Genomic DNA, 253,919 nt, shown 5'->3' with positions numbered 1-253,919 from the left:
GTACACGATATTACATTACTCAAAATATTGCATGACAGTAATGTTTAAGTTAGTTTTTTCCCTCCCTTAATTTATAGCTAAAAATTCAGCCAATGAGTAGAAGGAGTTGTCATATAGAAATTCTTTTAATTTATTTTTAAATGTAGGTTGACTATCTGTCAGGCTTTTGATGCTGTTTGGTGGGTGACCACAGACTTTTGTGGCAGCATAATTTACCCCTTTCTGTGCCAAAGTCAGATTTAACCCTGCATAGTGAAGATCATCCTTTCTCCTGGTGTTATAGCTATGCACACTATTATTACTTTTGAACTGGGTTGGATTATTAACAACAAATTTCATAAGTGAATATATATACTGTAGGGTTACTGTGAGGATCCCTAGATCCTTAAATAGATGTCTGCAGGATGACCTTGGGTAGGCTCCAGCAATTATTCTGATTACACGTTTTTGAGCAATGAATACTTTTCTACTCTACAATGAATTACCCAAGAATATGATGCCATACAAAAGCAGTGAATGAAAGTAGGCATAGTAAGCTAATTTACTGAGATTCTTATCAACAAAATTTGCAATAACCCTAATAGCATACGTAGCTGAACGCAGACGTTTCAGCAGACCATCAATGTGTTGCTTCCAGTTTAACCTCTCATCAATAGACACACATAAAAATTTTGAAAATTCTACCTTAGCTACAGACTTCTGTTCAGAGTCTATATTTATTACTGGAGTTGTGCCATTTACTGTACGGAACTGTATATACTGTGTTTTATCAAAATTTAAAGAGAGTCCGTTTGCTGAGAACCACTTAATAATTTTGTGAAAAACATCATTTACAATTACATCACTTAGTTCTTGGTTTTTGTATCATCAGCAAAAAGAACTAACGTTGCATCTTCATCAATATGGAATGGTAAGTCATTAATGTATATCAAGAACAGTAAAGGACCTAAGACCAAACCCTGTGGGACCCCGTGCTTGATAGCCCCCAAGTTTGAGGAATCAGCTGTTGTTTTAACATTACATGAACCACTTATTTAAAATTTTCTGCATTCTTCCAGTTAAGTATGAATTAAACCATTTTTTGCACTGCCCCCCTCAAACCATAATGATTTAGCTTATCTAAAATAATTCCATGATTTACACAATCAAAGGCCTTTGAGAGATCACAAAAAATACCAATGGGTGATGACCGGTTATTCAGAGCATTTAATATTTGATTATTATGTCTGCTTGTGTCTGTGTATGTGCGGATGGATATGTTAGGTTAGGTTAGTGTTGTTTAACGTCCCGTCGACAACGAGGCCATTAGAGACGGAGCGCAAGCTCGGGTTAGGGAAGGATGGGGAAGGAAATCGGCTGAGCCCTTTCAAAGGAACCATCCTGGCATTTGCCTGAAACGATTTAGGGAAATCACGGAAAACCTAAATCAGGATGGCTGGAGACAGGATTGAACCGTCGTCCTCCCGAATGCGAGTCCAGTGTGCTAACTGCTGTGCCACCTCGCTCGGTGATGGATATGTGTGTGTGTGTGTGTGCGACTGTATACCTGTCCTTTTTTCCCCTTAAGGTAAGTCTTTCCGCTCCCGGGATTGGAATGACTCCTTACCTCTACCTTAAAACCCACATCCTTTCGTCTTTCCCTCTCCTTCCCTCTTTCCTGAAGAAGCAACCGTTGGTTGCGAAAGCTTGAATTTTGTGTGTATGTTTGTGTATCTATCGACCTGCCAGCGCTTTTGTTTGGTAAGCCACATCAACTTTGTTTTTAGATATATTTTTCCCACATGGAATGTTTCCCTCTTTTGGAACAACCATTGGGAGTTACCTGAATTATAACCCTTTGGCCTTTTGATGTTTCTTGGTACAAGAACACTGACTTGAGATCAGCAACATAACCCATGAAAGAAAACAATACCAGCAACAGACAAACAAGATAAGTAATAATTTAGCACTGTTTGTGTGATATGGGACTCAGACTAACTACAAAATAATGGTCAATGTCTTGTTTGAAAATATATCTTTGAACAGGTAAAATGGAAGAATCCAATACAATGTGACAGTGAGATGTTAACAGATAGAGCTTGGTAATAGTTATCTATACACATATTCACTTACATCATTAAAATTTCTGCTTATCTGGCAGATGCAATCATTAATTATAATATTTGATTATTTTTGCGAAGCTACATAATTAACATAATGCTACAAACAGCAGTGTGCACTAGTATTAATATATAGCTGCTAGAATACATAAAAACACAATACCTAAGCTTTTAAGCAAATCGAGATCAGAATTAGATGGCACTCAGTGCATGTTATTAATATCAAAAATTATGTGGGGACCATGTCAACTCTGAATCCATAATGGGAAAGAGGGGGATTTTTTCCCGTAGTGTAGATGCCTTGCTTATTGTGGCACATGTGTTTTGTCAGTCCAAAGATTTGCACTTCATGTGAATGCTACAAATCATAGTGACTTGTAGCATATTTAAGTTACGTATATAGCATTTAGCATCAACTCACAATACTTTAGTTTTTGAAGGGTCTTACCATAGGAAGCAATGATTGGCTCCACACACTTAAAGTTGCAGGAAATTATAATAATTAGTCGATGCTACATTGTCTTCAGTGGAACTTGATTGAAATTAACTTTAGTGTGTCAGTTCAGCCTGACTGGTACTATGATTCACTACATTCCGTGTCTGAGGATAATAAACAGTTAATTGAACTTTACAAGGGCTGTTCAAAAAGTAATTTGACTTTTCAAATTGTGCAGGCAATTACATTCAATTACTGATCTCTTGACCTCTTTTTTTATTATTATGTTGGTACACATGTCCCACATAGATGTTCACAATTTCTAGTGTACAGCGTACTTTGTTTTTGGTTTTTGACAGATAGAGAGGTTGATTGTAGATTGTATTTTATTGGTCCTGTTGTCTACATAGCAGCTTATGCATAAGACATTGGACAAGTCAAGTTATAAATATACAGGCTGAAAGTAATTTCAAGGCATACATATTTAAGCTTACAATAATACACTTTACACGTAAGTAAGTGTTTATATAACACATTTCATAAATTTAAATATTCTTCAATGGAGTAAAAGCAGTGATGCTGTAAATATGACTTTAGAGATTTTCCAAATGTATTGACCTCAGTGATAGCTTTTATGTTTTCAGGAAGTTTGTTATAAAGCTTAACTCCCATGTGAAAAGTACCTTTTTGGCACAGTGCTGTGCTGATTTGAGTCATATGTAAGTTTCTGTTTTGTCTGGTAAAGTGCTCATGTATATCACAGTTTTTTTGTAGTCTCCGGTCCTTGCCTATTACATTTAATTTAAAGAACAAAAGGGTTTCCATAATGTATACACATGGTAACGGGGGAATACCAGATTTCTTAAACAGGGGTTTACAAGAGTCTCTAGGCTTGCACCCAAACAAGACTCTAATGGCCCTTTTTTGTAGTTTAAAAGTGCTATTAGCTGTTTTAGAATTTCCCCAGAAGGTGACCCCATATCTAAGACGAGAATGAAAGTACGCATGATATGCATTCAATACTGTTTTCTCACTACAGCATGATTTTAATGAACAAAGAAGATAACATGTTTTGCTCAGTTCAGCATTGAGATATTCGATATGCTTATTCCATCTGATGTTACTCTGCAGCCAAAGTCCTAAGAATTTGGTTTCAGTACTGTTACCAACTGGCTCGTCATTGATAGAGACTGATGGGATGAACATTTCCTTGTTAGGAACATTATGGAATTTTAGAGCAATGGTTTTCTTACTGTTTATTACAAGCTGATTACTCTGTGCCCAGCTACTGAGTTGTTTCGTGACCATGTTTACTGTCTGCTGTAACTGTTTATCGTCGCCTCCCTTTAGTAGAATTGTGGTGTCATCTGCAAATATGATTCTTTTGTGCCATCAATATTTAAGCTTAGATCATTTATGTACAGCAGAAACAAAAGGGGTCCCAATACGGATCCTTGGGGTACACCACATTTTATTTGTTTATAGTCAGATAAGTGATTAGATACAGTTTTTAGTTCAATATTTGTGTGCTTGACGCACACTGCCTGCATACGATTTGTCAGGAAGGAACTGATCCACTTGTTGGACAGACCTTGAATACCATATTTTTCTAGCTTTGATAGCAGAATTTTATGGTCCACCATGTCAAAAGCTTTTGACAAGTCAATAAAGACTCCTATTGTTTCCTGTTTTTTGTCCATCAGGTTTAGGATGGAATTGATGCACTCATAGCTAGCAGTTGTTGTTGACCTCTTATTTCTGAATCCATGTTGCTCATTACATAGGATGCTGTTTTTATTAATAAATTTCATAAGTTTCTCATACATCACTTTTCCCAGTACTTTAGAGATGCAGGAGGAAATTGTGATGGGTCTGTAGTTATTTACATTGTCTTTATCCCCTTTTTTATATACAGGAATAACTTTTGATGTTTTCAACACATCAGGGAAAGTGCCTGCTTGAAGTGAGCAGTTGCATAAATGTGTGAGTACTTCAATCAGGTTTGATGCACTCTTCTTTAACATTGTTGCAGGTATACCATCAATACCTACCGATTTGTAATCTTTTAATCTTTTTATTGCTTTAGCTACTTCATCTTGTGAAACAGAACTGATGTACATTGATCCTCTACATGCACTTATTTTATATTCATTTGCCTGGGTGCTCTTAAAGTTTGATTGTAACATATTTTCAGCAACACCTGTGAAAATGTTGTTAAATGTGTTGGTTACTTCTAAGGGGTGTGTTATTTTTATTTTTATGTGACAGTGTTATATTTTTCCAAAGTTGTCTGTATTCTCCAAATTCTTTTTTTATAACACTCCACATAGCCTTTGACTTATTAGCTGAATTATAAATGATTTCATCATTATGCATTATTTTTGCTGCTTTTATTACGTTTCTTAATATTTTGGAGTATTTTTTATAGTATGCGCGTACTACAGGTGAGGAATTTTTTGAGTTACATATTTCATGAAGCAGTCTTTTCTTCTGGCATGAAACTCTTATTCCCTTTGTGATCCAGCTGTTTGTTCTAGAGTTTCCCCGTATGGTTAATGTTTTCAGTGGGAATACAAGTTCAAAGAAATGGGTTAATACATCAATGAAAGTGTTGAATTTTTCATTTATATCACTCATTTTGTACACTCTTAGCCATTTTTCTTTCTGTAATAAGTTGTTGAAGTAGTTCACATTATGCTGATTATAACTTTGATATGCTGTTCTGAAAGACATGTTGTTAATAATACTGCCTTGTACTTTTATGCTTAATATTTGAGCAAGATGATCACTAAAACCTGCATTAAAAATTCTTAGTGAGGTGTTGTGTAAACTCTTCTTGACTAGAAACTGATCAAGAGCTGTTTGGCAAGTTTCTGATACTCGGGTAGCTGCTTTTACTTCAGCCTTTAAATTGTAGTACGTTGCAAGGTTCAAAATGGTCTCCCTATTTCCACTATTTATGAGGAAGTCAATATTGAAGTCACCACAGATTATCAATTCACAATCCATTTTATTTACTTTATTTAGCAGTGACTCCCTTTTGTTTAAGAAAAGTTCAAAATTCCCGGACAGTGATTGGTAAACTGTAGCAATAACCAGGTTGAACTGAGTAATTTTTATAGCTGCAATTTCATAATCCTTTTCAACATTTCCCCTAGTTAAGTCAGGTAGTGTAATAAAATCTACATTATCCTTTGTGTAAATTGCTACCCCTCCCTGCTTGCTGTTTTTCCTGCATTAGTAAGTAGCCAAGACAAATTTGTTTATTTTCATATTCTGGATTAATTCTGGGTTAAGCCAGTGCTCAGAAATGCATAACACTGAGATATCATTAAGTTCGTGTGTTAATAGAACACTAATTTCATCGATCTTATTATGCAGGGATTGCACATTATGGTGATAAATTTTTAGTTCAGGCGTACTCATGATTTGGTAATTGGGAATCGTATTTACAGCATCACATACCTCTAGTTTAAACTAGGAACGTCAGCAGTGTTGTAGTTTCGTTCTTCTTCCTTGTTTATTTTGTTTTCCTCGCTTTTGGAAGGATGTTCAAGAAGCTGATAAATTGTTCAATCCCTTACAGGTCTTTCTTTAATTATTTCACTAACACGATCACAAACAAATCTTTTCCCTTCATAGTCAAATGAATTCCATGCTTCGTGTGCAGATTTCGATGCAGCTTGCTTATATCCAGTACATCGCACTTAGTGTGTTGAGAACACAGTTTCCTTATTTTAATGTCTGTTTTCCGAATTTCTTTGTTTACACACGAACTATAAATCAGATCATGCCTATGAGGAAGTGTGGCAACTACTGTGTTTCTGCATTTATTAGCTTGTAAAAAATTCTGTAGCGTTTTCACGCAAACCTCTGCTTCATTTTTTGCCACATCGTTTGAAGCCATTACATAGACGATAAAGTCATTTTCTTGCATTCATTTCGTCTGAGAGTTAATGTTTACAACATTTTTACATCCCGCTCCCGGTTTCACTACACTAGTCACTGCTATGTCAAGATTTTTCTCACAGAGCATGCTGGATAGATTCCTGTCTTAGTATGCTCAATGATTTTCGATTATTATAAAAAATGGAGCAAAGAATTTGCATCAAATTTTGTGTGGAAAATGGAATCAAGCACTCTAAAACACTTGAAATGTTGACAGTGGCATATGGTGAGTCTGCTCTAAGTAAAAAAAAAAGTATACAAGCGGTCCAAGCTTTTACAAGATGGCCGATAAGATGCTAATGATGCAATTTTCTACAATGCTCTACCCTGTGAACTCAAGAAAGTAAATCTAAATATGCTAAAGAGTAGACTGCAGCAATTATTAACAGAGAAGTGTTGTTACTCTATAGAGGACTTAAAGTTGTAGTCCCATCTTGGAAAACATTGTATATAGACAATGTCTCCAATCTATCAGTGGTATGAAAGAATGTAATTATACACTGTATTATGTGTACTGTACTATTATAAATATAATCTAAATTGTGTTGCACTATAGAGGAATCTACTTGTAGTGCCCTTTTGAAAAATAATGTGTACAGGCATGTGTCTGATCTATATGTTGTTATGAAAGAATGGAAGTATCCCGGAGGGGCAAGACTGAAAAAAGCATGTATGTTCGATCAAATATCAAAGTTTTGCTCACTATATTTTTCAGTAACTGTGATGTAGTGCATCATGAATTTTTGCCTCAAGGCAAAAGGAGCATTACCTTCATGTTATGTGCCATTTGTGAGAAGCAATATGCAAAAAAGCCCATAATTGTGGAAAAACAGTTCATGCGTTTTGCATCATGAGAATGCACCTGCTCATTCATTGTTGCTAGTGAGAGATTTTTTGGGCAAAAATAACACAAGAATCACGCTTCAGCCTCTATATTCACCAGATTTGGCCCCTTGCGACTTTTTCCTGTTCCCAAAACTGAAGAGATCTATGAAAGGACGAAGATTTTTAATAATTTAGAAAATAAAAACTGCATCTCTGGAAATACTGAAGGCTTTACCAAAAAGTGCTTATGCGAAGTGCGTCAACGATTGGAAGAAGTGTTGGGACAAGTGTATTGTATCTGAAGGGGATTACTTTGAAGGGAACAACATGAATATTGATGAATAAATAAATATTATTTCATAAATATAAAAAATATGAAGTCACCTTACTTTTTGAACAAGCCTCATGCTTACGATGTGTGTTGGCTACCATAATTTGAAAGCAGCACTACATTATAATTATTTAGGATTGTTTACAGGTGATTTTGATGAACAGTATTTTCAGGAATGGAATTCAGGGGTACATGGAAATCTCTTTGACATAGATGAGCCATAAACACTAAAAGGTTTTCCTTATCTTTTTTTACCGAGCGAGGTGGCGCAATGGTTAGCACACTGGACTCGCATTCAGGAGGACGATGGTTCAATCCCATCTCCGGCAATCCTGATTTAGGTTTTCCGTGATTTCCCTAAATCGCTTCAGGCAAATGCCAGGATGGTTCCGTTGAAAGGGCATGGCCGATTTCCTTCCCCATCGTTCCCTCACCCGAGCTTGCGCTCCGTCTCTAATGACCTCGTTGTCGGCAGAACGTTAAACACTAATCTCCTCCTCCTCTTCTTATCTTGTTTTCTCGTGGCAGGGTAACATCAATGACATTAACAAACACAAACTTTATTTTATTTTAAAACCCCACGTAGGAGACGAAGTGTCACAGTGGGACCTGCATAAGTTGAAACAACCAGACGATGTTGAGTCTTTGGAAGGAAGAACAAGGCACCAATTGACTGAAATAGGAAAGAGAATTAGAATAGAAATATGTAGATTTGAGAGGTGAAATAGAGAAGCCAGAGGAGGAACACTTAGGCAGAAAGACAAGGGAAGCAGTGACATCTGGATGACATAAAATATAAAATTTAATTGATAAAAGATGAATCTATAACAGTGGAGCAGACAAAAGGGCATATATAAAATTTCTAGCTTTCGCAACCAATGGTTGCTTCTTCAGGAAAGAGGGAAGGAGAGGGAAAGATGAAAGGATGTGGGTTTTAAGGGAGAGGGTAAGAAGTCATTCCAATCCCGGGAGCGGAAAGACTTACCTTAGGGGGGAAAATGGATAGGTATATACTCGTTCACACACACACACACACACACACACACACACACACACACACACACACTCAACACACACACACACACACACACACACACACACACAGACACACACACATGTCCATACATACATATACAGACACAAGCAGACATATTCAGACACAAGCAGACATATTTAAAGGCAAAGAGTTTGGGCAGAGATGTCAGTCGAGGCGGTAGTGCAGAAGCAAAGATTATGTTGAATGACAGGTGAGGTATGAGTGGCGGCAACTTGAAATTAGCGGAGATTGAGGCCTGGTGGATAACGAGAAGAGAGGATATATTGAAGGGCAAGTTCCCATCTCCGGAGTTTGGATAGGTTGGTGTTGGTGGGAAGTATCCAGATAACCCGGACGATGTAACACTGTGCCAAGATGTGCTGGCCGTGCACCAAGGCATGTTTAGCCACAGGGTGATCCTCGTTACCAACAAACACTGTCTGCCTGTGTCCATTCATGTGAATGGACAGTTTGTTGCTGGTCATTCCCACATAGAAAGCGTCACAGTGTAGGCAGGTCAGTTGGTAAATCACGTGGGTGCTACACACGTGGCTCTGCCTCTGATCGTGTACACCTTCTGGGTTACAGGACTGGAGTAGGTGGTGGTGGGAGGGTGCATAGGACAGGTTTTACATCAGGGGCGGTTACAAGGGTAGGAGCCAGAGGGTAGGGAAGGTGGTTTGGGGATTTCATAGGGATGAACCAAGAGGTTACGAGGGTTAGGTGGACGGCGGAAAGACACTCTTGGTGGAGTGGGGAGGATTTCATGAAGGATGGATGTCATTTCGGGGCAGGATTTTAGGAAGTCGTATCCCTGCTGGAGAGCCACATTCAGAGTCTGATCCAGTCCCGGGAAGTATCCTGTCACAAGTGGGGCACTTTTGGGGTTCTTCTGTGAGAGGTTCTGGGTTTGTGGGGATGAGGAAGTGGCTCTGATTATTTGCTTCTGTACCAGGTTGGGAGGGTAGTTGCGGGATGCGAAAGCTGTTTTCAGGTTGTTGGTGTAATGGTTCAGGGATTCCGGGGTGAAGGGACCGTTTGATATGGAATGGGTGGCAGCTGTCATAATGGAGGTACTGTTGCTTGTTGGTGGGTTTGATGTGGACGGATGTGTGAAGCTGCCCATTGGACAGATGGAGGTCAACGTCAAGGAAAGTGGCATGGGATTTGGAGTAGGACCAGGTGAATCTGATGGAACCAAAGGAGTTGAGGTTGTAGAGGAAATTCTGGAGATGTTCTTCACTGTGAGTCGAGATCATGAAGATGTCATCAATAAATCTGTACCAAACTATGGGTTGGCAGGCTTGGGTAACCAAGACCCAAAAACAGGTTGGCATACAAGGGGGTCATCCTGGTACCCGTGGCTGTTCCCTTTAATTGTTGGTATGTCTGGTCTTCAAAAGTGAAGAAGTTGTGGGTCAGGATGAAGCTGGCTAAGGTGATGAGGAAAGAGGTTTTAGGTAGGGTGGCAGGTGATTGGCGTGAAAGGAAGTGCTCCATTGCAGCGAGGCCCTGGACGTGCGGGATATTTGTGTATAGGGAAGTGGCATCAATGGTTACAAGGATAGTTTACAGGGTATCAGACTGGGTAAGGATTCCAGTCGTTCGAGAAAGTGGTTGGCATGCCACCCTCCACCTCAAAAAACTATCCAATCTCCTGGTTTCCCACCTCCGGAAAGGCAACTCACTCACCCTCCACAACCTTTCCAACAAACCTCAACTTCCTCTCATTGCACACAGACCCAGTCTCTCCCATCTACTCAATCTCCCACTTCCAGCTCCACTCCCCCCAACACCTCAAAATTCTAGTCAACACAATCTGGAACCACAACACCCCAATTCAGTAGTTAACCTTTCCTCCAAACCTCACTCCCAGTCTGAAACACCTGTCCTATCCAAAGGCCTCACCTTCAGCTCCACTCCCAGATTCAACCAAACTGCCCTTGTCAAATATTAATTGTCCTACACTCGTAGTCTCTGCTGGAAATATCACATTGCCACGAAGAAAAATAATCCTGATCCCACTCCTAATTATCCAACTCCCCAAGACACTATCCAAAATGAACCCTGCCTGGAACAGTTCCGTCCTCCATCACAGCGGGACCCACCTCCTCTTCCTCAAAATCACCCTATCGAAACCTTCCAGTAATTTCTCACTTCCAGCCTTGCCTCTCAATCTTTCTTGAAAAACCTTAATCCTACTCCCAACATCACCACAGCCGAAGCCCAGGCTACCCGTGATCTGAAAGCTGACCGATCCATCATCATTCTTCCAGCTGACAAGGGTTCCACGACCGTGGTACTTGATCATCGGGAGTATGTGGCTGAGGGACTGCATCAGCTTTCAGACAACTCCACATACAAAGTTTGCCAAGGTAATCCCATTTCTGATGTCCAGGCGGAGCTTCAAGGAATCCTCAGAATCTTAGGTCCTCTACAAAACCTTCCACATGACTCCATCAAACTCCTGACCCCACCAACACCTCACACACCTACCTTTAACCCAATTCCTAAAATTCACAAACCCAAACATCCCGGCTGCCCCATTCTAGCTGGTTACCAAGCCCCCACAGAACGTATCTCTGCCTACGTAGATCAACACCTTCAACCCATTACATGCAGTCTCCCATCCTTCACCAAGGACACCAACCACTTTCTCGAACGCCTGGAATCCTTACCCAGTCTGATACCCTGTAAACTATCCTTGTAACCATTGATGCCACTTCCCTATACACAAATATCCCGCACGTCCAGGGCCTAGCTGCAATGGAGCACTTCCTTTCACGCCAATCACCTGCCACCCTACCTAAAACCTCTTTCCTCATCACCTTAGCCAGCTTCATCCTGACCCACAACTTCTTCACTTTTGAAGGCCAGACATACCAACAATTAAAAGGAACAGCCATGGGTACCAGGATGGACCCCTCATATGCCAACCTATTTATGGGTCGCTTAGATGAAGCCTTCTTGGTTACCCAAGCCTGCCAACCCAAAGTTTGGTACAGATTTATTGATGACATCTTCATGATCTCGACTCACAGTGAAGAACAACTCCAGAATTTCCTCTACAACCTCAACTCCTTTGGTTCCATCAGATTCACCTGGTCCTACTCCAGATCCCATGCCCCTTTCCTTGACATTGACCTCCATCTGTCCAATGGCCAGCTTCACACATCCGTCCACATCAAACCCACCAACAAGCAACAGTACCTCCATTATGACAGCTGCCACCCATTCCATATCAAACGGTCCCTTCACTACAGCCTAGGCCTTCGTGGCAAACGAATCTGCTCCAGTCCGGAATCCTTGAACCATTACACCAACAACCTGAAAACAGCTTTCGCATCCTGCAACTACCCTCCCAACCTGGTACAGAAGCAAATAATCAGAGCCACTTCCTCATCCCCACAAACTCAGAACCTCTCACAGAAGAACCCCAAAAGTGCCCCACTTGTGACAGGATACTTCTCGGGACTGGATCAGACTCTGAATGTGGCTCTCCAGCAGGGATACGACTTCCTAAAGTCCTGCCCCGAAATGAAATCCATCCTTCATGAAATCCTCCCCACTCCACCAAGAGTGTCTTTCCGCCGTCCACCTAACCCTCGTAACCTCTTGGTTCATCCCTATGAAATCCCCAAACCACCTTCCCTACCCTCTGGCTCCTACCCTCGTAACCGCCCCTGTTGTAAAACCTGTCCTATGCACCCTCCCACCACCACCTACTCCAGTCCTGTAACCCAGAAGGTGTACACGATCAAAGGCAGAGCCACGTGTGAAAGCACCCACATGATTTACCAACTGACCTGCCTACACTGTGAAGCTTTCTATGTGGGAATGACCAGCAACAAACTGTCCATTCACATGAATGGACACAGGCAGACAGTGTTTGTTGGTAATGAGGATCACCCTGTGTCTAAACATGCCTTGGTGCATGGCCAGCACATCTTGGCACAGTGTTACATCGTCCGGGTTATCTGGATACTTCCCACCAACACCAACCTATCCAAACTCCGGAGATGGGAACTTGCCCTTCAATATATCCTCTCTTCTCGTTATCCACCAGGCCTCAATCTCCGCTAATTTCAAGTTGCCGCCACTCATACCTCACCTGTCATTCAACATAATCCTTGCTTCTGCACTACCGCCTCGACTGACATCTCTGCCCAAACTCTTTGCCTTTAAATATGTCTGCTTGTGTCTGAATATGTCTGCTTGTGTCTGTATATGTATGTATGGACATGTGTGTGTGTGTGTGTGTGTGTGTGTGTGTGTGTGTTGAGTGTGTGTGTGTGTGTGTGTGTGTGTGTGTGTGTGTGTGTGTGTGTGTGTGTGCGCGCGCGCGCGAGTATATACCTATCCTTTTTTCCCTCTAAGGGAAGTCTTTCCGCTCCCGGGATTGGAATGACTCCTTACCCTCTCCCTTAAAACCCTCATCCTTTTGTCTTTCCCTCTCCTTCCCTCTTTCCTGAAGAAGCAACCATCAGTTGCGAAAGCTAGTAATTCTGTGTGTGTGTTTGTACGTTTTGTTCATTGTGCCTGTCTGCCGTCGCTTTCCCGCTTGGTAAATCTTGGAATCTTTGTTTTTAATGTATTTTTCCCCATGTGGAAGTTTCTTTCTATATATATAAATAAATAAAATAGAAAGAAACTTCCACATGGGAAAAATATATTAAAAACAAAGATTCCAAGACTTACCAAGCGGGAAAGCGCCGGCAGAGAGGCACAATGAACAAAACACACAAACACACACACAGAATTACTAGCTTTCGCAACCGATGGTTGCTTCTTCAGGAAGGAGAGGGAAAGACGAAAGGATGTGGGTTTTAAGGGAGAGGGTAAGGAGTCATTCCAATCCCGGGAGCGAAAAGACTTCCCTTAGGGGGAAGGAAGGACAGGTGTACACTCCCACACACACACACACACACACACACATACACAAACACAAGCAGACATATTTAAAGGCAAAGAGTCTTTGCCTTTAAATATGTCTGCTTGTGTTTGTGTACGTGCGGATGGATGTGTGTGTGTGTGTGTGTGTGTGTGTGTGTGTGTGTGTGTGTGTGTGTGTGTGTGTGCGGGTGTACATCTGTCCTTTCTTCCCCCTAAGGGAAGTCTTTCCGCTCCCAGGATTTGAATGACTCCTTACCCTCTCCCTTAAAACCCACATCCTTTTGTCTTTCCCTCTCCTTCCTGAAGAAGCAACCATCGGTTGCGAAAGCTAGTAATTCTGTGTGTGTGTTTTTGTGTTTTGTTCATTGTGCCTGTCTGTCGGCGCTTTCCCACTTGGTAAGTCTTATATATATACTGTCAGAAAGTGCAAAATGGCAAAGTAGTACTGGCTAGCAGTGAAATAAAAATCTGTAGATGCTGCCAACTAAGGGAAGAGAGATGGTAGATATTGGAAAACTAACAAAGCACTAACAAAGCAATTGTATGAATATCAGAAGCTTAGATAGCAAAGGAGGGAAAACTGATAGGTATGTGGAATATGTAATAGAAAATAATGTGGGCATACACAAGGTAATATTGACCCTAATAAGTACCTAAAAAAAGAAGCTCTGACTAAAACATGGGAATTCAGTCATCTTATGTGCCCAGACTTGCTTTAGCACATATGTTCCTTCATCAGTGTGCACTTTTATTCAGGCACTGTTATCTAGAATGTAAGGTTCTGTAGGGTTTTCTTTATATAATTATCTAGCTTGCCACAGCTATTTTTAGGGTACCTGTCCTCATATGTATGCTTACATTCTGTAAAAATAGTTACAGAAACAATTTATGTTTCTAATTAAATAAAGTTGTAAGTTACGAGTTCAAACTTTTGTCCAACTTCAATTTTACAGCCACAATGCACTTCATTTATTAGACAATAAATTAGGCTGTCAGACTACTCTGTGTTATGTCACAGGTTGCATAAATGACAATATCCTTCTCAGCAAATTAGAATATTACAGTTAACAGAAATGGTTCAAATCATATCACTCTGACAGAAAATGCAGAGTGTGAATAGGACACAGTCTGGTATTAGGCTATCAGTCACCATAAACCGGGAACTAATTACACATGGTGTCCCACAAGGTTCCATCTTGGGGCCTTTATGTTTACCTGTGTGTATTATTGACCTTACGTCCGCCCCCAGTAGCTGAATGGTCAGAATGACAGAATGTCAGTCCTATGGGCCTGGGTTTGATTCCTGGCTGGTTTAGAAATTTTCTCCACTCAGGGACTGGGTGTTGTGTTGTCCTAATGAACATCATTTCATCCCCATAGATGCGCAAGTTGCCGAAGTGGCGTCGAATCGAAAGACTTGCACCTAGCAAATGGTCTACCTGATGGGAGGCCCTAGTCTCATGACATTTACATTGCCCTTACATTAATAGTGCATTCAGTTTGTAGAAGATAAATAGCAGATCAAGCATAATTTTAGAAACATCAGTCAGTGAAATTTTTAGGTCCATTAATAAATGATTCCAAACCAATTCTTTGTCACTAAACTTTGAAAATACATGCTATATACAGTTCAGACCCTCTTGCTCCCCTTCCCAAAAGCTCCTTTACAGTTTAATAGCATAGCACAGTTAGACGTGTGGATAAACATTGTTATGAATACAAAAACAGTACAATTTTTTTACCGTTGTTGATCAGATCTACCCTTTATTACTAGACAATATTAAAATTTAACATTGCAAGAAAGACCTGAACATTTCAAGGTTTTGGCCATTCTCAGTGAATGAGTTGAATGATCATGACATTCAAATAACTGCACATGCATATAAATGCTGCTCTCACTCTTTTTGCATCTCAATGATCAAAAAAACATTATGTTCTCTGGTATGTGTGTCATTTATTATAGGTCATGAAATTATAATGTGGTTCTTGGGGCAAAAGACAATTTGCAGTTTTATGAGAAAATCAAGTGTCATCTATCCCATGTTAAGATTTGGGTGGAGTAATGACAAATAATCTGCTTGGAACATTCTTCTTTGATGGTCTGATAAACCAGCACAGCCAACTTTACAGGATTAACAAGTCATTATTCCCATAATTAAGGGCTAGAGGAATTTTTAACATTGTTACACTTCAAAAAAATTGTACACCACTATGTTTTCCTGACAGTGTCTGCAAACAGCTAAATGAACTGTTTCCAAACCACTGACTTGGATATGGTTCACGAGACCTTCCAGTATTGTCCCCATGGCCTTCACAAAGTCCAGAACCCTGCATACATGTCAGTGCACTATGGGGCATAATAAGAGAGGTCAGAAGATGAATGGCAGTCAATTGAAAGAAATGGCATCTGTAAGGATCACCCAAGATATGGTATAGAGGATGCACACAAGACTGGATGATATATCAGTTTCTTCATTGAACATGGAAGAGTGCAGATTGATGTCATTGATCAAAGAATTTTGCACCTGCATATCAATGTTAATACATTATTCACAATACAGGTCTCTGGCTGTCAAGGCCACACTGTGACCCTATGTGTGTGCGCTGTGTTTGAGTTAGTATGTGTGTATATGTTGTCGATTCTGATGAAGACCTGTTTGAGTGAAAGCTTTGTTTGACAGTCTTTTGTTGTGCCTATCTGTGACTCACCATCTCTGTTATATAGTAAGCAGCAACTATCCTTTTTATAATATTATCATAATTCCATCTTGGGTTTTCCATTGTTTGCAACTGAAGATTTCAGTCTCTAAAAGCAATGCATGTGGCACTGCAGTGGCTCACATGTAGTTCACATAAAAGAGGCTGGATCTTGCCACACTCACTACAAATTAATGGGCTCATTGAAGAGGATACTCCCAGCCTTGCCTACTAGTCCTCCATAGGCGTCATTGGAGTCTGCAATGCTGTTTGCTTTATAGACACCACTGATGTCTCCATGGGTTGTGATGTAGCACTATGGCAAATTTTGATAATAAAACAACTTGAAAATAAACTTAGGACCAAAAGAATCACTGCACTCATTGTGTCAATAGCTTGGTACTGGTGTAGGAAGTGCTGAGAGTTGGGGACGCTTCCTGTTGCATGCTTTAGGGAAAATCTCATGCACTGCAGTAAAGAGGTGCATGGCAGGGCAGAGAAAACTTTTGTAATCAGATGCATACAATTCATGATGCAATTTTTTCTGTTGTGACATGTCATCTGCTACAAGGCGAGATCATTTGCTAGAGCAGATAGGTGTTGGGCACAAATGCATGATAATACACTGCCACACAGTTCCCCTCTGTGACGAAGAGAAAGCAGGTTTCAGCATGCAGTGATTGCTCCCAGCATCGATCAGTGGGCTGCTGTGGGGGGTGATATTGTGTCACGGGGGTGGGGCCACTGGCAACAGTGGAGGTGGTGGTAAGGTGTGCAGTGGCCTCTGGGGCATCATGTCACGAGCTTGGCACATGGGGAATACTTCACTGCACTATCAGTCAATACACCATGATCAGCAGCAAAAGTTGGACATTCTGCAATGCAAGGGTGGGGCCTGGCAGAGAGCTTGAGAGTGTGGGTGAAATAAAGTGTACCATCCAGTGTCGTGTGTCATAGGTGCCCACTGCTGCTGCCACCTCTTGCTGGTAGACCAGGTCAAGCAATGCAGTGGAGGCATGTGCAAATGTCAGGGGGAAGGTGACAGGTGCCTCAGTGTCAAAAGCATGGTGTTGGCACCTCATGATTCAGGCAAGGTGCCAGAGGATACTGGTAGGGCCAGGGCAGCATGTGGCACAGGGGCAGGTGGAGGTGTGAACATCACTCCTCTTGGGTCCTATGTGCTGCCTGCTGCATTGGGTGCATTGGCGAGGGTGCCACCTCAGTTTCAATGTGTGGCAGCATGCAAGGGCAGGGGTGGTTGTGCATGCATGCAAACTCCAACTGATTAATGGATACTGTGATGGCAGTGCTGTGGAGATGTATGGAAAAGGTCTTCTCACTACACTTGAACACAAGGTGTGGGCCTGAATACTGCAGGCAGAACGGTGGCTCACTGGTGTCCACCTGAAGCATGACAAGCATGCATGTGCAGAGGTCCTGAATGTATGAAGGACTTGCACTCACTGTGACAATTTGGGGTTGCAGGGCAAAGGTGCACAAAGCAGTCGTGCCGGTGCTGTACAAAGGCCGGGGTACAGGTGGTGCTAGCAGGCTGGGGCTCCATGATATCACCTGGGACAGTAGTCAGCTGTTTGTGCACGACTTTGGTGGCACATACACCCAAGTCAGTTTTGTCGGCTACCTGCAAGCCTATGAGAACTAACAGCAGTGTTGCAGACCAAGTTATGGGTTGACAGGTAAGGAGTGCTTGTAGGGTCCTGCAGAATCTATTCACCATCCCACTAGTGGCGGGGTGGTAACTAGTCATAAAATGGATGAGTGTACCACAAGTTTCAGTGAGCTGTTTAAACAGGGAAGATATGAATTGACATCCACTGTCCATCACTACATGGCAGACACACTCAAAGTGCGAGACTCAGATGCCCACAAAAGCCTCTGTCACTATATCTGCTGTGATGTCAGAAAGTGGAATGGCTTCTGCTCAGCAAGCAAACTTCTCAATGATTGTGAGATGTACTGGTGGCCATTTGATGACAGAAGGGGGCCCTGCAAAGTAAAAATGGACATGGGAAAAGCTGTAGTTCACTAGGGGGAATACAGTAGTAGGGTCATGCACGTGACAGCCTACCTTGGAGCACTGGCACAAGTGCCAGGTGAGGTTCCAGTTGGTGCAGTCCCATTGGATACTGGTCCAGATGAGATGTTGCTGCATAACAGCCATGGACAAATGGATGCCAGATGGTGACAAGCTGTAGAGAGTTGAATGCCACCTTGTGGAAATCAGGGGGGAAGTAGGAGTGGGTATGCTAGGTGAAGTTGCCTGGGAGGGCACAACTCATGTGAATGTCACATCAGATGTGTAAGCCCATAACAGGAATTGTGTGCAGTTGGAGGTTGAGGCCAGTATTTCAGTCATTGCACAGTCTTAGCAGTTCAGGGTCACATGCCTGGGCAGCAGGCAGAGCAGTATAATCGAGGGCAGTAGTGAGGGTTCAGGAGTGGCCGAGGCAGTCGGCGACAATATTGTCAACACCTACTACATGTTATATGTCAGTTTTAAATTGTGCTATGTACTCCAGCTGACAAAACTGTTGAGTGGAATCCCGTGTGCCTTCCTTTGTAAGAAGGCAGCGGCGAGTGAAGACCAGGAAGAGCCGTCCTTCCGCTCAGGAGAGGAACTACTTCACCACCTCATGTACAGTGAGGAGCTAGTGGTTATACATTGCCAACCCCGCTGTGGGTCGGGGAGCTTCATGCAAAAGAACACCAGTGGCTGCAAGAAACCTTAAAGGCATTGTTGAAGGATGGGACCTATGGCAGATTGGCTGGCATAATTAACAATCACAAATGAGGTGATCAGTTGTGGGTGGGCCAGGAAGGCAGCATGCAAGAGGTCTCATTTGTTCAAAACTCTCAATCATCACAGTCATCCAGGGACTGGTCCTGCTACCCTTAATGCATTTGCCCAGGAGAGTGGTACTGAATGGTGTTTGCCACACTTGCAGAATTCTTCATGTGGTTCCAGTAAAAATTGCCATTCCTCAGGATGGAGTTCTTTAAAAGCTGCAGAGTGCCAGAATTTGGCAATGGTTCAGGCTTCCTCAACCAGTAGGCAGAACTTGTGGATGATAAACTTCGTGCAAGGAAGTCAACCACCAGAATTTTATCAATTATAGTATTTTGTCTGTTTGTATCACTTGGTTTAAAATGAATTATATTAGTTTTTTCTACATTTAGTTTTAGGTTGTCTCTTTCAAAGTGAGCTCTTGCTTTTTCGATAAAATTATATATCATAGAATGATACATAGAGTGCAAGACTCAGCAGAGGAGCGCCTCTGAGGATGTCCAGGGCAGTCCTGGAGTAATCGTCAGGAACAGAAGAGTTTCTTGGACCATGACCTCACATAAAAAACGGTTTACCAAAAGTTATGTATCTCTTCAACTAGGATGAGCTCAATGTCTGCATAGAAGACAACAGATATATCATCTGCATACACAGCGATCAATTGCTTATTGTCAAGAGAACTTGGGAAATCATTTACATAGCATATGAATAGGACTGGACTTAATATGGAGCCCTGAGGAACACCAAAATGTATATTTCATGTACTTGACCTCCTCTCCAGTATTTCTCCAGTAGGGTATATAACCTCCATGCACTACTATCTACCCTTTACATGTTCCTAGCAATGCTCTTCGTAATTTTTGATGAGAGCATGTCATGATGTACACTATCAAAAGCCCTTGACAGATACAGGAATACTCCTGCTGCTTTGGATTTTTCATTTATTTTTTCAAGTACATGATGGACAAATTGTATTGCTGCTGACATGGTAATTTGGCCTCTTTTGAAACCATGTTGGAAATCACTTAATATGTCAGCGTTGTTGTAATGCTTCAGGATTTGTTTTAATATTGTTTCTTCTATAAATTTGCTAAAAGTTGAGATTAGAGGAATGGGTCTGTAGTTCTGTACATGTTTTATTTCCCCCTTTTTGTGTATTGGTTTATCTACAGACAGTCTCAACTTGTGAGGGAACATAATGCCTTCAAAAACACAGTTTATTATATGAACTAGTGGTTTCATTAGCTCATGTTTACATTTCTTCAATAGATGTGAGGAATTTCAGCTAATCCTGCTGATTTTTTTGTTTCTGAGGCTATAAATAAGCTGGAGAATGTCTTATGTGTTTACTGTGGGTAGTGTACTGCAGTTCTGTTTGTTACTTGACTCAAATGTGTGCTGTATGTCCTGTTTCATAGAGACATAATTTTCAAGAGTATCTATGAAGTAATTGTTAAAAATATTGCTGACTAAAGGGGATCAGAGATATCTTCATTATTCACAGTTAATTGTACATCATTAATTTTAGTTTCTGTCTTATTGTTTCTGATTTTATTTACAATTGACCAGCAAGTCTTTGAAACATTATCTGAGCCTCATATCTGTTGGCTCATTCTTTTTGATTTTTATCTCCTGACATCTTTACAGTACTTACATTTGTACTGCTTGTAGAGTTCTTTATGTAACTCTGAGTTAGTCAGTCTATGTAAACTACACATGTTTTCTATTTTTTTCTTTCAGATTTTTTGTTTTAAAATCTAATGACACTATTATTTATTTTGAAGGTTGAATTTTCTAGATACTGACTTTTTTAATGGCGTGACCCTATTTAAGTGCTCAGTCAGAATTTCTGTGAATATGTTCCATTTATTGTTGACCCCAATGGTTGTCATAACTGATTCCCATGATCCCTGGTTTAAACTATATCTTAGTGTAGGAATGATTTTTTCAGACGTTATTCACCTGTGCTCATAGATTTTTCTTGGTTTGAAATTGGAATTACATTTTAGCACTAGGTTTGGGCTAAATGATCTTAGAGGTGACCATTTATTACATCTGTTGAGATTATGTAGTCATAATTTGTGATAACATGATCAACTGAACAACTTTGTGTGTTAGCTATGCTGGTGGGTACTAGTCCAGGAAGATCTGTAGCCCCATAATATAGGATACAGTCTGTAAAACATTTGCTTTCCTGGCCATCATGTAAAGTGATGATGCCCAGATCCCCAAGTATGACAAGAATTATACTCCTACAACATGACATTAATTTACTTAAAACTTCATCAAGCGATTTCAGAAAAGCACCAAACTTTCCTCAGGGAGATCTATATACACTTATGACATAGAAAGTAACAGTGCAAAATGTGATTTTAAAAATTGCAACTTCGAAATCTTTGTCAACACAGAAATTGTTCCCCAATAGCACTTTTTACATGGTGGTAATGAACTTACATTTTCTTGAGTATATGGCAATTCCACCAGCTTTATCATGTGTTCTGCAGTAGAATGTAGCTAAGCTGTAGTCTTCTGTTTTGCAATACTGAATGTTGTCCACTGTTTTACAGTGTTCTGTAGCTATTACTACAAGTCGAGACAGCCCTCTACGTTACAAAGCAAAAGTCATAAATTTTTATCATGTCGATTGAAGTCTCTTTGAGGCACATATGAAACACATACACTTGCATCTGGTGTTGCACTGGTGAAAGGTGTTACTGTCCTAAATAACATCACTCTCATCCTACAGATGTATTGTTTTACTGACCCGGCATTTCGTGTTGATTCTCCCAAGTATTCATTATTTTTGTCCGTGAGAGGGATGGCCTCTGTAGCACAACACTACACATTCAATTTGCTGTTCACTGCTTTTTGGATCTGTGTTATAATTAAGTCCTTCCCTAGTCTGCTGAGATGAATCCCATGGCGGTGTGTGGAGTCTTCTTCCTACACATATTATGTCCACAAACGTAACATTTTTGAATCTTGTACATATTTTTAGGATCTGTTTATTTGCACTTTGCACTTCTTTGTTTACACATGATCAGACTGGCAAGTCATATCGATGTGGAACAGAGAAGACAATCACGTTTGAGCTTTTCAGCTCAAGTAGCCATCTTTTGAGAGAGATCACTCGGTCATTGATTTCATTTTCTGCTACCTCATTTGTTCCCACTAAGAACACGAAAAAGATGTTGGTCTGAGTTTCTTTTTCTCAGTAAGTTCTCTGCTGATCCAATAAAAATTCATTTTAGTCTCTCACCTGTTCCCATTTCATAACTTATGTTACCCATTCTCAATCTCAAATGTACACAAGGATATTCACGTTTTCGCCTTTATGTCCCAAGGAGAGTCTCAGTTGTACTATGTCATTTTTTAAGTATAATATTTCACTTAGCTACAGCTACTCAGTGCTAGACGTTGTTGCAGTCTTTAGTCTGAAGACTGGCTTGATGAAGCTCTCCGCACATTGTTTCCTTTACTGCTGCACGGTGTACATATAGAATAGCTAGGGGGATAGGCTACAAACTAGTCCCACTCTCTCCTCAGTTATGTCCTCCCATTCATTTTGTCTGACTCTTTTTTACTGCAGTATGGTTACTGTAAAAGCCGCGTATTATCACTTGCATCCTGCATCTCATTGCTCTACCTTCAGAATTTCAAAGAGTGTATACCAGTCACTATTGTCATAATCTTTCTTCCAATGTGAAAATGCTACAAACATAGGTTTGCCTTTGTATTTACTCTACCAAGATAAGTCATAGGGTTAGTATTGCTTTACATTTTCATATGTTTTTCTGGAAAACAAACTGGTCTTCCCTGAGTTTGGTTTCTACGAATCTTTTTATTATGCTCCAAATAATTTGTGTTATTATTTTGCATGAGTGAATTGTTAATGTCACACTTATCCACTTTGTCTTCTAGGGATTGTTACTTTCCTTCTGAAGTTTGAGGATGCTTTGCCTGCCTCATATATCCTGCATACCAGGTATAGTTCTGTCACTGATTGACTTTCAGTGCCCTATAAAATCCTTTTGTAGTATGGTACCATATTTTCCATCTCTTCTTCACCTATTTCTTCCTCTTTCCTTTTCATAATATTGCCTTTAAGTTTGTTTCCTACTTCCTCTTCTTCTAATTAATGGTAGCTGGTAGTGTTAGTAGTTATTTGAATGGTGTACAGCATTTTAAGATGAAAAAATAGGGAAGTTTGTTGAATAAATAAAAATATTCATGTAAAAAACAGATAATATTGTGTTTTCTGAGACATAGGCGCAAAACAAGTGAAAAAAGCTTTGAACAATTAAATCCCACAATTTTGAGTGAAGAGATGACTAATGCCTCAGTGGTAATATCAGGTGATGTATTCATAAGAAACAGAAATGAAGAAATCATCAGAAAAACTTTTGTGTTTGCAAGGTATAATGTCTTGTGATAAAATAAGTGATCTGCAAAATACTGTGAAAAATATGTGTATGGCACATTACATTATCAAAAAATAACTGACAGGAGCAGTGGTGCAATTGGAAAAGGCGATAAAAGAAATAGATCTACAACTAATACACCATTTTACAATGAGCCACAGAAAACACTGAAAAAATATTCCTGCTTTTATAAGAAATGTGCTATGAAGGATATAATGAGCTTAAACTGTAGAACCATATATCATTTATATATCACTTCAACTGTGTTAACACAAATTCAAAACAAAAAGCACGGCTTCACACAAAATGTAATGAACTGGGCCAAAAACAAAAGGAAAAAGTCCACAAAGGTTAGTTATTGTAGTGTTTTGAGAAGTGATACTGGTACATACTTTGAAATATAAATATTATGAATGCACACAACCAAATAGAAATTACAACGATGAATCATATACCTGTAGTAATAAGATACAAAAAACGTGGAATCTGTTTCAGTTACACATCAACAGATAGTAAGTACACAATGATAAAACTGTGTCAGTTAACAAATGTGCAAACACTTCAAACAGCACTGGACCAAAACTGTTAAATAATGTAATTAAAATATTAGTATTCTCAGAGAGCCATGGCCATGGAGTAACTGAAATAATTAATCAGCAACACAGTTGAAAGCAGCCACAGTAGTGAGATCAAGTGCTCTTTGTCAGGAGGAAATCGGAATCCAGTAAAACATGCTGACTGTTACAGTTAAACCAAAATGATTTTGTTGTTTTATTGGAAAGTAAAATTATGTATATAAAAGTGAATCTCATATGGCCACACAATATCTGAAAAGATGCTAGAGGCAACTCATATTCCCCACTGTTATTGTGTGCAGCATACCACACAGTTATAGCTTAGCGTAATGGTTCTTCATAAACAAAGAAGTCACAATGGCTAATAGACATCAGCTGTATTGGTCACAGGTTTTGTACTCCATGTGGTTTGCATGTTGACAAACTGGGTGAGGAACTGACAGCCAAATGTATTGTCCCTATTGTTACAACAGTAAAAACACCTGTATCAGCAACAGCATTGTCAGTAAAAATACCACTATCATTGCAACCACTTGCAGAAGTAAAAGAATCATCATTGGATTCAGATAAATAACATCACCTCCAAAATCCTGCAGCTGACACATTAGCATCTACAATAGTGACATATGGAGAAATTATTGAGGATACACCAGAGACTCCCATGGCTACAGTATCAACATCAGTATCAACAACAAATGCAACACCAACAAAACTAGGGGCGTCTGCACCAACTCCAGCAAAAACACTAACAACATCTGCAGCACAGACAATATTAGCATAAGCACTGCCAACAACAGCCCTTGTAGCAGTACCATAAATGACACAATGAGTGTAAGAACTTAGGTGAACGATGACCTGCAACTACAATTTGGTACGGAATAATGGTCTCAATGGGCTCCTAGCCCTGACCTCAACCACGAACCTCGCCCCCTTCCTCTCCCATTGTGACGTCAACCAGCTGGTGAGGCACACTGGAACAATTTGTTAGCCAGCCAGACAACCAGAAGCTGGGTCAGTATACAATATGACTAACTAGCCCAGCCTGCAAAACTGACAACTTGATATTAGTGTTAGATCAACTTAGACAGTAACCACATAAAACACGAGAATAATTCACCACTTGAACCTTCTGCCAATATGTTCCTTTTTTTTAAAAAGCTGACAGACACTTAAATAAACTTGTAACACTTTAACCCAAGAAATAATCAAAGATAACTGCAATAAAACTATTATTTGTCACTAGAATTTGGAATAAATAAATACATAAAATGGCAAAGAAAGTGGTGGTAGGCATGAGTTAATGAAAGAAATTGGTATAGGCATGTGTAGTCAAACAGAGAGATATGTGAACAGGCAGCATACGGTGTTGCAGTCGGCGACGCCTATATAAGACAATAAGTGTCTGGCGCAGTTGTCAGATTGATTACTGCTGCTACAATGGCAGGTTATCAAGATTTAAGTGAGTTCAAATGTAGCGTCATACACGGTGTATGAGCAATGTGACACAGCATCTCTGAGGAGTGATGAAGTGGGTATTTTCCCATGGAAAAATTTCACAAATGGACCAACAATGACTGAAGAGAATCATTCAATGTGGCAAAGTGCAACACTTCTGCAAATTGCTGCAGATATCAATGTTGAGCCGCCAACAAGTGTCCACTTGTGAACCATTCAACAAAACAGCCCAATATGGGCTTTCAGAGGCGAAGGCCCATTCGTGTACCCTTAATGACTGCACGACACAAAGCTTTATGCCTCATGTGGGTACATCAACACCGACATTGGACTGTTGATGACTGGAAACATGTTGCTTGATCGGATGAGTCTCATTTCAAATTTCATTGAGCAGATGTATATGTACAGGTATGGAAAAAACCTCATGAATCCATGGGATCTGCATGTCAGCAGGGGAGTGTTCAAGCTGGTGGAGGTTCTGTAACGGTGTGGGACATGTGCAGTTGATACGTCTAGATACGAATCTGACAGGCGTTATGTACATTAACATCCTGTCTGATCACTTGCATCCATTCTTGTATATTGTGTATTCCGAGGCACTTGAGCAATTCCAGCAGGACAGTGCAATACCCCACACATCCAGAATTGATACAGAGTGGCTCCAGGAACACTCTTCTGCATTTAAACACTTCCCCAGAGCTGAACATTATTGAGCATATCTGGGATGCCTTGCAACATGCTGTTCAAAAGAGATATCCACCCTCTCATACTTTTGAATCTATGGACTACCCTGCAGGATTCATGGTGTCAATTCCTTCAGCACTACATCGGACTTTAGTCAAGTCCATTCCACATTGTGTTGTGGCACTTCCACGTGCTTGTGGGGGCCATACATGATATTAGGCCGGTGTACCAGCTTTTTTATATACAAGGTGACTATACTTAAAGTTAAACTTCCAAACCACTGTAGAAATAACACCACTGGTCACAATGATGTCAAATTGCAATGGAATATTTTCGGAGAATGGGGAGAACATATGGCTGAAGAAAAATAAATAGTAACAGAATGTAGCAATAGATGGTGTTGTAAGCATCATAATTTAATAGTAGTTGACTACAAATGACAAATTAATCATACAACAATGCCTAAGGTGTATGTTTGACATTAGACAAACTGTACTATTCAGTGTGCATGGGTGTACAGGTGTAATACCCTTAGTTACGTAGGCCCATCCACCACAGGAAGGTCATATCACATTGGATGGTAAAAATCGATTCTTAATTGTCCTTAGGCCAAAAACCTCATAAAATGCACCACTCACATCAGTTTTTAATTGTTATGAGGCCAAAAACTACATACAAAGCATCAATCAAAATCAAATCGGATTATTAATTTCCATGTGACTGGTGAAAAACATGTTAAATATGCTGTCCACCATTTTCTGCTATAAGTTGAAATTGAGAAACAGTATGTTCCACAACTGATCGATGTGTTTCCGGGATCACATTCAGAATGTATTGTGCAATTCTTGCCTGAAATGCGACAAAGTTTGCAATTGGGACACTGAACACAACATCTTTCAGATAGCCCAGAGCCAGAAGTCACACAGATTAAGATCATGTGATTGGGATGGCCAAGCTGTACGGAAATGGTGACTGATAATTTTAGCATTTCCAAAATGGCGCTTCAGCAGTTACCTGGATTTGCAATGTGTGGGAGTGTACCATCTTGCATAAAAATGATCCCATCCATGCTGTTGGAGAGCTGGAATTATGTGGCTATGCAAAAGACTCACAGCACTTACCAGTGATGGTACAGGTAACTGGACCAGAAGCACCTGTCTCTTCAAAAAAATATTGCCCTATGATAAATAATGCCGTAAACCTGCACCACACAGTGACCTTTTCAGAATGAAGTGATACTGGTTGATTTACTTGTGGATTTTCTGTTGCCCATATTGGACAATTCTGTGTATTGACATATCATGTCAACTGGAAATGGGCTTCGTCTGTCCACAAAATCTTCCACAGCCAATCATTGTCCACTTACGTTGAATGGATAGCAAAGAAGTATGTTTTGTAGGAATTTATGCACTGTGCTCACGGATATGTCCAATGTTCGGGCAAATCTCTGTGCACTACACGTTTGCACAGCACTACTCGTCTCCTCCCGCATTACTGTGGCTGCTGCTTCCTCTGACATTGAATCAATTCGCTTTCTCCCTCTACCAGGTTGCACACCAAAAGAACGCATCATTTTAAATCATTTTTACCCGACCCACGGCAGTCATCAGACTAATACCTTTTTTCAAACCCTTCAGTGTCTGGAACTTCTGCAGAGCGATATGAGCAGTCATCATTCTTGTGATACAGCATTATAAGCAGAGTACAATCCTGCATTTAGACAGACATGGCAGATGTTGCAGACACAAAAGGAGGAAAAGCCAGGTACCCAGCATGTTTATACCAACTTCAGTGGGTTGTACGCATGACAGGTGCTTCCATTTACACAATCTGACACATACAGCACCATCTATTGATCAATTTTCACACTATTTTTTTCTTCTTCCATATGTTTTCCCCCTTCTCCAATAATATTCTGTTGCAATTTGATGTCATTCTGACCAGTGGCTTTATTTCTATAGCGTTTTGAAAGTTTAACTTTAATTATAAACACGCTGGAGAGAGAGAGAGAGAGATTGACAAACATTTAAACAAGAGACTGATATTTAAACACAAAGTTGCCTCCACAAATCCAGTATTCACTGTTAAGATTGACTGTTCATTCAAAAATTTCACTAGATACAAATATTCCATCTTACCAATACAGGAGATTCAGCAGTAGTCCACAGTGTCTACTACATGACAGCCATCTCTCTGTGATGCCAGGGCTAACAGACACCCCAACAGATGGCCAATATAGCTCTAAAACATACTTAAAAAAAAGAGTTTAACAACTCAGTTCAATGATTGCCCTGTCTGTCCCAGTAGGACTCCTATTAGTTGGAGCCCATCTCAGGTGCACCAAGGAATGATACCACAAGCACTCACACAGTACTAAAACAAGTCACTGTGCAGCAACAGCAACAAATTGCAACTAATCAGGGTCACACAGAATCCAGAAGCAGCCAAAAGATCCCATATGTTGTCTGCTGATACAATTGACTGACCAACCAATGGTTGTTCCTAATGAAATCATGGACAAGGAAAAAGAGTTGCAAATGAATCACCAAATGACACCTTGTTAGTAAGAGGTCACTTTGATGGATGGCAGCACAATGGCCTGTTGTGGAACAGAGCCTTTGGTCACTTCCTGCACAACTGGTCAACAGTCATCCCAACCAATTCAACTTGGAGCCCCAGCGTCTCCCAGTGCTGTCCAAACGAGACTCACACAACGTGAAAATTCAGCCGACTGGCCGTGGCATGGCGGCAGCATCACTGGACAACTAGAGGAGAAACCAAAGACAAGAAATTGCCTGGAAGAGAAATCAGTGAGCCAACATGGCTCAATAACTAGACCTGTTACACAAGCTGTGATCACCAGACCTATCACTGATGATAAAATTGTCAGGTATTATAAGCCTATTACTGACAGGGACTGGTTTGGCCAATGTTATGGTGACAAATATCATACTTTAAGTAATGATTTATCAGCAACAATAATATTTGGTAGATTTTTAAGGCAGCTTTGATAATATTTAATGATAGCCTTTCCAGAAGCAAATGCAAAGTAACTCAGAAAGGCTCCAAAACCAAGGTCTGGAACAGACAAAATCCATGGTATACCCATGCTGAACAACTGTCATATTTGAAAAAAAAAAGCACTGTTGTTTTACAACATACATAATTGTTCGAAGACTAGCCATGACAGATAAAATGATGTTAAATGTATAAGTGAGTACAGAAAAGCCACTGTGGAAGCAAAAAAAGCAAACAATCATATAAGTAGTGTGAATTCCACCAGTAAGTCCATAGCTGCACGTAAACTAATAAACAGTGTTGATAACGATGCAAGCAAGAAAAAAGTTAATATCTGTCCCCAAATAATTCACCGGTTTCATTATCAAATCATTCAAAGTAGGAAATGCTGTTATCAAACCTGATATCTGTTCAATGGAGTTACTTTCAAAAAATGTTTGTATAAAATCAAGAAATACAAATGTTTATGTTATCTAAGGTCTTGCCTAGTTTTTTCCCAAGAAGAGTAAAGCAGCTGACATCTTAACAGTGTACATACATATGACCTGTCTTGCTAGATGCTAAAGAACTTAGAGAGGCAGTCAGAGAGAAAAGTGTACAGCTAAGGTGTAATATATTGATGAGCTTGCAATGTCTAGGGTAGTATGTTAAAAGGGAGATAAAGAAACTCTTGCAAGTTACAGGCTAATCTCCACACTCCCAGCTCTTTCTAAAGTATTTACCAGCAGTTATCTGTTTATTTGAAAACCTAGGAATAATTAGTGGATTAAAATATGGCTTTAGAAAAAACTGTCAATGGGTTGACACTACAGACTTTATAGCCAAATACCTACTTCAAGTGTATGAAGAGAAAGGCTTCACTCAAGTCTTTTTTGTGATCTGGGCAAAGACTCCGACTGTGTAGAGCATACAACACTTCTAGAAAACTGGAGTTCTGTGGCATCAGAGCTGGCAGCCTTAAGCTATTAAAACCATATTTACAGAACTGTAAACAAGTTTTCTGTGTTGGTAAACAAATCTCCAGTACAGAACAAGTTAAGGAAGATATTCCACAGGGAATGGTACTCGGTCCTTTCCTATTCCTACAGAGTGCTTTATGCAGATGATAAAACTTATGTTCAGACTAGTAATGATTTCAATAGCCTTAAAACATGTTGAAAAACAGTTACTCTAGCATCCTATTGATCTGAAGCAAATGGATTCTTGCTGAATGAAAACCACATGCAGCAGATGGTTTTTAGTCTAAATTACAAGCTTCTGTCAGATGATCTAAGATATAGTAAGTTTTTTTTTGGGGGGGGGGGGGAGGGGTATATTTAGTTGACAAATTATCTTGGTGTCATCGTGTAAAATATGTTAGAGGTAAAGTGTGACGAGTAATTTATTTGCTAAGGCAACTTATGGATTGTGTGCCAGAATTATATGTCAAGACGATCTATTTTTCATTTTTCCAAAGCATAATATCATGCAGCAATATTCTATGGGGAACTTAAGTTGAGTGCATAGCACCATAATATTGTGAAGGGAAGCTGTCAGGGTTATTACTAATACTTCACATAAGGCACACTGCGAAGCTTTGTTTCATGAACAAAAAACCGTGAGTGTAAGAAACTTATTTGAATGTATACTATGTTTTAATTTATACAAAGAAGAAGTTACCAAAAGAAAAATACAGAGAAACTGAACACTAATGAGGGGCGACAGAGCCACTGTGAAGGAGACAGCAATCCAATGTTATTACACTATCCAGCAGCACTCATTACAAAGAATTGTTTATTCAATTTTGGGGATCAATCATTTTGATCATCTTCAGATTGATCTAGCTTCATGAAGTTAACAGAGTAAGCAAACAAAATATATAGCCATAATGGCATCATCACAAAGAGCAAAATCATGATAAAACAGTGAACACTTATCATCCATAATGTCAGATCATCACAGCCATACTGTGGTTACAACTAGTGTTGCCAACTTAGTGGATTTTCCACTAAAACTGGTGGTTTATATCCTCCTTTTAGTGGCGAAGTATTGCTTCTAGTGGATGGTAGATTTTATAGTGGTTTAGTAGAATTCAGTTTGTCTGTGCCTCATTCCTGTATGCATCACATCTGACACATTTTTCTGGACCTAATGACAGCACAAATATTCTACCTTTCCTTCCTATATTGCTTTATCTGCAGCTCCCGCAGCTCTCTGTGCCATTTGAACACACTCCTTATTACTCCCTATGACTCCCACACCCCTCCCTGCTTTCTGGGCAGACAGGCTGCACACCTCTGGCATGGCCAAATGGTTCTCTCCACTCCCAGCCCCAACTTTCTCCATCTCTTTCACCCTTATTTCTGCCCTAAAGGCCCAACCAGGCTCTTGCTACCATGTTACCTAACTTCTTTCAGCCCTGCTTTTTTGACAATTCCTGCTGGCACAGTCGTCACCAGGAGACGATCCTCACATACCCATTTCCAAGGGCCTTCACAGCACATCCAACCTGCTCAGCTCTGTCACTTTCTGATTCTCTGTGGGCTCTTTCCAGACTGACTCTGTTCAGACCACTCATTGGCTGCCAACCATCTTGCTGGGACCACTGGGTCCACCCTCATCCAATTCATAATGGAGGACTGTGCCCTGTCAGGAGATACAACTATGGGACACTGCAGCCTTTCAACACAAACTTCTCGGGACACAGCTTCAGCTGGTGCCAATTCTGCAGCTCTGTCAGCTCATCTGGTACTGATACACACTCCCTGCTGTCCCAGCCACTGGCAGGCATCTGACACCACCCATGAGCTGTGCCACCATCTCTCCCCTTCCATTCTGGGCAGAGGGCAGAAAGTGTGCCATATCATGGGCTTACACCTGCACTGCCAGTAACACACACTACATCCAAGTTACACAGGCAGCTGGCTTCCTAGCAGACAACCCACAAAGGGGTACCACAGTATAGGCAGTCACCAAACTGCAATTTATGCACCAGCAGAGATCACTGGTCCCATGGACTTCTTTCTTATGCCAGTCATGTGACAGGAAGCAAGACCGACTGTTTACTGGCACTGCGGGCTGTATCAGGCTGTGCATGAGCCCTCAGAGGCCACTTCACTCAAAGTTAGCTTCCTAGGCCAGGTGCCGGTTGCTCTCTCATTTCTTCTGTCAGGAAACTCAGAGCCAACTCTACACCATCACTGTTGTCTGTGTCAGTCTCCACAACCCAGTACCTCTGAACTTCAGATAAGGCCTTCCCAGCAGAAGACATGGACATGATTGCCATGACCAGTTGCTGGGTTCTGTAATATTTCTCTTCCTGACTATAGGCATAATGCCAAACTTAGACTTTCGCCATACTTTCTGAACATTGACTGTGGTGTACTCTCTCGGGTCCTCAACCAAGTGTATGTTTCTTTCTGAGTGTACTAGTGTGACATTCTTACTTGAAGTCCTTGCACCCCAAAACATATTATGTACTCCAACAGCTTCAAAAACCAATGTAATAACATATGCAGTACAGCTCACTCCTGTTGGAACAAGCATACAAAAGTTTGAAAGCAAGATCAGTAATTCAAGGAAACACTCCACTATTCCAAGTAGTTGCAAGAATAATGGAAAAACAAGATCAGTGCAGCCTACAGAGACAACCGACACACCAAAGAATAGAAAAATGATCTTAAGACCAAAACAACCTTCAAGAATGAACCAGGGTTTTTTTCTACCCCAGAACAGGAAAAGTTTCTGTATAGAACTTCCAACAAATGTGCAGACAACCAACTTCTCTACGACCAGTTCGATACAACAAACAGTAAGTTTAACAAAATCTAGGCTCCCATCAAATTCTTTTCAAGTTATGAATCTAAATATTCAGTCTCTAAGAAATAAAAACTTTGAACTAGAAGTTGCTTTAGATGAGTTTAACACTGAGTGATTGTGTCTTTCGGAGCATTGGTGTAGGGAATATGAATTAAACAGCATCAATATACACCATTTTAGACTAGCTAGCTCTTACTGTAGGGAAAATGTCGGAAGTGGTGGTGTCTGTAATTATACAAAAACAGGGATAAAATTCAAAAGGAGATGTGATATTGAATACTTAAGTGTAGAAAAGCATTTTGAAGCAGCTGCTATTGAGTTGTGTGGTTAGCAAAGGAAAATGATAGTAATGATTGCATACAGGTCACCATGTGGAGATGTAGATAATTTTTTTTTTCAAAACAAGAAATTATGTTAAACATTGGGTACAATGAAAAAGCTATGGTACTTCTTTGTGGTGATTGTAACATAAATCTGATGTACAATAATATGGTTAAAGATAAATTTCTGAATTTTTACAGAGTTTTAACATGTTACCCCATGTAATAGGTCCTACCCACATAACACACACATCACAGACCCTCACAGATAATATATTCTCTAACATAGATTCCAGTGAAGTGGAGGTGAGTAACACTGACCCTGGTTTATCTGATCACAATGCTATTGTGCTTACCATTCCCCCAATGCATGTGAAAAAAACATCTTGCCACACTTATAAAAGAACTTTTTCTAAAGAAAACTGCACACATTTTGTTAACTGTCTAACCAATGAGAGCTGGATAGATGTGACATCAGAATCAAGTGCAAATAATGCATATAACACTTTTTCTTCTATATTCATGTTACAATTCGTAATGTGTATCCCTAAGAAGTTAGTGAGGTCCAAGTCTCCAGAACAAAAAGCACACAAACCTTGGATAACTACAGGCATTAGGATCTCCAGTGTAACCATGAAAAGACTGAACCAAGAAATTAAAACTTGCTCAGATCTACAGTTTGTAGAATATGTGAAAACATACAGAAAAATATACCGAAAGGCAATAGCAAAGGCAGAGTTGCTATATAATGACAACTTAATCAGTAACTCAGACAACAAACCACAAACTATACAGGACATTGTGAGGAACGAAACTACTACCTTGGAAGAAGAGGAAGAAATAATACTCAAAAGCAGTGAAAATTGCAATATAGAAAAGAAGGAAATGACAAACTACATTAATAACTATTTTTAAATGTACCACATTAACTAAACTTAAACTTCACAAAACAAAAAATAATACATGCTCCAAGGGATGCCTGCAGCATGAATATTCCTTCGACAAATGAACAGGAAGTAATTAGAGTGATTAGAAGCTTAAAACCAAAAATGGCAGCTGGTGTTGATGAAGTACCAGTTTCAATCATAATAAGGACTGCAGTGCAAATTGCAAAACCTTTAGCACATAATGCAAATTTATCCTTTAGTGGAGGTGTATTAGCTCAGCGACTGAAGATCTCAAAAGTGAGGCTACTATTTAAAAATGGAGGCAGACATAAAATAGAAAACTACTGTCCCATTTCACTTCTTCCTGCATCCTCCAAAACATTAGAGAAACTGATGAAATTGAGAGTCACTAGTTACCTAGACAATAATAAACATTGGAATAGTAATCAACATGGTTTTTGTGCAAAATGTAGCACAGAAACTGCAGTCATAGACTACACCCAAGAAATAATTAAAAATTTGGAGAAAAACAAAAGTGTAGTAGGAATCAATTTAGATCTATCTAAAGCTTTTGATATGGTCCACCATGAAATCCTCCTTGATAAGCTGGAAACAGTAGGTAGAGTTAAAATGTGGGTCGAGTCATATCTCGAAAACAGATCTCAGATTGCAGAGCTCACCACTGTAAATACAAATCAAAAAATAAGATTAGTTTCAGAAGCAAAAGGAATTCCTTTAGGAGTACCCCAGGGCAGCATCTTAGGGCCACTACTCTTTCTCATATATGTCAATGATTTACAGTTACAATATGATACAGCCAAAAGTGTACTATATGCAGATGACACAAGTCTGATAGTGAGTGACTTTAAAAACTTGTTACAGTCAACTACTGAAAAAAATCCTAAAAAGTATTGAGACTTGGTTCAGTGCAAATAAACTTACACTCAATGCAAAGAAAACAAATTACATACAGTTTGGTAAAATAATTCAGGATGAAGACATTAATCCACAATTGGATGACAGAGTATTAGAGAAAGTGCATGTTGCAAAAGTGTTAGGTATGCACATAGATGAAGCTATGAATTGGAAACACCATGTAAAATTTCTTAGACAGACTTAACTCTGCCTGCTTTGGACTGAGAGTTATTTCAAATGTTTGCACTCTAGAAGGCATCACAATTGCATACTTTGGATACTTCCATTCCATTTGGAATAGCGTTCTGAGCCAGCTCAAAATCTAATTTGAAAGACATTTTTATTTTACAAAAATGGGCAGTTCGAATAATTTCCCACAGTCCGACACAAGCTCACTGCAGACCTCTTTTCAAAAAGTTACAAATAATTACTCTGCCATCGGTCTATATGCTTAAATGTGTACTCTTAACCAATGCTACTCTAAGCAATCTCCACATAAATGCAGACTGTCACAACTATAACACAAGGAACAAGAATGATCTCCACATAGAACAAGTAAGAAGAACACGAACTCAGAAGCATGTAAACTACATGAGCATCAAGCTCTATAATGCACCGCCTCAGTACATTATTGGTTTAAAGGACAATACAAATTTTAGATTGGAACTTTGAAAATTTTTAATTGATAAATGTTGCTACTCGGTAAATGAATATCTTGAAGACCAAGAAAATGGCTTTACAAACTAACCTCCAAAATTTTCTATCTTCATCTGTTTCAGCTTTTATTATACTTTACCATCTATAGTACTAGTTATATATTGTTACTGAGAAACAAATTACTATAAACAATTTATGTGGAGAGAAACTGTAAGTTTGCTGTCATTTATTATAGACAATTTCATTTTGTACATTCTATATTTTAATTTCTGTGCATGACAAATCCATTGTAGACAATTTCATTTTGTATATTCTATATTGTTAACTTCTATGTATGACAAGTCCAATATCGTTTGTACAATGACATGGATACTAAACTTCACAATGAGAGATTTTTTAAAATACTGTGACAGTCTTGGTCACAATAACATCATTTGTGTTCTTTAATCATACTAAATACATTTTGGATTCATAAGTGTTTCACCACAAAATTATGTGAAGATAGTCGTCACAGGTGCACTGTTCTTTGTGCCGTGTGTTGTAACCAATGTTGCCAACAGTAAAGAGAGCTCCCCACCAGTTTCAAGTGAAAACTACCAGATAACCACAAACAAAAATGCCCCTACTCTCATAATAGCTAAAATTCCCATTAACTTTAAAAAAATATATTATTAAGGAAAACAATAAGTATATTGGTACTGGTAATTGGTTTTCCATTTGATTAAGTAATATAATATTCACAATCATTAAATGAACATAAAACAGACTAAATAAATCGGCAAGTCAAGGCCAGCAACATATAAAAAACTTATATAATAAATGCTAATTATTTAAATGAATCCGTCTTCTTCAGGAGAATCATTTTTTCTGCATTATCAAACTCGATTTCAGAATGATATGATTCCTTGGTACAGATTTGTTTTACAACGTTTATTGGAATTTCGGATTTGTCACAGCATTTTCCTTTCAACCTCAAACCACAGAGTATTCCTAATATAGCAGTTAAAAGATTTAACTTGAATCTATTGCTCTGCTTGTTTTTTACTACATTCATACTGCTAAACAGTCTCTGAATATCGCTAATGGAATGAGGCACCATAAGGAAAGTAATCGAAAAAGTCGTTGACAGAGACGTTATTGCATTTCGCACTTACCATATTTCTGAATTGGCTAATAAGGATTTTGGTAAATCAGCTTATGTTTCTCCATCTTCTTTATCATTATATACTCGTAACAGGAGGAAAATATCTGTAAACGAATCTGTATTTATTTGGGTTAAAGGCAAAGGTGTATGTGAATATGTAAAGTTTGTTGGTGATTGTACCGTGTATTTTCATAAATAAATTGTTTTGTGCAAACTGATCTGTAGCGTAGCTGAGAACTGGAGTATTCCTAATATAGCAGTTAAAAGATTTAACTTGAATCTATTGCTCTGCTTGTTTTTTACTACATTCATACTGCTAAACAGTCTCTGAATATCGCTAATGGAATGAGGCACCATAAGGAAAGTAATCGAAAAAGTCTCTAATTCCTCAAATCTGAATTCCCCTTGAGTATCTTTGAAATGCAATACTTATTTTCCATAATTTTTTGTATCTTTGGTCTCGTCCCAGTTCAACAAATGAACTTGTCGCCACCGATCACCACTCTTGCTATAAATTCTACAGTTTCATTGAACTGCGCCATTATCTCAATTAGATTTTCTTTGTTTGATTAAGTGCTAGTTCAACACTTGTTCTGGAAATTTTTTTCATCATCGTCAAATTTTCTGGTAACCTGTGTTTTATTTCTTCAGTCAGACTTACTATAAATGTTATGTACCAGTTACGAAACATTTCTTCGTTTTCCAGTGGTACCCTAATCCTTCTTCTCTCCTTTCAAGCAACTGCTTTCCAACGCGTAATCCCAGATAACATATTCGATCGAAGAAATCAAGAACATTTTGAGTAAAAAATATTAACTTTATTTGTGGGTAACGTAACTTTGCTGAAATGCTTATCTCTCAGGTAGCTCATCTCATCAAAGAGTTTGGTGTGACTTGTATCCTTCGACTCGAGCATTTTATTGACTCTGTTTATTTCAAGTAATGTCGGATATAAAAATGAAATATATGCGTAATTAATCCCGTTCGCATAAATAGCGTGCAATAATTTTGCCATGTGACACCATTCGCCGCGCACTTTAGCTACAGAAAAATGTGTTTTTAGCTCTGACCATTGCATGTGTATTCTTGATAAAGCGGATTCTATTGATAATCACCTTGTCTGGCAAGCTTGAACTATTTTTGACGGTTAATGTCCATCGTTGATGGTTTTGTATAGCTCCTTATAAAGAGATTGTCTGGAAGAGAAGCGACTGAACCAATCATATGTCTCTTTAATTAAAAACTCCAAATTTCTCGGTAAAACAGCCAGTTGCAAAAAATGGCACAGCAACGTACTAAAATCAGGTGTGGTACCCTTTCTTTCAGTTTCGTAAATACTCTGTTATTTACTCCAACCATGACAGAAGAATCATCTGTACCACCCGCCATTAAATTTTCAAGGCGCAAATCGAATCGTTGAAGTGTCTTCATTATAGCAGCGGCAATAGCTTTAGCATTACAATCGTACAGATGAGTAAGGTCAAGGTATGTAGATACTATTTTTTGTGTAATTAACTGCAATGAAATATAATAAATCACAAGTACTCATGTACAGCAATACCAGTAGATTCATCAATTAATAAGCTAAATGGTAGATCTTTGCAATCTTGTGTTAGAACGTCAGTGAATCGCGGTGCTAACGCGTTTTTTATAACTGAGGTGCACTTAGTTCGGTGCAGCTGAACTTTTTTGATATCTTTTTCATGACTGTGGTTAATTACCTCTTCCAAATGGCCGACTACACGTATACTAGTATGCATTACTGTGAATAATGGAAGTCTTCTTCTTCCTTTTTTTTTATTTTTTAATGCTCAATGTACTCTGACTTAAAAGCAATTTTATGTTGCATAGTTACAACCTGCAACAATTCAATTAGTCAGAGGATGGTCAAAGATGTAAAACTGATCAATGAATGACTAATTAGTTTAAAAAAAGGGTTGCTTACCTTTTTATTTTGTATATGCTTCTTTGACATCCCATGAGACACAAAATTTGCACGTTGCTACCTGACCCGTAGTAGTTTCAATAAGTCGAAGCCAAACTTTTAAATGTGGGTCTTGAAGGCAAGAATCTCGAAACTTTTGTGTATATTGTAGCTTCGCATAGTTATGTGCGTATGACGTCGTGAAACAATACCATACACTGACGACAACTTTTTCATTCTACAAGGAATCCCCGCATGTAGTCTATCGAGTGTGATGGTTCGTTGGATGGCATATTGTAATGCATCAGTGTTGTCTTCGCAGTAAAAGATAAATACTCCTGAAATCGCATAATGTAGAAATAACATATTTCGAAACATAAATAGCTTAGCGGTTGAGAGATTGCATTTTCAGTAACTGAAACTAAAGACAAAAGGAGGAGACTGATGTGGTGCCGTCCAGCAGTGGTTGACCCAGATTGAGCACTAGTTACTGCAGGGGGAGTCATCTAGTGTCATAATCACGTGGGCCACTCTGGAGGGAGCAACCCTGGAGCCCAGGAAGTAGAACTGGTGACCCTTGACAGTTGTCCCTGGCAACAGACCCAGCCAACTCAAGAAAAGCTATGTGGTCCAGGATGTGTCTGAAGTAGCGGCCAGAGAAGAACAAGTGCGGTAGAAATCAGACTAATGAGGATCATAGGATGACAGACTAAGTTGCACTGAGGCAGCTACTGGAAAGAAGTGGAATTCCATAGAGTTAGAAAAGGAAGTAGAAATAGAGTGACTGCATCGGAGAGCCGACGATCACCCCCGAAGGGCGGGTGGTAGAGGAAGAAAAAGCGAAGGAGAAGAGCACTATGGCACCCAGCTCCAACGTCCACACCAGCTCTAACTGCAGATTTGTAGTCACTAGGAAGGCTGAAGACTACATCAACAGCACCCCACAATAGTGGTCAGTAGATGGCTCATGGCATTGAACTCCAGATAGTGTCCCTGTGAATATCTGAAGGTCACGTATTGCACCTGGCCCAGAGAGTTCAACCCAAAGACCAAAGAAGTCATTGGCAAGAGCTACATTTGGAGCCTGCAGAGCAAAACACATAGACTGAAGAACCACACAGCACAAGAAGTCAGAGATCTGACGCCTGTGGCGTTCCAGGTGGGCTGCAGGCATTGGAGCAAGAGTAGGTCTGTGGTCTTGTGTTGCTGCTGAGGTGTTGGAGCTGGGTCCTTCACACAAAAACCCCTCCGTTCCAATGCCAGACTGATGGGTTGCAGAAATGAGGGAGCTGCATCATAAGAAGGCTCAGGAGCGAAACTCAGAAAACAAAATCAGACAGGCTGCCAGGGGCAACCAATGAGAAACAAGATATTTTGCCCCTGACTGGAAAGGGGTCAAAAGAAAGGACACATGTGAGCCTGAGACCAAAAGCAAGGCAATAACGGAGGACACTGATGATGGAAGAATCCGTGCAGAATAGAAGCTGGTAGATGAGAGACTAGGGAGGTAAATAAGTGAAAAGAAGTAGCCTTAGGACCACATATCCGGTAAAGAAGAATCATGGACGCGCTCACGCGCTCACGAGGACAAGAGCACCCTGAACTGAGAAGTTGTGGGCATGGCAGGCACAGGGCGCGTCTGACAGCCCTGCAGTAGCTGAAACACCCATAAATTCCGCGCAGACACAAACAAGAAGGATCGGAACCACTGACTGGCCAAAAAGTCGTGGGGATGGCGGAAATAAGGCAAGCTGTGTCATGAAAGACGACGAAGGAATGTGCTGGTGTGCTGAAACACAGAGGAATCTGCAGGAAGTGATGTGGGAACAGAAACATGTGCCAGAGGAGAGGCAGACAACGACGTGGAAGGGCAAACCTGCGCCGAAGGACTGAATGTTGAGGGGGGTGGGGGGGGGGGGGGGGAGGAAGGCCAAATACAATGTCAGATGTTCTTTGAGCAGGGCATACGTAAGTACTGAACTGTTGAAGACTCTGACAGGTGTGAAAACCATTGTAAGCCAACAGAAACGCCTGTTGATGCACATCGTTGATAACTCAAGAGACGACAAGGCGTTTCTCCATCTTCAGACAGAGGCAGGAAATGCTTCCAGCGTTGCACTGAAGCTATGAAAGTGTGGTGGCTGGACTGTCTGCATCTGATTCCATTTCCATAATCAACACTAATGGCAGCACTGCAGATGATGAAGGACTGGTGGCATGGCAGTGCCCTGATGGGCTACCACGTATAGGAGGATCTGCTGATCATGTTGCAGTTGCTGGAGGTCGTGTAAAAGCTACCGATCGTCCTGTGTTAGTGATACCATGCTGGAACGAGAAAATTTGCTGAACATTCCGCATATTGTGTACCAACACAATATCAGAGTTCAAGCAGTCTGAAGATGCACTACTAAAACCAGAACTGGTAATTGCCAGGCACTTAAATGTGACTTGCAGAGCATTCATGTAGATGTAGATTACAAATGATGTTATTGCGACTGAAACTGTTGTAGTATCTTAAAAAATTTCTCATTGAGAACTAGACGTGAAAGAACTTCGAGTAAAAATATCACACTAGCACAGTCAGTAAGAAACATACACTTGGTTAAGGACCAAAGAGGAGAGCACTTGCCTGCGAAAGGCAAAGGTCCCGAGTTCGAGTCTCGGTCCGGCACACACTTTTAATATGCCAGGAAGTTTCTAAATTACTGTATTTATTTATTTATTAATTTTCCCTCTCTCAGCGGTTATTGTTATTGTTAAGTACATTATGTGCAGCCCAAAAATACTCGATTTGTTTCAGTGCCGCCCAGGGAAGCCAAAAGGTTGGACACCATTGTGATCTATACCTTGTGCATTTTGATAATACTAAGCTTTCTGTAAAAACTAATAATTGGCTACTTAAGCCTTCTATTTAGGATTGAAAGCAAGCCAATAAATAATTTTATTTTAAAATTTAATTAGAATTGTGGATAATCTGGTTACTCAAGGCCAGCTGTAAAAATGACAGTTATGTGAAACGAAAAGCAACTAATTCGGGACCCGTCTCCAGTTGCATGTTGCCTATGTAACGGTTTCCAGGGGTAACAAAAATTTGATATTCAATATTTCGTGTAATTACTGAACAAATTTAAAAGTTTAAAATGCTATCATAATCTACTTCTTAAGAGGAATAAACTTATGTTAAAAGTTTAACAGAATAAGACAAGTATTGCAGTTAGAACCTGAGTGCTTGTCTTGAGGCAGCATTATTGACGGCGTGCAAATATCCAGATTTTATACACCCAGTGTTTGAGAATGAGAGCACTTAGCGATTTCCAATAAATTGTACACATAATTTGGAAACTTTAAGAAGCGTCTTCTCGCGGACATCCCCCGCAAAATGACGAAAGGAAAAAAGTTTATAGCTTACTACATTTTTTATGCTCACGCAGTACAACTTCAGCATTAGACATGACGTTTTAATTTATTACTTCTGTACCACTAACTGTATCCGCGACGAAGTTTTAAGATAGTATCCACACATACCACTGAATATACCTGTCTGGTTATATCACTGTACACCATATAGTTCAGGAGATATGACGTCACGAACATCTAGAAGCGTGAAAGATTATCTTCTCCTTAAAGTAGGGCGCAAATTACCCGGACTATGTTCATCCCGTGTTTCATGATAGGAGCACTTAGCGACTTCCAAGAAACTTGAAGTATAATTGCAAGTTTTTCTAAACTGTTTCTCGTTTACATACTTAACCTCAAATATTTAAAACATTAACTCATTTGCAAAGTAATCAGACGTAGAAACTGTTTGATACACGGGAATTCGGCTCTTTAAAGAATCGGTGTTTTACTGGTAAAAGACTAATCTGAATATCGAAGGAGACGCATAACATTCCTAGATATCACATGTAAATGAGGGTAAACGGACGCAGGTGTGCCAGAAAATTTCCACACAGATTCAGAAGAGAAGAAAATTACCAGAAAAAGGGAAACATTCTAGGAAGATACCTCTGTTTTATAAAAGGATGTGCTACTGTATTTTTGACGGTCACGTTAACGAAATAACGTACACACTTTACTCTAAACGATGCACGGTCATATAGATGTTCAGAAAGATGCAAGGTAAGATTGCTGTCATTGGCTCAAGAGGGCCTATTACATCAGCAAGTACGTCCGCCCATGAAAGCTCACCTTTCGCTGCCAGATCACTTAGTCTGATCCATTTATCACCTGAAGATGATAGGTGATGATGATGATGATTGGTTTGTGGGGCGCTCAACTGCGCGGTCATCGGCGCCCGAAGATGATGGGTGGCCACCAAAATATTTTGTACTTATCACGTAAGGCGACAGACACGCTAATGCTCTCTAATTTTTAGTTAAACTTCACAGCTGCAGCGTCAAAATCAACCCACAACGGGCGAGAGCGTGTGAAAATCGGGGACTAACCTCAAATAAAGTTACTTTAATAACATAAATTCCCATTAATTCCCAAATTACGTAATAAAAGGCATGTTATTTTTGGAACTCGTTTCATGACACACAAAAGTGAAAAATTATACACTGTTAAGATGAACTGTTTGCATAGGCTACTGAATTCTGGGCGAGCGGTCTAGCAATAATAGGAATGAGAACAGTGGGGACAAAGCAGATAGTGGCTTAAGGTGACGCAAAGCTCGCGGTGCTCTGGCAGATCGGGAAATCTTGTTAGTATTTGGCGCACACAATTCGTATAGGAGGAGGGGGGGGGGGGAGGGGCACACGTACTGGTAGTACATTCTGCGAGGCACACAAAGTAAGATGGCTCCAGGAATACTGAAATAAATTACTAAATCTATTGACCTGTGCTCTAGATTTGCGTGCTTAACTTTAGCGCAGTTCACAAAAAATTACCGTTTTGATTTTAATTTAGTTTCACCCCTCTCGTGCAGGGAAGGGACGATAGCACCCTCCTCCTCCCTCCCCCCTTTAATGTGCCCTTATGTGGAACACACGGAAGCAGCAGCAACGGCGACAGCAGTTTTCAGTGGAGCACAGACAGTCAGCATAGAGAAGGCAGATTTTCAGATCTGCGTGTGGATATGGAAAGAGTGATCTATGCCATTCGGAGGGCTTTGACGAACCCGAGAATCCGAAATCAGGTACAGAAATTTCTCAGGAGGATGAAATGATGTTACTGTTCTGAGCAATTTCAAATCAGTTAAAGAATTTAGATGGAGTCTCGCGGAGTTGATATCAGATGTAGGTATAATATAGATACCGAAACGGGAAAAACGGTAACTGATATAGGTAAACTGAAAACAGAAATCGAAGGGATAATAGACGAAAAGTTAATGCCTATTAAAATAGAAATTAAGATCATTGATGAATCTATGGGACAAGTTCGTGAGAAAAAGTTAATAAGGCGGAAAAAATTTGGATCAAAACATCAACAGTGATGATCAGGATCTCAGTGGCTGGAATGAGAAGTGCGTGTTACGGCAAACCACGTTTATCAAAAACACGGACGCTAAATTCTGCAGTTAGAAAGATGTTGTGGAGTGCCGAGACGAAATAAAGAGCACCAAATCTTCATCACAGACGAGTATTCGTGAAGAAGCCCCAAGTCGGGGGCCACAGAATACCGTGTAACAATCAGTAACATTGTTTCTGGAACGCGCGGTAAATATAAGTGACATCAGATACGCCAATGTAAGCGCCCGGTAGTGTAAATGTTTTGCTGGGAGACAAATTTCGTTTCGTGTTTGGTATGACAAGGACACAAAAATTATATTCGCTAAAAGTCCTCTGGATGGGACCGTACTTTCGTGGGGTAATCAAATGAGTGAGTCCTTTACGACTTTAACAGTTTTGTGAAGAGTTTTCTTAAAAAGTTCTGTAGTGAAGCATCATTAGATTTCCACGCTGAAAAGTAGGATAACAGAATATTTATAATGGGGTTTAGTCCATAGCCGCACGAATTCTTCCGATTGATTTATCTGTTTCATTGAGAAACTAGGTCACGCAATAATTTTATACTGGAACTCTTCCATTTGGTCCGTGTTAGCTTAGAAAAACAGTAATATCAGAAATTGCGCTCGCTGATGCAAAACACCTTCTTATTCGTTATTTAATAAAAAGGTGTTTTGCATCAAGGCGGACTCAATTTCTGCTATTATTGTTTTTATTAGATCACGCAATGCAGCGAAGATCACATAGTTCACACCAAAATCATTCCGATAGTGACAACCGGGATTTAGGATCAGAGTAGCGGCACAATGATAACAAGACAGAATGCAAGCAAACTTAGCACAGATCAGGCCATATAAGTCTCAGGACAGGCCACATAATTCACAGAATCGACCGGGGAATAATTTCCAATATGGTCACAATAATAACCGCAACAGAAGAGGAAACAATAGGTCGCAGAACTGTCACCCTAATTACAGTCAGAATCATGGCCGACAGAATAACCACAATTCACAGAATATGAATTGCAAGGGGCGGAACTAAAGATTTGAGGGGCGTGTTAGCAACAGACCTCAAAACAGAATTTCGGAAAACTAGAGTTACCACCCATAAAAGCCGTCTTAGGTGACAACGTATGGACATTTACTAAAGGACATCTTCTAAACACCATGACCTGTACATGTTTATTAGACACCCTGGTTTTCGGGCGTGTTATCCACCGACAGTGGCATCTGATTCAGAGGAACAATCATCTGCATTACATCAGTTTCTACAACAAAACACTGTATATATAATAGTAGAAAGATAAGTTTACGTATACCTCTATACACCAACGGCCTTGCCGCAGTGGTAACAGTGGTTCTCGTCAGATCACCGAAGTTTTGTTGTCGGGCTTGACTAGCACTTGAATGGGCTATCAGAACAGCATTTAATTACAGCTAACTGCATCATTTGCAAAAATCTGCGGTTACTATAAACATTGCCTGCAAGATCGTTAATAAATAACATGGACAGCAATGGTCCTAACACACTTTCCTGGGGCACACCGAAGTTACTTTGGTGTGGTCATATGAAAAAACTGCGAGTTGGCTTTCACATAATCTATGTTTTCAGAATCCGTGCTGGCTGGCGTGGAGGAAGTCACTCTGGGTGTGGGGTTTTTATTCATATAGTAAGTGGATAAATATCTATTCTCTAGGACATAGTAATTTTTTCATGTCACCTATAAAATATAGTTCTTTCGGCCTGGCCTGTCTCAACACTGACCCGGTTCATTAATGCCAATTATAGAAATTTTTAGAGCCTGCCACGCAACCCCCTCCAACCCACCGTCGGCCGGAGTGGGAGAGCGGTTCTAGGCGCTTCAGTCTGGAACCGCGCGACCGCTACGGTCGCAGGTTCGAATCCTGCCTCGGGCATGGATGTGTGTGATTTCCTTAGGTTAGTTAGGTTTAAGTAGTTCTAAGTTTTAGGGGACTGATGACCTTAGAAGTTAAGTCCCATAGTGCTCAGAGCCTTTTGAACCATTCCAACCCACCCAGAAAAATTTCTGCAGACGTCGGCGGAAAGTTGCGAGGAGCAGAATGAGAGCAAAAATCATGAGCAGTCTCGACCCACAGGGAATGGTCCAATCCGGCATGTAGAAACAAACATTGAAATTGTTTGCACAGGAAGAATACATCGAAAAAATCGTCTGTCAAAGTTTTAGCTGCTAAGCTGCACTGCAGGTATTAAAAAATTTAAAGTTACTCGTTTTTGCTGCACGAAGAACAGCTTACAGCAGCGGTTTGTACAGTCCCCCTTGCCTCGCGATCGATCCGGCGAGTAAACAGACACAGTCGTGACAAAAGAAATAGTGCGAAGTCAAAAGTGCGCACATGCCGATTTTAAGCACTTAAACCGTACCTAAAATGTCTCGAATCGTTAATTTTTTTAAATAACTTGAAGTTGTTTTTGACAGCTAAATTGTTGAAGATGTAACTGTTACACAAGTGACTAACTGAAGAAACAAAATCAAGGCAATAATTTATGTTACGTTATAGACGACTTCCATTAACCGGGACTTAAATTGGTTGCACGAAATATTTTATAAAAATTCTTGTGGCACAGGTCTTATGACGACTTTTCAATAACGTGTATTTTACTGACAATCAAACAGTTCCTTGGTTATTTCCTGTAGTCGTCACAAAATGGGAAATATGTATTTGATGACGAAAACAAACATTTTCTTTACACACGGCCCACTTCATGAAAGAAAAATTAATGCATTCAGGCACTTCACAGTAAGTACTATTTTTATTTGGACATAACTGGGATGAAGCAAGAAACTGTCGTGGCCGTTGTTCTGCTTATTGTGCTGCTTACAAGGCGTACTTGATCAAATTCATAAAATGTGGTGATGCCAACTAGCAGTGCAGAAATGATTGAAGTCTAACAATACAATACTGTTCCGCTGATAAACCTGAAGTGACAAAGAGTTATCGGAAATTATGTCCCCTGCCAATTTGTTGAATGTCGTAGAATGCTGAAAAACATTTTTCTCGAGATGTTGAATGATACTATTAGTTCTGCGTGGAGAGAGGTCATTATGTCCAGACCAATAGTCCAACGAAAGCATTGAATTATTTTCTGAATTTAGTAAGAAGACTTTTAGACTATAGTATTGCAACTTATTCTCCCCCATTTGTCCAGATTTTGACACGTAGATTAGAAGAGTTTTGAAACTAAACAGTTATTTTTTTAATTTTTGGCCCTGGTATGCCTTGAGGTTCTTTTTCGCTCACAATTATAAGGTGTGGTTTGTACACAGATCTTGCAAGAAACCTAACAGACTGGCTTTACACGCAGCATTATAGAGGACAACAAAATGCTATGAATTTGTCTATAGTATTAACTATTAATGACATCTCCTCTACACGTTTACTTTTAGTTTACTTCGTAATTTTGCGACTTCCGGTTCCGTATAACTTTCTGAATCTGTTTAACCAGGTCGAAGGAGCCTGTAAGTCAGTAATGTTCATCTCACTTGCAGTTCTGAGGGCCCGTTCTGGTAGATCTCTCTTAGTAACTGTGCACTGCCTCTCACGAGCGGTTCTAAATCTCTTGAGCAGTCTTTCTTTTACATTTCTGCGAGTTTCATTTTGGCGTATATTTTGTACTGCACTGCATGTAAATCTTCCTTCCATTCACATTATTCACGTTTAGATTTTACGAAATAAAGAAATAAAACCGGCTTTGCAGACACCTCAAGTTTAAGAGTTTTCTCCCTCGCTCGTTTAACCAAATAATTTACAGCCTTTTTGTGTTACTGAAAGATATTACTCTCCATGTTTTCTTTGGGCTAGGAGGTTATTATATTTACGCTCGGAACTTTAATTAGCACAACAATCATTGTTCGATCCATAATTTACAGAATTGTCGGAGTTACTCCCTCGTTCTTCTAATCCTTCCATAATTCCTAACGAAATGTCGACTTCATTCAGATGTATCTCCTTGAAATTAACTAATAAATCAAACATGTGTAGGTCCTCGGGAGAAGTGGGTGATTTCGACTGCAATTTATCTTTGCGAGGTTGAAAAAGATTACTTTGACATCCTAAAACAGGCACAAAAAGACTGTATTCACAAACAAATGCGAAGAAAACCCAAGGAAATTAATTCAGTTTTCCTCCGTTGATAACACTTAGCAACACCACAAAAGCAACTGCTAATTATTATACATATTACATGAGTTGCAAATTCGAGAGAATAGCAACTGTGAACAACTGCGTCAGTGAAATATCAATGGGAACTGAATTTAGCTTTACAAAGTACGTTATGCTATGTTATTTATTCATCAATGTGCCGTCAATCAAGGATATGCATATACCTGTCGTGTTGTACGTGCGCCGTCGGCTACCGCTACGGTAACGGTGTACACTTCTCCAGCCGCCTGGCAAGTCACAAATGTGGCAATTTTCAACATTTTAAAAAAAATACTTGCAGTGTCCCTTAGCAGCTAAAATTTTGACATTTTGTCTCTTTGGATGTGTTCTTCCCGCAGAGAAATATTCAGGGTAGGTGATAATGGCGATTTTTGGTTTTTGGGGAGCTCAATTGCGCGGTTATCAGCGCCCATAGAAATTGCCAATCGTTTCCCTGTCCAGTCTCGCCACTTCCCGAATGATGATGATAGTGTTTGTAAGGAAAAAGGATATCTCAGTGGGAATCGTTTTGGACCTATGTAAGCTGAACAAAATTATAGTTAGAGAGAATGATTAACCGAAAACATGAAAGAACACCCGCTGAACTTAAAAAAATGTAAAACTTGTATCCAGCACTGACTTCACGTAAGGTTTTTGAGAGGTACCACTGGCAGAAGAAAGCAGGCGGTACGCTGCATTCCTGAAGTTGACATTTCCTTTGGGCTTCAGTTTCAATAGCGGTATTCGTTATGGCGGTGACTCATGTCTTAGGAGAAAATCTGATGTGAAAACTTACAGTTGATGAGATTTTGATAGCCACAACGTAATTGGAAGAGCATCATAAGTTGCTGGCAGATGTGCTTATAGCTCTAAGAAAGAGTGGAATGACGCTGAAATTAGAAAAGTGTGAATTCGTCAGGGTCAAGATTTAGTTCTTAGGGCACAAACTTACTGCAGAAGGAATAATGCGGAATGATGAGAGTCTGAGAGCAACAGCAGAATGCAAACAGCCCACGAAAACAGTTAAAGGCGTTCTTCGGTTTATCCGAGATCTACCGCAAATTCCTGAGTGACAGAATTTGAACTCTACTATAATAGGCTTCGCAGACTGTTAACGTAAACGTAGCGTAGAAGTGGACCGACTATATGAACGAGATTTCAGGGCAATATAGGACAATTTGTTCTATAGTCCATTGTCGGATTACTCCGATATATCTCTGACAATTTGCCTTGCCAATGGCAGTTCGGACTACGGAGCTGCAGCTGAGATATTCCAGGAGAAGATTGTAGACGAGCGAATAGAACATCGTAGTGTGGAATTTGATAGCTGCATGTTATATAAATCTCTAGAAAACAATGTGGATACGGGGTATTGAAGAAGGAACTACTGGCAGTCGTATTCGGTTTTCAAAAGTGTAGTGTCCTGCGATCGGCAGGAAAGAACTAACGATCAAGTTTGAACACACTTTCTTTAACTAAAACGCCTTCTTGGAGTGCACTACTTTCCAAACTCAAGAACAACAAGAAACACAGTAATTCTTGTGGTGGTAAATGCCAATTAAAAGTTACAAGACAATGAAAAGAAATAATAACAACCAAAATACTACGCTACATAATTCGAAAGTGGAGTTATGCCCAACAAGATACGAATTTCTATAGAAAGACTACGGCGAGTGTCTACTGGGCTAGAGCTAGTGTAGGTATTGGTTCGAGCTGTCCTAGCTGTAGGTACACACTGCCGGTCTGACTCTGCTGGTGTGTTTATAACACCGATTCTGCGGAGCGCTACATTAGTCACATTAGTAACAATTGGTGAATCTCTGTCACATGGCTTTTCATGAAGTAGTGGCGTGTTTATGCGGAAAATTTGTTGATGTTTACATTCACATTTGATATGAGCTCTTGAAGGGACGTCGGCAGCCCACCTTGCTTCTCTGTCGTGCAGGCCCTGTAACTGGTAAGGAGCCACTACAACATTTCTCCTCCTGGAAAAAGAATGCACAGCGTCATAAACGTCCATAGGAGTGGGGGTATCCTGGTCAATGTCCATAGGTTCTTGGCCTTAAGGGCTGAAGGCACAGGGTCAGCTGGTGGCGGAGGCAGCAGCTGAGGCAGAGGCAGAAACAGAGATTCCGTCCCAGAGCAGCCGTCAACAGGCACTGACAGTCCCCCTGGGGAATCGTGGTCCACCAGATGGGGGTGGAGCTGGTAGAGATGCTGGCAGTTGCGAGAACGATTGGCCCACCGGAGAGATGCCATTGCCCAGCCAAAGAACTTGCTGATGGCAGCAGGCACCCAGTGCATCCGTGGATGAAAGAGGATCTGCACTCAGACCTCCTGCCCTACGTGGAAGGAGGGTGCCAGGGTGTGAGTGGGAGCATGAGAAATCTCAGGAAAAAGGACATATAATGGAGAGCAGAATGGTCGACCACGAAGTATCTCCGCTGTACTTTTACCAGCATATGGGGTGGCGCAGTATGCAGCCAAAATAAGACGCACGGCTTCCTCCAGCAGATGATGACTCAACGGTTTATCGAGTTGGGTCTTGAATGTCTGCACAAAACGTTCTGCCTGTCCGTTTGACACAGGATGAAACAGGGTGGTGTGGACGAGGGAAATCCCACTGGCATCACAGAATTGCTTAAACTGGGTCAAAGTAAACAGTGGACCATTATCTGTAACGATCGTTTTGGGGAGTTCTCGACAGCAAAGAGATGCCAGAGAATTTAGATAATCTCAGCACAAGTGGTGTTCATCATGCGAGAAACATAAGGGTATCCTGACCCAGAGTCGATTTGGATGAGCCACTGGGATCCATGAAACAGCCCTGCGAAAGCCAAGTGACGATATTCCCATGGAGCAGCTGCATTTGGCCACGAAATATACTAGCATGGGGGTGCTACCTGCTGCCTGATGTGTTTGGCATGTGGTGCAGGCCGACACAAAGGAAGGGAATGTCTGTATCCAATCCATGCCAATAAAGGTGTCGGTGGGCCAGCTGTTTGGTGAAGACAATTCCCCAATGGCCAGTGTGGAGGAGGTCGAGGACATGGTGGCGCAATGCATGCAGTATGAGTATCCAGGGAATGTCCGAAACACTATGCAAATGGATGACACCACTGCAGAAAAAGAGACTGTGATGATGATCCCAAAAATGCTGGACTTCCTCATCATGGATGCTACAACAGCTGTTCAGCCAACCTGCAGTGATTTGGCGGTGGAGAGATTGCAGTGTCTGATCCTGAGTGGAGGCCCAATGGACCACATCAGCATCCAATGGGAACACGTGTAGAGCTGCCTCCACCTTCGGTTCCACATGGAAACAAACCAAGGGGGAGTTGTCCATTTCAATAGGCACTCACGAAAGGAAGTCAGCATTTTGCATGCCTTTCAGAGGCTTGATAGAATTATCAAAGTTGGGCATCAATCGTGAACTCGAGATAACTGATCTCACACACAAAAAAGTCACACTTCTCTTTTTGGCAACACAGATTAGCCTCGGAAAAACCTGAAACAGCCTATTCAGCTTGTCCGCGCGGTCTACTGTGCAAGAGCCACCAACGATGACATCGTCCAGATGATTTGCTGCACCGGGCTCCTGACTTGTGAGGTGTTCCAAATAATGTTGGAAAATGCCAAACGGGAGGCAGTTGTTCTGGAAAAGGTCAAACAGGGTACTGATGACTAGGATTTGCTGCAATTCCTTGTCCAATGGCAGCTGCAAATAAGCATTGTGCAAACCAATTGAGCCTGCAAGACATGTGAGTATGTCATCCACCGATGGGACAGGATATGTACTGATGAAGGACTGAGAATTTACTGTGACCTTAAAATCGCCACTCTTAGCAACATTAGTTCCAGTTGGTGGATCTCTGTCACATGGCATTTCACGAAGTAATGCCATGTGTATGTGGAAAGTTTGTTACTGTGTACAGTCACTGGCAGTGTTTTGATATGAGCTCTTGAAGGCCAACCTTGCTTGTCTGTTGTATGGGCCCTCTAACTGATAAGGGGCCGCTACGACAAAAAGTTTCCAATTTATCTCAGGGGTGAAAGGTATTTGTGCTCCCTAACCAGACCTAACAAGACGACTTAGCACGCGCGGCTACTTCACATGGAGGAGTTATTAGACCCTGATGTTCTGTGAGCTAATACAACTATAGTTCCTCAAAATTGCAGTGCTTTGTGAATACCATGTCATGCACCTCATAACTGGAATACTGTGTATCCTATGCGGTGCGCTCTACAGGAACACAAAAAAATACTTTGAGATTATCATCATCAGTCTCAGACTCGAGTAATCGCTACGTCCAAAAGCAAATTGTTGGACAGGTAGTGCTTAAAAACTGGTGTAGTACTTAAAAAATTGCTGAATTAGGGCGCGTTGTTGATGCAGTACCCTTAAGTAGGAGGTGGTGTAATACTTTATAGGATACAGCAGTACTCTGTAGACCACTACGAAGTTTATGGCAGATGGCAAAGGGTACATCCCATTGTACCAGTTATGAGGGTTTATTCCCATTCCATTCACAATACCTATGTACGATTGTAGTATATTCCTAGAGTCATCATTTAAAGCCTGCTCTTGAAACTTTGTTAATATCCTACCATTTCCAATGCCCCCTACCCCCTCCTCCTCAGGGCTCCCTCTCTACCTCCCTCGCCCCTTCCCTTCTTTCCCTTTTTCCCCTGCCGCCCACCTTCTTTCTACTTTCCCCCCCCCCCCCCCCGGCTTTCGGCTCCTTTCTTTCTCCCCTCCATCACCTCCCTCCTGCCCCCTCCTGGTTTTCCCCCTCCTGTCTCCCCCCTCCCTTTTCTTCCCCCACTACCCTTCACATGGTGATAGGTCCACCCCTTCGGTGCAGTGATTTTTAACGTTTTTGTTGTGGTGCCCTGCTGTGTGCAGTGCTACATTACAACGCCACTGTAAGTGTCGCCAGTGTCACTCATTTGTGTTCCCACTGTGGTGCTTCTTTGTTTTCAATACAGTCTACAGTGATCATTCTCTGCATGTGTATGTGGCTCTGATCTACACTCCTGGAAATTGAAATAAGAACACGGTGAATTCATTGTCCCAGGAAGGGGAAACTTTATTGACACATTCCTGGGGTCAGATACATCACATGATCACACTGACAGAACCACAGGCACATAGACACAGGCAACAGAGCATGCACAATGTCGGCACTAGTACATTATATATCCACCTTTCGCAGCAATGCAGGCTGCTATTCTCCCATGGAGACGATCGTAGAGATGCTGGATGTAGTCCTGTGGAACGGCTTGTCATGCCATTTCCACCTGGCGCCTCAGTTGGACCAGCGTTCGTGCTGGACGTGCAGACCGCGTGAGACGACACTTCATCCAGTCCCAAACATGCTCAATGGGGGACAGATCCGGAGATCTTGCTGACCAGGGTAGTTGACTTACACCTTCTAGAGCACGTTGGGTGGCACGGGATGCATGCGGACGTGCATTGTCCTGTTGGAACAGCAAGTTCCCTTGCCGGTCTAGGAATGGTAGAACGATGGGTTCGATGACGGTTTGGATGTACCGTGCACTATTCAGTGTCCCCTCGACGATCACCAGAGGTGTACGGCCAGTGTAGGAGATCGGTCCCCACACCATGATGCCGGGTGTTGGCCCTGTGTGCCTCGGTCGTATGCAGTCCTGACTGTGGCGCTCACCTGCACGGCGCCAAACACGCATACGACCATCATTGGCACCAAGGCAGAAGCGACTCTCATCGCTGAAGACGACACGTCTCCATTCGTCCCTCCATTCACGCCTGTCGCGACACCACTGGAGGGGGGCTGCACAATGTTGGGGCGTGAGCGGAAGACGGCCTAACGGTGTGCGGGACCGTAGCCCAGCTTCATGGAGGCGGTTGCGAATGGTCCTCGCCGATACCCCAGGAGCAACAGTGTCCCTAATTTGCTGGGAAGTGGCGGTGCGGTCCCCTACGGCACTGCGTAGGATCCTACGGTCTTGGCGTGCATCCGTGCGTCGCTGCGGTCCGGTCCCAGGTCGACGGGCACGTGCACCTTCCGCCGACCACTGGCGACAACATCGATGTACTGTGGAGACCTCACGCCCCACGTGTTGAGCAATTCGGCGGTACGTCCACCCGGCCTCCCGCATGCCCACTATACGCCCTCGCTCAAAGTCCGTCAACTGCACATACCGTTCACGTCCACGCTGTCGCGGCATCCTACCAGTGTTAAAGTCTGCGATGGAGCTCCGTATGCCACGGCAAACTGGCTGACACTGACGGCTGCGGTGCACAAATGCTGCGTAGCTAGCGCCATTCGATGGCCAACACCGCGGTTCCTGGTGTGTCCGCTGTGCCGTGCGTGTGATCATTGCTTGTACAGCCCTCTCGCAGTGTCCGGAGCAAGTATGGTGGGTCTGACACACCGGTGTCAATGTGTTCTTTTTTCCATTTCCAGGAGTGTATGTTTTTTAATCTACCTTTTATACTCATCTGTTTTTGTTATCTTTTATTCAACCATTTTTACCATTCTCGTTTCTGTATTCTTTCTCATGTGCTTATGTTGTTTGTAACTCTCTTGGCTGAAGAGCGGCGTATTGTGCTGCTCCCAGCCTGTCCCATTATCGGGAGTGAAATAATAATAAAGGAAAAAAAGGAAACTTTGTTAATAGATTTTCTTGGGATAGTTTACGTCTATGTTCAAAAATCTGGCTGCTAAGTTCATTCCTTATTTCTGTGACACTCTCCCACAGATCAAGCAAACACACCACCATTTGCGCTGCCCTTCTCTGTATACTTTCAGTATATCCTGTTAGTCCTACTTGGTACAGGTTCCACACACATGATCAATATTCTAGAACCGTTAATACGCCTGATCTCCAAGTAATCTCCTTCGTAGACTGATTGCTCTTCCCCGGTATTTTACCAATAATGTGAAGTCTACCACCTGCCTCACCCACGACTGAGCCTACGTGATCATTCTATTTCATATCCCTACAAAGTGTTACACCCAGGTATTTGTATGAGTTGGCTGATTCCAGCCTTAACTCATTGTTATTATAGTCAAAGATACTTTTTTTCATTTTCTGAAGTGCACAATATTATGAACATTTAAAGCAAGTTGCTAGTTCTTGCAACACTTTGAAATCTTATCAAGATCTGACTGAATATTAATGCAGCTTCTTTCAGACAATACATCATCTGCAAAAAGTCTGAAGTTACTATTTTTACTGTCTGCAAGGTCATTATTAACATACATCATAAACAGCAAAGGTCCCAACACATTTCTCTGGGGCACACCTAAAGTTGTTATTACATCTGACGATGTCTCTCCATCCAAGATAAAATGTTGCATTCTCCCTGCCAAAAAGTCATTAATCCAGTCACAAATCTCACTTGATACCCTGTAAGATCATATTTTAGACAATAAGCGTGGATGTGGTACTGAGTGAAATGCTTTTCGGAAAACAAGAAATTCTGCTTCCACCCAACTGCCTTGATCCAATGCTTTCAGTATGACTTGTGAAAAAGTGCGAGTTGGATTTCACATGAGCGATGTTTTCGGAGTCCCTTCTATTCAAGATAGCTCATTACGTATGAGCTGAGAATATTTTGTAAGATGCTACAACAAATCGATGTCAAGGATATTGGACAGTAGTTTTATGAATCACGTTTACTACTCTTCTTGTAGACGGGTGTGAACTAGGCCTTGATCCAAGAACTAGGCATGGTTTGTTGTTCGAGGGATCTACGATTGACTCTAGTTATAAGAGGGGCTAACTCAGCCCCAAGTTCAGTACAGAAACTAGTAGGTATTCGTCGCGCTTTGGAGCTACGTTCAATTTCATCCATTTCAGCTGCTTCCCCACACCAGCGACACAATTACTTATTTCATTCGTCTTTTCAGTGGTACGAGAATTAAATTTGGGCCATTCCCATGGGATTTCCTATTTAAAGCAACGTTTGAAAACGGACCTTAGCATTTCAGCTTTTGCTCTGCTACCCCCAATTTCAATTCCTGTCTCATTCGCTGGGGACTGGAAACAAACTTTGGTGCCACTATAACAGTATTTTGCCGTGCGGGGTAGTCGTGCGGTCTGAGGTGTCTTGTCACAGTTCGCGCGGCTTCCCCCATCGATGGTTCGAGTCCTACCTCGGGCACGGGTGTTTGTGTTGTCCTTAGTGTAAGTTAGTTTAAGTTAGATTAAGTAGTGCGTAAGCCTACGGACCAATGACCTCTGACGTTTGGCCCCATACTCCTTACCACAAATTTCCAATTTCCAAATTACTGACAATCTTAAAATACAACAGAATTTCTTTGGGTTTTGTGAAAGATCGTTTGACAATATTCTGCTGTGGTAATCACTGAAATCATCACGCATTCGAATTTCCGGGCGAGGAACTACTCAGGAGGACGTTGTTATCAGGAGACAGATAACTGGTGTTCTACGAATCGGAGCGTGGAATGTCAGATCCCTAAATCGGGCAGGTAGGTTAGAAAATTTTAAAAAAGGAAACGGATAGGTTACAGTTGGATATAGTGGGAATTAGTGAATTTCCGTGGCAGGAGGAACAAGACTTATGGTCAGGTGAATACAGGGTTGTAAACACAAAATCAAATAGGAGTAATGCAGGAGTAGTCTTAATAATGAATACAAAAATAGTAATGCAGGGAAAGCTACTACAAACAGCATAGTGAACGCATTATTTTAGCCAAGATAGATACGAAGCCCACGCCTACCACAGTAGTACAAGTTTATATGCCAACTAGCTCCGCAGATGACGAAGAGATTGTTGAAATGTATGATGAGATAAAATAAATATTTCAGATAGTGGAGACGAAAATTTAATAGTCATGGGTGACTGGAATTCGGTAGTAGGAAACGGAAGAGAAGGAAAAGTAGTAAGTGAATATGGAATCGGGGTAAGGAATGAAAGAGGAAGCCGCCTGGTAGAATTTTGCACAGAGGATAACTTAATCACAACTAACACTTGGTTCAAGAATCATGAAAGAATGTTGTATACATGGAAGAGGTCTGGAGATACTAGAAGATTTCAGATAGATTATATAATGGTAAGACAGAGCTTTAGGAACCAGGTTTTAAATTGTAAGACAGTTCCAGGGGCAGATGTGGACTCTGACCACAATCTATTGGTTATGAACTGTAGATTAAAACTGAAGAAACTGCAAAAAGGTGGGAATTTAAGGAGGTGGGACCTGGATAAACTGACAGAATCAGAGGTTGTAGAGAGGTTGGGAGAGAACATTAGGGAACGACTGACAAGAATGGGGGAAAGAAATACAGAGAAGACGAATGGGTAGCTTTGAGAGATGAGATAGTTAAGGCAGCAGAGGATCAAGTAGGTAAAAAGACGAAGGCTAGTAGAAAACCTTGGGTAACAGAAGAAATATTGAATTTAATTGATGAAAGGAGAAAATCTAAAAATGCAGTATATGAATCAGACAAAAAGGAACACAAACGTCTCAAAAATGAGATCGACAGTAAGTGAAAAATGGTTAAGCAGGAATGGCTAGAGGACAAATGTAAGGATGTAGAGACAAAGGCGTAAGATAGATACTGCCTAAAGGAAAATTAAAGAGAACTTTGGAGAAATGAGAACCACTTATATGAATATTAAGAGCTCAGAGGGAAATCCATTTCTAAGCAAAGAAGGGAAAGCTGAGAGGAGGAAGGAGTATATAGAGGGCCTATATAAGGGCGACGTACTTGAGGACAATATTATGGAAATGGAAGAGAATGTAGATGTAGATGAAATGGGAGATATGATACTGCGCGAAGAGTTTGACAGAAAGACCTAAGTCTGAAACAAGACTGAAAGACCTAAGTCGAAACAAGGCCCCGGGAGTAGACAACATTCCATTAGAACTACTGATAGCCTTGGGAGAGCCAGCGCTGACTGAACTCTACCATCTGGTGAGCAAGATGTATCAGACAGGCGAAATACCCTCAGACTTCAAGAAGAATATAATAATTCCAATCCCAAAGAATTACCGAACTATCAGTTTAATAAGTGGCGGCAGCAAAATACTAACACGAATTCCTTACAGATGAATGGAAAAACTGGTAGAAGCCGACCTCGGGGAAGATCAGTTTGGATTCCGTAGAAATGTTAGAACACTGACCCTACGACTTATGTTAGAAGTTAGATTAAGGAAAGGCAAACCTACGTTTCTAGCATTTTGACAATGTTAACTGGAATACTCTCTTTCAAACTCTGAAGATGGCAGGCGTAAAATACAGGGAGCGAAAGGCTATTTACAATTTGTACAGAAACCAAATGGCAGTTATAAGAGTCGAGAGGCATGAAAGAGAAGCAGTGGTTGGGAAGGGAGTGAGACAGGGTTGTAGCCTATCCCTGATGTTATTCAATCTGTTTATTGAGCAAGCAGCAAAGGAAACAAAAGAAAAGTTCGGAGTAGGAATTAAAATCCACGGAGAAGAAATAAAAACTTTGAGGTTCGCCGATGACATTGTAATTCTGTCAGAGACAGCAAAGGACCTGGAAGAGCAGTTGAATGGAATGGACAGTGTCCTGAAAGGAGGATATAAGATGAACATCAACAAAAGCAAAACGAGGATAATGGACTGTAGTCGAATTAAATCGGGTGATGCCGTGGGAATTAGATTAGGAAATGAGAGGCTTAAAGTAGTACATGTGTTTTGCTATTTGGGGGGCAAAATAACTGATGATGGTGGAAGTAGAGAGGATATAAATTGTAGGCTGGCAATGGCAAGGAAAGCATTTCTGAAGAACAGAAATTTGTTAACATCGAGTATAGATTTAAGTTTCAGTAAGTCGTTTCTGAAAATATTTGTAGGAAGTGTAGCAATGCATGGAAGTGAAACGTGGACGATAAATAGTTTGGACAAGAAGAGAATAGAAGCTTTCGAAATGTGGTGCTACAGAAGAATGCTGAAGATTAGATGGGTAGATCACATAACTAATCAGAAGGTATTGAATAGAATTCGGGAGGAGTTTGTGGAACAACTTGACTAGAAGAATGGATCGGTTGGTAGGACATGTTCTGAGGCATCAAGGGATCATCAATTTAGCATTGGAGGGCAGCGTGGAGGGTAAAAATAGTAGAGGGAGAGCAAGAGATGAATACGCTAGGCAGATTCAGAAGGTAGGTATTGGTAGTTGCAGGTATTGGGAAATGAAGAAGTTTGCACAGGACAGAGTAGCATGGAGAGCTGCATCAAACCAGCCTCAGGACTGAATTACCACGACAGCAACAACATGCAGTAATCTCTGTTTCTTTATAAGTTTCTTTACACTGACTATATACCTTGGACGGTTCCTCCCATTATAAACTGTTCTCGGGATACATACCTTTACAGTGCATGATCAACTGCTGGCCGGGATGGCCGGGCGCTACAGTCCATTAGATTTGTTATGTTGCTGCCTCTTGAAATGTTTCACATCCGGCATCTGTACCCACCTTTCTTGTCACCACCAAATGGCCGAGCATGCAGTCACAAACAGCTACCACTTACTCTCACCTAGTGTAATGTAGCCACTTCGCTACGGTCGCAGGTTCGAATCCTGCCTCGGGCATGGATGTGTGTGATGTCCTTAGGTTAGTTAGGTTTAAGTAGACTGATGACCTCAGCAGTTAAGTCCTATAGTGCTCAGAGCCATTTGAACCATGATCAACTATTCTTTTAAACAAACAAACCTGTTGGAGGAACACCCGCAACTGAGCATCATACCATCTTTGGTTAAATGAGTCGTCAATTAAAGCAGGAGAATTACGTACTTGAAAATTATGTAAAAATATTTTTAAATATTGAAATTTGAATGCAGTTTGCCAGTTATTAATGACTGATATTTTTTTAGCTAGCCTCCTCAACCGGGATTGTCTGTTGGCGAGTATAATTTTGGGACATGATTTACGCCTAAACTTCATCGGAGTTCGTTTTGTGGAATGTGAAATTTTGTTATTTAATTTTCAAATTCATGAAAGTAAGCCGAGGAAAAAAGGTATGATTAGTCGTAATAACAAACACAATGAAAATAAATAGTTATTAGTATGCAAAATGAGTACAAGTAACAAAATCTCTAAATAACATAGACAAGGTAAATTATTTTATGACCATGCCAGAAAATGGCTGAAAAGGAAGCGAGAGAACAAAAAGTTGCGAGTCCTTGTTCGCTGAAATTACATAGGTAATCCAGTTACAGAGATATTCAGTGTAATCGCAGTGTCTATTGTCAGCGATAAAATCGTCTCAGCGCTACTGCGCGAGTCCCGAAATCCGCTAACACTCTGGGAGACATAACAAGTCGTGGCGCTTCGGTCATATATTCTGTTTTGATACATCGCCCTTCCTGTCATCGAAAAGTTTCATCAACTCTCATTGTATTTCCAGTTCGTCCCAGGAACCAGAGTGAACGGAAGAACTACTAATGCATTTCAAGATTCTCCTGATCAGCCAGCAGATGTTGCCTGATTTGAGCAATGACTGGTGTGCTGTTTTCCGGTAGATGCATAACTGCGACAGTCTATTGATGAAAAATACTTTTCTCGCGTATTTTGAATTTTTTGTAGCATTTTCTATTTACAGAAATCTGTTTAAGAAAAACCGTTTCTTTCTGTGTTTTTCTATTGTTCAATTTGAGGATGCACTTAATAGAGTCATAGCAGAGGACGTAGCAAAGTTTTCTTCATAATCCAGGCATACATAAAGCATAAACTATTCCGATTTACAAGGTCTTCCATTTCTTTGCGGAAACTTATGACAGAATACAACAGAACGCAGTTGAAGTTATAAAGACGTTTAACATCGTCTGAGAGACAATACCTTTAATGATGTGCCATTTTCATCCAGTCATAAATAAAAATGCTGCGAATCACAATACTAATTGCAGATTTACTCAGGTGCAGCAGGACTTTTATCGCGGATTTTACCTGTAGACCATGTACGTCGCTAAGTGTTTTTATTTTTTTGTTTGCTTTTTTGTGGGAGGTGGGTACACAAATCTTATTTCGTCGTCGTCGTCCCAGGCTGTGAAATGTGACGTGGAGAGGGAGGAGGGGGGGGAGGTTAACGACTTCATCTTGGACCTAACCTCCTTCCTCTCTCGGTTGACACGCCGTTGCATACATTTCAAGATACCGCTATTTTCCAGAAAACTATTACAAATGACATCTCACTGAGAATAAAAACTTTAGATACACGGTTGTCATTGACTGTATTTTTACTCATCTACAAAATTAATAACTTATCTATAGGAAGTTGCATTCGGTTTTTTTAGCACCTGTTTCAAATTTCGTAACAAGTCATCACTATTTAATGAGATAGATTGTTACGCAACACTTCATTTTCGGTTGACACGTTTTTCAGAGCATCTGGCAGCAAAACATACGATTTCTTTGTTTTTGAAAGATGTAGGAGGACAACGAGTAATATTTTTTTATATCCACGGTCGTATATATTACGACAGATATCCTGATAAAGCCGGCTTTTATTTCAAGGTACAAGTAAGACAGAATTATTTGGATTTTTGTGATGTTACGTAACGAAATCGTCCTCGCTTTCACGTTACGTAAGCAGCTCAAAACATGTAACAGCACGGCCATCAAAGAACTTACATCCAGTGTTTCGAAATACGACACTAACAAGCTGCGTCTCTGAGAAAGAATGTTTAACTCTATGACGCTCCTCTCGGCAGCTGCTGTAGCCTCTACGGTTGATTACGGCTTCGTCGTCAGTTCCTTGTTAAGTCTTCCTGAAGAGCTACTTCCTGCTAGTGTCCCGCATGGAAAGGAAGATGCCAGTAGTTTAAAAATAAATAGATAGTGGTACAACTATATCAAAATGTGATTCAGGGTGCCAGTTTCCATCTTTTTCCGATGCCGTTCCCCTAACAAGAGCAAACGATTGTTATACGGGTTCTTTAAACCCAGACAAACACAGAAGTATTGTACTTTGAAGCTTAATTTAGTTCGCAGTTTGTAGCCGTTTTTGATTCTTCTTTTTTCTGTCCCTGTAACTCATAATTTGATTCACTGACTGTGTTCTATCATATTCTTGTCATGTCACCTCTATACGGTCTCATACCTGAATATTCCTCTCAGTTTTCTAATCTGTAATATTTTGGATCTTACTTATGCCGCTTTGTTATCGTCAATGTACTATGTTTCCATGCCTAATAGATCATTAATGGGTATAGGTAACCCGCAGAAATGGCTATCATCGATCCAGTGAGCCTCCGCTCTGCGTCTACCGCAAAAGGGGTGCGGAATCACTCCGCCCACGAAACTGGTCATCGCTCTGTATATGACACTGTGGCATACACTAGCGGAAAGGTGTGGTAGTTAGGAAATTCGTGGTTCTCATATGTTTAATTGTGTATAATTTTATTAACGGGGGTCCTGTGGTGGTTATTTCAATATATATGGTCGGTTTTTCGCCGACGCAAAATTGTCATGAGTTTTGTGTGTAGACTAGTTTTAGCGTCGGTTTCACTCCACAGGCGATATGGGCTGCCAACAAAGTAGAAGCTGCTTCATATAACAGGATAGTTATTTTGTTGTGTTGAACCACGATTGTATCCGATCAAGTGAGCTCATACACTCTTTCCCATCGGAGGCCTATATCCCCAGAAACTGCATCTCCATTCCCTTGGTGCTCTACAGAGTTCCATTCAAGAAAGGGTACACAGGAAGCTCCTAAAAAAAATCGACCTTTCCAGATGTTATTGCTTCGCTCTAGACATTACCATACTTCTATCATCTTTTACATTACACGATCCCTACAATAGTATCTGGAGATTCGAGAGAATGTGTTACAGATTTACAATGCGCTGAGTTCTCCAAAAGACCGTCGGATATTATTAAAGCTCCTTTAATTTCTATTTTTATGGGCAATGGCGCATTTTAGTTGCGAAGTCTCAACAGTTGTTGACAGCGTTCTGATGGATTTTTCCTGCCTGAAGTCGAAATGTAATTGGCTACCCCTCTTACCAGTGTTCACCTGAATCTCGTATGAGATTCTCCTCGACACTAGCCACTACATGGAACAGAAAAACTAGTCAGCGTTTGGCAGTCAACGAGATTTCTTATTATTATTGTGCTCACAGCCTTCAGATTATGGAAAATTTCTCAGTGGCAACATTCATTATAAAACGTGTCGTGACACGATCTATACAGTAAGCTCCTGCAATGTCTCACGGCAATACTGACAGAAGGAGGGGTATATAGATGATATGCTCGGCGGAGAGCGTTGAACTGAGTGGATTGTTTCGTCATGTCCCAGGACTGAAATCCTGATATCTTGTACTAATCTTCGGCTTGACACTCGAGTATAGAAAGGGCAAGACACCCGTTATCACCGCAATTGTTCGACGTCAGATCACGTTTTCCCGATTTATGAGAACTCCGATATCTTCATCTCAAAGGGGTGTATGGCGAGTACCTCCACAAACGGTAAAAAGTCACCTCCAAAGTCAACTAGTCACAGATTGTAACAGCGGATATATGGGTCATCGCGCAGCAAATCTCTCGATTATTCTCTGCTAGCCAACAACAGCTGGTGCGTCGACGTATCATACAGGATCACCTCAGTAGTAGTGTACTGGAGCTCTGGCTGCAGTTTTGATATCAAATGAATATCTGATATGCAAATTAATTAAACCAAGCAATTTATAAACCTCCCCCGAAACAACACACACCCCTAACCACCTCGAATGACGTCATGTGTTTTCCTCAGCCTGCACGTGCGTCCCAGACCACTCCCCCCTCCCCCTCCACCACCTTACTGGCGGGAATTTGGATTTTTGGCAGAAATTTCACTGTCCCAAGGCTGTGCTGACGTTCCACTCCACCAGGGAATTGGCGGGAAATTAAAAGTGGATGTGCAGTTTTCCGGAACTCGAACCTTGGTTCTTCTGGACGGAGAGCCGAAGTGCACCCACCAACACATGGAAACTGCCCAAATGCAGAAGAGGAAGGTCCTAATTACGCAATTAATCATTCAGATTTGTCTAATTACACAACTATATGCACAGAACTACACAAAGACTGCCTAAAATCGTAATACAGTTCAAAAATGGACGACGACGCCATACAACTGGTGTTACCCTGGTGGGAAAAATTTCACAATACGACTGTGTTCGGATGAGGGCTGACTTGGCATCCCTTCGCTCACAGCTGCAATCGGCGCTGACTTCGGTCGCGCAGCTTGAGGCTGTTGCCAATGGGCACCACTGTGAGGAGCCGGACTCGGGTATCACGGGGATGTCAACCTCGTCCCGTCTGTCCCCAGATCGGTCTGCCGCTGTGGTTGCCCCGGTTGCTGCCCGCAGTGGGGCTGAGCCCTCGCCTGTGGTTGATTGGGAGGTCGTTCCAAGGCGTGGCAGGCAGCGAAAGGCGTCCCCGGACGCTGATCAGAAAGCCTCCCCGGTGCGTCTGACAAACCGGTTTCAGGCACTGTCTCTGGCTGAGCCAGATGCAGCTGCCTGCCCTGTTTCAGAGGATCATTCTCAGCCTTCAAGGTCCAGGCAATCGCAGAGGGTGGGCTTACTGGTAGTTGGGAGCTCCAATGTTAGGCGCGTAATGGGGCCCCTTAGGGATACGGCGGCTAAGGAGGGGAAGAAATCCAGTGTGCACTCCGTGTGCATTCCGGGAGGAGTCATTCCTGATGTGGAAAGGGTCTTCCGGATGCCATGAAGAGCACAGGGTGCAGCCAGCTGCAGGTGGTGGCACATGTCGGCACTAATGACGTGTGTCGCTTTGGATCTGAGGAAATTCTCTCTGGATTCCAGCGGCTATCTGATTTGGTGAAGGCTGCCGGTCTTGCTTACGAGATGAAGGCAGAGCTCACCATCTGCAGCATCGTTGACAGAACCGACTGCGGACCTTTGGTGCAGAGCCGGGTGGAGGGTCTGAATCAGAGGCTCAGACGGTTTTGCGACCGTATTGGCTGCAGATTCCTTGACTTGCGCCATAGGGTGGTGGGGTTTCGGGTTCCGCTGAATAGGTCAGGAGTTCACTACACTCAGCTGGCGGCTACACGGGTAGCGGAGGCTGTGTGGCGTGGACTGGGCGGTTTTTTAGGTTAGAAGGCCTCGGGAAAGTGCGGGATGGGCTACAATGTAAAAGGGTGCTTGGCAATTACAGGACGTGCTTGGATCAAGGAACAGTCGGAATTATAGTTGTAAATTGTTGTAGTTGCGCTGGAAAAGTCCCTGAGCTTCAAGCGCTAATAGAAAGCACAGAAGCTGATATCGTTATAGGTACAGAAAGCTGGCTAAAGCCTGAAATAAGTTCTGCAGAAATTTTTACGAAGTCTCAGACGGTGTTCAGGAAAGATAGATTAGGCAGAATTGGTGGTGGAGTGTTTGTGTCTGTCAGTAGTGGTTTATCTTGTAGTGAAGTCGAAGTAGATACTCCGTGCGAATTGGTGTGGGTGGAGGTTATAATTAACAGCCGAATTAAGTTAATAATTGGCTCCTTCTACCGACCCATCAGACTCCGATGATACAGTTGCGGAACAGTTCAGAGAAAGTTTGAGTCTCGTAATAAATAAATACCCCACTCATACGGTTATAGTTGGTGGGGACTTCAACCTACCCTCGGTATGTTGGCAAAAATACTTGTTCAAAACCGGTGGTAGGCAGAAAACGTCTTCCGAGATTGTCCTAAATGCATTCTCCGAAAATTATTTCGAGCAGTTAGTCCACGAACCCACGCGAATTGTAAATGGTTGCGAAAACACACTTGACCTCTTGGCCACAAACAATCCAGAGCTGATAGAGAGCATCATGACTGATACAGGGATTAGTGATCACAAGGTCATTGTAGTTAGGCTCAATACCATTTCTTCCAAATCCATCAGAAACAAACGCAAAATAATTTTATTTAAAAAAGCGGATAAAGTGCCACTAGAAGCCTTCCTAAAAGACAATTTCCATTCCTTCCGAACTGACTATGCGAATGTAGACGAGATGTGACTCAAATTCAAAGATATAGTAGCAACAGCAATTGAGATATTCATACCTCATAAATTGGCAAGAGATGGAACGGATCCCCCGTGGTACACAAAACAGGTCCGAACGCTGTTGCAGAGGCAACGGAAAAAGCATGCGAAGTTCAGAAGAACGCGAAATCCCGAAGATGGGCTAAAATTTACAGACGCGCGAAATTTGGCACGTACTTCGATGCGAGATGCCTTTAATAGGTTCCACAACGAAACATTGTCTCGAAATTTGGTAGAAAATCCGAAGAAATTCTGGTCGTATGTAAAGTACACAAGCGGCAAGACGCAGTCAATACCTTCGCTGCGCAGTGCCGATGGTACTGTTATCGACGACTGTGCCGCTAAAGCGGAGTTATTGAACGCAGTTTTCCGAAATTCCTTCACCAGGGAAGACGAATGGAATATTCCAGAATTTGAAACAAGAACATCTGCTAGCATGAGTTTCTCAGAAGTAGATACCTTAGGGGTTGCGAAGCAACTCAAATCGCTTGATACGGGCAAGTCTTCAGGTCCAGATTGTATACCGATTAGGTTCCTTTCAGATTACGCTGATACTATAGCTCCCTACTTAGCACTCATATACAACCGCTCGCTCACCGATAGATCTGTACCTACAGATTGGAAAATTGCGCAGGTCGCACCAGTGTTCAAGAAGGGTAGTAGGAGTAATCCATTTAACTACAGACCTATATCATTGACGTCGGTTTGCAGTAGGGTTTTGGAGCATATACTGTATTCAAACATTATGAATCACGATCTATTGACACGTAATCAGCATGGCTTCAGAAAACATCGCTCTTGTGCAACGCAGCTAGCTCTTTATTCGCACGAAGTAATGGCCGCTATCGACAGGGGATCTCAAGTTGATTCCGTATTTCTAGATTTCCGGAAAGCTTTTGACACCGTTCCTCACAAGCGACTTCTAATCAAGCTGCGGAGCTATGGGGTATCGTCTCAGTTGTGCGACTGGATTCGTGATTTCCTGTCAGGAAGGTCGCAGTTCGTAGTAATAGACGGCAAATCATCGAGTAAAACTGAAGTGATATCAGGTGCTCCCCAGGGAAGCGTCCTGGGACCTCTACTGTTCCTGATCTATATAAATGACCTGGGTGACAATCTGAGCAGTTCTCTTAGACTGTTCGCAGATGATGCTGTAATTTACCGTCTAGTAAGGTCATCCGAAGACCAGTATCAGCTGCAAAGCGATTTAGAAAAGATTGCTGTATGGTGTGTCAGGTGGCAGTTGACGCTAAATAACGAAAAGTGTGAGATGATCCACATGAGTTCCAAAAGAAATCCGTTGGAATTCGATTACTCGATAAATAGTACAATTCTCAAGGCTGTCAATTCAACTAAGTACCTGGGTGTTGAAATTACGAACAACTTCAGTTGGAAGGACCACATAGATAATATTGTTGGGAAGGCGAGCCAAAGGTTGCGTTTCATTGGCAGGACACTTAGAAGATGCAACAAGTCCACTAAAGAGACAGCTTACACTACACTCGTTCGTCCTCTGTTAGAATATAGCTGCGCGGTGTGGGATCCTTACCATGTGGGATTGACGGAGGACATCGAAAGGGTGCAAAAAAGGGCAGCTCGTTTTGTATTATCGCGTTATAGGGGAGAGAGTGTGGCAGATATGACACACGAGTTGGGATGGAAGTCATTACAGCATAGACGTTTTTCGTCGCGGCGAGACCTTTTTACGAAATTTCAGTCACCAACTTTCTCTTCCGAATGCGAAAATATTTTGTTGAGCCCAACCTACATAGGTAGGAATGATCACCAAAATAAAATAAGAGAAATCAGAGCTCGAACAGAAAGGTTTAGGTGTTCGTTTTTCCCGCTCGCTGTTCGGGAGTGGAATAGTAGAGAGATAGTATGATTGTGGTTCGATGAACCCTCTGCCAAGCACTTAAATGTGAATTTCAGAGTAGTCATGTAGATGTAGATGTAGATGTAGTGGCAGACGCGCTCAAACTCTACCCTACATGTACAAGCCGGCAGAAAAAAGGCTGATGTGTAAGATACTACGAGGTTGAGTCAAATGAAAACCTTAAATTTCTAATAACAAATCGAAATTTCGCGCCGTTATCCTGTAAGTTGGTAAGCGTGCTACAAACAGCGCGCAGAATGGCCTGTAGATGGCAGCACAGTGCAGATGTACACATACCGTCGCAGTAGCAGTATAAAGATAGTCGCCCCACTTGCGACTTGCACCAGGAAAGAGCAGCGTTCTGTTATTCGGTTTGTGCGTAGTGAAGGTGTGAAACCTACTGAAGTAATCGACGAATGAAGGTTCAGTACTGTGGTGCATGTTTGTCACAGCAGCAAGTCTATGAATGGAGTAGGAAGTTCGCAAATGGTGTGACTTCAGTGGAAGATACTCCTCGTCCAGGCCAGACACAACGAGTTGTGACTCCACAGAACACTGCAGCAGTTGAAGCCATAGAGAAGGCAAACCGCCGAGTGACACTGAATGACATTGCAGCATGTTTACAGATTAGTCATGCGTCAGCACACCACATTGTGCATGATGCGTTCCAGTTTCACAAAGTGTCTGCAAGATGGGTGCCACGGCAGCTGACTCCTGAAATGAGAGAACGACGTGTTGATGCTTGTGAAGAACTTCTTCGGAGCCTTGAACGAGAAGGTGATGGCTTCCTTGCAAGAATCGCTGCTGGGGACGAAACCTGGGTTCACTTCCACCAACCAGAAACGAAGAGAGCGAGCAAGGACCGGTGCCATTCCTCATCACCAAAATCAAAGTAGTTTCGAACAGTACCATCAGCAGGGAAGGTTATGCTGACTTTCTTTTGGGACGAAAAAGGCATCATTTTGGAGCATTACATGCCTAGAGGGACTACTGTCACCAGTGCATCATACACAGATCTCCTAAAAAATCATCTGCGGCCTGCAATCAAATCAAAGCGACGTGGATTGCTGTCAGCAGGTGTCCTTTTGCAACATGACAACGCAAGGCCCCAACCTGCCCGTACAACAGTTGCAACAATCACAGACCTGCATTTTAGTGTCTTCCTCATCCACCATACTCACCAGACCTTACCCCAAGTGATTTCCATATGTTTGGAACACTCAAAGACGCAATGGGAGGAAAGAAGTTCCGTTCTGATTAAGAGGTACACCACGCGGTGCGTGAGTGGTTGCGAGGACTACCAAAATAATTTTTTTCCAAATGAATTTATGCGCTTTGTAAGCGCTGGAGGACTTGCATTGAGCGTCAGGGAGATTATGTGGAAAAGTGATACAGCTTTGTACCACTTCTGCACAATAAATAATATTTAAAAAATATTTAAGGTTTTCATTTGAATCACCCTCGTATATTTATTTTTTTGGCGTGAAATACATTCAACTGACGGAACGCTAGTGTTGGACAGAAAGAAGTTTCATAATTGTATTACCTGTCAGCATACAGCTGAGGGCTGTATCTATCGCTGTTTGACGCCAGAGTTTGCTACAGACGACTACTCGAGAATCATCTTACATCCCTGGTAATCGAAGCTACTACATGCTACCACAACTGATGGAAAATGCATCACTGTTTTCATTAAATTTCCTTTAATTCACGTCTATCGTCACAGATTTTTAGGTCTTCAGACTACAGGTTCCGGTCAGCAATGATAATCTTCAGTTCCGTTTTATAAAAACATATCATAATGTCCTGGTGCCATAGTGGAGTCATCAATTGCTCAACACAAAATCAGAGCCAGCATTTGATGATGCAACTGCTCCTGTATATTACAACATGTGTTTAGAAAACAGACCTGAAGATGGACATTGTTCACCAAAACCGTTAGTTTGAGTACCTAAAAATCTCTGACCACAGATGTGAAGTAAAGGAAATTTATTTTTGGGTCACTACAATTTGCGACCATGTCGCAGCTTGTGGAACTGTTCTAACTACACATCGAAATTGTCACGAAAAAAACCAGCACTCATAACGAACGTGTCATAATGCAACACTTTAACTGCAGAAAATTGTCATCCTAAAAGACTGCAGAGGAGACGGTAGTTGAATGTGCATTCCCTTCGATGTACGATCAAAAACTGCCCTCTTAGCTCCGCTCATCCCTCCCGCTCCCTCCATCCGTCCCTTCACTTACGGGGGACACAGGTTTTTCAGTCAGCTGCTACTGCCATGCGCCTCGTGGTTTTTTTTTCTTTTTTTTGCGATGAACCGCGTTCCAGTTGGCAGACAAGAGACATCCACCCACCTTAAGGTGATGGTCCAGAATCAGTCCTTCAAAATAAAAAGATGTAAAATCAGCTCAACAAAAGGACTTAAATGGAGGGCTGCACGAAGTGCAACTTGTTTGTTCATTGAAAATATAGCAACACAGCCCCGCACCGCACACCACTACCTGGTCAGTGTGCAGCTACATCGGCGACCTCACACACAGACTACTCACACCCCCAATGCCTCCATTTGGCCTGTTGTACTGCGATGGAGAACACGTTTATTTAACGTCAACGCATCTCTTATAACCAAGCATCTATTAAAATGGAAAACACAATCGCGAAGATAATAACTGTCCCCTTTCCACGAAAAAAGGCGCAGTTCTATGAGCAAAGTCGATATAGTTTTTATGCTCGACTATAGGATACGATTCACATCTCATTATTTTGCGACACCCAACAAAGTGCACCACCGCCGACTGCAGATGAGGCCCGTACCTGTCCACCCTGGGTAAAATTGGGAAAAAAATCTCTCATTATTTTTCTGCAGAAACTACCGATCACAACAGAATGTCCTATTTATTTCGAAACTGTCATCGAAGTAAAGAAAAAGCGAGAACTTAAACTCCAAAGAAAAAACATATATGTTAAACAATTTCTTTCAATTTCATGGACAAATAACACAACCTGAGAGCGTCTCTCGGATTCAGATCAGTGTCTGTAAATAAACTGTCCTGCACGTTTGTGTTACAGAATTTTCACACACTTCAAATAACATTAGAGAATATAAAAGAACAAATCGTTAGAGCTTGTCTTGTAATAAAACCTCCCATACGATTTTACCGCATCTCTCTCTCTTCCATTACATTGAAACCAATCATTCGTGTGCTTCTATTTGACATTTTTGTTCCACAGCTCCCCTGTATTGACATGTCTGTAAAGGTTTTAATCATACAGCTGATTCTCGTGCTCTAGTTTTGTAAGCTAATTGTTCAACACATCCTGTTTCAAACAATCTACTCACACGCCGGGAAAAAAACACTATAATATCAAGGTTCCAAAATGAGGTTCAATTCAAATGGTGTCTTCTTTATAATCAGTGGTTATGAAGTACGAAATAACACAGGACCTGCGTTAACACCTGTCTTTTAAACACGCAATTGTTACAGTAATAAAAAAAAAACAATCATGATTTGACGAGAATAGATAAAGCCAATTTCTATTAACTTTATGAGCAAAATCGGTGTAGTTTTGAGAGAACTATCTGATCCAATCTTGAACCAGTTTACCACTCTTCATAGTAGAAACTCCTACAAGATTTTACCGCATCTCACTCTTCCGATAAATTGAAGAAACAAATACTGTCTCTGTGTTGATATCTAGCATATTACATATACATATATCGCTCCACTGGAGCATGTGGCCAGCGTTTGAAGTCGCTTGCACAAATCTGTGTAAAGTTTTGTCGATTGTACTAGAGGATCTTCAAGAGCATAAAATGAGGAGTGAAAGGCACAGCATGATGCCATGGTTTGTTGTTATTACTGGAGAATCTAGACAATAGTGTTACGAAATATCGGTAATGTAACTTCCGTCGAAGATGTTATGCTCTTTAGCGGGACGAATTTAAATGAGCTTACATCGCCTACAGAATCGTTTTCGAGAGTTTTTCCCTATTGTGGAGCTGTCACCTTGTCGAAAATAATGTACACGCGGTTGAAATCGAGACTTCGCGATTGGTAATATGCATGCATAGTGTGTAGAGCGTCAGTGGAAGACGGTTGGGGTTTGCATCCATAACTTGCTATCTGTTCGTCTATAAATTACGTTGCCGAGGATGCGCACTCCGTAGTTATTGGGAGCGGAAACTCTCACGGTCCAGGATGCTAAGTGCAGTCGAAATACTGTAACTAACGAATAACTTATTACTTGGATGAAAAAAATACCCCAAATCCGCAGTTTGTATATGTCCTGACATGGGTTTGGGGACTATCAGAATTGGAAAGTGTAAACAAAATTTGCGAAGCCCATCCGGTATCAACAAGAACATATACTTATGGGAAGAATGATAAATATCAGAACAACAGCAGAAATCAACTCTGTACAGATGTCAACTCCCTGTTGCAGACCCCTACACGGTAGAATGGAAGTCAGATGAACTTATAGAAATGTGTCAGACTTTTGAGCTCCCATCAAGTGCGTCTCTACATGAGACTGCAGACAAGTTCTCTGATATGCCTTAGCAGTACGTGGATTTGTTTCCAGCCTACGAGTTTCCAACCTAAACCACTCATTGAGTCCCATCTAGGTATGAGGCGACTAAAATTTCATGATCTTCCTATTCAAAATGCATGCATGTAGATCATCACGAAGAGGGGAGATCATCACGAAGAGGGGAATCCTTAGGACTTTCCTCGCGTAAAATCAAACAATGCATGGGTATGCCAGCAATATGACCATATATATACAGAAAAATATCAAATAAAAGTGTAAAAATGACAGAAAATTGGTAAAAATGGAGGATATAATTATGACAAATTGATGAGAAATATGTAAAGTTGAGGGAAATACAAAGACATTTGTAAAATTACTTAAATTGATTGAGAATACATAAAATTAAAGCTAAAGTACCACGAAATGCGTGAAACTGAGGTGGACTGGTGGTACCCGGACGCTCAAGACCGATAGAAGCTCAAAAATTATGCTCTGGGTGCATTCAATTTTAACCCTCCCCCTCCCTCTGTAAACTACGTGGGTTTTCGAAACCCGTATTTCAACAAAGGCGACATAAATATTACACAGAGGCGCCACATTACAGCAGAAAAACATACAGTATCTCAATCTACAAATGTGTTTTCACAAATGCAGTCAAATGTATATATTGCTGAATAATGGCCTGTTCTGACACATGTATCACCTTAAATATTGTGTGTGTGTGTGTGTGTGTGTGTGTGTGTGTGTGTGTGTGAGGGGGGAAGGGGGGGGAGGGGGTACAATCGAGAGATGTGGTGTTAAGAAGAAATTGCATATTATCTTACACAACAGCAAAACTATCTAAAATCAGAAAGGACTTCTTCTTTGTGCAAGGGGAATACTACCAGAGCTGTGGTGATGCTACTGTAAACAGCGATAAGACCGTTACATATCCTTTGGCTACTGATCGTTTTGTTTACTCCCTCAAGAAGTTGCTGCTTCTTCATGTGGATTTTTGTGCAGCAGGGTGTGGATGGGTACCTCAATGTATCAGCTATCAAATATATTCATGTCCATTTTTCTCAACACTATTCCCTAGTGAGACATACTCGAGTCCGTTAAAACAGATACTACTTTTACTACTACTACTACTTCTAATGATACGCACGACTGATGTGCTAAGTGTGATTGAGGGTTCGTACATTTACGACTTAAAACGACGTATAAAATACGTTAATTTCCTAAGAGACAGAACAGAACAACAGTCTCCAGACTTCGTACTAGTTTGTTTATAAAGAACTCGAGTGGTGGATAAAAACTGACAATGCCATCCTGGAACACCAGAATGGTGCAGAAGGAAGTAGTTTTATCATTTTACAGTTTTTCTCTGTAGCGATTGGAGTAGCAAACTTGCGGGGTGATTGTATGTCTGATGTTGGACAAATATACACTCCTGGAAATGGAAAAAAGAACACATTGACACCGGTGTGTCAGACCCACCATACTTGCTCCGGACACTGCGAGAGGGCTGTACAAGCAATGATCACACGCACGGCACAGCGGACACACCAGGAACCGCGGTGTTGGCCGTCGAATGGCGCTAGCTGCGCAGCATTTGTGCACCGACACCTTCAGTGTCAGCGAGTTTGCCGTGGCATACGGAGCTCCATCGCAGTCTTTAACACTGGTAGCATGCCGCGACAGCGTGGACGTGAACCGTATGTGCAGTTGACGGACTTTGAGCGAGGGCGTATAGTGGGCATGCGGGAGGCCGGGTGGAAGTACCGCCGAATTGCTGAACACGTGGGGCGTGAGGTCTCCACAGTACATCAAAGTTGTCGCCAGTGGTCGTCGGAAGGTGCACGTGCCCGTCGACCTGGGACCGGACCGCAGCGACGCACGGATGCACGCCAAGACCGTAGGATCCTACGCAGTGCCGTAGGGGACCGCAACCCCACTTCCCAGCAAATTAGGGACACTGTTGCTCCTGGGGTATCGGCGAGGACCATTCGCAACCGTCTTCATGATGCTGGACTACGGTTCCGCACACCGTTAGGCCGTCTTCCGCTCATGCCCCAACATCGTGCAACCCGCTTCCAGTGGTGTCGCGACAGGCGTGAATGGAGGGACGAATGGAGACGTGTCGTCTTCAGCGATGAGGGTCGCTTCTGCCTTGGTGCCAATGATGGTCGTATGCGTATTTGGCGCCGTGCAGGTGAGCGCCACAATCAGGACTGCATACTACCGAGGCACATAGGGCCAACACCCGGCATCATGGTGTGGGGAGCGATCTCCTACACTGGCCGTACACCTCTGGTGATCGTCGAGGGGACACTGAATAGTGCACGGTACATCCAAACCGTCATCGAACCCATCGTTCTACCATTCCTAGACCGGCAAGGGAACTTGCTGTTCCATCAGGACAACGCACGTCCGCATGTATCCCGTGCCACCCAACGTGCTCTAGAAGGTGTAAGTCAACTACCCTGGCCAGCAAGATCTCCGGATCTGTCCCCCATTGAGCATGTTTGGGACTGGATGAAGCGTCGTCTCACGCGATCTGCACGTCCAGCACGAACGCTGGTCCAACTGAGGCGCCAGGTGGAAATGGCATGGCAAGCCGTTCCACAGGACTACATCCAGCATCTCTACGATCGTCTCCATGGGAGAATAGCAGCCTGCATTGCTGCGAAAGGTGGATATACACTGTACTAGTGCCGACATTGTGCATGCTCTGTAGCCTGTGTCTATGTGCCTGTGGTTCTGTCAGTGTGATCATGTGATGTATCTGACCCCAGGAATGTGTCAATAAAGTTTCCCCTTCCTGGGACAATGAATTCGCGGAGTTCTTATTTAATTTACAGGAGTGTATTTTGCATTAGAGTATTAAGAGCGTTGCATTCCGCATGACTAATACTTCAGAAACTGTATGGCATTAAGCATATAGCATTTTTATGTGCAGAACCATATAATCATTGGAGAGTGTGTTTATGTTTTACGATCACTTCTGTCATGCCGGTACCTTCCTGATACCAGACAGTGGAACAAGCCTTCAGAATTGATAGAACAATTGATGTATGTGCAATGTTTCAAACTCCATTCATCTGGAGCTCCAACACATATAAACCACATGTTTCTTCTTAACCATCTGTTATATCACTGCAACAATCTCATGTCTACTATACATCGACAAGAGGCGCTACCCTCCTCGACACGCAATAATCTGGAGAGATCTTGTGCTTTTGGATGGGTGCCGTGTGTAAGATTGGTGTTGCCAGGAGGACTAGTCGTAGACACAGTGGGAGGAATGTGTCAATCTCCAACTTTATCCTACGAATGCGAGAATACTCGGTGACGCCCATCCACACAGGGAAAGACGGACAGTCGGAATCGTAAATTCTGCACTATGATCGATCCGCTGGAAGTATGTACATAACTTAATTGCATCGGTACAGGACGCTGTCTGGTACATTTTGGTGTACATGGTTGAATGGATACATTGCGCCAGCCGGAATGGCCGAGCGGTTCTAGGCGCTACAGTATGGAACCGAGAGACCGCTACGGTCGCAGGTCCCAATGATACAGAAATCGGTAAGCATTATGCTGTGTCATTGGCTGACGTTGAAAATAGGGTACAACTGGCTTACTTTGATGTATATGACCGAATGGATGTTCTGCATAGTCATCTATATGCATCTGCAATCTAGCATATGGTATTTGTTAAGTAGTGGAGGGGTGATTTAGCGATGATGTAGAAATTAGGAAGCATTCTGCTGTGTCATTGGCTGACGTTGAAATTACTGAACAATTCGTATACTTCGATGTATATGACAAAGTGGATGTACTGCACAGTCATCAACCTGCATTGGTAATCTAATACATGGCACTTTCAAAGTAGTGAAGAAGTTATTTAGCGATGATGCGGAAACTGGGAAGCATTGGCTGGCGTTGAAGTATGGAACAACCGGGGAAATTGCTGAAATTGATCGTTCTATCCATTGCGGTGCGTATTCATACATCATGCCATATCAACACTGTCATTCGCATTCCGTGCATCCACTGGTACGCTGTTGATTACTACATCATGATTGGCTGACACAACTTGGTGGCCGGCCAGAGTGGCCGAGCGGTTCTAGGCGCTACAGTCTGGAACCGAGCGACCGCTACGGTCGCAGGTTCGAATCCTGCCTCGGAGATGGATGTTTGTGATGTCCTTAGGTTGGTTAGGTTTAAGTAGTTCTAAGTTCTAGGGGACTGATGACCTCAGAAGTTAAGTCCCGTAGTGCTCAGAGCCATTTGAACCATTTTTTGAACCACTTGGTTGAGACGGAGGGAGCCTTGGCGGAACATTGGATATGTGCTACTTGTCACTGTGCACGGGATTAAATGTAGAGGTCATCACCTTCAGAAAGTTGTTTGGAAGTGTTCCTCAATGCTGCAGACTCGTTCTATTTCCATATGCTGTGACTACCATCACAGGATTTTTTTATGTATCCCTACTACCGCACGCATATCGTGAACGGCACCTTCCCGCAATGGTGATCACTGGAACAGTAATCACGAACATAACTGCAAAATTAGGAAACAATGCTCTTCGAAACAGAACACCGAGATATCTGGTACCCTATAGCTGTGGAACATGAGATTAGCTGTGTAGGTCATCACCGTCAGATAGCTGTTGGAAATCCTCTACAATGCCGCAAACTTTCCCAGTGTGCATATGTTGCGATGTCTTCCACATTTTTTCAGTGAGAAACACCGCCTCTGTGTTTTATTTCTATCAACCTGTGTGTTGTGAGAGCTGCATAGTTTACACCATGCGATGTTCAACTTTCTGTGAGAGCCGAAGAGTCGAAGCACGTTAATGCCGCATTAGCAGCCGACATGGACCTCGGAATACTGGTAGAAAAAGCAAAGTGTATGGTGGTGTACACTGCTTGGATGTGTTACATCCGAAAAAAACAATGTATTAAACTGCTTATGAAGGGCCAATACAGGAACTGTCTCTTGTGATTGATAGTCTTTTGGATATGCTCTTCACCCAGTACAGTTGGTAAAACTTTACACAGATCTGTGCAAGTGACTTCGAGAACTGGCCACATGCTCCAATGGAGCGATACGTGTATGTGTACGAGGGTTGCCCAGAAAGTAATGCGGCGCATTTTTTCTTCAACAATTCTTTATTGAATATAATGAGGATTACACATACGAAAGAACTAGGTTTCATGTACACAACCTACTTTTCCTGTAATCTCCATCCCATTCTATGGCCTTCCTGCACCGCAAAACAAGTGCATGCATGCCCTGACAGTGCCAGTCCTTGTCCTGTTGGCAGAGTCAGCGCTTCACTGTGCGAATCACCTCCTCACCACCCTCAAAATGTCTTCCATCAGTGGCATCCCTTAATGGCCCAAACACATTGGGTCCAAGGGAGCCAGGTCAGGGCTGTCAGGTGTGACAGCTGTGGACTGCTGCAAATCATGGAGAACGCAGACAGTAATTGGTTTCTATGTAATGGAAGAGAGAGAGGTTCTTATGGGTGGTTCTATTACAAAACATGCTCTCACGATTTGTTTCGTAAATGCAGAGCTTCCGATTGGTATAACGGGAGTTGCCATAGCGTACGGAACAGCAACGTCCTCTTGAATTATACCTTGATTTGCCGAACGTATTTTTTTCCGACATGTGAGCCAATGCCGTGAAAGATTGTATTCTTTACTGTCATTTCATGTGTCTGAAATGTTTGTAATACACACGTGCGGGACGGTTTTTCTACACATACAGCTTTGAATGCGAGAGATGCTCTCAGGTCGTGTAATTTGTCTATCAAGCCGAAAGAAATTGTTTGACACTTTTTTTTGTGAGTTTATGGTTCAAATGGCTCTGAGCACTTTTCGACTTAACTTCTGAGGCCATTAGTCACCTAGTACTTAGAACTAATGAAACCTAACTACCCTAAGGACATCACACACATCCATGCCCGAGGCAGGATTCGAACCTGCGACCGTAGCGGTCGCTCGGTTCCAGACTGTAGCGCCCAGAAGCGCCCGGCCACACTGGCCGGCTTGGGAGTTTAAATTCTCGCTTTTTATTTTCTGACAGTTGCGAAATAACGAGGACATCATGTGGTGATGGGCGTTTTTGCCGAAAAATAATGGAAGCTTTTCTTCCCCAATTCTACGCAGGGGGACAGGTATAGGCCTCATCTGCAGTTGACAGTGGTGCACTTCGTTGGATGTTGCAAAATAATGAGACGTGAACTGTATCCTGGAGTCGAACATAAAAACAATACCGACTTTGCTGATAGAACTAAAAGAAAATAGACTGCGCATATATCCGTGTAAAGAGGATATTTATTATTTTCGCGACTGTGTTTTCCTTTTTAATAGATGCTTCATTATAAGAGATGTGTTCTCCATCGCATTGCGACAGGCCTATTGGAAGCATTAGGGGCGTGCCTCGTCTGTGTGTGAGGTTGCCAACATAGCTGCACCCTGAGCAGGCTACGGCGTGTGGCGCGGGGCTGTGTCGTTATATTTTAAATGAACAAACAAGTTGCATTTGGTGCGGCCCTCTATTTATCTCCTATTGTTGAGCTGACTTTAGATCCTTTTGTGTTGGTGAATGCCCGATGCTGGTATGCCGCTTTAAGGCGGGTGGGTGTCTCCCGTCCACTGGCTGGAAGGTGATACATCGCAGAAAACCGCCAGGTGCGTGGCAGTAGCAGTTGACCATTTGAAAATGCTTGTGTCCCCTTGTAAGTGGAAGGAGGGATGGAGGGAGGGGGAAGGATGGTGGGAGATAAGAAGGCCTTTAATTTTTGTCAGTTCGTGATTGTACATTGAGGATACTGGCATTCAACTACTGCCCCCTCTGCAATCTTTTAGGATGAAGATTTTCCCCAGTATATGTGTTGCATTATGATCCGTTCTTTAAGAGTGTGGTCTTTTTCTCGACAATTTCGATGAGTAATTAGAAAAGTGGCCACTTTCCATCAGTTGCAATAGCGTGTATTGGCTTCGATTACCTGGGATGTAAGGTGATTGTCGAGTAGGCATCTATAGTGGACTCTGGCGTCAAACGGCGATAGATACTGCCCTCAACTGTATGCTTACAGGTAATACAATTATTAAACTCCTCTCTATCCAACACCAGCATCTCGTCAGTTGAATAGATTTCCCGCCAAAAATATAAAGATGGTACATTGCAGCACCGCCTTTCCTGCCAGCTTGGAGGTATAGGGTAGAGGTAGAGTGCGTCTTCCACTAGTTTGGAGTCGTATTGTGAAATTTTTTCGCAACAGGTAACACCAGTTGTACGGTGTCATCAATTTTTGAGCTGCATTGCGATTATAGGCAGTCCTTTGTAGTACTAAGCATATAGTTGTTACTTAGCCCCAATAGATATGATTAATTATGTAATTTAGACCGATCTTTAGTGTAGTTTCCCAACCAATATATATATATAGTACATTAACTTAACCTCCCTCTCCTGCATCTGGACAGTTTCCATGTGTTGGAGGATGCACTTGGGCTTTCCGTCCAGAAGGACCAGGGTCTGGGTCCCGGAATTGGCACAGCCATTTTTAATTTCCCGCCAATTCCAAGCGTCTGCGATGGTACAATTATGTTAGTAGGGAGAACTTCGACTTTTCGTCCAGAAGGACCACGTTTCAAGTCCTGGAAAGGGTACCATCATTTTTAATTTCCTTGGATGAGTTTGGACAATGCAATTCCTGCCAAAATTCGAAATTCCCGCCAATAGAGTAGGTGAGGGAGAGTGGGGTGGGGTTGGGCCTGGAACCCACCTGCAGGCTGAGGAAAAATACATAACATCGTCCGGGAGCAGGTAGGGGGGGAGGGGGGGTGGCGGTGTGTGTGGTTTGGTGGTTATTAATTTGTCAATTTCATTAATTAATTTGAATGTCTATTTGCCTACTCACCTTCTCGCTACGGGGTACAGAAGCTACCACTGTACAAGTGTATCTTGGCTCATTACGCAATGCAAGGCACAGATATTAGGTCTGACGCAGGAGCGCACCAATTGTTGCTGAAAAATACGCATTGAGTTATGAATCGCGCTCAACGCTTGTACATACCGGTGGCACTACTGAACAGCGCTCGCAGTTGGTGGAGGTATCTTAATGTCTACTCAGTGTGAAAAGGGCTCTGATAATCATGTTCCCACCTTTCAGTGGCGAATCATATAGGAACCTGCGGCATAATCACGTGCACTCTTCCTTTCGTCTACAGCCCCTTCTGAACGACCTGCACGATCTGCAACGCTATAAACCACTTAGTCAACCCCAATTTGTGTGGAAATGGTTCCAGAAACACTGTATTGACATGAGGACGCTTGTGGGGCCCTCCAGGTCACCTGACCTCAGTCGTTCAGGGACGTCATTGTTTTCGGCTTCGTACGAAATGAATCCAGTTCTGACCATTCTCTGTCAATTATGGGCTGCTATTGACCAGTCCCGTATCAGGCAGACTCCAAGATTTTACGTTTGTCGTGAATTACAAAACGCGTCTTGTTGATCTTCTCAACAGGGCGAAAGGGCGTGCTACAATCTCCTTGGTAGGCGTGTCTAATTCAATTGCTCTCCATTGTGTAACACAATCATGGGGGACAGGTATTTTACTGCTATTTCAAAGTTGAACGTTCATATCCTTTTTCTGGAAAGTAGGCTACTGATTGGGCTGTCGTGTGCATACACAAACTCTGATGAGATGCGGAGCTATGGGGTATCGTCTCAGTTGTGCGACTGGATTCGTGATTTCCTGTCAGGAAGGTCGCAGTTCGTAGTAATAGACGGCAAATCATCGGGTAAAACTGAAGTGATATTAGGTGTTCCCCAGGGAAGCGTCCTGGGACCTCTGCTGTTCCTGATCTATATAAATGACCTGGGTGACAATCTGAGCAGTTCTCTTAGATTGTTCGCAGATGATGCTGTAATTTACCGTCTAGTAAGGTCATCCGAAGACCAGTATCAGTTGCAAAGCGATTTAGAAAAGATTGTTGTATGGCGTGTCAGGTGGCAGTTGACGCTAAATAACGAAAAGTGTGAGATGATCCGCATGAGTTCCAAAAGAAATCCGTTGGAATTCGATTACTCGATAAATAGTACAATTCTCAAGGCTGTCAATTCAACTAAGTACCTGGGTGTTAAAATTACGAACAACTTCAGTTGGAAGGACCACATAGATAATATTGTCGGGAAGGCGAGCCAAAGGTTGCGTTTCATTGGCAGGACACTTAGAAGATGCAACAAGTCCACTAAAGAGACAGCTTACACTACACTCGTTCGTCCTCTGTTAGAATATTGCTGCGCGGTGTGGGATCCTTACCAGGTGGGACTGACGGAGGACATCGAAAGGGTGCAAAAAAGGGCAACTCTTTTTGTATTATCACGTTATAGGGGAGAGAGTGTGGCAGATATGATACACGAGTTGGGATGGAAGTCATTACAGCATAGAGGTTTTAGGTCGCGGCGAGACCTTTTTACGAAATTTCAGTCACCAACTTTCTCTTCCGAATGCGAAAATATTTTGTTGAGCCCAACCTACATATGTAGGAATGATCATCAAAATGAAATAAGAGAATTCAGAGCTCGAACAGAAAGGTTTAGGTGTTCGTTTTTCCCGCTCGCTGTTCGGGAGTGGAATAGTAGAGAGATAGTATGATTGTGGTTCGATGAACCCTCTGCCAAGCACTTAAATGTGAATTGCAGAGTAGTCATGTAGATGTAGATGTAGATATTATTATTGCAGGTGGTAGCCAGTGAAGAGTTGTTGGTAGTAGTCGGACGCAGCCTGGGGTGGAGAGAAGCCCATCTGGAGAGGTCGCAGCCTGTCCTGACTCTGCTAGTAGCGCCAGAGGAGATTCTGGAATCAATCGAGGATATCTGATAATTTGCCCTTTTGCAACACTTTGTTGTTGCTTGCTCGCGAGCTGGAGGGATTTTGTCAGATTTGTCTATGCAGACATTGAAAGTAATATTCAAAGATTTGTTGTGACGAGGTACGTGATTATTGTTTAGAGACATTGTGGAATAATTAAAGTTCTTGCTAATCAAACAATCCAAGAAAAAGAAAGATCTGAGTTAAGTTTTTCTGTGTATGAACCTTTAATTTTCAGAATATAGTAAATTAAAAGTTTTTATTGATTCTCTTCATTTTTAACTCTGCTTAAGGCTTGTTGACTGAACCCCTGCTGACCAGGTAATTTCTATTAAATTAAAACACAGGAATAGTTACATCAGTTGTTGTGACCATGTATTGCACTCTGCATGGATCGCGGTTCTTCTTTTGAAATATTTTAGCACATTCCTGGATGTAATATATTTACGCAGTTGCAGCCGCAAGACGAGGTAAGTAGTCTGATGCGAGCAGGAGCATTGCATTATAATTGTTTGAAGACTTTAGAGACTATTTTTAAAATTGCAGTCAGCTACTAGAGAATAGATTTTTATGATTTGTAGGTAGGCTAATTAATTTCCTGTTTTTGTTCTCTATCAGAATACTGACATGTCGGAATAAGGGTTTTCGTAATACTAATTGTACGGCTACATATCAGACTTTATGATAGCGATAGTAAAGTTTCACTATATTGCCTTGCAGTTTTGGAGAAAAAGGATAGGTAACGAAAATATTTTCAGGGGTATAGTTTTACAAATTTCCGTGCGTCTTTCACAAGGATGGTAAAAATTACAATTTATGATGGGAAAATTTTCATATTCTTTAATTATGTCGGTGGGTGATTTGTCTTTGCTAATTTCGTGGAGAGTTTTCCTGACGTCTACTCCGTCTACAAATTTTACGTCACTAAGTACTTAAATGGCCGAGCTTTTGCTACAACTGATGGAAATCTCTGTGTATCTTGTGTCCATTATCTTGAGTTCCATTATCTGATCAACAAGTTCGCTAGCTACTCCGATGTCTCTCTAACTAACATGCCGCCACACTCGTCCAGCAGAAAAGACATCTTTTCAGATTTAGTCATAAAGACAAGGAAAGTTACTATCACTTTGCAGATAATGATTTGTGCTTCCCACGCCACGACTGCCTATCCTTGCGGCTGGAATCCCAATTACACCTTACCCTTATAAGACTAATTCGTCAATCACTTGCTCATGTCGATTCGAGATTCAGCACGGAGTATAAACAATATGTTACATAATACGTTTTGGGAGTGATAAGTCATCTGTGGTAAAGTGAATTCCAGAAAATTATGCCACCGTTTGCGAGGTTTCTTAACATCGAAAAGATTTATTATTCCACATATTATTTAAACGCAGTGTTTAAACTCGACTTATCTCCGCTGTTAAAGTGATCATGGAAATTTGCTAAACTATTACATATTATTTGGCAAAATTTACGTTACACGTGGATAGCTAAAACATTTGCGCATTCACCATTAGAAACAATAGAACAATCACAGTTGGAGACGACTGAGTCTGATGGTACACAAAAGTCAAGTCACCATTGAAAAGTCGAAGAGAAAAACTTCTGTAACTAATAACGAAGGGAGGTGAAACGATGTAAACAAAGAGTCTATAACAACTTTCATTAGTGACGTAGGGGGCAGCGAGAGTGAAGATGTGACAGTGTCTGACACAGAAGTGATGGCCCATGCCGAAAATCAATTGCCTGCGGACAGTCGTAACGGAGGAAAGAAAGTACAGAAATTGGGGATTGTGGGGCAAAACAGAGCGAAGCGGAATTATGGGAAAGGAGAGGCGAAGGCTAATGTAACTCTCAATCCAAAATCCAAATCTATTACAGATATGTCTTACGAAGTCACTAATGCACCAAGCTCTTAACACATTTATCATCTCCCACCCAAAGTTAGTAAACAATAGCCGTTTTTCCTATTAACTTTCATTACAAAAAGCGCCATTACATTTGATTACCAAATTAGGGTGACGCTATTTACATAGGCTGCATTACTGAAGACCAATACGATTGCCACTCTTACTGTTGAGCCACAATTTAATGAAGCACCACACACTTAAGAGTTTCCTGGTTTGCATAGTATTTTCTTCAATTATTACCGCAGGTGGTTAATTTCACGCCAAAAGTCATTTACTTCTTAATTTCAAGTCGAGCATGAGCCAGTTGCCACATACGTGAAATTGTAGAAGCAAATTCAGTTGACGCATCTGCATTTCACCTTGTTGCCACATGCAACATTCTTCAACTTTTTTGCAACGGCTTTCGAGCAGTACTAAGTTTAAATTGACTTGATTTCCTCGGTTGACAGTCGTCGACTTCTTCCTGCATGTATGGCATGCAACTACAGCTAGCCAAGCCACCTTTGTTACATCCTCATACTGCTTGCAGACCTTAATGATCCGTCAAAAAAATGGCTCCAAGTACTATGGGACTTAACATCTGAGGTCATCAGCCCCTAGACTTAGAACCACTTAAACCTAACTAACCTAAGGACATCACGCAGGAGGATTCGAACCTGCGACCGTAGCAGCAGCGCAGTTCCGGATTGAAGCGGCTAAAACCGCTCGGCCACAACGGCCGGCCTTATGACCTGTTAAACTGCTAAGTCATGTGTATACTGGTTTAAACTTTCGGACGTTCCTCCACTATATAAAACTTGTCCCTTCTTTGCTCTTGGCGAGAACCGTAGCACTCCACCTGCATTCTCTGCTGACTCTGACACGATCAATACTGTCTCTTTATAGTGCCTTATTCATTGTGCTGTCACTCTGTTGTTGGTTCATTTAAAAAGTTTACAAAGTTTATCCTGGCTAATAAATCAGTTGTTGGTTCATTTAAAAAGTTTACAAAGTTTATCCTGGCTAATAAATCAGTGTTTTGAATAAGTAAACATCGATACGGTCTACAAAACTTACGCATATTTTTATTACTAACTTTTCCCATTTTACAAATTATTCACACACTCGAGTTTCAAGAAACTGGGTCGCAACAATGGAGACCTCTTTTCTCTCCATCCAAAAGGTTTCATCTTAGCGCTATCTTTCTATAGCTTGGGTAACATGGAGATTTCTGTTTAATACGTTCTAACAGTTATTTCTTTACCAAAATGTCCTTCTGTAGAGTTGCGTCCGTGACCACTAAATGTTTGGACCCGCGCACATTGAGGGCTACTAAGGAAACAGAGATACGGCTCTGTTTGTTGTGAATATGAATCATGTAGTGACTAAATAGTCCACTTAGTTACTTTATTGCAAAGGTGCCTCTCATACGCATACGAAGTTCCCACCCACCTTCTCTTGTTGATGTTCATAATATGCGAGTTATTTCACGTACAACCTTCATATAAAAATTACTTGAAAATGCCAGTGAAGGTATATATTTCCTGCCACCCAGAAGATGTCCTCGAAATCATGGTGATGTTTTCGGCACCCACTCGTCTTAGATGGTCGCACTGTTTATTTACCGTAGTTGATCAGGCCACTCTAATTATTTGGTGGCTGGAAACGATATGCTTTACCCTTTTTGACGTCCGCCGTAATACTGCTAAGAAGGTATTAGCTTTCTCTAATCAAGAGGTAAATTAAACTTTGTCATAGAGGCCTGTCCGTTTAATATGAGCAGGAAGGGGACGTACCCCCCCCCCCCCCCCCTCCCCTCTCAGTCCAAAAGTTTCAAGGCAATATTCATAAAAAAAGGGGAAGTTAAGATGGTGGTTTTAAGGTTTCAGATGTACGTACAATGTACAGAACATTCTTATAACTATGTGTAACTGCCAGAAAATTCCTTTTTGGGATGTTGTTTAACAATGGCTTGAATGTTGATTATGTCATCAAAGCCTTGATTCTTCATGAGAATTTCTGCAGTTTGACGTTTTATGGTATATTCGTACTGATGACATAAGTCTCGTCGTCCGTGATGATTTTTTTACAGAGAAGAATTTCCGCGTTTTGCATTTTACTTAAGTCGCGGGCCGGACATTGCACACTTTTCTTTTAGACATTACGTTCCTTTGCTATCTATGACACAACAACGTTGGCACACTATGACTGCACGTCATTTAATTCACAGCTGACTGGTTGAATGCACATCTCTTATTTACGCTAGTTAATTCAAGCTTCCACCGTAGTCACTGCGCTGAGGTCGCTTATATGCCAGGTATAATCAGATTCGGAACTCTTTGGACGGACAGTGTTGGCCTACGCTGTTAGTCTCTGTGGTGGCTTGCTGTACAGGCGAGAACGGACACAGAAAATGTCGTATTCTGCACCTCATTTGCATGGGTGTGTGCAACGACGAAGCAATAAAAGCCGGCGCTCTACAGAGCCGGCCTTGTTCTCTTACAGTCCTGCACGCCGATCGTATCTCTGTCGTGTATTTAGTCCAATCTTTATAACTGTTATGTTACTACTTCTGTTTTTTGACTTCTAGTTTATTCTTGTTGTGATGTGCTATTCCCGATCTTTCTTTTTGCCTGGATTTGATCAGGGTTATCTACAGTATCATAATCTGTAAAGGTTATAGCGCAAATAATCACCCTCACTTGATAGTTTCGTATCATTGGTGGACGTCTCTCTGAGTTTGGGAAATAACAATGTTATTCAATAGTAATGGGTGTTATAATGCACAGAAAATTTGTAATGCAAAGTAACAATTAGCCACCATTTAGTTTCAAATCATCCTCTTTAAAACAACCATTACCACTTTCGAATTTTCTAGATTTTCTACGGACGGCTTACATGATTTAGTTTATAACGTCATGGTTTACACCAAACATATTGAAAGCAGAGGGCTAGGGAACACTACAGTGGGTTTCAAGCGTGATGACGCCCGACTAATTCTGCGCCAGTGTCTTTGTACAAGAACCTACACTATGTGATCCAAAGTATTATCCGGATACCTGGCTGAAAATGACTTAAAAGTTCGTGGCGCCCTCCTTCGATAATGCTGGAATTCAATACGGTGTTGGGCCACCCTTAGCCTTGGTGGCAGCTTCCACTCTCGCAGGCAAACGTTGAGTCAGGTGCTGGTAGGTTTCTTGGGGAATGGCAGACCATTCTTCAAGGAGTGCTGCACTGAGGAGAGGTATCGATGTCGGTCGATGGGGCCTGGCACGAAGTCGGCGTTCCAAAACATCCCAAAGGTGTTCTATACGAATCAGGTCAGGACTCTGTGCAGGCCAGTCCATTAAAGGGATGTTATTGTCGCGTAACCACTCCGCCACAACGCATGCATTATGAACAGATGCTCGATCGCGTTGAAATATGTAATTGCCATCTCCGAATTGCTCTTCAACAGTGGGAAGCAAGAAAGTCCTTAAAACATCAATGTAGGCCTATGTTGTGATGGTGCCATGCAAAACAACAAGGGGTGCAAGCCCCCTCCATGAAAAGCACGATCCCACCATAACACCACCACCTCCGAATTTTACTGTAGGCGCTACACACGCGCCGGCCGCGGTGGTCTAGCGGTTCTAGGCGCGCACTCCGGAACCGCGCGACTGCTACGGTCGCAGGTTCGAATCCTGCCTCGGGCATGGATGTGTGTGATGTCCTTAGGTTAGTTAGGTTTAAGTAGTTCTAAGTTCTAGGGGACTGATGACCACAGATGTTAAGTCCCATAGTGCTCAGAACCATTTGAACCATTCGCTACACACGCTGGCAGATGGCGTTCACCGGGCATTCGCCATACCCACACCCTGCCGTTGGATCGCCACATTGTGTACCGTGATTCGTGGCTCCACACAACGTTTTTACACTGTTCAATGGTCCAATGTTTACGCTCCTTACACCAAGCGAGGCGTCGTTTGGCATTTACCGGCGTGATATGTGGCTTATGAGTAGCCGCTCGAGCCTGAAATCCAGTTTTCTCACCCCCCGCCTAACTGCCATAGTACTTGCAATGGATCCTGATGCAGTTTGGAATTCCTGTGTGATGGTCTGGATAGATATCTGCCTATTACACATTACGACCCCCTTCAACTGTCGGTGGTGTCTGTAAGTCAACAGAAGAGGTCGGCCTGTACGTTTTTGTGCTGTACGTGTCCCTTCACGTTTCCACTTTACCATCACAACAGAAACAATGGACCTAGGGCTGTTTAGGAGTGTGAAAACCTCGCTTACAGACGTATGACACAAGTGACACTCAATCACCTGACCACGTTCGAAATCCGTGATTTCCGCGGAGTGCCCCATTTTGCTCTCTCACGATGTCTAATGACTACTGAGGTCGCTGATATTGAGTACCTGGCAGTAGGTGGCATCACAATGTACCTAACATGGAAAACGTGTTTTTCGGATATGCGGATACTTTTGATCACATAGTGTAAGTTTCAAGGAAACGTGGGATGGAAAGACTTCCTTCTACCAAATTACGTACGGAGACTATAAAGGGCTGATAACCGAAAATAACGGAGAAGTGGTGCCACGAAATTTCCTGATCAACGCTCTACAGTATCGGAGGAAGATGGAGTCAACTGACGATCTACAACGATTTCAATCGTTTTTCACAGCCATATGTGAATATTTGTGTGTCATTCATTTCAGAGTTTGTGCAGTGGCCAGTCAGACGGCGGTACTTTTCTACAGCGTAAATACTTCTCTGAAATGCATAATTTAAGGTTTCTGCTTTCATCTTGGTGTTCTTTACTGCAAATATGAAATCTTTGCGCCACAGATGGTCCGCTGAACTACTAGTTTGAAACACGTACCAGAGAATGTGTTCAATGATGTCTCACAATATTATGTGTCTGCACCATCAGCTACGAATTGTAAGCAGGTTAAGAAATTTCCTGTCAGATTTAACTGTGTGCAGGACAAGAGCGATCCAGATGGGACTCACGATTCCCCCCCTCCCCCTCCCATTCCGCCGACCCCTCCACCCCAAATTCACTGCTGCAAGGACCTCCACCCAACTTATGGTACCTCACAGACAAAGGTTTAAGTATATTCTTACCATTATCGATTGTTTAATTGTCTTCCCTCTTATGAACCTGATACAGTCCTTGACTGATCTTATAGTGGTATGCTGAAAAAAGCTTTCATTTGAGTCCTTTTTGATCATTTATTTTGGTCCGGATACATGCAGGGTCTGTTTGCATTTTTTAAACAGGTGACAGTGGGTCCACAACCGATTATGTTAAGAAAGGGAACGAACGGTCTGGAACGCATATTTATTGTGTTATGGGCACACACGGCGTGGACTGCATAATAACAGCAACACGTAACACATAGTAATTGTTCAAAGTGATGACCCCTGATGTCCAAGCATGTGGTGATAACGTACATCCCTAACCACCAAACAGACATACTGTACACAACATAGCTCATAGCACATGTGTCATGTGACAACCCCATGCATCTCACCAGCGCATTACCCTGTGCCCCCCCTCCCTCCCCCCCCCCCCCCCCCCCCCACACACACACAACACTATCCAAGAGACGGCGTCGTTCACGACACAGAAAACGGGTCTAGATTCCTACCAAACACATGTCCGAATAAGAGACTATGACGAGACAGTGTTGGCTCATGTAGCCGACCACCCAGCGATAAGTACCTTTCATCTTGCCCGTGAAATGCACACTTCGCAGGACAAAGTGTGGGGAAAACTGATGGAACAGGTATTAAACCCTATCATAGAAAAACTGTGCAAGCACTGAGACCAATCCGCAATTTTGTGCCCCGTCTTCACTTCTGTCACTGGATTATCCACCGTAGTGCTGTAGAGCAAAACTTCGTACAGTTTGTATTGTGCACGAACGAAGCCTCATTCGCCCCTGATATTTTCAATAGCCGCAGCAGCCATGTCTGAAGTGAAGACAATCCCCACGCCACCCACATCAATGGTCACCAGTAATGATTCTCTTTCAACATATGGACAGATATTGTCCAGGATCATCCAACAGGACCTTATTTTCTGCCTCCACGTTTGAATGGTCCACGTTACCTGGAATTCCTGCGAAATGTGTTGTCACAGCTCTTGGCGACTGCGCCCTGTGTTGTCGGCGAAATGTTGTAGTTTCAAAACGGCAGAGCATCAGCCCACTTCGATTTTAATGCCCGCGAGCACCTAAAACACGCGTACCCTCACCGTGGTACAGGAAGTGAAGATCTTGACTCAAGGCTAGCGCGATCGCCGGATCTCACAGTTCTGGATTTTCCTGTGGGACTACGTCAAGACATTGTTAAATGAAACTCCCGTAGAAACGGATAAAGGCCTGCTTGCTGGAGTCCAAGCTGCCTGTATCCTGATACAATAGACAGCAGGAATCTTTGAGAGAATGAGCAGGACTTCATGCGCAGTGGCAGTATAAGCACTGAGACTACGGTCGTCACTTTGTCCAATTACTATGCTAAGCTGTAGTACGCTATGTATGTCCGTAACACAATAAATATGCATTCCGACCTTTGGTTCCCTATATCAATATAAAATATTACCCGTTTCAGTTTGACCCAAAAGGTTTGAGACACCCCATATACAGGGTGTTACAAAAAGGTACGGCCAAACTTTGAGGAAACATTCTTCACACACAAAGAAAGAAAATATGTTATGTGGACATGTGTCCGGAAACGCTTACTTTCCATGTTAGAGCTCACTTTATTACTTCTCTTCAAATCACATTAATCATGGAATGGAAACACACAGCAACAGAACGTACCAGCGTGACTTCAAACACTTTATTACAGGAAATTTTCAAAATGTCCTCCGTTAGCGAGGATACATGCACTCACCCTCCGTCGCATGGAATCCCTGATGCGCTGATGCAGCCCTGGAGAATGGCGTATTGTATCACAGCCGTCTACAATACGAGCATGAAGAGTCTCTACATTTGGTACCGGGTTGCGTGGACAAGAGCTTTCAAATGTCCCCATAAATGAAAATCAAGAGGGTTGATGTCAGGAGAGCGTGCAGGCCATGGAATTGGTCCGCCTCTACCAATCCATCAGTCACCGAATCTGTTGTTGAGAAACGTACGAACACTTCCACTGAAATGTGCAGGAGCTCCATCGTGCATGAACCACATGTTGTGTTGCACTTGTAAAGGCACATGTTCTAGCAGCACAGGTAGAGTATCCCGTATGAAATCATGATAACCTGCTCCATTGAGCGTAGGTGGAAGAACATGATATCACCAACAATGCCTGCCCAAACGTTCACAGAAAATCTGTGTTGATGACGTGATTGCACCGAAGTCAACATTATCTCCTTCAATTGTGCCAAATGGCGGTGAATCGAGGAAGTACAGTACATACTGACGAAACTAAATGAGCTCTAACATGGGAATTAAGCGTTTTCGGACACATGTCCACATAACATCTTTTCTTTAGTTGTGTGTGAGGAATGTTTCCTGAAAGTTTGGCCGTACCTTTTTGTAACACCCTGTATAAGCTATCATTATTTCTAACGTTCAGCAATTCCTGAAATACTTCAGAACTTTCGACGTAGGCATTCATGCAACTCTCAGTGCCTATCATATTTGAAAGCGTTTGTTTTTCTAGAAGCACAGGACTTCGTTACGGACAATTAAGCAGTTAACAACAAGAATATTTGTATTCTGTAGCTCGTTTGCAACGCAACTAATTATTATGTTTGAGAACTCTCAAGCAATCTCTCCAAGATCTCATAATGCAGTCTAGCCCCAAAAGTAGCCATGTACAAGTTTTATTCCATATGAGCGGCGGCTTCCCGTGTGTGGTGTCATCTGACGGAAACCGAGAAACAGTGCAAGCCCGCATATATCTTACAGGTTGAGAAATCTTCTGTCGTTGTTCGCGGTTCCAGTTGATAAGTGCTGTAGATTACAGCAAAGTTTTGTGTAATGTGATGACTACTTGCGGAGAGCTATTTTTCAGTATATGCCACAAAATATGAACGCAGTTGGTAGTTTTATTTAGCTATTCGCCTCTTCGAGCACTCATATGAATGTATCGGTTATCAATTGCCAATATCCTGGCTTCAATGAAACATATCAGTTGAATGAAATAACTCTCATGGCATGTAGACCACCATAATATGAACATGAAGTTTGCTATACTGTAGGCCTGTTAGTGCCGCAGGTCGACGCTATTTGTTGTACAAATAATTTCACTTGCGAACACGTTACACAATCACCATTACATAACAGCTTAATAGGTGTTGTGTGATGTCCTTAGGTTAGTTAGGTTTAAGTAGTTCTAAGTTCTAGGGGACTGATGACCATAGATGTTAAGTCCCATAGTGCTCAGAGCCATTTGAACCATTTTTGAACAGTTCAATAAGTCTCAAAGCGGGCTTTGCGATGCCTAATCCTTCTAGTTCACAGCAAGACAGACTTGTTATCACTAATGCGTCTCAGGCTTTCGAGAAATATACATTAAATGCTTCCTCTTATCATATCTTCTTGTACCGTATTTAAATTATCGAAATAAACGTTTTCCCAAATGACAAATTGCCGAATGGTTGTAGGGCTACAGAAACATAAGTTCTATGCAGCAGTGGATAATGAGACATGACTAATTCAATATTAGCCTAATTAAGTAAGGAAAGATATATAATATATTCGCAGCCGAATATAATCGGCGCGATGTCTGACAGGAATGACGTCAAAGGGATTTGCCATTCATGGTCGCACCCATCAGCCTCAGTGCCGAGTGTCAGCTTAATTTTAATGTCGCTCACTTAGACCGACCAAGATATAAAAAATTCAGCCTTGCCTGTGGGCGAGATGCGACGGTGATTTTAATTCACTCAGCGAAGTGACAGCTGCATAATTTTTAATTGTTCGTGTGACGGAACGGGTAATTAATGCATACCAGAAAATTATCGGAATACGTTGAACCCTTGTTGAAATTATCTTTCACATAAAACAAAATCGGACAGAATAACAAACTATCGTAATGACGGAGAAACCTGATTCATTATTTTTAGTACAGTACTGGAATAAACACAAGGGGCTTCTCACTGGCTGAAACTAAGGCGCGCAGGGGAGGATTCAACACGCCCCGTATATTCTTCTAAGACTTCTCTTATAGGCCTATACCATGAACGGTTGACCAGTTTAAATATGTACGTTTATACATACGAATAGAAGAGTAACACTTACAATCTCTGAAACGTAACAATTAAGCACAGAAAAAGGCAAATGTAGCAAGAATCTGAACATTTTGCGAATGCTGCAAGAAATTTCCAGAAAGTAAATAACTTAAGAAAGAAAGTATGTCACTAAATCGAATCAGTTCTCACATTTAACCTTTACTGTGAAAAAGAACATCACTACATGGCCAGGTTTCACAACTACAGGTTGTTGAAAGTTAATGAAATTGGTTCACAGAATTGTAGAAAAACGAACGACATTAAAGAAATAGACCTTTTTGTTACCGTTTCATGTAGCGTCCTATCGATATATTACAAAGCTCGTCTCTCTCGCAAAATGTTGTATGAAATATAATATTTTCAACTTTACACACGAATTTACAATTCTAGACATACAAATACATTTTACTCAAAAATAACATGTTACACATAACAGCAAAAATTTAAAAATGTTCAGTATATGTTATAAAAGTAAACGTACAATGTGCCTGCCACTAAAACTCAGAAACGAGTCCCGTTACGTTCGGGAGAGTTATACGGTGTGGTGACCCTCTATCACCCATCCACGAAGAAGGTTCTCGGTTCTACTTGAGAAGCTGGGAACTTTCGCCCTCTAGTAATTTCTAGAACATTCGAATTTAATCGAGAACATTCGACAACATTCAGTAACGTTCCACAATGATTCGGGATATTCTGGAATGTTCAGGAATAGTCTGAAACATTCGGGAATATTCCAGAACGTTCGAGAACATCCCAGATCATTGTGGAATATTCCAGAACACTCTCGAATGTTGTAGAATGTTCTGGAACATTTTGGACCATTCGAAGGCTTTTTGGTATGTTCAGGAATTTGCCGATAGTGGGGCTACCCCTTGGTAGGGGTACATAAAGGAAAACCCGTCGTGGGGTCAAACATCAGTTTCTTATCACTGACGAAAGGAGAACCGAAGAAGTAATGCAGAAAGTTCATAAAAAGAAACAATGAAGTATGCGTAATCACAGTGGTACGGTGACTGAAAATAAATCGAAAATAAAGTGCGTAAAGTGTACTTAGTGTATTTGTCAATAAAAAGTTGATTTGATTTATATTTTAGACAAAGCCCTAACGTAAAAGAGTAGGAGATCTTCCCATTTTGAAGCAAAACGGCGAAAACTTGAAGAACAGTGAAAAAACGAAATAGACGAAGAGCGAGAAGCACGTTTAAGTTCCCATCGAATGCGAATGAGCATGAATTCAGTACAGAAACACCAGGATTGTGTTGCATGAATGGAAAAATTCGATTACCACGACTGGAAGCAGTGAAACTTCAGAATCAAAACATTGTCTTGAGAACCTCTAATACTTTAACGTGTATTGTAAATACTTAAAAATTATTTTCAAATTTTTTTAGTTGTTATACTTTAATGTTTATCCTTTCATTCCCACTACCACACAATCTCATGTCAACTCCTTGAGTGAAGCTGGGTATCCGAGCTAGTAATTCTATAATCGGCAGTCACACAACGAAAATAAAATAAGGCGCAGAACCTGACGTACACTACTGCAATTCTATCTTGGACGTGAAACGGAAAGAAAAAAAAAAACAAGAAAAAACACATTTACATCGAACATGATAGTATTTTTGCGTAAGGAGGTGTAACGTGCTGTGATTTATGTATACAATCCATTTTTCTAGAAAATAGTGAACATATCTCAATCCGAACAACAGTTTATTTGTACACAGCTTCAGGCATCTTATAGTCTTAAATTAATACGGCATAGAGAAACTGCTGTAAGATATGGCAGGAGACATACATTCGCCGATACGCCCGGAAAACTTTTATTTTACCTTTGATGGTTACCGAAGAATTACAAGTATTACTTTTGGGATATATGCAATCTCCGGAAGAGGCAAAATACCTTTCTAGCAATGTCGAGCAATTTCTGCTCAGGTCGAACTTATAAATAATTTTCTTTCAGATACTGCTTACCTAAATTTTATTTATTTATTTATTGAGCCATCAGTCTTCTAACTAGTTCGATGTCCCCCGCTAAGAATTTCTCTCTTGTGCAAAACTTTTCATCTCACAAGGAAACATCACCAAATTGATCTCATATTTTCAGGAGAAAAAAGGCACACTTGCAACATACCAACCTCAGAAATCGACCTCGAGTGAAAATTTGGGCCATGATTCTGATAGCACGCAGTTATGATATTCTGAAATCACAGCTTTTAAACTTTCGCGTGCACTGTTTGTCATTCGCTCCTCCCCACAGCAGCCGCCAAGCGCGGAACACAGGCATTGTACAAAGGAATGACAACAAGAGCCCTCCTATTCGAGGGGTGTTGAAGCCCAAGGAATAGGAAGGGGACCTGGTATATCTATCCTACGTTTTGTGAAATCTTGTTCGAGAACACATGTTATTCTAAGCGAAAAATAATAAGTAATATGTGTATGTAATACGTCAACCTCACACACAAATACGTTCAATATTATTTTAATAATATAATGTAACAACGCACAAAAGCGACATCGATATCTAAATCGCGTTACGCTACTTCTTTAACGGCACACCCATTCGTTTTATTCATTCATTCATTCATTTACACGGCATTTGTGAATGTCAACATAATGTTCAAAATAAGAGTTCTCTGGCTACAAGTTAGAAAAAGCGCACTTTAATGCAATGATTAAAGCACGGTACCACTATCAAAATAGTACATTGATGTAACGGGATAGCGATATACAGATGGCAGTAGTTTCGAGTACATAAGGTCTGAAAGGGTAGTGCATTGAGAGAACTATCATTTATACTCAGCTGACACACGTGAAAAAGTTTCCGACGTGATTATGTCCGCACGATGGGAGTTAACAGACTTCGATCACGAAATGGCACATTCCATTTCGGAAATCGTTAGCGAATTCAGTATTCAGAGATCCATAAGTGACGCAGTGCCTAACGGCCTTCACGTACGACCGAGAGCAGCGACGTTTGCATAGAGATGTCAATGCTAACAGACAAGCAGCCCTGCGTGAAATACCCCAGGAAATCAATGTTTGGACAAAACAGCCAAATGGATCGTTAATGGGTTATGGCAGCAGACGACCGATTCGAGTGCCTTTGCTAACAGTACGAAATCGCCTACAGCGCCTTTCCTGTGGTCGTGAGCGTATCGGTTGGACCCTAAGTAACTGGAAAACCGTGGCCTGGTCAGATGAGTCCCGATTTCAGTTGGTAAGAGCTGATCGTGCGGTTCGTGTGTGGCGCAGACTCCACGAAGCCACGGACACAGGTTGTCAACAAAGCACTGTGCAAGCTGGTGGTGGCTCAAAAATGGCGTGCACTGTGTTTAAATGGAACTGAACCGATCATTGGCTCGAAATGATTATGTTCAGTTACTTGGAGGCCATTTACAGCCATTCATGGACCTCATATTCTAAAAAAAAAAAGATGGAATTTTTATCGATGACAGTGTTTGAAGAATATGCTGGACAATTCGAGCGAATGAGTTGGCCTCTCAGAACGCCTGACATGAATCACACTGAACATTCATGGGACGTAATCGAGAGGTCAGTTCGTGCACAAAATCCTGCACCGGCAACGCTTTCGCAGCTTTGGACGGCTATGGAAGTAGCACGGCTCAATATTTCTGCAGGGCACTTCCAACGACTTGATGGGTCCATGCCTTGTCGAGTAGCTGCAGGAGGTCCGAAACGACATTAGGAGGTATCCCATGATTTTTGTCACCTCAGTGTATTTCAGAAACGTCTTACTCACTCCACTGTAAGGTACTTCGCTCTCGGGCATCAAGCGACTACAATGGGGCGGAGCGAGTGACAACCACGTATTTAAAGGCTGTACGTTCCGAAGGTCATTGCTGCGTATTATCAGAATTGTGGTCCAAATTTTCGCCCGGGATCGATTGCTGCTGCTGATGGCGTCCAAGACTGCTTTTTACCTCTAAGAATGTGAGGTCAAGTTGATAGGGTTTCCTTGTCAAAGTAGCTATTACACAAAACGTCCTCAGTTATTTGTTGGTTGTATTCCAATCTCTGTCTACCTCCAGTTGTTTTTACCTTCTAAAGGTCCCTCTAGTACCGCGGGGGTTATTCCTTGACGTCGTAGCATATGTTCTATCGTTCGTCCATTTTAATTATCGGAGTTTTCCTTACGTTCTTTTCTTCGCCTCGGCGCACACGACCGCACACCATATCCGCTGGGGCGCTCAACGCAGCTCAGACTAATAGGTTTCTGAATACATATGTATGTATAGGAGACTGAGCCTTCTTTCTCAAATTCCGCCACAGGAAAACAAGTACGTCATACAGAGAAGCCATGTCGTGCCGCCATTGATTTCAAATGGCTCTGAGCACTATGGGAATTAACATCTATGGCCATCAGTCCCCTAGAACTTTGAACTACTTAAACCTAACTAACCTAAGGACATCACACAACACCCAGCCATCACGGCCGCCATTGAGACCACATTCAGGATGTATTATAGACTATCGATTTTTGAACTTTTAATAATCACTGCTTCGTTAATTATCTTACAATTACGTTCACGATAATTGATCTGTCAGGCTGGAAGATTTTATTTTACAGATGTTTTTAATCTTATACTTTTTATACTTGCTTTTATACAATTCTATGTTTTACCTTGCCAGGCTAGGAGCCTCGCATTATTAGTATTTGCACTTTTTATGTGGATTTTGGGTATGGATCCAATTCAACGTACAGTAAATCAGTACATGTTTTATTGTCAGACGCTCGTTTTTCCATGTGAAGTAACTTTAATTAATGACTGCGCATACCGCATTTTAACCATTACATTTGCGATACTTGTTAATCATGTACCCTAGCTATAGCGCTCTAGCCGGCCAAAGTGGCCATGCGGTTCTAGGCGCTGCAGTCTGGAACCGCGAGACCGCTACGGTCGCAAGTTCCAATCCTGCCTCGGGCATGGATGTGTGTGATGTCTTTAGGTTGGTTAGGTTTATGTAGTTCTACGTTATAGGGTACTGATGACCTCAGAAGTTGAGTCGCATAGTGCTCAGAGCCATATAGTGCCCTGTGGTGGCCTCAGTTTCCTTGTATAAATACCACATGCCTTCTGATCATCGCCAGCATTTACTATGTACCTTCATGTTTAGCTTGACACTGATACTACATCAGAAAATTTTATGGTACGTATGGATGTTATAAATCCTGTAAACACTTTATATCTTGCCAGCCGGAGTGACCGTGTGGTCCTAGGCGTTGCAGTCTGGAGCCGAGCGACCGCTACGGTCGCAGGTTCGAATCCTGCCTCGGGCATGGATGTGTGTGATGTCCTTAGGTTAGTAGTTTAAGTAGTTCTAGGTTCCAGGCGACTGATGACCTCAGAAGTTAAGTTACATAGTGCTCAGAGCCATTTGAACCAACCAACTTTATATCTTTCTTGTGTAGCACCAGTATTTTTATAGATTTAGCGTCAGAAAACCGAACTTAGTTGGTTACGCACTGTTTTTGTATGTAACAGATCTTGAGATGGCAGTAGCGTAAACCTTTAATAGTGATGTGTAAAAATTTATGTAATCAAGACGGACCTGTAAAATAAAGTGCCAAAAATATGATCACGGAATCAGTCTCAGACTTTATATCTTCAACTGATAAATTTTAGGCCCTCCTTGCTTCGTCCGTAATGAATTAATTTGCTTCCAAGGTAGCAGAATTCAATTACTTCATCTATCTCGTGATCATCAATTTCGATGTTAAGCTACTCGCTATTCTCATTTTCGCTAGAAATCAATATTCATTACTCATTACACTGTTCATACCGTTCAACAGATTCTCTAATTCTTTTTCACTTTCCCTGAGGATGTCATCGGTGAATATTATCACTGAAATCGTTTCTCCCTGATCGTTAATCCCACTCTTGAACATTTGCTTAGTTTCCATCATTGCTTCTTTAATGTATAGAGTTGAAGAGTAGCAGCGAGGGACTGCATCCCTGTCTAACACCCATTTTAATACGACCGCTTTGTTCTTGGTCTTCGATCTTATTTCGCCCTCCCTGGCTTTTGTACATATTGCACATTGTCGGTCGTTCACTATAGCTTACTGCTATTTTTCCTAGAACTTCGAACACCTGCTCCATTTTACATTGCAGAACGCTTTTTCCAGGTCGACAAATCCCATGAAAGTGTCTTGATTTTGTTTTCAGTCTTACTTCGATTATCAAGCGAAACGTCAGAACTGCCCTTCTGGTGCCATTACGTTTCCTAAAACCAAAGTGATGGTCGTCTAACAAATTCTGAGTTTTCTTTTCCATTCTTCTGTATATTATTCTTGTCATTTGTTCTCGCACTTATTTGGTTCTATTGTCTTCTGAACTGTGTGAATGATATTTTTCTAAAAGTGTGGCGGTTGATGTTGTTGTAGTCTTCAGTCCAGAGACTGGTTTGATGCAGCTCTTCATGCTACTCCATCCTGTACAAGCTTCTTCCTCTCCCAGTACCTACTGCAACCTACATCCTTCTAAATCTGTTTAGTGTATTCATTTATTGGTCTCCCTCTACGATTTTTAGCCTCCACGCTGCCTTCAATTCGAAACTGGTGATCCCTTGATGTCTCAGAATATCCCTTCTTCTAGTCAAGGTGTGTCACAAATTTCTCTCCTCTCCAGTTCTATTTAACACCTCCTCATAGTTATGTGATCTACCCACCTAATCTTCAGCATTCTTCTGCAGCACCACATTTCGAAACCTTCTATTCTCTTTTTGTCCAAACTATTTATCGTCCACGTTTCACTTCCATACATCGCTACACTCCATACAAATATTTTCAGAAACGACTTCCTGACACTTAAATCTATACTCGATGTTAACAAATTTCTGTTCTTCAGAAATACTTTTCTTGCCATTGCCAGTTTACATTTTATATCCTCTCTACTTCGACCATCATCAAATATTCCCCCCCCCCCCCCAAATAGCAAAACACATTTACTACTTTAAGCCTATCATTTCCTAATCTAATTCCCACAGCATGACCCGATTTAATTCGACTACATTCCATTATCCTCGTTTTGCTTTTGTTGATGTTCATCTTATATCCTCCTTTCAAGACACTGTCCATTCCGTTCAACTGCTCTTCCAGGTCCTTTGCTGTCTCTGACAGAATTACAATGTCATCGGCGAACCTCAAAGTTTTTATTTATTTTCCATGGACCTTAATACCTACACCGAATTTTTCTTTTGTTTCCTTTACTGCTTGCTCAATATACACATTGAATAACATCGGGGATAGGCTACAACCCTGTCTCACTCCCTTCTCAACCACTGCTTCCCTTTCGTGTCCCTCGACTCTTATTACTGCCATCTGGTTTCTGTACAAATTGTAAATAGCTTTTCGCTCCCTGTATTTTACCCTTCCACCTTTAGAATTTGAAAGAGAGTATTCCAGTCAACATTGTCAAAAGCTTTCTCCAAGTCTACAAATGCTCGAAACGTAGGTTTGCCTTTCCATAATCTTTCTTCTAAGATAAGTCGTAGGGTCAGTATCGCCTCACGTTATCCAACATTTCTACGAAATCCAAACTGATCTTCTCCGAGGTCGGCTTCTACTAGTTTTGCCATTCGTCTGTAAAGAATTCGTGTTAGTATTTTGCTGCCGTCACTTATTAAGCTGATAGTTCGGTAATTTTCACATCTGTCAGCACCTGCTTTCTTTGGGATTGGAATTATTATATTCTTCTTGAAGTCTGAGGGTATTTCGCCTGTCTCATAGATCTTACTTCACTAGTTGGTAGAGTTTTGTTACGCCTGGCTCTTCCAAGGTTCTACACAGCAACTTGAATAGTCGTTTGGTTGCCATTACACCCAATGATTTTATAAATTCCGATGCAATGTTATCTTTCCGTTCTGCTTTAGTTTATTGTAACAGTGGAAAAGCAATGTGTGCCGGTGTGGGGTGATTGTCAGATTCACCGCTACATGCCGAGAATCGTACAGCTGCCGCCCCGGCGTGGTTGCGACAGGTAGGCGACGCAGTAGCGTCGCGAACGCGCGCGCCCACCCTGCCAGCGCGACGAAAGTTGGTGAAATGGTGGCGGCGCGAAACAAGGCCAGCTGGCAGCCGCGAAGGCCAAGGGCCACCACCGCCGCCACTACGGCTACCGCTACCACGCAGCTGGCCGCGGGCCGGCGCGGCGGTCGCCGGCCGCTGACCCTGCTGCTGCTCCTGCTGCTGCCGCTGCTGCTCACCCGTGCGCCATCACCTCGCTGCTGCCGCCACTTGCTGCCTAGTCTAGTAACCTAACCCACAGTCCCGCGCGCTTCGCCGGTAAGAGGTACTAATTTAAAAACGTTCTTCCACACGTCACAACCACACAGAACTCTGTAAGTCACTAAACACTGTTTGGCGGAGAGTAGCTCTTACCAATTTGTTATCTGCTCCCTTGTTCCATTCGTGGATGGTGCGAGAGTAAAATGGTTTTATGCCTCCGTATGCACACTAATGTATTTCACGTTAACCTGTTGATGTCTACTTGAGTTACAGGATAGGAACAGCAGACCGGATACACTTTCTGCCTCGAATTCTCGTCCCTAAAATTTTGTCGCATTTCTTTCGGAGATTTCTGTCACACTCTTTCAATATTCCGGTTCACTTTCGTACGGGAAATACCAACTTGTTATGATCCTAGTAGAGAACCTCAGAATTCCCTCGTCATCTTTGATGAGGTGTGCTTCATACGAGCCAAAATCATTGAAGCAGTATTCAAAAAAATGTCCCACTGGAGTCTTGTACGAGGGTCATTTCAAACGTGCAGCACAGTGTAAGGTAGAACTGAAGAAAATAGTTTATTTTACAAAATACAACAGGCCGGAGTGGCCGAGCGGTTCTAGGCGCTACAGTCTGGAACCGTGCGACCGCTACAGTCGCAGGTTCCAATCCCGCCTGGGGCATGGATGTGTGTGACGTCCTTAGGTTAGTTAGGTTTAAGTAGTTCTAAGTTCTAGGGGACTGATGACCTCAGAAGTTAAGTCCCATAGTGCTCAGAGCCATTTGAACCATTTTTTACAAAATACCTTTAAAGGTTTTCAATATAATCTCCATTCTTGCTTAAGACAGCTTCCCAACGTTTTGACAACTTCGTACTCCTGATAGGACACCTTCATTGTTGAGATGTCTGATTACTTGGATCACCTCACTGGAGAAGCTGTAACAACTGCATCAAAACGTTTTACACGGAGTGATTCCTTCAATTTGGGAAACAAATCAATATCCAGTGGGCTCATATCAGGAATGTACGACGAGTGAGGAGCCATTCCCCATCCATAGTTCTCGAGCGTTTCTCTCACTGGCAGAGAAACATGCGATTTTACTTGGGTCACCACGCTGGAGAAGCTGTATCAACTGCACCAAAACGTTTTACACGGAGTGATTCCTTCAGTTTGGGAAACAAATCAATATCCAGTGGGCTCATATCAGGACTGTACGACGCGTGGGGAACCATTCTCCATCCATAGTTCTCGAGCGTTTCTCTCACTGGCAGAGAAGCATGCGGTCTTGCATTGTCATGCAAAATGGGGACACCAGCTGCAAGCAGATCATATCTTCTTCGACGAATTTTCGAGCGCAAAATATTTTGCACAAACAGCTTGTAGCATGCGCCTGTTAAAGATCATCATCAGTTTCACCTTTGATTGTTGACGGCGGAATTCTTCCGGGTGTCGAGAGTCGGAACTTATCCACTGCGACGACGGAGACTTCAGTTCTGGCTCAAAATCTCGTATCCAGTTTTTCGTCAAGTGTAAAAATCCTTTCAAAAACTTTTCTCTTTCTGTTCGACTACGGTGAAGCAATTCTTCTGCGATTCTTTTGCGACCTGCTTTTGCTCTTCACTCAGGCCATACGGAACCCATCTGGCAGCAACTTTTCTCACGTTTAATTTTTCAGTTACCTTTCTGTAAACTGCGGAGACAGACATTCTGGCCACATATAAAATTTATTCTAATGTTTTTCGTTGATCCTCTCTCAAAATGTCATTAACAATAACGTAAGGTGTGTAGTCTGCGTATTCTGTTGCAGCTGATGGCCTTCCACTTCTTGCGTTGTCTTCGATGCTTACCCGACCTTCACGGAAACGAGCAGACCACAGTGATACTGTGCTACGATCCACTACACTATTCCCACACATCTCTCTCAGAGCGTTGCAAATTTTCGTTGGTTTCTTTTCACGCAGGGATTTGATTCTGATTTAGAAACGCTGGTCACTACTTGTGATCCGACCGAACTCTGTTTCAGCTTTCATTTTAAAACTGAATTACTCGGGACACAGCCATGCAAACCAACAAACACATACATATACGACCGTCACGCCTAAAGTCTCCCTCACAGATGACATAAATTTCAACCTGAGTTTTTTGATCGTTAACAAACACAGAACTATCCTGGACTGCTCCCGACAAAGCTGTCTTCAACTCGCCTTCCTCATTAATCACGTCACAAATTAATTCCATTTTACACCGCAATTCAAAAGTGCCCATCGTTCTGAGAAGTTTTAATACGTATTTCTTCTCGACAATAGATTAGCAACATCATGAATCAAAAGAGAAAAACTTCAAACTCAAGCTGTGGGTGACTAGTAATGGACTATTCCCGTTGGACGATAGTCGAAGGATGATAGTGTGCTTGTCCACAAAGCAAGGATCAGGTCATCATCATTTGCATTTTCTTTGCTATTTGGGGTTCTCAAAGTCCCGACCAGACTTTGAGATGAACCAGACCATAGTGTCGGGTAACTTGTTCGAAAAATCGATTATATATTGTCCACAGCGTTGGGAGCTCAAATGAAACAAAACCTGTTTTTCAATGAAACTCTGTAGGCTAAATCCTAACATACTAACATAAGAATGCACTTAGCATCCTAAACTGCAAGAATAGATTATTTGTAACACCTAGTGACGTATGTGCAGAAACTTTGGACACTTAGTGCATTATCCCATCGTCTAAAACACGGGCTCTCAAACTGTTTACGTTGCGCCCTCTTCTCTAAGATAAAGTAATTATCCACCCTTCCGCTATTTATCTTTCCTCTCTCGCCACTTCTCATACTTGGCACAAAAACGGATCACGATATCTGTTTATTTCTAATTATTTTAACTATCAGTTACAGCAATGGTAAAAGAAATTAGAGAGTCTCTTCGAGCACTTTTTTTTAATTATCATACATTTGTAGTAGTCAGATGTGTTGACAGTTAACAATTACAACTAGTCTATAAATAAACACGGCTGCATGTGCAGTCACTGGAACTGACCAAATATGTGTATTTCATGATATATTTGTTACAAATTAGTTCACTAATTGATTAGCTGGTTGAAGTTTGTTTCCATCTATCTTGTTTTTAATTCATTTCTAATGTTATAATGTTTGAAAAATCACGACATACGGATGATGATAGAACAATAGCCAACATTTAAATGTCTATTTAAAGAATGTTATATTCAAACTGGTCATCCAAAATGGTAATAAACGAGAGTAAAAACGCACACGTTTCAACATTCGGAAATTTTCTTACATTTGTACATTTAATGTGACGCGTGTGCTTGAATTTGTGAAGAAAGTAAATTCAGTCCTGGCTGGATCTTTGAAAGAGCAACTCGCAGATCCCCTACAGGTCCAGTTGCGACCTTTGTTTTGTCTTGATTAATGCTACCGCGCCGGCCGGTGTGGCCGAGCGGTTCTAGGCGCTTCAGTATGGAGCCGCGCAAACACTACGGTCGCAGGTTCGAATCCTGCTTCGGGCATGGATGTGTGTGATGTCCTTAGGTTAGTTAGGTTTAAGTAGTTCTAAGTTCTAGGGGACTAATGACCTCAGATGTTAAGTCCCATAGTGCTCAGAGCCATTTGAACCATTTTTTTGAATGCTACCGCGGAAAATGGCTACTCGTACATTTAAATTGATACGAAGAGTAGTAACGCGTCCACTGCCCTTCTTGCTACACTGGGATATTCAGGCCGAGCGGTTCTAGGCGCACAGTCCGGAACCGCGCTGCTGCTACGCTCGCAGGTTCGAATCCTGCCTCGGTCACTGATGTATGTGATGTCCTTAGGTTAGTTAGGTTTAAGCAGTTCTAAGTCTAGAGGACTGATGACCTCAGATGTGAAGTCCCATAGTGCTTAGAGCCATTTGAACAATTTGGGATATTCATTCCAAGTCTGCACAAAAAACTTTTCACGAGCCATCGGTTTAAATTCATTTCGAAGTTCTCTGACCCTTGAGTGTTTTGTTAGCTCCTTCTTTTCTACTGCTGACAGGTGACAGGTGGTCTATTATGATCGTATCGGACGGAGTGTAGGTCCAGATGGAAGTCCTGGAAATTTATCCTTGAATACGTTGGCGAAGGCTTTCAAGGTGTACTACGCCAATTCTAATATTTCTACGTACATCATTCAGACAAGAAAACATCTCGCAGTTACCATTCTCCACCTGTGTTTTTCAAAGTCCAAGTTTTCTCTTAAACCCACACACTTTGGCGTTTAGAAAGATGATATTACTATTTTGGTGTTGAAGTGGTACTGAAGTCTCTCATGGACGTCAGCCACGTAGCACAACATTAGAAGCCAGTTTTGCATCCAGAAAATGTAGGACTCGATAGGAAAAGACGAAGTTCGTCTTTCAGTTACCCAACGCGTCGAGCAACTTTATCACAAGACAACCAAGGTATCTCCATGAGCAATAGAAGTGAATCATGAGTAGAACATATCTCCTCGCAAAGAATGAAAAATAACCTACTGTTTAAAGTTCATGCTTTCAAAAAATTTACGACACTAACTGCACCTTTCAGCACTTTATTGACTTGTTGTAGTATCTCCCTGTGTGTCAACCAGTGTATGATTTTACATAAGAAGAAACGGCACAAACTCCTACCATGAACTCCTTTTTACTCGCAGTAAAAACTGTCGCTCCATCGGAACATGTACCAACACAACTGGTCAATAAAAAAGGAATTCACAAGAAAGAAAATATCTTCGCCTGTAGCTTTCCCTTTCGGAGCTTTACAAAACAAAATCTTCGAGCATTTAATTTTCATACCAGTAACAAACAAAATTAATACGCTGAGAAACGTTTCCAATATCACTACTGTCATTAAGTTTTAGGGCGAATTTTGGGCTATCATGAAGACGTAGTAACAACTGATTTTTTATGCCAGTAGCTATCACATCAGCTGACAGTAATGTCGACTTCAGGCTCTCGCTAAAGCCTTTCTTCACGCATGATTTCGCACATTTTGACGGCCGAGGAAAGAAGTATTTTCCTACGAATAATGTGTGGTGATTTGGATTTTGCAATTAAGTAGGATACTTTTAGGGACCTTTAGGCATTCTTACGAAATGATCCCTGTTTTCTGAGGAATCTGACATTTTCATTTAGTTGTCGCTCGTGGCCGGCCGAAGTGGCCGTGCGGTTCCAGGCGCTGCAGTCTGGAACAGCGAGACCGCTACGGTTACAGGTTCGAATCCTGCTCCGGGCATGGATGTGTGTGATGTCCTTAGGTTAGTTAGGTTTAACTGATTCTAAGTTCTAGGGGACTGACGACCTCAGAAGTTGGGTCCCATAGTGCCCAGAGCCAATTGAACCATTTTTTTGTCGCTCGTGACGCTTAAAAATTCAATGGGATTACTCTTACATGGTCTGGACGTTTTGTCTGCAGATGTCTCTAATTTTATACGTTTCAGGCTATTGTTGGCTAAAGTCTCCCAACAAAGAACACGTTGTGGCCGTTCCTCAATATTCAAAAGAATGGTGGTAAAACCTAATTTCAGATAATTAACCTGATATTTACGATCCTGCTTTTGCGCTTAGAACAAACTTCGCAGACTGGACCAGAGAAACATGAGAAAGAAGATAATGTTTTGATTAAATCTGAATATTTTTTCTTATTAGGACTGCATGCGTTCGATGGAGGAGAGACATTCGGCGAATCACTTCCATGGGATCTCGGGCATCATCTACTTATCCATGGATTGGCGGAACTTGTATCACTTTTTTTTTAATCCGATTACCTACTTTCAGTGCAGTCTGATCCACGAATGATGGCGGTTCGCCCATGTCAAGGCACGGAAGAGGATTACATTGTTGACGACTCCAAGAGACAGACGCGGTAGGCGCATTCGCGTGATTTCCGTTTGAACAAGGTGTAGTGTGGCAAAGAAGTGACGGCTATACTGTCAAGCGGCTTATGGTCATTATTGGTTTTTAAATGTTTGCCAAGAAGCTAACGCTGTAAGCGATCGCTGACAGGGACTGTGTGATGGAATATTACTCGCGACTTTGTTCACTAAAAAAATACTAAACTCCTCCCGAACAGGCAATGAAGGCCCAACGGTACCGACCGGCCGTCGTGTCATCCTCAGCCCCTAGGCATCCCTGGATGCGGATATGGAGGGGAATTTGATCATCACACCGCTCTCCTGGCCGTATGTCAGTATCCGAGACCGGAACCGCTACTTCTCAATCAAGTACACTATGTGAGCAAAAGTATTTGAGCACCTGGCTGGAAATGCCTTACAAGTTCGTGGCGCACTCCATCGGTAATGCTGGAATTCAGTATGATGTTGGCCCTCCCTTAGCCTTGATGGTAGACGCCACTCTCGCAGGCATACGTTCAATCAGGTGCTGGAAGGTTTCTTGGGGAATGGCAGCCCATTCTTCACGGAGTGCTGCACTGAGGAGAGGTGTCGATGTCGGTCGGTGACGCCTGGCACGAAGTCGGCGTTCCACAGCATCCCAAAGGTGCCCTATAGGAACCAGGTCAGGACTCTGTGCAGGTCATTCCATTACAGGGGTGTTATTGTCGTGTAACCACTCCGCCACAGACCTTGCATTATGAACAGGTGCTCGATCGTGTTGAAAGATGCAGTCACCATCCCCGAACTGATCTTCAACAGTGGGAAACAAGAAGGTGCTTAAAACATCAATGTAGGCCTATCCTGTGACAGTGCCACGCAAAATAACAAAGGGTGAAAGCCCCTCCATGAAAAACACGACCCAACCATAACACCACCACCTCCGAATTTTAATGTTGGCACTACACACCCTGGCAGATGACGTTAACCGGAAATTCGCAATACCCACACCCTGCCATCGGATTGCCACATTGTGTATCGTGATTCGTCACTCCACACAACGTTTTTTCCACTGTTCAATAGTCCAATGTTTACGCTCCTTAGACCAAGAGAGGCGTCGTTTGGCATTTACCGGCGTGATGTGTGGCTTATGAGCAACCGCTCGACCATGAAATCAAAGTTTTCTGGATAGATATCTGCGTATTAACATTATGACCCTCTTCAACTCTCGGCGGTCTCTGTCAGTCAACAGAAGAGGTCGGCCTGTACGCTTTTGTGCCGTGCGTGTCCCTTCACGTTGCCTCTTCACTGTCACATCGGAAACAGTGGACCTAGGGCTGTTTAGGAGTGTGGAAATCTCGCATATAGCAGTATGACACAAGTGACACGCAATCACCTGACCACGTTCGAAATATGCGAGTTCCGCGGAGCGCCACATTCTGGTCTTTCACGATGTCTAATGACTACTGATTTGGAGTACCTGGCAGTAGGCAGCGGCACAATGCACTTAATATGCAAAACGTATGTGTTTGGGGTTAGCGGATACTTTTGATCACATGGTGTAGCTTCTTAGTTTGCCTCACAATGACTGAGTGCACTCCGCTTGCCAACAGCACTGGTCGGACCAGATGATCACTCAGCAGGTGAGTTTTCTTACACATCATGAAATATTAATAATTAAATGAAAGCCGGTGCCTCCTCAAACAGGAATGTCTCGACACTTGCAAAACAATTCACGACAGTTCTATCCAGTGCCACCGTGGACGTGTCACATCATAGGGAGGCCGTCACACCTCCCCTTACCCACATATCATTCCTCCTGTTGACGTCTCTGCCATGGATGTTAGTACCACGACGTCCAATGTTCAAATCATTCGATTTTCACATGGGTGACCGAGGGAAACGTTTCGGACTCTTCGATGATCAGAAGCGACATGGAAAGGTCTCAGGAGGCGTTATAAAAGTCGTGAATGAAACCAGTCCTACCGCTGGGGCACTCATTTTCTCACACTTCGCGGTCGGACACGACAGTTCGCAGTGTAATGTGCAATAGCGCAACGTTTTTGACAATCTTCGACATTAGTAACACCCCTTGGACAATTCAACCTTTCGCCAATGACACCGGAGGTCTACATTTCTATTGAATGTGATCCCACATCCCTGAAATGGAGCGTGACTGGAATTTTTCCTCGGTTAAGCAGGGTGAAACCACTAGGCACTCTTCGCAACCAATCGATGAAATTTAAAAGTGATTCCAAGCAGAGAAGAATGTTTATGCTTTTTCATCCTTCCTTTTTGGCGTCCTCCTATGGCGTGTATAGAGGGGAGGGGGGGCTTGCGATATTGATACGCACGTGAATAAAATGGCAAATGGTCCCTCTAAGACCCCCAGTAGAGCAACACCCTCAGTGCCACCTGTACACCTTTATTGGGCACATTATAAATCTCCCTGTACACATTCACTGATTCCTAGGTGGCAGCGGAATAGGCACTCATTTCGACTCCCTTCTAATTTCGCTTGCGACCAGCAAACACATTTTTATGCACAATCGAATCATTCTGCAGACAGCTCTTGCAAAGTGTGTTGTATTTCTTTGTCATGTTATTTTCTTTATTTATTTTTTAGTGCGTGATAAGGATTCTGTGAGTAAAAAACGTGTGTCTTAAGCTCTGGCTCAGCGCAGACGAATTGGAATATTTGTTTTGTTTCACGGAATTGTGGTACGGAAACAATTGTCTTTCGCTGAAGTTAGCCAATCCTCTGATTGTCGATTCTGATGGCAGGTAACAACGATTCATTGCAAACGTGCCAGGCTTGTCACAGAGTGTGACAGGAAAGATGCTGCAACGTCAAAGGGAGATGGGCCTTACTTCGTAACTTACAGGTCACGGACGTACTGTTGCACTACACCACTGGAGGATCACGCTATGGTCGGCAGGCAGTTCGAGACCGACGAGCATTATTCGCAGCCCTACAGCCGAACCAAACGGACAGCCACTCTCTGCATACGGCACAACTGCCTGAGGATAGTTCTACGTAGTTGTTGCAAACAAGCTAATGACCCACAGTACACTCCAACTCACCACAAATATCACAAAGGTGCCCATAACAACTTCACAAACAGCTGACCCAGAAGCCAGACCAAACTCGACGCCAACACAAGCAACAGCGGCCGTCAACACCACCAACACTTCCAACATCAACACTACATTCCAAAGAATAATGGAGAGATTACTCTGTCTAACGAAATGATCATGAAGATTATGTGTAGTGTCACACAACTCTTCACACAGTTCATGTCGGGCTCACACCACTGGTCTAACATACAAACTACACTCCTGGAAATGGAAGAAAGAACACATTGACACCGGTGTGTCAGACCGACCATACTTGCTCCGGACACTGCGAGAGGGCTGTACAAGCAATGATCACACGCACGGCACAGCGGACACACCAGGAACCGCGGTGTTGGCCGTCGAATGGCGCTAGCTGCGCAGCATTTCTGCACCGCCACCGTCAGTGTCAGCCAGTTTGCCGTGGCATACGGAGCTCCATCGCAGTCTTTAACACTGGTAGCATGCCGCGACAGCATGGACGTGAACCGTATGTGCAGTTGACGGCTTGCCATGCCATTTCCACCTGGCGCCTCAGTTGGACCAGCGTTCGTGCTGGACGTGCAGACCGCGTGAGACGACGTTTCATCCAGTCCAAAACATGCTCAATGGGGGACAGATCCGGAAATCTTGCTGGCCAGGGTAGTTGACTTACACCTTCTAGAGAACGTTGGGTGGCACGGGATACATGCGGACGTGCATTGTCCTGTTGGAACAGCAAGTTCCCTTGCCGGTCTAGGAATGGTAGAACGATGGGTTCGATGACGGTTTGGATGTACCGTGCACTATTCAGTGTCCCCCCGACGATCACCAGAGGAGTACGGCCAGTGTAGGAGATCGCTCCCCACACCATGATGCCGGGTGTTGGCCGTGTGTGCCTCGGTCGTATGCAGTCCTGATTGTGGCGCTCACCTGCACGGCGCCAAACACGCATACGACCATCATTGGCACCAAGGCAGAAGCGACTCTCATCGCTGAAGACGACACGTCTCCATTCGTCCCTCCATTCACGCCTGTCGCGACACCACTGGAGGCGGGCTGCACGATGTTGGGGCGTGAGCGGAAGACGGCCTAACGGTGTGCGGGACCGTAACCCAGCTTCATGGAGACTGTTGCGAATGGTCCTAGCCGATACCCCAGGAGCAACAGTGTCCCTAATTTGCTGGGAAGTGGCGGTGCGGTCCCCTACGGCACTGCGTAGGATCCTACGGTCTTGGCGTGCATCCGTGCGTCGCTGCGGTCCGGTCCCAGGTCGACGGGCACGTGCACCTTTCGCCGACCACTGGCGACAACATCGATGTACTGTGGAGACCTCACGCCCCACGTGTTGAGCAATTCGGCGGTACGTCCACCCGGCCTCCCGCATGCCCACTATACGCCCTCGCTCAAAAGCCGTCAACTGCACATACGGTTCACGTCCACGCTGTCGCGGCATGCTACCAGTGTTAAAGACTGCGATGGAGCTCCGTATGCCACGGCAAACTGGCTGACACTGACGGCGGCGGTGCACAAATGCTGCGCAGCTAGCGCCATTCGACGGCCAACACCGCGGTTCCTGGTGTGTCCGCTGTGCCGTGCGTGTGATCATTGCTTGTACAGCCCTCTCGCAGTGTCCGGAGCAAGTATGGTGGGTCTGACACACCGGTGTCAATGTGTTCTTTTTTCCATTTCCAGGAGTGTAGTAACAAGCGATATCGGCACAGGTCTCGACATAGCACTGCAGGTAGTCACTGCTAGAGATTTAAAAGCAAAACACCCCAAGTGGAATTCACGAATACGTATCTCCAATGGCAAGAAATGCACATATTGTATTAGGGTTGGACGTTGTAATCACACCCTCCCACACATCTCTATTATAATTTTCATTCTTTGCACGAATTTTGAAAGCCGCGAGAGGCGTAAGATATACAAAAGAATAATTTTTTACTTATCTTCATTATCTCGTTTTTGGTGTCGGTGGCTCAAAAGAATAGTCTAGGGGTACATTCTTTCACTTGAAATTTCGATTTTTGTAGGTTCTTGATGACTAAATAACTGATGAAGATTTGCCTGCATTATTCTTCAATTTTACTCTTTGTCACATATTTCAACATCACACCGTTTTACATTTTCCACATAAAAAACAATAATTATATTGCTGATGACAAACTTAGAAACTGTCTACTTCCATCAGAGGCATGTCCACTATTACTTACACACACAATTTTCGAAGAGTTTACAAAACAAAAGAGTTTACCAACTCTCGATAGGACGAGAATCTTTAGCAAGTTATATCGTTATTTTATAAATAAATCCAGAAATAAATTTAATAATTAGCACTAGATTGTGCAATTAATAATATGAATTTTAAGTATGCCAGAAATTTCGTAATTTTAAATATTTTGTAAAGAAGAGTAATTTTAAGTGTTAATACATATCGATTGTAACGCATTAATTTCTTTTTATATATTTTAGCCTGAAATATAATACATTTTATAAAAAATCATATGAATTCTTTTAGTGAAACAGCTGAGATAATTTTAACCTGTGTAAGAATCGATAGAATACATGGTATCGGTTATCTCAACATAAGAAAAAGTACTTTTGGAGGAGGGTGACTCATTACAACGCACCCACGTATGTGCCTGCACAGGCCCGCCTCAGGCCAGACATGTTAGACATAGCCCTCATCAAGGGCATCACATCAACTTACGGCTGAAAACGATATGGATTCAAACCACACGCCAATTATGCTTCACATGAAAGAAACGCTGCAGGACATGCAACTACGCAGAATACTAAACCACAAGAGCACGAATTGGTCTCTGTTTAAGGAAACGCATGACTGTCGTATTCCGGACACTCACGAAACTAACAACACACACAAAATTGATGAGGCGGTGGAGGTTCTCACTATTGCTGTCCAAGACTCGATGTCTGACGCCATTCCACATACAACAGACAGCCCTGCTTACTCCGTGAAGGAGGAAGCAGAGTTTATGGAAACTACACTTGCAGCGTCTATCATGCCAAATCTGGTTGCATCAGACTCAGTATTCACACTTGAAACAAACCAAGGTTACACGACTTATAGCCTGGCCCATGTGCATTGAGATCAAACGTACTAGCACAAATGAAATCACATGGGCTATTAAGCATTCAAATGCTATGAAAGCCCCTGGTTTTCTATGCAATTCAAAACCGTGTCCTTCAGGAGCACACAGATAGAACTGTAGAATACCTTGCACACATAATGAATGCCATCTTAAAACTTCACTGAGTTTTGGAAGGTGGCGAAGATTCTGATGTTCAGAAAGCCATGGAAAGACCACTCCATCCCACAAAATTACCGACCCACCAAGGTTACACGACTTATAGCCTGGCCCATGTGCATTGAGATCAAACGTACTAGCACAAATGAAATCACATGGGCTATTAAGCATTCAAATGCTATGAAAGCCCCTGGTTTTCTATGCAATTCAAAACCGTGTCCTTCAGGAGCACACAGATAGAACTGTAGAATACCTTGCACACATAATGAATGCCATCTTAAAACTTCACTGAGTTTTGGAAGGCGGCGAAGATTCTGATGTTCAGAAAGCCATGGAAAGACCACTCCATCCCACAAAATTACCGACCCATCAGTCTGCCGTGCTCGCTCAGCAAGCCGGCCTCGGTGGTCTCGCGGTTCTAGGCGCGCAGTCCGGAACCGTGCGACTGCTACGGTCGCAGGTTCGAATCCTGCCTCGGGCATGGATGTGTGTGATGTCCTTAGGTTAGTTAGGTCTAAGTAGTTCTAAGTTCTAGGGACTAATGACCACAGTAGTTGAGTCCCATAGTGCTCAAAGCCATTTGAACCATTTTTCGCTCAGCAAGTCTGTCAAGAAGGTAATACTAAAACACATCACTAGGCACTGCATCGTTAAGGCCAGAGCAGTTTGGCATTAGGAATCACCATTCACCAACGCAACAACTCCTCCAAGTAGCTGAACAACACAAATAAAGCCACAGGGGCTGTGTTCCTGGACATTGAAAAAGCTTTCGACTGTCTCTGGCACAATGGCCTGATACGCAAAAAAAGCAATCCTGGGTTCCCCGACGGTCTCGTACGTCTCATGCATTCATATCTCACCAACAAATGTTTCAACACTGACATGCACGGCAAGCAATCGACACGAAACGATATTTAAGATGGAGTACCCTAGGAAAGCGTACTGAGGCTGATGTTGTACAACCTCTACATTAATGACCTCCCAGCATCCCAAAACACGACGTTAGCCATGCACGCAGATGGCACAGCTATCCTTGTGCAAGACTTGGAACCGTCGAAAATAAAGTCACGATTACAGACAGCACTCAGAACTGTCGAGCATTGGTTCGAACGATGACATACTAGAGTAATTGTCGAAAGTGAAAAACTGTTCTGTTCACACAGACAGAAACTACGGCGAAAACATCAACACTATAGACAAGTAACGCGACATGCACGACCAACACCTTTCTGAGAGAAAGTTAGATACATCAGCTTATGGCTGGACCAGAAACTTACATGGAGGGACCACATAGGATACGTTCCAACAGAGTGCACGTGAGGCTCAGACAACTCTACCCAATGCTCGTCAAGGAAAGTACACTAAGCAGGAGGGTATCGAGGTCCATATAAATGACACTAATTAGGCCTCTGATGACATACATAGCTCCTGTCTGGGGATATGCATCTCCTATAGGCCTGCGCCATCTTCAGGTCATGCAGAACATAGTGCTATGTATTACTAGCAACACTTCACGCTATACTTGCACCATGCATCTTCAAAATGAATTCCACCTCGAATCCCTCAAGGAGGTATTCAGAAACCTCGACACATGACTGTACAGGAACTCAAATAATCCTTTCATCCTTACTCTCAGGAACTATGGTCACAACCATAGTGAAAGCATAAGTGACCAAAGGCACTGCTAGTTAAGGCCTGACCACCTATGGGGAGCTAAGAAACACTCACAAGCGACAACCTCGGCGAGCCCCTATACATCATCAATACTGACTGGACATGCCAGCTGTTATCACAGCCAACCAATAGGCAACAGCAGAGAGGCCGGTAAGCTCATACACTAATGCACAAACAAACCACCTACACTACCCTGCATTCTCCATCTCCAGTATATTAACTATCAGACACTAACCAATGATGAACTCAACTGTTACAGGTATGCTGATATTGGCCAAGAAGACAACGCTGGTATCCAACTGCGATCACCGAGTCACAAAGCTCGCAGCGTCAAAGATATCCACTTGCATGATAGCCATTACTAACATACCTAGCCTGTGCATGAGCAGTCACAGGTAGCAAGCAATCCGCTATTGCTCTTACTGCCTGACAAGACAGACGCAGAGTTTCTTTTTTCTCTTGGTCCTTGCCTTGGCACTTTCCACCCTCTGCCCTTCAAACCACTACCCTTCATTCAATTTTCAACCCAATCTATCTCCAGATGAGCCGATATTAATGGTTAATCAAAGCCAGAAGTATACAAACATCGCAGCTCGCACATCCTGTGAAGACCTCACTTAGTGAACACTAACCCCCATGCAGAGATAGCAGTAGACCTTTGTGTTGGCCATCATGCTGGTTTTGGCGTGGAGGGTTTCCACTCTATACAAAATGAACCAACGAGCGCCATGCCACTGCTACTAGACAAGTGGTGACAGCCCATACAGTTTGGCTACAGTTACAAGAACTGCACATTTCTCACGCAAGTCAGTGAAGGTTCCCAGATCGAGATGTGCATGTTAGGTGGCCATGCTGCCGTTTGCTATGCAGCATGTGCAATGGAACTTGCAGTGTTAGCATTGGGTGCTCTCCACAGATGAGTCATACGTCCCCACGGAAGGTCATGACAACAGGATCCGTGTCTGGCATCACAGTGTGGAGTTGAGTTCATCCAAATGATCATTTCACCACAGACTGTCTTCAGGACTGAATCTGTCATAATCTGGCACCCATTGCAGTCATGCCACCTACAGCACTGAATGACCAGTACTACCAGGATAAGATAGTGGAGCAGTATTTCATTCCAGAGGCTGCAGCATTTAGATCATACTTCACACTGACACAGGACAACACTCGGTCTCAGATCTCCTGGGTCGTTGCAGATTGTCTCAGCGCAGCAGCATGTTAATGGAATGGCCTACAAACAGCCTTGACTTAAACTTAACTGAATGTGTGGATTTCATGTGTGGTGGGCTAAGGTGCAACAAAACCTGTCAGGGACAGATGAGGAATTGGTCAATGTGCTGCAAAACATCTGGAATAATATCCCCCAAGTCTGAATCAATTCCTTGATCCACAGCTGCAGTTCTGGATGTCATTAATGCAAGTTGATGCTACCTGTTAGTGAAAATTCATTCAAATGATTATAATCAGAAAGAGTACCTTTCTTTATCATGAAAATGACTTGATTGCGTATCGAAACAAAATAGCTGAGTGGAACTATGCCTCTTCACTGGCCTTTGCTTGTTGCAATCAGAGTCTGGGGAGTACCGAAAGCGCTGCCTATCCTGCTGGCGCCTAGGAATCGTTGAATGGAACTCTGCAGGGACATTTCTGAAGTGCCCAACAAAGGAGCACATACGCCAAATTGGGCGGAGGGAAGGGGGGATCTCAGTGAGACCTTTTGCCATTTCACTCACGTTTGTCAGTGTCGAGACCCCTGTGCAAACACCACAGTAGTGCGCGGAAAAGGGCGGTTAAAAGCATAAACATCATTTTCTGCTTTGGATCAATACAAATTTCTTCGAATGATTTTGAACGGTTCCTAGTGGTGCCTCCATGTGTACCCAAGGAAAATTGCAGTCACACTACACTCCTATGGGGTGAGATCATGTTCAATGGGGTTGCAACCCCATGATGTCGTTAGAGAAGGGATAAATTGTCCAGGGGGTGTTAGCAGTGCCAAACATTGTCAAGAACTTGACCCTGTTAAACTTCGCACTGAAAACTGTTCAGCCACAAAATTTGTGAAAATGTACGCCCCAGAAAGTAAAGGAGCTTTTTCATTCAGTACCTTTAAGACGGATTTTCATGTGTCCAAAGTGTTTTCCACGGTCACCCATAAGAATACTGGGTGATTTGAACGCTGGGTGTCGCGATTCTGACCTCCGTCGCAGAGGCGTCAAGAGAAGGGATGAGGTGTGGGTAAGGGGAGGTGTAACGGCAATCTTTGATATGACATGTCCACGGTCGGCGATGGGCAGAATTGCGATGAGATGCCAGTGTGACATCATTAATCCACCTTACGTGTCGTGATCTTTCAGTGTGAAGCGTCGCTGAGACCGAGGATAATGTTACATGGCGCCACACTTTGGCGCCATTACAGAGGAAAGTTGTAGGTAACTTAGAGGCAAAATTCAAAATTCTGCGTCGCAAATGGAGAAAGTGGTAATGACGGGATTTCAAAAGATGTGACCCGCTAATCTTGTTGCGCAGTTGAAAAGAGCCTTTAACCTTGATGTGCAATTTAAAAGAACGCGTTTTCCGTAAAACGGGCAAACCGCCCTCGACTGATATAGATTTGCAATGATCATTTAGGAGCGGAACACAGTAACGATACAATACCCCAGCGTTTACATACGAACAAATCACGAAAGTCATTACATAAATTTACTGGAACAAATCCTAGAGAGAAAAGAAAAAAAACACATAACAGTTGGTGGCAGAAAGTATACGATGCAAATACTACGTCATGGCCAGCTAAGGTGCTATTCAGTTATTAACCATCATTCCTAAGGCTACAAAATTCAAAAGCCAATGACACACACACAAAAATGTGATCTAAATTCCAGTCCTATTGACGGCTTCACTTATTTTATCTATGGAATTATCACGTGCATCTCATCCCGAGACAAATGGGGACCGCTGAACATTAAAGAAGTTTTAGTTAAGGAACGGTAAAATTGTAGTAATAATCATTTGAGAGATTACAATTTCGGAAAAGAAAAATAAGTTAGCTAGGACATCTTGTGACTGTGAAAAAGTTCTGAAGAGCTGCCTATATCACTGGCCGCATCTGAAACTTCCGGTTACTGAATGGCAGCGAAGTCTCCAAGTAAGTCAATTAACAGACGAAGAATGGCGTTGTCTGTATCACACGCACACAGACACCCACTAATTTTAGTTGGATAATGAGCATACTGCCTGAGAAAGAAATTAAAATAGTTATAATCCCCCAGTTCCAAGGTTTCAAGAATGTTGCTCTTGGTTATTAGGAAAATGCCGAAACTAGAAATCCAATTCCCAGCTTGGATTCCCTCTGCTCCAATCGCAGCCTACGGCAATGTTTGAAAAACTGTTAATTTCGGATACAAGATAAAGACGATCAAATCCTTCAGAATATCATTTATGAAATGAGCATCCAGAAGACTAAACGAAAGCTTTTAGTTTTAATTAGAACTGACGAGAGAGCTTTTTTATCACTGATTTTAGTAGTAATCTTCTCGTACATCACATTTATGGATGTTTTTGTATTGTTTTGTTGAGTTTAGAAGTCCATGTATGGAATGCGAACCACTAGCTGTAATTAACTAATGTTTGCGAGAGAAATCAGCCGCTCCCGTTTACTCAACGAACTCAAGAGTTTTGTGTGGAATTATTAGCTCTTATTATTAAAGGTCTAGCGCTAGGATGTTTAGGGACACGACATTTACACATCTTCTCTTACGGAGGACTGTCAACGAGCGCCTGTACGTAAGACTATGTGTGAAGTTTTTTAACGTGTCTGAGAGGTCACTATTTTAATTCTCCTAGAATCCTCGATAAGATGTATCGGTTAGTTTCTCTTCATTGATCCTCGTGTATTGTTTTTGATTTTGGTTCTTTCATCCATTCCGTCCGTCAAACAAAAAGCTCACCTAAAGAACTGAGAGGAACTGTTTATGGCTGCTGCAACGAATGTGAAAGCTACTGGCGTCGATTAGATGTGCTGCACGTTTATTGAGCTTAGTGTTACGTCCGCTGCTCCCAGCACGATCCTAGTGCTTTTAAAATCCTTTTCCCGCATCATCCGTCTTGCCTTATGCCATTAAACTTACTGAGCACACTAAAACGCTAATGCAATGCTGCGGAATTGAGAACTTGTCACTTGCTCCCAGAAGTACGCTCCTAATCCGTTAGTCATGACAAGAAACATATACTCTAATCTCCCCCTCTCTCTCCTCGCCACATATCCTCCAAGTAAGTCCTATCGGCCACTTTCTCGTTACAAAGTAAATATTCTAAGCATCAGTATTATGTAAATTTACTGTTGAAAGTTTCAGTAGTAACGAAATAAAAAAATTCAATCTTATACTCGTCAGTGAGCTTTGAGGGCAATATGCTAAGCCCACAGTATCGCAATGAGCAAAGTCCTCGCCTTCCGCCTATGTGGTGTCAGGAGTGCACAGTATCATGTGACTTTTATTAATGGCTGCGCTACGGGAAACTGGATTACAAACGTGAGGACCGGTTTAGGATGTAATCCACTAGTTCGACACAAAGTATGACGATCGGAAATTCTATGTCCTGTATTGCTTATGGAAAAGTTTTCTGTTACAAAGTATGACGATCGGAAATTGTATGGCCTGTATTGCTTATGGAAAAATGTTCTGTTACAAAGTATGAAGATCGGAAACTGTGTGTCCTGTATTGCTTATGGAAAAATTTTCTGTTATCTATTTCACTGCTGTCAAGTCGAATACTTCCTTCGCAATTCAATTTATGTAAGACTACAAATATAAAACAACGTAACTGAACTGGAACCATCTATTAGGGAAAATTATCCTTGTTAGTAAAGTATTTTCAATGAATGATAAAATAATAAAAAAATTCAACTATTTATGGTCGCCGTATATTTCAAGTTCTCCAATGATTTATCCAGCCTCAAAATTACAATATCGGTATTTATCTGGATCAGAAATAGGAAAAGGCAAGCCCTTGAAAAATAATGATAAAATGATACTTATAGAAGAAGCGTGTACGTGAAAATAAAGAAGTTTGACACGGGTTGCACGAATTTAGTGAGGTCGTTAGAACTCTAAGTGTGACGACTCCGGGAGGTGTTGAATGTAAGTAATGACAGTTTTATCGTACCGGTACATTAATAGATTTGCTTTTTGGTATTCATTGTAGCTCTTCTGCTTGTTTAGTGATGTGATTCTAAGATCCTCGGATTATTATTGCCAAGCCCTTTGTTGACTGAATGAACAGTTTATTCATGTACAAATATTTATTTGACAGGAACGTGTGTGCTGAACAACAAGGAAAGAAAAGGTTCAAATGGTTCAAATGGCTCTGAGCACTATGGGACTTAACATCTGTGGTCATCAGTGCCCTATAACTTAGAACTACTTAAAACTAAATAACCTAAGGACATCAAACACATCCATGCCCGAGGCAGGATTCGAACCTGCGACCGTAGCAGTCGCGCGGCTCCGGACTAAGCGCCTAAAACCGCGAGACCACCGCGGCCGGCAAAGAAAAGGCAAGTCCCTGATAACATGTCATTTGGATGCTGTGTAGGAGGGCATTTGACCAGCACATCGCTCTTCCAGACCGCGTCAGATTTCCGAGGCTTGGAGGCGCTAGGTCTCATCCAAGAAGCTCCTCAGTTGACCTTACTAAGGTGAGGGCGCCCCATTCCAGTGTTCCCAATAAGGAGAAATTCCTGGTAGAGTCGGCAGTGCCGGGTATTGAACAAGGGCACTCCGCTTACCAGTCAAACAAGGTCACCGCCCAGATACAGAACTGGATTGAAGAATACGAAGAAATATGATTAATAACGTGTGGTGGCAGCGATATTACGATTAAAGAAGTAGTAATGTCGGATAACAGTCACACGAAATACGAGGTAAACAATATCTGTGACTCAGCGTGGACTCTGGTATAACGACGGCAGAAAATGGTATAACCGGAGCAGTAACCGATATGTATACGAAAATAGCGAAGAAAGTGAGTTACTGTGAACAGCTCAGCGGTACGGTTGTTCTCATCAGAATGGACAGCACACCAGTGCAAACAACAATTATTCAAATATCCATGCCTAAGTCACAAGCAGAAGATGAAAAAATAGAGAAAGTATACGAGGATATTGAATGGCTAATTCCGTACGTAAAGAGAGATGATAATTTAATAATCCTGGAGGATTGGAACGCGGTGGTAGGGGAAGGAATAAAGACAAAGTTGCCTAAGTCTTGGTAGTAGGAATGAAAGAGGAGAAAATTTAATTGAGTCGTGGCATGGAAGCAATGAGACCTTAGTAGGTCACTTGAGGGAGTTAGCATCCCATTTGCACACTAATTCCTATAAATTACAGGGAGGGGGGCGATGAGCTCTGACGCCACGTTCAGTCACACCTCAGATGTGTTCGATCGGGTACAGGTGTGGCGAGTTGGGGGACGCTGCAATTAGCCACTGTGTTCCCCGAACCACTCTATTACACCCCTAGCGCATTATCTTGTTGAAAAATGCCACTGCTATAGGGGAACATGATCGTCAAGAAGAGGTGTACGTGGTCTCAAATCAGTTTACGATAATCCTTGGCATTATGGTGCTTTGCATGAGCTCCACTGGACCCATGGATTCCCACGTAAACCTTAATAATAGCGAATATACTTTTAAAAAATCAGTAGGGAATAAGTTATACCTGGAAAAGGCCCACAGACATGGGAAGATTCCGTGTGAATTAAATCGTGGCCAGGCAGAGATTACGAAATAAGATATTGCATTATAAGGAGTACCTAATCAGAGATACAGAGTCAGATCACAATTTAATAATGACGAAGAGTAGACTGAAGTTTAAGAAATAACCAGTTGAGAAGAACTGACGTACTAAAGTACTGGGGAATAATGAGAAATGTTTGAAGTTTTCTAAGGGTCTAGATACTGCGATAATGACAACCACAGTAGGTAGTTCAGTAGAAGAGGGATGGATATCTCTAAAAATGGCAATCACCGAAGTTCGAAAGATAAACACACGTACAAGGAAATTAACTGCAAAGAAACCTTGGCTGACAGAACAAATATTCCACTGACTGGCAAAAGAATGAAGTATAAAAATGTACAGGGAAAGACAGGAATACAACAATATAAGTCACTTAGGAATTCAAGGCGAAATAGCTACAGAAAAAAGTGACGACACTTAAAAAGAAATGGTCGTCAGAAAGACTGATTAACGTATAGAACAGCGAAAAGAACCTTTGGTGAAATTAAAAGCATGGGCTTCAACATTAAGAGTGTAATGCGAATGCAGAAGACAGAACAGATAGGTTGGAACAGTAAGTTCAAATGATTCAAATGGGGCTAGGCACTATGGGACTTAACATCTGAGGTCATCAGTTCCCTAGACTTAGAACTAAGTAAACCTAACTAACCTAAGGACATCACACACATCCATGCCCGAGGCAGGATTCGAACCTGCGACCGTAGCAGCAGCGCGGTTACGGACTGAGGCTCCTAGAACAGCTCGGCCATAGGGCCAGCGGAAGAGTAAGTTGAAGGCCTCCGCGATGGGGAGTACTTAATAGACACGTAATATAAGAAGAAATTGTGGTCGACACGGAAGACACGGGGGATCCAGTTTTAGAGTCAGAGTTTAACAGAGCTTTGGAAGACTACTGATCAAATAAAACAGAAGGAATAAATAGTACCCCTTCAGAAACTTAATTCGTTGGGGGACATCGCAACAGAACGACTATACAAGTTAGTGTGTAGAATGTATAAGACTGAAAATGTAGCATCAGATTAACTGAAAAGTATCAACTACACCGGTCCCAGAATAGCTCGCGCATCTCCCCCTACACCACCCTGCTGTGACAGAAAAGCATACTGGTTGCCGGTGACCATTCCCCAAACTCGACAAGTATGAACAGAATACACTGGGCAGAGGCTCCTTTCTTTGCGGACGCACTGGTCAGAGTGCAATTCGATTTGCGTGAGTGAGCACGTACCTACAGCTTAAACGAAATATTTTGAGCTATTGTGAGCACATGTCTCGAAAAAAGGAATACATCCATGGCTGTTTGCCAGACTATTTGAAGATGGTTTTCATAGGATCCCTTGTAAATAAACAACTTCCAACGAGTTTATTGCGTCATAAAACATAATTCAGTGAGAGAACGAAGCTCAATCGACTGAGAGAACATTTTTTGCAAAGCATTCAAATAAGCCCATTGAATATTTTTAGGAAGTATATGAAAAATTTCAAAATAGTTCAATAATTGTTGCTTCATTTAAGAAACAACGTACAAAGAACGTAGATGGATTAATTACGACTTATCACATTCCACGATTAATTACAAAAAGCGGTTATATATATATATATATATATATATATTTATTTATTTCTAGTACTTCAGTCATTTACGATTGCCCATCTTTCCCAATGTGGATGGGAGTCACAGAGCATTCTCGCATTTTTAGGATAAAGTTAGAGACTGAAAGATATCCTCGCACTGTCTTTGACCAACCCTCCCTGCAACACTGTCACTGATTTATCTGCAGCTGACCAAAAGTGACCGCTACACTCCATGTCTTGTGAAGGGGCACAGCGAGCCGAGTCCGTAACTGCTGTTCTGCACCAATCTTACTCACTGCACACATCCAAGAGCACGAAACTCTCCAGATGCGCATATATCGAGGAGGTTAGCACTCTTTATCGGTATGTTGTAGATACGAAAGTGCTGTGATGATAGAACAGATGGTTAAGAAGAGGAAGAAACGTATGGTTTTTATGCATTATGGAGCTCTGGGCGGACGGAGTTTGAAGCATTTTACGTAAATCAACTGCGATTTCAATCCTTAAGTATCGTTCTAGTGTCTGGGGTCAGTACCGAGAAGGTATTGGTAAAACAGACATAAACACATGCATTTTTAAGGGTGCACTGTTCTGCACTTAAGACACACTCTAATATTAGAGCGTTGTGGTTTCCGACCTATTAGTCATGTGGAATACAATGCTATTGATATTCCAATGGAAGAATTTTTTTTCCAGAGCATGACATACATTCTCCTTGCGAGTTTCTCTACGATAAACTATGGTGACAAACTGCAAAATGAAACAACTACGTCCTTAAAGATGGTTCAAATGTCTCTAAGCACTATGGGACTTAACATCTGAGGTCATCAGTCCCCTAGACTTGGAACTACTTAAACCTAACTAACCTAAGGACATCACAAACATCCATGCCTGAGGCAGGATTCGAACCTGCGACCGTAGCAGCAGCGAGGTTCAGGACTGAAGAGCCTAGAACCGCTCGGTCACAACGGCCGGCTATCCTTAAAGACTTAGAGTCTTTGTGATACAGAGCCCACTGTTCACATCCGATCATGGTTCAGAAATTATATTATGCTCGCATCAGTCCTATAAAATGATCGTTGGGAAAGAGGTATAAGCATATATACCACAGAGGCTCTAACATGACATAGAATGTGTTACAAATGCGGAAAAAGTATGTAGCGGCGCCATGAAGGAGTTGCAAATACTGGCTTCATACCACGTTCGTTAGCTGACTCTCTATCTAAATTCGGTGATTTTATTAGAAACTTACACTGCCGGCGACGATATGCAATACGAAAAAGAAAAGTAGAAACATGTGAAAATTCCGGTCACCATTCAGCAGCAAAATCATCATCAGATGTACTGGCAGAGCCCAGCACTCCTCGAAACTTCCACAACAAAGTTAATCGACTGATTGCTTTAATTGCCGCGCGGGATTACCCGAGCGGTCTAGGGCGCTGCAGACATGGACTGTGCGGCTGGTCCCATCGGAGGTTTGAGTCCTCCCTCGGGCATGGGTGTGTGTGTTTGTCCTTAGGATAATTTAGGTTAAATAGTGTGTAAGATTAGGGACTGATGACCTTAGCAGTTAAGTCCCATAAGGTTTCACACAAATTTGAACATTTTTTGAACATAGCTTTAATTGATAATTATTTGGATATATTAGTGTCAGGAAATATTAGTGATGATATAAAACACAAGCTTCTCACAGCTCCAAGGAAATCTGAAAAAGGTTGTTTGTTTCCTACTTCCGAGTAAAACAGGAGGTGACGGGTTGAACGCATGCAAGTACACGATAATCACTTTGAACAGTATCCATGGCTGGTGTTCTTACAAGTTAAAAAGGGACTTCCTGCATTAACTGTTCAATTTTTGTGAATAATAAAATGGTTGTAGGAAATAAATCCATTATCGCCAAGAAATTCGTGACTGAACCACTAACAAAGTTTACCAAACTTGCTGGTAAAGATCGTAACCTTGTGACCCAATCTCGGCTCAAGTATCACGTTGAAGTGTCAACAGATGAAAAATTATTTTTGGCGATAAGAGACAACCACGAACTTGAGGTCATAAATCAATGGTCACGACAGAGAATGGAACTCATTAGGGAAAACAGTTAGCGTCTTGTACCTAAAATAAAAACAATCATATTTCATGGAAAGCAAAATATTCATCTGCGAGGGCATAGAGATATGGGAATCTATAAGAAAACGGAAATGAAAGTGAAAGTATAGTGAGTAACGAGGGAAACTTCAGAGCTCTTCTAAGATTTAGAATTGATGCTGGAGACTTGCAACTAAGAGACCACTAAAGCGAACACCACTTACGTAAGTGAAACAACGTGTAACGAACTTATATGTTATAGAGAATACAGGAGAAAATCAAAGATTCGAGTTATTACAGCATAATCTTCGATGAGACTACGGACATAGCGCACATCGCCCAGATGAATTTAGCTGCAAGATATGTTGGTGGTGACAGCAAATTAACGAAAGATTTTTGGGTTTCTTTGACATCCATAAAGACAATGATTGTAGTGGAAACATTGACGATGAACCTCAAGAGAGTCAAGATGAAGAGCGTAGCGTTACTGGTGCAGTATTAGGTACTACGATTCTAAGGAGAATGGAAAGCCTTTCTCTGTCACTGGAGAACTGTGTGGGTATAGGCTGTGATGGTTGCTCAGTTAATATGTCAGAATTGAAAATAGCTGTGGCTACAATAAAAAATCGCCGCGTCGAAGTCATCAGCTCAACCTCGCTGTCTTTCGCAGTTGCAAAGCTACAAGTGTGAGAAACTCACGTGGTACTATTGAAGGAGTAGTATCGTTCCTTACAGCGTCTAGCGGTTCGCAACATTGAAGAGTCACCTAAAACTCTCGCTACAGTCATATTGTCAAACGAGATAGGTCGAGTGACATGATGCTGTTATTCAATTCGCAGCTGATCTCGGACCAGTTTGCAAAGTTCTTAAAGAAATACAGTGTTGGAGGTATAGAAAAACGCCTGCCAAAGCCAATATTCTCCTTCGAGTTCTCTGTAACTGCGAGTTTATTATCACACTGTTTACACTGAATGACATTTTGAGCATAACATCTTCAGTCAGCAGACTCTTACAAGACTCCAGCTTGGACGTCGCGGTGGCAAATGCAAAATTATATTCGCTCGAGGTGAACGACGGCGTGAGAGCTAATACTGATAGCCACTTTTCTCGTATTCTTGAAGAGGCGAAGACAGTTATGGAAGAGTTAGACGTGGAGATGAGTGTTCCTCGTCTTACAGGCAGGTAAAAACACAGGGAAAACGGTGATCATAATGATGATGTATGACATATTAGAAAAGAACTGTTTTTATTGCAACACTGGACCACGTTACGGCTGACATGAGAGAACGTTTTGCTGAAGAAAATATTTATCATTTAAAATACAACATACATTTGCCCTCACAACTACTGACGGTAATGAAAAAAATTGAAAATTTGTGGTAAATACTATGAGATCAAACTGCTGAGGTCATCGGTCCCTAGGCTTACACACTGATTACACTAACTTATCTGTCAGCGTCTCCTATCTTGCTCCTGAGATGCCTTCCTCTTCATCTATCACTATTAGCCACGCAGTCTTCTTTTCCTTTATATTTTCCATAATTATGTTTCATCATGTCTCTCTATTCTTCTCCTCCCTTCACCATGAGTCTCCCTCATACTCCCTGCTGCCAGCACTCCTATCTAAAATCTTTCTCTTCAATAATGTATTTTTCGAGGTGTACCCTTCTAATCGTTTATCTCACTTTTTGTATTAGATGTAGTTTAACATGCCTACTAAAACATATGAATGTAAAATAAGTAGAATGCCTGGTTAGATGTAAGAGAGGGCCTGATGGCCCTAATCTTGCCAGGTTAAATAAATAAATAAATAAATAAATAAACTAACTTACTCTAAGGACAACACATACCCATGCCCGAGGGAGGCTTCGAACCCTTCACGAGGAGGGGGGGTTGGGGATGGGGAAGAGCCATGCGAACCGTGACAAGACGCCCAAGACCGCACGGCTACCCCGCACGGCGACGGTAATGATCTGGCACATAAATTGAATCAGTGCTTAACTGAACTACCGTTCTTTGAATAAGTATCACTCTTTGTGATTAAAACGAGACTAATGGGAGAGATTCTTCAATACAAGCAAACGAGCATAAGCGCCATTAATGATCGTTATTCTGTTATGCAAGCGTTGTCTGTTTGTCCTATATCTGACTATCCTACTTTGCACACGCTGTACAAAATATTTGCTTGTCTACCTGCATCTATTGATACAGTAGAAAGAAATTTTTCAACACTGCGACGTACAAAGACGTGGCAGAGGTCGACAATGAAGGAGGATCGACTTAATGGCTTAGCTCTGTTGAGCACTCACCCTGACATTGGTCGTCCTGTTGACGATGTAATTTACCAGTTTGTCAGGAAGCATAGGCGCATAGTATTCACCATTTAAGGAAGAGAACCATGACTGTAACTTTTTTATATCATGGGATGGCAGTGCCTTGTATATGTGTATAATCAGTTTAAATAAAACTTTCTTAACCTTTGCATGTGACTTGATTATTTTTTTATTGCGGTAAAAGTAAAGGTAGCTCAAGATATCTAGAGTGCTCCCTCCTTGAGGTTTTTCTGTATCCGCTGCTGGTGGACAGTGAGTACGTATAATTTACACAGGACAAGAAGGGACCTGTTTTATATGTAATGAGAGTGGATACCTCTGTACAAATTGTCCGTGTCGTGTATGGTCTTAAAATTCAGTTACGAAGTTAGCCTTTTACAAGCTGAGTTTAGCGGATCTGGTTCCCCAAGTGACAGCCATTTTGCCTAACCACGTTTCTGAAGGGCAAGGCGAGCGATTGCGTGAGGGTCCTAGCGCATTTCCGCCATTAGCCTCGCGTCGAGACTTCGCCACTATAGCTTCCGCCCCGCTACCATCTTCACTTCAAAACAAGCGTAGACGGACACAAGATGGTGAGGAGTCAGATTCCTCTTCACTTCTTTGGTATACTGAAAAAATTATGGTGGAGAATGCCTCTCTCCTCCGTGAGTTTAGACCGGATGATAACAACTCGGTTGCTATTAAAGATTCGAAAGTGTTCAGATTCCCGAGACCGAGACCGCCTCTTCGGAATCGCATGAGGACAGACTTGTTCCGGAACTCTACGGACCTGCCAGACATCCCTGAATCTATAACGTATTCCCAACCTTCTTCTGCGCCCCCGTGTGGGGAAAGCATGCCACAAGCCGCTGCTGATCGAACCCAGATCGACTCAATTATGCAACCGCAAAAGACGTACTGTCAGTTTCCGATTCCGTTGATTCCCAGGAGGCGCACCGCGCAACTGTACCTGATACTGAATTTCCGCATGACCCCCCCTCCCCGCTACGTTTCCCCAAGAGACAGTCGCCTTCCTGCACAGCCGCACCAAACAACGTTTTCAACCTGAGCGCGCGGCACCGCAAAAAAGAAGAAGAAGAGAACAGGAAGAGGATGGAAGATAGGGATCCACCTCTTTGCATCTAGATTCATCCGTTGACTCTGCCTTGGACTGATAACGGTCATTTTTAAGTAATCAACTGCATAGTTTTGGTAATCGATAGATGCGGGCCTACACCTTTTTTTACCTTGAATATGGACAGAATTAGTTCCGAGCTTAGACTTGCGGCGTTGCGAAAATTTATTTACGATTCAGGTGCAGGCGTGATATTTTTGCAAGAAGTGTTACTGAAAATTTTTCTGTACCATGTTCTCTACTTGTTTTAATGTGGCTCCTAAACTATCTACTGTTACAGCGTTGTTTTGCAGAAGGGAAATAACACTGACTGATTTCGAAGTTCTTGATATCGGCCGAGGAATGGGCTGCAATTTTTGTGACCTTACTTTGATTCTTCTTTATGCTCCTCCAGAACTTGGTCGTTCCACAGATAGTGCACGTTTTCATAAGGAGGATACAGTTTATTTATTTCGTAAAACTTCGCAGAAATTTCTGGTGAGCGGAGATTTTAATTGTGCTTTGCGTCCTGGAGATCAGATCCCTAATTTTAATTTCAGTATGGAAGTAGACGGTTTGGTGCGTTCTTCGAAAATACGAGATGCGTGGATTTGTCAATATCCTACTCTCGTCAGGTAAACGCATTTTACAGTTACTTTCTGCTGCCGACTCAACCGCTTTTATCTTTCTGGCTCTTTATATCGACAGCTGTTAGCGATAGGCGTGATACCCGCTTGTTTCACTGATCACTGTGCCATAGCTGTAACTGCAACGACTCCCGTGGATGTCGAATACATCCCTGTTAAACGATCCTTCCCTCGAGATTATCGTTCGAGATGTTGGGCCCGTTGCTTGCGTTTGGAGGAGCGTTATCCATCTTTTATGGAATGGTGGTCGGGGCATGCCAAACCATTCCTCCGGGAAGCGTTAAAACGTTACGGCGCTGAGACGGCGAGAAATATCCGTCGGACCCACGAATTTTATTATTCCGTCTTCCGTCAACTTTGACGGTGCCAGACAAGCTCCCTTACGGATTATGAATGTCCATCATGTTAGGCGAAACCAGTTAGAGAGGCAATAACTGTAAGGACTCAAGGTGCGATCAAAATCCTGCTCCTTCCTACAGGATGAACTGACCTCTTTACATCACCTTATCCGGTTGCTGACGCGTCGCCAACGATCATATATCACGTCCCTTACTCACACCGATGATCACATACTGATATTCCAATGTGACATTTCCGCAGTGATCTATAATTACTTTACCGGACTTTATGATGAACCTGCTACTGATACGATTGTCGCTCCTCTCCTCGTTTGCATGGTTACTCTCGCATTAAATGATGACTTTCTAACTGACTTCACCTGCAGTGATATAGAGGGGTCCAAAAAAAATGTATCCACTATTTGAAAGTCCATAACTTGCAAACTAATTGACGGAGCTGTCTGATTTTTGGCGAAAGTGTAGCTTAAAGTCCAACTTAAAGATATCACTGTAGGTGTTCGAAATGGTCAACATTAACATCCACACGCAAACGATGCCGCCGAACTGCAGCACGAACTACTGACTGCAACGTGTTCAGTTTGATATTTGTACATGAATGTACGATGGATTCTCTAAGTTCATCCAATGTGCGTGGCTTTTGTCGATAAACGATGTCCTTTGGTGTTCTGCAAAGTAAAAGTCCAGAGGAGTTAGGTCTGGGGAACGTGGTGGATACCCCACAGCACCTCTACGGCCTATCCATCTTCCTATATTTTCGTCGAGATACGCCCTATCACGATTTTGGTAGTGGACTGGGGCACCAGCTTGTTGAAAGTAAACTCTTCCGTCTCCATAAAAGTCTCGGATGGCAGGTAAAATGGATGTCTGAAGCTTCTGAAGGTACACCTCACCGGTAACTGTGCCGTCAAAGAAGAATGGCCCCATCAAGACACGGTAAGACAACGCACACCACACATTTACTCCTGGCAAATTCACGGCTTTGTCTACATGGGCGTTCGGATTTTCGGCGGCCCAGTAGATGCATTTGTGGCGATTTACTGTACCATTGAGTTTGAACTGTGCCTCACCAGACCACACAATCATCTGTGCAAACTCTTCATCGTTGCGCACCATGTTAGTAAACCACTCGCAGTACTCCATTCTACGATCTGGGTCGTCCTCGTTCATTGCGTGTAGCAGTCGTGGGATGTAGCACTTCCACTCTGCTGCCCTTAAAATTCCCGAACACTTGAGCGACTCACTCCAGTTTCACGGGCACACTGTCTCACAGACTTCTGTGGTGAGCGAGTGAATTGTTGTAACACACGACGGGAGTTAGCTGGACTTGTTACTGTTACAGGTCGTCCAGATGGTTGTTTGTGTACATCTTTAACATAGCCTTCGGCTTCAAATTTGTCTCGAATGCGACGAATCCTTAAGCGTGTCGGTGGCTCTGTTTGAAACTTATTTCGCCATTGCCGCTGAACCTCATTAATGTTTTCATACTTAAAATACGCCCTCAAAACTGACTTCCTTTCATCGAATGTAAGCTTTGTGCCAGCCATGTTTACTCGAGTAACTAGGTGCAATTAAGAACAAAACACTGACTATCTGGTGACAAAAGAAAACAACGCAATATAACGCTTGTGTGGCGATTGACGGAACTACAAACTATTACACTACCAAAGATGAGACAACTCTGTCATTTAGTTTGCCAGTTGTGGACTTTTAAACAGTGGATACATTTTTTTGGACCCTCTGTAGATCGACTTATTGTTGATTCACCACTGTAAAAATCTCTGGACTCGACGGTATTCCTAAGGAACTTTATATACATTTTTGGTCTCTTATATGTGATAACATTACATCACTGGTAAATAAGGAGATCCGGGGGGTTTGATTCCTGACCTCTTTGATATTGGTCAAATCCGAAGACATTCAGACGTCCAGAAGTTGATCAATTCTGCGCGATCACGCAACTTAATTTCGATTACAAAACTGTCGCCCTGGAGGTAAATAGCCGTTTCTCGATACTGCTAGAGAAAATTCTTGCTATCCAGTAGTGATTCTGTATCGTAGCAAATTACTACGAGTTGTCACTTTGCACTGAAAACGTAGCTTGCTGTGGAGCCGGGAGGAGAGGAGATTTTGGTTCTCACGCTCGCACAGCTCACGTTGGCTACTGGGCCGGGCGAGCCGTTTACTTGCTTAACCCTGCGTCCAATACGTTACACATACACACTATGAATCTGAAGAAGTACTGTTAAATATTAACCCATCTTTTTCATACTTTGTGTGCCATATTGCTGAAATTACAAATCAATAACTTCACTACCTTCGGAGATATAAATTTTTACCTAAAACACATAATAAACGTGCTCGCATTGTGAAACCAGTTTGGGAACTGTGATGTATTCATATATAGAATCAATTGAAACTGTAACCAAGAGGACAGCTGATTTTCTGGGTTTTCTTTAGTTTCGTTGCCACTGATTTCTCACGTAATTAACAGTACAATGGAAAATTACTATTTCATTGTGTTTTAGTTGTGTGTATTGGAGAGACTGTGAGAGTAAATGGAGGACACAAGTAAAGTGAGAAGGTGATATTTTATAAAAACTATGTATATGTAAGCGTGAGAAAGTTGTGTAATATGTGAATATGTGACGTATGTCCGAGTGAGTTAGATTTTGTAAAGGGCAGCCAGAAGGGGCGTTGAGTAACAAATGTATCATTAACTGATTTTGTGGAAAGGAATAGCATTTTATTTTCATTAAATTTTATCTAGTTTCGGAATTAGGAAATTTCTAGTCTAAATTAGATGTGGTAATTTGATTGACTGACATCAGTAATAACGCCAGTATAGAAGTGCTCGAGATAATCTGATTGTCTGCTTAACATGCTAGCCAATAGGAATTAAGAATTTCTCGCGCGTTTTTCAATAAAACAATAAATCAGCTTACAGGAGAGTTTAGACATTTTTCACACGAGTCATGCAAGAATCCGAACGCCCGATAGTTTAACCTCCTTTCAGCTATTGCCCATTGACTGGAGTTCTGTGGGCTTGTGTTATACGTATTTATCTGACTCTTCATCTACACTGCTTTTATCAGCTAAACTAGTATCTACCACCGTAGAGTGAAGCGGCAGACAACTGAAACCTATCCAGTTAGGAGGACTGATTGTTTAAAAGATAGTGAGAGAGCAACCCTCCCAGCCGCACTGTGTGCTTGGGCGCACGACTGAATTCTGTAGTCGAATGCCGCGACGTTGTCTCAGTTGCTGCAGCGATTTCTGTCTCTTGAGCCTTGCTTTTTATTGATTTTAATAAGGTATTTGATTTGTTCAGTCACGGTTTCTTGATACGAGCGTATGCAGGTGATGTTACGGTGTTGCTACGTCATTTCGATGGTATAGTCTTGCTCCTATTGCCGACTCTCTATGGGCCCCGCATTAATGAACGGAAATGTACCCTATTACCACTGCAGTGTTTTCAACACGTTGTCTTTCCATGGACAAAATCGCCACAAATCGTTGAGAATTCCTTGGATCGACATCCGATGAAAATGGCTGCACTGGACTGACGAATCGAATTCAAGGGGCAATTTGTTAAGAGACATCGTTCCTTTAGTCCTCTTCACAAAGTGCGGATCTCAGAATCCTACATTTTCAGCAAAGTTTACTATGTTACACAAATATTCCTGCTCTCACGATAATGGGGAGCAAATTGATGCAAATATCCGGTAGTTTCCTGGTAAAAACCATATTTTTCGACTTAGGTATGAAGTGGTTGCAAGGACCCTTCCGCTTGGAAGGTTGAGACTTCCCTTTATATGAAAACATTAAAATTAAAATAGAATAAAATAAACAAAGTGAAATAAAAAACACCCTATTGTCATGTCCATGTGAGGGACAAGTACACTGACAGGCGGGTGGAGGCCTCGGGTTTTGACCTCTGTCCATCTTGTTTCCACCCGGCCTGAAGCTAACTACATCCGTTCACTACTGTAAGTATTAAAAAAAATAAAAAAATAAAAAAGCGATAGTTTGCGATACGGAAAATGGAGGTCAAGGTGACTGCTCACGTCATGTGGAAGATCCGGGTTCGAGTCCCGGCCTGGCCCAAAATTTTATTGTCACTAATTCATTAAAGTTTTGCCATATTCGCGAATGAGAATATGTATCTCGTATCTCCGAAATTTCGTAGGTGGAGTTCTGTTTTATCCTATGTATATTTTTACGATAGCTGAAAAAAGGATTTTTATGTAGAAGTAGGAGACCTACCGAGATCCATTGCGGACCTCAACGTGCATAAGACTGGCGAAAGGAATTGTTTTGAGTTTAAAGAACTTCCACAGCACTGGTCTAAACTGTTTTAAGGAAACTACAGAAAACGTAAATCATCATTAAGACAGCGAGAATTAAAACTATGTCGAAAGGACAGAGAATTAAAATGTTCTTCTTTTGGTTCTCCAGATGAAACAGCCTGTCTTGATACCATCATCTTCGTCAAAAGTGTCGTCTTCTCTGTCACAATTTTCAATTTTTCATTGTGTATGTGGAGTACATACACTATTGCAGAAGTTTGTATCCTGCCGTTTATTCTCCTCTAACCACGCTGAGACTTCCTAGGTGTTTTCTCACACGAAACAGATGCTATCGGCCACCTTACACATTAACGCTCTGCTGCTGGCCTTTCGAGATGTGGTCTGATTCCTGTCGACGGCATTAAAATAAGTAGCCGGGTGCAGAAACGAAAACGCAATGAGATGCCTAACCAGATAATTTTCACCTGCTTTCTTCTCTGTGGCTTGTGCCTTTGTAGATTAGACCATTTAAAAACAAACTATATTCAGAATGATGCTGCAGATTCGGATGGAGCTATTCCGACGACATTTATTTCTTTAAACATGCCTTAAATTTTACGCGGAAAGCAGATTGCCTCTGATAACAGAAATTTTTATAGTTACTCTTTAAAAACTTAGTATATGTCGCTGGTTTAACAAAAAACACGAACATGACACTAATCTGTACTGAAAGATCTCTTTCTTTATCAACTCTAACGCTTGAAACATATGAGCACTAGAATGCTACAAGACCCATAATGAACCCTGATATTACCGCATATGTTAACTCTTCTGAGAGCGTTTCCAAATATAAAATTATTGTGTTCTGAATGCTGAATTAGTGCCAGCACACACTGATTTCGCAACTTTAGGTAAAGTCGGTGCTACACATTATATCGACATAATACCATGCCGAAGTGGAAATTACTTCATTTTGCTCGGATATGTACTGGATATAAATGCAAGATTTTGAGGTTCAAAACATTTCTAGACGCAGATGTCGGACTTTGACCACAATTTATTCATTAGGAGATACATACTGCAGCTGAACGAACTTCTAAAAGAGAAAAATTTAAGGACACATATCTGGATTAATTGAAATATTATTGAGGGCTTCAAAAAGGCCTTAGGCGACGAGTAATTGAAACTGAGGAAAAGAATACAATAGAAGAGGAATGGGTAGCTTTAAAAGAGGAAACAGTTAAGGAAGCAGAGCAAAAATAAATGAAAAGAATATCCTCAGAACAAATTGTCGGATAACACACGAATATTAAATTTGATTGACGAAAAGGGAAAATATAAAATGCAGAAAACAAACGGGCAAAACTGACTACGAGCTTTTAAAAAATGAGATAAAGCTGAAGGCCAAAGCGTTAAAATTGCCATAGCTGGAGATGAGATGCTGCTGTACAAGTATGCTTAACTGTAGAAAAGAGAGATGAACACGAACTAATACTACAGAAATATTAGGCGAAAAGAGAATCATCTGTACGAACATCAAAAGCTAAGATGGCATCATAATTACTAAGACCCTTAGGAGAACTATCCGTGACAAAACTGTTCCAGCTGGTATGTAGGATTTCAGAGTATTTTCAAGAATATTACCGTAAAAATCAGAAAATGTACCTTGCATCTTAATTTACAATGTTATCTTCAAATTAGTTCCCTCACGCTTGTATGCAACGCTTCAAGCGATTTCCACTTTGTTGAAGGCACTGCTGGAAATCTGCTGGCTTAATCTAAAACAAAATTTGTTGCAATTTCGTTTTAATCTCTTCTCTGCAGTCAACATGCCGCCCTTACAACTTCGATTACATTTTCGGCAACAGAAAGAAATTGCTAAGAGTTATATCATACGAGTAGGATGGATGGTGAATAGGCGACATGTCTGTTGCAAGAAATCCGTCACAAGACGAAAATGTGTGCAGGAACATTATCATGATGCAGCAAACAGTCTTTGTTTTCCCACCTCTCAGGCCGTTCGCGTCTAACATCTTCTCCCAATCTCCTCAGATTGTCTCAGTAGGACTTATCTGTAAGTGTTTGATCATATGGAAGAAATTCTTGATCAATCCTCCATGAAAGTAAAAAAAAAAATAAAATGTTTGGCACTTACTTCATATTACTGCAAACCTGGCGCATTCTCTTGAGTCACGAAGAGGATAAGAGGATGATGTTTTCCTGCAAAGATTTCTGTTCCTTTCTTTAGGAAGTCATAACCATGCATCCATGATTTATCGGCAGCTTTAGCTCTGCACAGAAAATATGGATCATCTAAAACTCTTGTTTGCAGTTCGCATCTGAACCTGAAGGTCTCGTTGGTTGGCATTCAAAAGAAACAGAACGAACTCTGTTGCAATTCGTCTCATGTCGAATTCATAGCGTTGAAATATGCCGTATTCCAGCGATCTCAGAAATATCACGAATTGTCTGTCCACGGTCCTTGTGGGTTACTTCACTCACTTTCATGATTGTTACTGGCGTTTCGTATGAGGACGGTCGACCTCACTGTTTATCATCCTCAACTGGCTACTGATCATCTTTAAATTGCTTAAACCACTCAAATGTTCTTGCTTGGCTCAAAGGCTGTCCACCAAAAGTCTCCCTCTGGTTAGGGCCACACGAGCAGAGTATTTCCGCAATGGAAGACACAATGCTGTGGGACCCAATACCAATAGGCCATGCGACAAGCTGTGGAACGATATGTGGAAGCCAAATAACGTGTCATATTTTGTGCCCCTAAAAATTGTTTTATGTAAATGAAACAAAGCTACAGCTATCTCTATAGTTAGGTTCTCAGTAAAATTTTGCTTTTTGCATAAAAAATTAAAGACCGCTATTTTCTGCATCCACTTATGTTCTTCACTATGCAATCTTTTTCATTCGATTTTTGATAAACTTTTCCATAAAAGAATTATTTCTTTCACATCTTATAGTCTCACACTGCAACTCTGTAATGAAGTGACGTTTTTTTTTTGTTATTGCTCACTATTACCGGGATACTTCGTAATTAGTTAAAGCATTGCACATATTTTAAAGAGTTTACTGTGAAAAATGAAGTCGCTGACCAGTTGATGTTTGGTGCATTTTAGGTCATGCATTGCTGTGTAAAAGACGTAGCGAACACTTTGAAATTGCTTTTAAAGCTGTAATGAGATATCATACATAAAATACATTGCCTGACAAAAATGAAGCATTCATGAGCGTGGAGGAAACGATACGAAGCTTCACGGGCTGAGAGCGCTTATGTTGTTATTTCAGCGACTACAAAATAGAATCAAATTTTAGAAAGAATTTCGTAGTATGAGCCCACTTATCTGTATGACGTTGCACCCCTTCTGGCCTGGATGCACCCTCTGATTTCGTTACAAGGGTGTCATAAAGCCATTGTATTATCTCATGAGGAAGTTGGCGCATTATTATTGTAACTGACTGTAAAACTTGCACTGGGATGGAGCTGACATCGTTATTGGTCCCACATATGTTCTATCACGGACAGATTTGGGAATCTTGCTCACAAGAGGAGTACCTCAACCTCATGTAGAAAGTTCATAGAGAGGCACGTCATGCATGGTCGAGCATTAGCCTGTTGAAAAATGGCACCACGGTACTGTTGTGTGACAGGTAACATATGAGCATCCAGGATGTCTATGATGAACAATTATACTGTCAATGTTCCCTGACTTACTGCCAGTCGTGATCTGAAGTCATACTCGATGGCTCCCCGTACCAAGACGCCAGGAGTAACACCACTGTGTCGCTCCAAAACAGAAGAAGTGTACATCTCCCCAGATCGCTGTCATACTCGCCACCGATGGTCATACAGGGTTGTACAGACCACGATTGATCGCCGGAAACAATGTGCTGCCATTAATTCGCATTCCATGCTTCCCAGTCACAGAACCACTTCAAACGCAGCTCAGAATCAAATGGCTTCAAGCACTATGGGACTTAACATCTGAGGTCATCGGGCCCCTATACTTAGAACTACTTAAACTTAACTAACCTAAGGACATCAGACACATTCATGCCCGAGGCAGGATTCGAATCTGCGGCCGTAGCAGCCGCGTGGTTCCAGACTGAAGCACCTATAACCGCTCGACCACAGCAGCCGGCTTCAAACGCAGCCACGTATGTTGTGGTGTTAACAACATCTATACATGGGCCGTAATTTCATAGTCCAGCTGCTGCTGGTCTCAGTCCAATGACACAGGATGACAAAGAACGTTGTAAGAGTTCATTACTTGTTCTCGGGTGGTAGGCGAAGATGTGAAGGAGCTACATTGTGCTTGGTGCACACATGACGATCCTGTCTTCCAGTGGTCAGAGGTGCTCGACCGCAAGCTGTCTCCTCTCAGGTTCTCATGCTGTCTAACAGCGGGCCATTATCACATCCGAGTGTCCGCAACTACGGATATTGCACGACTCGATCAGCTAGCCATATGGAAATCCAGAAAGAGATTCATTTCAATCTCTGTCAGATGCTGATAACGCTGCCTCACGCGACGACCCGGCATCTCCACGTCCTTCACTATGACCACGTAGTATCTGACGCTGTGAAGTCTCTTATATATTTAATAGGCCTGGTAACAGCACTAAACACGAGCAACACTAATGCCTTTCCATCTGTCACAGTGAACTTTAATCATTCGCATATCTACCGATGCTGCGTCCTTATACGAAGTTACACTGAAATCTGACCACGTCTTCTGGGCCCTTCACTATTCTGTCAGGCAGTGTGTATTGGCAGCTGGTTGCTAGGGGCCAAGACACGTCACATCCGAGTCTATGGCCACCCGCAGTGTGGAGTTATGCCTCGTATTTCTTTTTTATATTTTGTTTATGAGGTCAATTGCAGTCACACTTTATGTTAACACTGCATCAAAATTGTTTTAATTTTGTTCTTAGTTTCAAAACTAGAGTTTCAATAGCAGAGCACATGGCAGAGTTAGCTCTGTACTGTAACTTGTCTTCTGCATAATTATGTATGTGAGAGGGATGGTCGTCAACATGAAGATGCATTTAATGCGAAAGAATTTGAGTCTGGTACAAACTGTGGTGAAAGGAGAAGAAATGTGTCAGCAATAAGTAACAGAAATGCTAAAATTTTATAATTGAAGCTGGTCAGTTGCCTGGGAACAACAGCAAAGAAATGGAATGTAACGTAAAGCAGAATTTCAGCCATCGGATGTATTTCTCTCTGTTGTTGTTGTTGTCTTCAGTCCTGAGACTGGTTTGATGCAGCTCTCCATGCTACTCTATCCTGTGCAAGCTGCTTCATCTCCCAGTACCTACTGCAACCTATATCCTTCTGAATCTGCTTAGTGTACTCATCTCTCGGTCTCCCTCTACGATTTTTACCCTCCACGCTGCCCTCCAATGCTAAATTTGTGATCCCTTGATGCCTCAAAACATGTCCTACCAACCGATCCCTTCTTCTAGTCAAGTTGTGCCACAAACTTCTCTTCTCCCCAATCCTATTCAATACCTCCTCATTAGTTACGTGATCTATCCACCTTATCTTCAGTATTCTTCTGTAGCACCACATTTCGAAAGCTTCTATTCTCTTCTTGTCCAAACTAGTTATCGTCCATGTTTCACTTCCATACATGGCTACACTCCAAACAAATACTTTCAGAAACGACTTCCTGATACATAAATCTATATTCGATGTTAACAAATTTCTCTTCTTCAGAAACGCTTTCCTTGCCATTGCCAGTCTACATTTTATATCCTCTCTACTTCGACCATCATCAGTTATTTTACTTCCTAAATAGCAAAACTCCTTTACTACTTTAAGTGTCTCATTTCCTAATCTAATTCCCTCAGCATCACCCGATTTAATTTGACTACATTCCATTATCCTCGTTTTGCTTTTGTTAATGTTCATCTTATATCCTCCTTTCAAGACACTGTCCATTCCGTTCAACTGCTCTTCCAAGTCCTTTGCCGTCTCTGACAGAATTACAATGTCATCGGCGAACTTCAAAGTTTTTACTTTGTCTCCATGAATTTTAATACCTACTCCAAATTTTTCTTTTGTTTCCTTTACTGCTTGCTCAATATACAGATTGAATAACATCGGGGAGAGGCTACAACCCTGTCTCACTCCTTTTCCAACCACTGCTTCCCTTTCATGCCCCTCGACTCTTATTACTGCCATCTGGTTTCTGTACAAATTATAAATAGCCTTTCGCTCCCTGTATTTTACCCCTGCCACCTTTAGAATTTGAAAAAGAGTATTACAGTCAACATTGTCAAAAGCTTTCTCTAAGTCTACAAATGCTAGAAACGTAGGTTTGCCTTTTCTTAATCTTTCTTCTAAGATAAGTCGTAAGGTCAGTATTGCCTCACGTGTTCCAACATTTCGACGGAATCCAAACTGATCCTCCCCGAGGTCTGCATCTACCAGTTTTTCCATTCGTCTGTAAAGAATTCGCTTTAGTATTTTGCAGCCGTGGCTTATTAAACTGATAGTTCGGTAATTTTCACATCTGTCAGCACCTGCTTTCTTTGGGATTGGAATTATTATATTCTTCTTGAAGTCTGAGGGTATTTCGCCTGTCTCATACATCTTGCTCACCAGCTGGTAGAGTTTTGTCATGACTGGCTCTCCCAAGGCCGTCAGTAGTTCTAATGGAATGTTGTCTACTCCGGGGGGCTTGTTTCGACTCAGGTCTTTCAGTGCTCTGTCAAACTCTTCACGCAGTATCGTATCTCCCATTTCGTCTTCATCTACATCCTCTTCTATTTCCATAATATTGTCCTCAAGTACATCGCCCTTGTATAAACCTTCTATATACTCCTTCCACCTTTCTGCCTTCCCTTCTTTGCTTAGAACTGGGCTGCCATCTGAGCTCTTGATATTCATACACGTGGTATCACCATTATATAATCTATCTGATACCTTTTAGTATCTCCAGGGTTCTTCCACGTATACAACCTTCTTTCAGCTATGATTAAGTTGTGCTCTGTGCAAAATTCTACTAGGCGGCTTCCTCTTTCATTTCTTAGCCCCAATCCATATTCACCTACTATGTTTCCTTCTCTCCCTTTTCCTACACTCGAATTCCAGTCACCCATTACTATTAAATTTTCGTCTCCCTTCACTATCTGAATAATTTCTTTTATTTCATCGCACATTTCTTCAATTTCTTCATCATCTGCAGAGCTAGTTGGCATATAAACTTGTACTACTGTAGTAGGTGTGGGCTTCGTATCTATCTTGGCCACAATAATGCGTTCACTATGCTGTTTGCAGTAGCTTACCCGCATTCCTATTTTCCTATTCATTATTAAACCTACTCCTGCATTGCCCCTATTTGATTTTGTGTTTATAACCCTGTAGTCACCTGACCAGAAGTCTTGTTCCTCCTGCCACCGAACTTCACTAATTCCCACTATATCTAACTTTAACCTATCCATTTCCCTTTTTAAATTTTCTAAGCTACCTGCCCGATTAAGGGATCTGACATTCCACGCTCCGATCCGTAGAACGCCAGTTTTCTTTCTCCTGATAACGACATCCTCCTGAGTAGTCCCCGCCCGGAGATCCGAATGGGGAACTATTTTACCTCCGGAATATTTTACCCAAGAGGATGCCATCATCATTTAATCATACAGTAAAGCTGCATGTCCTCGGGAAAAATTACGGCTGTAGTTTCCCCTTGCTTTCAGCCGTTCGCGGTACCAGCACAGCAAGGCCGTTTTGGTTAATGTTGCAAGGCCAGATCAGTCAATCATCCAGACTGTTGCCACTGCAACTACTGAAAAGGCTGCTGCCCCTCTTCAGGAACCACACATTTGTCTGGCCTCTCAACAGATACCCCTCCGTTGTGGTTGCACCTACGGTACGGCCATCTGTATCGCTGAGGCACGCAAGCCTCCCCACCAACGGCAAGGTCCATGGTTCATGGGGGGAGGGTTCTCTCTACACACACATTTTTGTTAATTTGATTGTTCTATCTTGATTGTTATTTTCCGTAGCTGTTCCTATAAATTCGTCTGAAACCTAATCTCTGATTTCTTATCACACTATCCAGAAATCCGTTTTAGGGCAGTTCTTACTGATCTTAGTTTCTTTAGAGTTCTACTGTTTTATTACTGTATCCCACTTTTCAGTATTGCTTACTTTATGTGATGTAAACGAACCGATGGCATTATTATCACTTCTTCAAGAAACGAGCGTGGGAAGAGTATCCTTAATCACCATCAGTTACGCTGAGAATATGTCAGAAACCACTTCACTCCAAATCTTCGTAGATATATGATACGTCTAATTCGTAGTTGCTTGTTATAAAAAACCTTTGTTATCGCATCCCATTATAATTGCAATTTAATTAGTCTAATTGCCTGACTGTGTCAGAAGAAGCAGTACGTAACATGTCAACAGCAACAGAAGTGTTTCGACTGCGACTGATCCTGTAAATCAGAGTATTATTGTAATAACGAAGAAATGAAAGGAAAACTCATAAACAGATTTGAATATTCTCCGAAATATGGAAATAATTCACAGTGATTGTCATGTCATGCTGAATCTTTCTTACTTTCATACGTGTATTCAATGGTATTTATATCACAAAGAAAAATCCTTTTCTTCATCTTCTTCATTAAAATTTGTATATCTATTTTCTTTACGCCTAGAGGACATGTTGTGGAAGACACTTGTAAACTCGTAATGTGCAACGCGGCTGGAAAGCGGTGAAATTCCGGAGCCGCACACTTTCCGCCCCCTATGGACTACTGCATCTACCCCATGCCCCATGGTAGCTAGTCCATTTACACGCAGCTGACGTTCCGCAGATACTCTGCTAGCGTGAACACAGCCTTAGCAGTTTTTCGGAAGTTAAAACAAATTTAATGCAGCTCATTTGTTCCTTTAAATCAGCCACTTAGAAAATCGCAGACACGGTAACTCGAACACGGTATAAATAAATTCACAACAAAGTTCCACCAATGGACTCGTGATGATGCTGTGTGGTAGACTGGCAATTGAGAAACACTACTAGAGGCACCTAGCGGCTGACGTTTATACTGATGATTGTTTGGGCGCAATATTCAAATTCTCCGAAATTTTGGGAGCACCTCATATGAGACAGTTGAAATACCATTTGCCTTCAAGAGGAATGTAATAGTACCAATACAAAACAGGCATATGCTGAGGGAGGTGAATATTACCGAACCGTTAGTTTAATAAGCCGTGGTTGCATGGTTATGGATACGTATTATTTACAGGACGGTCGAAAGATGGGCAACTGGCCACGTCGGGGAAAATCAGCTTTGGTGGGGGAGAAATGTAGCTATACGCCAGACAATTACGACTTCTCTTCAAGATATACAGTATTAAAAGAGACAAAGTAAACTTATAGCACTTTTACGTTTAGGAAAAGCTTGGCGCTCTTTGGTGCTATGACGGTGTTACGGATAAAATACACGGAGCAAAATATCTTCCATCTGTACACACGCTACAGTCGCAGTCTTCTTTTTGTATAAGGACATGGAAGGGAAGCTATAAGTGAGACGGGAGCGCTGCAGCTTATTCAAGTATTATTGCATTTGTAGATGAGCAAGCTGCAAAGGAAAAAAGAAGAAAAATGAAGAATTACTTTCAGAGCGAAGAACTGAAACTTTAAGATTTGTCAATGCCATTATGATTCCGTGGAAGCTGACGACAAAGGACTTCGATGAGCTGAACGGAATGCGTAGTGTCCTGACAAGATTTAAGATTTTGTAAGTAGAGCACCTGTACAACAAGGATAATGGAATCTAGTTGAATCAATTCATGTGATGATGAGGGAATTAGATTAGGAAATGAGGTGATGAAAGTAGCAGAAGAGTTTTCGTATTTAGGCAGCAAAATAACGACCGTAAAAACATAAATATGATTTAAAACGTTGACTGGCAATAGCAAGAAAATCCTTCCAGAAAGAGAGAACTATCTTTCCATCGAATACAAATTTGTTAGGAAATCTTTTCCGGAAGTACTTCTTTTGAGTTTAACGTTATAATATGATATTATATAAATGAAACGTAGATAGCACGTCAAAATGAAAACAGAAGAATTTGAGGTGTATTGCTGCAGAGGATTACGGACTTGCAAAATTGCAGAAGTGGCGTCGAGTCAAAAGACTTGCACCAGGTTATCGAGCCACACGGAATTACTATATAGCATTGATATACTTCTAAATAAGGCTTGAAGTCATCGTCATCGAATTTACATGACAGTACTTACGAACTGTTATTCATATAAAAGAGAACAACGGTGAGCCCAGAAATGACCCCTGCGGCACTCCTGAGAAACTTACTTCCGAGACTACTTTTCATTCCCACAGGCAACACGTTGTTGCCGGTTACTCGAGTAGCTTTCTAACTACTCCAGCGTGTTATTTAAAAATTTTAGATGCCATATTCTGCTGATCAGTCCGTTAATGATGACGCCATAAAACGCACTGCACACGCCTAGCAATGCCGTTGTTGTGGAATCACGGTTGTCTGACATATTGCAAGTATCAGTTACCTCAATTACTACGGTACCAGCGAACCCGCGATTCTTCAACGAATCGAACTCCCATGTATAAAAGAGTTTCAAACTTCTGATTAATTTACAAATGGGTTAATGTTAAATATTTGAGATTATGTACGTAAGCAATAAAAAGTTTAGACAAGGTTGGAAATTATTTTTAATTTATTTGGAAGGCGCTAAGCGTTTTCACTATCGAACTCTCGATGAGTACAGTCTGGGTCATTTGTACTCCATTTTAAGTAAAATATAAATTTCCACGAATCTCAATGTTTATGACGTCGTCTCTCCTGGACTATGGGGTGTACAATGCTTTAATTTTTCGGGTACGTTCAGTGCTGTATGTGGCCATTGTCTGCAAAACGTTTTGCGCTTAGAGTTCGTAGTAAAGAAATATTAAAATGTCGTGAATGATGCGTCAGTTTTACTGAATGAACAGCGAAAATGTAGAAAGTGGAAAACTTTTTCCTTTATGTTTTCTCGGCGGTTTCAGCCAGAAATTTTTTTGCATGGATTTGAAATTATGTGTAAAGTTTGTTAGAAGTCGCTAAGAGCTCTCATTCTCCAATACTAGATGAATAAAGTCTGGGTATTTGTGCGCAGTGAGTTACGCAACCTGAAGTCATATACACAGTTCTTAACTGTTGTACTTGTCTTATTGTCTTACACGTTTAATGTAAGATTATACCTCTTTATGAGTAGAGTATGAGGGCATTTTAAATTTTTTGATTCGGCCGATACAGTACATAAACGTTAAAATCAAACCTTATTTCCCCTGGAGTCTGTTAGATAGACCACCTGAACTAGGACTGGGTGCCATGAACCGGGCTAGCTGTTTAGCAATAAATTCGTGCAGAGGTGCTTACCAAAAAGGGACTGGTACTTGTCATGTAAGTTAAATGCGTCCAAGCAATGAACCAGTGGATCGTGAAAAATATGCTGCACGTCTTGTAATACAATGAGTAAAATACTGAAAAATGCCGACTGACTATTAACTTTCCTTCATCAGGACAGATTGAACATTGATTAGTTATCACTGAGTGCGAGATATACCGTTCATGAGCTAAAAATGATATATATCGGTGAAAAATGATATTGTACTCTCTACAACTTTATTGATCGTGATTATACCGCGAGCATCATTGCCTACTGCTTCAGAAGAGATTTTCATAACTGTTTTTCATTTTGTTTTTGCTGTAACATGATTTAACATGAAGGCGAAGTGGTGTGGCGGTCCAAGTAGAGAACCTTTTTTATTATTGTAGAGAGGAACTGAGTGTCAGCTGGGACCACAAACAATTTATTCTTCCTTTCCAGTGATCATATTTTGGAGTTTCTTTCATAACAGACATTCACATACCACTTACTGTAGGATACAATGGGACGAGCATGCACTATTTTGGCTTTAAACCTTTTCAAAGTATTCTCCGTTCTTCGCTACGTTCACACGTCGGATATCACTTAAAATTTGTGTGCGCAGCATTGCTATTGTTCATGCCTTTCTCACTTGGGTTTCGCATACGAGGTTATCACGTAAAAAGCCGTGAAATTTATCATTAAACATTTAAAAGTGCAATGTATACTTACTTTCTCTTTGCTACCCTTAAATTCTTGAGCACCTTAAACGCTCCGTTTTACTCTTAGACTCGACTGCATGCATGACAGATAATACGTGGTTTGTTACCTCAGTACGTAAGAAACCACTTCTTGAATAACACACTTTGTACTTCATTATTAATAGTACCAAAGAGGCCGTCGAGATTAACGTCTCTATCCAATGAACCCACCGCCATCAACATAATTAGTTATTACACTTCCTCAAACCATAAAACATTGCAGATATGTTTAACAAGCAATGGAGCACAGCGACGCGTAGTCTTGCAAACAGGGTTTTTGGATTACATCTGCAGTCCAGCCTCTCTGGCCATCTACGAGTAGTGAAACATTATTCCTCCAAATGTGTGCGAAATCTTACTGGGACTTAACTGTTAAGGTCATCAGTCCCTAAACTTACACACTACTTAACTTAAATTATCCTAAGAACAAACACACACACCCATGCCCGAGGGAGGACTCGAACCTCCGCCGGCACCAGCCGTACAGCCCATGACTGCAGCGCCTGAGATCGCTCGGCTTATCCCACAAGGCCATTATTCCTCCGTCAGGCAACGAACCAGTTACTTCCGAATCGAACGTCACTGAACTACTTAGCATTGGAGAGCTCTGTTACGAATTAACATATTAGCCCATTATTCTAGTACGCTAGGTCTCTCTCCTAAGAATCATCAGGCATATTTTTTCTGGTGTTTCGGCATATCTTTCCAATTTAGTTTCTACCGCGTCTAGCTGGAATCAGCCCAAACAAGTAGGCTACTGCTCATCTTGTCTTTCATGCGAGTCCCAGTGTCAACTGACAGTGAGGGTTTGTTTCCCGTTACAAACAAAATGATTTTTAAGCAGAATTTCACGTGCCTATTCGATAGAGTGGTCCCAGATTTTATTAGTGCTATATTCGTTTTATCGGTATGTGTTAACGAAGACAGGAAAACGAGAAGAGTGACCTAGCAGTGACTGTTTAGCTCTGCTGCGTGGTGGTAGCATACAGGTGGTGCAGGGCAGCACACGAGTTCCTGCTGGTGTACTTGATAGTCTTCCTGTTTTCGTACCGCTGTTAAGACTTATCGGTAAAACAAATATCGAAATACACTAATTTTTGTACCTGTCTATCGAATGGTCACTAAAATTCCTCTTTAAAATGATTTTGTTTGTAACAAACCGAAAATTTCCGTTGACACTGGGCGTCGCATGAAAGACCTAATGACGAGCACTACTCGTTTAGGCTGACTCCAGTTAGATACTGCAAAAACTAAATTGCTGTTGTCTACCAAAATACAAAGGAAAATGCGCCTGACAATTCTTAGGAGTGACACACTGTATGTGCTTATTACTGCCTAAGAAAAGGCACTTCAAAAGAATAAAATAAATGTTTGGAATTGAAAATAAAACATAAAATATACTGATTGAAATAATCTACATCCTTCTAAGTTTATGATAATTGCTATTACCGTTATTAAAAGCAAGCAAATTTATTGTCGTTACTTTGTTTTTCCAGTAGTTTGCTGCGTACCAGATACGGTTTCTTCAAGAACCAAGAGTCTGTCGAGAAGTCTTCTGAACTTTGGGGGAAGTTCTGTCAGTCCAGACCGCAGGCTTACTAGATATAGCTGAATCATGAGACCACAAACTTGGCTATGCACCAAACAGTGTGTCTACAGTTTCGACTCTTAGAGTCAGTGGATACGAAGCTGGTACACAAACATTTTAACAATCGGTTGGAAATGTGATTGTATGACCTTGTACTTCTCTGCCTGTTGAAGATGTACCGAGAAACATTTAATGAACTTACAGATTGTTTATTTTCTTCATTACTGGCCAGGTGTTTCGTCGTGCAAATGTTTTGCAACTGCCTTTCAGCCAACAACAGAAGGACGAGCGGGCGCTCCTTCGCGGGGTGCTACTTAACTCGGTAGTCATGCAAGACAGAGGTTTACATAACGCGAAAATGTGCCGCGGCGCGTCTTGCGCTGGCTGCTGACAGATACTGCAAGCGACAGCTGTTGCAATTATCAGAGGCACTCGTATCTCCAGGGAATGTGCGTTGTGCTACTTCCTATGAAAGTGTGACAACGGTACCACGACAGAGGAGATTACACGAAGCGTGAATAATCAAATTAAATGACAAAAGGTCGTTGAGAAATTATTACGAAAACGCTAAAAATTGTTTTTTTATAATTGGTAATTAGTGACAGGAATTCTTTAGTCATAGGAAAGATAAGATGCTTGTAGATGGCAATACATTTATGGCGTTATATGTCTTCTTAGGTAGGACTACAAACGTGCTAATCCATTTCAATAAAGAACTCGTAAAATAATCATTTGTAGTTACACTGCTTCAGCAACCTGTTCATTTTCACGTCGCTTTGTAATAATCCATTTATATGCAAATGACCGACTGTTACTGCATTTTATGAAACTATAGAAACTGCTGCAGCATTCTCTTAGAAATGTTTGCTGGACAGTTTCTTGTCAGATTTCACGGCTGGAAGCCTCATTCAAGATATTGGACTCAAAATTTTCCAGCGATTAAGAAAGGCAAATCTCCTCCTGCTGATGCACTGAACGTCGTTCTCCATGGACGAGCGGAAGGAAAGTAGTGTCGCGCTTGACTCCCTGATCTAATTTCTGCAGCAGACTGGAAAGGTCAAAAGTGAAATAAGAAAGTCCGCTACTCATATCTAGTAACAAATCAGAAACGATATTAAAATCATTGCACATTCCATTGTCCATTGCGCAGATGTTACGCTTGAAGTAGGAAGTGATAACAACTTCAGATGACCTTTATGTTGACAATTATTAAAAGCACCGTGGCAAATAATGTGCTCGCTTACACTGAACTCGTATAATGGAATAACTAACCTTCAGCGTTTCCCATTAGCATTATTGTTCAATAAAAAGTGTGCAGCAAATTTACAAACACAGAAATTACTCGTTGGCAATCTATTCGTCTAAAAATACACTACACAAAAAAGCGGAGAGGAAGAGAGAGACAGGCACAGCGAGAGAGAAAGACAGAGAGAGAGAGAGAGAGAGAGAGAGATAGAGGCGGATGGGAAGGTGCTGAAGAGGAAGGGGAGGAGGTGCAGGTAACATAGAAAAGGCGAAATGATTAGTCTATACCTACGATATTATTATAAAATTTATTTCCAATTAATGGGTGAGTCATCACCATGTATAAAACATTTCTGGTTTTCATCAACATGATGTACTAAGGGGGACAGTTTCTTGCTAAAGCAGAGCAAAAACTAGTAAAACATTCTAAATGGTTGGCAGAGAGATATTGGTAGACCGAATACATATCCTCTTATTGAACCGGTGTACGTTTTTCCAAGCTTGTAGTGATAGGAGGACTTCCAGCTTCCTATTCGAACATTTATTTTTCGACCTGCAACACTTGCCTGCTTGAAGTAAGTATATTTCTCCGCTACAGCGTTTTACAACCAAATCAAATCGAGATTTTTGAATGACTAGGCGATGATTAAGATCGGGAGAGACCGCTCCTCTTAAATACGATACAAACGTCATGAGTGTTGTACCATATGTGTTCTGTACGGAGAATATAGAGGGGTGGCCGGTCTATCGTCTTACTTCTACCGACAAGGGCAAATTTATGTCCTTATTCAAGGGCGGACAGCTAAGTAACGTGTATTAAAAAAGTCAAAGATCCAAGTAAGCTTTATATTATTTAAATAATATGATTTAGTGATGAAATCTTCTCGGGTTATAAGCCAACTCACGACATAGGTAAGCACCATGCAGAACTAGTAAAATCTCTCGTGTGTCAGTGTCCTCACGACATTAAGTACTCGACCGAGTTTGTGAAAGTGCTTCAAGAGATGCGTCTGGACAAAGGCGTCCTCCTAGTCAGATTCAACGTCACGTCTCTGTTCGCACGGGTACCACTGGAAGATTCTACGTCATTACTAGACAGTCACTTCGATAGCAACACGGCTGTTTTCTCTCACGACTCGGCTTTACCGGAGAACGTTTCACCAACGAAATTCACCTGCACTCCCATATAAGATGCTTTACTCACCTTTAATGGCCAATCTCAATCTAATGGTGATTTTCAGCTGTATTTAGCAACATAACTGCACTTCTGGCAGAATACGCAAACAGCATACATTTCATCATATAGACATGTAAATACTTGGTTTTTACTGTGTTGCTTTGTTGTTTCTGTTTTGGGATACTCACGGCTGTAACCATTAGGGGTGCAACTTCCTCTGTAGGTATTTCTTCTCGTTCATACTCTCATATTTGTCCGTGATTATATTACTCGCATTGCGTACACATGAAAATGATAAGTTGAACTGGCTAATTGTGGTGGATACTGCATCTGATTCAAATAATGTACAACTTCAGTGGAATCATTTATCGTTTTCACTTAATGACCTCGACAGTGGCGAGATGTAATCATAGCCAAATGCTGTTATCACTTCACAAGTGAAGAAAAGAAGGATGAGAAGTTAGCGGTCCGAAGTCTAGTCCGCCTCGAGGTGATTGTAGACTGTACACTAGGTCAGATGGAAAAGGATGTGGAAAAGAAGCATCCATATCGCGTAGAAGGAAGCATGGGAAATCTAAACCATGATGAGCACGTGGAGATTTGAATCTTCCTCATCCTAAATCCGTCAGTCCCATCAGCTACTCCCCGAGATTGGTCAGTCCATCTTAGTCCAGGGATACTACGACTGCTACTGTTTATTTGTTGATGCTCCTCCTCGAGTAACGGAAAAAAATGGAGTTTCGTTATATGCGTCTGTGGAGTAGCTTTTCAGTATGGAAGTGGTTATAGGATAACGATTCATAAAAAGAAAAAGGAGTGATATTTAAAGACAGCTAGGTACTGAAGTTTCCAACAATGTAACACACTTTTCCAGTAGTACCTGTGTTACACATAGGGAAACAATAAGCAGGCTTGGTTGTCCTCAGTCGCCTAAAATATACGCTGAACGGTAACTGACTCGCGTGCTACTCCTTGTAAGTATTTATATTGGCCGTTACTTCACAGCACACTAAATAAATCTTAGTTTCATTACTCACATTGAACTGTCCGAGTCTATCCAGGCATTTCTGGCTTCAGTAATGTATGTGCATAATCCAAGTCCGTCCAAGAATTTCTGGGTTTGGTAATGTATGTGCATAACAATAATATTAAAAATAATTATAACTGAAGTATGTGCAGTCTGCTGGCGCATAGCGTCAAACAATTTCTGTAGTTCAGAAAAAAACATCAGACCTGACATCTCCTTTTGTTTGTCCATGTATGACAGCGACGGGGGAGATCGAAGTCGGAAATTGTACTGAACACAGTTGCTGCCAGCATGTTTGGAATTATCATGGATTTGATTGAGTACATTATTTGTGCCAGCCGCAGAGACAATCGAATCCTCCACTTCGGAATGGAGCGTCTTAACCAATGCTCTATACATGAAGAAATAAGGTAACTATCGTTTAGTGCATTTCATATATTTTAATTCACCGTAATTATTCGTCGTCATCTCCTACTTACCTTTGGGACGACCTTAAATACACTGACAGAAATGGGAAGTGTTATACCATCAAGAGATTTGAGGAGATATTTGTCACTTAACGGTATGAAAAAATTAAAAGTTTATTTATTATGGAACTGATAACCATCATCATCCCCCATGGGTACGAATACATCCTTGTGGAGGCAAACAGCCTCCAAATATTAACTTGAGGAATTTCTGACTTTGCCTGGAACACATCCTATTCACTTCATGAAGATTGCTGACTGGAGGCTGGTATGAGAGATTAGGTCTTCCTGTCGCATCCCAGACATGTTCTATGGTTGACACGTAAGAGATCAGACAGGCCAGTCAAGGACCCAAACTTTCCTCATTTGTGGTGTGAACCGCTGTGTGGTCTCGCATTAGATTGCTGGAGTAAGCCATAGGGTATCATGATCCTGAAGAGTCTGACAACATGGTTTATTGTTACTGACACTATTATAGCACTCCTTTAACAATCACCAAACCAGTCATGTTGTCGTATCCAATAGCTTCCCACACAATGATTCCAAGAGTTGGAGAGGTATAGGTCTCGAGAATCGCTACTTCCCGTCAATTAGATGATCTGCGGACACGTGGGGATAAATCTGACCACCAAAAAGAGAAACGAGACTCATCTCTCTTCACCGTAGAATCACTCAATTTCCCAGTTCGCTCTAGCTGTGCACTATGTATGTGTCTGTGGCCAGATGTCTGCGGTAAACGACGCATCGAAACTACAGATTTCCAGTTATTTGTTCTTTACCACTCTTGGTGAGACTCTCCCCGTAGCTTCTACCTGGATTCCAGCTATTATCATCTGTATATTTTTCGCAGCCAATCGAAACACCCTGCAATTTTTTTCATGGTGTAGTCCTTCTGGGAGGACCTGCGGCTACTCTTCCCGCCAAGATGATACTCTCGATGAATCTCGTCACCAGTCACCTTACAGTCATTGCAGTACAGCTAACTGTCTGTGTGGACTGTTTGTTCAATGCTCCCATGTCCCCCACGCCAATGATTCTAACTTTCTCAGGGTCCTGTAGATAGCGGTAAGCAGTACGTGCACATCCTCTGGGATTGCTGTGTTCTGATCCCCCATTTAAAAAGTACCAGAAAAGTTATTAGACACTCCCTATAACCATAATGTGCTTACCCCATTCTTCACCTGTAAAAGTGGGTTTTTTCTTTACTTGAAAACATATTAGCATAAGGACGAAATTTTAATCAACGAAGTCCAAATACTGGAGTACCTGTTTGACTGCGTGCGGCCAAGGTATTAATAGTGTAACACTTCCTATTTCCGTCAGAGTAAGTCATGTAATCCGCTGAGAGAAGCATCTTACAAACTTATGACTTCGTTCGAAAGCCCCACCACTTCCTCTTCATCAACTGCAGTAGAAAACCGTGATTCCTATTCGAGACGCTCCAGCGAATTGCGGAAGCAACCGACTTTATAGCCCGCCGTTCGAAGTGGAGGCAGTGCAAACGTGAAAGGGAACAAGCGACGTAGTCGCAGCCGCGGCGTGATTTGTATGTGGCTGAAGAGGCGGTGTGGTCGGTCGCGAGGTCCGGAGGAGCGGTGGTGCAGCCAGGAAGGGGTGTCGTGGGCCACGGCGGGCGGCGGGAGAGAAAGTGAAGCGCCAGCCGGCAGCCGGCGAGGCGCTTTTTCCCGGGATCGGGGTCAGCGGCGCCGTGCTTTATAAGAGCCGCGGCCGGCGCGCCCGCGCACTCAGCTCGAGTACTCCCTCACTTGCCGCGCCTCTGGCTGCTCCGTCGGCGCAGACACCAAGCAGGTGAGCTTGCCGGACTGCGGCCGCCGCCCACTCTCTGCGTCTAACTAGCGTACCACAGTGGGAGCTGTCACTCTCAGTGCTACCGCAGATTCAGTGCTTTACACGGCGAAGCGATAAGGATGGAAAAAACATTTCTATTTTGTCTTGGTAGATGTTACGCATCAATTCGTGTTACAGTTCAATGTTTGTATATAAGTAAGTTCTACATTTAAAACTGTAATTATAGTAATAATATGACTAGTTCAATCAGCTTTTCAAATGTTTCATCGCGGTGTTTGTCACCTGTAGCTTCGATACTGTATGATTTATTGATAAGGTCGTTTGTACGTATAATACAGATTTGAAGCACCTGTGACTTAGTTGTATTCTTGTTGTTGAAGACGAATGTCCTAAATCAGTTCAAAAAATTTCTGCCATACAAGTCTTCCAGACAGCTGCGAATTTATGATTTCATATGTGTCATATTTCTTGAACAGAGATTATAAGATGAATATGAAGTTTAGATTACTAAAGCGTCGAAAAATCAACGACTGCACTTGGTATCAATTCGCAGTTCCGTCCAATCTGGTTTGTCAGTATAGGCTCTAAAACAAGACATTTTATACTTATTTTGTATGTGACCTGCGACTGGCGACCTTAGCATTGTAATTAACTAGCGCAAATTATTACTTGCTTTGAATAAAATATGCAGTAGTAAAATTTACGATGGTTTAGTAACAATGTAACACTTTACCCCTTTTATTCTGGGATTAACGAAACTAAAACAAGGGTAATACAGTGTAGTCGAGTCAAATCGAGGGATGCAGAAAGGACTAGGTAAGGAAACGAGACACTAAAGGTAGTAGATGAGTATCGTTATTTGGGCAGCATAATAAATTACGACAGCCGACGTTGAAGCGGTATTAATTGCAAAGTGGCTGTAAGAAGTAAGGCGAATCTGGTAAAGAACAATAAGTTAACATCAAAAACAAATTTAAATGTCCGAAAGCCGTTTCCGAAGATATTTGCCTGGAGTGTAGCCATGTAAGGAAGTGAAACGTGGTGCTACAGAAGAATGCCGACGATTATATGGTAAATCGGATTACTCCTGAGGGGTTATGAATTGAACTGTGGTAAAAAGAACTTCATTAAGTAGGTTTAAATGGATGTAGGTTGCAATACTGAGGGGGAGGTAAGAGGTACGAACAGGATAGACTAGCGGGCAGAGCTGCATCAAACCGGTCTTAGAACTGAAAACGACGACGAGGACAAGATGTTTCCCTATCTGATGGTAAACGACGCTTTTCCGCGCTTGTCCATGGACTGAAAATACTACTGTCTTGCACAATATTTCGCTGACTGATGAAATTGTCTTCATCAGCTGTTGTGAGCGACTGTTATACATGCGCACTGTCTACAGTCCGACCAGACTGTGAGCACTGTTGGCAACTGTAATACTAGAACAGTCAAGGTAACTTACAGGAAACGTAGACTCACCCAACCAAACCGAGCAAGCGAATCAGCTGTCAATGAATACAATCTGGAGTAGATTCGTACTGTCTGAGAAAACAGCACCCTCAGTCAAGCTTGTATTTCGATTAATAAATGTCAATGAAACTTCACGCGCACTATTCACATTTTTACACAGAAATGTGTGCCTGAATCTTTTTTTTGCACAATTTGTTTGAAAAGATACGTTCAGAAAAAATTGATGCCAAATAAATTTTATTGAATGTAGTATGAGATTGCAATTGCCAGCATTCAGAGAAGCATTTAGCAATTCCTGATACCCGCGCACGGGTGATAAAAACTACGTACATGCGCTGACCACAATACTCATTATTGAAGAAAGCATTCGGTACAAAAGTAATTGGGGATCAGCCTAGTGGATGTCTACCAGCTCGGTATGGACGTGGTTCAACAGAGTATTTCATAGATCTAAAATGATAGGTAAAGAAACCATGTGGGCTTTCGAGGATACTTACGCCTATTAGGGATGAAAAAGAGGAGGCCATATTATAAGTTTCCAGCCGCAAGTTTAATTTGATTCTTTGGACTTCCCTTCGTTGCAGATGAATGTGTTCAAATTATCACATGTGTCCGCAGAAGAACTCTTCACTTTTCTTTCATTTAATGTGAAATATCAAGAAGCAATGAGGCGAAATACTCCGTTTTATTAGACATTAACTATAGTTTGACGTGTAATATGAAAACTGCTGGACGAAAGCGTTTTATTGCGGTAATCCTCGTATAATGTCTCAATTGAGAAGCACGTTCGTCGTCTGGAGTACTTTCGTTTCCTCACAGTGGCAATAGCCAAAGCTAAAGTAAGTAACCCGGAGCTCCCTTCTCCACCGCCCCCCACCCCCACCAAAAAAAAAAAAAAAATCCATAGCATTACTGTAAACGACACACGTCTAAGCACTGCTGGAAAGTAATGGAAAAACGGGATAATAGTTATAGTTTTACATTCCGTCGACGACGAGCGAAAGTTTGGATTGGTCAACAAAGTGGAATGAAATCTGCGGGTTTCTTTAGAAAGGAATCGCCCCGGCATTCGTCTCAAACGATTAAGGTAACCCACGAAAAATCTAAAGAATGACTCGTGGACAGAAACTGGAAACTCGCTTCCCTCGAATGCGAGTCCAGTGGTTTAATTGCTACACTACTTCGCTCGTTGCGTCGTCTGGAAAGGGAGACGAAGGAAGTCAGAAGTTTATCCCCTTTCAACATCAAGATAGTATGTTTGGCAGGAATTACCTGTGGGTTTCTTGAAGGAATCATCACGAATTTCACATGAAATGATTTAAGAAAATCAGAAACCAGGATTGATGGATGGTAACTTGCATCTCGCTGTTCTCCAATACAAAGCCAGGTCGTCAACTTCCTCTTTTTCTATGACGATTAAATAATTTAAACCCCATCAATCCTCCATAGTAGGTCAGTTTGTTTGGCCATGGGTACAATATCTGGTAGGTACTTACCAAAATGTTGTTTCAGAGGTTCTTGATATATTTTCGTAATATGTTACTATGCAGTTATCACCTGCATCCAGCCTTAAGTTTCTGTACCGCCAACATAATCCATACTCAGGGATATCATAAGTTTCACAGTTTATTTAAGGTGTAGGAGGATTTCATAGAAAAGAGTCTGTTATTCGAGAGAATTTATGGAATTACAATCGGAGTCACTGTAAAATTATGCTCTCTCACTTAGCCTATTGTCTGTAATCGGAGATGACAGGCCACGCAATCAATAAAGTTCCAAAACAATGTCAGATCGTAGCCATGTGCTGTTCTGTTTACAGGGGCGTACCGCCAAAAGTCGCACAGACCTACAGGGTACGACTTGGTAAGACCAAGAACTTCGAACTTAGAATGCTGACTTTTAAAGGCGGATTAGACACGGTTCACGTCAGTCAGGTATGTGTGTACGTTTTAAAGTGCCCTCATTGTGTGTGCCATAGACGTCGTGGGGTTGGGCGGCCACCCCTCATTACAGATATTCGACGTCGTAGGTTGGGCAGACAAGTCTGTCTGAACATACAGTGCACCGAACACTCCTAACGATGGGCCTCTGCAACCGACGACTCACGCATTTGCCAATGTTAAGACCACGAGATTGGCAACTACGACTGAAATGGGCAGACTGAAATGGGCACGTGACCATAGCATTAGACGATGGCGCAGTGACAGGGCGTTGCATGATCTGATGAATACCGATACCTTCTTCATCATGCCGATGGGCGGGCGTGAATCCGTCGTCTTCCAGGGGAACAGCTCCTTGATACCTGTACTGCGGACCGGGGACAAGCAGGCGGCGACTGCGTTAAGCTCTGGGGAACATACACGTGGGCATCCATGGGTGCGGTGGAGTTCGTGCAAAGCACCACTACGGCCAGGGAGTATCGTATACTGGTTGCGGGCAGCGTACGCCCCCACAATGACGATCATGTTTCCCGACAGCAGTGGCATTTTTCAAGACAATGCGCCACGTCACAAGGCAAGGAGTGTGATGGAGTGCTTAGAGGAACACAGTGACAAATTTCAGTAGGTCTGCTGTCCCCACAACTCGCCAGATCTGAACCAGATCGAACACATCTGGGATGTGATTGAGCGTGGCGTCAGCGTTCATCGGCCCCCTCGCCGGAGTTTGTGGAAATAAGGTGGTTTGTGCGTGTAGATGTGGTGCCAACTCCCGCCAGCGACCTACTAAGGCCTCATTGCTTCCATTGTTATCCGTGCGAAAGGTGGACATACCGTCTATTAGGAAGGTGCTTACAATTTATCGTTGATCAGTGTAATGGCACCGTTATTTAATGAAAGATGACGTCATTATTATAAGAACCTTCAACTTACGAAAGAAAAAAAGGCTCCATTAGTAATCTAGATCTCGCATCAAATATAGACTTAACTGTCAAGAAGTTCTTTCTGAACGTATTTGCATGGAGCGTAGCCATGTATGGAAGTGAAACATGGACGATAACTAGTTTGGACAAGAAGAGAGCTTTCGAAATGTGATGCTACGGAAGAATGCTGAAGATTAGATGGTTAGATCACATAACTAATGAGGAGGTATTCAATAGAATTGGGGAGAAGAGAAGCTTGTGGTACAACTTGACTAGAAGAAGGGATTGGTTGGTAGGACATGTTCTGAGACATCGAGGTATCACAAATTTAGTACTGGAGGGCAGCGTGGAGGGTAAAAATCGTAGAGGGAGACCAAGAGATGACTACACTAAGCAGATTCAGAAGGATGTAGGCTGCAGTAGGTACTGGGAGATGAAAAAGCTTGCACAGGATAGAGTAGCATGGAGAGCTACATCAAACCAGTCTCAGGACTGAAGACCACAACAACAACATCTCGCAACATTCAAACCCTTAAAAACATTGGCGTATGTGTAAATACATGAAGAGTTTTCTCGTTTTCGGCATGTCGCAAGTGAGGTGACACTAGTATTACCGGCATAGCCATTCATATCCCCGCTACGTATCCTTGCCTTTTCCGATTCATCCCTCACCTCTTTCGTGGTCGCACAACGACTGTTTCACCCAGGTTAATATTCGAGAGCGAACTTTAGCGGGTGCCGGACTTGTGTCACATAATTAAGAGAAAACACGGTGACAAAGAATGGACATTTTTGAAAACTCATTAAAAGACAATTTAACTAGAAAACTCCTATTGCTATTGTATCGGCCGTTGAAATTATTGTCGCTGACGATAACGTTCCTCTGCTACTACGGGCTTTCATTCGACTGGCGTGCGTGTTTGTGTTGCAATGCACATGTCCAGCAGGAAGTAAAAACCTGAGACGGAATGGGCGGTGCATCTGGAAGTGATTATGCAACGGTAATTATGCTGCCCACTCCCTGCAGCACTACTTTCACTGTAGCTGAGTTCTGCGAAGCAGCACGCAACCAGCCGGTAAGAGGTGGCCCGGTCCTCACGCTTGTTTCATTGGCTATCACCACATTTCTGCAATAACAAACAAAGTCTTTAATCATGGTCGACTGAGTAATAAACTTCTTTCATTGTCAACAAATAATCGTCTATGGTACATAATGAAGCATGTGTCTTCCAAACATTCCACGGAGAGAAAAAGTCAGTATTTGCACATTTCAGTAGTATGAAACACATTGATAGGATTCTTATAAAGTAGTTATTTATTTAAACTGAACCACTCAGTTGCATCGAGCCATATCTTACATCGGACCGGGGTTTCACACACACAGTATCTTATTATGTATCTAATAAATAACAATTTTGATATGACAAATAGCGTTAAAATTATTTGGGAGTCTTTAGTAATAATGTAAGTAAATAATGCCGACTATGAATTAATACAGTTAATACTGGCAGCACTTCCACTACCGCCGCTGCGGCTTCCACTAATAATGATAATAGTAATAATAATAATAATAATAATAATAATAATAATAATAATTCTAGAGATGTTTTGGATTTCACTCAGGACACTCGCGCACAGTTTCATGATCTACAACTATTCAGCGCCACGCCTCTTGCATTTTTCAGACTAATGCAGGCGATAAAACTACGAGTGTGTTAGGCTACCGAACTACGCATTTGTTATCTCGGTTAACTCCACCACATGACAAGAGGCCAGCAAAGTCGAATACGGTGGGCGTCTATAAAAATTCAAATCTTTTACAATCTTTTCTTCACTGAACTTTTAGAAAAAATCCTTGTAAACAAAAATTACAAGTTGAATAATGATTTTTGTGCAACTCGTATTGTTTCTCATGTATAAGACGTACATCCTTGTCAGCATCAGCACGGTGAAACTATTACTAACAAAGTGTCAACAGAGCTTATAAGCCTTTGCGTGCGTTTTTCTGGAGAGCTAATGTGTACCCTTAACCTAACAAGGGACGAATGTTTTCCGCAAGACCAGTTGAAGCTACTAGTGACAGTACAACCCCGCAATGTACGTGTTTAAATGAACATTGCTGGCTGAGAGCGATCGTTTGATCGCCACAATGGGAAGGATTTCTTCCTTCGTCGTATTAGCGGTCTACCTTCACGAAATATGAGTTTTCCTTCAGGTATATTTATTTAGTGTGGACGCCCATGTTGAATGCAGACACTGCTGTTTTTACGTTGTTAATAAGAGGAAGAGAAAACGTATTTCCCTTGAATATCACCAAGGAGCTCACGACCTTACTACACTCCTGGAAATGGAAAAAAGAACACATTGACACCGGTGCGTCAGATCCACCATAGTTGCTCCGGACACTGCGAGAGGGCTGTACAAGCAATGATCACACGCACGGCACAGCGGACACACCAGGAACCGCGGTGTTGGCCGTCGAATGGCGCTAGCTGCGCAGCATTTGTGCACCGCCGCCATCAGTGTCAAGCCAGTTTGCCGTGGCATACGGAGCTCCATCGCAGTCTTTAACACTGGTAGCATGCCGCGACAGCGTGGACGCGAACCGTATGTGCAGTTGACGGACTTTGAGCGAGGGCGTATAGTGGGCATGCGGGAGGCCGGGTGGACATACCGCCGAATTGCTCAACACGTGGGGCGTGAGGTCTCCACAGTACATCGATGTTGTCGCCAGTGGTCGGCGGAAGGTGCACGTGCCCGTCGACCTAGGACCGGACCGCAGCGACGCACGGATGCACGCCAAGACCGTAGGATCCTACGCAGTGCCGTAGGGGACCGCACCGCCATTTCCCAGCAAATTAGGGACACTGTTGCTCCTGGGGTATCGGCGAGGACCATTCGCAATCGTCTCCATGAAGCTGGGCTACGGTCCCGCACACCGTTAGGCCGTCTTCCGCTCACGCCCCAACATCGTGCAGCCCGCCTCCAGTGGTGTCGCGACAGGCGTGAATGGAGGGACGAATGGAGACGTGTCGTCTTCAGCGATGAGAGTCGCTTCTGCCTTGGTGCCAATGATGGTCGTATGCGTGTTTGGCGCCGGGCAGGTGAGTGCCACAATCAGGACTGCATACGACCGAGGCACACAGGGCCAACACCCGGCATCATGGTGTGGGGAGCGATCTCCTACACTGGCCGTACACCTCTGGTGATCGTCGAGGGGACACTGAATAGTGCACGGTACATCCAAACCGTCATCGAACCCATCGTTCTACCATTCCTAGACCGGCAAGGGAACTTGCTGTTCCAACAAGACAATGCACGTCTGCATGTATCCCGTGCCACCCAACGTGCTCTAGAAGGTGTAAGTCAACTACTCTGGCCAGCAAGATCTCCGGATCTGTCCCCCATTGAGCATGTTTGGAACTGGATGAAGCGTCGTCTCACGCGGTCTGCACGTCCAGCACGAACGCTGGTCCAACTGAGGCGCCAGGTGGAAATGGCATGGCAAGCCGTTCCACAGGACTACATCCAGCATCTCTACGATCGTCTCCATGGGAGAATAGCAGCCTGCATTGCTGCGAAAGGTGGATATACACTGTACTAGTGCCGACATTGTGCATGCTCTGTTGCCTGTGTCTATGTGCCTGTGGTTCTGTCAGTGTGATCATGTGATGTATCTGACCCCAGGAATGTGTCAATAAAGTTTCCCCTTCCTGGGACAATGAATTCACGGTGTTCTTACTTCAATTTCCAGGAGTGTATTTCCATCCGACTAGTGAATTATCATCAGGAACACCACAGGCCTGCACTACAAGACACAATGCGGAGAGGCAGTATATTCAAGCCATGTTAAGAGTGCAGTACAGTGTTCAGGAACTATACGCCTTCACATCTTCTTCCATTGAGGTCAAAACGACTCCGACGAAACTTGCTTCCATCAGTGTAGACTAGCGAGAATCAGCAACTGAGACCTGTATTTCTTTGCCTGTTTGTGCACTCACTGCACACTGAGTTCCTAGAGAACAAGCACCACAAGGTAATTTTGTCTTTACTTCCCCATCACAGGCGAAAGAAGTGGAGGGGATTTCAGACCCCGGTTTTGAAAATCGGATTTAGATTTCTAATTGGAAGTAGCAGTATCAGAAGGAGAATAAAAACATCATCAACAACAGTAACAACAACAGCAATAAGTGGAAATCAGGGGAGGAAGAAAAGTGGCGGTTTGGCGTGTCGAGGTCATTTGATGGGGCGCTAATCCGGTTGCGACGAAGGTGGCGTCGGCTGTGAAAACTATCCCACAATTTCTCTGACATGTTTTAGGAGAACCACGGCAAAGCTAAACATGAATACTCCGCTTCTTTCAGAAACGAGTCTAGTGTATTGATTATTCCAACGTTTTCAATAGTTGCAGGTGAAACATGGAATGGTATCCTAAAGAGCCAATGGCTGCCGTCTCACTATGTACTCATGACGGAATGTGATTTTTGATGACGAATGAAGACTTTATTACTACTCCAGAGCAATACACCGTCATACGCTTTAGCAGAAACGAATCTGAGTGCGCAGAGCTCGGGCGTTGAGCTCTCCCACGCCTGCATTGTTGTTGACTTTCGCCTCTGCCATCAATAGGGACTTTCATCCATTTGTCAACTCGCGATATGCTTTTGTTTTTTAGAAATACTGTGCGCATTTGCATGAATCTCGGTGATTATCTCTATTTGCAGTTATGATAAATACTTACTCTCTCATGACATATGACAAAATGTATTTAACTTGTCAGTACCGTTGTGCACCAACTCTGGAAGTTCTCAACATGTGACAGATGAGGAGGTGGACATAATAACAAGACTCTGCAATGCGGAAGTTCGCCAGCATATGTTTGCAAAGGTGGAATTCAAACTATGTCACTTGGAAACTAGACCGATCAGTGAGCAAAGCATGGACCGCTATATTATGAAACTAAGATGCTGAAAATCGATATTTCGCACAGAGTACCGCGCAGCGCGCTAGTCTGCCACACAGATAACTGAGCCAGGCCCGGATCGAATCCGCACCGCGGAGTAATCACCGTGGCTGGTGCACAGGAGAGTCTGAGTGTAGTATTTACGCGGTTTCTCACGTTCGCTTAGGCGAATTCTGGACTGGTCCCCAATTTCCGCCTCAGAGATTACGATACACAAACAGTTAAAATACTATAACATACACAGAACAATGTTTACCCAATTCACAGGCAGGTGGTGCACAAAAGTTCCCTCTCTATTGTGACAAACGACTGTGGCGGCAGACATGCAACAGCCCAAAAAATTAGGTAAACTAAATTTGCCAAAGCTTGAGTACAACGGACCGCGTACTAGACGGGATTAACGCTGAGAATATGATGTTTAAAATTCTTGGGTTTGGTGTACGACGTCATTCTTACCCGACTGTACCGTTGCAGATTTCTTCTTCCGGAAACTGGTGCATAGTAAAACGTGTCCCGCACCTGCTGACAATCACGATCTAACTTTATGGTGTAACCAGGGCTTGAGCAGAGCTGGAAGTGACAGAAGTGTCCAAGCGCTTAGAAAACATAGCGTTTTCGGCACAGGTCGGGCGAGGCATGAGGCATCTGCGTTATCAAAGTTTCCAGGCTGCGTTAAGCGGATAAAGTACAGAACAGTAATCCGAGGGTCGAGGGGTAGATTCCCTAAAAGAAAGCATTTTTACTTTCTTTTCATTTTCAACTTTTACATTGCTTACACTCCAAGTGAACCGAAATAATGCTGAATATACTGTATTTATTAATATTTTCATAAAAAGTATGAAACGGAAAGGCGAAGCAAAATTTTGGATTGGAAATAAATTTCCAGGAAGAGATTGTAACGAGTACATGAGAACTTCGTGTATAAAATTACATACGTTTATTGTTTCAAAATTGATGGTTTACACGTCCTGGGGTGATATTCATTTTAAAAATAGGAGCTGCAATAATTTTATCAGTATTTGCACGTGTGTAGCTGCCGAGGGATGTTCGAAGATGAAAATTAAAACTGACGGAATAACTCATCTGCCATTTGATTGCTGTCCCTTGTCTTAAAGTTATGTGGACTGTCCTCCTGTACGCCGTAAGTAGAGTCCTTTCTTGGAAATACATGGTCGTTCTCAAATTTTCATTTGCCTTTCCTTTTCATGCCTTTTATGAAAATGTTAACAAATACAATATATTGAATATTATGTAGGTTTATTTGCAGTGTAAGCAACGCAAAAGGTGAAAATAAAAATGTTTCCCGAGTGATTAGACCCTTTGGCCCTTCTATACTCTTTCCACTGCGCTATTCGCCGATGGAAACTACGCCAATATAAATCATTCAAGCCTCACCTCACTCCCGCGAAAAATGCTATTTTTTTTGGAAAAACCAGGCCATCTACAGATCCTACTTCTGACACTTTCATTTATGGCCAAACCTTGCATATGCCGTAAATAATCGTATGAGCGAAATCGGTGATCACGCTTAGGCGCGTCCCTGTTGTAAGATTGACTGTCAACATTTAGCAAATTTAAGAAAACATTTCCCATTTTTATCACGGTAAATATTCATGATAGGCTATTCAATGGCATTTCTGTGATTTAGATACCAGTACATATCAGTTACCGCATTAAACGCGGGGAATACTTTTCTTAACTTCGGAAACTTTGACAGTACGATTTTATACGCCGCGAGTTCCCGGAAGAACGCTTAAGGAAAAAAGCCATATCAGAATATTCTTGCAAAAATTATGCAGTACCAGAACCCACCAGCTCTTAATTTTATCGACAATGATGGCCAAAGCCTGTACTCTTATGTTTTTATTACACTGCTTCCTAAGCACGAAGAGCCATACACGTGGTAGTGTGACAGCACATTCAGCCAGTTCTGCTGTTGCCCATGTTATACACAGGAATGACAAAAGTCATGGGATACCTCTTAATAGCGTGTCAGATCTCCTTTGGTTCAAATGGTTCAAATGGCTCTGAGCACTATGGCACTTAACTTCTGAGGTCATCAGTCCCCTAGAACTTAGAACTACTTAAACCTAATTAACCTAAGGACATCACACACATCCATGCCCGAGGCAGGATTCGAACCTGCGACCGTAGCGGTCGCGCGCTTACAGACTGTAGCGCCTAGAACCGCTGGGGTACCCTGGCCGGCCCCATAATGATGTCGGAAAAACTTTTCATATGAATCGTCTGGGAACAAATGACAGCTCCGCCAATGTACTGCCCTTTATACCTTGTGTACGCGATACTACCATCATCTGTATATGTGCATATCCCTACCCAACGACTTTTGTCACCTCAGTGTGCACTATTCTACATCTACATTTATACTCCGCAAGCCACCCAACGGTTTGTGACGGAGGGCAGTTTACGTGCCACTATCATTACCTCCCTTTCCTGTTCCACTCGCGTATGGTCCGCGGGAAGAACGACTGTCTGAAAGTCTCCGTGCGCGCTCTAATCTCTCTAATTTTACATTCGTGACCTCCTCGGGAGGTGTAAGTAGGGGGAAGCAATATATTCGATACCTCATCCAGAAACGCACCCTCTCGAAACCTGGACAGCAAGCTACACCGCGATGCGGAGCGCCTCTCTTGCAGAGTCTGCCACTGGAGTTTGCTAAACATCTCCACAACGCTATCCCGCTTGCCAAATAACCCTGTGACGAAACGCGCCGCCCTTCTTTGGATCTCCATCTCCTCCGTCAACTCGACTCTGTTCATTAGTTGTAATAGTATCTTAGAAGCCGCAGTAATGCGACTGGTTCGTATAGAAACGTGTTGTTATTTGCAGAACGATGAAGGCGACGTTAGCTCTGGCGCTGCTGCTGGCCGCCGCCGCATGCGGCTCGCCGCAGCACCCGCCGCAGCAGTACCGCCAGCCGTCGCCGCAGCAACAGCCGCAGCAGCAGCCCCAGCAACAGCAGCAGCTGCAGGGGGCCCCCGATGGGTCGGGTGCGCAGGGTAGGGAAGGCTCCGTGTTTACCAACGAGGCCATCCGCCAGGCACAGGACACCTACCTCATCCCCAAGGACGCCACTATACAGAAAGTACAAGAAGGTATCGAGCTCGCAGCCTACGAGCACATCCCAGGCGATCAGCGCATCAACCTCTTCGAGATCCTGGGAGCGCACGTGCCCCCAGAGGTAGTCAATAACTTGCAGGCGCAGGTCGATCAAATTGGCAAGCAGTAAGCTTCCTTCGTCAGAGAACATACTGTTCTTTATTTATTAGTACTTCGGTATCTCACCAGACTGTCGAGAGAAAATGCATAAAGGACCCTGCATGTTTTCACCAAAAAACATTGTACGCTGTGAGTGGACACGAAGGCGTCGAGTGAATCTCCTTCTAATCGAGAACTACTCTTCAAGCATACACCACGATTTCATTTACCCTAAAATAAACCTCACTGCTGATTTACGCGACTCACTCCCCTTTGTAATATTTCCAGGTATCATTCTTTTAAAATCTGTACACAGGCAACAAATACGACTAAAACAATGTCTGTAGAAATTCAAAGAAAAACATAATTTGTCAGTCTTCATTTCGCTGTTTCACTGCTTAAGCATCTGAATACAAAATCACCGGGGAAATATTTAGAAGAAGCCAGTTCATAAGCACAATTCTCTGTTTCAAAATGTTCATCTCGGCGAAGAGTTCATCGTCATTTAAAAAATATGTACTACTTTTTTATAAATTGAAATACATTTTTATACAAAAATATATTGTCTGCCGAATTGTGTTTTCCACTTGAACTCCTCACCTCCAGTAAACGGCCTTCGGGATGACGAGTAGCCAGAAAGAGAAAGTGAGACCTCAACTGGCTGCCCGGCGGGTTTCCTGGCCGTGTGAAAGTGAAAGTGAAGGGTCCGAAGGTCACAGCCCAGCCGTCGGATGCTGCGCACTCCCACCAGTGGAGCGCAACCGCTGTATGTGGGACACCAGCAGACGGATACTCATCTCGGCTGCTGCACACATACACTAGGAGTTGTTCGAATTGTCAACTGACGACAAAGAAACTCGGCGCTTATAATAAACGCAGCGTCTAAGTATTTCGCCGCTCAATGACTCAGATGTGCACCAGCTCATCAAGAGCATGCTTCAAACAAATAAAAGAGCAGCATACGTCAGAATGTATCTAATACTTAGTAAACACCTCCGCTTGATCTCGATTCACTGTCACCAGTTCTTTAAAAGCTGCGGAACCCAAAGGAAAATTATGAGCGTCTTCCAAAAAACATGATGAGTAATTAAGTTTTTTATGAGAATACTGTGACATCACTTACTCTGATTATTGGAACTAAATTAATCACTCGGTCGACAAAACCGACAAACCTCCTCAGATTTCACGTATAATGTGGAAAATGTCTCAGCTTACTTCACTTATGAAATTTCGCTGATTAAAAGCATATGGGATAATCTCACTCAGCAGCTCTTCAGAGGTAAGCAAAATACAGAAACGGATCATAATAATATAGCAAATAATCTATTATTCATCATCAGTCCATCATAAACGCATTCTACGTTTACATTTATACTCAACAAGACACCTTGCGGTGTATGGCAGAGGATACTTTTTGTGCCTCTGTCACATTCCCCCTTTTCTGTTCCATTCTCGTATGGTTCGCTGGAAGAATGATTGCTGCTAAGCCTTGTGTGGGCTCGAATCCTTCTTATTTTATCTTGAGGGTCTTTTCGTGGGATACATGTAGGGGGTGGCAATATATTTGTTGGCTTTTCTACATCTACATTAATACTCCACAAGACACCCAACGGTGTGTGGCGGAGGGCACTTTACGTGCCACTGTCATTACCTCCCTTTCCTGTTCCAATCGCGTATGGTTCGAGGGAAGAACGATTGCCGGAAAGCCTCCGTGCGCGCTCGAATCTCTCTAATTTTACATTCGTGATCTCCTCGGGAGGTATAAGTAGGGGGAAGCAATATATCCGATACCTCATCCAGAAACGGACCCTCTCGAAACCTGGACAGCAAGTTACACCGCGACGCAGAGCGCCTCTCTTGCAGAGTCTGCCATTTGAGTTTGCTAAACATCTCCGTAACGCAACCACACATACCAAATAACCCTGTCCCACACTGATGAGCAATACTCAAGTATAAGTCGAACGAACGTTTAGTAAACCACCTCTCTTTGTTGATGGACTACATTTTCCAAGGATTCTCCCAATGAATATCAACCTGGCACTCGCCTTACCAACAACTAATTTTATATGATCATTCCACTTCATATCGCTCCGTACGCATACTCCCAGATATTTTACAGAAGTAACTGCTACCAGTGTTTGTTCCACTATCATATAATCATACAATAAAGGATCCTTCTTTCTATGTATTCGAAATACATTACATTTGTCTATGTTAAGGGTCAATTGCCACTCCTTGCACCAAGTGCCTATGTGCTGCAGATCTTCCTGCATTTCGCTGCAGTTTTCTAATGCTGCAACTTCTCTGTATAGTAGAGAGAAGTTGCAGCATTCTAGGAACGTACGATCTAGGAACTTTAACAGTAAACCACGTCGTGATTCACAACGCCTCTCTTGCAGCGCCTGCCCCTAGACTTGGCTGAGTATTTCCGTCACGCTTTCACGCTTACTAAATGAACCTGTAACGAAAGGTGGTGTCTTCTTTGGATCTTCTAAATTTCCACTATCAGTCCTATCAGATATGTATCCAATACTGACGGTCAACATTCAAGTATTGATCGATCGAGTGTTTTGTAACTGACTTCCTATGTTGGCGGACTACATCTCCTGACGGTTCTTCCAATGAATCTGTCTGGAATGTGCCTTACTTGCGATTAATTTTATGTTCTTCCATTTCAAATCGTTCTGTACGCATACATCTAGATATCATTGATCTGCATTTTTGTAATCATACAATAATGGGTCTTTCTGCCTATGCATTCACAAAACATCACTGTTCATCATGTTGACGAGCAATTGCCGCTCCCTGCACCAAGCACCGATACTCTGCAGGTCTTCCTAAAGTCCGTTACAGTTTTCTAGCGCCGTGACTTCTCTGTATACAACACCATCATCCGCGAAAAGGCTCACGGGATTTCCGACGTTATCTACTAGGTCATTTATTCATTCTGTGAAAAAAATCGTCCTACAGTCCTCCCCGGGGGCAAGGCCGAGGTTATTTTCACATCCGAAGATTCCTCTCTGTCCACAACGACATGGTGTGTTCTGTTTACTAGAAACTCTTCAATCCATTCCCACAGTTTCTAACATATTTCGTACGCTCGTATTTTATTCACTAGACGGTAGTGCGAAACAGTACCGGAAGTTAAGGAACACAAGATCTACCTGGGCGCCTGTGTCTACTGCTTTCTGGGTCTCCTGGACATAGGGAGCGAACTGGGTTTCATTGTAAAATGTAAAACTTTCATGGCCGGAAAAGCCACATTTAAAAAAATGTTCCGGATTATTACGTCGTGGTCGAATGGATTTCACTTTAAAATCCAGCGTTTCGTCCCCATGTGCAGAGGACTTTTCAAGGGGATCGTAGATACCTTGAATGACCGATTCATGCCCTGGCTCTCTACTGACTACAGCAAAATTCCGCTTCCCCGCGGAGTGTGAGCCGGGATGTAATCGGACATACAATGTAGCATCGATCCCCCTTGAAAACATCCTCCGCAGTTGGGGACGAAATAGCTTTTTAGGTGAAATCCATTTGACCACGGCATAATAGCCCGGAACATTTTTGCTTCACACGATCGTTGATTCTGGAATCCATGTTGGTTCCTAAGGAGATTTTTCGGCCTCCATAAAGTTCATAATACGTGCGCGAAAAACATATTCAGGAACTTCACAGCTGATCGAGGTCTGACTTTCGTGCGTCTGTTCGACGAACCTTTTTAAAAACGGGAATGATCTGTCTTTTTTCCATTCGTCGGGAACACATCGCTCCTCAAAGACCAACAATACACTGCTCTTAGAAGAGGGGCAATTCCTTCCTCATACTCTGTGTAGAATCGCTCTGGTATCCCGTCACGTCCGGTGGTTTTAAAGTCGTCACTGAATTACGGTTTGGAGTGAAAATGTTACAGAAACTTGAGAATGAAGTCGTAAGACACCTGTATTTCTCCAGAATGTATTTTTTTTGGTATCGAACTGTAATCCTATGACACATTATTGAACGTATTAACAACTGTCAAGGGTGGTTAGCATTTACCGAGTCCAATGACAGTGTCTTGAACCCAACATTCCGAATCTCTAGCGAATTTGCTGGCTTTTCCAGGGGAATATTTACGTGCACTTCATTATGCAAAGATTACGAAGGTGTGAAATGCAGTATCAGCCATTACCTGTTCATTGTAAGCATCCGTCCGCTGTTCATGACACTAGGAAGAAGAAATACCCTGTAAGTTGCAGATGAAGTGCAAATTGGGACTGGAAAAGGTAAGTGCAGGAAGCCGGTACACATCTTTCAAAGGAATGATCTCGGCATTCTCCTCATTAAAAAAAGTACAAAACTATGGAATACCTAAACCTGGCTGCCCAGAGGAAGATTTGAAACCAGCAAGTTTCTTCTAATTTGCTTTCTTTTGTGCGATTGTACAGCTCGATTCTGCATATGAAACAACATGTTCCACGTAAGTCTATGAAGAATGTACGCATGTTCAACTTCGTTCTGACGATTAACAGAATAACATACGTCATCCACGTATTTTGTCTGAACAATGAACAACAAACTGCAGAGGCTGAAAAAAAATCATGTGAAATTTAAATTACGTCCAAAGGCCCTTTAGGCACTTTGATATCGAACGACCGATGTGTCCTCCTCTACCGAAGGCGTCATTGGACGCAGTACGGAGCGACGTGGGGTCAGCTCACTGCTCTCGCGTCCGTTGAAGTTTTCGTGACCCGGAGCCGCTACTACTCGGTAAGTATCCTGTCAATTGGCACTACGAGGACGAGCAGAACCCGCTTCAGTCGTCCCAACAAGGAGAAATCCCTGGAAGTACCGGGAATCGAACCCGGGTCAGTCGCGCTGACCACTCAGCTACGGAGGCGGAATATCTCATGAGGACGAGGAAAATACCTTAACAGAACCACGACAGAAGTAGTTTATCTAATGTCATTATGTGGGTTTGGCGTTATTGCTTCATCCAGTTTCCCTCGGACAACATGGAGTGCTTCAATAGTTGCCGATGATCTCGACAGCAAAAATTCAAAATACTAGTACAGATGTCTTCGTTCACTGTCAGCGTATCAGTTGGGTAAAATATCACTATTCGCATATCTCTATATGTTTAATTTTGAAAATCTAAGAGGAGATACATTTTTAGATCCAACAGTTACGGGTATGAAAAACGAACTGGCGACAGTACGTATAAATAGGCTTGGGAAGAAAAGGGAGAGGCGCGGGGTGGCACAGAGCGAGACGATAATTTTAACATCCGAAACAGCTGCATACGAAAAAAAAATGTTCTCTGTGTTTAGACTATCAGGCAAGAAGAGACAAAAATTCATATAGTCTTGAAAAATTAGTGGGGGTTATTTTGCTCGTTGAGTTGTTTCGCTTGTTTCACTTTATGGTAGGCGTTCAAAGGAACTCTCTGTCATAGAGTTCTGTAAAATAGAAAACTTTCGGTCATGAAGTGCAGTATTAAAAGCCAACTGGTTATCTTTTCGTTTATGAACCGCAGAAGGTTTGCAGACAGAGCATACTGAAGTATATAAAATGCTAGCATGAGGTTTGCATATAATAGTGTTCAACATGGAACTGATTACAATTTATACAGAACATTACACAAATAACATTGCATGTAGTCAAAAGAAAGATTGTAAATTTATTTGTCATGAATGAACAGTTCACTGATAGTGTCATGATGTTACCGGTAATACCAATAATGTCCTAATTCACAGAGGAATATTTTTCCATCTATATCGAATAACAACGAGACACGGGAAGAGAAGTCTTTCGACATATTTAAAGCAGTTCTTGTTTCTTTCTTAGTAACATGTTCATGGTATAATGCAGTTTCGATCCAACGAGAGTACTGTAATAACTGTTATTTAATATTCTATGAAAAAGTTCGCACGTATTTTGGAAATATAAACTGTTTGGTACTACGACAGTATTGAGATATTGTGAAAGGAGAAATTATGTAAAAAACGAAACACAGCTGAGGATATGTTCATCAGAGCGGTAGATTACGTCTATTTACACTCAAGAAACCCAATTCACCTAGCAGTGTTACTCCATTTGAGCCACTCATACTCTTCTATTACTCATGATAAGATTAGAGAAAGTTATCAGTCTGTTAATAGTTTGCATCTCTACCAGTAAACGTCCGATTCTTTGAAGATTCGAATTCCCATGTAGGAACCAGCTTCAAACGTCTGAGTACTTAACAAATGAGTTTAAAGTCTTAAATATTTGACGTTAAGCATGCAAGCGAGAAAAAGTTTAGAAATGGTTCAAAATTACGTTTAAAGTATGTTGGAAGTTATTAAGCGATCTCATTATCAGTTATTGGATGAGTATAGTGTGGATAATTTGAGCTCTGTTTTAAACAAAAGCTAATTTTTCACGCATCTAACTGTTTATGATGTTATATCTGCTGAGCTATGTGTCGTACAATGAAATAATTTTGCAGACACGTTCAGACATATATGTGGATACTGCCTGCCGAATATGCTGCGAAGAGAGTTAATAGTAAAGAAATAATCATCTAAATAGTCATGCCAGATGCTGGAGTTTTCCTGCATAAACAGCGAAACTGTAAACTTTCTTCCTTTCATCATTTTGATTGGGGAGGGGTGTCGGGGAGAAAACATTTCTAAAAAGTTTTAAATTATGTGTAAAGTTTGTTGGAAATCTCTAAGTGCTCTCATTCGCCAATACTAGATGAATAATTCTGGACAATTTGCGCACCGTGATTTACGTTACCTCCAGACATAATACACAGTTCCTAACCGTAATACCTGACTGGTCGTGTTAAACATTTAACATAAGATTATAGCTCTTAATGTGTATATTATAACAGTATTTATGGCAATTCGAATTTCTTAATTAGCAGCTGTACGAAATATTGAAAATCAAAATTTGATTCCCTTAACTAGCCACCTAACCAAGAGACTGAGCCCAGGATTAGTCACCTAGTAATATAGAGACTGAATTTATAACTTTGGGTGCGTACACGTCAAAATTGCTTATCGGGCGACGAAAGAACACGGCAGTTTTAAAAGTCATCACCACGTGAGGCTAATGACATAATGACATAATGTTTAGAAAGTGAGACGATACTTACTGTAACGATAATTTTCGCTGTTAATATCAAGACCTCGTGATGAGCTCGTACAGTAACAGACTTCTTTGAAGAAGTAACCTTACAATGTAACATTGTGTAGGAAGAGAAACGTAGAATTTGAACAAAATCGCTCATATACGTTGCTGTCTAATTTTTTATAGTATGTACACAAAGGAAATAAACTATTTAGTTGACGGTTTTGTCTCGATACCCATATTTATTTTTCTAGAGCTAGTTTCGTTAACAGGGAAATTACTTCACACAATGAGATTGCTGAATTGTAGTATACCTTTTGGAGGAAGGGGTACGCTGGTAGTAATTGCACGGCTGAGTGCAAAGTAAACGTTGCTGAGCAGTAGACTCCGATTGCGTCCGGCAGAGGACGAGCCGTGCTACAAACTCCCGATTGAGCACAGCCTTGGCGGCGACGCAAGGCGTCTGACACACCGCTGGCCAACTCAGGTCCCTCAGGCTCATGGCACTCGCCACTTTCTCGACGGCCGCGCAGCCGCCTAACCTTTCCCTGGCACGTAGCACACGCAACTTACCAGTCGCTGCACTTTCTCCAGCTACGTCAGGAACATCGCGGCAACTCTACTCTCACAGGTGACACGCCGATAGACTTCTAAACTGAGCAAGCAACTGTCTCACTTCTTGATCGCTGACAGTGTAGCAATTTAGGCGTTTTGCCCACAATATTCATACCGTCCAGCTGTCGCACCGTTTCATTTCCACACTGCGATGCACCTGTTATGTATATGTTGTAGGAAACACGGGACATGTAAATACACGCTTCTGAAAATGCGCCTCTCTTGTTCTGCAATTGACTTATCGTCATACGACCTGTGTAACTTAATTTCTGAACTTTCACGCATTTAGAACTTTAAATGAAATATGTTTTCCGTGTCAGCTTACGCTAATGTCGGGATCGATTCTCACTAACATTTCTCAATAAGAGATGTTAAAAATGGGAAATTCATAATACGATTTCGAGGAGATCAATTAAGTGGCTACAAAAATGGTTCCAATGGCTCTCAGCACTATGGGACTTAACTGCTGAAGTCATCAGTCCCCTAGAACTTAAAACTACTTAAACCTAACTAACCTAAGGACACCACACACATCCATGCCCGAGGCAGGATTCGAACTGCGACCGTAGCGAAGTGGCTACATTACGCTAGGTGAGAGTAAGTGGTAGCTGTTTGTGACTGCGTGCTCGGCCATTCGGTGGTGACAAGAAAGGTGGGTACAGATGTCAGATGTGAAACATTTCAAGAGGCAGCAACATAACAAATCTAATGGTACGAGAAGAGATGGATGAGAGAGAGAAAAAAAAGCATATACTGATTTACCATCATCTGTTACAGTTATAATGCAAGTACAATGTGGCCCACAGTAATATTCGGAGGCGTTCAACAGAAGATGTGCTTCACTTGTGAAGCAATCATCGACAGTACTGAATGGACTCCATGGGTAATTTCCAGTGTATTGCTGTATTAATATAACATGAAAACAAGTGACTAGATCTTCCTAAATTCGTTCAGTTCCTGTATTTTAATCAAGGTAAAATACATCACAAGAACTATAATACTAAATTTTATAACTGTACAGCACAGACTAGTATTTATCGTCTTTTCTCAAAACAGATGACGGCAATAATGAAAACGTTGACAAACTGGATGCAACATCAACATATGAGTCTACAGTAAGTAAGACATGTGTGACAGACCACAGCAATAGTAACTCCAAAGAGTGAGTACAGATACTTTCCTGTTCTACGCAGAGTTAGCTATCGCCACAGTTCCAGTGTCATGATTCGGATGTTGTAATGCTGATGGTTAACTTCAGGCTTGTTGCAGGGTACTTTCGCTAATAAGGTCCCACAATGCAGGGCCAAAACATAAACTGCTCTGCAAAGAGAAGAGTTGTTGAATTGGTTAACGAAATCGTGGGAGGTGTGTTTCGGTCCAAGCAGTTAGTGGGGCTGAGTATATTTCAGTACAGACAAAAAAATTATTCACCTGACTTCATGATCTGTTCTTATAGGACAGGTTAGAGAGTGGTTATCCCGCACATATGTGGAGGTGTCCATGATGATTTATTAGCCTCCTACCCCACCCCCATCTCCCCCAGGTCGGTACTTGGCAAAGACAAAGAGGTTCTCCCAACCCCTAACGTCGTAACCCAACTGTCCTACACAAAATAGTGGGAAATTTAAAAAATAATTGTCCTATGTATAAAACTTAAAACAGCCTGATTGTGCTTAGTTTTAAAACAATGCTGGGTGTGAGTACTGAATTATGCACATATTTGAAATTGTATGTTTATCCAGCTACATTAAGCCACAGATGTAACTCATCAGTGAATAAAAGTGTGTCACTATAAACCTCCTGGACCAACAGATTTTGAACAATCTTGCTACATGTTTCTAATGCATATAGCATTTACGTTTTAATTCTCGCAAGTAACAATAGTAATAAATCATTTTATAGGTTATAGTGGCACAGTTTGTGATTCAAGATATTGTTTCTACAATAAGAACAACGATATATGATAACAAATTATTTGGTTCATTCACTTCATGGTTCAATATAAAATCTTCTTCAGATATACAACTTTGAGCAAATTTTCCATGAAAGTCTTACTATACGTAAATGCTCCTTTTTTCAGATGATATTGCATTTTTATACAGTGTCTGTTGCGAAAGAAATATATACACTGAAGCGCCAAAGAATCTGGTATAGATATGCGTATTCAAATACAGAGATACGTAAACCGGCTGAGTCATAGTTAGTCCCGTTCTTGCAGGATCTTTCTCCGGCCGCAGCGATGTCGGAGATTTGTTGTTTTACCGAATGCCTGATATTCATGGTACACTCCTGAAATGGTCGTACGGGAAAATGCCCACTTCATCGCTACCTTGGAGATGCTGTGTCCTATCGCTCTTCCGCCCACTATAACACCAGCTTCAAACTCGCTTAAATCTTGATAACCTGCCACTGTAGCAGCAGTAACCGATCTATCAACTGCGCCAGACACTTGTTGTCTTATATAGGCGTTGCCAACCGCAGGACCGTATTCTGCCTGTTTACAAATATCTATGTTTGAATACGCATGCCTGTACCAGTTTCTTCGGCGCTTCATTGTATGCCTGTATGTAAGTATAAGTATAGAACTTTTTGAAGACTATGAAAATTTATTTTAATACTTAGTCTATATTCAGAGAATGTCTAGCAACTCCATTGACATCATTGACGTTCACACGCTTTCGACACGTTACCAAGTCTGACAACAGCTCAAGAAAACGGGTCAAGAGGATGAAGAGTATTCTCTAAATGGTGAATATTTATTAAACTTAATTTACAGTAGGCTTTGAAAAAGTAACAAACTGGACTGAAAAGCCACGCAACTCGCTATTATCCCATAAAAGAAAGTTGCACTGACCAAAAGAATAAACGAATAGTGCGCTTTTTGGTCACAATAACGTAACAAGGACATTGCCCTTTGCCCAGTTTTCATTTGACAGAGCTCATATATTTTCTCATGCAGGAGGTGAACTAAATAGCCATATAACGGTGTTGGTTGCACCGGACAAATTTAATATATTTTTCACTTGAAATGTGGACTATAGCATCAAACCTTTTCCACACATCATTCTTTCTCTAATGGAGGATATTCGCAACTGTATACACTGTATCACTTAATTTTCGTCTTACACTCTCCACTGCTCACAAAACCATGTGATCCCGACAACTGATTATTTCGCCCTGTCCGGCTATTTTACAATAACATGATCATTCAGGCAGCCTCTGTATGAAGTTACAGCTGGCCTCACTCCAGCATGCTTCAGGACAGAGAACGAGCCACCGTTCGCGGACTCGTGATACTCGTGGAAGGAAGCTGGTTAGCACTGATGTGATAGTGGCGCCTTGATTTATAGTGTTTCCAGCCTCCAACGTTATATGCATACTTGCTCCATTTCTGACCTTTAGTCTCCTAGTGTTTGCCGTGTTTTTGCCGGAAATTGCAATGCTCATCAGTTTATAAAAAAATTCTCAAAATCACACACAATTCCAATCATTTTTCTGTATTTATATAAACATAATTCTTCGACCAGGGTGAGTAGTTAAATTTAATGATTTTGCAGAAACCTGTATTGCTCATCAGTTTATAAAAGTCTTTCTCAAAATCGTGTAAAATGGACGATCGTTTTTTGTGTTGGTATAAATATAATTCTTCATCTAGGATGCCTGTTCACATTTGGTGGGATGCGTGAGTTTAATTTTTTCTGTTTAAAATCTGAGACATTGTTTGAAGTTTCTGTAATGAAGCGTGTACTTATTTTTATCTCCCAGAGTCACCAGTAGCTTGGAGAGGGAACCATTTCGGGGAATTTGGTGCTCAGGATATAATGGCAAATCACTGTGCGCATAACGCGCTATTTCGACATTCCAGATCTACCTCTAAAACACAGCCTACATCAGAATCGTCTCTATCATCTGAGATAGCCAATCTGCCAGTTTCATTACCCGTTAGTCATCGAAAACCTGCAGCAGGAAGTTGATATTCCATGGTGATCTAGTACAAATAGCTCTCGTCTAGACATGTGATTTAACTTGAAACGAAAATATTGTATTGGGCATTTCACGCACTCATGGCGTAATTGCTTCGGTATGCATACAGACTCTTCGGGAAAGTTTCGCACGAACCTCGCGCTCATAAAATAACAGCATGTCTCCATCGGTCAAAAGTTGAGTTCAATGTATCTGCTAATGAGTTTGGTGTCCCACACTAACCCAGGCGCGGTGTAGTAAAATGCGGATCCAGCTTGTACAATGGCTTGCACACACTTCAGAACTGCTCAAAATTGTCAGCAAAGAGACATATTTCCTTGTACATATGTAACCCTAGACACTCCCCTAAGCTAGAGCTTTCGCTGACTTTCTCCGGCAAATCTAGATACTCACATGGCAGGCCCCTTTCTTCAAATGTTCAAATGTGTGTGAAATCTTATGGGGACTTAACTGCTAAGGTCATCAGTCCCTAAGCTTACACACTACTTAACCTAAATTATCCTAAGGACAAACACACACCCATGCCTGAGGGAGGACTCGAACCTCCGCCGGGACCAGCCGCACAGCCCATGGCTGCAGCGCCCTAGACCGCTCGCTAATCCCGCGCGGCTAGGCCCCTTTCCTCTTCAACAGCTGAAGTTTAGAACCATCCTGACATGTGGGGTAGGGTGAGATACCTATTCTTCTCACATATGATCTCACCAAGTTTCCAAAGTGATGCAAAAATTGTAATGAGTTCACAGTGTGCTGCATTAGAATCTTGGTGGCTCTCTTCGAAAATTAAATATATTTTTCTGTGCCCTCAGCTAGAACAAGAACCTGGTCATTTCATACATCAAAACAAACCAATTGCTCAGAAAGAAAATGAACACCATATCTGCTTAAATTGTGGAAAAAAGGATATGTGATGTGGCAGCTGATATCTCAGTTTTCATGATACCTCTGTATTCTTCAGTAAACTTACTGGTGATGCCAGATGGAAAGCCCACTGGCCTCGACCACTTCCCTCCTCTCTGGAGATACTTTGGGAACCCGCGCTCCTACCTCAGGGTGCTTCACTATGCTCTGTTCTCTCGCCAGTGCTGACCCACAGTCGCGAATGTCCAGAAGGGGCATCCTTGCGGGCTTTGCACCTCGAGGAGTCACGTAATACTTCTGTCGGAGACTTGACTCAGATCAAATATTCCCAGAGGTGCAGTAAATCTGAGACATGAGAGATGTAACAGATGAGGGGGTGGAGTAGGGCCATACGTATGCTCTGATTTATCACCTACTGTGCTACACACAAGAAACAGTAATGAAGACAAATAAGTGGAATATATATTCACAGAGATCAAATTGCTTAACACAAAGTGTGTGATACGTATTCTCTATAAACCTACTAATGTAGGTGGGCTTTCCAACTTCAAAACTGCTCTTTGAAGACTTGAATCGACGTACAAGCATATAATTACAGCTGGTGACACTAACATAAATTTTCTACATAGTAGCCCTTCCAGTGCGAAATTTAAGCGCATACGTTCTTCTTCAAACATGTGGCTACTTCAGCTTGCCCCTACCCATCATATGAAAAGCAATCTCACAGACACGAGAGCAATTCGGTCCTCTGAAATATCTGCACCTGGCATGTTTTTCCATGGTATTATTTTCATGACATATTCACTTGAATGTCCTAGAAAGAAACCGCTGCTGACTACATAGCAAGTCTTCAAACCCATTAATTTGCCTGAAATTGCAACTTGCGTGCAAGAAATAGTTTGGTGGACGTCTTCTATTCCCTTCTCGGACATAAACGAAAACTCGACAGATTTACTAACAAACTTACTCAGCTATAGGGCAAATAAGTTCCTCTAAAGACCGGGAAGGAAGAAGGAAACCTGCACTTTGACTAACTGAAGAAATCAAACAGCTTGTGGTTATCAAAGGCTCTGCATATCTGGCATACGAACTGCGCCCCACTTCTGGAAACTATATTGCTTACAAACAGAAGCAGATCAGAGTCAGTTAAACTAAGAGAAATGTAAAACTCAGGCAAGCCCATACATTAACCGACAACAGAAATAGATCAGCTATCCTACAGAAAAACTTGCATGGTCTTGGTATAGGCAAAGTAAAAGCTACAGTCGATCCAGCTGTCAGCTGAACCGGTACTTCACATTACCTACGATCACAACTGACTCACAAACGAAACACAGAGTCATTGACTACTTCATGCGGATTAATGACTGCAGCCACGATAAATTCTGTTTGAAGCATGTTACTTGCAGTAGCGTCAAAAAAGCCATTTTGCATATCAGAGCAGCATCTATTGGACACAATATCACAGCTCATATGATGAAGCTTATTACTGACTCATTAGTTCCCCTGTGACAGATATCTAAAACTACTCCTTAATCACACGTTTTTTCCCTGAGGCATAGAAACAGGGACTAGTTAAGTCACTACCTAAAAAGACCGTTGCCACAGTCCCCAACGGGTACTGACCTATTTGCATTCCTCCTGCACTGTCCAAGGCCTTGTAATATATAGCCAACAAACAACCAGCTAGATGAATACCAATCAGAATTCCGTAAACATCGCAGTACCACTTCTGCTTAATAGAGTAACTGAACACCTGGACTTGCCATGGATGCGCAAGAAGCGATTGTTATGTGCTCACACTCCAGCGAAGCCTTTGACACTGTCGACATTTTACTTGCCAAACTTAGTAGCCTACGTTTCTCACCAAGTACAGGACAATGGTTTCTCTTATACCAAACATCTCGCGCAGCAGTTCGTCATGTTATGCACCGTAAAGCCACGATGGAGGCGGGTAGTATAAAGTGCCCTTCAGGGCTTCGGTATTAGTTCTCGCCGCGCGGAGTAGCCGCGCCTTTAGAGGCACCATGTCACGGATTGCGCAGTCCCTCCCGCCGGAGGTTCGAGTCCTCCCTCGGGCATCGGTGTGTGTGTGTCGTTCTTAGAATAAGTTACTAAGTTAAATTAAGTAGTGTGTAAGCCTAGGGACCGATGACCTCAGCAGTTTGGTCCCACAGGATTTCACACACATTTGAACACTTTATCAGACTCCCTACGCTTTTCATTGTATGCGAATGATACGTCATCGGTTTTGTCCTGCTGCAGATACCACTTGTACGCTAATGACCTCCAGTTCTATCTAAGTGCAAAACTAATAACCCTGAATACAGCTATTGTGAATCTCAATACCAACCTATGGGCCCTATCAAAATGGGGGCTGGATATAGGGTTAAAGCTCAACCGATCCCAAACACAAGCAGTACTGGCTGATGATTCTAGGCTCATCAGCCCGAATTATAGGGAATCCCTACCATCATTAGGTCCTAAATGGGTCAAATATCAACTTCTCTCCTTCAGCAAAGAGTCTAAGAGAAATAATAGATGATAATCTAAATTGGACTGAGCATGTAACTGCAAAGTGCAAGGAAGCATCAGCATCTGCCCATGAACTATAAACATGTAAAAAGCTTTCCCAACTGACCTGAGAATGAAACTTGAACACTTACGCTTCTGACTATTGATTACAGCGATGTTACCCTGCAAGGACTTTCTCAGGAAAGTTTATGGCGTAGAGATGGATCGTTCGTGACCTAACGGGTCCAAAGGAATGGTTCACCAAGATGAATGGAAGGAGCAAGGAACGAATTCTAAGGAACAGTCTTTCATAGTTCACTTCGATCGCGGCTTTCTGCTTATAGTTCCCGGGAACAGGAGAGAGTCGGTCTCGTTCCCTCAAAGGCACGTCGGCCGATCTCGTTCCAGCCTTGGTCCCGTACCCGTCTCTGGCTCGGTCGCCGTCTCCCTCGGGCGGACTCGTCTTTCGCGCGGCCACTAGTCTCAGTTCCACTGCATGACTGCTCCTAGTTGTTTCGTATCGAGTTGCTGTCCATTTAGTTCCCCTCTCACGCCCATTCTAACTAAGTTTCAAACCTTTTTTTAACTCTGGACTTCAGGGTCTTCTCATATTCTATTCAGCGTCCACGACCCGTAACTAAAATGTATTTTATAATTTCATAAATTACGTAAAAGTTACGTTGAATGTAATACATACACCTTTTCAAGTAAGAAAAGGGCACATCAACTTACTTCACCATTTCGACGAACAGTAGAAGACATACTTATAAAAGGACAAGTTTTTTTGTTATTACACATGCAAAGGAAGTCGGCACAGCATACACGAGTGGCCTTTTTAGTCTTTTTTTGATCCAAGGTGAAACAACATGTTCATTGTTATGGAAGGCAGATCAACTTACAACCGAATGAAGCCCGCGCTCCATAATCGAGTCTCTGGTCTCATATTTCGTAAAGAGAATATGGTAACTTCTACAACATTATTTCAGTGGTACAGGCTGAAGCGCGAGTACTAGACTGCTCACTGTCGCCGAGAGTTTTGCAGAATCACTAAAATTACTTCAAGTGTGTGAGAATTCTCTAATGAATAAAACTCTGTACTCCAGGTGGGAGGCAAAATGGTTCAAATGGCTCTGAACACTAAGGGACTTAAAATCTGAGGTCATCATTCCCCTACAACCTAACTAACCTAAGGACATCACACACATCCAAGCCCGAGGCTGGATTCGAACCTGCGACCGTAACGGTCACGCGGTTCCAGACTGAAGCGCCTAGAACCGCTCGGCCACTCCGGCCGGCGTGTGAGGAAAGTGCCCCCTCTTGGGGCTTTGAATCTTCAGTCACCTATGCTACTAATTTTAAGTTTTTCGTAAGAACCATATACCATACACAAATGAACGGTGAAAGAGTAAAAATAAACGGTTCCCGAAAAAGAGCAATCACCAGTGAACTAGTTCCCAAGGATGAGCGTGTTTGCCCATCTCTATTATGGCACCTGGTACAAGTTATGAATGCTTGTGTTCGTTATACACTACGTGATCAAAAGTATCCGGACACACCCAGAAACATACGTTTTTCATATTAGGTGCATTGTGCAGCCACCTATTGCCATGTACTTCATATCAGCGACTTCAGTAATCATTCGACTTCGTGAGAGAACAGAACGGGGCACTTCGCAGAACTCTCGGACTTCGAACGTGATCAGGTGATTTAGTGTCACTTGCGTCATACGTCTGTATGCGAGATTTCCACGAGCGTAAGCATTGACGACTGAGCAGTGGAAAAAGGTTGTGTGGAGTGACGAATCACGGTGCACAATGTGGCGATCCGATGGCAGCGCGTGGGTATAGCGAATGCCAGGTGCTCGTCATCTGCCAGCGTGTGTAGTGCCAACAGTAAAATTCGGAGCCGGCCAGAGTGGCCGAGCGGTTCTAGCGCTACAATCTGCAACAGCGCGACCGATACGGTCGGAGGTTCGAATCCTGCCTCGGGCATGGATGTGTGTGATGTCCTTAGGTTAGTTAGGTTTAAGGAGTTCTAAGTTCTAGGGGACTGATGACCTCAGCAGTTAAGTCCCATAGTGCTCAGAGCCATTCCAAAATTTTTTTTTTTAAATTCGGAGGTGGTGGTGCTATGGTGTAGTCGTGTTTTTCACGGAGGGACATGCACCCTTTGTTTTGCGTGGCACTATCACAGCACAGGCCTACATTGATGTTTTAAGCACATTCTTGCTTGCCACTGTCGAAGAGCAATTCGGGGATGGAGATTGCATCTTTCAACACCATCGAGCACTTGTTCATAATGCACGAGCTGTGGCGGAGTGGTTACACGACAATAACATCCCTGTAAAGGAATGGCCTGCACAGAGTCCTGACCTGGATCATATAGAACACCTTTGGGATGTTTTGGAATGCCATCATCGTGCCAGGCCTCACCGACCGACATCGATACATCTCCTCTGTGCAGCACTCCATGAACAATGGGCTGCCATTCCCCAAGAAACCTTCCAGCACTTGATTGAAGGTATGCCTGCGAGAGTGGAACCTATCATCAAGGCTAAGGGTGGGCCAACACCATACTTAATTCCAGCATTACCGATGGAGGGCGCCATGAACTTGTAAGTGATTTTCAGCCAAATGTCCGGATACTTTTGATCACACAGTGTATCTTTGATATTCGACTCTTTGATCCAATTTCACCGTCATATGCACAGCTATCCTGGCTGTGTGCAGATAGGCGCAGAGATTTCCATGCTCTCTGTCTTCTTCAATATCTTATCAATGTAACGGTCTCCCATATCTTTCCTTCGCCTTAACGCTATTTTCTGAACAACATGGCAGAAACACCTGGCCCTAAGCAGATCGGGTTAAATAAATAAATAAATAAAATAAATAGTAGATGGTAAATATATGTAAGTGCTGTCTGTCTGCCAGGAGTTCAGTATCTCTAAAGTAGGTGAGTATGCAAGGCTATATGCGGACACAGATGAATGCCTCCTTGCACACATGTTTGAACAGCTCCTGGGAGTATGCATGGAAACATATAAGCTGAACCCTGTATTCCAGTACACTATCAACCTCATAAACACACATGTCTAACTTGAACTTTCGACTGATGAAGACATGGTGTGGTTTTTTGAGTATGCATTTCGTGGGGAACTTTTCCAATGCGTCTATAGGCACATCAAGGCAAGTAGCCCACGAATGCACGAAATGTCCATTGAAACACCTGCCAATTCAATTTATATAATGTACCTAGATGTGAACAATTTATACTGGTTCACCAAGCAACAAAATCTACCTGTAGAGGGTTTCGATAGCTAACCAGTGATGAAATGGGCAGATTGAATCTCTCAGATGAAATGGAAAATTCTAATTTAGGCTGTGCTTTAGAGACAGATTTGGCATATCTTAATAGTTTGTATGACATGCACAGTGATCTCTGTTATGTCCAGAGCACTAAATTCCCCGAAACAATTCCCTTCCAAAGCAACTGACAACACTGAGAGATAAAAATAAGTATAAACCTCATTATGGAAACCTCAAACAGTAAGTTTGCGGATGGTACTGATTCAAATCACTTATGTTATTAAATTTTACCAGTCACACTGTTTAAAGGAATACACTAACATAAATACAGGAAAACGATCTCCATGACATGTAATTTTGAGAAAGACTTTTATAAATCAATGAACAATGTAATTTTCGGTAAAATAGTGGAAAAAATAGGAAACAGAATAATATTCATTCAGACAACCATTGGGTTAGGCGGTATAGAGTAAATGATTATACCTTCAAGCCAGATTTTAAGCTGACTACCACCTTCAACGATGAATATGTGATTCTGCCGATGGCAACGGTTTCAATACAGTCCATGAAATCTGTTTATGTCAGTCTGTGTATATGGAAATTATCGAAACTCAACATGTTGTTCCTTTGTATGGATATTGGCAGCCTCATTTTTCGGGTGAAGAAATGTGATTCCTATGAAGTAATTAGGTGCCATCCTGATACATTTGACATGTTCGGTTATGTGACCGGTAATCCTTACAGTATAAAGCGGCTTAACAATGGGGTCACAATTGTGGAGTTTATAGGTCTCAGATCAAAAATGTACGCATACTACAATGAGTCTGGCGCCACCCTACGATGTTAAGGCTGTGTGGTGTACTGCCACAAGAACTCTTATGGTTGACAGTCATCTGGTGTGACTTGACGCAGGGATGATGCTCCCCATGTGGTGACTCCGATACCTGTTCAACCCAGAGGACATGTGGTCCGTACTGTGGAGCAGCTGAAGGTCAGTCTGTTGTGCCATGACTATATGTGAGTCATTTGTGACATTGGTTTTGAGTCCCTATTGCAGTTGCATTATTTGTGTGGAATAGTATATACGTTTGCGTGAATTGTACCTACTGTATGTGCATGTGACAACTGCATATACCATACAGTTTTATTGTTTTCCTGCTATTAACCATGCACGTCAATACATTTTCATAGCGTCGTATTCAGGATGTCACTCAAAGGGGTTATTCAGTCTGAACTTTATTAACAGGAAGAAAAATAAAAACTATGAATTTTAAGTGACATAGCTGGTCGCAACGTAGTGATGCGCTGAAGACGTTCAAAATTCCCCTCCCCCCCCCCCCCCCCATTCAGCAATACAACGTCTGCACTGCTGCGGAACAGATCGACACACACGTGCTATGGTTGCCGTTGAAATAGATTCACAGGCAGACACAATCACCTCTGTCATGTCGGCCTGCGTACGTAGCTTTGTGGCGCAGACAGTGTCCTTCAGAGTTTTCCATAGAAAGAAGTTTAACTCCATTGCATCAGGAGACCTGGATGGAAACTCATCACTTCCATGTCATCCTATCCACTTTTCAACAATATTTAATCCAGCAATTGTGGCATGACATGATGGTAATCTGATGGTGCATCATCCTTCAATAAAGAACTGCCCTATGACTCATGTGACAAACATATCACACAACAGTGATAACCCTGGAACAGATCGTTCTTCTGTAACATGGAGATAATCTTTTGTCCAATACACACAGTTATGGTTATTGATAGTTCCATTCAGTTTAAGCGTTGAAACGTCCCCTTAGAAAAATTATATAAGGCTGTGCTTAAACTGACACACAATATTTTTAGCGCAACGCAATCTGACTTTCAAAAATCCCTACAAAAGAATGGCCCTGACCAGGTCTCCTGATGCAATGCCGTTAAACTTCTTTCTATGGAAAACTCTGAAGGACACTGTCTGCGCCACAAAGCTACGAACGCAGGCCGACATGACAGAGGTGATTGTGTCTGCCTGTGAATCTATTTCAACGGCAACCTATGCGTTTCACAAATCACTTACCTCAGAAAAATCTTGGTTACTCGAACTACTGCAATACAGCGAGCGCCATTACTACCAGCTAAATAATAGATTCAAACTACGGATGGCACTACCAACTGATAGGCATAGTTAGCAAATGAAAGATTTTAATAGAGAACAAACATTGTATTAACCTTAATAGTCATCAAAAGTCTTAATATATATAGCAGTTCATGACATCCAGTCTTACAAATTTCAAAACTCAGTCATTTCTCTCCCCACATCCACCACTGCTGGCGGCTCACCTCCAACTGCTCAACGCTACGCGCTGTTCACATCCATCTACCCAACACTACAATGACAGACAACAATGCAAACTAGCCACAGACTGCACACAGCACATCCAGTGATTTTTCATACAGAACGCTACCTGGTGTTACCAACATAAAAACCTAAACAGCCTACTTACAACGTCACCTCATCAGACGAAACAATATCAGTTAACTGTTCATTATTGCAAATCCATTCACTAAATTCGACATGTCTATCCAGACTGTCCCCATTGATCATGGAAAGCAACCTGGGGATGTAGGGTTACCAGTTTACTTGGTTTAAAATGCGGTGAACACTTGATTTACTTACACCTGATTCACGTGCGGTTTGCCATATGGACATCTTGTGAAAAGCTTGTACCAATGCATTGAGCCCTCTTTCGTCTGCTGCTGATTTCTTCCTGCCACACAGTCTCTTCTTCAGATGATTCACACTTCCTTCCCTCACAGATTTGTAACTTAATTTTTTTTCGGTTACACATGACGTTGGCGCAGTATTGAACTCTGCCCGACATCATCTGTACTTCTTTTATTTTTTCACATATTCAGTATCACACTTCCTGTACTGCAAGGATAAGTTTGCAGTCATATTGTTATTTATGTGTAGTTAGTAGTTACAGAAAGCTGAAAATAGACGAAAGAAGAACAAATCAATGGCAACACACACTAGTCACAAGAGCACCATATGATAACAACCAGATCAGTTTATCATTAATATCTCCTCCGATCGGAGCGTGGAATGTCAGATCCCTTAATCGGGCACGTAGGTTAGAAAATTTAAAAAGGGAAATGGATAGGTTAAAGTTAGATATAGTGGGAATTAGTGAAGTTCGGTGGCTGGAAGAACAAGACTTCTGGCCAGGCTAATACATGGTTATAAATACAAAATCAAATAGGGGTAATGCAGGAGTAGGTGTAATAATGAATAAAAAATAGGAGTACGGGTAAGCTACTACAAACAGCATAGTAAACGCATTATTGTGGCCAAGATAGAGCCGAAGCCCATGCCTACTACAGTAGTACAAGTTTATATGCCAACTAGCTCTGCAGATGACGAAGAAATTGAAGAAATGTATGATGAAATAAAAGAAATTATTCAGATAGTGAAGGGAGACGAAAATTTAATAGTCATGGGTGACTGGAATTCGGTAGTAGGAAAAGGGAGAGAAGGAAACGTAGTAGGTGAATATGGATTGGGGCTAAGAAATGAAAGAGGAATCATAGCTATAACTTGGTTCAAGAATCATAAAAGAAGGTTGTATACATGGAAGAAGCCTGGAGATACTGACAGATTTCAGATAGATTATATAATGGTAAGACAGAGATTTAGGATCCAGGTTTTAAATTGACATTTCCAGGGGCAAATGTGGACTCTGACCACAATCTATTGGTTACGAACTGTAGATTAAAACTGAAGAAACTGCAAAAAGGTGGGAATTTAAGGAGATGGGACCTGGATAAACTGAAAGAACCAGAGGTTGTACAGAGTTTCAGGGAGAGTATAAGGGAACAATTGATAGGAATGGGGGAAAGAAGTACAGTAGAAGAAGAATGGATAGCTTTGAGAGATGAAGTATTGAAGGAAGCAGAGGATCTAGTAGGTAAAAATACTATGGCTAGGAGAAATTCTTGGATAACATAAGAAATATTGAATTTAATTGATGAAAGGAGAAAATATAAAAATGCAGTAAATGAAGCAGGCAAAAAGGAATACAAACGTCTCAAAAATGAGATCGACAGGAAGTGCAAAATGGCTAAGCAGGGATGGCTACAGGTGGCAGAAAGGTGGAAGGAGTACACAGAGGGTCTATACAAGAGCAATGTACTTGAGGACAATATTATGGAAATGGAAGAGGATGTAGATGAAGATGAAATGGGAGACACGATACTGCGTGAAGAGCACTGAAAGACCTGAGTCGAAACAAGGACTCCGGAGTAGCCAACATTCCATTAGAACTACTGACAACCTTGGGAGAGTCAGTCCTGACAAAATTCTACCATCTGGTGAGCAAGATGTATGAGACAGGCGAAATCCCAATCCCAAAGAAAGCAGATGTTGACAGATGTGAAAATTACCGAACTATCAGTTTAATAAGTCACAGCTGCAAAATACTTACGCGAATTCTTTACAGACAAATGGAAAAACTGATAGAAGCCGACCTCGGGGAAGATCAGTTTGTATTCCGTAGAAATGTTGAAACACGTGAGGCAATACTTATATTAGAAAATAGATCAAGGGAAGGCAAACCTACGTTCTAGCATTTGTAGACTTAGGGAAAGCTTTTGACAATGTTGATTGGAATACTCTCTTTCAAATTCTGAAGATGGCAGGGGTAAAATACAGGGAGCGAAAGGCTATTTACAATTTGTACAGAAACCAGATGGCAGTTATAAGAGTCGAGGGGCATGTTATCCAATCTGTATATTGAGCAAGCAATAAAGGAAACAAAAGAAAAGTTTGGAGTAGGTATTAAAATCCATGGAGAAGAAATAAAAACTATGAGGTCCGCCGATGACATTTTAATTCTGTCAGACACAGCAAAGGATTTGGTAGAGTAGTTGAACGGAATGGACAGTGTCTTGAAAGGAGGGTATAAGGTGAACATCAACAAAAGCAAAACGAGGATAATGGAATGTAGTCAAATTAAGTCGAGTGATGCTGAGGGAATTAGATTAGGTAATGAGACACTTAAAGTAGTAAAGAAGTTTTGCTATTTGGGGAGCAAAATAACTGATGATGGTCGAAGTAGTGAGGATATAACATGTAGAGTGGCAATGGCAAGGAAAGTGTTTCTGAAGAAGAAAAATTTGTTAACATCAGGTATAGATTAAAATGTCAGGAAGTCGTTCCTGAAAGTATTTGTATGGAGTTTAGCCATGTATGGAAGTGAAACGTGGTCGATAAATAGTTTAGACAAGAAGAGAATAGAAGCTTTCGAAGTGTGGTGCTACAGAAAAATGCTGAAGATTAGATGAATTGATCACATAACTAATGTGGAGCTATTAAATAGAATTGGTGAGAAGAAGAGTTTGTGGCACTACTTGACTAGAAGAAGGTTGGTAGGACATGTTATGAGACATCTTGGGATCACCAATTTAATATTGGAAGGCAGCGTGGAGGGTAAAAATCGTAGAGGGAGACCAAGATATGAATACACTAAGCAGATTCAGAAGGATGTAGGCTGCAGTAGGTACTTGGAGATGAAGAAGCTTGCACAGGATAGAGTAGCATGGAGAGCTGCATCAAACCAGTCTCCGGACTGAAGACCACAACAACAACAACAGATAATAAAGGTAAAGCAATGTAATGCCCTTTGTGGGACACCTTGTATTTTTTCCTATGTAAAGTCTCACAACTGAGCGGTATAGTTTTGACACATAAAAGAGGAACACCAATAGTAAAAAATGAGCAATGACAACTATAACAAAGTGCAATAAAAATGCAGTTTACTGTAAAAAAGTGAAAAGAAATCTTCTAAGTCTTTCATGGGAAACTTTTATCAAAATGTGTCTATACAAACATTGCATATGAACATCTAGTCAATGAACTAAATAATTTGTTACCACAACAACTTAAAACTTAGTGTTATTATAATCTGCAGCAACTAAAATGTATATTCTCCATGCAGTAGGAGTGGTGGCAAACAAGTTAAAGCATGTAGCAGTTTGCTTAATGTGGCTTGCTAACGAACAATTGGAAATATGCACTAATTCAGCACCCATATCCGGCATTGTCTTAAAATATAGCACATTCAGGGCAATGGCGTTTTTCGAATTTCCCAGTATTTTTATGTAGGACAATGGCTTATAACGTTATGAAGGAGTAATCCCTTTGTCTGTGTCATGGTGTGCTAAACAGCTCAGTCCTATAGGACACGGTAATAATAAATCATGGTACCAGGAGCAGGTGTTATAAATCAAGCTCTATTGCATCGTCCATGGCTCGCTGGGGAGGAGGGAGAGGAATGGAGAGGAGACATAGAGAAAGGGGCAATAATCATTCTTTTGTTTGCTCTAGATGCGGCCATATTGTGACTCACAAGGGCAAGGGGAGGGGATGATTAATCTTTCTTTTGTTCTGGATGACACATAGGGTTATTTTGGATAATGTTTTTGTCTGGGTTGAAATATACCTAGCCCCACTACTGATACATCGTCAACGAGCTGTTGTCATGAACAGGAGAACTAGATAAATAGAAATAAATGATGCCCCTGTCTAGACAATATCTCGATCGATTCAGAAACTACTCTGGATACATCACAAATGTTAGATGTCAAAACGCCAAAAAGCCATCTTATTAAAGGTCAGAAAAGAAAAGTCAAATTAACAACACTGTAATATACTCCGCTCTGCAAAACTTGAATATGAACTAGAAAGAGCAACACAGCATATCAACTATTTGGTGGAAATGAAAGGAAAACTACTTGGTAGAAATGTATGAAAGTGCAGGAGCATGCTGTCAGAAGTCTCCTCAAGCTGTCAGAAGTCTCCTCAAGCTGTCAGAAGTCTCACAGTCGTGCACAGAAAGTTGGGCGGCACATGATGTGCGTTCAGCGTGACTATAGCGCCAAATGGGGCTGGCATCACAACTCGAGACAGATGAAGGAACGATGAAAAACAGTGTGTGTTAATCAGCCAGCCATTCTTTACGACATGGCACGGAGATAACGTTAGGATGATTCACACAGGAACGAATCACCGGGAAACTGGAAGAAGGATGGAGTGTAATGAGTGTAGCCCAGGAGTTTGGTATTGCTCACATCATTGTTTTACGTGTATGGGGAACTGTTCTGAACCACTGGCACTGTTGCCAAGAGGAGAGGAGGCGATAAACCATGATCAACTACAGCAACAAACTGTGCAACAGGGAAGAAGATGGAAGATATCCACGTTAAAGAGCAAGTGCAATTGCAACGACATTTAACAGGACCACAAGAGCACACAGTCGAACATTCCACAATGGCAAAGCGACTGCTTGGGAATGGTCTCTTTGCGCACGACCAGTACTAGGTGCTATGTTGACATCTTCGCCACCATTTCCGAGTGCCAATGAGCACATGGCCACGTTACCTTCTTGGAGGAGATCAGGTTCTGGACATGCCACCATATAGCAAAAGGTGAGAACATATAAGGTACCCAGGACAGTTGTCGAAGAAGGTCGTTTGGTGGTCCAGGTGTTGTGGTGTGGGGAGACAATGTTGCTTGTGCATACTGACCCCAAATATTTGAAAACAGTACATTCACCAGTCCACATTATTGTGACACTGTACTCGCTTCTCTTCTTTTTCAGGGGTACCTTCGGGTCTGACCCTCTGACAATGTGCAACCGCACTGATCGGCGCAGGTGGAGGAGCTCTTGGAACGAGAGGACTTTCGGCAAATTGCTCTGATTGTCCATTACGTCAGCTTAAATATCATCTAGCATGTGTGAGATGCGTTGGGGGACGTATTGCAGCACGTCCACTTATACCAACCAACCGTGCTGGTGGAGGAATGGAACGCCCCACTCCAAGAACACTTTAACAAATTGTGTCCACAATGGGAGCACGTTGCACAGCAAACAATGGGCGTCCATGGTTATCACACATTCTAGTAAGACGCATGCCCTACCTCTTGAAACGTTCGGGGGGCCATCATAAATCACGGTGACTTCAGTGTAATTATTATGTCTGAATGAAAGTGTCATTTCTGTTTGTCTCATTTGGTATTTCTTTCATGTGCCTTCTGTGCAATACTGTAATAGTTCTGTCTATGTATGGCCCAAGTTTCATCGAGCTATGTCGCTTGACAGTGACACATCATGCAAAAGTTACTTTCATCCTTAACTTTTGCACACCAGTAAATATATATATGCCATCAGTAGTAAATCATCATGTCGAAAGAGAAAAAGCACAAGCTGGGGATATGGACTTATAGTTTTCAAATCAATCATCAAGGCATTCGGGTTAGCAGCATAGTAGAAGCATAGTAAATTTAAATCTCGTTTGTCATAAGGCCATTTGATCGTATGTCAAACGAGGAACGAAGTTTAAAAAAAGAAAAACTTAAACATGACAAACTCACCGACATGATTACCGTTTAACAAACAGACTGGTATTTACAAAAAAAAAATTGTTCTTGGTACACAGCGATCGTGTAGCGGTGTAACTGAAGGTCTACAGAAGTGATTTTATGTGGTGAATAGTTGCACAAAAACATAGATGAAATTGGTAATATTGTCACAAACATCTAAATTCCTAAGAGTCGACTGACTGGGAATCCCTCAAGAAGGCTGAATCGCTTGATTAAATTTCTTTCAGTTGGCCTCTACTTCAGCGACTTGCATGTTCTTGACCTACCCCATTAAACCTACCTGACAAAGGGTTCTTACAGTTTAACATGGGTCGTTCCTGGCATATCTCCACATCACTGAGAAGTGAAAGCTAGAAAAAAGATAAACTAAAAAAATCTGTAGTCCAGGGTTCTATTCTGCTACCTTAGGGATTCCAGTCATGCACTTTACCACTTTTTTCCCCGTTCTTCTCTACCTGTTTATTCGTCGTATTTCTTCTGCAGCTCTGTGTTGCTGTCACATCTATCAAATTCAAAGGATGACAACTCTGTTCACAGAGAGTGGCTATTACCCTGACTGAACATGCTGAGCTATGTGCTAGTCCCATAGACCAACAAGCCTGACATTCGGCAAGGGTAACTGAAAACACATCGCCTCTTATTCATCAAGTAGTTACAAATGTAGAATATAATACTGTAATCTACATTAAGAGATCTTGGACTCTGATCGTGTTGGCGAAAATGAGGGACAATCAGTAAGTAATGCAACACTTTTTTTCAGAAGGTGGGTTGGTTTTATTCGGGATTCCAGTACACCATATTATTCCCCACTCTTTTTGCGACAATATCCTATTTTTCAACACAATCCCCGTTCAATGTGACGTTCTTACACTACTATACTGGGAGGACTTGTATGCCCACATAGCACAACTCTACTGGTCGACATTGGAGCCAACGCCTTGCTGCATCAATAACCTCCTACTCTTCTACATACTGCTTCCTGCAGAGTGCATCCTTCGGTGTGCCAAACAGATGGAAGTAGGAAGATGCTAGATCCAGGCTGTAGGGTGGAAGAGGAAGAACAGTTCAGTGAAATTTTGTTATATGCTCCCAGGTAACAGACTTGTGTGAGGCCTTGTCTTGTCATGGAGAAGGAGAAGTTTGTTTGCATTTTTGCGATGATAAACACTATGAAGTCGTTTCCCCAATTTCCTGCAGGTAGCACAATGCAGTTCTGAGTTGATCATTGTGCTGTTATGGGGGACATCAAACGCTTTGAGAGTCCTAGAAGACCATTGCCATGATTTTACTGGCTGTGGGTGTGGCTCTGAACTTTTTCTTGGAGGAGAGGTGGTGTGCTGCCACTCCATGGACTGCTGTTCTGTTTATGGATTGAAGCGATGAACCCACGTTTCATCAGTAGTGCAGCAAGTGGCTTTCTGGGGCAGCTTGCATTGTTGCCAAATTTATTCAAGATGGTGGACAGAAGATGCTGGCTGCAGATGGCAGTGGTGCACTGACTTCATGGTGGAAAATTCAAATTTTGACAGAGAAACAGGACAGTTGAGCTACTTTCACTTACGACAATCCCCTCACCTCTCCCCCACTCATATGACGTCACCCACACCCCTCTGCCCTCTAGAATTAGTTGAAAATTCAAACTTATTGGCAAGAAATATGTCAAATAGGTTACTTCCACTAAGGTAACTACAACCTCACTACAACCTCACCAGTCCCCCTTCACTCCATTCCCCACTTGTGAACTGGTGGGAAAAGACTCACCCTATGCTGAGCTGCAGGAGAGGAATGACAAAAAGTGTTTATTAATTTATTTTGGTGGGAAAATTTGTTCTTGGTGGTGTTATCCTGCTAGAGGGTTGCCCTAAGCGCCCCACTGCCCTCAGCACCCACTTTCCACCAATCTCCACCCACACTTTTTCTGATCACACATGTGTATGCTCGACTTGAAGTTTGAAGATGGACTTTCCTAGTCTACAATACCGCCAAACAGTGTGCTAAAAGTATCCCATGTAAAAGAATCTTCCTGCACCAAGCAGCTCCCTTATTTTCCATCAATTTTCCTGCATTTTGGGGTTTTCCATCATGTTACAAGTATTTTCCTTCAATTTTCGTAATTTTATCCGCTTTATGTTTCTTCTGCTCATGTGATAATGACCACTTCTTGCCATGTATTCTAAAACTGTTTGAAAATGTAGAACAGTTGTCAACACCTAGTACAACTGCTGTATTTTTCTGTCTGTATGTGTGCCTTTATAGGTTTCATGTGTGGGCTTGCTTCTGAATTTCTTTGTGCAGTCTGCTTATACTCTGCATGGTTGATAATTTCCTCCTGTAAGTTAGTGTACTATTTTACACATTGTGATAGCTTTCTACATAATCTTTGATAGTTGGGACTAGTCAGACTTCTGTGGAACAGTGCTGACAGAACATGATGGGAATTTGAGAGAGTTAATCGGTGGCTATAACTTGGCTGGGGTATCAGTTCTGGCAAAAGCTATTGTGCAAAAACATACATAACATAAATAAAGGGTGTGAGGGCTTTTTAACTATAATTAAGCCCTTTGTTTCTCAATAAATATGTGATTAACGACGACGTGGAGGGAGGGTTTTGGTACTGGGAACATAGAGTTACGGTGATCAGTGTTCCAACACATGACCAGGTGTGTGTGGGAAGTGATCAGGCTACTATTCATGTAAAAAATTACGAAAGTCTAGCCTTGGGGGGAGGATAGGTTTTATGTAGTGAATTGTGATTTCAACGCATTGGGGAATATATCCGGCTATAATGGGTGATACATCAATTTTGTAAACAGCTGCACAATATAGCAGTGCAAAGGTTCAACTGGATCTGCTATTTTGTACAAACAGGGCAGGCAGTATGGCTGTAATAAAATGGATACACAAAACGTCCGCTCATCGGCTCCGCTAAGCAGACCGTCACATGTTTTTGGTCACACTATAGACTGCGATGTTCATTAGAGTACACCAACCCAAATTGGTGATCTCTTTCCAACTCTTTCGTTCACAGGAGCGCTGTTGATTATCACACAGTGTCTGGCGCCTCTCCTTTACAACACTTGTTTGAGAGAGTCTTGGTAGGATGCAGCACCTTCTGGAAGTGCTGGCTGAAAATACCTGCAATCTATTCTCGAATCTCAATGGCTGGAGGATTGAAATGTCAACTAATTTCCTAGCAGTGAGGAGAATGGACACACTAAGCCTATGTTAGTGTGAACATAGCACAATTTTTTTGGACGCTGTACGCATATAAAAGATAATTGCACTGCTTTTCTGAAATGTGTATGTGTTGGAGTGTAAAGTGACTGTGTTCAGTGTTCCGACATGTGCAGAGAAAATGATGTGGGTGGGACTATGTCTGGTCATAAGTGAGGTATAGTGTTGACGTGGAAAACTGCGATTTCAACGAATCGATACCCATAAAGGGTATGAGGGATTTTACGTGTAAAATTACATTCAGTCATAAGAAGAATATAGATTTACATGGGAAACTGATATTTCCAGAGCAAAATCGTCAAGAGGAGATATTTCTGATATTTCGCTTTGTTACATGTCACCAGATTGGCGCTATGATCATAATATTTAATTGTAATTACACTGACAAATATGTAGCTGGTTTCTTAGGACGACTCTGCCTGGCGTCCGGGCATGTCGCGGAGGTAGCTGGTGACCAGTACGACCGCCCACTTCCGGCTTAAAGTGAAGTGAGAGCCGCTGCTTACCCTCTTGAGCTGAACTGGTGAGATATGAGCGAGCAGTTTACCTAACCATGCCGCCTTCTGGACGAGTGAATAGCGAACTAATACTCAGTATGTGTTGTGAGGCCTTCGCGATCGCGTGTGTTGCGTGTATTCTCCGATCTTTTGTGTAAATTTGAAAGTATTCTACATGGCGAGAGTTTTCTTTGGACAATTATTCTCCTCGATGTAAATTGATCAGTTGATTGCTTAGCGGTCGTGGTAACGGTCTCTCTGGTCTCTGAGCATCTGGTATGGCCAGCGTGTGACGAGGAAAAAGTGTTTCCAGGAACCAATGAGATGCAAACTTTGAACGAAAGTTCTAGAAACCCTTGTTCGACTGAGAGGTTGAGTGATCCATGACGTCACACTTCTTTGTTGGGGCAGGAGACTGTAGTGAGACACGTCATTATATGTCTCTCTCCCTTTGTGTCTTTTGTCCGGCAGCTCCGAGAGTTCCCACAGAATATTGACCAATTGTGAGGTATACTACCATTCTAGACATTTACTGCCTTTACTTGGCTGAGAGAACATCGATTGTAATGTGTTATTTGCATCGAGATGGTGAAACACTGATAGAAGAGATATTCACTGGTTCCCTAGACATGAGAAACACATAGGATTATGAGTATTAAAGACTTAGTTGACGTTATAACACACAAGGAGGATATAGAATCTGTTATATCATTGATATCAGTATTCGTTAAAAAAAAGTTGAACCACCAGTTTTCTCTATTTTCGAGTTTTCACTTAAAGATCCTTGCGTACGAGATAAGTTTCTAGTTATGTAATGGTTTGCAGAATGTCCCATGTAATGACCTCTGTCAAGTTTTGGCTCTCTAGGGATATAATTTCCACTCTATATCTTCGAAATCATACTGTGCAAGCGATCGGTATCATACTGCTCTGTGGTTGATATAGAGAACAGTCACGCAAGTTTTATGATATTCTGGCAAACCATGTGAAAATACATTAAATTCTGGAAGTTTTCATATTCCACTCAAAAATTTCAGCATATAAGTGTCAAAAATCTCGTCGTTTATTAGCGTGTAAAATCTGATTTTGCAGCTAATATCGGATTCGAGATTGTTAAATTAATTCACGATTGACACATCAGGCCAGTGTTTACAGGGGCACTTGCCTCGAAACCGTTTGTCCGTGGTAGCTATGAGCACTATGGGACTTACCATCTGAGGTCATCAGTCCCCTAGAACTTAGAACTACTTAAAGCTAACTAACCTAAGGACATCACACATATCCATGCCCGAGGCAGGATTCGAACCTGCGACTGTAGCAGTCGCACGGTTCCGGACTGCGCGCCTAGAAGCGCTCAGCCACCGTGGCCGGCCTTGTCCGTGGTGGATGACCGATCAACCTCATGGGGTATATCTAGCAATGAGACTGTATACAGCGCATGTGCTCCTGTTTTTGTAATCTGTTTGTCTTCCCGGCATATGTATGAGCGTCTGGTAGTCTATAGCTATATAGAGGATTTAGAAGTGATGATTTTGTAAGGGGTTGGATATGAATTGTGTTTACTACAGTGATATGGTATAGTGGCACAATCGTTTGTGGTGATACACCGTAGTTAGCGATCGGTATCACGCCGAAATATTATAGCTTCCCTCGACAGTAGCAGAGCAGTGTCATTGACTAAGAGTCTTTGGCGATAGTTTCCGTACTTCATGATCTGTAGACCACTTTTGCTGGGTTTGACTGTCAGTGTAATATGACTGCTGTATGTTTTTCAATCTGTACAGAATAGTTTGCTGGTGAAATTCTCATAATTTGTCCCTCTGTAGAAAGGGGCAGACAGTGCTCACACATTAGCAGCAGTATTTTGGTGGATGAATCCAGTAACAACAGATCAGAATGTTCCATTCACAGAAAGTTCCAAGATTTCAGAGTCGCAAGACATCATTTGAGAGGAGCATAGGAGTCTCTATAGTCTGGTTCGAACAAGGTATCTACAGAAAGTGTTGTGACACCAGCAAGTCACCTGATGTCTTATTTTTTCGATTGTTCAGAGATACGTCCAGATAGGCCAGCCTCGTTTGGTTCAGGCAGGTGGGATGTTGCCGCCCACAGCCCATCATTCATTGTGGCTTTAGAGCATCTCCAGACCAGCAACTGTAGGACATCGAAATTTCTACGAAAATTCCAGCCATTTTTCTAATCTGTAAGACAAATTCTAGGCGATTCTTTTAGGCGCCCAATCTGTTGTGTACCTGTGTTTTTTTATGATCTATTTTGAGTTTCGAAATATATTATGACCTTTTAGATATGTAATTCTTCCGATCTTCCCATCTGTGCTTAAGAACTAGGATGGGTTTCTCATTCTAGAACTGTGCTTCGAAAAAAGAGGCAAATAAAAAATAAGTGCTTTAAGATCCCTGACTCCAGCCGGCATGGCTCGGCCGTGAGGTCTAATGCACTGCTTCCCGAGTGGGAAGGTGTGCTGGTCCCAGAATGAATCCGCCCGGTGGACTAGTGTCGAGGTTCGGTGTGGCAGCCACTCTGTGTATGGTCTTTAAGGCAGTTTTCCATCTGCCTCAGCGAATGCAGGCTGGTTCCCCTTCTTCCGTCTCAGTTACACTATGTCGGTGATTGCTGCGCAAACACTGTCTCCACATATGGGTACATCATAATTACTCTGCCACACAAACATTTGCGGTTGCACTCATCAGGTATGAGACATTCCCGGGGAGGGGATGGGGGGGGGGGGCACTGGGGGCTGAATCTCACAATAACCCTGTGGTCGGTGTGGGGCAACGGTGGGGTGGGTGGTTGCTATGGCCTGTTGTGAGGTTGTGAACCACTGAGGGCTATGGCAGGACGAAGCCTGTCCATTGTTTCTAGATCCCCAGTTCAATACACACCCACAATACATACAATCTCCGACTCCAGCAGTCAAAATAAACTAGACCCACCCAGCGTTTCGCAAAAGTGATGAACACCGCAGTAGCTGTAGGACCCTGAAATTTTTTTTCTCTCTGAGAGTGCTTCCAAACAAGCAACTGAAACTCAAGAAGTGGGCAGAACAGCAGAAAGAAGGGCTGGTTGTAGGAGAGTTTCGAGCACCCTTCTTCTGCTATTGTATGCTGGGGTAGTCCACCTTCAAACTTTGAGGCGAAAATACACAGGCATGATCCAAAAAAGTGGGAGCAGAGCTTGGGAGAAAGTGCAAGGGTAGGGCACCGGAGTGTAGAGGACAATCCACCAGCACGATAACACCACCAAGAACACATTTCCCACCAGAATAAATAAATAAATGTCATATATCCTTCCTCTCCTGCATCCCAGCATTGACTGAGTCTTTTCCTGCCAATTCATAAGAAGGGGAGGGAGTGGAGGTGGCGGGTGACATCATAGGAGTGGGGGCTTAGGTTACTGAATCTATCCCAACAGACCCTTATTCCATTAAAAAAATTGAATTTCCTACTATTTCTAGTGGCTGGAGGGGGAGTTAGGTTAGTAGAGGTAGCCCAATTGCCTATTTCCCAGTCAAAATTTCAATTTCTCACCATGACATCAGTGCAATGTTGCCACATCTACAGTTACCCTCTTGGATCCGCCATCTTGAGTTAATTTGGCAACAATGCAATTTGTTCCAGAAACCCCTTGTCCCACTACTTTTATCACATGTGATGAATACTCAAAAAAATTTCTTGATCAGCCTTGTAATGCTCAAGCAATTACACACAAATGGCCTTCATTACTCTTTATGGTCTTCTGTTAGGTTGTGAGGAACCCAGCAGGTGCCCGTCTTTGAGTAGCCCAACTCGTGGACGAGTGTGTCAGCTCTACCAACAGAGGTGTCCATTTGAGTAGTGAGGTGTTTGATTGTGATCCATTGTGCACCACGAATGAGAGTGATCACACGTTCCAACGTTGCAGGACTCACAGCTGCATGCTGACAGCTTGCGTGTAGGAAATCGAACAAGTTTGTACAATTTTGTTGCGATTGTGTGATGCCTCGTCCAATGATTCACTGTGCTTTTGTTTACTACCAGGTTTCCGTAGACATTCTGCAGGCACTTATGAATAATATCTTCGATACTCTAGTTTTCCGCCAAAAGAACTCAATGATGGTTCTCTGTTCGGAATACATCTCAATTACAGACACCAATTTGAAAGCTACATGTAGCACCGCGATCCATCGGAATTTCATGAAACTGTAGGGGCCGAAGCGGGAATATTCCACGATGTCCCATAACAAATTTTGCATTTATCAACCAAAAATAGCCAAGAAAAAGTGTTGTACTACTTTTTGAACGCCCTCGTAACAAAACAGCCTTAATAACGTCTATTAAACTACAAAATCTGCAAAAGAGCAATTTCAAAACACAAAATTAAAGTAATATTCAAGAGTTTTCAGAGATGTTCTTAAAGCAAAGCTGGGAGAAGCTCATACATCAAACAATATGGATTCAAAATTTCTCTTAACTATTTAAATTTAATTTTGAGGAGATCTCAAAAACTATACACATCAGTAGCAAAGACCAATAAAAATAATCACATCATTGCGTGCATTCGAAACTATTTCGGTGACTTAAAATAGTGTATTCAATCAAAATTCAGAAACTCTTTTCTCTACTACAAATAGATACACGGAAAAGTCATCAAATCAAATAATAATACGATACCATCAAGTCATAGAAGTCTTTGCCAACTGGAAAGTAGTGGAGACGGATTTCAGCACGCGTTTCTCTAAGAAGAGATGCAATGGCTTGTTTTCTCGCATGTTTGCACTGGTGAATACCAGCAAGACGAAGCTGTCAGACGACAGTTATAACATTTACTGAAAATTAAGTTTCCTGCCTACTTCTGTAGCTTACATCAATGAATTCCAGACACTGGTATCTAAAATGACTCGATTGACGGTTAGTAAACTATTCCGCTTTTTTGTCGAAAGGAAGACCTTCCTGATCTCACTCTTGATTATTCTTATTCACATATTTCCAGTACCACTGAGATTCCAATTCTTCTGCAATGCGAATGATTACAGGACCGCATTCCCAAAACTCAGACGTAAAACTTCAGGAAATCTCTCAGTGCTGATCTAGGCGCTACAGTCTTGAACCGCGCGACCACTGCGGTCGCAGGTTCGAATCCTGCCTCGGACGCGGATGTGTGCGATGTCCTTAGGTTAGCTAGGTTTAAGTAGTTCTAAGTTCTAGGGGACTGATGACCTCAGAAGTTAAGTCCCATAGTGCTCAGAGCCATTTGAACCAATCAGTGCTGTTCTGGAAGTAAAGAGGGCGGAGGGCTCACACTTACTGCAAATTCGAGCAGGAATAACGCCAGTTATCGCCAACAACTGACCATAACTATACACTGTGCCCAGCAGCGTGTTAATTTGCGAAGCAGATGGTAGCCAGATGTAGTTCATGTTAGTACAGTTTAGAAAAGACCGTTAGATTGTCCAACCCGTGATGGGGTGGCGCGTGCTTGGCTCCACTGTACTCAGTGTGTGGCTGGCGCTGTACACTGCAGCTGTGTAATTAAGCTCCAAAGAAACTGGTAGGCGTGCGTATTCAAATACAGAGAGATGAAAACAGGCGGAATACGGTGCTCCTGTCAGCAACGCCTATATAAGACAACAAGTGTCTGGCGCTGTTGTTAAATCGATTACTGCTGCTACAGTGACATGTCATCAAGGTTTAAGTGAGTTTGAACGGCACGCATCTCGTGGTCGTGCGGTAGCGTTCTCGCTTCCCACGCACGAGTTCCCGGGTTCGATTCCCGGCGGGGTCAGGGATTTTCTCTGCCTCGTGATGGCTGGGTGTTATGTGATGTCCTTAGGATAGTTAGGTTTAAGTAGTTCTAAGATCTAGGGGACTGAGAACCATAGATGTTAAGTCCCATAGTGCTCAGAGCCATTTGAACCATTTTTCAGTTTGAACGTAGTGTTATAATCGGTGCACGTGCGATGGGACACAGCTCTCCGAGGTAACGATGAAGTGAGGATTTTCCCGTACAACCATTTCTCGAGGGTACCGTAAGTATCAGGAATCCGGTAAAACATCCAATCTTAGACATCGCTGCGGCTGGAAAAAGATCCTCCAAGAAGGGGAGAAAGAAGTACAATACGATCGCAAATTGCTGCGTGCGAACCGTTCAACGAAACATCATCGATCTGGGCTTTCGAAGCCGAATGCTCACTCGTGTACCCTTGATGACTGCACAACACAAAGCTTTGCGCATCGCCTGGGCACGTCAACACCGACATTGGACTGTTGATGATTGGCAACGTGTTGCCTGTTCGGACAAGTCTCGTTTTAAATTGTATAGAGCAGATGGACGTGTACGGGTATGGAGACAACATCATGAATCCATGGACCCTGCTTTTCAGCAGGAGACTTTTCAATCTGATGGAGGCTCTGTAATGGTGTGAGGCGTGTATAGTTGGAGTAATAAGGGATCTATGATATTTCTAGATACGTCTTTGACAGGAGACAACGTACGTACGCATCCTGTCTGGTCACCTGAATCCACTCAAGTCTACTGTGCATTCCGACGGACGTGGGCAATTCCAACAGGACAATGCGACACCACATACGCCCAGAATTGCAACAGAGTGGCTCTAAGAATACTCTTCTGAGTTTAAACACTTCCGCTGGCTACCAAAGTCCTCAGGCTTGAACATTATTGAGCGTGTCTGGGATGCCTTGCAAAGTGCTGCTCAGAAGAGATCTCCACCCCCTCGTACTCTTACGAATTTATGGACAGCCCTGCAGGTTTCATGGTGTGAATTTCCTCCAGCACTACTTCAGGCATTAGTCGAGTCCATGCCGCGTCGCCTTGCGGCACTTCGGCGTGCTCGCGGGGCTCCTACAAGATATTACACAGGTGCAACACTTTCTTTGGCTCTTCCGTGTATTTGACGCCCGCCAGCATATTTTAGTATGTCAACAACACCCAAGGATTGTGTGGCTTTTAATTATTTGCTTCCCCCGCGGATTTTGACGATGTAGGTTTTTCCTCTTTTATACTCTACCGACACCGCGAATTGCGTTTTAATTTATATTACTTTCATTTTATAGTGTTTTGTGCTCACAGGTTTCATCCTACCATACTTGAATTGTCATGTGCTGTCCGGGCTCGTCTTTGACAGTATCTCGGAGATGTTTTACTGCCCACGCATGGTTCGGATCGCAATGCCCATTCGCCGTTTCATCCAAGGTTTTACCGAGGAGTGACATACTTTAATGTGCACTTGCATCTTGGCAGTCATGGCACATGAAGTATTAGTTTTGAGAGTATATCGCTTTATTGTCGTACAGTGGAAACAAAATAAACAGCTATTACCAATTTGGACTTTCACTCACAGTAATACAAAGTACTCCACCATTCTGATTCTGAATTGTTTGATTGTCCTTCACATTACATATTTTTCTTTTCGGTGGCCACATGTAAACAGGATGTTGCGACAGACAACACAGTCTTTCCAAAATGTAGGAAAAATAATTAGAATTTAGTGTCCGGTCGACAACGAGGTCTGAAGAAACGGAGCACAACTCGCATTGGATTGCGAAACTGGCCACGTCCTTTTTAAGAAACCGTCTCGGAATTTGCCTTAAGTGGTTCAGGGAAATTGCAGATCACCTTGCTCAGCTGGTTAACACAGCATTATCATGCTTATTTGTCTGTTGGTCGAGAAACAGTATAACCATCATATGGCATCTGCAATTATTTATTATGTATATTCTGAGAGGTGGGTACAACGTAAGTTTATGTATGCAGCTGACGTTCGATCGCCCAATTTCGACTCGGTGCACTTAAAATGCACAGCTGGCAAAGACGCAGAAGCAAGGGACTACTTTTGGGCTGCGAAAATCACGTAGCGTAATGTTGGTGTCTTCCGTGCTCCGTTTTTGCCCTTGCCTTCATCTTGATGTTTCATTTTCTCGACGCGCAGTTCACGGCCATCAGGCAGTTCAGTAAAACGAATTGTGTTGCTCAGCGACGTGGGTGGTCCAGAAGCGAACGAGGAGAAAAATCGTAGGCAAGTGCTGCATCAATATTTAGATTAATTGTGGAACCTGTTTTTCTGAAGGGGTACTATGGCTCACAGAACATTCATCACTATGATGTTAGTTCTAAAGCTACTTCCTAGGTGACTGTTCCCTCCAACTAATGATGCTTCTTATGCAATGTAGGCGACTGAGGAGTACATTATAAAAGCCAACATCTGTGTAGGAAGACAGTTGATAGCGTAGGAAACACCATTCTACGAATTACCTATAGCCGAACTAAGAAACCCCCAACAACGTACCAGAAACTTATTTTTCATGAGGACCTAGAAAAGAAATTGGTATGTTGGTGGGTAGTGCAGCGTAACAAATCAACAACTTCAGGAGAAAAGGATTAATTTTTGAGATCTCATGAAAAGTACAGTAACAGTAAGAGTTTATATAACTGTTGTTGTGGCAGTAAACTCAAGGACAAACACAAATACTCTGCTTTGTCGTTGCTTGGTCCGTGGTACAAGTTTATTAAGGTAATTTTCGGTTAAGAAATCCATGTTACTTGAAACAGAGTTGGAAGGCTGACAGGGCTGCTCTTTCGGGAACCAGATACATAATGTCACCAACTCAACACTATATGACAAATCCATAAATTTCGATATTCGTTGTGCATTATAAATTACCAAAGCTGTTACTTTGTCTGTACATCTAACAAAATAAAGATTTTTCAGGCATTAGGTAACGGTTGACTAGAACGGGAGAAACGAATATAGTAGAAGACGAATAGGTACCTTTCAAAAATGGTTCAAATGGCTCTGAGCATTACGGGACTTAACATCTGAGGTCATCAGTCCCCTAGAACTTAGAACTACTTAAACCTAACTAACCTAAGGACATCACACACATCCATGCCCGAGGCAGGATTCGAACCTGCGACCACAGCCGGTCGCGCGGTCCCAGACTGAAGCGCCTAGAACCGCTCGGCCACCGGGACTGGCGTAGCTTTAAAAACTGAAATATTACGACAGCAGAGGATCAATTAGGTAAAAAGGTAAGGTTTAATAGATATCCTTGAATAACACAAGAGATATTGAATTTAACTGATCAAAGGAGAAAATATAAAAACGCAGCGAATAAAGCAGGCGAAAGGGCATGCAAAGTTTAAAAAAATCAGATTTACAGGAAGTGGAAAATGGCCTGCAGGAATAGCTAGAGGACAAATGTAAGGATTCAGAAGCATATTTCACAGAAAATTAAAGAGGCAGTTGCGGAAAAGAGAAGCAGCTGTATGAATATCAAGAGCTCAGATGAAAAACCAGTCCTAAACAAAAAAGGGAAATCTGAAAGATGGACGGAGTATACAGGGGGTCTACGCAAAGGAGACGAACTTGAAGGCGATACTACAGAAATGGAAGAGAACGTAGATGAAGATGAAATGGGAGATATGATGCTGCAAGAAGAATTTGCCAGAACTCTGGAAGATCGAAGTCGGAACAAGGACCTTGGAGTAGACGACAATCCATCAGAACTACGGCTAGCTTTGGAAAAGTTTCTCATGACAAAACTCTTCTACCTGGTGTGCAAGATGTATGAGAGAGGAGAAATATCCTCAAACTTCAAAAGGATTCCAAATAAAGCAGGTGCTGACAGGTCTGAATATTAAGGAACTATCAGTTATAAAAGTCATGGTTACAGAAGAATGGAAAAAACTGGTAGAAACAGAACTCGGGGAAGACTCTTTTCCGGAGAAATGTAGGAACACGTGAGGCAATACTGACCCTACGACTTGTCTTAGAAGATAGGTTAAGGAAGGAAAACCTACGTTTTAGCATTTGTAGATTTAGAGAAAACTTTTGACAATGTTGACTGGAATACTCTCTTTCAAATTATGAAGGTAGCACGAGTAAAATACAAGCAGCGAAAGGATATTTACAACTTGAACAAAAACCACGCGGGAGTTGTAAGAGTCGAGGGACAGAAAGTGGAGGAATGGTTGAGAAGGGTGTGAGGCAGAGTTGTAGACTTTCCCCGACGTTATTCAATCTGTATACTCAGCAAGCAGTGAACGAAACAAAAGGGAAATTTGGAGTAGGAATTAAAATCCATGGAGAAGAAATAAAAACTTTGAGGTTTACCGATTACACTGTAATTCTGTTAGAGACTTCAAAGGACCTGGAAGATCAGTTGGACGGAATGGACAGTGTCTTTAAAGGAGGGTATAAGACGAACATCAACAAAAGCAAAATGAGGATAATGGAATGCAGTCGGATTAAATCACATGATGCTTGGGGACTTAGATTAGGAAATAACGCACTTAAAATAGTAGAGGAATTTTGCTATTTGGGCAGTAAAACAACTGATGATGGCCAAAGTAGAGATAATATAAAATGAAGTTTGACAATGGCAAGATAAGCATTTCTGAAGAAAAATTTGTTAACATCGAATACAGATTTAAGTTCAAAAATGGTTCTAATGGCTCTGAGCACTGTGGGACGTAACAGCTGAGGTCATCAGTCCCCTAGAACTTAGAACTACTTAAACCTAAGTAACCTAAGGACATCACACACATCCATGCCCGAGGCAGGATTCGAACCTGCGACCGTGGCGGTCTCGCAGTTCCAGACTGAAGCGCCTAGAACCGCTCGGCCACACTGTCCGGCTATATTTGTTAGGAAGTCTTTTCGAACGTATCGATCTGGAATATAGCCATGTATGGCTGTTTGGGGGGTGGGAACCAAACCCATCGGATTTGGGAAGGATGGGGAAGGAAGTCCGTCGTGCCCATTCAAAGGAACTATCCCGGCATTTGCCTGAAGCGATTTAAGGAAATCACGGAAAACGTAAACAGGACGGCCGGAGGCGGGTTTGAACCGTTCGTCCTCCCGCTTGCGTGTCCAGTGTGGTAACCACTGCGCCACCTCACTCGGTTAGCCATGTATGAATGTGAAACGTGGACGATAAACAGTTGAGACAAAATGAGAATAGAAGCTTTCGAAATGAGGTGCTACAGTAGAGTGTTGAAGATTTGATGGTGGATCGAGTAACTAACGAGGAGGTGCTGTGTCGAATTGGGGAGATAGACGATAGGACACATTCTGAGACATCAAGGGATCACCAATATCGTACTATAGGGAAGGAGGGGGCGGGGGGTTAAAAATCGTAGAGGGACACCAAGAGATGAATGCAGTAGGCAGATTCAGAAGGATGTAGGTTGCAGTAATTCTTCGCAGATGAAGAGGCTCACAGATGATAGAGTAACATGGCTACAGTAACAACAAGGCTAAAAGGGGGAGAAACACTGGAGACAGATGCAGGAAAAAGAAACCTTGTGGTGACCAAGAATGTTTTCACTGTTTCCGTAAGATCCGTGTAGCAAATGTCACAACGAAGATTAAGGCGATGTAAATGAACTTAATACCAGATCAGTCACATATCTCGAAGATGATTCTAGCAATGAAGTCGCATCGTCCATAAGTACAAGAGCACCTGTAACATTCTCTATTAAGCATCAGTCAAATTTCATCTATTATAAGTCTGTGCAATCTACAGAGTTTCGACAAGCCCTTCTTCTATGTGATAAGGAACTTAAAAGCAAGGATTATTCAAACTACTTCACATCCAGAATTACAGAACTCAGGGGTTCTTTGCTGATAAGGGAGAACCGATCTTGACTGCTGTCTGTGTAGTATGAAGTACGAGGTTCTAGTGAGGAAAACAGTGTAAATTGTAGGGAACTATAATTAAAGTCTTGGCAATTTCCTAAGTGAAGTTCTTTGCCTAAAGGCAATCGACAGGCATAGTCGTCGGAGACTAATTTCTTTAATTCCACCCCCCTCCTCCCTCTCAATTTGTATTCTCAATATTCCAGCGTGTGTTCAAGATCTGAGATTTTTTGCCTGCAACTCAATAGAGCTTGAATGAACATGTTTGTTGTTAGCACCGAGATGTCTCCTGGACAGTTATTACCCTAAACATAATGAAGAAAGTATTCCATTTTGAGTGTTGATGGAAGCTCAGATTAAACCGACATTGGTTTTGCTAATGTAGATAATTACTTTTTACATTTTCCCCGTCGGATGTATATTTCGAGAAAGGAAAATTAATCCAGAAGAAGCGAAATGTGTTTAATGATGCAAATGAACTGTGCGTACATTGGTACGCAGACTCATTTTTGTTTACCATTATGGAATATATGGAATATATACAAGTAAGCGCACCTACGTGGAACTCTCAGGCGCTTTTGTTTCGCTCTTCCTCGGAAAGATGGCAGTGCTGGTCGCGCACAGGCTGGTTGCTACGTCAGAGCCCTCATCAAGCAAAAGTAGAAACTAACCCACAGTTAGATGCATCTGTAGAAGCGTCAAAAGACTATTTCCCTTGTTGCGATTTCTTAGTGAGTGTCTACCATACACGGTCGCAGATAACCTGCATCTTTTATAGTCTTCATTTTAGAATTATTTTATTCAGTGAATAACAAAAACTCCTAGCTGTAAGTATGCACGATGGAAAGGGGATATTGACAAGTTTCGTTTCCAGGTTTGCCTACAGAAATACTCCAGATCTGTAGCGATTTATGTTGATATTGTTACTGTGTATAATTCAGAGTAGCTATTAGACATCCAGCTTTGTTTATTTATATGCAAAGAACAAATTAAAATATTTGCCAACTATAGATTCTACCGCACATGTCTGTAGTAGGACTTAGTTTCCCGAGGACGCGTTTCTCAGAAGCACGGTCAGGTATCACGAAACGACTGATACTCAGAGTATCTTCTTATTTTAATAGTTTAACTTTCAACACGACACAACTAGGGTGGAGAGGCGTCTGACGGATACTCGAACCAAACGTCTTCTTCGCCGTCTGTATTCGGCCTGACAGAGCCTCAATATTTCTGCTGTTACAGAAAACGAATTACGCCACCGTACACCACATTTTCAGTGGGCTGCGCTATTTTGTTTTGCACGATAGTGCAGGAGTGCACTACCCGGAAATAAGTGGACGGAATTTTGGTAACGGGGATATTTTCTTCACTAGTATTTATTACCTTTCACAGTGTGTTTCAACGCCTTAGCAAAATTCCGTATTTCTCTCAGCACACGCACTCAATTCGCTGCTGTATGGACTCCCACGCCTACTGGGAACATACTAATAATAAGAGGCATTATAATTTCAAGGGTATTTTTCTTAAAATACTGTACTTATCGTTATAATCACACCCATCTCACCAGAGAAAACAGTAAATTCACTGCAGCTTTAGCAAAATGAGGGGAATCAAGAAGCAAATTCCGTAAACGATTCTCCTGAAATACGAAAAAGAAAAGGAAGAAAGGATAGGATCTCGAAACACACACGCATTTTTTCGCATATAACATGCAACCTGATTCCCAGAAACAATTTCTGAATCAATATTAAATGTAAACGCGTAATTACCGCACCGCCTCATGAACAGTTCCAGCTGTCAGAGGAACGTGGTCCACTACGTGAGAAACGAGGCCAAATTACACTCAGGTTATTCTTTTGCAGCCGATGCATCATAACTGTTCAGTCAACGGACTGTATGTAAACCATCCGCCCGATCGACGTCAATTTCTTTTAGTATCTTGAGTTACAAACACAAGTCATCCTGGACTTCTTTTTAATTGGGCCTACGGCTAATATAAAGAAGATTAGGAAGCACACGATGCAATATTCGCCATAACTGATGGAACTATAATAGCACACACTGCTGATGTCCAAGACATGGCACTGTTTTGTATCGCCGAATTTACAAATTTACAGTCGCTTTCTATCAGACGCTATATAAAAAACACGCAAAAATTATAGTTGCATTTTGCTTAACCATCCTTTAACACTACAATATAAATTATTAACTATACTGTCTGGATGTGCTTTCTTCACATTCCTCTTGTTTCTTATTTGGGTTGAAAATGAGACAGCAGTCAGAAACTTTCTTAGGAGCGATAATAAAGTACAATGCACAGACTTTTATATCACTAAACACTCGAAGAAAAACAACTTAATTTAATGTCCTTCGAACTAAAGTACATTACTACGATACGTAATACAGAAACAAATATAAGCGGTACAACCGGACAAGAATATCAAAATTGCTATCATGCATGTCATAGTTGAAATTTCTTATGACACAAATGCTCTATACACTTAAAAAGGAATTCATAATTAGCATCTGGTTCTTTCATCTGGATGTAAAGGAACAGTGTAAAACTATCCGATAGACGCAATACGGAAAAGATTTCTAAAACTGCTGTTGTCGGTATGAGGAAAATCAACTCTTCATACATGAAGATAGAAAGTTGACACGCGCACGCTAAACTTCCGTTAAAACTTCTCTTTCTACAGTTCACATCTCGTATACATCTCAGAGAAAGTGAAAAAGCGCGTTTGTTGGGCATTTTATGGCACCCTGGAGATTTCCTACTTGCAGTAACAGCCGAACGACAGGAAGTCTAACACAAGCACAGTTGCTCAACAGTACGCGTTTTTCACGTCCCGGATCTGGTTCACAGGAAGCAATTTTACGGTACTGAATAAGGAAGCTAAACACTTTCTTAAAGTCACGCGTCCATACATTGGCTCAATATTGTTCCACACACACACACAGTTAAGAAAATTAAAATCGATAGCGTGGGACGCAAGCAAACAACAGAATAAAAACATAATGGCCATTCAGATGAAAAATACTTCTAAATTTCCGTCAGTTACAGGGTGCATACTGTAGCACTTGTTTACTCTGAATACGCTATGGCAAAAGAAATTTTTTTGTCAGATTGGGATTTAAATATGGGTCCGCTTCTTATCGCGAAAAGTATCGTCGTTTACCTTTGCCTAAATTCATGCTCCCCTTTGTGCTATTCCAGCATAACCTCTCGTCGGACCTCTGGTTGTAGTGTTCGAAAGTAATAGGAGACAATCATCAATGGCACCGAACTGAAGTGCTATCAGGAATAAACGACTATCTGTCTGCAAAGACTGACATACTGTGCACTTCTTTTAATCTTAGATGCAGTCGCATAATATGATGACAATCATAACCGGTTTCATCCATGCTATGGCCATCTTCAGATTCTAGAATAGAAAAAAATCAGGCACATCTACAATAATATTTTACAGATTTTGAGATTTCAACGTAGTTGAAAATGACAGAAACCGGTTACAACTGTTGTCATATTTCAGGATACTGCCTGAAGTAAAAATAAATGTATGTGCTGCTAGATTAGTTAAATGAACGAGTACAAGTAACTTAGGTTAAAATTGCAGATGCAACACTTGAACAAAATTTGGGATAGTGGACGATGGATTCACGATCGCATAGGGCATGACATACGTAACTAGTTTCCACGTATTTCACTGAGACAGAAAATGAGATAGTGCCACCGTCCAGAATATAAAGATAACTAACTAAAACCGGTAACCTGTATGTCATCTGGTCTATCGCGAATGAGAAAAATGTTTCCAAAATTTGAATGTACCATTACTACTGTGGTTCAAATGGCTCTGAGCACTATGGGACTCAACTTCTGTGGTCATTAGTCCCCTAGAACTTAGAACTACTTCAAGCTAACTAACCTAAGGACATCACACACATCCATGCCCGAGGCAGGAATCGAACCTGCGGCCGTAGCAGTCGCACGGTTCCGGACTGCGCGCCTAGAACCGCGAGACCACCGCGGCCAGCATTACTACTGTGACACAAGATCTTATTTTGCAAAAATACATTTGCTACCAACTTATTCAAACTTCTCGTAAAATAAAACTTTTACGAAAAGTATTTCAACAAAGTACTTATAAATAGTGCCTTTGATATCTCTTAGACAGTAGTCTGGATAATGAAGAACAGTTGCCATCATTTCCATGGAGCTAGTGAGAACATTTTGGCTACTTTTTTCCTTTGGCGTAAATGTTAGCTTTTCGCCAAGTATTAACTATTACGAGAGTTATTACTCAAAAATTTCTTGTATCCGTTTGGAATGCATTTAGGAAAGTGAATCGATCAAGTAATGATACTATTGAAGGAAAACTGGTTCCTAAAAGTAAGTTGGCTTGATGGTTGTGCCTTTTGGGAGTAGAAAAATGGAATAAAACATTATTAAATACAGTATAATATAAAAGCGTAATCTGGCAGACAAGGGTAAAAGCAATATTTTGTAACAGATTTACAGGTAAATTACATGAGCAGATAACTTTAATGTCACTCGTAAATTTCACAGGCAGAGTCAGCCAAATGCAATTTTTAGTTGGAGGTACGTGATGCAGATAAAAGACTGGCTACATTCTCACGTGTGATGACGTTGGTAACGAACGTTCTTAAGAACTGCATGCCTCAACTTCTTTATTTCTGAAAATCTTTCTTCCTGCCGGCACTCACCGACACCCACTTACCATGTCTCGAGAAGAATCTTTTTTGCAGGATAATGCTTTATACACATTTTGATTTCGCCTAAGAGCAAGTTTGAAGGAAAGAGTCTAAAACTACAAAGGAAATTCCAATTGAATGGTAATCTCCTCTAGGATTCTAGTCTAAATAAGTGAACGTGACATACCAACAAGTAAAAACTATTGACATAATTCAAAGTATTCACAGATGTAGTAAAAACGATACGTAATGTGATGTTATAATTAAAAGTACGATTTGGTACAGTCGAAATCCCAGTATTTTCGACATTTTTATATACGTGTTGTCTGTTCTTTCGGACACTTCTGAAAGAACAGATACCACACTTATAAATATCTGCTCCTTGACGGAATAATGGTAGCTTCAGTGCTGAATCAGTGTGAGGCTGCGAGTAGCGAGGGTAGTCGACAAGGGACGCTAATTATATAGTCTGTGACAAGTCAGGAATTTGGATGAAGCGTGCTCGGATAGCCGAAGCGCTTAAGGGGACCACTCTCGTAAAACGAGGAATCCGAGCTCGTGTACCGGTCCGGCACAAATTATCACTTGCCGCCATCGAATTTATTTCAATGTCCGATTGCAGATAATGTCGGAATTTCAATTTCGTCATCATACTGGTAAAATATTTACAGAGAGCTACGAAGAACTTTTAACGTTAGATAAAAAAAAAATGTGTGACCTTAATGTGAATAGCGAATAAATCGTGAGGCGAATATTAAGCTTTTAATTTTAACCGCTCTAGGAAGCTTTTTACAGTGCTAGTCTTTGCAGAAACGACCTCCGACTTTCTCCGATTTTGAGAAGTCTTGATACTAAGCCACATTAAACAGGAACAACAGTATTGAATTGACACAGTGCCCCTGAACTTACTGATAAGGAATTTTTCAGTGTTTAACCAACTATTTTCCTTTGTTTCAACCATGAAGCCAACAAAAGGAACACGCTGCAGTAACAGTATTAGCTTTAGCATACGTCCAGTGTTAGCCCTGACAGTCCTATTTTCTGAGCGTTATCCAGGAAACGTCCAGAGTTGCAAAAATGTCCGAGGTTTGGAAATTTTATGATTGGCCATCTTTGTTTTACATTTCAGACCAATATGTTCTACATCGTGTTTATATTCTGTTACTGTAGTGCCTCTTTGTCAGCAGTTTCCGCAGCAAGCGCTGACGTCGACTGATAGGCGTGGCTACCTTTAACATTTCATTTACTGTTAGCCATTTGGCAACACAACAAGGGCGCTGTGTTTATGTTGTTTTTGGTGTGAAGTAACTCGTCTACAGGTTTTAGATCATTGTATCTCTACTAGTTTTTTGTCTCGTGGGTTAGCAACGAGCAAAAGAAAGTATGTGCTTAACGTTAATTTGTGACAGGAATACAAATTTTTGAAATTGTGGAATGACAGTAACGATGAAGTGTTTATTGCACACTACGTACTGGAGAATCTTGCTGACGCACATCAAAGGAAAGGGTGAAGTTAAAGGCCATGCGAAAACAGCTGAACATGCATTGAGGCAGCAAAAGTCATGGGGTACCTCCTAATATCGCGTCGGACCGCCTTTTGCCTGGCATAGTGCAGCTGCTCGATGTGGCATGGACAATAATGAGCCAAGCTGCCCATATAGCCGTCCATGATTGCGAAAAGTGTTGCCGGTGCAGAATTTTGTGCGCGAGCTGACCTTTCGATTATGCTCGATAAATGTTCAATGGGTAGCCGAATTGTTCGCTCGGGTTGTCCAGAATGTTCTTCACATTAGAGCTGCTGTTATTTTTAAAAATATCGGGAATTCGATACACCGATATTTAAAAATTGTCTATATTGGTTCTCGATAATCTGGAAAAAGTATCGATGTATCGCCGGAAAAAGTATCGGCGTATCGGTCCATAAAAATATCGGTTTCACATTGTAAATGTGCTGCCGATTTCATAGCTGTATATGTAAATCTTGAGTTATTATTAAATATTCTGTACCGTATATCAACAAACTAACAGCCTGCCTATCCCGCTTGGAGCAATAATTGAAAGGAAACGCATGTTCACGCTTGGCGATAACCGATTTGCTAACTGCATGTACGTGTCAGATGGATCAGTCGTTCGGCTTCCGTCACATATCGGTGAAACTAAACGTTGTAGTTTCTATTGGTAGCGCCAAGCGTCGATTTCCCCTCACACGTCTCCGCCCACCGGAAAGACCAATCTTTCCCTTTATAATTTTTGTTCATCAATTTCACCAACTGTTTCTCGAAGAATAGCACACTAGTTGCGTTAAAAATTTATTTGTAAGCAACTGGTTCGCTATTTCCTCACGTCCGAAACATTATTATTCCATTCACACCGCCCCCCCCCCCCCTCCCTCAGTGCAGTCGGACGTCTTCTTTTGTGGCAGTTGTGCCGCATACAGGGTGAGTCACTAAGTATTGCCCCACCTAGAATAACTAAGAAAGTATGGTAGTAGCTGAAAAGTTTGTGGGACAAAATTTGTATGGGACAACGGGGGCCATAATATGACGTTGCATTTTTGTTGCTAGATGGGGTAGCGTCAGAGATATGGTCAACTTCGTTTTTTTCCTTTTTTTATGGGACAGAGATAACTCCCTGTAGTCGCGCTATCCTCTGTTTCCTAGGTGGCTCAGTCGGATAGAGCGTCTGCCATGTAACCAGGAGATCCCGCGTTCGAGTCCTCAACTGCCCTGTTAAAATTTATCAACGACTGTAAGCAGCTAAAGGTCTGGATTTAATTGTAATTTTATTCTACGAGAGCTGCAAGATCACCAATGGTATCTGTTCCTTCAGACATGTCCGAAAGAACAGATACCATCATCATATATTTACAGAAGGTGTTCAAATTTATGGCCACTGGTATCAATGCAGTACTGCAATCATCTTATCATGGACTGAGTGGTATTTCTTATCACATCAGCGGTTATCGAAGCACATGCTCTGACAATTCTCTCTCGTATATCGTGCAAATAGTAAATATTCGCCGGATACGGCGTATCCATCTAACGCGCCATTGCAATGTGAACCGTTTCGCAATCAACAGTAATAGGAACGGTAAGACTAGTGTTGTCGAATCATGTGAATATTAATGATGTATTCCTTCGAAGAACAAGTCGATATGCTTCTCATTTACGGAAAATGCCAACGAACTTCACTGAGAGCTAGGAACTTATACGCTGAAAAATATACTTAAAGTACTCACACTACACGTCGTACATTTAAATGTGTGTGTGATAAATTGAGAACAGCTGGATCTTTAACGCATCAGAAACATATACGGCAAACGAAAGTTACTAACGTGGAAAAGGAATTTGGTACTCTTGCCATTGTGGTTCGAGATCCTTGTGTTAATTCGCGTCAAATCGCAAAGGAATCTGACATGAGCCAGAGTAGTGTCGTTCGTGTTCTGCATTGCCATAAATATCATCCTTACCATATCAGTCCCCACCAAGAATTAACTGGTACGGATTGTATGCGTCGCATTGAATTCTGCCGATTGCCTAACCTTAAGATTAAGATTGATGACACATCTATTAATTTGGTTTTATTTACTGACGAGGCCACATTCACAAACCACGGAGACGTCAATTTGCATGATATCAATTATTGGGCAACTGAAAATCCATGTTGGCTGCAGCAAGATGCACACCAACACCCATGGTCGGTGAATGTATGGTGTGGGATTCTGGAGGACTGATTTATAGGCCCCTATTTCATCGAAGAACATCTTAATTGTAGGAAGTACACCACATTCCTGTAAGAAACGCTGGCCGCGGTGGCCGTGCGGTTCTAGGCGCTTCAGTCCGGAACCGCGGGACTGCTACGGCCGCAGGTTGGAATCCTGCCTCGGGCATGGATGTGTGTGATGTCCTTAGGTTAGTTAGGTATAAGTGGATCTAAGTTCTAGGGGACTGATGACCTAAGATGTTAAGTCTCATAGTGCTCAGAGCCATTTGAACCATTTTTGAACCTGTAAGAAATATTAGGTCGGTTATTGGAAGAAATACCTTTAGGAACAAGGAACAGGATGTGGGATTAACACGTTGGATGTCTAGCATATTTTTCGCTGATAGCTAGAAATGAGTTGTAGAGACACTTCCCAAATCGTTGAATAGGACGCGGAGGAAATTTGTCGTGGCCTGCTCGTTCACCAGACTTGACGCATCTGGATTTTTTCTAATGGGGATTCGAAAAAGACATTGTTTATAAAGATGTTCCAACTAAACGTGAAGATATGCGAGAGAAAATTGTCAGAGCATGTCCTTCGAAAAGAGCCGATGTGATAAGGAATACCACTCTATCCATGAAAAGATGATTGCAGCACTGCACTGATACCAATGAGCATCACTTCGAACACCTTCTGTAAGTGGACGTTCATGCCACCTTTGTGACCTGCGTTAACCTTCAAAGACCTTACTGTTACACATCACTGGATTCGCCTATCAGAAAATAAATACCAAACCACATCCCATTAAAAAAAATAAAAAAGTTGACCTTAATATCTCTGAAGCGACTCCACCTAGCAACAAAAAACCAACGTCATATTATGGCCTCCGTTGTCTCATGCAACTTTTGTCCCACAAACGTTTCAGCTCCTAACACACTTTCGGAGTTATTCTTAGTAGCAATAGTTAGTGACTCACCCTGCATACTTGCTTTCCACAGACAAAGAGAAAGAGTGGACGTGTTGAAAGTTTGAAAGTTGAAAGACTCCTTCACACAGTGAAAGTAAAATTATATTATACTACAATTTCAAAATAATAACTTCAATTATGTAACGAAAATTGTGAAAAATATAATATAAAAATATCGGCACTCAAAGGTGTCATTTTAATGCCAATATATCGGGTTTAAAATATCGCCGGTGTATTTTGACATCTTTTGAAAACAATATCGATATCTTATCAACAGCCGTACTTCACACCAGTCACGAACAACTGTGGCTCTGTGAAATTGTGCATTGACATTCATAAAAATTTCATTGTTGTTTTGGAACGAAGTCCACGAATGGGTATAAATGGCCTCCAAATAGCAGGACGTAACCATTTCCAGTCAATGATCGGCTCACTTGGACGATAGGACCCAGTCCACTACATGTAAACACAGCGCACACCATTGTGCTGCCACTACCAGCTTGCACAGTATCTAGTTGACAACTTGGGTCTGCAGCTAGCTCCAACCAACACTTCGCGTTCAAAGTCTGTTAAGTCCCGTTGTGCGGCCATAATCAGGTCGGAAACGTTTCCATAAGAATCATCTGAGCGCAAATAACAGGTCCGCCAATGCACTGCTCTATTAGACTTCGTGTAAGCGAAACTACCGCCATATGTATCTACATCTAAGTAATTACTCTGCTATTCACAATAAAGTGCCTGGCGGAGGGTTCAATGAACCACCTTCAAGCGTCTCTTTAGAGTTCCACTCTCGTACGGCGCGAGGGAAAAACGAACACTTAAATTTTTCTGTGCGAGCCCTGATTTCTCTTATTTTTTTGTGATGATCATTTCTCCCTATGTAGGTTGGTGCCAACAGAATGTTTTTGCTATCGGAGGAGATAACTGGCGATTGAAATTTCATAAGAAGATACCGTCGCAACGAAAAACGCCTTTGTTTTAATGATTGTCACTCCAATTCATGTATCATGTCTGTGGCACTATCTCCCCTATTTCGCCATAATACAAAACGAGCTTCACTTCATTGAACTTTTTCGATGTCATCGGTCAGTCCTACCTGATGCGGATCCTACACCGCACAGCAGTACTCCAGAATAGCGCGGACAAGCGTGGTGTGAGCAGTCTCTTTAGTAGACATGTTGCATTTTCTAAACCTTCTGCCAATGAATAGCAGTCTTTGGTTTGCTTCACCCACAACTTTATCTATGCGATCGTTCCAATTAAGGTTGTTTGTAATTGTAATCCCTAAGTATTTAGTTGAATTTACAACCTTCAGATTTGTGTGACTTACCGCGTAATCGAAATTTAGCGGACTTTTTTTAGTACTTGTGTGAATAACTTCAAACTTTTCTTTATTTAGGGTCAACAGCCACATTTCGTACCATACAGATATCTTATATATATATGATTCTGCAATCCGTTTTGGTCATCAGATGACTTTACAAGAAGGTAAATGACAACATCGTTTGCAAACAATCTAAGACGAGTGTTCCGATTGTCTCCTATAACGTAAATACAGATCAGGAACAATGGAGGGCCTATAACGCTTCCTTGAGGAGCGCCGGATATTACTTCTGTTTTACTCTACGACTTACCGTCTATTACTACGAACTGTGACCTTTCTGACAGGAAATCACGAATCCAGTCGCACAACTGAGACGATATTCCATAGGCACGCAGTTTGGATAGAAGACGCTTGTGAGGAAAGGTGTCGAAAGCCTTCTGAAAATCTAAATATGTGCAATCAATCTGACATTGCCTGTCGGTAGCACTCATTACTTCATGAGTACAAAGAACTAGTTGTGTTTCACAAAAACGGTATTTTCTGAATCCGTGCTACGTGTCCATAAATCGTTTTCTTCGTTGTAATTCATAATGTTCGAACACAGTATATGTTCCAAAATCCTACTGCAAATCGACGTTAGTGATATGGGCCTGTAATTCAGCGGATTACTCCTGTTTCACTTTTTGGGTATTGGGGTGACTTGAGAAATTTTCCAGTCTGTAGGTATGGATCTTTCTATCAGATAGTTGTTCTATATAATTGCTAAATACGGAGTTTTTGTATCAGCGTACTCTGAAAGGAATCTGACGGTATACAATCTGGACCGGAGGTCTAGCCTTTATTAAGTGATTTAAGCTGCTTTGCTACACTGAGGATATCTACTTCTATGTTTTTCATCTTGGCAGTTGTTTTTGACTCGAATTCAGGAATAATTACTTCGTCTTCTTTGGTGAAGGAGCTTAGAAAATCGTGTTTAATAACTCTGCTTTAGTGGTACTGTCATCAGTGACTTCACCGTTGTTCTCGCGCATTGAAGATAGTGATTGCATCTTGCCACTGGTGTCTTCTATGTATGAGTAGAATCCCTTGTGTTTTCTGCCAGACTCCGAGATAGAGTTTCGTTGTGGAAATTATTAAAACCATCTTGCATTGGGGTACGCGCTATATTTCGAACTTCTGCAAAACTTTGCCAATCTTGTGAATTTTGCATTCTTTTAAATTTGGCATGCTTTTTTTCGTTGCTTCTGCAACACCGATCTGAATGGTTCAAATAGCTCTGAGCACTATTGGACTTAACTTCTAAAGTCATCAGTCCCCTAGAACTCAAACTACTTAAACCTAACTAACACACATCCATACCCGAGGCTCGATTCGAACCTGCGACCGTAGCGGTCGTGCGGTTCCAGACTGTAGCGCATAGAACCGCTCGGCCACCCTGGCCGGCCACAGATCTGACTCGTTCTGTATACCAGGGGGGATCAGTACCATCACATATTAATTTATGTGGTATGTGTCTCTCAACTGCCGTAGATACAATCTCTTTGAAATCATTCCACATCTTTTCTACGCTTATATGGTCAGATCGAAAGGAATGAGAACTGTCTCTTAAAAATGCGTTCAGAACATTTTTATCAGCTTTATTAAATAGATGTACTTTGCGTTTCTTTTTTGATAGTTGTGGGTTTTACGGTATTCAGCCTAGCAGCCACTGCCTTGTAGTCGCTAATCCCTGTATCCGCCATGATACTCCCTATTTGTCCGGGATTATTTATTGCTACGAGGTGTAGTATGCATTCGCAACCACTTACGATTCGAGTGGGCTCAGGAACTAATTGTTCAAAATAGTTTTCTGAGAAAGCATTCAGTATAAATTCGGATGACGTTTTATGCCTACAGCCGGCTTTAAACGTATAATTTTTCCAACATATCGAGTGTAGATTGAAGTCACCACCGACTATGACTGTATGAGTGGGGTACTTATTTGAAATGAGACTCAAGTTTTCTTTGAACTGTTCAGCAATTATATCTTCTGAGACATTAGCATATCGGAATCCCAAGACTTGTGTCACCTCAGTGTAGGTATGCTATTAATCCTACTGCTTCACCACTTATGAGAGATTTTTTTAGAAGAAAAATGGGAATTATCATCTGAAACGTGCTGCTGAAGAGGCTACATTTTCATATAGCACAGCCAGACACGAACTCGGTTTCAAAATATCGGACTGCACACCTAGACTGGTTAAATAGTTGTATGACCCAAAACTTTCACATACTAGAACTAAAACATGGGCAGTTTTTGCTAGCTTTATTTCGCCATTTACAACATTTTGATTTCTTTGGAGAACATTACTTAAGTAACAGTAACGATGGATAAATCAAACAGATGTGAAGTGGGACTTGTTTCGATTTTTGTAAGATTTTTCAGTTGGAGGAGGAAGTGTATTCAACTTTTAAATTTCGATGAAATTTCAGGTGAACCTGCTCGAATTTTGACTCAGTATCTTTTACCGCGTGTGAAAAAATACAAGCTTGAAGACACTAACGATGCTTCTGTTGATATGAAGAGAAAGGGTAATGAAAGATGTTCAGAAAAGTTCAAAGTGATTTAGTACTAGAATTCTTTCAGGAAATGGTTATTCAGCCCACAACGTACACAGATCATTTCTGGGGAAGTAATGTCTATAATGCAAATTTATTGCACCATTACCTCTTATTGATGATATACACTGACAGGAGTATGATTAATTGTCATATCAGTGAGACGTATATATGGACCTCAGCACATGGTGGTCTTTCGTGGGCTTAATAAGCACTTACAATGAATTACACAAAATTGCCACTTGTATCTGTAATCTGCATATAAAAGAGCATTATTCATACAAGAGAGATAACCTAGAAAACTAGTTCTCGTTTCATAATTGTTATTTCTTAGGTAACTATGATGTAAAAAAGCTCCTCTATGTGTGAAACGTTGGTGTGATGTAAGAGAGGAACTGATAGCCCTAATCAGATCAGGATAAATAAATAAATAAATAAAGGAGCAGCCTAGGCACATTCAGAGAAGACGGAATGCACTGACGACACACAGTGACTACATAGCGCGACCTAGAAACCCAGAAAGATGTTCATAGACGTAATGTCTCAGAGAAAAAGCTCTATGCCGACTGATGGCTTGTGGCCTTTGAAATCAATTCACACTGGAAAGAAATTAAAACAAAAATAGCGTAAAAACTTACAATTTTCCAAAAAATCGGATAACTTCATCAAAATGGAAGAAAGGACATACCGTCAGGATATTAATTTACTAGGGAGTAGTGTTATGAAACACGCTAAGCTAATATTCAGTCGATATTCGGCGAACGTCTGCTTGCAATGTAACCACAGATAGATGGCTAGGTTCGAGACTATCTTCCACAGTAAACTGAGTCTAATAAATATCACTGCATACTCTACTGCACCCATGTAAAAGAGAAACGAATTCCTACCAAGCACAAGAGTAGTCTACCTGCAAATAAGACCTGCCTACTAGATATTTCAAATCATTAGAGGGAACGTATTTAATCTGACGCGGGAATTCACAAAAAAGTAAATACGTAAGGGAGTAGGTCTTAATAACCAACTGTACGGCATGTACTGATTTAAACGGGTGAACAGTACTTTAAGAATCCAGCTCTGCAGGTAAGATTACTAGCAATAAGACGTAGTGCAACAGAATCATTAAAAACTAGACAAACCTGAATTCCAACGAAATACGACGATTGCTGATTAATATCGAAGTATGGACGCAAAGTGCTGCAAATGTCCCGAAACATCGAAATAGTGAAAAATAATCCTGAAATGAAAATTGTTACAACACGCTATAAGCCGGATTAAATATTTCAATGCCTGATGCTTAAAACAAGTGTAGAGGGAAGATGTGCTGCAAGCTTCTGCGAGCGCGCCCCAGGTCCGGGTATATGAGCCGTGAAGCAGTTGGCAAGTCAGCTGCTCCTGTCTTAAGCCGTAGCAGGGAAAAATTTCCTTTCTGAAGGCTATGCAACGTTGAACATCCTTGGCAACATTCTGGTCTACCTCAAATTTGGTAACATCACTGTAGAAGAATATTGTTAGAGAATAGTTGCCTCTTAAGCTACGAGTGGTAGATTAGTACTGACTGAAAATTCTCCAACTTTCACGCAGGGTTCAAAAAATGGCTCTGAGCACTATGGAACTTAACATCTGAGGTCATCAGTCTCCTAGAACTTAGAACTACTTAAACCTAACTAAACTAAGGACATCACACACATCCATGCCCGAGGCAGCATTCGAACCTGCGACCGTAGCGATCGCGCGGTTCCAGACTGAAGCGCCTAGAACCGCTCGGCCACACAGGCCGGCTTCACGCAGGGCAACCTTACCGCATCATCAGTGTGGCTTTCCCATACATACACCCATGTACCATGGCAACGGTATACACATTATTTTGCTAAAACGGGGTACTAGGTCTTTTGCGAAAACATATATCTGTTGAGGAGCCTCTCAGGGCTTTCTAAACAGCATATAATTGATGAAATCGAATTACAGCCACATTACATCATCACTGTTTTAGTCCCTTCCAGTTCGTTTCACAGATAGTCATGTGGAAGAAAGAAAGTCGAGACCCTCTATATAGACCAAAAATGTCTCCCACTGCAGATGTAAGACCGTTTCTGTGACACTCCCATGCTGCTGTCGCGCCTTACTTCTACATCCCAATCACTTAACACAACTTGCTACATCCCAAATCGTCGAACAACAGTCACAAACTGATTGCCGAGGATGCTGTAAAAACGACTCTTTCGTACTTAAGGATACAGGCTACTTTTCTGGCTCAATACTATGTAAAAATCAACACCTATTTGTTTCAGGCACTGTTTATAATGTATATGTTTTACAGATTTTTTGCTGATATCAGGTAATGAAGCACACTTTCTAAGCAAAATGGAAGTATTTGAAATATTTTTGAACCTGCTTATGGTTATTAAAAAAAATACAAAGAAATGGATGCAATTATTATTCCAACATGCTTCCTCAAATTAAGGTTCCATTTAATCCAATGTTATACATTTGATGGAGACCAAATTTTTACCAGATATGCATGACATGATGGCTGAGACACTAGACCTATTTAATTCCAACTATTATGTATATTATAAGGATAAAAAAATCACATCTTACATTTTAATTTTTATAATTTTTTCCTAATAAAAATGCTATTTTGTCTATAATTTAGTTGATTCTGCAAATAAGCTTAGGTCTACTAGATAAGTATGAACTATTGCAAGTTACAGAGAAAAATTAGAGGAATGTTTATAAACTTTAGAAAATATTTGTACCTCACTTGTGAAAAATACGACTTGCGGGAAATTGCGAATGAAGATATGAGTCCAATTAAATTGTGCCTCAGAACATTCCTGAAGCATAGTCTTCATCCTGCAGCATTTCTTCATCTTCAAGCTTCCTCTTGGCATTCCTTTTAGCACTTCTTGCTTCTTTGGTAATTTGAAGAGCGTACAGTTCAGCTTCATGCACCCGTTGTCAGTCACACAAAAGCAATTGATCTTCCATATTAGAGCCACATTTTATGCCTAAATTTGTCAGGACTTCCGACTTCCCTATCACTCCATCATTGAAACATGTGATGCAACCTGCGGACCATCGTCATCAAACCTACGTTGTTCTACTCTGGATCTTGTTTTCTCAACCGCTGAATCCTGTGTCCATTTTTGGCGGAATAGCCCACATGCACAAAAGATGGATGTCCAACTAAACAACGCCACGAGAATGAGTGTTAGTACTATCATATCAAAAAGAATGGCTGTCAGTCCTAAGACGCAGTCCACCCTACAAATACGATGCATAAAAGCTCTTTCTAGCGAGTTCAGAAAGATCACGGATAGTAAATTGTACCACTCTATCAAGATGTCGATGATTCAAACGATAACCGAGTTCGCTCTAGACGACCACCAACAATAAAAGCATGGGTCGATGTAGAAGATACGTTCAGCCTTTCTAGTTCAGGGACTAAAGAATGGACTGGACAACAAAATAATAATACGGCGTGTGTCATCCAAAAACCATCAGGATTTAACTTGCCACGTAAAACATTGTTAATACTGAATAGAATTAGAGCCCAAAACAGCATATGCGCATATTTTTTACACAGACGAGGTAAGCAATAAATAAATAAATTACAGAGAAATCACTCTGTATATTGGATGACTATTAAGTTACAGATCCATGAATGAGACACCTTTTGTTGGCACGGAGAAGATACACATCATTGCACGTCAGATAAAAATAAAAATATAACATTAGACAACCGCAAAAGCCATCAGGCTAAGGTCAAAGAATTATTTTACTCATTATCGGTAACAACGCTCACATAATACTTGCAACGGAAAGTTTACTAAAACCATAAACGAAATATTAAGGGTATACTGAAAATATAGGCCAGCCAAGGGTTGTGGTGGATACTTATTGTCGTAGAAAATACCGTAATATCTACTGAACACAGAACCATAATTTCAATAATTTCAGATAATGTGGGTGAAGACATGTGTCAGTTATGGACAAAATTAGTAACTGGATGTTCCTAGCGTCCACGCACATCAGGTAATAAAGTGGTACAGTGATTCGGTGAAAACTTGGGAAGTACTGCGCGTAAACGCTCCTATCAAATCATAGTAATAGATGACAATTACAGTATGTCAACTAATGACAGAGAGACGCACGCGTTCATAACTAGGAAGAGCACAAAAAATACTGTGAGATGATATGTTTAGTTATTACACTGAAAACTATCTTAAGCAGTTGGTGAAACAATTCGTCCGCAAAGAAGACGCACTAAATTTGACGACAAGCAAAAAACCCAAAATTTTCGGTTCAGTGGACGTAGAGATATAAATCAGAAACCGCAAGGTTCTTAGGAATGGCGATAAAAAAAAATCTTCCGTTCGAAGGCCGTACAGTCCAGAAGCGATATGCCAAACAGGCAAACTCACCTGAGCATTGAGGCAATCATCCTACCGACGCACCAGGCTGACATACCCGGTTTGTGAAATACCATGTCCTGCTCCGCGAAGAAATCCGTAGCTACTTGCTGCACATCCTAGTCCGACAGGAATCATCGACCCCTCAAAGCCTTTTCAAAGGTATCGAAGGCGTGATAAACGCAAGGGGAGAGATACAGACTGTAGGGCGGATGCTCAAGTGTCTCCCACGTGAGTTGGCGTAACTTCTACATTGCGGCATTTGCGATATGGGGATGTGTGTTATCACGAAACAACAGCACCCCTTGTAACGCACCATTCCACAACGATGATTTTCGACATACGTTCTTCTTTATGCGATGTATATCTGTCGATAGTTGTCCTTTGGCAGGCAAGAAAAGACAGGGTGTATAAGCGAACAAGGAAAAAACTTCCCAGATTTTCTCCGGATCCCATGGATAAAAGCGCACTTTTTCCCACGTGAAACCACACTTCTTCCAAGGTGAAAATACATACTTTCCCTGATAAGCGACAGTGTACTTTCCGTAGGAGCTACAAACATTAATCCTTTTAATGGTAAAGATTTTATACACCAACGCAGAACTTCCCGGCACTTTAGGAAACAAAACTCGGCGAAGAAAAAACAAACGTGTTTTGAAAAGATCTATGATTTGCAGCAACATGTACGCTGCACATCTTCGTATTACGATACGCTACGTATTTTCGTATTACGAAAGTATAAATTCGAATTCCGACAGAAAAAGCACGTTAGTTTCCGAGGCTTTGAAATAAGGTTTACATCCGCTTTTGTACGGCAATCTTAGCTCATGCCACGTGGCCTCGCCGGCCTGTGAGAGCAGATATTCAGAGCATAGGACACAGCCAATAGCAGCATTACTGTTGAATGTTTCAAATGGCTCTGAGCACTATGGGACTTAACATCTGAGGTCATCAGTCCCCTAGAACGTAGAACTACTTAAACCTAACTAACCTAAGGACATCACACACATCCATGCCCGAGGCAGGATTCGAACCTGCGACCGTAGCAGTTGCGCGGTTCCGGACTGAAGCGCCTAGAACCGCTCGGCCACACTGGCCGGTATCACTGTTAAGTAGCGTGAACACACAAATAGGAAAAGTTAATGGTTTGCATTAATGTACATAGTTTAGGTACAAGAAAAACTGAGCTTTGACATATAATATTGGTCTTGAAGATTTTTAAGCTATAAGAAAAGCTAACCTTTCATACATAGTCTTTTTAGCGTATATTACACTTTAAGATACATCACACAAATGTGCCTATAAACTTTTAAACAATGACATTATCGTCTGGTCTTCTGGGCTCCAAATTATTCTAAGTGGCGGTCCTCAAAGTGTAAAATTGAAGTAATTCATTGCACTTGCTCACAAGTAGCATATCTTGTGTAGGAAATTTGCTTTGAAAATAACGCTTTTCAACATTTTACCGCGGCCTCTTAGACACGATTTCTTTTCACCAGTTATCTGAGAGCGCCAGGAAACAGCAGTTACTGCGCGTGGGCAGCTACGATGACGCAGGAAGCCCGTATGTTAGTACACATACAGCACTGAGAGATCTTGAATGACGTCATAAAAGAAATAGGACATCATAGGTTGCTCCAAAAGCATAGGAATTTCATAGACCACACTAAAATGCAGAATTCGGCTTAAAGGACACATTCACACGTCCCGATCCACAATTCATTTCACGTAACACCAGACAATGGAACAAAGTTATCCGTCTAGATGCTTATTAATTATGACAGCACCGAAGCACAAGACGATAAAATGAAGTATTAAATACTGAACTATGTCTTTCTACATAGCTTCATCGAAGATCCCAACGAGATTCTTTCTTCTGACCGTCGCACAGATGCGTGGATGACAAAGTAGAAATAAGTGTACCTAGAAGAGATAATTATCTGAAATTGCTCGATAGAATTATGGGGGCTTTATGAGGTGTCCTTTGCATTCGCTGTCAAAAACGAAGAAAAATTAGTCCCTTTCTAGTACCGATTTATGGTAGACGCTGGAACAACAAGTGTTCCAGGTGGGCGGAAAAAGGCGCAGGACGTTACAGCCTAAAAGAGGGGTGCAGGTAGGGTTGCCATGTCTAGCTGGGAGCTCCTCGGGACACTCTGAGATGGGGGTGTATCAATGAAGTAAAAAATTTATTTAATTTTTATTACTTTTTATTTAGAAAACAATTACCCTGAACTTGCTGCCGCAGAAGTAGTTGGTACACCCTATTTTTCGGAAGATTTCACCTTTTTCAGCAAGTCTTTTTTCTCTTTTACATATTTTTAAAACTACATGCAAGTCAGATTGTAGTTAAACTGGAACTCTATGACTGATATTACAATCCATGGCAGCAGTCAATTCATTTAATCAGTCCGTTGGGGCGACAACAGCGACAATATTCTTTCCATAGTGGCATTGTGTGCGGGGAACGAAAAAGGTACATAATTTTAGCAGCTGCTATTTTCGTTCAGAATTTTCGGTTTCCTTAGGAAAGTAAATCAAACTTTCTTCCAATCAAATTTTGAAATGTGTGTAAAATCTCATGGGACTCAACTGCTAAGGTCATCAGTCCCTAAGCTTACACACTACTTAACATAAATTATCCTAAGGACAAACGCACACACCCATGCCCGAGGGAGGACTCGAAACTCCGCCGGGATCAGCCGCACATTCCATGACTGCAGCGCCTTAGACCGCTCGGCTAATCCTGCGCGGCAACCTTTCTTCCACGGAATGTCTATACTACCATTCTTCCGACTCACATTTAGCTTCTAAAAAGCTCTTCAGGTACATATACTCCTGAAAACAATTGTCACCTGAAATTTTCATATCATTTTAATCCCCGTTGTCTCTTCCTCAAATTTCGAAATCAAATTAATTATTTCGAAGTGAAATTAATTATTTCTTGGTTAGGGTCTTCATTCATTAATTTATTCAAATTCATATTGGCTGCATGCCAAGAAAATTGGCAGTCTTCCTTTCATTCAGACGCCTTTAATTCTCGATTAATTTCTTACTTCAGTTATCGAAACTTTATTTTTCTCCATTCACTTTATACACTCCTGGAAATTGAAATAAGAACACCGTGAATTCATTGTCCCAGGAAGGGGAAACTTTATTGACACATTCCTGAGGTCAGATACATCACATGATCACACTGACAGAACCACAGGCACATACACACAGGCAACAGAGCATGCACAATGTCGGCACTAGTACAGTGTATATCCACCTTTCGCAGCAATGCAGGCTGCTATTCTTCCATGGAGACGATCGTAGAGATGCTGGATGTAGTCCTGTGGAACGGCTTGCCATGCCATTTCCACCTGGCGCCTCAGTTGGACCAGCGTTCGTGCTGGACGTGCAGACCGCGTGAGACGACGCTTCAACCAGTCCCAAACATGCTCAATGGGGGACAGATCCGGAGATCTTGCTGGCCTGGGTAGTTGACTTACACCTTCCAGAGCACGTTGGGTGGCACGGGATACATGCGGACGTGCATTGTCCTGTTGGAACAGCAAGTTCCCTTGCCGGTCTAGGAATGGTAGAACGATGGGTTCGATGACGGTTTGGATGTACCGTGCACTATTCAGTGTCCCCTCGACGATCACCAGAGGTGTACGGCCAGTGTAGGAGATCGCTCCCCACAACATGATGCCGGGTGTTGGCCATGTGTGCCTCGGTCGTATGCTGTCCTGATTGTGGCGCTCACCTGCACGGCGCCAAACACGCATACGACCATCATTGGCACCAAGGCAGAAGCGACTCTCATCGCTGAAGACGACACGTCTCCATTCGTCCCTCCATTCACGCCTGTCGCGACACCACTGGAGGCGGGCTGCACGATGTTGGGGCGTGAGCGGAAGACGGCCTAACGATGTGCGGGACCGTAGCCCAGCTTCATGGAGACGGTTGCGAATGGTCCTCGCCGATACCCCAGGAGCAACAGTGTCCCTAATTTGCTGGGAAGTGGCGGTGCGGTCCCCTACGGCACTGCGTAGGATCCTACGGTCTTGGCGTGCATCCGTGCGTCGCTGCGATCCGGTCCCAGGTCGACGGGCACGTGCACCTTCCGCCGACCACTGGCGACAACATCGATGTACTGTGGAGACCTCACGCCCCACGTGTTGAGCAATTCGGCGGTACGTCCACCCGGCCTCCCACATGCCCACTATACGCCCTCGCTCAAAGTCTGTCAACTGCACATACGGTTCACGTCCACGCTGTCGCGGCATGCTACCAGTGTTAAAGACTGCGATGGGGCTCCGTATGCCACGGCAAACTGGCTGACACTGACGGCGGCGGTGCACAAATGCTGCGCAGCTAGCGCCATTCGACGGCCAACACCGCGGTTCCTGGTGTGTCCGCTGTGCCGTGCGTGTGATCATTGCTTGTACAGCCCTCTCGCAGTGTCCGGAGCAAGTATGGTGGGTCTCACACACCGGTGTCAATGTGTTCTTTTTTCCATTTCCGGGAGTGTATTTTGTTTTCAATCAGAGCCAAGTTTAACTGCAGGAGCGTGAAGCAAATTTCACCGATTGGACTACAGAAAAAATCTCAAATTATTCTAGATAGCTTGACTTCGTCGTCAAAAAATTATTTTAATGGGAACCAAAATTTAATAATTCTCTCAATTGCAGTCGTTAACGACAGTCATCTTGATTTTGAGCGATATAGAAGACTCTGATGATTGACATCAAGGATGTAAGTAGAATTTTTCATTTTCATGGCTGTTATTTCAATGTCGACTGTTAAAAATCCAGCAGCGCTTGATACAGTATTGTGGACAATATGGACAGAGCATGCAATTCCTTCTACTTTTTTCCTAGCTCTTCTTTAATTTTACGAAACACTTTACCCTGATCGCGTCGATGAAGCCCTCCGAAGTTGGTATTGGTATTGTCTCCGCAAAAAGCGATTAATTTATCGAATGGAATTTGCAGTTGTCTTACTGGGTCTACACAAACTTTGCTATTGTCTCCGATATTTCGTTAGTCATGAAATCAAAATTCAAGAGCTTCTGTTGGATTCCATCAGTTTCAGTAAAATATTTAACAATTAATGGAAACATCTTTCAGCCTTATGGCTTGGTGCGTCGGTACCATGCCGTAATACGAAACTTCTTGGAACTGTTTTATGCATTCGGACACGGAGTGTGGTGTGAGAATACTTTTAAAAATCGCTGTAGCTTTTGTCCTGGCTGTAGACTGGTTTGCGGCGAGGCAGGGCACATTGCGCCATTCTTTTTTTGCGACAGTCAAGAGAACTGAAGGACTGTTAATTCTGCAGCAATGAGTAGTTCTGCCTGGGTATCTTCTTTAATCATGAATGTAGAAATAGACGCCTTCCGGGGTGGCCCAGCGGTTGTAGGGGCTACATTCTGTAACGGCGCGACCTCTACGGTCGCAGGTTCGAACCCTGCCTCGGGCATGGATGTGTGTGATGTCCTTAGGTTAGTTAGGTTTAAGTAGTTCCAAGTTCTAGGGGACTGATGCCCTCAGAAGTTAAGTCCCGTAGTGCTCAGAGCCATTTTTTAGAAATAGGCTTAGATGTCGACGCTGCTGCAAATCTATTTGTATGATTCTTCGTAAAAATGTGATGCCTCGCATCTGCTTTATCTCCGTGAGTCACTGAGATGAAACAACTGCAAATCTATCACAACGATTCCTTATCCGTATGTCCCTTCTTGACAAAAGACCGCTCTTTTGTGAAACCACCGTTAGGTGTTTTCGCAAGCTCTGATGAGTTTAATTACTCACGTGACAGTAACACTGTAGTAATCGAAGCACGCGTCACAGTATACTTCAATGCCCATATACCCGTAGTAAACACTTCAAACGTTAATACTAATAACTTTCAATCATTGTTCGTATTTCGTTTAGAAAGAATCGTCCTATTAGGTCTTTATTCAAATGGGAACCGCCCGATTCTCCCGCGTGGCGCAGCTTCAGTAGTTCCAGCACCGTACTCATGGAGAAGTCTGATATTTTCTCGAATGATGGCACTATAACTAGAAGGAGCTTGCATCGACGGTACAGGATACGCAACATACAACGCTATCTGTGAGTTGACCTTGTCAACATAAACTTGTTGACAGAAATAACACTAACTGAGGCTGCATTTACATGCTGTGCTAACAACAGTACCTGTTAAAATTGGGTCTTGTCGGGATGTCGGGACAAGAAGGCCCACAACGTGCCGGTCCCGATACATCGGGACGGATGGCAACTCTAGCTGCAGGACAGATGCGCAGGAAGGTAGACACTGATGTCAGTATACTGTAGAATTATAGAAAGTGTTTTTGTGCTTGCATTTATGACTTTTCAGGAAGCCGACTTACGAACTCTGAAGAAATCAACATGGTGCCCACAAGCATTGCTCGGAAGAAAGCGAAATTGCTCTGTTCGTTCACGAGATACATAACGGAGATCGAGTTGATGCAGTGCTTCATCCCTTGGAGAAAGCCTTCGATACAATTTCGCCCAATAAATAAAATACGTGCATAAGAAATATCTTACGAACATGAGATTATGTAGAGGACTAGCCAATGAAAAAATTCAGTACGTCGTTATTAGTGGTGAGGCATCATCAGAAGCGGAAGTAGCGTCTGGCATACATCTAGACAGTGTTCCAGAACGGCTGCTGCACAAGATTAATAGCATGGGAAATCATGTCTGCAGGTCTATGAGGTTGCAGTTCCATCAGATCCGTCAAATATGGTGGTAATTACCTCCTGGGCTTTAAAGCGAAACTTTCTGAGGGATAGAAACCACTGTTAAACATATCCACTACTTCCTCTCGTATTTTATTTAAATTGCGCAGGGGTTTTTGGTGCCAGTCGAATGAAAACTCATCGGTTTACAATGAGAGGACGACGAAGAGGAGGAGGAGGAGGAGGAGAAGGAGAAGGAGGAAGAAGAAGAAGGAGAAGAAATAAGGCCAAACCCTAACCAACAACGTAACATAAACACACTGACTATATCAGGGAGCGAAAGCCTAACAGTGGTACATGGCTCTATTGAATAGCAGACACATCTGTTCACTCTGCATCTTCGAAATTCAACCGCACATCCTCGACCTGTCAAACTGACGTTCGCCACATGTCCGTACCCTACCTACTCCAGCCACGTTCTCCTCCAACAATGGCACACCACTCCACTACTGACCGCTCTGGGCTTTATGACGTTACCACATCCAGTATGTGATTATTACTGCTTTCAGTATACGAACATTTTTTTCTAGCAGCTATTAACAGCATCGACACTTTTGGAAAAGTGCATGATGACACAGTCTTGTCTCGTCAGTTATTTATTCACAACCGGTTAAATGTCATAGGCCGTCTTCACAATGGAAAATTTGTAACAGTGGCAAACCCCCCTCGCCCCCCCCCCCCCCCCCCCGACACACACACAAGCACACAAGCATACACTTCCCTCCAGTGCTAAACCGGTGATCCCCTCGTGTCTCAGAATTACCAGACTATTCCTTCTTCTGGTCAAGTTGCGCGACAAATTTCTTTTCTCGCCGGTTCTGTTCAGTACCTTTTCATTAGTTATGTAATTTTCAGCATTCTTCTTTAGCACTACATTTCAAAAGCTTCTATTCTCTTCTTGTCTAAACTGTTTATCGTCCATGTTTTACTTATGTACATGACTACACTACACACAAATATTTTCTTGAAAGACTTCTTGACACTTAAGTTTATACACGATGCTAACAGATTTCTCGTCTTCGGACACGCTTTTCTTGCCATTGCCAGTCTGCATTGTATATCCTCCCTACTGTTGCCATCATCAGTTATTTTGCAGCCTAAATAGCAAAACTCATCTACTACTTTAAGTGTTTCGTTTCCTAACCTAATTCTCTCAGCGTCACCTAATTTAATGCGACATCATTCCATTACCACTGTTTTACTTTTGTTGATGTTCGTCTTATATCTTCTTTTCAAGACACTGTCTACTACCTCCAGCTGCCGTTCCACGTTCTTTTCTGTCTCTGATAGAATTACAAATGTTATCCGCAAACTGCAAAACTTTTATTTCTTCTCTCTTCAATACCTACTCTGATAATTTCTTTGGTTTCCGTTATCGCTTGCTCAATGTACAGACTGAATAACATTGGGAATATCGCACTCCCTTCTCAACCATTGTTTCCCTTTCATGCCCCTCGACTCTTATAACTGCTATTTGGTTTTTGTACAAGCTGTAAGTAGCCTTTCGATTCCTATATTTTACCACTGCTACCTTCATAATTTTAAAGAGAGTATTGCCATCAACGTTGTCAAAAGCTTCCTCTAAGTCCACAGAAGCTATAAATCAGGCTTGCCTTCCCTTAACCTATCTTGTAAGATAAGTCGTAGGGTCAGAATTTCCTCAGAATTTCCTCGCGTGTTCTTACATTTCTCCGGAATCCATCCGGAATCCAAACTGATCTTCCCCCAGGACGGCGTCTGTAAGTTTTTCCATCCTTCTGTAAAAAATCGTGTTTTTATTTTGAAACCATGAAATATTAAACTTATAGTTCGGTCATTTTCACACCTATCAGAATTGCTTTCTTTGGAATTGGAATTATTATATTTTACTTGAAGTCTGAGCGTATTTCGCCTGTCTCATACCTCTTCGACACCAGATGAAACAGTTTTGTCATGTGTTGCTCTCCCAAGGCTATCAGTAGTTTTGAGGGAATGTCGTCTATTCCCGGAGTCCTTTTTCGGCTTAGGTCTTTTCAGTGCTGCGGCATGTTCTTCTCACAGTATCATACTCCCATCTTATCTTCACCTACACCCTTTTCTTCCATTTCTGTGATTTTGTTCTTAAGTACATCGCCTTTTTATAGAACTTCTATGTATTCCTTCCATCTTTCAGCTTTCCCGTCTTTGCTTAGAACTGGTTTTCCATCTGAGATCATACAACTGCTTCTCTTTTTCCCAAAGATCTTCTTAATATTTCTGTAGGCGGTATCTATCTTTCCCCTAGTGATATATGCTTCTAAATCATCACATTTGTCCTCTAGCGATTCCTGCTTAGCCATTTTGCACTTCCTGTCAATCTCATTTTTTAGACGCTTGTATCCACATTCCCCTGCTTCAGTTACTGCATTTTTTAAATATTTTCTCCTTTCGTTAATTAAATCCAACATTTCCTGTGTTATTCAAGGATTCCTACTAGGCTTTGCCTTTTTCCTATTTGATCCTTTTTTACCATCAATATTTCATTTCTCAAAGATACCCATTCGTCTTCCACCGCATTCCATTCCCCTGTTGTTGTCAATAGTTGCCTCATGCTCCCTCTGAAACTCTCAACAGCCTCTGGTTCTTTCAACTTATTCAGGTCTTATTTCCTTAATTTTCTATTTTTTAAATTTTTTTCAGTTTTAATTTGAAGTTCATGACCAGTAAGTTGTGGCCAGAGTCCTCATCTGCCCCTGGAAATGTCTTTCAATTTAAACTCTGGTTCCGAAATCTCTGTCTTACCATTACGTAATTAGTCTGAAATCTTCTGGTGTCTCCAGGTCTCTTCCACGTGGACAATCTTCTTTCGTGATTCTTAAACCAAGTGTAAGCCATGATTAAATTATGCTCTGTATGAAACTCGACCAAGCAGGTTCCTGTTTAAATCCTTTCTCCCTGTCCATATTCACCAACTATTTTTCCTTCTCTTCGTTTTTCTGATATCGAATTCTAGTCCCCCAACAGTGAGAAGTGTTCGTCTTCCTTTATTATTTGAATAATTTCTTTTATCTCGTCATACATTTTTCAATCTCCGTATCACCCACTACCATGGTGGGTACAGATTTCGTGTCTATCTTGATTACAATAACACCTTCAATATGCCGTTCATAGTAGCTTAATCCCATTACTATTTTCTTATTTATTCTTAAACTTACTCCTGCATCGCCTCTAATTTATGACACTGTATTCACGTGACCAGAAGTCCTGTTCCTTCTGTCACCGAACTTCACTAATTCGCGCTATATATAATTTTAAAACATCTATTTCGCTTTTCACATTTTCTAACCCACCTGCGCGATTAAGGGATCTAACAGTCCTCGCTCCGATCCGTAGAAAGCCAGTTTTGTTTTTCCTGATGACGACAATCACCTGAGTAGTCCCCGCTTGGAGATCCGAATGGGGAACTATTTTACTTCCGGAATATTTTGCCCAAGAGGACGCCATAATCATTTAAATACACTACTTGTTACATTAATGTGAGGTGTGTAAAGTGTTATTTACACTTAGCAATAAATGCAGACGATTTAGTACTTTTCCATATTGGTTTTAAGGTGCTTGAGAGGGACAAGTAGAGGAAATTAGATAATCCCACGATTAAATTAAAGTTACATTACAACCTGCTACGAACCATGTTTACGTTTATTAAACATCTCGAGGCTGTGGATCCCCATAAACACAAACTTCAAAGAAATTTACATACAGTAGATTTGCATGCTCTCGGGCAAAGTTACGGCTGTAGGTTCCCATTGCTTTCAGCCGTTCGCAGTACTATGACAGCAAGGCTGTTTTGGCTGATATTACAAGGCCAGATCAGTCAATCATCCTGACTGTTGCCCCTGCAGTTATTGAAAGGGCTGCGCTCTCCTTCAGGAATCACATGTTTGTCTGACCTCTCAACAGATACCCTCGGTATTCACTATTTTTTTCAAGTTTTATTATGTTTGGCCTTTCAGTTATGACGTTAAAATGAAGTAATCACAGAATAAAAGAAGGTTTTAATATTTTTTTAAAAAAATAATGTGTTCCATCGAAGTACCAGAATTCTCAAAGTGTTACGTCAGAAAAACGTTTGGGAAGCAATGCCCTGGAGGCCCCATTACCACCGCAGCCAAGGTAGCAGCTTGTAGTTTGTCATTTGTGGCCAACAGAGCTTCTAGCTGTTCGCTACTACGTCAGTTGCTGCGCATCCTCACGCGACAAGCGCAGTATGTAGACACCGTTCAAAATTAGATATAAATGATTAAAAACGGGAAATAACGGGATTGAGCTAACGCAGTGTAGTATGATTAAGGAATTGTGACGTAATAACTATGGCTAAATATGACTGAAATTGCACCATTGAAACCGGAAAGTTAGATATACGAACAAGTATTTACGTACAAGACGCGGTCATAAAAATTGAGACTATCACTAGAAAAAACTAGGGAAATATTTCTTAAATTGTCTCTATTTTTTGGTGCTTCTGTTTATAGGGTCTTTTCAAGTTTGCAATTTTTCCCAGTCATGTATCATCAATCGCATAGCGTTACTGTAGACATCTCACATTATTTTATACATAAAGATCTTCAGCACAAGAATGCATCGTTTACAACGGAGTAACAACAACTACGCCGTGATTCTTTCACTTGACGAAATTATAATGTCAACAGGCATCACGCCCGAAAAATATGGAGAATGAGGCAGGATTGCGTTCGCTGCTCTCCAGAAGAGAGACGAGATTGCTTTACTGGACTAAGAGAGTGTCATGGAGGATTCCAACACATTTAATCAACAAGTAAGATGGCGTAATGGTTATGAATGTAGATCGTATTCGAGACGAATAAGGCTAAAATTGTCGCCCGGCCACCTCGATTTCGGTTTTCGTTTATTACTTGACCTTATTTCATGTGATTACTGGTACTTTCCGTTCACGAACAGTACAATGAAAGTCCCCATCCTCCAACAGCTATCTCCTACAATGATCATCTCGTTATGTGGAATTACGCCCTACCCTACCATTTCAAATAACTTTTGGTGTTTTACTGAATGTCTCTCATTTATTCACAACACTCTGCTTTATCTGTAGCTTTCAATAATACAGCGCGGATTTGTTATACTCCTTTCTTTGCATATTTTGCCAAGAAGACACTGCAAGAATCAGAGTACACAACCAAGATCATCTTCCCGGACGAGAAATACACCTAAGCCTTTTGGGCGAAAGAAGGACCAAGTGTTTCCATGCTTGCTCGTTACTTTGTTTCTAGGATCCTGATGACTGAGCCAAATCACGTCCATAGCATTAAGATATAGAGAAAGATTGTGGTAGTAGTAATAGTAGTTGTTGACGTCGCTTGTGTTGAGTGTTATTTTCTCCTATATCTTATATCATAAGCTACTCAGTCACCAATAATCATAGCTTTCCTATGCAATGCAAAAACCAAAAAAGGTATAATTTCGAAGTTACTCAACGCAGCAACTTCGAAGAAGCAGCTCTTTTCGTTTAGTAACGCTACAGCAACGTCACTGCACAAAGAAAGTGTGAACAACGAGTATCTCATTACGCAACTTGACTTATTCGGATAGTCACATTATTTAGGGGTTCTATGAAAGCCTTTGGTGTATGTAGATGAAGTCGAATGAGTAACATCGTGGAAAACAATGTCCCGTGGCGACAGTTCAATATGTGAAATGTTGCTTCACAAATTTTTACAAACTTGGGAATGGCTGCAATTATGCGATAGAGTAATCTATATCTGTCTGCGCTTTGCTCGAATAACGGCAGGAAGTCTAACGCATTATCCATTTTCAGGTACGATCTTTAAATGAAGTGCACCAGAACATAAAAGAAAGACATTGATCTAACCGACTACGACACTCTTGGCATTCCAATTAGACAAGTTAAATGTGAACAAGAAGATCGAATTCCAGAACGTGCATTCCGCTAAACGCAGCAAGAAAAACCATAAGGCTTTAGCGGACTCGGCAAGCAGCCCAGCCGCGGCACACTCCACCTCTACATCTTTGCAGAACAGCAGCGAGATGCTAGTCACGTTTATGACGGGAATTTCAAGTTCCTCTGGCAGCATTCGCACTAGAAGAACGCAAAGTTCATTTACCGCGATAGAATACTCTTATTTCTCTTGTCTTAGTTACTGAAAAGACTACGTCGCTATCATCTATTACAGCCGAATATTCACACACGAGTCGAAACAATTAAATCAAGAAATAAGTTGATATCTGCACAGACATAAATAATAATTTACATATTCTAAAGTGACAATAGTACGGATAGAAACACAGTGACGGAAAAAAATTGCAACACCAAAAATTATTAATATAGAGTAATGAAATTTCGGGAATACGTCTAGGTGACACATGTAAGTGATTAACGCTGCAAGATAACAGGCTAATGAAAGTGCAAGGTAACTTCAAGTGTAGGTCCAGTGTGTCTTGCATGCAGAAAGTGTAAGTGAAACATTATGGGACTGCTAAAGTCATCAGTCCCTAAGCTTACACACTACTCAACCAAAATTATCCTAATGACAAACACACACACCCATGCCCGAGGGAGGACTCGAACCTGCGCTGGGACCAGCGGCACAGTCCGTGACTGCAGCGTCTCAGACCTCTCGGCTAATCCTACGCGGGTTGCACGCAGAGAGCTTGGTTGAAGGCCCTCAACTGGTCTCCTCCTAACCAACGCACGGCCATCACTGGCACCGAGACAGCACCAGCTATCATCAAAAAAAGGAACGGACCTCCACCCTGTCCTCCAATGAGCTCTCACTTGACACCACCGAAGCTGCAAATGGCGGTGGTTTGGGACCAATAGAAAGCAGGCTACAGGGCGTCTGGCTCGGAACTGTCCTTGCGAAGTAAGCGATTTGTAACAGTATGTTGCGTGAGTGTGGTGCCAACTTCTACTCGAACTGCTGCTGCAGTTGCAGTACACTGCGCCAGAGCCATGCGCCGAACAGGAAAGTCTTCCCTCTCGGTTGTGCTAGATGGCAGTCTGGAGACTGGTCTCCTTGCGACCGTAAATTCTGGTGACCACCGGGGCCAGTAGTCATGTACAGTGGCTACACTCCTGCCAAGTGTTTCTGCAGTATTGTGGAACAACATCCAGCTTCCCGTAGCCCTATTACATGACCTCGTTCAAACTCAGTGAGGTGTTGATAATGACGTCTTTGTCGCATTAAAGGCACTCTTGACTATCTTCAACTCACCACACCCAATCTCAAAGGTAACTGATGCTCACGACCGTTAGTAATGGTCTGAATTCTTATAGTGACGCTACTGGCGCCGCTCTTATGCAACTGGCGTGAAATTTGAATAAACAACTTCCTGTTGTAGAAACACACCTTCTAACTTTCGCTTGTATCGTACAACGGCTTCTTGGTGTTTCGGTTTTTTTTTTTTTTTTTTTTTTTTTTTTTTTTGCCCGTCCGTGTAGAATCAAACGTGCTTCTTTTAATCTACTTGTGCACAAGACTGCATAATATTCTGTATCGCAAGTTTGATCAGCTCACGGAACCATGCTGTTAATCCGCTGTGGCTAATCCCTGCACTGGCTTCGAAAAGTCATAAATTTAAAAGGAAATGTGACCAGCTTGTTGGAGATGTTTAGCCTTCTAGATTCAAAGTACGCATAACACTTGTTCACACCAGAATTTTTGCAAAACATTTAGGGAGATTTTTTGGTGTTTTCGGCATTAAAAACTAATTTAAACACAGATATAAACAGTAATTACTTAACAGTTAAGCTGGAAAAACTCAGAGCTGGCAAAACTGGGAAAACACGTTCGATGAAAGAACTGGTACATTTTACTGTTTTTGTGCTATTTTCATTCTCATACCTTTACTGTTGTTTTTAATTATTTGTTGGTGGGAGAAAACAACGGAAAACTTATTGTTTTAACAAGGTTTAGAAGATAAAGACTGTTACAGACGGCAACTCAATTTGATATCGTTAACATCAATTGGTTCAAATGGCTCAGAGCACTATAGGACTTAACTTCCGAGGTCATCAGTTCCCTAGAACTTAGAATACTTAAACCTAACCAACCTAAGGACATCACACACATCCATGCCCGAGGCAGGATTCGAACCTCCAACCGTAGCGGTCGCGCGGCGTTAAGATCTATTGTACGGAAAATAAAACATTAATATAGTTAGAAGCGATGCGTGATTCAACATAGTAGCTTATGGATATCGGCACCTACGAACAATACAGCGAACGAATGTGGTCTGCAAAATCATTCTGTTTGTTAAGAGCCAAATGATGGGTTAATAATATGAGCTTTGTTATTTACCCAGGAAAAATGACAGAACGTCTGGGCATAGGATTTATTTATTTGGTGCGTTTCATTAGATACGGTTGTAGGAACCAATAACTGGAACTCAACGACTGCTGAGGAACACAACTGTCAGTAAGGATTCCATTAACGGACAAGTAACTGTGACAAAAAGAACACTGATCAAAGCATGCAGCACACGCTTCGCTCAGTCGTGGGGAAAGGCAACGGTAACAAAAGTGCAATCGCTGGACCTCTTTAGTTTTTTCACTAACTTAGCAGGCGATATGATTCGTTTTCCAATCTTATGAAGTTATAGAAGTACTACTTTTTTTTCTTTTTTCTCTGTTAAGTATTCGAACAATACCCTTTTGTTCAGTAATATGCGATTAGCATTATGAATGAAAATGGTTTGAGTCCTTGTCACAACATTATTGTAAAGACTGATCGCCTTTCTTTACATATCTGCAGTAGAACTTACAGATCTGTTAGCAAAATATAACAATTAAATCCTTCATCACCCTGACTTCATCATAATGCGTCTGTGTCAAACATAGAATTATGATAGTGAAACTTCCTGGCAGATTGAAACTGTGTGCTGGCCGAGACTCGAACTCGGGACTTCTGCCTTTCGCGGGCAAGCGCTCCCAACTGAGCTACTCAAGCACGACTCACGCCTCTCCCCACACAGCTTCAATTCTGCCAGTATCTCGTCTCCAAAAGAAGAAAGAAAATCGTACCACGAAGGAACTGAGCAGAAATCGGTAGAGATGACGTACATGTACAGACAAACAATTTATGGTGCATATCCACTGCAGGAGACAATTAGGTTAGCTTACGGGAAAAAGCATAAATTACGAAACAATACTTGTCTTCAGTTCTCAGCTCGACGAAGTATGTGAGAAGACTATCTTAATTCCATGATCTATTTTATTAATGCTGTTAACTAATCAAGTTTTATCCCTTATCAGAGGATATAATATCTAATACTGAACATATTCGACCTTCCAATTTTCTGTTTCCCTTACAAGGTATAAATGGGTGAGATAATAACTGTTAATTGTTTTTTTATAAAATATTAATCGAATTGGCATACCATTCCTTTCACATGATTTCTATGATGATACACTAGTTTTAATAAAAAAAGGGTCCCCTACAGAAACAACGACAACTAGAAACGTTAAGTGACAAATACGACAAGACTTCTCTGTACAGATTGGGATACACGTGAGTGTTTGCTCTCAGACAGTTTGCTACGCTCATTAATATTCGTAGAACTTTTAACACAATGGACGAATTTTCGCTGATAGTTACTGTCTGATAGTTACTTGCCAGTACTTGCTATAAGTATCTGATAGTTTTGCGAGACGAGATATCGGAAGCGTTTGAAACGTTTCTGTGGAGTCGTTTCACATGACTATTGTCTCACTGTATTCTGTGCATCTTAGTCTGCCCACCGCCTGATTGCAGTTTAATTTATTAACTCTCCCAGAAAGACTGAGCCAACAAACTAAGGCTTATTAAATGATACTATGATTGTTTTGTGGTCCATAGGAAATCATGACCTGTATTTATTACGTTTTTCCCTTCACCCTACCCTATGTGTGCGTGAATGTGACTGAATGAGTGTTTTTACATGTGGTTTCGTGTTTCTTTTGTGGGGGACGCTGAGTTGGTTGTCGTCTGCTAAGAGCAGGTGATGTTTGCTTCTAGTTTAGCGGGTAGCACAGGATGGCCAACTTAGGATCCCAGTACCTGGACAGAGAAGTTTACCCCTTTTAAGACTGAGGTTGGTTTGTCTGTCAGGTTGGTGGCGGAAGCTTACCCCTCTGGTAGATTCCGTTGCAGCGGTAGTTAGGCGAAGTTCGGTGGAGAAAGGACACTCTGCAACTAGCGGTTGGTGAGTACAGTTCGTAGCTCCTAGAGAGCGTTTCTGCCTTGCCGAATTAGGTTTATTTCGTGGCGGGAAAATCATTGCTACTACATCATTAAAACATCTTACATTTGTGCCTGGTTTAATGCTTAATTTCTGAACAGTTAACTCGTAATCAAGTTTACCACGTGCTGAAGTTCGGCCGTCTGTAAGCAGCAGGCGCCGCTTCCATGTCGTATGTCTACTATACAAACCTTGCGAATCGGATAAACCTCTTTACAAGTTAGTGCATGAGCATAATGGTGATAGGTATCTCTCTGAACTATTTATGTCGTGAGTGTATAGATGGAATGATTGAATTATTGTGTTCCGCTTCCCTTTTGTGTGTTTTCCCTATTTTAATTGCGCTATTCTACCATTTTTGGCGAATTATTTAGTTAAATTTTTCATTCAGGCACCAGTCATGTGTATTCATAGGATGTGCATCAAATTCACTAATGAAATAAATGTGCTACGTAAAAGATAAACTCTGCGTCCTTTATCCTCCTCATTGATGACAGTTTTCAAACTAATTTTCTATTCCCTGATATTTTTTAAGTTAATCTGCTTGCTTGTGATGAATAAAAATGGGAGGAAAAATAAATTTAATTAAACAAGCTCATTGATATACGACACACAATGCTGTTCATCTTGTTAGTGTCTTTAAAAAATTGCATTGTTATAATTAAATTGAACTGATAATTTCCAGTTCGATCTTATCTTAATTGTTAGGAAGGGCTTGAGTTGGTGGCGACCATGTAATTTTTATATTTGTAATTGTCCTTGTGAGGTGGCTTAACCAGAAACTGCGCACAAGGGTTACATCTCCATTATTCTTGGTCCATAACGTATGTCGAGTGTTGACTAGGATCCGTTTACAGTACTACATACATACTTCACACGTTTACACACAGGAGTGAAGCTAAGAGATCACTCTCTGTGAGATTTTTCAGTCGTAGATCTGTGCGTGAGGGGAAAGGTTGAGATGGAAGAGCATCGGGCTGCAGCTGCACTTTTAATACTTCATCAACATTCTAATATACGTAAATTCATTACTTGGTAAAGTAACAATTATGAGGAAATGGCACTACACAGGATTTTATCTTGATAATCATGTTGTTGTTGTTGTCTTCAGTCCTGAGACTGGTTTGATGCAGCTCTCCATGCTACTCTATCCTGTGCAAGCTGCTTCATCTCCCAGTACCTACTGCAACCTACATCCTTCTGAATCTGCTTAGTGTACTCATCTCTCGGTCTCCCTCTACGATTTTTACCCTCCACGCTGCCCTCCAACGCTAAATTTGTGATCCCTTGATGCCTCAAAACATGTCCTACCAACCGATCCCTTCTTCTAGTCAAGTTGTGCCACAAACTTCTCTTCTCCCCAATCCTATTCAATACCTCCTCATTACTTACGTGATCTATCCACCTTATCTTCAGTATTCTTCTGTAGCACCACATTTCGAAAGCTTCTATTCTCTTCTTGTCCAAACTAGTTGTCGTCCATGTTTCACTTCCATACATGGCTACACTCCAAACAAATACTTTCAGAAACGACTTCCTGATACATAAATCTATATTCGATGTTAACAAATTTCTCTTCTTCAGAAACGCTTTCCTTGCCATTGCCAGTCTACATTTTATATCCTCTCTACTTCGACCATCATCAGTTATTTTACTTCCTAAATAGCAAAACTCCTTTACTACTTTAAGTGTCTCATTTCCTAATCTAATTCCCTCAGCATCACCCGATTTAAATTGACTACATTCCATTATCCTCGTTTTGCTTTTGTTAATGTTCATCTTATATCCTCCTTTCAAGACACTGTCCATTCCGTTCAACTGCTCTTCCAAGTCCTTTGCCGTCTCTGACAGAATTACAATGTCATCGGCGAACCTCAAAGTTTTTACTTCGTCTCCATGAATTTTAATACCTACTCCAAATTTTTCTTTTGTTTCCTTTACTGCTTGCTCAATATACAGATTGAATAACATCGGGGAGAGGCTACAACCCTGTCTCACTCCTTTCCCAACCACTGCTTCCCTTTCATGCCCCTCAGCTCTTATTACTGCCATCTGGTTTCTGTACAAATTATAAATAGCCTTTCGCTCCCTGTATTTTACCCCTGCCACCTTTAGAATTTGAAAAAGAGTATTCCAGTCGACATTGTCAAAAGCTTTCTCTAAGTCTACAAATGCTAGAAATGTAGGTTTGCCTTTTCTTAATCTTTCTTCTAAGATAAGTCGTAAGGTCAGTATTGCCTCACGTGTTCCAACATTTCGACGGAATCCAAACTGATCCTCCCCTAGGTCTGCATCTACCAGTTTTTCCATTCGTCTGTAAAGAATTCGCGTTAGTATTTTGCAGCCGTGGCTTATTAAACTGATAGTTCGGTAATTTTCACATCTGTCAGCACCTGCTTTCTTTGGGATTGGAATTATTATATTCTTCTTGAAGTCTGAGGGTATTTCGCCTGTCTCATACATCTTGCTCACCAGCTGGTAGAGTTTTGTCATGACTGGCTCTCCCAAGGCCGTCAGTAGTTCTAATGGAATGTTGTCTACTCCGGGGGCCTTGTTTCGACTCAGGTCTTTCAGTGCTCTGTCAAACTCTTCACGCAGTATCGTATCTCCCATTTCGTCTTCATCTACATCCTCTTCTATTTCCATAATATTGTCCTCAAGTACATCGCCCTTGTATAAACCTTCTATATACTCCTTCCACCTTTCTGCCTTCCCTTCTTTGCTTAGAACTGGGCTGCCATCTGAGCTCTTGATATTCATACACGTGGTTCTCTTCTCTCCAAAGGTCTCTTTAATTTTCCTGTAGGCAGTATCTATCTTACCCCTAGTGAGATAAGCTTCTACATCCTTACATTTGTCCTCTAGCCATCCCTGTTTAGCCATTTTGCACTTCCTGTCGATCTCATTTTTGAGACGTTTGTATTCCTTTTTGCCTGCTTCATTTACTGCATTTTTATATTTTCTCCTTTCATCAATTAAATTCAATATTTCTTCTGTTACCCAAGGATTTCTAGCAGCCCTCGTCTTTGTACCTACTTTATCCTCTGCTGCCTTCACTACTACATCCCTCAGAGCTACCCATTCTTCTTCTACTGTAATTCTTTCCCCTATTCCGGTCAATTGTTCCCTTATGCTCTCTCTGAAACTCTGTACAACCTCTGGTTCTTTCAGTTTATCCAGGTCCCATCTCCTTAATTTCCCACATTTTTGCAGTTTCTTCAGCTTTAATCTACAGGTCATAACCAATAGATTGTGGTCAGAGTCCACATCTGCCCCTGGAAATGTCTTACAACTTAAAACCTGGTTCCTAAATCTCTGTCTTACCATTATATAATCTATCTGATACCTTTTAGTATCTCCAGGGTTCTTCCACGTATACAACCTTCTTTCATGATTCTTAAACCAAGTGTTAGCTATGATTAAGTTGTGCTCTGTGCAAAATTCTACTAGGCGGCTTCCTCTTTCATTTCTTAGCCCCAATCCATATTCACCTACTATGTTTCCTTCTCTCCCTTTTCCTACACTCGAATTCCAGTCACCCATTACTATTAAATTTTTGTCTCCCTCCACTATCTGAATAATTTCTTTTATTTCATCGTACATTTCTTCAATTTCTTCATCATCTGCAGAGCTAGTTGGCATATAAACTTGTACTACTGTAGCAGGTGTGGGCTTCGTATCTATCTTGGCCACAATAATGCGTTCACTATGCTGTTTGTAGTAGCTTACCCGCGTTCCTATTTTCCTATTCATTATTAAACCTACTCCTGCATTACCCCTATTTGATTTTGTGTTTATAACCCTGTAATCACCTGACCAGAAGTCTTGCTCCTCCTGCCACCGAACTTCACTAATTCCCACTATATCTAACTTTAACCTATCCATTTCCCTTTTTAAATTTTCTAACCTACCTGCCCGATTAAGGGATCTGACATTCCACGCTCCGATCCGTAGAACGCCAGTTTTCTTTCTCCTGATAACGACATCCTCCTGAGTAGTCCCCGCCCGGAGATCCGAATGGGGGACTATTTTACCTCCGGAATATTTTACCCAAGAGGATGCCATCATCATTTAATCATACAGTAAAGCTGCATGTCCTCGGGAAAAATTACGGCTGTAGTTTCCCCTTGCTTTCAGCCGTTCGCAGTACCAGCACAGCAAGGCCGTTTTGGTTAATGTTGCAAGGCCAGATCAGTCAATCATCCAGACTGTTGCCCCTGCAACTACTGAAAAGGCTGCTGCCCCTCTTCAGGAACCACACGTTTGTCTGGCCTCTCAACAGATACCCCTCCGTTGTGGTTGCACCTACGGTACGGCCATCTGTATCGCTGAGGCACGCAAGCCTCCCCACCAACGGCAAGGTCCATGGTTCATGGGGGGTTGATAATCATACTCATTCAAAAGCCAAATAGGGCCGATATACGACAAATGAAGCATTTCGGGATGTATACATTTTTAGACAAAAAAAAGGAAGAAAGAAAACCGTACCATGAAGGAACTGGGCACAAATCGGTAGAGATGACGTACATGTACAGACAAACAAATGATTACAATTTCAGAAAAACTGAATCATTTATTCAAGAGAAAGAGTTTCAGAAACTGAGCAATCACTAACGCGGTGGTACACCTGTGGCCCTCATGCAAGCAGTTATTCGGCTTAGCATTTATTGGTAGCGTCCCAGGACGGGCATTATCTTGCTGAAATGTAATCCGAGACTGATTTGTCACGAATGGCAACAAAACGAGGCGTAGAATACCGTCGAATTACCGCTGCGCTGTAAGGATGTTGCAGATCACAACCAAAGTGGTCCTGCCATGGAATGAAATGGATCCCCAAACCATCACTCCCATTGTCGGGACGTACATCGGGTGACAGGTTAGTATCCCACGGCTGTCCAGGGCGTCTCCAGACGCGTTGGTCGCCGGGGCTCAGTTCGAAGCAGGACCAGCCACTGAAGGTAATTTCACTCCAGTCAATGAGATTCCAGGCCGAAGCGTTATTTAAGTCAGTAATTACCTCAAACAGTAACACACGACATACCGCGGTGTGTGACATTCAACAGAAATTTCCTGACTACATAAAATGTATTTTTTTTAAGCGAAGAAGATTAGAATATTAATATTTAGTCGGTAACAAGGTCATTAGAAGCGGAGCACAAGCACAGATTTGGGAAAGAAGCTGTTTAGGGAAGCCACAGAAAACGTAGATTTTGACGATTGTCTAAGGAACTCAACCGCCACCTTCCCAATGCGAGTTCAAATTCTTATTTCATCGCCACCTCGCTTGGTTCATGGTCTTTACTAACAATATACTTAGGTCTGCCATTTTCAGATAATAAAAGAGTATAGAAAATGGATTACGAGATCTTAGACATGGAACTTCTAAGTAGAAGAACAAGTTATTAATCCACGCGATCTAGTTAGGAAACTCTTACTAAATGCAAACAGGTCGCAGATTCTTATTTAGAATTCATTTCTTTGACGAATAACGTGCGACATAATTAATAATAGTGTCTATGAGCTCTGTTGGGAGTGGAATGGTGTGTTCTTACCGTGGCAACGTTCCCAGTAGGAGGATTGTGGTCAGCAATACGCCTCCGAGACCATCCCAGTCGTGCTGTTCGGAATGCAAGTGGCGAGAAAGAGCCGGTAACTTTGTTGCTGCTAAAATATTTATCTACTGGACGCGCCACAAGCCCCTTCGTACGATGAAATATCGCCTATTTCAACAGAAAATTTTCATTTGCCTTCAAATCTGATACAAGGACTCGAAAGCACTTCTCTAGAAGATGTGTGCGTCATTCGACCTCATTGACCCAAGGTCTATTCTAGGGTTGGTTTTATTCAGGATTCCAACACACCATACTATTCCCTACTCTTTTTGCTACGAAACCCTATTTTTCAATATAATCCCCGTTTAGTGAGACGGCCTTAGCCGACTTACTGGGAGGGCCTGTATGCCCGCACGGTATCGATCCACTGGTCGACGTCGAGCCAGCGTCTTGCTGCATCAACAACGGCTCCACGAACCACGTTCTGCTTCCTGTGGAGCGCATCCTTCATTGGATCAAACAGATGGAAGTCGGAAGGTGCAAGATCCGGGATGTAGGGTTCAAAATGGTTTAAATGGCTGTGAGCACTATGGGACTTAACATCTCAGGTCATCAGTCCCCTAAAAATTAGAATTACTTAAACGTAACTAACCTAAGGATATCACACACATTCATGCCCGAGACAGGATTCGAACCTGCGGCCGTAGCCGCAGCGCCTGGGACTGCCCGGCCAAACCGGCCGGCGGCTGTAGCGTGGATGAGGAACCAACATTTGAGTACCACAGCTGGTTGGCAAGAATCTCTGCCCTACCAATACAGATGTCCAGTTGTGCAGCGAGATGTTTGACTGAAATCCGTCATGACCTCGAATGAGAGCGTCCGCACGTTCCAAAAGTGCAGGAGTCACAACTGTGTGCGGTGGGTTGGCACGCAGGGGATCGGACAGGTTTACGCAACCTTGTTGCGATGATGCCAGACGCCTCGCCCAACGACTCACCGTGCTTTTGTTCACTTTCGGGTCTCAGTAGACATTCTGCAAACGCCCTTGAATATCAGCGATGCTCTGCTTTTCCGCAAAAGAAACTCAATGACATCTCTCTACTTGAAATGCACCTCCGTTACAGACGCCTCTTTTTTGGTATTTGTAGCGCCACCAACTCTCGGAAACTGTTAGGGTCTGAAGCGAGAATATTCCACTATCCCACAAAAAATTCTGATTTATTCAATCAAAACTAGTTGAGATAAAAAGAGCTGCGTTACTTATTGTCGCGGCTCGTACTTTAGTTTTCCCTCGTTCTAGTTATTCCCGTTTTTTCCTTTTTTCCTCACTTGTATGCGGAAAGAAGAGGACACAGATGACATTTAATGAAAAATGTATTATTGTATTTATGAATGGTTAATGAAAGGAAGTCCAGAATAGATCAAAATCCAATGTCAACAAGTCTTTTCATCTGGAGGTGCATCAGGGAAGTGTAATGTTCCATTCTCATCGAAAGGATCAGTACTGTAGATTTGTAAAGCGTCACCAAAACGAGAAGCTTCCACACTTTGCTCGAGTCAGTTGTATCTTAGACGAAGTAAACTGGGTCACTGGAATTATACACTACTGGCCATTAAAATTACTACACCAAGAATAAATGCAGATGATAAACGGGTATTCATTGGACAAATATATTATATTAGAATTGACATGTGATTACATTTTCAGGCAATTTGAGTGCACAGATCTTGAGAAATCAGTACCCAGAACAACCACCTCTGGCCGTAATAACGGCCTTGATACGCCTGGGCATTGAGTCAGACAGAGCTTGGATGGCATGTACAGGCAGCTGCCCATGCAGCTTCAATACGATACCACAGTTCATCAAGAGTAGTGACTGGCGTATTGTGACGAGCCAGTTGCTCGACCACCATTGACCGGACGTTTTCAATTGGTGATAGATCTGGAGTATGTGCTGGCCAGGGCAGCAGTCGAACATTTTCTGTATCCAGGAAGGCACGTACAGGACCTGCAACATGCGGTCGTGCAGTATGCAGCTGAAATGTAGGGTTTCGCAAGAATCGAATGAAGGGTAGAAGCCCCTCGGTTCGTAACACATCTGAAATGTAACGTCCACTGTTCAAAGTGCCGTCAATGCGAACAAGATGTGAGCGAGACGTGTAAGCAATGGCACCCCATACCAGCACGCCGCGTGATACACCGGTATGGCGATGACGAATACACGCTTCCAATGTGCGTTCACCGCGATGTCGCCAAACATGGATGCGACCATCACGATGCTGTAAACAGAAGCTGGTTTCTTCCGAAAAAATGACGTTTTGCCATTCGTGCACCCAGGTTCGTCGTTGAGTACACCATCGCAGGCGCTCATGTTTGTGATGCACCGTCAATAGTAACCGCAGCCATGGTCTCCGAGCTGATAGTCCATGCTGCTGCAAACGTTGTCGAACTTATAGTGCGGATGGTTGTTCTCCTTCAAACGTCCCCATCTGTTGACTCAGGGATCGAGACGTGGCTGCACGATTCGTTACAACCATGCGGATAAGATGCCTGTCATCTCGACTGCTAGTGATACGAGGCCGTTGGGATCCAGCACGGCGTTCCGTATTGCCCTCCTGAACCCACCGATTCCATATTCTGATAACAGTCATTGGCTCTCGACCAACGTGGGCATCAATGTCGCGATACGATAACCCGCTATCGCGATAGGCTACAATCCCTTTATTAAAGTCGGAAACGTGGTGGTACGCATTTCTCCTCCTTACACGAGGCATCACAACAACGCTTCACAAGGCAACGGCGGTCAACTGCTGTTTGCGTATGAGAAATCGATTGGAAACTTTCCTCATGTCAGCACGTTGTAGGTGTCGCCACGTGCGCCAACTTTGTGTGAATGCTCTGAAAAGCTAATATTTGCATATCACAGCATCTTCTTCCTGTCGGTTAAACTTTGTGTCTGCGGCACGTCATCTTCGGGGTGTAGCAATTTCAATGGCCAGTAGTGTAGCAGTCTCAGCCAACAGCAGGAATTTCTAATCCGTTAATAGTGATATTTACTGATTTCAGCGTAAGAGTCTGCTGTTTCCAATACGGTCACATACGACCTACAATGATTTTGTATTACTTTCATGTTTCCGAACATTATTTTAGCTTTTTTTTAAATTTCTTAACCACCTCGTGAAATGGAACTAGGCTGCATTTCATGGTGGGTAAACCCCACGGCACGTCACGCTGATTAATTGTCGTATTAGTCAGAGCGCGACGAACAAAAAGGCTGGCCGTCCGGAAACTAATCGCGCGATCGAGGACGTACCAAGAAGGCCCACCAAGGCGCGGCGGCTGGCCGGCCGCCGATATGAAAGGAGCCGGCCGGCGCTGTCACACACAATGCAGCAGCGTCTTCGCCGCACAGGAAAAAAACGAGACGCTGCCGCTGCGGCGGCTGCGGCGGCTGCGGCGGCGGCGGCGGTGGCCAGGCCCGGCCCGGTCCTTTACCTTTGCGGGCGCGGCCTGGGTGGTGGGACCACACACCTGTCAGCTGCCCACGGAACAACTTCATCTCTGTTGTCGGCGGCGGGGCGCACTCAATTACACACACGCCCGGCTGAGCCCCGCCAGACTTCAAAAACGGCCGCAGATCAGTCAGCGGCGGCGCGGCGCGGTAGCCAGGAAGCTGGCGAGGCGTGCGCGCGCGCCCGCGGAATCCACAAACGGACTAAACGAGGAAGGGGCCCCGCGTAGGGTGACTTCTGCGCCACCCGCGGCGGAAGCCCTACTGCACTCATTCTGCTCCTGCGACGTACTGTGAGTCTTATTACAACACAGTTACGCCTCAAAACAGTCACGTCGGAAATACAGAATGTTAACTTTTCGCCTAGAAAAAACTATTGATACTTTGAGAAAAAGAGCAAATGTACAATACACTTTAACGCATGAAAACGTGTAATATATGCACGTATAACACAGAACCTATCAAGCGCAGGGTAGCTTCGTTTAGATTATCTACATCTACATATACATGTATACTCCGCAAGCCACCCAACGGTGTGTGGCGGAGGGCACTTTACGTGCCACTGTCATTACCTCCCTTTCCTGTTCCAGTCGCGTATGGTTCGCGGGAAGAACGACTGCCGGAAAGCCTCCGTGCGCGCTCGAATCTCTCTAATTTTACATTCGTGATCTCCTCGGGAGGTATAAGTAGGGGGAAGCAATATATCCGATACCTCATCCAGAAACGCACCCTTTCGAAACCTGGACAGCAAGCTACACAGCGAT

General features: G+C 42.1%; 1 protein-coding gene across 1 annotated transcript; it reads left to right on the top strand.

The window, feature by feature from the left end:
- Positions 1–17,329: 17,329 nt before the first annotated feature.
- Positions 17,330–167,773, top strand: LOC126350630 (uncharacterized). Its single transcript, XM_050002536.1, has 4 exons — positions 17,330–17,436; positions 17,751–17,889; positions 154,478–154,704; positions 166,845–167,773. The coding sequence occupies exons 1-4, from the start codon at positions 17,330–17,332 to the stop codon at positions 167,242–167,244; spliced, it is 873 nt and encodes a 290-aa protein (XP_049858493.1). The 3' UTR covers positions 167,245–167,773.
- Positions 167,774–253,919: the final 86,146 nt, after the last annotated feature.

This window comes from Schistocerca gregaria, chromosome 1 (genome assembly GCF_023897955.1).
Source record: "Schistocerca gregaria isolate iqSchGreg1 chromosome 1, iqSchGreg1.2, whole genome shotgun sequence".
Classification (NCBI taxonomy): Eukaryota; Metazoa; Arthropoda; class Insecta; order Orthoptera; family Acrididae; genus Schistocerca; species Schistocerca gregaria.
Note: the sequence above shows the minus strand (reverse complement) of the source record. Positions and strands in the feature narration are given on the sequence as shown.

What these genes read in the sequence shown, in the direction of transcription:
- LOC126350630 (XM_050002536.1), top strand. Translation starts at nt 17,330, where the DNA reads ATGGTGTTGGCACCTCATGATTCAGGCAAGGTGCCAGAGGATACTGGT. An exon ending in GTGAACATCACTCCTCTTGG is followed by an intron (nt 17,437 to 17,750) that starts GTCCTATGTGCT and finishes TTGGGGTTGCAG; the next exon opens with GGCAAAGGTGCACAAAGCAG. An exon ending in TTGGTGGCACATACACCCAA is followed by an intron (nt 17,890 to 154,477) that starts GTCAGTTTTGTC and finishes GTCGGTCGCGAG; the next exon opens with GTCCGGAGGAGCGGTGGTGC.